Here is a 232,646-nt window from a genome sequence, read left to right as displayed (position 1 = left end):
TGGTTTCGCCGCTCAGCCACGCTACATTCGTCAAACAGACTGGACCTTGTTCAAGGCATCTGTCAAGACGGGCTGTCAGCACACGACTGTATCATCCGAAATAGAGAAAATTTTTATGTGCCGTGTGTGTGGTCTTCTCTGTCCCCAGTCACTTTTGTAAAGTAGTTGCGCAAAAATCATCGATAATCCGAAATAGAGGATATCATTGCTTCTTCTCTGCGTGACACAACCAGACAGGTTAACCTACCGATGCAGAGATCAGCAACCCACTCCCAATACGAGGCACTTCGTGCAATCCGTCGCCGCGCAAGAACGACGACACAGAAGAACGAAATCCCCGTCAGACCTCTCCGCCTGTCGCCGAGCTCAACGACACGTTCTTCGGCATCTCGACAAGCTTGAACAGGCAGCGATGGAGGACATTCTGCGGATCTCTTGACCTAAGGCAACCTCTATCTAAGATCTGGCGGGTGGTACGAAGTTTGCAGACAATTCCGCAACAAAGTCAACCATTCCGAGCCGTGGCTCGACATCAAGGTCGGGGAGCAATTGATATAGCCGGAGACAACTGCAGCCTTATCGCGGCCACCACACTGATGCTGCAGTGATTGAGACTCTTACCACCATAGCGCCCCCATCGTCTGATGAGCGCCTCGATGTGCCTTTCACAATGCATAAGCTTGACGCTGCATTTCTGTTTCACCGACGCTCATCGGCACCAGGACCTGATGGAATCACGTACGCTGCACTTCGCCCTCTTGTACATAAGCACGACATATCCTGCTCTCCCACTATAACAACTCGTGGGAGTCGGGACATGTCCCAGCAAATGGAAATGCAGTCGCATTATTGCGTTGCTCAAACCAGGGAAGTGTCCTCATGCCCTTTCCTCCTACAGGACCGATCGCCTTAGCCAGCTGCGTCGGGAAAGTAATGGAAAAGATGGTGCTGTCAAGATTAGAGTGGCTTCTAGAAAGCAAGAATTGCTTTCCTGCATTTATGAACGGCTTTAGAAGAGGGACGATCTGCAGTCGACGGTGTGGTCGACTTGATCTCAAATGTTGAAGAGGAAAGAAACCGACGCAGACTAGTAGCGGCCGTCTTCCTAGACATTAAGGGCGCCTACGATAATGTGCTGGCATTATGCGATCCTTGACGCACTGAAGATTTAGACGTCGGCGGACGACGTACGCCTGGATCGTAAGTTACCTCAGTGACCGTACCATTACATGACGACAAGCGACGGAGACACCGATCGACATACTATTCACCGTGGTGTTCCCCAAGGGGGAGTTCTCAGCCCAATTCTGTTCAACGTTACTATGATTGGACTGGCAGCAGAACTTCCCAGCACGGTAAAAGTCAGCGCATATGCAGATGACATATGCATATGGGCGTCCGGAGCTACTCGTCCGCAATTGCGTGCTCGACTTCAACGTGCAGTGACGTTAACAGCTAAATATTTACGGCGCCAGGGTCCATCGTCACAACATATTGTGACGATAGAAGCGTTTATTTACAAGATGGGAAAATGCAGAGGTGTAGCTCGGCCAAGCGTCAACGGCGTCGCTCGCGAGCCAGTCCAGCCTCCTTCTCCTCTTCGTCGAATCTTCGCTCGCGCGTTTCACTTCCCGGTTCGCAGGACGATGACCTCTGGGCGAGTCACTCAGATGGTTGATGGTAGCACGGTTTAAGGCGCGCAACGTGTGCCAGCTGTGTTTTGCTAGAGCGGCGACCATTGCTTGTGGACGCTTGAGATACGTACGTGACGTCGCTGAGGCGGTCAAGAATGACGAATGGACCTGAATAGTGGGCCAAGAACTTCTGGCACAAACCACGTTTGCAGACTGGTGTCCATAACCACACAAGATCGCCCTTAGTATAAGATACGGAGCGATGACAGGCGTCGTAACGTTTCTTAGAACGCTGTTGGGATGCCAAAGTTCGAAGGCCGTGCGATGCGACGGGCTTCTTCTGCGCGGCAGAGCGTCTCGGCTACCGAGGTTTCAACGTCTAGCGTGAAAGGTAGTATAGTGTCGAGACAACATCGTGGGGAACGAGCGTACAACAGGTAAAATGGAGAGTAACCTGTAGTCTCATGCTTCGCGGTATTGTACGCGTATGTGATGTAAGGTAGCACTTCGTCCCAGTTTTTGTGCTTGGAATCGACATAAATAGACAGCATGTTCGTGAGAGTCCGGTTTGTGCGCTCTATGAGGCCATTGGTCTGCGGGTGATATGGTGTAGCATGGCGGAAATGGCAGGCAGACAGACGCAGGATCTCTTCAACGACGTCGGCAACGAACTGTGGTCCGCGGTCGCTAATGACAACGCGTGGAGGACCATGGCGGAGAATTATAAAGCGAAGCATAAACTGCGACACGTGCATGGCCGTTGCAGCAGGTATTGCAGCAGTTTCTGCGTAGCGCGTCAGGTGGTCAACACAGACGACGATCATCGATTGTTACTGCTCGATCGTGGAAATGGACCGAGAAGATCGACACCAACTGTCTCGAAGGGAGAGTTAGGAGGTGGCACAGGATGGAGAAGTCCTGGCGGTGTAGCCGTCGGACGCTTGTGTCGTTGGCATTGTTCGCATCCAGCAACGTATTTTTCCGTGTCGTGTCGCATCTTGGGCCAATAGAACTTTTGCTGGATTCGTTGAAGCGTTCTGGCGAAGCCCATGTGGTCGCAGGTTGCGTCGTCGTGTAAGGACTGAAAGACGTGAGCCCGTAAAGTGCGTGGAACAACTAGAAGCAGACGGGCGCCTTGTCCGGAATAATTCTTCTTGTAAAGGACGCCTTCATGAATCACGAAACAGCTTGGGTTTGCGTGTTCATTCGCGGAGGCGAACAGAGAATCTAGGGAGCGGTCCTCGTGTTGGGCTGTCCGGAAAGTCGCGAGGTCAGGGAACTCGGAGGTAATAGCGTCGATAAACTGGTCGAAGTTGTCAGCGTCGCACTCAGTCGTCGGTAGAGGAAGGCGCGATAGGCAGCCGGCGTCTGCGTGCCGGTTACCGCTCTTGTAGCGTACAGTGAAGTCGAACTCCTGTAAGCGCAAAGCCCATCGCGCCAGTCGTCCAGATGGGTCTCGGAGGCCTACCAACCAGCATAGAGAATGATGGTCGGTGATTACCGAGAAGCGACGGCCGTAGATGTATGGGCGAAACTTGTGCACGGCGAAAACGACGGCGAGGCACTCCTGTTCTGTGACTGTGTAATTTCGCTCTGCCTTGCTCAACGAACGACTCGCATAAGCTACCACGTGTTCAGCATTGTCATGGCGTTGAACGAGCACAACACCAAGGCCGATTCCACTGGCATCTGTGTGAATTTCCGTTTCAGCAGAAGGATCGAAATGGCGTAGTACCGGTCCTGAAGTCAGTATGAACCGAAGCTGCTGAAAGGCTGCTTCGCAATCCGGTGTCCAGTGGAAAGGGACGTCCTTTTGCAGCAAGTCAGTCAGTGGTTGTGCTTTATCAGCGAAATTCGGGACAAAGCGGCGAAAGTAAGAACACAGGCCCAGGAAGCTTCGCAGCTCTCTGAGGGACTGCGGCTGCTTGAAGTTGCTGACAGCGGCGACTTTCTGCAGGTCCGGTCTCACGCCATTTTTATCCACCAGGTGTCCCAGAACCAAGGTTCACGTTCTCCAAAGCGACATTTTTTTTAGTTCAGTGTAAGCGCAGCTTCCTCCAGACAGGTTAGAACGAGGTCAAGGCGATGATTATGTTCTTCAAATGTTCGGTCAAAAATCACCACATCATCCAGGTAACACAGGCAGATTTCCCATTTGAGGCCTCGCAAAACGGTGTCCATATATCTTTTCAAATGTGGCGGGGGCATTACACAAACCGAATAGCATAACATTAATTCAAACAGACCGTCGGGTGTAACAAAAGCCGTCTTTTCTTTGTCATCCGGATCCATGGGAATCTGCCAATACCCGGATCGCAAGTCCACCGATGAAAAATAGGACGCTGAATGCAGGCAGTCGATGACATCATCGATGCGTGGAAGCGGGTACACGTCCTTCTTGGTTATAGAGTTGAGACGTCGGTAGTCAACGCAGAGCCTCCAGGACCCATCTTTTTTCTTGATCAAGATAACGGGCGCGGCCCAGGGACTTGACGATTCTTGGATTACGCCGGAGGTTAGCATCTCGCTGACTTGCTGTGAAATTACCTTGCGCTCTGACGCAGAAACTCGATAAGGCTTCTGTCGGAGGGGGTGCGCAGATCCGGTGTCGATCTTGTGACGAGTGCGTGTGCTGGGCGCCTCAGGTCTATGCGACTTCTGTGCAAAATCAAATACTTTAGCGTGCCTGGTCAGCAGTGTAACCAACACTTTGCGCTTATGCGAGGGAATAGACTTGCTAACCATTTTATAAAATTCTTTTTCCGTGCCGGAGACATCAGCATAGTCTGAATTTGCCGCACTGCTGAGAGCTCCTATGCAGATACTGCACTGCCTTTCAAACATGGCAAGGCGCATTCCCTCTGGTAGTACAACAGACTCAGACGAGCAGTTCACTATCCATAATTTAGCTTTTCCCTCGGTAAGAGACACAACGCAGCGCGGCAGAAAGACGTTTTTCTTCATGCAAGGTAAAGGCAACGGCTCAATCACAATGTCAGGAGAACTGAAACTCGAGTCGGCATTCGAAGCAGCAACGAGCACGCTGGCCGTAGACCATGCCGGTAGAATAGCGTCTTTAACTACAACGAGGTTGTCGTCTCTGCTATGCTGAGGCTGCTGGGCGAGGGCAGACAACAGAACCTCGCCTGCCCCGCAGTCCACAGTCGCACGGCACTCTTGCAAGAAGTCAATTCCAAGGATAACGTCATGCGTGGAATGAGCGAGCACTGCGAATTCTGCCTTGAACGCCTTGCCAGCAACACAGACTGACACAGTGCACACACCTACTGGTCACAAAGCCGTTCCGCTCACTGCTCGAAAGGTAGCAGATTTATCCCAATAAAACATTAACCTTGGGCCCAAGTCTTTCCTTAAAAACTAAACTCATTACAGAAACAGTTGCACCGGTGTCTACCAGAGCCATCGTGGGAATATCGTCAATGAGTACGTGAACCTTGTTATGAAGCATTGAAACTAAAGGAGGCATACTTGTGTGCAAAGCGGTACGTCCAGCGACCTCGCCTCCATCGGCCGCGCCAGCTAGTTTCCCGGTGGCGGAGATGAAAGCCGCGGCCGGGGTCGGGGGGATGGTGACCGTCGCTGGCGCGTAGTAGGTGGAGTCAAGCTCCTCACAGAGGCAGGCGAGTCGCTGCGGATGTTCGGCCGGTACCCGTGCTTCTGGGCAGTCGAATCCGAAGGCCAGTAGGTGTAATCCGGCTGTTGGCTTCGCCGTGGAAGCATCGCTGGTCGGTCAGAAAACGTCGTGCGTGGGCGACGTCGCGATGGGCAAAACCGGGCAATATGTCCGCGAACGCCGCACTGGTAGCGCACGGGGCGTTCCCGAGGCGCATTGAATGCTGCGGCGTGATGAGGATACTCAGGGAACCGTTGCCACTCGGACACAAACGAAGGTGGTTGGCTGTCGTAGCTATAACTGCTGCGAGGCGCATAAGACGACTCGACGTAAGTAGGCGTTGGTGGCGGAGCCCTCAGCCGTGGACTGCGGTTGGAGTAGCTGCGCTCGTCGAAACTCGCAGCATTGATGCTTGCGGACGGTGAACTGCGGGTCTCCAGCTTGCATGGGAGCAGAGACATGGCGACGCAGTTCCTCCCGTACAATCTGACGAATGGTGGAGGAAAGGTCGGCAGGCAGGGAATTTTGGCAGACATCGACGGTGGCAACAGTCGTGACGTTGGCCAGACGTCCGAACTTCGATGTGATGCGACGAGTTTTAAGGGCCTCGAAGGTTCGGCAGTGGTTAATCACGTCGGCCACACATTCCAGGCTCTCCTTGCCAATGAGGAAGTGGTAGACGTCATCGGCGATGCCCTTGAGTATATGGCCCACTTTGTCTTCTTCCGTCATGTGGGCATCCACCGACTTGCACAACTTCAGGATCTCTTCAATGTAGGTTCTGCATGTCTCACCGGTGACTTGAGCCCTCTGCGACAACGTCTGCTCGGCGCGTTTCTTCTTCGTTGCTGGGTCTCCAAAGCATTTCTTAATCTCCTCTACAAAGTGGTCCCAGGTTGTCAAAGTGTCTTCGTGGTTCTCAAACCAGACCAGCGCCGTGAAATCTAGGAAGAGCCCTACGTGAGACAGCTGGCTAGCCGCATTCCAACCATTCGATCGGCTCACCCGCTGATAGTGGCTTAGCCATTCGTCCACGTCATCGCCGGGTTTCCCTGTGAAGGTCCGCGGCTCCCTGTAGTGGTAGGGCGACGTCCTTGCGGATGGTTGCTGGTTGTCTCCGTCAGAGCTCATTTCTTGAGGTAGTGGTGCCAAGCCCGCTAGTCGACGGCTGCGGCGAAGCTCGTATTGTTGCGGTTCCGTCGTTAGGGGACGGTGTCTCTCCGGTATCACTTGGTAGTAGCTGGCTTACCCCGCACCTCCACCACAATTGTGAAGATGGAAAGCGTTTATTTACAAGATGGGAAAATGCAGAGGTGTAGCTCGGCCAAGCGTCAACGGCGTCGCTCGCGAGCCAGTCCAGCCTCCTGTGTTCTTACTTTCGCCACTTTGTCCCGAATTTCGCTGATAAAGCACAACCACTGACTGACTTGCTGCAAAAGGACGTCCCTTTCCACTGGACACCGGATTGCGAAGCAATATGTCAAGATACCCTATAACTATTAATGGAACGGCGATACCTACTGTAACGCACTACAAGTTCCTTGGGGTAATCATAGACAGGGATCTATCATGGTCGAGACACGCTGCAGCATTGAAATCAAAATTGAAAAGTTTTGTTCTCGTTCTTCGGACTGTGGCAGGAGCAAGATGGGGCCCATCAGAATCGTCACTTCTTCAACTCTACAATGCGCTGTTTGTAGGATATATAGGGTATAGCATGCCGGTGCTCTCAAACATGAGACCGAGCTGTGTGAACACGCTAGAGAGTATTCAAGCTCAAGGATTGCGAACATGCTTGGGCCTACCACGCTGCACGACAACGAATGGAACCATCGCGGAAGCTCGGGCTTGCTCCATCAGTGTATACATGCGCTGAGAGCCACTTCGAGTGCATCTTCGCCTGTTGACCCGACACAGGCAGCACCCGCTATCAGCACTCCGCGCCACCCACCCAAACTGCAGTTTTTCAAATGCAATATCACGGCATGAAAACATTCTACCATTAAGGTTTTCTTCCCCGAGATTTCCTGAAACACCTCCGTGGGTCCTGCCTAAACCGCCTGTTAGCCTTGTGATTCCTGGGATTACGAAGAAGTTCCTAGTTTCACCAATTGGCCTCAAACAACTGACCCTACAACACATTTATACAGCGTACGGCGGCACCGTGCACGTGTTCACCGATGGATCTACCACGCTATGTACCTCTGCTGCAGCCTTTGTCATCCCACAGATGGTTATAGCTCGACGGTACAAAATAGACCACAAGACCACATCAACTGCCGCAGAGCTTGTTGCTATCCGGGAGGCAATCAGACTTACTTCTGGAGAGCAACCTCGTACATGGACGATATTCTGCGATGCAAAACCCGCTTTGCAAACCATTAATTGTGTCATGAGACAAGGTCCATACTATATTTCAGCCATAGAAATTATGGAGCTTCTTCACGTTGCTTCAACCAATGGCCACCTCGTCACCTTCCAGTGGATTCCTGCCTACTGCGGCATAACGGGAAACGAAGATGCAGACGCCGAAGCTAAAGGAGCCTTGACCAGTGGCCCTGAAGTGCGCACTGCGTTTTCACGGCCAGACACGAACGCCCTGCTTCGGTACGTAATGCGTAACCTCACACTTGAGCACTGGTCCAAACCGGAGCGACGACACCGGCGATTACACAAATGGGACCCCGAAATGAGGTTCTCTATGCCTCGTAAATTAAAACGACATACCACAAGTATGATTCACCGAATTCGTCTTGGTGTGGCCTTCACAAGACGTTATGCACATATCATCGGCTGCAGTGACACCGGTCCCAACTGTGATCACTGTCAAGTGCCAGAAACACTTGAGCACATATTTTGTACCTGCCCAGCATACGCACGCGAACGACAGAAACTGATTTCCTCTACTGAAGGAGTGCATAATAGGCCATTAACTGATGAGGTTGTGCTGGGCCCTTGGCCTGACGCCAACAGCACAACTGTGGTCATAAGAGCGGTCGCAGCTTTCCTACAAGCCACTGGACTGGATGCGCGGCTATAGCATTGCACCACCTAGACGGGACTGTACATACTCACCTCCCTTACTTACCATCGTCATCCATCATTCTCGTTTCTCCCCTTTCCACACCCCCGGTGTAGAGTAGCAGGCTATAGCATACTATCGCTCAGGCCGACCTCTCTGCCTTTCTATAAATAAACCTCTCTCTCTCTCCTTCTCTATGGCGTTACCCACCTGCAAACGCCAGTAAGAGGCGCTATCTTGCAGCTCCAGCGCAGTGTCAGACGGCGACTGCGCAGCGAAGGCGAATAGCTGCGCGCGCGCGGCGCCAGTGTGTCTGCCGCGGCTACGACGCCACTCCTCCCGAACGCGCAGACCAGCAGCGGCGAGCCGCGGGCGGTGGTGGCGGAGAGCGCGTGAGATGCCGGCTCCGGTGAGCCAGCTGTGTGACATAACTGATCCTCGCTCATGCGCAGCACGGCTCATGAGGATCCACGCGAAATCGGCTCTGGCTAGGCAAGTGTAGCTAGCGCTACAAAAGTGCTCAAGGTAATCACGCGCGCGTGACGTAACTTCCTTCCTCCGTGCCATCTCTCCCTGCTTAGCTTCCAGTGCACTCGTCGGGACAAGAGAAGAGGAAATCAATTGTAGCCTGCGACAAATCTCTGTAACTATGCTCGTACTGGACAGATTCCAAAAATTTTTGCGGCGGTCAATTTGTGACTCAAGAAACTCCTTCAATGATGCCATTCGACGGTTCCTTGGAGATGTGTTCCAGGGTCCCTTTAACTCTGTCTTGCGCTTGACGAGGCCACGTTATCCCCGCAAGCTTCTTAATCGCATCTGATAACCTCACTTTCTGCTTCCTTCTGCCACGCTGGCCCTCTCTTGGAATCCAACCGGTACTCTTAATGATCTGAGATTATCTCAGCTTCTGACTACAAACCCTGCCCATGTCCATTTCCTTTAGATTTCGACAGTCACCGCGGTAGTCCACTGGTTAGGCTGCTTGACGGCTGACTCGAAAGATGTAGATTCAATCTCTGCCGAGGTCGCCGCATTTTCGGTGGAGCAGAAAATGCTTCAGACTCCTGTCGCCACGGCGTCCCTCATAATCATATTGTGGTTTTGGGGTGTTAAACCCCTAGCTATTAATATTATGCGCGTAATCTTAGCCGAACAATCTGAAACCATCGTGAAGCTTCCCAAACGTGCGGTGCTAGCAGTTTTTGTGGCTGATGCCCAATGACATCAAAATATGTAAATAAGTGGGCCTGGCAATATCTTCTCGGAGAAAGAATCGTCCCGATGCTACAAAAGAACAAGAAAGCGAAAAAATAAACCTATACATTCATATAGAGAAAACACAAAAACAGATGGATAATATTGTTCTAAAGGTTGGCTAGCGCGCATAGAACGGCTTAAGGCGCACTACATGCGCGACCTCTGGGCGTGCCCAGCGCTGCTGCGAGTTCGTGATTCCGTCGGGGACAGCCTCGCAGTCCAATGCGCCGAGAGCTCGTATGGCCCAAAGTATCGTCCAAGAAGTTTTCTGCTAAGCCCATGCAGGCGTATTGGCGTCTAGACCCAAGCATTGTCAATAGGTTGATATGCCATGTGTCGACGTCGAAGCCTGTAGTGAAGGCCCTCGATCCTCTACTGGGTATCCAGGCACGCGAGCTGTCGAGTTTATTCAGCACGTTGCAAGTATGCGGCGACGTCGAGATTGTCTTCGTAGCTGGCAGTTGGTACCATGGCGTCGAGCGTCGTTGTCGGGCTCTATCCGTAAACCAGGTTCAACGGCGTCATGTGCGTTGTTTCTTGCACTGCCATGGTGTAAGCGAAGGTTACATTCAGAAGAATGACATTCCAGGCCTTCTGCTCGACGTCGACGCACATTGCCAGCATTTCTGCCAGCTTTTTATTTATACTCCGGTGAGGCCATTAGTCTTCGGATGGTAGGCAGCTGTCCTTCGATGGGTTGTCTGGCTGCATTTTAAAATCGTTTGCGTGATGTCTGCCGTAAAAGCTTTACCCCTGTCGGTGATAAGGGCTTCTGAGGCAGTAGGATAATATCGGCAGATAATAAGGGCTTCTGACACAGTAGGATAATATCGACGAAGAGCATGCTGCCTCAGCGGCACAATCTTCAGGCAGGACCCTGGTTTCGGCATAGCAGGCGAGCAAGTCCGTAGCTACGACGATCCACTTGTTGCCGGACGTTGACGTCGGAAATGGCTCCGGCAAGTCCATCCCGATCTGCTGGAAGGTACGACGAGGTGGATGGATTGGCTGAAAAAATCCCACTTGCCTTGTCGGCGGTGTCTTGCGTCGCTGACAGTCCCGGCATATCATCACATAACGTGCGGCGTAGGCGGTAAGGCGTAGCCAGCTGTAGTTGTCTTTTATTTTCGCAAGCGCGCGGGAAAAACCGAAGTTGCAAGCCATCCGGTCGTCGTGCAGGGCCTGCAGACCCTCTCGTCGCAGTGTCGAAGGTACAACGACGAAGTAATGTTTGGGGTGGTGAGAAGTTCTTCTTTGGGACGACGTCGTTTTGCAAGAAAAATGACGCCAATCTTCACCTCAATACCTTGGGGACAATGGTGGGCTTGCCATCCAAGTACTCTGCCAGGCTTCCTAGCTGCGGATCGCTTCGCCGTCCTGCAAAGTCGTCACTACTTACGGGAGCCAAGAAGCTGTCTCTGTCGAAATCGTCATGCGCCAGATAGCCAACAGGTGTGCGATAGAAGCGATCGGCATCAGATAGCTTTCGGCTGGTCTTGTAAACCACGGTGGTGTCAAATTCTTGAAGCCTGAGGCTCCACCGTGCGAGGCGCCATGAAGGGTCCTTCAAGTCTGCTAGGCAAAAGAAGGCTTGGGAGTCGCTCACGACCTTGAAGGGCCTGCCGTATAGCTAGGGTCGAAACTTCGATGTAGCCGAAATGATGGCAAGGGACTCTTTTTTTCTGTCATCGAATAGTTTCGTTCAGCCTTTCACAGCGATCGGCTACCGTAAGCCATGACCCATTCTCGATATTCCGTCCGTTCTACAAGTACGGCGCCATGTCCTACGCGGCTTGCGCCGGTGTGTATTTATGCGTCCGAGTCTTTGTCGAAGTGTGCCAGATTCGGCGGCGACTGCAAGCTTCGTTTCAGTTCCCTGAATGCTTCCGCCTGCGACGCTCCCCACTTAAGCTCGACGTCGGTCTTGGTCACATTAGTAAGTGGCTGCGCGAAGCAGGAAAAAGTTTTTGAGAAAACGCCTTTACTAGACACAAAGGCCGAGAAATCGACGCACGGCCTTCTTTCAGCGGGTGGCGCGAATGTAGCGATGGCGGCTGTCTTCTGTGGGCCGTGGTGGACTCCGTAGTTGATGACTTGTCCTGTAATAGGAGCTCTTCGTAAGCGAATTGACACTTTTTGTGGTTTGAGTGTTAAGCCTGATGACCAGATAAGCTGAAGTACTGTTGTAGGCGTCGCTGGGAGTGAAGACGACGACGTCATCTTAGTTAACAAGACACATCTGCCATTTTAATCCTGGCAGCATCGAAGGCGCCGAGCAACGGCCCAATGAGATAACCTTGATCTCTGATGTTTGTAAGAACCTTGTGTAACTGACAGTAAAGTAATTGGCCTGTAATTTTAAAGTCCTTGACGTTGCATTTACTATGAATTAGGATGATGCATTTCAGCATCATTCCTCTACCCTCACAGTAGAGAGACATTGCGTATATACGGGGGGGGGAGCACTTTGCATTCCTTTTGAGCCTTTCATTACTTACTGTGTCGTTACTGGTAGTGGTGTCCGATTTTCGTCTTTTAGAAGTTCTTCCGTTATCTTCATGGCTTTCTTGCTACTGGACGCTATAGTCAAGCCCGCTGTATTCGAATCGGAGAAATGGAATAATTCTTTATATTAAACTATTTTGAACACGACAATGTTTTAACCTCAACGCTTTGAAAAATCTACGGCTACATCTAAGAAAAATAGCCGGAACACTTGACATATCAACATCCGGCAGCGCAAAACACCCCCAGAACTTGGCTTCTCATCTTAAGAAAGGGCTTACCCGAATTCGTCTGGGAGAGTGACTGGTGTGCTTAGGAAGGCACCGCCTAGAGCTATTAGAAACTACCGCTTGCAATCGCATGCATTATGCGAAGATTCCTCGTCGTCGCGCACGCTAACTTCTGGTGCGGGCCCGCCACTCCTGTATCCGCTCCCTTTCTTAATGTAATGGCTGCCGTGAAACGGAAGAGCCTGGCTGGCAAGGCTGGCGATAGCCATCACAGTCTAAAGGCCTGTTCACGTTTAGCGCGGATCGGTAAAGCGGAGAGGCGGATCCGGAAAGCGGACGCGGATTATCCGCAAAAGCGGACGCGGATTATCCGCAAAAGCGGAAAACCCGCGGCCGCTTGCTCGGATCACTCCCGCACCGATTTTCTCCGTGCGGAAAAGCTGGCCGCTTTGGCCGCAGCCAATCAGGGCTCGAGACGCGCGCGCGCAGAGTCACGAAGTGCCGCAAGATGGCGACACGTCCACTGTGGATTGGTGGATTGCTCCGCTCCCGCGGCGGAGCGTGCAGAAGACAACGCGGTCGGTCTGAACAGCTGCGCGACCACGCTGCCTCTCCGCTTTGAAAATCCGTTTGCTCGCTTGCGTGCTCCGCGTTGGGCGTGAACGTGCCTTAACGTAGAAAAAAGAAGTCTCATGTCGCCACGGCGTACGGCATCCCAAGAAGCACGCTCAGTATACCGAAAGACAAGACCAACTTTAGGACCAAGGCCGACTAGGCTTCCAGGCGCTCGACGAGTACGCACAGCTGCATAAAAAAACACTGGAGACGCAATGCTAAAGAGACAGCGGAGCTTATGGACACCTAGGAAGTGCTGGCTGTTGCTGTTTTCCTAAGTTTCGCAAATTTTCTCTACATTTCTTCCCCTATTTACTTATTTTTCCCTCTTCTCTTTGTTTTGGCTATCTCTGTTTTCTTTCTCCTTATTTCTATTTCTGTTTTTCTATCTCTAACTCTTTCTATATCTTTCTCTGTCTTTTTATCTCTCTTTCTCCTTCTTCCCTTTCTTTCTTTCTCTCACTGTATTTCTCACTTCCTCTTTCTTTCCATCTCTTTTCTTTTTCGTTCGCAATAATATTCTCTCTCTATCTCTTCTTCTTTGTCTTTCTGCCTTTCGTTATCTCTATGTATCTTTCTTTCTATGCCATGCTTTAAATTCGCCTCTTCTTTTCCCCCTTCCTCACCCATAAATCTGTCCTCCTCAACGTCGCTTCCCTTTCCACCGCCTTGCTATGCTATACTGTACAAGCGTGCGTGGATAGCCGAGTGGATAAGACGCTTGCCTTCGGATCGTGGGTGCGTGGGATAGAATATCGCCTCGTTAAGGGTTTTTTTTCCTCCTAGAACTTTTCGCCTTGTCTATCTAATATCTAATTCTTTCTCTCTATTTCTCCTTTCATTTCTCTCTCTCTGTACTCGTTGTCTCGACCATCAGAGTTATTGCATTCCGCTACGCAGAAATCAGCGCACGTGTTTTGGGTGCGAAGAAGGAGAAGACGCTGAAGAAGAGAACGAAGAGAGCCCCTGCCGGTTGATGATGATCATTTTCAGTTTGCGACTCACGAACTAGCGGCCGCCTTAAACAGATACGCCGTTACATGTCCAGGCGCTGTTTACATCGATACCGCATTTTCTCACGTAAACCCCCCCCCCCCCCTGCGTAGAACCCGCACCTCCTTTTACAAACCACAAAAAGAAAAATGCACGCGTATTGCCAAAAAACGCCAGGCCTGCGCGGACGGCACAGGACAGTCACAGCGAAAGCTGGAAGAGCGGCATTTTGTACAGCCCGTTATAAACTCTATTGGGGCTACTAATACAAGTACACTAGCAACGTATACTACGCCACAAGTCATAATTTTTGTGAAGTTGTGAAGCACCCATTACGCCCTTATTCGTCATTCTGCGGAGAACCGAGATACCATCTGTAAGGCGTTTTGTGCACTTTGTTGATGTGACGACTGATGACGATGAAGAATTGTGGCTGACCCCATTGTAATGGGTTGGAAGCTTTAAACAACCCACTAGTTACGTAGTTCGCATTGTGTGACGCCCGGTCGTTACTTCACTCACCCACTACTCGATATAAAATACGTTAACGTGAGAAAGAGAGAGAGGGGGAGAAAGAACTTCATTGAGACCCTGAGGAAATGGATCATGGGAGTCTTATGGGCTTCCTTTGCAACCAATAGAAGTGCACTTGCGAGGAACCTACTACGCTATAAATTATCATAAGTTTTGTGAAGTAGTGAAGCAGCCACTATGCAATTTTTCGTTATTCTGCGGAGAGCCGTGGTACCCGCTAAACAGCTGTAAGTCAATATGCTCGCTTTGTTGATGTTGTGGCTGATGACGAAGAATAATTATGGCGGAGCCCTCTGTAACGGGTTGGAAGCATTCAACAACTGACTCGTTGCGCAATTCGCATTGTGTGACGCCCGGTTACACAATTCGCGTTGTGTGACGCCTAGTTGTTATTTTAATCTTCTACCACGCTACATTACATATGTTAATGCGGTTCCTTTCCGGCATGAAGCCTTTATAGGGTATTTTTTGCAAAGCACCACAAAGCAACGCCATAGCTCTGAGGTAGAATACTGGGCTCCCACGCAGAAGTGCAGGTTCGAACCCCGTTCCATCGTGGATATTGTCTCTTATTTCGTTTTTTTTTCTTATTTCGCGCGATAGCGGTTACGGACACCGGCGGCAGCGGCAGACATCTACGGCGTCAAAAACGGCCGTTGATGTGGTCTCATAATAGCTTTCATTGTAAAAGAAGCTTACTCGATGCATTACTACTCTTCTTTGCATTATCATGAAGCCGTGCCGTGAATCACATTTGCCTACAGGCATTTGCACCGAAAATACGGCAGTTCATTGAATTTTGATATCGAACTGTCAAACTGATTCCCATTTTCTTGCGAGTTGGATATATGCCGGTTCGACTGTACCTCTGTTAAACTCCTGGGCTACTTTAACTATCTTGTCCATATTGGTTGTTCCAATGCTTTCCTTGTCTTTTAGTGGATGCATCCGGTTTTTGGATGTGTCCAGTTTTTCTTCAACGCTTTTAGGCTTCCTCCTTTCTCCAGAGCATGATGAACTCTCTCCGTACTGACCTTCTTATGCCGTTACCTTATGCCTGCTGATTGACTTTTAACACTATGTCAACTCAATTTGACCTGTGATTAAGTAAACAATATTCAGCGTTTATACGTAAAACATGAAAACGCACGTGGGGTGCGTTTTCAAATGCACGAAGTCTTGCTGTATTGCTTGTACACGAATCCTTGCTGTATTGTTAAACATTATTACTAACGTATCGCATTTCGTTCTCGCCAAATAAAGCGGTGTCTGTGGTAACGTGCACGTATTCGCTTTCAGCAACTCGAGGAGGTCCAAGCAAATTGTTCCCAACCAGTTTTTACACAACTAGTTGTACGTACAGACAAAAAAAAAACTACCGTACTATAGTATTGGGCACTGTGTTTTGCAAACAAGAGAGCATTCTGTAAAAGTGCAGTAAGTGGACGGTGACAGCGTGCGCTTACTCTATCGTCACACAGTCGTGGATGCGACGAGTAACGGTGGACTACCACCTCGACAACTCTAGCGACTGAACGAGCGCTGCGCTAGATTTAAATTCATAAGGCTAGCTTATTGATTTGGCGATATAAACGCAAATAAGTAATGTAAGTCGCGCTTTTTGTTTCAGCGCCAAGGCTGCAAAGACAAAGATGATAAGTTGCTGCATCTTTTTCTACGTTCTCGTAACGGCATCGATTATGGCCGTGCACACTGCTGTTGCACAAACAACAGCCGGCGTCAAAGCCACTGTGACACATATAGAGAAGCCTTTCGACAATGCGAAAGAAAAAGTGTAAGAGCTGGAGGGTATACTACAATACCTTAAACGTAAGCACGCATTTCTTTACTTCCATCACTCTGAAGCACCATCAAAAGTGTTAGGATAGTTTGCAACTTTTGTGACAACATGCCACTTTATATGTATGCGTGGGCGAATGATACTGTCTTGCACTGACGCCAGTTTTGTTACTGATCGAGGCTTCCCAGCTGACTGAACGTAGGGCTTGAATTTCAGAAAACGCTACGCTGTGGGCGCTAATTTCTGGGTGTATTTGGTTGGCATCGGAAGAGATTAACTCATTTGTGCGTAGAAGACAATTGTCTATATATACCATCACATAACAAGTAACACATGCAGATTGCATCATAAGTGGCCTAGTGTGTCTTCAAGCAGTAATTTCGAAACACTACTAAGAAAGCGAGAAAAAAAAATCACCGACGATTACGATACTACCCATTGCGAATTCTGAGTGCAGCTCTTTAGGCCTTTTAATTTTACGATAAGCTGAGGCGTGACTGCCTTGCTAACAGGGAGATCGCAGAAGGCAGCGCTTGGGCGCGCTCCACAAGAGCCGCCGCAGGCAGGCCTCCGTTCATGCAGCGCTTTATTTCCTAGTACAGGAACTCTCACTTGAGTAAACTTCAAGGGACAAAGGAAGTAGTTCATTTAACTCAAAGTACTAAACTAAATATTCACTACAATATGGAAGAGCATGGGGCACAGCAGATATTGAGTCAAAAGTGTGAAATGCAGTTATTTTGAAAAGAATTCTGTATTTTCATTTGGACTGCCGCCCTTAAAGCGCAAGAAGAGACAAAAGCTGCCCAGAGAGTCTATCCCTAGTAGCACCAAATGTTGTCACAAGGTTGCCGCGTCATTGAGAAAGTTGCTTCAGCGTTGTGGCAAAATTGCGTGCCACTAGGGATGTTTCTGTGCACTGCCTCTGGCACAGCTAGTTGCTGTGACACGAAGTCTCGCAACTTTCTAATGTATCTTACAATCTCGGCTAGAGAAATAGGATTTGAACCTGGCCCAGCCATTACAGATTCCTCGTCGCACCCTTCTTCTTCCGGTTCCGGACGAACACTCGCAGCCATTTTCAAACTGATAGTTCTGCACATGTGAAAAGCTCACTATCACACTGCACACAGTCTTCAACTTCGTTGAATTGATTTCAAAACTCGCAGCCATTTTCAAACTGATAGTTCTGCGCATGTAAAAAGCTCACTATCACACTGCACACAGTCTTCAACTTCGTTGAATTGATTTCAAAAGTGAGCCCGGGCCCGTGAATTGAGCTCGTTCAGCTGAGATATTCACTGTTCAGAAATTCGTTTAACTGAAATATTTTTGCACAGAATGCATAGGAAAGCCACCGGAAATTTTCTAAAAGTTCGTTATTCTGAAATATTCGTTAAACCGACGTGCGTACAAATGAGAGTTCACTGTATATGGTATTGGTGGACGCCCTCGCCGCATACCTTAGTGATGACGTCATCGGCGACCGCGCGCCAGCGCGCATTACTGCGGCACCCTCCTCCTCGCGTTCCCTCCTCCTCGCGCTCTCCTCGCTATCGCCGTCTTTCATCCTGCGCTGCGCTCCGCGTCTGCTCTCTTTCGTCCTTGTCCGCTCTGCCGGTTATGACGACGCCGACACCGTTCAACGCAGGAACGGGCGCCATAGAGCTGCGCTCTAAAGCTTCTTTCTTATGGGTGAACTTGTGCCCGGAAAACTAGATGCAGAAATAATAGTCCGCTAGAGCGTTCCCCACAAAAAATGTTCCCTCGACCAACGCACGTCTTCTTCTACCAAGCCTCGCAGGTCAACCCACCTTGCCCTTCCCGCGCGCCAGAGGCACGCGTTGCGCTGTCACAAGAAGCGCGAGCAGGCACGAGGCATTGCAGATGCTCTGTTCTGCAATCGCTCTCTTTCGTTCTCGTTCGCTCTATCGGTTACAACGCCGCTCAATGCAGGAACGGGCGGCAAAGAGCTGCACTCTGAAAAATTGGGACAGCCACGCACAAGTGCTGCGAAGACTGAGGAAAGGGCGGACCTGGTGGCGTCCCCTCCTCCTTTTCTTCTTGGCAACATCAGTTCCCTTTCCCACCCCTTGCTGTACTAGACTATATATGGCTATGCTTATAATAAAGTTTTACATATAAATCAGTATTGATTGGTAAGCGGTCGGTGTGAGTTGGCCTGATTAAGTCCATATTGGCCAAGTAATGGTCATCTGGTTTCGTCGACTACCTAAGCATTGGATGGCGGTAGGCGTCGTGAGGCATCAGTTAGGTATTAATCAGCAGTGATTGCTTATTGATAGGTATCGATCGGTATTACACGTGTATCCCAGCGCAAACAAGCATAGCCATGCGTGTCGCGATATTTTCTATGAATTATTAGGTATTCTTTGGTTATCGAACTGTATTGATTGGCTATCGATCGGCGGCCATCTATCGGTATTGCACGTGCATGGAAGCTCAAGCGAGCATAGCCATGCATTTCGTGGCATGTTCTATTAATTATTGGGTATTTATTGATTATCGATCAGTATAGATTGCGCATCGATTCACCATCGATCAGTATTAAAGGTGCATCCAAGCTCACGCAATTTCTATGATTTATTTTGTATTCAATGTCTGCGCCGTGTTGCCATGGCGACGCGCAATGGCGTCATCGCTGGGCGAGGTTCCTGCCCTTTGCCAGCCCCTTGCTGTGTTATAATATGCAACGATAGGCTGTGCTTTACTCTGTCCCCTCGTCCTTTCCTTCCTTCTCGGCCTCACTTCCTTTTCCGATGCCTTTCTATAATATACTATAAATGGCTATGGTATGCTCCTCCCTTCTCTCCTTTTCACCCTTCCTTCCCTTTTCCACCGGCAGCTCATTCATAAGGCTCCCTTAAATGCTTGTACTGTGTAGGGGGGCTTTGCCAATGCCTGTAGCGCATACCCGCCAACTGGTTTTCCAGTCCACGGATCACACCTTATGCCTTGCTTTAACCACTCCGCTGCTAAATATATTTGCCGCAATCCACTCCCTAGGTCTAGCAAAAGTACGTGCTTTTACGTATTATGCGTCTTAATACTAGCTGTAGCACAAAATTTAAAACGTATCTGTCCTACCTTTACATACTCACAGGTGCCAAGCTTAAGAAATCTGCGGGTGTCCTCACCCAAGAACACTTTTGCAGGACCGCATAAAGATGCCACAAATATCAATACTCTTTAAAGGCATTTAATTATTTTCATAAAGACTATATGACGGACAAGCAAAAGCACCGCTAGGTGTATGTCTCCACGTGTAGAAATTCCGCGGTAACCTCACCACACTCTTCGGTTCACTTATACCAAGTGACCCTTATTTTCAGCGTTGTTAAAACTCTTTAACGTAACGTACTCGAACAAAATGGCTAACTAGGTATATGGGTTAACCGGCGGAAAACTAACGCATGCATGTCGCATGCAAGCGTTTGCTATGCTGTGCCACATCGGCAGCAATATGCTTTGCAATCGAGGGCGGTCACGCGAATTTTAATGGGTCAGTGAAAGGCTCGAGCAGCTGTTGCGATCCTTCGCGGGCTCTGTGGAGTTTTCTATGTGATTTGATCACCTTGTCGGTGGATGTGTACATATAATGCAATACTTAGCTAGGACGTTGATGACTTTTTTTGAGAAAATGGCCAGGTACGCGAGAACATCATGGCGAATGCCTGAAAGTTGACCATAATTTTTTTCTCTTTTATCAGGTAAATTATTACATGCAAGATTAGCCGTTGTTAGTTATGATGATATTAGAATTGTCATTTGCCGGTGCATGCGTTAGCACTTTAGCGGAAACAGTTAACATTAAGAAACCAGTTCGTCCACATAACACAAATATTTGAAGATTGCAACAGTAACTACTTTCTGCAGACAACAATCAACCTAGACAGTGCAGCGACCTCTTAAGCGCCGGTCAGCGTAATAATGGTGTGTACACGATATACCACAAGAAAGCACCTTATGGACAGAACGTGTACTGCAACATGGAAGCTGATGGCGGAGGCTGGACGGTAAGTACGTCTCAGTTTTTCAAGACCAACGTATTTCTATGCGAATTTAAAATTCTTACATTTTGGCCATGGAATTGTGATGAGGATCTGAATTGTTCGAAGTGGCATACATTACTTAAGCTTCTCATGTAGACTGTAGAATCATCCTGTAAAACATTCTGCAACGTGCCACCAAAAAATGTTGCAATAATTAGCAGGACAAGCGCTACGGTTGTACCATCTAAATCAGCGGTCTAAAACACGCCTCCCGCGGACCTTTCGCCTGCTGCCTGTCCCGCAAATGTCAGTCTTCGTATCATATTTTTTTTCTTTAGCAAGTATGATAATGACCTAGACAGATGTGATGGGTCTCAAGCATTTTTTTTTTCGCGAGGCACCCCTTGCGGTACCCCATGTGTTAAAATATAGCCGTGCATCAGGAACTGCATTTCAGAATCGGCGTCCAGATCACAGTGGTTCTGGAGAGCAACATCGATATGCTTCTCGAAACCTGGCGGCGAATCCCTTTGAGAAATGACCCATACACAAGATATGGGAAAGGCTTTCTGTCAAATGAGGCAACCTTAGATGACGTTTTCTTCAACCCCCCCCCCCCTACCCCGCTCCAACCTTTATCGCCATCCCGGCCCAAAATTTCTTGCTGAAGTGAGTTTGAGATCCTGATCTAAATACTTCTATATAAATTTCTTTTGCACGTCGGCAGACCCGTACTTTTGCAGTGTCTTTTCTGCTCTGGCAACAATGAATCCGGCTGTGGTAATGAGAATATAAACCATCTGTACTTTTTTCGAACACGACACGCAATCTGGCATCGTTAAGGCGGAAGCCTTATATTGCTCATTCGTCAGAAAATCTGGCGTCAGTCGTCAACTCAAGGAGGCTGATCCTTTGGAGGAACACATATGGAAGTGCAGAGACGTTCAGAGGGCGAGCGGGAGGTGAAAGGGAGTGGAGGGACTCACTAGCTAAGTGGAGAAGTGATAGAGTATAAGGTAAATCGAATGTGAATTACAGTGAATTACTGCAGTAAAGGTATACACGACGTGAAATATACGTGAATTTACAGTGAATGAAGTCCTGAAGAAATTCAAGTAAATTATAGTGAACGAAACGCGAGCTAACACCTCAGTGACCAAGCCTGATCACGCAGTACATGTGGTGATGTCTAGGCAAACTTAACGAAACAGTTAGTAGGAAGTGGCATTGCATACGAATGAAAACGTTAAAGTAAATGAACGAGGTTCTCGAGAGAGCACATGATTTGAGCTGTGCTCTTCTTAGCACTAGCTAAAGAGAATCCAAAGTTTTCATTATTTCCTGACTCAACATTTAGCCAGACCAACTTATTACGCCATGAAACTACTGTTATTCTACAAGACATGCACTCATTATAGCTCTAGTTGCAAACTACCACAGCAATCTTGCGCTATCGTTCTGAACGTTATGCCACACAATCTAATCCGCATCAGAGATTTATCAATGGCGGATGAGATGAACCAGCAAGTGCTGCATCTCCATTTTTTCCTCACGGTGTTGTGTTGATGTTCTCGTTAAACAAATTAGAGCTGAAATGGTCCTAGCGGTGCACACCGGCAGTTACCTGCCGCGCAATTGCCGACAGAAATTGATCGTCACATGTCCAATAATTTGTGAACGTGCTAGCGTATTCTTTGCGAACTTATGTACTTCGGCACGTGTTTTCAGATGTACTGTTATTCTCATACGCGTGTATCTAACGTGCTATTCTACTTGCGTGCTCATTCATGTAGTCGGTAACCTATAGTATGTGATGTTCGCTTTCTAAGAAACTTTTATACCCACCCGCGCAATGTCTCGCAACGCGATGATGTCCAATCAACATATGTGCAATTTTCTTGCAGGTTTAGCCATACTCGACATAACGCTCTGCCTGAGGCAGATAGCAGACATGATTGTAACGTCTATGAAGTAGACGCTAAAAACGTCCGTTGCCCGTGTTTGGGGCCTGTATCTGTCGTTTCGTGCCTTCACTTCGGGTGACTGAAGCGTAAATACGCTTCTGCGAATTTTAAGGTTCGGCTGCCAGGCTCTCGTTGTCTCGCAGGGCCACCAGAGATATTTGTTTTCCGCACATTTACCTTCAGTCCTACTTTAATACTTTCTCTGCTTAGGTATTCCATGGTTTATTTTTTATTTCGTCGCCATCGTTGAGGAAGAGCGCAATGTCACCTTACGCATAATGATGCTAGGATATGTTTCTTTATTGCTATTCTAGTTCTAAGTTAGTAGTTTATTTACATCTCTTAAGCATGCAATGATCATAGGCCAGATTGCATCCTTTTGTGTGACCTGCTGTTACCCAACCGTAGTCGTTTGTTGCTCTTTTGTGTGAAAAGAGGCTAGCTGTGGAATCTTGGAAAAGTTTCCTTGAAGTGTTGACATCAGTCTAACGTAGCTCTTCGCGACGCTATGCCTTCATGCTAAATGGCACATGTTTATCCGTTCACAAATTTGATCAAATCATTCTTATGATCATGACGTGCAATTGCTTTCACAAGTGGTCTTAAGTTTCCAACGTACGCAACGTTTGTCCCTTCAAAAGTACGTTGTCTATTGTATCAGATCTTGAGAATGTCTATTGAAAAACTTTCACCAATCCGCACAAGAATGATGTACAAATGGAGCATCTTTATCTAAACAATTTGCACGATGCCTGTGAATGTGATCATTCGGTTCATGTTTCTTATTACCTGTATTTATTCTTGAAGCTAAAATAATAAATAACGCTCCACATGTCATCGAAATTTACATACTTAATTTCCTGGCTGATGCATTACCTCGATTTATCGAAAATGCATTTTTGAACCACAAATGTGAATGTTAAGCTTAAATGAAGACGCAATACCAAAAGCGACAAGGAGAAACCCCATCTTCTTTAATAAAATAGAAACTTATGTTTATTTTCCAGTTGTGTGCGCCATAAGCCTCGATTTTATACTAAGATCTGCTTAAATCTTCGCACATCCATCCCCTGCGCTATAAATGTACATGCTTACTAAACAGAACATCAGGTTGTGGCTTCCGTTCGAACAATATTTGGTAGTACATTATTGCAACTATGCCATAAACAACGACCAACACTACTGATTAAGTAGATATATGCGTTCGTTCTTATTAATTTTATTTCTTACTCTCGGAGCACATTGCTGCAAGTTACTTTACCAGAAGCTTTGCATGCGAGACCAGTGCTTCATGTGCATTTTTAGGCATTGAGGTCTCTCTTCACTAAAGCTTAGTAAATATTACGTCATTTTCAGTTTTCGGTCTTGGTACATTTTTCTAACAGGTCATTCAAAGGCGTGGACAGTTCAGGAATAGAGTTTTCAACTTTTACCGTAACTGGACTGAATATAAGAACGGATTCGGCAATCCTGCTGAAGAGTATTGGATTGGTAAGTTGGCTGCGGGCAGAACTGCCTCCACCATAACTGCATGTTGAACGGCATCCCATTTTACTTAGAAAGTGCACTGTGATACGTCACATACCATGTGTTTGGCGGTATCAATGACAAGAAATGAAGAATACCGACGACCATACATGAACACAAGTGCTGTAATGCTTTCTGGTCCCTTCGTTTCATTCCTTGTTTTTTTAACCTTTCATGCTTGGAGAATTATCTAAAGGCTAGCCCAGCGAGCTCGACTGAGGTGCATGAGCAGATGAAAGTCCTACAGTTGTACTGGTAGAAGCAAACAACGCAAGCGCCTTATTTTGCATCTAATTATGCGGCAGTTCAAAAGATTGAGAGCGCGCAGAGGGCTGGATGTTTTGTGTGACTGTATCCGCCACAATACCCGGAACTCAGCGCACCTTATGTGCAGCGCGCGTTATGGCACAAAAGCGAGGACCCATTTCATACTTTCTCTAATTTATATTGGCGTTGTCCCTCACCCCAGCATTGTAATTGCTTCCATTCGCGTTTACTCAGTGAGATGGGTTGGTGTTTTACAATGCGTGTGGGCACCACATTCATTAATTTAATGGATACGTAAATATTTATTGCAACACATGGGGCCGCTCTACCAGTTAATGTGGGATGGTAACAGAGTTTCGCCAAGCTTAAACAGGTCAGCTTTTAAAGTTATACCTGTGGCGTTGCTTCTAGAAGATGCCACTTCGAAGAACCCGTCGAACATTCTAGTGTCATCAAGAAAGTAATCGGCTGCACCCGTACGCAGCACATTCAGGTTACGTGGGGACACGTCGGCTATGTAGAAGGTTCGATTGATCCTGTGGGCAACGTATCTCGCGCTTTTTTTGGGCGCTAGACGAAAGAATTGACAGAAACAAGTTGCGGACAGAAATTGTCCGCAACTGAATCATAATGTCCAAGACAAGAGAGTCAGATAAGAATTGTGCAACACCAAAGCCTCATAAAATTACCGAGACAGATGCGCGAGAAGAAGAAAACCTTGGAGAACGCTTGAGCTTCACCTCCAAGAATAGAACGCGGTAGTGTAGTCAGGCTTTGTTCACGTCGCCTTCTTATTGGCTAGCTAGGCTTCGGTGTTCAATGGACATCTAAACCGTGATGCGACGAAAGGTATGACTGTGCGCGTAACACTGGCAGTTTTAAACTCTCCTAGAATGCACGCCTACAAGTACACTTGCGAAACGACCATTACTTCACAATGCATGCATTTGAAATTCTGCGAAGTACCTACCCACTACGCGTCTGTAAGGCAAAACACGCACCATTGCAGCTGCGCACTTTGTTATTGCTATGGTGGCTCCTCATCATTAAGTATGCCTGAGCCTTTTGCAATAGGTGCATCTTTAAACCACCCGCTCGTTGCGCAACTCGGGCGGTGTGACGCCTTGTACGATTCTATGGGTAAATAAACGTGAGTAAACTATGGGTAAACTGTGGGTAAATAAACTGGCTGATATAAATGCTGAAGATGAGTAGATACGGCCATAGGTTGGCCAAACGAAAAAGTGGCGCTCGCTCATACTCACTCAAGAAGTATATTTTGCGCTCGGGACTCACTCGGAATCAGACTCACTAAAATATTCCTCAACTGGTCTCACTCGGACTCGAACTAGTCGAAATATTACTCCCCCATACTCACTCACACTAACACTCGCAGCTCGACCTTAGTCTGCGTGAGCCTCAATGAGTATGTGAGAGAGTTTGCCGACTTACTTTCAAAACCATTGTTTCTGTATTCCTATAGGATTGTGCAATCCGCGTCGGTGCTGTCCGTGACGCCTGTTTCCACTAGCACGGAGTAGAACACCAGTTTTCCCAATTGATACAAGTTTCATTCGTCGTCTTCTAGGAAACGAGGCTCTGAATGCCCTGACAATCCGCAACATGACTCTCCGCATTGTTCTGAGAAACACCACGGACGACGAGGTCTTTATTTACTACAACCTCTTTCGCGTGGGTAATGAGGAGGCGTTTTACGAGCTGGAGATGGGAGACTTGATCGGTCCGCTAGGTACGTACTTTAATGTGCCAATAAATCTTCATGTAAGGAATTCTCCCCACAGGTTCCTTCAATTTCATGATGATTTTGTGAGAAAAACCGACGTCTCCGAGTGGCTTTTCGTTTGCTGCACGACAGGATTCATATATTATATCGGAACGTCTTATATGAAAACCTAGAAATTAAAGAAAACAAAAAAAAAGAAGTCACGAGAGACCACCACAACTAACTTGACCTATAATTTTGAGTGCTCAGCTCAACTGAATGCGCTGAGCTTCACCAACAGGGATTCCAGAATTGTATAATGCCACAATTTTTCTCAGAGCTAGAAGGATATGCAGGTCGTATATCTGAAACTGCTTCTTCCTTTTAAATGCTTCGATGGCTGTCACTATTTACCTCTTATATTCTCACGATGAACTTTTATTACTGCTACGCACTCCAACCAGAACTATGGGGTTTGGATATCTTGCGCACATGTTCACAAAACGTACCACAAAGCGTTTTTGAGTCTGTATATTTATTGACTAAACTTTCATAGCATAGAGGACATACAGTTAACGACGAAGCACTTCATATTTAGAAATAATCATACTTTGGTTCAATATGATTTCAGGCAGCGTTCGCGCAAACTCTGAAGGTTATAAGTCATGGTTTACGATGCAGAAATAATAATATATGAATGATGACTATTGGTAGGCGGGAGAGACGCAAATATTTCATTGCTATAGTTCACCCTTGCAGTACCTATAGGTTTCCTGTAGAGACACAAATAATTATATTGCACTATTTACGAACAATTACCGGCCCTAAGAAATGGGGATTCAATAATGTAGTAAAGGACCTAGCTTCCCAACAGACATGCAAATCTGTGTAATCTGTTTGAATGCACGAATATACAAGTAGAGCTTGATCACCAAAAAAATTCTGATGCCGCATATTCTAGGACCTGCGACAACGAAAGTGCAGCCGTTAGAAATTCCAAGAAATTACCACCTACAAATTTCCGGCTTCTATTATTTCTAATTGTAAAAAGATTTAGAGAAATGAGAAGGGTTTCTTTTGTCCCGAGATTCCAAAAAAAGTAAGCTTGACATAGTTCTTTGTAGGAGAGTTACTTAAGGGTACTCAGTATATTTTTCGTTTGATGATATCTTCTAAATATGATCCGTGTTACATCTCTAATCTCTGTGGCGATTCCTTCCATTACTTTTCAAATACGTTTATTTTGCAGGCTGGGACGCATTGCGACATGCCCATCGTCAAAGATTTTCTACCTACGATAGAGACAACGACATCTCTTCATATCACTGTGCCGAGCAATATCGCGGGGCCTGGTGGTACAGCGACTGCCACGCGTGCAACCCGAACGGCCTCAACTTGAATGGATTCCATGAGAGCTACGGCGATGGCATCGACTGGAGCATACGCGATCATACGGGCAAATTGTACTATTATTCATACCCTTACATGGAGATGATGATCAGGCCAGGTCGTTTATTGAACGGGAAAGAAAAAGAGCTAAAGTTTTTTACGAAGCAATAACACTGCCAAAAGTTCTGTTCGAATAATAAAATAGCTCAACACAAGGCGAGTATTGTGGGACTGCTGTTTCTGTATGACATACATATGAGCACGGAAGACGGAATCAAGTGCGAAGTTTGGATGCACTCATATTCATGCCGACGTGCGTAAATAGTTGCGTTCTTGGTTATCTTTTCACCCACGTGTTGAAGTACTTCTTGTAGTTGGGCAGGAGATCATCACAAAAAAACATGGCTGATCCCTCTGTCATAGGAATCGGTATAACACGAAAGTGAAACGTATCTTCACTGACGTAGTTGAGCGTTTGTTGTGCATTCTTTCGCCCAAAGGGCGAAGGAATGAAAGCTACAGCGACAAATTGTAATGTCACGCGAAGAACGGCAAGCAGCTCGAAACTTGCAACGCGCTGCTCAAGCAAAACGGACGCACGGAACGAACATACACAGGATGAGAGCGAACTGTCACATTTGTAACTTATTTCTGCGTGAGCACCGCGCTCCTTTCGCAAAAGCGGCCGCTGCAGTGGGCCAACTGACCTTCGTGCTCTCAACGCAAGACGTACGAACCACCGCGATCACGAGATAAGCGCACGCACGAGCGACCACGCCCTGTAGAGGCGTTCGCTCGTCGCAACGGCGGCGACTTTAAAGCGCGCTCTTCTAGCCCTTCGCGTCATCTCGCACTTGATAACAAAAACACGCTGTAACACGAATCTCTGAGTATCGCCACCGGCAAACGGTGTACATAAATAGCTCGCCGTTAGCATTGCGAAGAGCGTCTCGCCGGTGGCCGAATCGTTTCGCGCTGCGCGCTGTGGAGCGAGGGTCGTGAGTTCGATTCTCGGTGACGGAACTTTCTCTTCTGTTTTCTTTTCTTTGCCCACTGTTAGTCTTTATACTTTACAACGTCATATCCGTGAAGGAAATACGTCAGTGGAGCCGTGGTGGACGCCGGCATAAAACACTTTCGTGTTAAAAACGTTGCATTATTCTCTTTTCTCAGTGCTTCGTGTAACTTTATCAGCAACTGATAAAGTTACATTCAAGCCGTAAGCGTACAAAACACGGGCGCTAAAGGCGCGAAAAATATTGCTATATGCTTCTAGTGCTAGAATCCTTGATTTAGTTTTTCAACCAGGCATTTTGCAAATCAGTCGAGCTTTGTTCCTGGGAAGTCGAAGAAACTTAAGTTGCACAGCGGCAATCACCAGTGTGGGAACACTTGAATGTATATATATATTCACGGGTGCGGGCCGTCTGCCCCAGAGATACGAATCAGCCGATGAAAGGCTCAAAGCTTTGTAAGAGAACAACCTTTAAGTAACGCACTCGAATAACATGGAGCTCATGGGCCACGACCACGCCAGCCAACTATCGCCCCGGCGGGGCACACGCCGCACGCGCGCACATAGGCCCGTCGCCGACTGACCAGCAAGCGCATCGGCTCCCCCCCCCCCCTCTCTCTCTCTCTCTCTCTCTCTCTCTCTCTCTATATATATATATATATATATATATATATATATATATATATATATATATATATATATATATATATATCTTATGAAACGTCTTCCGCACGGAAGTAGCAAGGTGATATAAAAAATAAAAACACCACAGTAGAAAGGCGAAATCAGCGCAGCCTGTGTGATAAACGATGGTGATGATTACCATGGTTTGTGTACACGGCTGAAGACGATGAACTATACGTATCAGTGCTCACACTATTTGCCGCCGTTCACAAAAGCGTTCAGCAAGTAAGCAATGGTAGAAACGCAGAGTATATGGTTTCAGTCGACAGACATGAGTGATTCCGGTGCTGTGGCGACGACGGCAAGTGGCCGCGCTGACAGGAGCGACGCGATAGTTCCCGACAGACGTCCTTCCCTGCACGGTGCATGGACCGAGATATCTACGAAAAAACGTTTCACAGAGCCCAGGTGTACAAGAGCACTTCGTTGCCTGGGCGGAACGAAACAACTCGACGTTTCCTTCCCTCCTTCCTCTTTTCCTGAATGCTAGCGATGTGGGCACGAGAAATCTCAGGGCAGCGGGCGACGCGAGCAGCGAACTCTTCTGGGAGCGACGGAGACGGAACAGAGGACGTGGGCATAAAGATGGCGTTCAGAAAAAGAGTCGGTGCACGGCCATGCACGAGGAAAAACGGGCTGTAATTCGTCGTACGTTGTATGGCAGTGATATAGGCAAGCGTGACGAAAGAAGCTTTAATGTCCCAGTTCTTGTTATCTGGTGTTAAACATGCATAGAGATCATGCCGGACAAGGTTTGGTGAAAACGCTCTAAAAGACAATTTGTTTGCGGATGGTGTGCTGATGTGGTCTTATGGATGGTGTTAGAGGCCTGGAGGACTTCAGCGAGGACATGGGACAGAAATGTCTTGCGACGATCACTAAGGAGAACACGAGGGGCGCCGTGGCGTAAATGAAGTGCGTGCCGGACAAAATTCTTTTCTTATACGAAAACACAATTCGCGGTTGATGACCGAAATGGCGTCTCCAGTGTCTATATGCGCGTTACAGAAACACCATCCACACAAACAGGCAATAAATTTGCTAGGCGAGACGGAGGAATTGTTACACTTGAAGCGTAACAATTCCTCTTTTTGGAGAAGAAACTGCTCGTTATCAAAGCGTAACGCTTCGATAACGAGCAGTTTCCCCTCCAAAAACTGCAGCTCGTAGTGTTCTGAGTGGCTGTCCAGAGAGATCGGAGCAGGATGCAAGGGCGATGACGTACGCCCAAATTGTAACGGAGAACGGCAGAGAGGTGAGCGGGAAGGACGATCCGCCTTCGAACAGCAGATGTGAGGGCGACCGACGTGACGAGGATGTATACGGTGCTGGAACGTAGGCATCAGATCTTGGCGCAATGTGTCTTTCACAGGCAGAATAGCCACGTCGTTCATCCTGGTGACACCGGGGGCAGAAACAGGGTATATGGCGCCATTTGCGACAGAGAAACAGACGGGTCGCGAAGGACGTCAGGTAGAGTGGTGTGCTGGAGCTGGCGCTTTTGCTCCCATCGATGCCAAATTGTCGCATACAGCGTCCACAGGCACAGGTAGAATTAGTGCAAGAGGCGGTGACGGAACATCTGCATACGAAGGCGCACGAATGGGCACAGGAGACAGAGCACGTAAGGCACTTGACATCGAAGCCAGTTCGTCCTTGATGAGGTCGTTCAGATTAGGAAGAGTAGAATGGACAGACGAAATGGTTCCGGTGCCTGGAACAGGGCCGCGAAGTTCCTCTCTGACAATGTTGCAGATCAGTGTTCGCAATTCCTGTTCTCCGGTAAAGCGAGCGTCGCAAGAGGCGTGTGGAAGGCGAATGGAATACAGCGCGTCCAGGCATTTATAAGTGGTGATGATGTGCTGAACTGTATTTGGGCTCTGAATGATTGTCCTCACAAACGACCTTGAGGCCTTTCAGAATCGTGCCATTCGTTTCATTCATTCGGCCTTTTCATATGATATCAGCATGACATCTTTGAAAGCAGTGTCTGGCTTACAAACACATTCTAATCGATGTCTCACTGCTAGTCAATCATTATTCCATAAGTTCTACCACAGCGCCCTAAATCAAACACCGTATATGTTGCGCCACCATCACGCATATCTTATTGCATTTGTCACCCCTGAAACGTTGCCCGTCCTCATGTGCCTACGGTCACCTTCGCATCTTTTTTTCTCTTCTAGCAGCCAAAGACTGGAACGACCTTGCGCAAGATATTGCTTCGAACTCAAGCCCATTTGACTTCATGGAAGCAATCACGCCCCAGTATACCATGTGACAAAGTGTTCACAATGTTGTATGTCTTGTAACCCACCCCTTATGTGATATCCCCCAGTGCGGTCTTGAAGGAATAAAAGTGAAAGTGAAAGAGCATTGAAGACGACGGTGTTGACGCCTTTTCAGTATGCGACGGATGCGATCGGCCTCTGTCATGTCACTTCGGGCACGGCCACGGAGAGCCAGAACATCTTCAATATACGGCATACAGGGTGTTCAAAGTTAAGTTTTACGGTTTTGTTAAAATTGAGCAATGGGACGAACGTGAAAAACCACCTTTGCAGATAAGTTATGTATCCAGGGGGACACGAAGTGAAACAATAATTATCGCTGTCAGCTGCCCAATTAACTAAGGTTGAATATTGATCTTTTTAATGATTGCAGCAAAGCGGGCATGTTTGTATCGAAAAGTTGGGGGCAGCACATTTCTACACAGTTGCACTTGGAAGAATTCTTCTAGCATGTCTGTGCACCGATATATTTCGCTGCAAAGTTTAATAGCGGTTTGAATGATTACGCATGCAAGATTGTGAGCAGTGGCGCAAAGCTCCTTCCCGACGTGCCGCGGAAGTTGCGGGCGGCGTTTAATCTGACAACGGACCGACGGCGTAGGCAAAGGTTATAACGTGTTCCCTTTTGCTACAGGCTGGCTATAGCAAGCAATGACTGCTCGTCACATCGGGGAGGAGCTTTGCGCCAGAGCTTACTGTCATGCATGCGTAATCATGGAAACCGCAAATAAACTTTGCAGCGGGATATCTCGGGCCGCAGACATGCTAGAAGAATTCTTCCAAGTGGAACTATGTTTGTACTTTTCAGTGCAAACATGCCCGCTTGCTGCACTCATTAAAAATTCATTATTCAGTCTTAGTTAATCGGGGGGCTGACAGCGATAACTATTTTCTCACTTTGTGTCCCCCTGGATACATAACTGATCGACAAAGGTGGTTTTCACATTCATCCCAGCGCTGAATTTTAACAAAACCCTAAAAGTTAACTTTGGACAACTGTTATATGCTTGGTCGGGCCCTTGGATGTGGGCTCCGAGCTTCTATTTCGCTTCCCCAGAGCGTCCTGCAGACGTTCCAAATATCTGACGGAGCTGCTCCGTGAATGCTGCCCAGTCAAGAAAGTCGCTTTTATAGCTGTAGAACCACGTTTAGCGACGTCTTTGAGGTCAAAAGGAACATAGCACAGTTTGCGTGCCTTGTCCAAATGATTACAAGCGCTGGTCCTGTCATAATTCTCCAGCCACTCTGTGACGTCTCCACCGCGAAGGCTGGAAAATACTGGAGGGTCTTGTTGCGATGTACTGACGGCTGGCTGAGCCCAGCTGGCTGAACAGAAGTGGTTGCGGCGGTCAACCGCTTCTGATCTGATGCTTCTGACGCTTCGTCAGTCAACACAGCCTTGTGCTTGCGGCGGCCACGTTTTCACCGCAAACTTCTTAATCTCATCTGCACACCTAACTTTCTTCCCTCCTCCCCCCCCCTCGCGCGCTTGCTTTCTCTAGGAATCCATTCTCTACTCTTAATATATATTGATTCCATGATATTCACGCAAATATAAAATCGCGCCACACTTGATCGAGCCACGCGGATCTCCAGTACCAGACTGAAACTTCGTTCCCTGATTCTCTCTCCTGTTCCTCCCCCAATACAAGCGTAGCCGACGGCAGCTCTGCTGGTCTCTGTACGTTCGGCAATCAATGTTACCTGGGGCGCTGTGTACCGTCAGTGGGATTACGCCATCTTCAACGGTTATGGCGACTCCGATGTTAAAGATTAGTTGTCGCCATTCTAACGGGTCAGCGCTCATAACAAGTGGTGTAATCGGATGAGGTGAGCTCACATCAATTCTTAACTCGCGCACGTCGCAAAACCATGGTACAACAACAACGAGATCAACACGCCAACATATTCTGCCTTGATGACCTCAACTACGGACGCCTTTGTTTGTCCTGTAGCCCAGCAAATATTGAGCAATGCCGCACTTGCGTCAACTTGAGCAACAAGCAGGCAAGTATGTCATGAACTACATCCACGATGCAGCCAATCTTCGCAAGCGAGATAGCTTAAAATGAGAAGGAGAATACTAAGAACATGTCAAAGGACATCGAGGAGCACGCTTTTCAGATGCTGCTAGCGAAAAGACCCGCCACGGTCTCTCCGCTCGTCCAGCTTTGTCGCAGTTTTGACAAGTATCCTAGGCAGCACCCCATTGCGTATGTGGCACATTGTTTATAGCATAAGCAAGTTCGCTTTGAGTGAAACTGAGAAAAACGGAGTTTTTTTGTACTGACATGATCGAGCCTGCTTCACAACTTTTTTCCCAGTGTGCTCCGAAAAAATTCAAACCTATACAACGACTAAAATCTATATATTCCACTCTCATTGGTAATCAAGAGTACAATTTGGATTCGCTCTCACAGATTGGAACATTTCAATTGGGCTTGAATGGGATCCACAAAAACAGTCTAAATATCAGCGAATGAACGCTATAGAAATAATTTGCAAGAAGATTTACACCATCTGCTTTTGTCGGTACCACCCTTTGTTTCATGGGCGTAATGGCGATGACAAGACTTCAAGAGCGAGTGGTTCTTTCTGTAAACAGACGCACTGTCTGTGACTGCTATCTTTTGTTTGTTTCTGGCGTTTATATAAGGCATCCGAAATATGCTTCAGCTCTTCTTCTTAGCTTCTTAGCTGTTTTTATGCTGACCGTTTAATTACTTCTTCTTGAAGGAATAGATCGGTACCCGATGAGTTCATTTAAGTTGTCTTTCATTTCAAATATACCGTCTTGGAGCAAAAGAAGGATATCATACCGTAGCGCGAAATTCGAAAAGGAACACTAATTGACAGTGAGCAGTAGGAACGTCAGCATTTTACTCTTTCCATTGGAGGTTTGCCCTACAATATCATGTCCTTCAATAAGTACCAACTCGCCCAAGAAAAAAATCAATTGTTCAGAGAAAGCACGATAACAAAACAACTAGGTCACAAATGAAACAGAATTAATGCAGCCATGTCGGTGATTTTGGTCGCGATTGTTGACGCGGCGCTGGTTTATCGGATCTCGCTCAGTTTGATTGAAACAGGTACATGAATTGGCTCATTTTCGATTAGAAACTGCCTTTTGGAGTCGACGTTACATGCAGGAATGCGGAAGACACTTAGGCGTACTTTACGTTCGCGTAAAATTTGGTCCAGTTTCGGTTTCTGGATTTGGCTAGGCACCACATATACTCATTCTCTTGATATCAGCGCATAATATATGCTGCTCACCTTCTCATTGTAAATGTTGTATCATCGATAACATGCTCACACATATTGCGAGGCGTTTTTTTTACCGCATTCAGCGCTTGCGTCACAATTCACTGCCAGTTTAGCATATTAGTCGCTGAATATCTGCCACAGAGCGTATGACATTGGGTGATGTCATAGACGTCAGACTCTGCCCAGGCGGCGCTGCGAAAAACACCGCCACCAGCGCCCTCATCGCAGCCCTGGCACTAACTGGGTAGTGCAAAGAGAGCCGTCCGCAATCGAATGTGCGTAGGCCACAATATATCCCTCCTCTTTCGTTGGTGTCGAGGCGCCGTTTCCTGAAAACCAAGGACCTGGAAAGCTTCTTCCGACGCTTCAGAAACAAAGGAAGCTGATCAAAGCGAACTGCGAGTACAATGCAAAATAAGTTTTAGTTATTCCGGCGCGCTGCAACTGGCAAGTACAAGCGAGCATCGTACGACATCGAGTTCGAGGCAAACCCTCCGACATCCGTTCTCTAGCGCCTAAATGCGTTAAAATCGGGTATATACGTAATGCCACAGCGATGAAGTACATACACGATCAATTTACTTAGCTATGCATCTTCCGATCAGTGGTACAAAACTCCGTTCATCAGGGACGAATAGCCCCGGCGATTTTGGCCTTTGCAGTTGCATTCTCCGCTAATTCATCTCTCGCTTCCTGTGCATTGGACTGTTTTATTACGCATCCTAAAATGGTCTCTTGATGGTCGTCTTCCGTTTGTGCGTACTGCAAATGGGGATACGTGCGTGTCCACTTTCGCGGGGTACAACCAAAGGCAAAACCGTGGCATCCGAGATAACTACGGCAACCGCGGAGGACACGGGCGAAACAAACCTGAAGGTGGTCACGACCAACATTCTGCGATTTACTTGTATGACGCACGTGTTAGCTAGTTAGAACCAGAACTCTGATCCTTCAAAACGTACGTCCGCGATGCTGTGTTGTGACGACCAACTCGTCGCGGTGTGCGTATCACGCGTCTTCAGACTGCCTCTAGCTGCTCACTTCGTGTTACACGACAAGCACCGCGGTCAGAGCCTCTTCTGAGCTTCATAGTCAAGGTTACTACAGTTCTCCATCATGGCTACGCAAAACAACAGCAGAGCCACACATTCATGCCACCGGCTGTGGAGAACGCGGGTACTTCGCTTACCCAACACACTCGCAACATCCCGTATCCAGCGCTCTCGCCTTTCTTCTTCGTACGACAACTATGGAAATCGGTAAAACTGAACGTTGTTATTCAGTCTTTTACGTCCGTGGCAATTCACAACGCAACAGTGCGTCTTTTGCGGCGTTTCTTCGTAGCGTGCGGAGGGGTCTCGTCTGCTGCTGTTATCGCCGTCGTTCTGGCGAGTGATCCAGCAAGCACTTCACGACGGTTCGGTGACGCGTCTGACTAGCGGAGAGCAATTCACAGCTTTCTTTCTGAGTGTTAAATGCGCAAACACACGCGATATTAAGCTCAATCGTTGTTTCGCACTCGCTAGTTGCACCTGGTCCCATAGCAAACTGTGCGAGGGAGTCGGTCTATGCACTACTCAATACTTCTCCGACAGGTGGCGTTACACGTCTTGGAAACTCCAGAGTCTGACGTCTATAGAATCATAGTCACGCCATTGCTTTCTTCGCCAGCTGTCGTTGTGCGATCATTAATTCGTCGTAAACGTTGGTATACAGGCGTGTCTCTTCAGTGACCTCATCGTTTCTTCGCCACGATCTGTAGCAGCATTCTCGCTTTGATTGTCGCCTACCTTGACCCGCGGCACGGTTGTAACAGAAAAGAGGGCCGATTGCGGAGTCCATGTAAAGTAAATTAGTAGCACAGTGTGGGGAAAGCTCTTGAACAGTACCACTGTTTGTCACTGTATTACTTGAATGCCTAGTGACACTTCGTCGAAATTATCAACACTTTCGTTCGCTTCTCTCGTACCACTTACATTAAAGGGGTCATGAAGCACCCCTTGGGCTGATTGAAAAAACACATCCTGCGGAAAGCTGACACGGCTATGAACTGCTCTGCCAAATATCACAGTCGTGCGCGCCGCGTAATGGCCACAAGCGGAGCGCGAAGTTGCCGTTTCCCCAGGCACCCTCTTTTCAAACAGAGGCCGGTTCTCACTCTCGTCGGTGGGCGGGGCGTCTGTCCGCTGTACGTCGCAAGAGACATAGTATGCTTATTGGCCGATAGCCGACGTAAATCGAGAGCGGCGTTCGGATCAGATGCGCTTCTTGCCGCGGGGTGCCGCCACTTGCCGGCGCCGCACTCCTCAGTACACGGTAGCCGCACTCGCGCAAGCGAATCACAGCGGGAGAGCGATCGCGTTTCATGACGCGCGCTGGCGTAACTTCTTTCCCCCATGCCATCCCTCCCTGTCTAGCTTCCAGTGCGCTCGTCGGCACGAGAAAAGAGAGAAAGCGCTGGGAGCGTGCGCCAAACCCCCGTAACTCCGCTGATTCTTGACGGATTCGAGAAATTTTTCCGGCAATCGATTCGGGAGGCAGTACACTCCGATACTGAGGCCATTAGATCATTACTTGGAAAAGTGGTTCATGACCCCTTTAAGGAGTACCAATTGCGTAACCGAAACATACGGCGCGTTAACTGTGGCGAAATGAACGACTGCGGCTCTGGGCATCGGCTTTCCATTCCGCCAGCGTTTCAAATGCATAGATGCGCACTTGAAATGGCCAGTCATGGAAAGAATGAAACTGGAAAGCCTCATGCGGAAAATGTTCAAACTACCCATAGGGCTACCGAATAATGCGAGCACGGACAACGCGTCAGCAGTTCTGATGGCCGCAAACGACAAGGAAGCGCCGTCATTCCTGATAAGCGATAGGTTGTCGGTACGCGCCCCGGCTGTTTTTCTCGAAACACGATTGAGAGCGCTGCAGGTATGGTAGGGCCTGTACATCCGCACACCCGCCCCGCTTGGACGGCCGAGAGTGGCCGCCCCTATGACGTCATGAAGAGCGGCTCTCACGTTCTGCAGCCGCCCGGCCAGCTCGCCAAGCTCACTTCTCATTGGCTGCTCGAAGGCGCTTCTCATAACAAACATGGCGCTTGCTCGAAGCGGAGCGGGCGTGAGTGCCTATCGCTGCTGCGATGTGAAAAAAAAAAACTGCTGATATTATCGTTGTCATAATTATAAGCATTATACAACTCGCGCGCTGATGCTCATCGAAGGTAGCCAGCTGGTGTGCACTTCCTGGCCTCGTCAGTGCGTGCGATCGTGTACAGAAACGAAGAAACGGACGCAGTGTAGAAACTTGTGCTGATGCGAGTTGTCCTCGTACTATCTGTCTTCGGAAGTGTACTGCAACTCGTCCAACAAAATGTTCTCTTGCGAGTGTAATCGCAAAGAAGATTTCCATAACTTAATCATGCAGCATTCTAAGCCGGCTGTGTGTTCGGTGAGCGCTGAAGTGAAAAGTGCTCAACCGCCCGGCGCAAGCGTTCGCATCGGATGTGTTCTGTGTATGCCGTTCATCGCATCAAACAGCGTGCACAGCTTGTGAACGCTAGTCGAGCCCACCGTCCAGAAACGATGTTGCAATCAGGATGTGCAAATAATATTGTTCCATGATCGTTGTCATTTGTCGTGCGCAACTCTGTGCGAGCTGTTGTGCCCGATGGCATGCGCCGTGGTAAAACTTCAGCGCACGATGTCACACTGTTGTGAAGTGTGTACAAGAAATGGACAGCATGAAATACTTAGGAGCGTGGTCCAAAGTTCCCGCTTTTTGTGGTTGTTTGCATGTGCCCTGAAGTGAAGATTGCGCAATAGTTGCTCGTTCAGTTGTCTAATGTGGCCAGGGTAGTGTCATTATGAAACCGGCTTGTTCTTTTTATTGCACGTTTGGCTTGGTTGGAACAGGCATATTTCATTTAGGAGAATCGAAAAAGTAACTTCATCGTTACGCCTATCGAGAAGCATGTATGCACTGCAGAATTCTCTTGTATGCAAAAGTAGGGCAGCCTTCATTTCTGTAGCAAGGTCAACAACTGGGCTAGTGGTACGGTTCCACTTTTATGATCACATGACTTCACGGCCCCTATCATGTGAACATTGGAGCGAACCCCAGGAGTCTTTAGATGAATTTCTACGTCACGTGAATAGATTTATACAGGAGGCATACAAGTTGCTAAAATAGCAAAAGCCTAAAATGCTTGGTGCAAAAGCACAGAATGAAGTTTTTTTTAACAAAATCTAGTGGCGCAGCATGAAGAAGTGTGTCCTTCTATCTGACTCTTTACTAATTCTTCTTTTCTGACAGAAACTAGTCGCACATCACGAAGAAGTGTGTCCTTCTGTCTTACTCTTTATTAATTATTCTTTTCAGTTAGAAAGCGATGTTTAAACTGGCATGCGGTTCACTGGCTTAAAACATTGAGGATCTAAACAGCGGACAACACTTATTCATTAGGAGTTCGCATTCCTTGGTATCGCATGCTGCGGCTGCCCACGAGCTCTCCTCTCACGGAAGGCGGCACTTCTTCGGCACAGGTCAGTGCTGCATTTTCGTCAACACATTTCCGGCGGCATAAGTTACTATTCGAGCGAGTAAAGCTTGTATATAGGTCCATTAGTCACAACGTCATGCGGATGGTTAGGCTTGCACTATCGGACATTTATCACGGCAATTTAGGCCTTGCACTATCACGGTATCTCCTGCCTTTATTTCTCTTGTTCTTTTCTTAGGAGAAGAGTGTATCTACTGGAGTTAGTGCGCCAGGCTCTCCGGTGTCCGACATTATATAGGTCAGATGCCTAAAGTTCACGACTACATCTACTTATGATAATACAGTTGTCAGCTCTTCACTGTTGGAAAGCGCTTTGCCGAGGGATTTTCCCAGCAGAAGCTCGATCGTCGTGACCAGATGATCCCACCAACCTCCCCACAACGGTACGCTGGGAACAATGAACTTCCAGAAGATTCTTTTTTGGCGTAAAAATCGCATCACGTTTTCTTCATATTGCAGACTGCAAAGTTTCTCCAAGTCCTTCAATGTCTTGTTGAATCTTCTTGCGTTGTCCGAATAAATGACATGTGGTAGGCCCGCCGCTCAACGAATCGCTAGAAGGACATTACAAATGCTTCTGAGCTCACACTGGAAACGAGCTTCACGTGCACTGCTTGCCACAAAGCACGTGCGAATAGCACTATGTAGCATTTTGTCTCTCCTTGTCAGTTCACTATAAATGGTGGTCCTGCGACGTCTACTCTCAAACTTTGAATGGATTTGTAGGCAATAGCAATGGTGTGTCATACGTGCAGTTAGAGTATTGCCAGGGATTACTCTGTAGTAACTTAACAGCGGTGTACAATATATTTCACCAGTGTTCTCCCTCAACAGATCCAATAGCACTCTCTGAACTGTGAAATCATGTCTCGCACTCCCCTGTGCAGTGTTTTGCAATGCGCTCTTGTTGCTAACAATGTAGAAAACAGGTGGTCATGAGGGAAGATAACTGGGTGTTTTCCATCCTCAGATGCATCAACGTTTAACAGATGCCCTCCGACACGAAAGATTCTGTCGGCGTCCAAAAATGGACTCAAATCTTTGATACGAGCAGTAACCCTCAGAGGTGCACTTTTCGAGATCAAACTCACATGTTCATGAAAAGCTTGCTGCCGTACATGCCTGATAGAATATTTATCTGCTTGAGGGATATCTTCGGCTGCCAGTTGGGTATTTTGGGCTCTACTTTTGCTTATAAAGAGTGGTTAATATACAGGATTATCTAGGCCATGACCCTGAGCTGCTTGTCAATCTTGTTTTACTTTTCAACCTCCCGAATCAATGCTGACATCATCTCAGATGCTATCACATGAACGGTAGCCTTTTCTCCGACGGCCATGTCGTTTGTGCTAATAGATTCTAGAGGTGGTGATGGCCATTCGTCTTCCGACTCGCTTAACCGTTCAGGTCCTTGCCATCATGTACTGTTGGCCAGCACCTGTCAGTAGGTCTGCTGGACTTAGCAGTCCCGGACAATACCTCCACATTTATGGGTCGGTTCTCACTCGGACCTCTTTAAGTCTGTCAGACATGAATTGTTTCCATTTTTTATGTCACCTTTTATCCATGACAGGGTGACTTAAGAATCTGACCACAATGTGCAGTCCAGTTGAAATCAGCGAGGACCGTGGATAAGTGCTTAATTAAGCAGCCTTCTTCCAATAAAGGATTCTAGGAGCTCCAGCCGTGGCATTGTTGTCCTAATAGGTGTCCCAGTAGTGCAAGCTGCCCACATTTCTTGTGCAGCTTAACACAAAGGAACGAAGTTTTGGCTTTAATTTTACTGCTGAACGATTCTACAATTGCCTTGTGTTTTCGCACTGCAGATGCATGCCTTTGTCTTCTTATTCAGCAATAGAAATCTGGAAAACGCTGAAATAGAAGCAATGTCTACAAGCTAGTGCATGGCAGCCGGATGATATCACAGCGTTTAGACGGTAGTCACAACATCAACGTTGAGCTTCTATGTCATGCTCTGAAGTAGACTAGACCGGATAGCAGGCTCGTGTCCTTCACGTAAGTATCCGTTCGTTTCGGCAAGTTTTCTGCCTGGAGAAAACCTAATGACGCGTAATCAATGATCTCCAAACCCAGTTCTCAAATGTATTACCACAGCCTCTTCAAGAGTGACGACTGCTTACGTCGCCTGCTAAGGCGATCTTGCACATATGATGCACCTGTTTCTGACTCGCTTTTTTGAGGACACAGTGTTTCCTTCGTTGCCCAGCAGTGGAGCGCACATCTCACTACATTTTCCTCGGTAAGCAGATAACTATGCAGTAACTATGCGGCTCACAACGTAAAAACCAGCCAATGGACGTGTTTTGGGGTATGTGACAGTTTTTTTTAACATATGGCATCATTTGTCGACAGAAGAGCCAGGGATTTCTAGCGAACTTTGAAATGTATTTTCAGCAGCGTGCTGCGCTCTAATGTTTAGGTCACATGTGCACAGGAGCCTTGACTGCCCATCGGCAGCGTTTTGTGACCATGTTCAAAAAGTGTTGCAGGGCCCCTTTAAAGGAGCAGATGACCAGGAAGGAAGGAAGGAGAAAAAGGAGAAGGCAAGGAGGTTAACCAGAAATGCTTCCGGTTGGCTACCCCACATTGGGGGATCGGGGAAGGGAAGAGAAAGACGAGAAATAGAGAGGAAGGAAGAGGAAAGAGAGAGAGAGAGAAGAGATGCAGTGAATTCACTGCAGCATGCAGGATTGCACCATAAGCCAGAGGCGTTCGCACAAGCCCGTCGTTCTCAAAAAACACAAAAGTGCTTTCACTGCATTGTAGGCCGTCGAGAGATGTGGACGGTGCTGTAGTAGCACCTGCACGGAAAGTGGACGATCATCCAGTCACCGCAGTGCGTTGGACAGTACTTGTCTCTCCGAGGCAAAACGAGGGCAGTGGCACAGCAAGTGTTCAATGTTTTCTTCGGTGCCGCAAACCGCACGCCGCGCTGTCAGTCATTCCGGTTAACGTTGTATATGCCTTCGTAAAAGCAACTCCCAACCAAAGGCGATAGAGAAGCGAAGCTTCGCGTCGATGAAGGCCGGATGGAGGTCGGAGTTGCAGTGGAGGGTTCAGTTGACGTTGTCGGGTATGTCTTATGCCATTCCACTCCCTCAGTGTGAGACTGCGGGCCAGTTGTCGAATTTGCTTGCAGCGCCTGTCCTTGAAAGCGGAATTGGAACTATGTTTGCTTCCAGATGTGATGCGCGAGCAGCGTGATCAGCGGAATCATTTCCACTGATACTACAATGGCCAGGTAACCACTGGAAGACGATATCGTGGCCTTTTTGAATTACGTGGTGGTGAAGTTTCACGGTTTCATACGTCAACTGTTCGTGGCATCCTCGTTGGAGAACTGACCGCTGGCACTGTAACGCCGGTGTTGAGTCAGAAAGCACAGCCCATTTACTTGGTCTTTCAGTATCAATAAATTCTAGTGGGCTGCACAGAGTCACGAGTTCTGCCGCCGTTTACATCCTCGCATGTGAAGTCTTAAGACGCAGAATTATCCTTTGGGATGGTATAACCACCGCACCACCAGAACTGGGCGATGTAGTTGAGCCATCCTTATATATGCGGACGTGGTTACTGTAGTTTTCGTACAGTAGGAGTAGGCTCAATAGTTTCAGTGCATGTGTCGGTAGGTCTGACTTCTTCCGCACTCCCGGAACCGTTAGGTGAACTCGTGAGTGGCTCAAGCAGCACGGAGGGAACACTGATTTTGACGCAGGTGCGTACCACGCAGTAAATGATGAGCGATGTTTGCCGACAGTGGCACTATACGTCGTGCGGGGCCTTTCAGCAGCGAGGTTCGCCAGATGGTGGGAAGGGGCCCTGGCATAATGCCTGAGGTACGTACGCATTGTCTCGTTGTTAATGTGTGTCGTGCTTGAGTAATCTTGAGCGATGGCAATGGTTTCAGCCGTTGACGCGCTGCGGGGTAACCCAAGGCATATCTTAAGAGCTTGGGCTTGAATGCTCTGAATCGTGCGCAGGTTAGTCTTGCCGGTGTTCGATATTGCAGGTAAACTGTACCGTAGAAAACCAATAAACCGAACCCTGTACAGTTATAGGAATCCAATACCAGAACCCTGTATGGTATCGGCACTCCCCATTTTTTTCCTGGAATCTGAACATGTGACATATAGCAGTCAGCCGCTTCTTCAGTTAGTTCACGTGTGAAGTCCAAGACAGGTTTCTGTCAATTATGACTCCCAAGAACCTGTGGCTTCTGCTGAATGATATAAGTTCTCCGTTGATGGATATACCATAAGCAGATATTGGCTATGCTACAAGATATATGCAGATATATGCTACAACTGCACATTTCCCGCAAGACATTTCGAGGTCCTGTTTACGAAGACAGCATGATGTCATTGTGGCTGCCTTCGGAAGGCGGGCGCGAAGCTTAAGCCGTGTCACACTTGAAGTCCAAATGCAGATGTCATCAGCGTAGATAGAAAGCCTTACGGTGCCTGGTAGGTTTTCGACCAGTCCAATGAGGGTTAGATTGAAAAGCGTAGGGCTCAGCACTCCTCCTTGAGGGACCAGACTTGCTGAAAGTGTTGCAACACCGACTGAACTCTGCAGCTGTCCCTTGTTAATTGCGTAGTGCACATTGTAGTCTCGTTAAACGTGACTGAACGACATGCCCACTGTGTTTTCTGCTCTTAGGTTCTTCATTATATGGCGCCTCATTTGTCTTCGGCTGCTGAAGTTCCGGCATGCAGAAGATGCTTTGGGGAATGCGAGAGCTGCATATAATTGAACGTCGCTTGTAAGCCAGCTAAAATGATGAAGTGGCGCGCTAGACGGCAGAACGGACGCAGTAGCTTGCCGCCATTGGTGCCTGCACAGCAAACCACCAAATAAGTCTATGGGCCACCGGAGGCCAACGCACATGTAGTGGCTGCCAACGTACGCACAGTGGCCACGGAATCGCCTTATTTTAGGGGCGAAGCTCCTTAAGGCGGCACCCGTTCGTCCCTCGTAGTCGTAGTCGTAGTCGTAGTCCGTAACCAGTCTTACGCTTTGACCTCCAAGGTGGTGCCGGTGGGAGATTTTTCCTGTGCGTTGTTGAACAATAAAAAATTCGCAGCGGTAGCTAAAAGCCGACTTCTTCTGTCTCTCATTCCCATTAGCAGCCATTCTTTACCTCCAAGGTAGTGCCTGGTGAGATTTCTCCTGTGCGTGATTAATCAATAACAATTTTGTTCAAAACGCTGTTGATTGATGAAATAAACCAACGAAAGACGCCAGATGTTTTGTAAAAGCAAAACGGAAGAACGCCAGATGTTTCTAAAGCAAGAGGAAAAGACGCCAGCTGCTTAACGAAAGACGCCAGATGTTTTCTAAAGCAATGGTTTTCTAAACAATGAAAATTCACAGCGTACATGTAAAATTAAAGTGAGCTGCAAGTCGTCATAACTCATCGAACCTTTAGTATAAACGCGCCCTATCTCACGTCGGTGATGTACTGGGCAGAATTCACGGAAGATTCACGGTTTACCGATGAACCTCCGCAGCTTCGCCCACTCATCATGATTCACTCCGTGGATATGCTGTGATTTTTTTTATTTGCATAGAAACACTTTAGGGGACCAAGATTGTTTCAAAGCAGCCTTTGATATGCTTCGCGTGTTTAAGAAACGCCAAGACAAGCGTATGCAATGGCCACGAATGCATGGCGATGAGGCCACACACGTGTCGGCAACCACGCGATTCTTGACTGCAGCACCTTCTCACCGCCATGTTACAAGCGGCACCCGCTTACAAACAAGGCGTTTGCAGAAATAAAAAAAAATATTGTTCCTCCAGGTATCTCGCACCTTACGTTCCTCGCTTATGCGAGCCTCCTCATGTCTCATATTTCTCATTTTGCTCTCTCCGCGGCAGGTTACGTCGCTGTGCGATGTATGGCGTTTTGTTTTGTGCAATCAGCCTTCAAAAAACTTGGGGCCTTACAACACGCCTAATGCCATTCTTGAACAAAGATTATAGCACTTAGAGGAAACGTGATGTGGTAGTCTCTTCGTTATTATATCCGTAATGGAATTACAGCCACTAGTCATCGGGACAGAAGTCCAATGGCAATGTTTGTCTCTCGTTTTCATCTTTTTTGTTATTTGATGAATAAAAATAGTTCTTTATACCGGCGTTCCAATTTCGCTCGAATTTTCACTTATTCCAGAAAAGCATATATTCCTTGCGTAATCAATGAATGAATGAATGAATGAATCAATCAATCAATCAAACGTTTATTTTACGTGACCAGGAACAGCCGTAAGTTCTTTGTACTGGCGCACGAAAAAAAGAAGCAAAAAGGCCAACATTCATAACAACATATAAGGGATAAAAAACGTTATAAAATTGCACATATACAACTATGGGCAGGCAAGGAAAAAAAAGAAAAAAAAACAAAGAAATAAAATGTCAACAGTGTACGAGGCTATGTAAGTATAGTGCAAAGTTCAGAGCAGAACAACGACTAGGAGCCGTGAATAACATCGAGCTCTAAAAAGTAAGCATTGTAAAGACGTTGTATCCTGCCAATGGTCGAATATTCACACAGGCAGGCGGTTACATGAAAAAGTCTATTCTCTCTGGTCAGCTTACGTGGAATTCGGAAATTAAGACAGCTGAGCAGTACAGGGCAGGATATGATACCATGCACAAGCTGGTAAAGAAATAACAGATCAGCGCGATTTCGTCGGCAGCAAAGTGATGGCAATGATAATAATCCAGCAGCGTTAGAACGAGATACAGAGTCATTTCTAGCGAAACGATGGTTTTAAATGCTTAGGATTTTTTTCTGGACTCGCTCAATGGCGTTGCTGCTGGAATTAGGAATGTCATTCCAGATCACAGATGCATACTCTAGTTGAGGAAGACATAGCGTGGTGTACAATTTTCGGAAGGGCATAGGAGAACGGAATTCTCTAGACGTTCTGCAAACACAGCCTAGGGTGCGAAGACCCCGCAAAGCAACACGCTTAGCGTGAGTAGAAAGGTGTAAGGTGCTATCAAAAAACGCCAGGCCTGCGCTAAAACCGCAGCACAGTCACAGCGAAAGCTGGAAGAGCGGCGTTTCTAGAGCCCGTTAAGCTCTCTTGGGGCTACAATACAAGTACACTAGAAGGGTACCCACTACGCCATAAATCACAATTTTTGTGAAGTTTGGAAGCACCTACTAAGCCATTATTCGTCATTCTGCGGATAAGCGAGGCACCAGCTACACGTCTGTAAGGCATTATGTGCACTTTGTTCACGCGACGACTGATGACGATGAAGAATTATGGCTCAGCCCTTTGTAATGGGTTGGAATCTTTAAACGGTCCACCAGTTATGTAATTTGCATTGGGTGACGCCCGGTCGCTATTTCCCTCTCCCGTCATGCTGTATAACATACGTTGACGTGGGAAAGAGACGGGGGGGGGGAGCGAAGAACTTTACTGAGACCCCGAGGAAATGGATCATACGCTTATGGGCTTCCTTGGCAACCAATACAAGTGCCCTTGCGAGGAACCCACTACGCTATAAATCATTGTAATTTTACTGAGACCCAGAGGAAGTGTATCATGCGCTTATGGGCTTCCTTGGCAACCAATCCAAGTGCACTTGCGAGGAACCCACTACGCTATAAATAATTGTAATTTTTGAGAAGTAGGCCAGCAGGCACTCTGCCATTTTTTGTCATTCTACGGAGAGCGTTGGTACCTGCTAAACCCATGTAAGGCATTATGCGCACTTTGTTGATGCTGTGCCTGATGATGAAGAATTATGGCAGGGTCCTTTGTAATGGGTTGGAAGCATTCAACAACCTGCTCGTTGCGCAATTCGCATTGTGTGACGCCTGGTTACAGAATTCGCGTTGTGCTACGCTTGGTGCTTATTTTACTCTTCTACCACGCTATATTGCATATGCTAATGTGGTTCCTTCCCGACATGAAGCCTGTATAGGACCTTTTAGCAAAGCAGTTTCAAGCACCGGTATGGCTCAGAGGTTGAATACTGGGCTCCCACGCAGAGGACCCAGGTTCGAACCTCGTTCCATCCTGGAATTTTTTTCTTATTTAGTTTTTTTCTTATTTCGAGCGATACTGGTTACGGACACCGGCGGCGGCGGCGGCGGCGGCGGACAACTACGGCGCCAAAAACGGCCGGTGAAATGATCTCATAACAGCTTTCGCTGTAAAAAGAACACCTACATCATTGATCTGATATACCTTACACAATGACACAGAATTGAAAGAATATAAAAATTGCACACTAGATGTTTTTCGAGAGAAACTCATTACCTTGGTTTTTGAAATATTTAGGGAGAGGTTATTGCTCCTGCACCATTCAGAAAAGAAGAACACAAATCTGATTGCAGCAAGCGACAATCGATAACTGAATGAATTTCCTTAAATATCTTTAAGTCATCGGCATACAAAAGGAAAGATGAATTCTGAATGACAGAAGAAACATCATTAACATAAATTAAAAAGAGGAGTGGGCCCAGTACCGACCCTTGAGGAACCCCACTAGTAGCTTTGTACAAGAGTACGTTTGCCCATTAACGGCAACATAACATGATCTATCAATATAGCTATGGAGGAGATTCACAATTGAAGAATCAACGTCAAAGTATGCAAGTTTATCCACAAGCAGCGAATGGCTCACAACGCCAAAAGCTTTGCTAAGGTCACAGCTAATAGTGTCAACCTGTCCTCGCTGCGAAATAGGCGTGGAGACTTGCATCCTGAAACTGGGAAGATTGGTGACAGTTGAGCGGCCAGCGAGAAACCCATGCTGATTCACAATCAATGAATTTTTTACATCAAAGGCCAATATTTTGTGAAGAGCAAGCTCAAAGATTTTGGATGTGGCAAAAGAGGGGAAATAGAGCGGTAGTTCGAGACGTCACTTTTACAGCCAGACTCAAATACCGAGAAAACACAAGCAGTTTTCCACATGCTAGGAAAAGTTGAAGCATGCAGACACTTATTAAATATGGTAGTCAATACTGGTACAAGTATTCTGCCATAGGATTTTAGTATGGCAGAGGGTATGCCATCTGGGCCAGCTGAAAAGGATGGTTTCAAGCGCCTAATGCAATCTGAAATGGAATCTTCATCTAGCGACACAACATCAGCTGTGCCAACTGCCTTAACCTGTCGACCGTTACTAGCTACAGAGGCTGGAGACTTATAAACAGATGAGAAACGCATGGCAAAACAGTCAGCAACGGCTTGAACTTCATTCCATTTGGGTCCAGTATCCTGAAGGACTCGCCACTTTTGCTCGACCGTTTTCGCACATACTTCCAAAACTCAGATGGCCTGTCAGACGCGCTTTCTTCTAAAAATGACATATATAGACTATATAGAAATGTGTAATAATAATAATAATAATAATAATAATAATAATAATAATAATAATAATAATAATAATAATAATAATAATAATAATAATATGTGGTGTTTTACATCACAAAACAACGATATGATAATGAGGGGCGCCGCAGTAGAGGGCTCCGGCAATTTCGACCAACTGGTGTTCTTTAACGTTCAGTGACTTCAAACAGTTCACGGGCCTCTAGGATTTCGCCTTCATCGAAATGCAACCGACGCGATCTTTCCTGCATTATTTTGTTGCCAATACATGTTATTACAACAATAGTCCGTTGACTGTTCACAGCTCACTTTGTTGGCGTCGTGGAAGCTGTGGCTACGTGTGGCAGTTAGCTCTCTTGATGCAAGGCCACGTTCCCCTCATTTGGTTTCATGTGCATTTCTACCCTAAAAAATCACAGCATATCCACGGAGTGAATGATGATGAGTGGGCGAGGCTGCGGAGGTTCATCGGTAAACCGTGAATCTTCCGTGAATTCTGCCCAGTACATCATCACCGACGTGAGATCGGGCGCGTTTATACTAAAGGTTCGATGAGTTATGACGACTTGCAGCTCACTTTAATTTTACATGTACGCTGTGAATTTTCATTGTTTAGAAAACCATTGCTTTAGAAAACATCTGGCGTCTTTCGTTAAGCAGCTGGCGTCTTTTCATTTTGCTTTAGAAACATCTGGCGTTCTTTCATTTTGCTTTTACAAAACATCTGGCGTCTTTCGTTGGTTTATTTCATCAATCAACGGCGTTTTGAACAAAATTTTTATTGTTTAATGACGCACAGGAGAAATCTCACCAGGCACTACCTTGGAGGTAAACAATGGCTGCTAATGGGAATGAGAGACAGAAGAAGTCGGCTTTTAGCTAACACTTACACTTCTACTTCTACTAACGTTTCCTACTGGAACATGCCAATGGCTGCTAATGGGGAATGAGAGACAGAAGAATTCGGCTTTTAGTTAACGCGCACGCTGCGAATTTTTTATTGTTCAACAACGCACAGGAAAAATCTCCCACCGGCGCCACCTTGGAGGTCAAAGCGTAAGAATGGTTACGCACTACGACTACTACTACGACTACGAGGGACGAACGGGTGCCGCCTTAAGGAGCTTCGCCCCTAAAAGCTGTAGCACACCTTTATATAATTGGAATTGTGTAACGCGTGCGCGGACAGCACTTTCTTTATATTTTAGTCCAGATGCTTCGCTGGCCTACACGTTCAGCATTGTTCCTGCTCCTGCTCTATGTCTCGACAACCTTGTTCGTCTGTTTCCTACAAGTGTTGTTTTTATTGTTTTCAGGAGGATGATATAGGATGAGGCCACCGGCATTTATCTTAATGAAATACAAGAATTACGCATAATCACTGTGTGAAACAAGCATTAGACAAATCCCATCGACGTTTGCTTCATTGAAAAAGTAGATACCCCAAAAAGAACACCATCAAATTAGGACAACAATCTTTTATAACCGATAAGCGGACGTCATATGCAGTAAGCTCATAATGGTAACCACGATCGCTTAGAACAGGTCATTGTTAAGGGATATTACACAAAAAATTGGCCGCGTATCTGCGTGCTTCGCTGCAGATGTCGTGTAAAGACGATAGAAGAGGCGCTGTGTGAGATATGGACGCCATCTGGCAATACGTTGGGAAACATGAGTGCTGTGTTGCGTGCTGGTAGTCCCGGCGCAGCAGCAGGCGAAGACCGGCGGTGACCAACGCGACCGGCGGGGACGCCAGCCAGCCCGAGAACGCGGTTTGGCGCGAAGCGCTGAAGCAGAGAAACGTCCGCACTCAACGAGTACTCTCCACACACTCTTTTATTTACACGTCGCCTGGGTAAAACAGGAACACCAGAGCGGCGCCCACAACCGGCAGCCTGAAGGCCGCCCACAACGCTGCTTTTTTATTTTTTAAATATTTTTTTTCACCTTCTTGGCCTTCTCAAAACTAAAGTTTTTCAACACCAACCCATGGCATTCGTACAGTGCAACAGAACCGAAACCGAAACACAACAATGAGCTCGTGCGAAGGGCACGGAGGAAGGCAAATTTCAGCGCAGTCGCATTTTCAGCTTTGTTGAAACAGCGCTCACTAGACGACGACGAAGTAAAAGAAGGCACAGGACAGGCGCTGCCTGTCCTGTGCCTTCTTTTACTTCGTCGTCGTCTAGTGAGCGCTGTTTCAACAAAGATGAACGCATACCAACTCGCTCAAGCTTCCATTCTTATGCATTTTCAGCGCAGCTTAAGAAACTAGGGTCCTTAAAATTACGTATGTATGCATTTTCTATTAAAGGAACACGCCACCTAATACTTACCTAGTGATGTTGCACCTCAGATACGCATGATATTTACTTTTTGATCGACAACGTTCACAAGTATGAACAGCCGTACCAGTTCAAGACGGCTGGCCCTTGGGCAAGTGGTTCAACTTTGGCCGAGTGGCTGAATCGAGGGACGTGCCGACAAACAGAAAGACAGACAGAAAGACAGACAGACCAAAATTTCTGCGTTTAAGTTCCCCAAGAAAGACTATCGTCTTTAAAAAAACACACAAGGGCTCACGTCCCACTAGTTGCATTTGAATAACAGAGAGCTGAGCTAGTTGGTAAGTATTCATTGTAAAAAGACAGGGCGTGCAAACATGGACACAAGAAGGAAGTCAGGACACCACAAACGCCGTTTGTGGTGTCCTGACTTCCTTCTTGTGTCCATGTTTGCACGCCCTGTCTTTTTACAATGGTTGCATTTGTCACATGGAGAAAACATAAAGCACAGATATCACAACGAACGCGCTTCAAAGCATGCAGATCATTCTATTTTGTTTGCCAAGAAGAAAGATTGAAGGGGTGCCTATGAATTCATCACCAAGTGTTTTGATTAAACCAGCTTCAACAATGTAACTTGTCGTGGCTTCCGGGGTTCTTCCGACGACGCAGCATTTTTCGACCTTCGAAAAAGACCCGCATTGAGGGCAGTGTCAACAAAATAGCCTTATTGATGCTCTTTTACTTTGTAATTGTGCTCAGATAGATACAACTGACTCACCTGTGTGTTCGTCGTAATCAGTTTACCGCGAGAAGAAGGTGCTTTATTTACAGCGCCCGTTCTGCACTGAACAAACGCATTGTACTGCTGATCAGTGCAAGCTGCCCTTTTACAGTGGGGGTCATTTCGTTTATAAAGCACGGAGAACTTCTCGCTCGATGGAAATAGAACGTGAACATTATGGTGGTGGTGGTGGTATGTTGCAGCAGGCGGTGTGAGACTGCTGTAGATAGCCCACAAATGTTCCATCTGAGCACCTGTACGAACACGTGCTTACATGGGACACATCTCACACAGGTACGGAGAATCACGGTGCAATGAGCTTATTAACTTTAGTACTTCTAAGAGAAAAAAATGATGAAGAGCTTGGGCGAAGCTCCTGAAGCAATCATGGCTACACCGTGAAATGTTCAGTGGTTTCGCCCAGCAGTAATCAAAGCGATATGCCGCTTTGATTACTGCACGCCATCTCTAGCGTGCAGGGTGCCGCTGCCTTTTTTTTTCTTTTTCTCTCTATTTTTCTTTTGCACACATATTGCACACATCTCTATGGGACATCGCCATCTAGTATATCGTCACCCAACTGCAGTTTGCATGCATCTCTATAAGACAGCGCCATCTACTGAATGATACGGGAGACGCGACTGCGGGGACACGCCGCATGGAGCGACAACCGACCAGGTGATGCTATAAGGAGCTTCGCCCCTAAAAAAGCCGCCAGGCCTGCGCGGAACGCGCAGCACAGTCACAGTGAAATCTGTAAGAGCAGCACTTCTCGAGCCGTTTGTAAACTCTCTTGGGGCGACTACTCCAGGTACACTTAGATGACACCCACTACGCCATATTTTTGGGAAGTAGGCGAGCGCCCACTACGCCATTATTCGTTATTCTGTGTAGAAGCGAGGTACCCGCTACACATTTGTGAGGCATTATGTGTACTTTGTTCATACGGTGGCTGATGACGATGAAGAATTATGGCTGAGTTCTTTGTAATGGGTGGAAAGCTCTAAACGGCCCACTAGTTACATTATTCGCATTGTGTGAAGCCCGGTCGTTATTTTACTCTCCTACCACGCTATATTACGTATTTTAAAGGGATTACTTGGCAACTAACACAACAACGCTTGCAAGGTGCCCACTACGACATAAACTATCAGAACATTTATGTAGTAGGGAAGCGTCCACTATGCCATTATTCGTGATTCTTTGGAGAAGCGTGGTATCCGCTACGTGATAAGCACGACGACCAACACAGTGTATTATGTGCATTGTGTTGATACTGTGGCTGATGACGATGAAGAATCATGGCTGAGCCTTGTGTAGTGTGTTGGAAGCATTCAACGACACACTTGTTACGCAATTCAGCTTTAGGTGACAGCATGCGGGAGATGTTAGCGTATGATGCGAGCTTGAGTGATTAAATGTGACGAGACCACGTCATTGATCTATCGAAGGTCACTTCCAAGAATTTGTGACTTGACAGGCATAGGATGTCAGAGCCTGCAACCTTTTCCTTGTGGTGTTGCCTATGGTCTAAACACGTATATTACTAAAGAAGATGGCTACCAATCAGGAAAAATTCACTTGCATCAGCATCGAAGTATAGAATGCCGCAGATAGACACCCTAGTGTACACACATGTATCGTATAATATTAGATGAAGTGGACAAAGCTCTTCAACTACACAACCATAGACTGGCGAACCCCTTGCGCGCGAATGCAAGCGCCAGGCGGTCCCACCAGACGCGCATGCGGCCAAGTCCCGGGGTATTTCTTTTTATTTCGTGGGCTTCTAACAATTAGGAAAAATAAAAAAAAAATCGCCAGGCCTGCGCGGAAAATGCTGCACAGTAATAGCGAATGCTGGAAGAATAGTCTTTTTAGAGCCCGTTGTAAACTATCTTGAGGCAACTTATGCAAGTACACACGTAAGGTACCCACTACGCCATAAACCATCATTAGTTTTGTAAAGTAGGGCAGCACCCGCTATGCCAACATTCGTCAATATGTGCAGAAATGTGGCACCCCCATACACATCTGTATGGCATCATGTGTACTTTGCTGATGTTGTGGTTGATAACAATGAAGAATTATGGCTGAACGCTTTGTAGTGGTTTGGAAGCATTCAACAACCCATTCGTTCCGCAATTCGCATTGTGTGAGTCTTGGTTGTTATTTTACTCTTCTAAAACGTTCTATTACACATGTAAAAGTGATTCCTTCCCCGACGTACATAGGGTCTGTTTGCAAAGGAGTTTCAAGCACCGGCGTAGCTCTGTGGTGGAGTACTCGGCTGCCACGCCGAGGGCCCGGAGTAGAATCACATTCTATCATGGATATTTTCTAAGGGCGAAGCACTTTAGCGTCTCGGCGTGTCGGCGTGCATCGTCGTGAGAGCGCCACCGCCTCAGCGCTCGCCGTGTGGCGAGAGACAGCGAACGGTGCTCGTTGACTATGGAAACGCACTTTCTGTGATGAACGCTGAACTACCAGCTCGCAAAGAACGAGAACGCGGCCTCGCCCGCAAGAGACAACGCCGACGCAGGCAGCGTCTGCTAGCGACTGACGAAACATTAGAAAAATTACACCATCTCCCGCTAAAGGGGACCATGAGGCGATGCGAAGCCGGAGCACTTGCACGATCGCGTTCCGTTGGCGATCGTTGGGCATGCTACCGACCTCGCGTCGTGGAACGCGAAGAGGGACGCTACGCGCGTCGTATCTTCCATCTAGCCTGGCCGTTAATTCTCACAGGGCGAGCGGGGAACGCGGTCGACAGGGGGGCGAGAGGGGGGCAGCGTAGGAGAGGAGAGAAGGGGAGGGGATGCGCATGCGCTCGAGCTCACCGCGGCGTTGCGCAGGAGAGAATTTCGGCATGTCTAGCCCGCGTTTCAGAGGAAGAGTGGAAAGGGGGAGGGGAGAGGGGTATGGGAGAGGGAATGTGGAGAGGGAAAGTTGAGAGGGGAAGGGGATAGGGGTATGGGAGAGGGAAAGTGGAGAGGGGAAGGGAGATGGTGAGTGGAGAGGAGGTGTGTGGAGAGGGTATGCGCATGCGCAGTAAGGTTGGTCACGCCGCACACCACCACCACCACCGGATTGAGCTCCGCCTTAAGATACTTCGCATCTAAAAACGGCTCACGAAACATTAGAAACGTTTTTATCAGGAAAGCAGGTGAGGAGTCTGGAAGCGACACTTCCATTGCGATGTACAGTGCTGAAATTGAATTTCTTTCGCACTTATTTGAATTTCTTTTCTTTTTTTATCGCACCTCGTTTGGTTGTTGGTTGTTGTGACGCTGTACCTGCGCAGCTTGTTGATGTATAAAGGTGTGGATCCGCCATCAATAAACGCAGTTGTTAGTGAGCGCCTGCGCTTGTCTGCTCCCTTGTTGTGTGTCCTGTCTAGTTGCGCTACTTACGATGGTTTCTATATGTAATGGTCGTTAAATGCGAAGCATTTCATAGTGAACCAAATTGTTCCTGCCAACCTAGGGACTTCTGAAGTCGGGAGGGTCGCTGCGGGAGACGGGAGGAGAGGGACCAGAAAAAGAATTTTTTTAGGAGAACGCGCAAGGGCTACGAATTCAGCATACGGCCCCTACGCCTGAGGTATTGGAATATTCGAAGCGCGGCAGCGGCGTGGCTGAAATGCTCTTACTATAGAAGCGTTCCAGCTTCTGTACTGTTACTGTGCCCTCTCACAACTGCGCTATAAAACAGGGGACGTGCCCACCGATGCCAGTGTGTGCGTGTTTGTATGTTTCTGGCGGAAGGAGGAGAACCTGGCAGGCGACAGCAAACAGCCGTGGGCTGCGGACCTTTCGAGATGCGTGGACGTTCTCTGCGCATTGTCGAGATGCGTGCGTCGTATAAATAAGTTGGTGTTGTTTTAATCACCGGTATGTGTTTTACTGTGGCTTTTGTTTTCGAAATTGAAATCAGGCTGTTTATCGGGAGGTTTATGACTGCGATCGTGTAACAGGGCAGCCAGGTCTGACATCGGGAGTCTCCCGGCCCAAATCGGAAGTGTTGGCAGGTATGCCAAAGGCACTTTGAGCATTCCTATCTATCTATCTATCTATCTATCTATCTATCTATCTATCTATCTATCTATCTATCTATCTATCTATCTATCTATCTATCTATCTATCTATCTATCTATCTATCTATCTATCTATCTATCTATCTATCTATCTATCTTGCTGTCTACGTCTGGGTGCTCTCATGATCGCCTCATCAACTTGGTGCTGACCAAAATTGGCATGGGAGAATAAGAGGACTTTACGAATAACTGTCGGGTCATGGCATGAATAACGTAAAAATCCTGCCGCGTACGTCGTCAAACCCTTTCTTCCAGACACGTGTGGCAAATGCCTGTTTACCACGGGCCGCGGCGTACGGGTATGCGCCACAGGTTATTGACAGTTTATATCTACCCAAGAACGGCGAGAACAGACATTGGTAATTAAAATGCGAGAGCGTTAAAGAAAACAGGCGTCGGCAGCATTGACCCAAAAAATGCAAATAATAAAAATCAGGATCCCAGAAGGAATCGGACCCAAGCATTCTGCATGGCACAGGTGTTCTACATGCCGGTCTTGGAACTGCTTAGGAAAAAGAACCTATACAGGCGTAGTGTCGGTGCAAAGTCAATTGTGGTTGCAGTGCTCGTTATCTAATTTGATAACAAAGCAATAAACATTACATATGTACTTCTATGATACAGGTGTCATGTCGGAGTTTCATCAATTGTGGTTCCAGTGTTCGCTCTGCTTTTATATCAGTGTAATAAACATTAAGCTTTTATCCCTATGGTTCGGCAAGCTATATTCAAGCGTTGCTCGACGCCGGAGGAATAAGCGAACGAAAGTTACGTATGATATTCAAGTCCTCGCATCGTAAATTACACTCTAGATTAAAAAGCGTATGTGTGACTCTTTTCGGAGAGTTGTGACTTGCCATGTGTACGACCCTCTTTAAAGATGCAGAGTGACTCTCTTGGTGGGTCAGAGTCGGCGAGCTCTAGGAGAGTTCCCTGACCCGCTAGGAAGAGTGGAAGGACTTGTTATCGAAGGATCATATTACCCCTTGTGAGGGAGTCATACGACTCTTTCCGGGAACAATCCCACGGGGGACAAATGACACACACCGAAGCCTCAAGCGACTAAACAAGTATTTTAAGTTACTCAGTTGACCCATGCTCTACTTTTGCGCGACTATTGTCGAAAATAGTGAATTATTCATTTTAAGCAAGTCCAATAATACTTTCCGTTGTGCCCAGCGACGGCAAAAAAGGAATACTTCAATTTTAGCATTATTAGTAATCTGGAAAGCGCGAAAAGATGGTCTGTGATTTCCAATTAGGCAGTTGAAGTATTCCTTATTTACATGCTTGCATGAGTATAGCCAACTAAGATGTGTGACTCTGATGTGCATAGTGTCATATGGTGCAAAATAGGCTGCATAAATTGGCATCACGTTTCCATATTTATTCCTTATGATTATGAACAAATCAAGAAGTGGTGACAGCTGGAGGCATCAGACTTGTGACTTGCTATGTTGTCGCTCCTGTTCAGGGTGCGCAGCCATGAAAGATTGTATCTGAAAAGCAGAACGTGATAATATGATGAGAAAACGGAATTGCAGTAAGAGTTTTCAAAACCAACACAATAAGTTATTTACACAGATATAATGAAGGCTCACAACAAAACAACAAATGCAAACAGCCATCGTAAGGAACCACGTTTTTTGCAGTTACCGTGTAAAACACAGGTTGCGAATCGTAACTTTTGTCACACGTCACTTGGCAACAAACTTGCAGCACAAGAAGCAACAAACGAAATTGGTGCGGCCGTCACGTGTTGTCCTACGTAGTGCAGCCAAAAGAAATGTAGGACCGACTGCCTCGTTGACAGGACGAATGCCGCTGTTGGCTTTCCCATCAAGAGTGGTGAGACGCCAGGCCGTAGCGGCACGTTCGTTTCCCCGTGTGTGCCTGTCAACTGAAGTGAAGAGGCGGGAGAAGCTATCCGGGATTCTGGGAGTAACCAACACACAAGCAGTGATTATTTGAAGTTAAAACCACCGTTTTTTCAACACACAGTTACTGTACACACATCTAACACGTGTGTTTCGTTTTAAATAATTACGCAACGAAAACAAATTTTCACTTAAGAGAAGGCGTGAACATAGTTTCGCAATAGTAACTGGCTATGCGCGAATGAAAGCGCTCCTTTTGTGAGAAATCGCTTGAAAATTTCCTTCCAGAATGAGCCCGGCTTTGCGTCGACATATTCCGACACTCAATCGCATCATATGGCAGTCAGGGGCGCGTAGTGAGCGGTTACTGACCGCGTCTTTTCCTAACGTGGCCGCTCATTAAATACTCAGATAAACACATGCGAGTACGGGTGCCCGAACGACACCCAGTGCTCGCGGACGCAGTCTACGTGAAGATCAGGCATATCATATGCTAGAATTGCAGCACATAGCTCCCACAGTCACGTACACTCACTGGATTCTGTTATGTCAAACGTCACCGCAGGTGTAGGCAAGCCATAAAAAGAGCAAACAGAAACAAGGGACCAGAGTGCATGGCGGCGGCCGCAACAACGCGCGCCGTCGAAAGGCTCGAGCTTTTCACCTTACCGGCGAGGCGTGTCCAACTTAAGTGACTACCGCGTACGCGCTGCACGCATGCTACCGTATCTGCATCTTAAACTACCGTTTTTAAGCCAGCTAAAACCATTATATATAGCGCGTCTAAGCATTCTGTACAAAGACTTTTTTTCACGTTTCCACGCACGGAACATGCTGCACATTCAATGTCGATGCAAATGTTAATATGAAGTAAGCTAAAGTGCATCTCAAAAAGACATCTTGCACCTTCGGCAGTGCAGACACAATGTGTGATCAGCAAACAATCACCCTTGATAATTGCGTGCATCGCTCATTCTATGGGAGCTTATCAGGGAGGCGCATAGTGGTTTCCACTCGTTAAGTGACAGTTTTAGTTGGGCATCCGCAACAGCCCCGCGGACGCAGGCTGCAGTTGAAAATGTCTGGCAGCCTACTTCCGCAGAGCTGCTGCAGACGCCCAGCTAAAGCTGTATAAATAATACCTACGAAAGCAGTACACTCACCGTTAAAAGGCGCACGTTATGCGTGTCTGCAGCTCCATGAATAATACGCCCTCCAAGAATCACTTCAAGGACGAAGCCTGGCGTCACCGCCATCGAAGATGTCCATGTTTGCTCGATCACAAAACTAAAACACAGGCTCCTGACGCAATCCACGCAACCAACGCAACGTTCATAAGACCGAGGATATTGAGAGAGGAGGCGGAGGCATCGTGCCAGCCCGGCTCCGTCAGCGAGAAATGGCGCCACAACAACGGCACAACGTCAAACGCGCGGTATGTATGGCGCATAAGCTGGCGCCTTCGTCACGAAAGCCAAGTGAAACTCGCTTCACGAGAGTTCGGTGACTCCTCCAGAAATGCTCTCTTTTTTTTTGCTTCTACCTTCCAAAAGGGGTCAAATGGATACCCAAAGAGAGTCACGGTGAAGTGAATTTCTTTTAACATTTTTTTTTTTCCTAGAGTGCAGACTTAGTTTCAATCATATGGACGTCTGTGCTCTAACGTGAGTGCTGACGTTACGTGAGGCCATAAGTTGCCCTTTAAACGCCAGTGTAGTCAACGTGCCTGGTAAGCCCACGGTGTGCACACAACTATTACATTACGCTTACAAAAACAGGTCGATTCACCTCGTTCCGCTTGGCACAAGGCCACAAAATGCAGCGAAGACAAATTCTTCGCTAACTGCTTTGCATGAAACCGATTCCCAAAAGGCATGGGATGTTCCGAATTTTTACATTCTTATAAAACCGAATAGCCAATACTTTACCCACAATTGGCGTTGTCTCGTCATGAGGCCTGCATAGGACCATTTTCCGAAGCAGTTGAAGCACTGGCTTGGCTCTGTGGTAAAATACCTGATTGCCATACAAAATATCTGGCTTCGATTGCGCCTCAAGCCGTAATTTTTCTTTGCCTCCATCTGTATTTTTCGCCCATTGAGAACGCCGTCGACACTGGCACCACATTTTGACATGGGTCCCCTCACGCTATCGCGTTAATATCTCTAAAGTCTTGGCAATATGTGTTAATATGGCGCATACGTGCATAGTACGCGCCCCGGTATGCGTGTATGTGCCACACATGACTGGTGCAAAGAGTTTGATGACGTTGGCGAGTGGAAGTCACGTTTTGCATTCGATCATCAGCAGGTCGTGTTCGCCATACGCTCATGCCCTCCTTTGCCAATTTTGGTATCTACCAAGTTAAGGAGACGGCCACTAGAGCGCCAAAACGTAGGCCATAGATAGATAGATAGATAGATAGATAGATAGATAGATAGATAGATAGATAGATAGATAGATAGATAGATAGATAGATAGATAGATAGATAGATAGATAGAAACGGTACAATTGCCTTCGGTTCGCTAAAAAACGGTTCGCATTTCAAGCATCATCAGAACATTGTGGGAATGCATTTCATGGGAAGTAGTCAGCGCGTAGATGCTTTTCGCGAATTTTAAATGCAAAACATTTCTTTATGAACTAGAGATGCTTTGATCCTCTCTATCTATCTCTGTATCTTGCCGCCTAAGTCTGGTTGCTGTCGTGGTCGCGTCCTAACTTGGTATATACGAAAATTGGCGTAAAAGTGCATGAATATACGACTGACATTAAAGAAATGTTGTGACATGAGTAACATGACATGCCTACCGCATACATCATGAAGCTCTTTTCCATGGTAACCCGCATCCCACGACCCTTGCGTTGCGGCTATGCGCCATGGTTGGTCCACTGGCGGTAAACAATACGAACCTCGCACTGCTCACGATATACTGGACCATCAACGTAAGACAAGACAGCGGTATGCCCACTGCACAAATCACTTAGACGAAGCTCACAGCCTTAAGCAAAATCAGGTTAACACCTATCCACGTTTGGAAAGATTTCATCATATAAACCCCAATGTATATCCAAAGCAATGTCTGTGGTACGAGTCGAGTCCGACACTGCAGCATGTCACAGGGGAATGTCGGAACAAACCTATGGAGGCGCAGTCGCCTCTGATATTCGCGATGGCAGGCCGTCACGTTGCGAGGCCGTCCTCGCCCGAAATGACCTGAAGATCCAACGGGGTCTCTTAACTGGATCAAGCCGGGCGAGCAGCGGTGGCCACTGGTGTCCTGGAATGGGGAACCCACACTTGAAATTTTCCCCTCATATTTTTTTCTTTTCATTATTAAACGTTGTCTCTTCCTGCTGTTTATGTCAACGTAAGGCGCCGCAAAGAGACATTTGCATTGATTAAACACGAGAAAATATTGCACCATCTCCCGCTAAAGGGGACCATGAGGCGATGCAAAGCAGGAGCACTTGCACGATCGCGTTCCGTTGGCGTTCGTTGGGCATGCTACCGACCTCGGGAATGCTACCGCCCTCGCGTTGTGGAACGCGACGAGAGGAGAGAGAGGGGGAGGGGACGTAGGAGAGGAGAGAGAGGGCGAGGGGACGCGCATGCGCTGGCGGTTATCGCTGCGCTGCGCAGGAGAGAATGAGGCGCGCGAGAGGGGGGAGCGGAGAGGGGGAGTGGAGAGGGAGAAGAGGGGAGGGCAGGGTGAGTGGGAGAGTGGAGAGGAGGTGTGTGGAGATGGTATGCGCATGTGCCGTAAGGGTGGTCACGCCGCACAGCACCACCGGATTGAACTCCGCCATAAGATGCTTCGCATCTAAAAACAAACCGCTTCTTATAATTGGCGATAGTAATGCAGTACAGAAAAAATTACACATGTACCCCTATGAATCGACGAGTTTTACTCTAGCGCTGTTCGTTCCAGCAGGAATACAGCCACGGTGGCTGCTGATACTTCGTTTGGGAAAAAGTGACGTTTGTGCTGTAACGTGAGCGCCAGCGTTACGTCGAGTTACCCTTAAATCGCCGGTGTAGCAAACGTGCCTCGTAAGCCCACGATACGCACAGAACTACTCGATTGAGCAAAAAAGACGACGACCCACCTCGCAAGGCTTCACGCAAACTGCGACACAAGCAGGTACCTCTGACCGTTTCACATGGAATCGATTCCCAAAATGCGTGAGACTCGGGATTTTCTTTTTCGCTTTGAGCCAAGGTTTACGACGTGGATTTCTGTAGCATGATGCACATTATGCATTATGCAGCATTGTGCACATTATGCACACCTCTGCAGCATTATGCACATTGTGGGATTACCAGGCACGTCGACTACGCTGGAGTGTAAATGGTAATTCAATGTCCGATGAAGCGTATGCGCGGACGAGCAACGTTGAGTCATAGGAGTACGTAAGTATTGTTTACACATTGGTAATGTTGATTACGTTGTGTTTAAGCATATAGACCACACTGCCACCGAAATCGACGTTAGGTAAGCACCACCACCACAAGTAAGTTTAGGCAACCATTGGTGTAATGAACTTATTTGGAATCCACACCTCGTGGTTGTTGTCTAAAGGTTGTTGCAGTACGTATTCCAGAGTTTTCCAATACATTAAAATAGCCAACTACAACAAACGGCATGCCTTTCTCTTGCTTAATCAATGCAGAGTATCATAAAGGTTTTGTGTTTTTTTGCTGTCGGGGACCGACATAGCTGAATCACCTGCGGCGCGCACCAACATACCATGCGAAGTGGAATGCGGGTATGTGCCACACGTTACTGCGGGAAAGGGTTTCACGACATACGTGACAGGCATGTCGCAAGTTAAGGCATACTATGTTAAGGAGGCGACAATGAGGGCACCTAGATATAGGCGGGTGAATAGATAGGCAGACGGACAGATAGAAAGTGCATTTGGTCCGCAAACAAATGATTCGCGTTTAAATCTGATGTTGCAGAATGACCTGTTATGTCTAATGTTCATTTGGAACAGGCAAACAGCTCATGCTCATGCAAACAGGAAGCATGTTTGCGTAAAGAGGAACATATACGTTTCAGACAAATCAATTCGCTTACGTCAGCACTGAAATAAAACTCTGAGAGACAGTTGTCATGTCATTACTACAACAAAGAACACGCACTGTCAAACGTAGGAGCCACGACAGGCATTGAAACAATGTCTATAAAAAAGCATGAAATATTTTTAGTGTTTTTTTTGGAGTAAAGATGTCAATACGAAGACAAAAGAAAGCCATCTAGAGAAATGTCGGTGACGTGCACAACCGCTGCCTGCAGTAAGCGCTCGCGCATTGTGTCCAAGTGTCCTTGTTATGCTAAATATATTCGTGTATTTTAGATTGAAGAATCCGCCAGGTCACTTTGACGAGAGCGCTTCTTACACCAACTAAGCAGGTTCAGTGACGGAAGGCTGGCATTCTTCGTAACGTAAGAACATTTTATTTTTTAGTTGCCACCTCGTGTGTGTTTCGTTGGTTTACGTATGGTATTGGTGGATGTGATTTGCGGTGCAAGATCAGTGGTATTCCCTGAGGTGGTTTCACAGGTTAGGGGTGCTTGAAAAAAAAAACGGAGCGATCAAAATACATAGCACACATTCTCAATGATACGGCTTTCAGAAGTCTGAAGAAAACTTTTGCATGGTAGCTGACCTAAAGACACTGTGCATAAAATATAAAATAACCCCACTGTTCAAGGCCATGATTTGTTTAACGTCCTGGCATCCCTCTCACAGTCGACCGATCGCAGTAATAGGGCGTCTTCACTTTCACGTGGCAAGATTATCACGAATGAGTGTAATGGAATCGATTAGCGCAGCGACGCACATTGTGGGCAAAGTCTGGCTGGAAAGCCAATGCACATAAGTTCAGAGGGTATGCATTCATGACAGACACCCATTACCTCGCAAAGCAGCGCGCGATCCCGTGTTTAGTTGCGTTCAGACACATATTACCATAAACAAACCAGCCTGAAAATAGTTAGAGAGCCAGTGCGCAATCGTAAACAGATTTGCGATAATATTTAACGAAATCTAGCGCATCATATACATAATAAAATGCTTTGTTGGGCTTCGACATCTACCTCGGTGGTACACGTTACACTGCGTTACACACTAGCGCACGCGCCAGACATTCGACAGCTTTAAGGGGACATCGCCTCATAGAAGGTACACAGTTCGGCAGGTTCGTACGGACTCATGATGATAAGCGGCGGCGTGTTTTGTTCTCCGAACAGGAATGAGCATTTCTTCAGAGCACATTGGGACGATGGGAGTAAAGTAACCACAAGTTGTGCGCAACGCATTCTTCTCTTTGTTCTGTTTATTTTGTGCCACTGTATATAGTTTTTCGATTGCGTGTGATTAAACTTTGTTGCGATTCAGCGCCTGTATTGCTTTCTTTTGAACACGTCCCTTGTTTAACCGCTGTTATTATTATATGCGTGAGAAACGGCGGCCGCTTAAGTACGTAAGCCTTCTCCGGCGAAGCGCGCGTTTTTTGCGTGTCCGTGTGTAATTCAGACACAGGTCCCACGAAGGTTACGTTTGACTTACTTACACCTAGGACTATCGTCGAGCTCTGTTAAAAAAGAAAGCAGCCGTATACGGTGCCCCGAATAGGTGATTCTGCTATGAAGAAAAGGTACAGCAATACAGTTGTACTGTGAGTAGTATACTGCACAGATCGTGAAAAAGAGAATCAACTGCTATAGGTTTTCTTAACAAGTAACTATATCATGAAGCGCTATGAGCCTTTGGACAGAAGATGAAGAAGCACGAGAGCCGGGGCAGGAAAGAAAAGGAGGATGAAGTTGAAAATAAACCGGATTAAGATGGACGCCAGTTCCATATTGAAGCTTTAATGCTGTTCCGTTATTTTAAGTAGGAACACTACATTATTTTGGCGCAGCCGGCCATCGAAGCCATCATGTGGGTGACGTTCTTCATTGACGAGACCACCACCGATCACCAGGCACTCACTCATCTCTTGAATATGACCCAAACTAAAGGACGTATCGCCAGATGGGTGAATTACTTGCAGCAATTTGACTTCACCATCTCGCACCGATCAGGACCGCTTTTAACCGATGCAGATGCTCTATCAAGATTGATGGTACAAAACAACACAAAACAATCTGAAGAAATCAATGAAGTGAAGCTGTGGGAAGGCTCAGAACAACTGGTTTTTACTGAAGGTCGGTATCAAGTCCCACCAACTCTTGTTTCCAAAGTGCTTTACTTGTACCACGATAGCCCAGAATCTGGAGGACACGACGGATTTTGGCGTGCCTACAACAAGTTGGTCAAGAGGTTTACGTGGCCTCACATGAAGAAAGACGTCAGTCAGTACGTTCGTTCATGCCATGTGTGTCAAGTACACAAAGTCAAGTATAAACAGCCTACGGACACCATGATACTACCTTGCCACTCGAACGGGCCTTTTCAAGTAGTTCACCTGTATTTCGCCGAACTTAAGAAGAAACGGGAAGGGGTCAGAAAAAATTGGCCGCGTACTGCGTGCTTCGCTGCAAATGTCGTCTAAAGACGATAGAAGAGGCGCTGCGTGAGATATGGACGCCATCTGGCAATACGTCGAGAAACACGAGTGCTGTGTCGCGGGCTGGTATTCCCGGCGCAGCGGCAGGCGAAGACCGGCGGTGACCAACGCGACCGGTGGGGACACCGGCCAGCCCGAACACGCTGTTTGGCGCGATGCGCCGAAGGAGAAGAAACGTCCGCACTCAGCGAGTACTCTCCATAAACTCTCTTACTTCCACGTCGCCTGGGTAAAACAGGAATGCCAGAGCGGCGCCCCCTGTCATTCGTACAATGCAATACTGAACCGAAACCGAAACACAACATGAGCTTGTGCAGAGGGCACGGATGAAGACAAGTTTAAGCGCAGTCGCATTTTCAGCGCACCTTAAGAAACTAGGGTTGTAACATTGTAGGGCGAGTAGGGCCAGAAGGACCGTCACGACGAAAACCTGCCTCCTCAGTCGTATTCGCCTGGAACGTTGGTGTGGCTTCGCGTTCCCTCCTCCGCTCCTGGCCTTTCCACAAAGCTACTGCCTAAGTACGAAGGCCCCTACCGCGTCCTACGTCAAGCATCCCCAGTTAACTGTATAATTGAGCCTGTTCAATCATCTACGGACCGCCGTCATCGCGGCCGCGAGACTGTTCACGTCGATCGACTGAAGCCGCATTATGACCCACCAGCTGTACCTGTTCCTTAGGTCGCCAGGATGGCTCCTTTTCCGCGGGGCAGTGATTTGTAACATGGTAGGGCGCAGACAAGAATGCCTGCGAAAGAAGAAGACGAAGACGGTTGTTGTTGGCGCTCGCGCTTGCTCGGCTTGGACCGCTGATCACTTCAGCTGTGGCAATCTTTTAATAAACGCGTTACTGTCTCAACGTTAAACGCATACCATCAAGGTCTTTAAAATTGCGTATCTATGTATTTTCTGTTAAAGGAACACACCGCCTAATACTTACCTAGTGATGTTGCGCCTCAGATATGCGTAATGCTTGCTTTTTGATCAACAATGTACACAAGTATGAACCTAGTCAGCCGTTCACGATGGCTGGCCCTTGGGCAAGTGGTTCAACTTTGGCCGAGTGGCTGAATCGAGGGACGTGCCGACAAACAGAAAGACAGACAGAAGGACAGACAGAAAGACAGACCAAAATTTCTGCGTTTAAGTTCCCCAAGAAAGACTATCGTCTTTAAAAACGCAAGCTTTTCTGCTGGCCATAGATGAATGCACCAGGATGGTCGCGGCACGAGCAGGAAAAGAAGATGCAAATAGCGTCATAACCCTTCTCGAAAGAGACATGTTTAGAACTACGCGGACAATCGTATGCGATAACGGCCCCGCGTTCAAGAGTAAAAAGCTAGCAAGATGGGCTCGAGATCACAATGTATCGATCAAGTTCTGTGCGCCATACCATCCTGCGGCGAATGGGCTTGCAGAACGTGCCATACGGGACGTGAAACAGTACATCAAGATGTACGATAGTTTTCCTGGTGGATGGAAATGTTCTTTAGAAGCAGCCGTAAAACATTATAACCGATCCTACACAAGTGTCTTGGGGTGCAGTCCACAGTACGCTTCTACAGGAGAAACCCCTATTCTGCAGGCAGACCGTGAGTTGGGACTCTTGGAAAACCTCAAGGCTGTCGAGGAGAGGCAACAAAAATCACAGGAGGAGAGGTACCGAAAACGAATGAAAAAGAATTTCGACAAGAGGCATCGAGCAGACATGCCAGACATTCAAGTCACCGACCTCGTACTAGTGAGAAAAGGAATAAGAGATTCCAGTGCCAAATTTTACGGGCCTTACTCTGTGACCAAGACAGCCACCCAGAACGGAATTTTGAAGACTGTTTGGTACACTGGTGAACGAGGATCAGTTGAATGTGCTTCAATTGGGAATGTCTTCAAGTATTACCCCAGGAGGGGTAATTAAAAGAAAGCGGGAAGGGTGAAGCGGTATGAGCCTTTGGACAGAAGATGAAGAAGCACGAGAGCCGGGGCAGGAAAGAAAAGGAGGATGAAGTTGAAAATAAAGCGGATTAAGATGGACGCCAGTTCCATATTGAAGCTTTAATGGGTGATTCCACGAGAGATCGAACATGCCTGTCCGGTCGCAATTTTTGTTTTGCCTGGGTTTTTTATATGTTATGTGGGCACATTCAAAGTGCACGGAACTGAAAGTTTTATTTCCAAGAAACGCTCCCAGCGCGCCAAAAAAATATTTGAATGTGGCGGCGCGTGCCTCCTGTTTTCGCTCACTGCAATGTTTTCGGATTTCACGGCCGAATTTAGCGCGAACGATAAATGATGTGTCAAAAATTTCTTTTGCTGGTTTTAATACGCATTACTGTGAATTACATCCATGCTTTTTTTATGCCGTCCTCAAAAAGAAGAAAATGTAAAAAAATGGCAAACGCGGCCGAAATCAAAAAAGGGTCCTAAGTTTGAGGCGCCTTGGCGCCTTTACTATTTCAAACAGAAACTTGAAAACAGTGTCAACTATAGAAAAGAGCCTTTGCAACATTTATACGGAAGATCATTTTCCTACGGGCAGCGCAAAAAAAGAAAAAAATAGTTAAAGAAGCGAGTTTTTTCAAAAAAGTACATTTTCAAAAAATAAAATAAAAAAAACTCCGGTCTCAATTTTGACGGCAATTTTTTATCGAAGAGCGCTTATGTCAATGAACACACGGTTTTAATATCATATGTCCTCATTTGCTTTGTTTACGAGATATAACTGGTCAAAATGATCCTTGCTGTGAGTGCTCACTTCAGTGCGACTGATGGTTGTTAATAGCTTCCATTGTGCGTAAATCGCAGTTTTAATTATTCTGCTGCAGCAAAACCTTGCTCTGGTGGCTTCTCGTCAAGAAAAATGTGTTCTCAGATTTTATTTGGTTCTACCGTGTGCGAAAGTGGGCTGCTGCCGCCCTCTAAATGGCTCACGTGTAAACAGTTTGCAGCCTACAACCTCGCCTACAATCATCAGAGGAAAGATGGGCGCGCCTGTTCAAAATATCAACCGCTTCTTCTTCCTGGAGGAATGCCTGGTCTACCTCATCGCGGTTAGATGTAGACAGGTTTTTCTTGAGGAGCCTAAAGCAATGCAAGCAGACCTCGCAGGTGTCGCGAAGATGCTCAGCCTATGACAGTAGGCTCTTGGGGTAGCGAACAACAAAAAGAGCAAAGAAAAAAAATTTGCGAAACGAAAACGTTTTCCTCAGCAATCTTCTTTTTGTGAACGCGTAAATAATCGGCACAGAACAATCGGACATAGCCATGGGCCGCGCGCATCGCGTGTAGTGAACAGCTAGACCTAGAGCAAGCCGAAGCGTTTATACTGAACGGCGCCGCACAAATTATCTCACATCTGCGCAGCTGTCATGAATGCCTTTCCAGAACTGCTTACGGTTTAACATTTTATGACTAAGGGTGTCTAAGCGCTTTGGGCTGTAATATTTAATTTGTAGGCCGCACTCATTGTCAAAACTAAGGGTAATGTCCGTCTGGTGCCACCAATGACCTCTGCTGTCCTCGACGTGGGAAAGCACTTTAGTAAAGTGGCAACAAAACATCATAAATTGGGCAGCTCCGGCCATTCATGGCTTAATCATGCCGCACCGGACGTTTTCTGGCTGCTGAAACGCTGAGGTAAAGGTCGAGATGATACAGGAAGACGTTATCTGCGACGCCGAAAACATGTGATAGCGGGAAGTGAAATAAACGGCTCGGAAATCATTCAGCTAACGTTTTTACCAATGTTGTTTAGGCACAGTGTGCGTCGAATGGGGAAGATGGTTAGAGCGTACAATGCATGTAATGGAAGGGAAGCAAGCAGGCAGTGAGAAAACAACTGCATAACAGCGCGCCTGCTGATTGTGGCATTTAGTTACAGATTAAATTGGCCTTCGCTGCATACAGATGCTTTATTCTGTGTGCAAGGAGAGTTTTGACAAAGTGACCTAAACCATGTGTTCGCGGTGTCTCGCGTGCTTCTGATTAGCGAATACTGGCGGGGTAAGTTGAGGTTGTAAGCTGCAAACTGCGTACGTGTTCGGCCTTTAGAGAGCGGCAGCAGCCCACCCCCACACACGCTAGACACAATTAAAGTTTGAGAATGCATTTTTCTTGACGACAAGACACCAGAGCAAGGTTTTACTGCAGGAAAATAATTAAAACTAGATTTAAGTGCAATGCAAGCTGATGACAACTATCAATCGCACTGAAGTGAGCACACACAGCAAGGGTAATTTTGGCCCGTTAAATCTCGTGAACAAAGCAAATGAGGACATACATATTAACACGGTGTTTTCACTGACATAAGCGCTGTTCGACAAAAAGATGTCGTCAAAATTGAGGCCTGACTTTTTTTATTTTTTGAAAATGTACTTTTTTGAAAAGAACTCGCTTCTTTAACTATTTCTTTCTTATTTTGCGCTGCCTGTAGGAAAACGGTCTTCCGCATAAATGTTGCAAAGGCTCCTTGAAATGCTTGGAAAAAAGCATTGATGTAATTCACAGTAATGTGTATTAAAACCAACAAAAAATTCTCGACACATCGTTTATAGTTCGCGTTAAATTTGGCCGTGAAATCCCAAAAGATTGCAGTGAACAAAAACAGGAGGTCTGCGCCGCCACCTTCAAATACATTTTTGGCACGCTGGGAGCATTTCTTGGAAATAAAATTTTTGGTTCCGTGCACTTTGAATGTGCCCACATAACATATAAAAAACCCAGGCAAAACAAAAATATCGACCGGGCAGGCATGTTCGATCTCTTGTGGAATCACCCTTTAGAGGGCGGCAGCAGCCCACTTTCGCACACGGTAGAACCAAATAAAATCTGAGAACACATTTTTCTTGACGAGAAGCCACCAGAGCAAGGTTTTGCTGCAGCAGAATAATTAAAACTGCGATTTACGCACAATGCAAGCTATTAACAACCATCAGTCGCACTGAAGTGAGCACTCACAGCAAGGGTCATTTTGGCCAGTTATATCTCGTAAACAAAGCAAATGAGGACATATGATATTAAAACCGTGTGTTCATTGACATAAGCGTTCTTCGATAAAAAATTGCCGTCAAAATTGAGACCGGAGTTTTTTTTATTTTATTTTTTGAAAATGTACTTTTTTGAAAAAACTCGCTTCTTTAACTATTTTTTTCTTTTTTTGCGCTGCCCGTAGGAAAATGATCTTCCGTATAAATGTTGCAAAGGCTCTGTTCTATAGTTGACACTGTTTTCAAGTTTCTGTTTGAAATAGTAAAGGCGCCAAGACGCCTCAAACTTAGGACCCTTTTTTGATTTCGGCCGTGTTTGCCATTTTTTCACATTTTCTTCTTTTTGAGGATGGCATAAAAAAAGCATGGATGTAATTCACAGTAATGCGTATTAAAACCAGCAAAAGAAATTTTTGACACATCATTTATAGTTCGCGCTAAATTCGGCTGTGAAATCCGTAAACATTGCAGTGAGCAAAAACAGGAGGCACGCGCCGCCACATTCAAATATTTTTTTGGCGCGCTGGGAGCGTTTCTTGGAAATAAAATTTTCAGCTCCGTGCACTTTGAATGTGCCCACATAACATATAAAAAACCCAGGCAAAACAAAAATTGCGACCGGACAGGCATGTTCGATCTCTCGTGGAATCACCCTAATGCTGTTCCGTTATTTTAAGTAGGAACACTACATATCATACAGTTAGTGCAGAAAGAAAGCTGCTGAATATATTTCCATGAGCGCGAAACGGTACTGATAGCAAACTACGGTTACAAATCAGCCAAACATGCCATGAAGTCATGGTACTGCGACAGCAAGTCACATCAGTTTTATTGACCTCATAAAAGCCACTAATTCGTACAAGTTATCTGATGTCTACCCAGTATTGCGCTTTTTTCCTCTTTTCACATAAAAATAAATTTCTAAGAATAATTAAGGAACTCCACTTGACCATGTTCAACTGTGAGCTCTGTTCCGCTCATTGCTTTCATTGTCGCTAATAGTGCCTCTAATGATGTGCAAAAAAAAAAATAAATGAAAGAAAACTGAAAAACTCACAGAAGGGAAGGAAGCATAGACTTTAAAAATATGGAAGATTTTGCAGCGACAACGAAATAATTATGAGGACGTGTTTATCATAAGTGTTGTACTTCATAATATGCAAACATTATTAGAGACAAAGAAAGATAATTTCATAAACCTTTCCCGCGAGTACATCGAAATATCAGTAGAAAAATTTATGCCTATTTTGCAGCACACTCAAATTAAATGCGAAGCATTTCTTAGCGAACCTCTGGCACTTTGACGTTTCTATCTATCTATCTATCTTTCTATCTATCTATCTATCTATCTATCTATCTATCTATCTATCTATCTATCTATCTATCTATCTATCTATCTATCTATCTATCTAGCCGCCTACGTCTGGGTGCTCTTATAATCGCCTCCTTAACTTGGTGTAGACCAAAATTTGCATGGGAGGGTAAAAGGATTTGACGAATATGACTGCCAGGGTATGACATGAATAACGTTAAAATCATGTCGCGTACCTCGTCAAACCATTTCCACTAGACACATGTGGCACATACCCGTTTACCACGGGCCGCGGTGTACGGGTATGCGCCACAGGTGGTTGACAGTTTATATCTACCCAGGAACGGCAAGAACAGACATTGGTAACTTAAATGCTAGAGCGTTAAGGAGAACCAACATCGGCAGCGTTGACTCAACGAACGGAAAGAATGAAAATTAGGATCCCAGCAGGAATCGTACCCAAGCATTCTGCGTGGCAATCAGGTATTCTACCACTGAGCCACGCCAGGTCTATAAACTGGTTTGGAAGAACAGCCTACGCAGGCGTAATATCCGTGCAACGTCAATTGTGGTTGTGGTGCTGGCTATCTACTGTTACAAGAAAGCATTAAACACTACATGATACTCCTACGACGTGTACTCCCACGATACAGGCGTCATATCAGATTAACGTCCTTAGTTCCAGCGTCGGCTACGCTTTTATAGCAGTCTAATAAACATTACATTTGTATTCCTACGATTCAGCAAGCTATATTGAAGCATTGTTCGACCCCGGAGGAATACAATAATGAAAGTTACATATGATATCCACATCACCGCGCCGTAAAGTGCACTTCGTCCACCAGAACGACGTAGTGTCCTCTTCATTTCTTACGAGGCTGGGCGATGGCCTCAGGCTTACCGAGGATGATGCCAGATTGATTGACAGCCGTTTTGTAGACTAGGCTACGTAGACAGGTAGTCTACGAATACAACAAGCACCATCCACTGATGTTGGTCTATGTAGCACTATACAGGCCTACCGGCCTCGACGGCCTATACCTCACCAACGCGAAGGGTGGCTTCAGGCTCCGACATGTCGCCGGCTCTGTCGACAGAAAATTTGTCGTCGAAATGACCGAGGCATCCACGAATTCCAACAGCTCTACTATACCACATACTTCCCTACACATGGACCCCTCGTCACCACGATCACGACCGGATCCTATAACGAGTCATGACCAGCTGCTGGTGCTCACTGATCACGGTGATGACGCCCTTGTTCAAGAACTGTCAATAACTTCTTGCACACATGCAGACGGGTTCGTGAAACGTGCGTGCGTTCTCGGGACACGTACAAGCACTACATATCAGCTTACCGCTTCTGGTGTTGGTAATAGCCCCGTTGCCATTGGCAGCGTTACCCAACCGTAAACAGCTGGTTATATAACACATGTGCGGCTCTTCAGCATATATATGCGTGCGTATAAAATTTATACAAATCTTTAGCGTCATTTCGTAACGTGTCGCTCAGTGTGAAAGTTACGCCACAGTCACCTACCCGCCGCATGCTTCGAATAACATCGACTCCCACGGTTCGTGGGATCTGCCGAATTTTTGATGAATGCACAGTCTCGCAAAAAACATGTAAACTAACGTCGAGCACGGAATTAAACACGTGATTTGTATGCAACCAAGTGTCGCGAAATAACCATGAAGTTATGATTTCATGAACATAACTCTCTACGAAGAAATACAGTATTTCAAAGGAGGCTTATTCTTAATGTATATTGCATGCCCAGAGTATTCAAAAAGGAAAGACTATTACCGCGATTACTTCCGCAGTGCCGCAACTGCCGCCTTTTAATAATTGTTTGTACAACTTGTAGACTATTAACATCAAACCGTGTAATATAAGTAGGGTTAACCACAGATCACTTCCTGCTATTACATGCAGTATGAAAGTGGATTGCTCTCACACGGGAATACAATTTTAATATTCGTATCTTGATACGGTGTGGTTAGCTTCGCGCACATCCGTAACGAACACAGTACATGGAAAACAAGAAAAGAGTGCACGCGCCCACATATGCGTAGAATTCGATTTGTGATGAGCCGAGCGTAAGACTTACAAAAGCAGCCGTCAGCGCCGAGGCACGACTGGCGCGAGTCACGTATAGACAGTCTTACGTAAGACATGTGGGCGCCGCCACCTTGGGCGGCGCTGAAACCAATGTTTTCTTATTATTGTATTTCGCGACGTGAACTGATAAGGCCAAGAAACGTCGAACCCACCAACACAACCGTTATCATGTGTATACGTCAACTGTAGCACTGTTCGTTTATATTGCCACGCCCACTTCTTGTTTTGTTTTGATGTATTCGGGTTTTACCGGCATGGACGGTTATCAACGCTAGACGCTGTCCGCGAAGCAGTGTTCGAGAAGCTTCGCGATTGTAGTAGATCGTTTTGTTAAGATTGCGCCCCGCACGCGAATGTTTCAGCTTTGTCGAGAGATGACGCCGCCACCAGCGATATTGCTGGAAAGTTCGATAGCGCCTGTATAAAAGCCGACGCGCTTGACCGCTTGTCAGTTGATCGACGGTCGACGCTCTATTCGCCGCTATCAGTGTATAGCTGTAGTTGGACTTTCATTTTTCCGGCCACAAGTTCGGTCAAAAAATTGGCCGCGTATCTGCGTGCTTCGCTGCAAATGTCGTCTAAAGACGATAGAAGAGGCGATGCGTGAGTTATGGACGCCATCTGGCAATGCGTCGGGAAACACGAGTGCTGTGTCGCTGGCTGGTAGTCCCGGCGCAGCGGCAGGCGAAGACCGGCGGTGACCAACGCGACCGGTGGGGACACCGGCCAGCCCGAACACGCTGTTTGGCGCGATGCGCCGAAGGAGAAGAAACGTCCGCACTCAGCGAGTACTCTCCATAAACTCTCTTACTTCCACGTCGCCTGGGTAAAACAGGAATGCCAGAGCGGCGCCCCCTGTCATTCGTACAATGCAATACTGAACCGAAACCGAAACACAACATGAGCTTGTGCAGAGGGCACGGAGGAAGACAAGTTTAAGCGCAGTCGCATTTTCAGCGCACCTTAAGAAACTAGGGTTGTAACATTGTAGGGCGAGTAGGGCCAGAAGGACCGTTACGACGAAAACCTGCCTCCTCAGTCGTATTCGCCTGGAACGTTGGTGTGGCTTCGCGTTCCCTCCTCCGCTCCTGGCCTTTCCACAAAGCTACTGCCTAAGTACGAAGGCCCCTACCGCGTCCTACGTCAAGCATACCCAGTTAACTATATAATTGTGCCTGTTCAATCATCTACGGACCGCCGTCGTCGCGGCCGCGAGACTGTTCACGTCGATCGACTGAAGCCGCATTATGACCCACCAGCTGTACCTGTTCCTTAGGTCGCCAGGATGGCTCCTTTTCCGCGGGGGAGTGATTTGTAACATGGTAGGGCGCAGACAAGAACGCCTGCGAAAGAAGAAGACGAAGACGGTTGTTGTTGGCGCTCGCGCTTGCTCGGCTTGGACCGCTGATCACTTCAGCTGTGGCAACCTTTTAATAAACGCGTTACTGTCTCAACGTTAAACGCATACCATCAAGGTCTTTAAAATTGCGTATCTATGTATTTTCTGTTAAAGGAACACACCGCCTAATACTTTCCTAGTGATGTTGCGCCTCAGATATGCGTAATGCTTGCTTTTTGATCAACAATGTACACAAGTATGAACCTAGTCAGCCGTTCACGATGGCTGGCCCTTGGGCAAGTGGTTCAACTTTGGCCGAGTGGCTGAATCGAGGGACGTGCCGACAAACAGAAAGACAGACAGAAGGACAGAGAGAAAGACAGACCAAAATTTCTGCGTTTAAGTTCCCCAAGAAAGACTATCGTCTTTAATAAAGAGTTTCATCTCTGACGTGCTGACTGCTGCCTTCGTTGACGTCACGACCACGTGACATCTGGTGGAGGTGCTGCTTCTTCCATGATCCGGACACCCCCGCGAAGCGCTGACCCAAGCCCAAGCCGCAAGGAGGACGACGGCAAAGAAAACCCGAATTGTCGAATAAGCCGCAGGCAGAAGGGACTGCAGCCAGAGCACGGGCTCCTTCCCGAACAAGCCAGGCAGCCCCAGGTCCCAACACCGACCGCAGCGACGATGACCGACCCCGTGCAGCCTGCGCCGATCCTACTCCGGCAGCCCAAGGAGCCGTCAACCTTCCGCGGGTCGTCATTCGAAGACCCGGAAACCTGGCTCGAGACTTTCGAAAGAGTCTCAACATTCAACAACTGGGACTCGGAGGACAAGCTGCGCCACGTTTACTTTTACCTTGAAGACGCAGCAAGGATCCGAGAATCGGGAGTCCACTCCTCGAATTTGGGACGCCTTTCGCAGCTCTTTCCTGGAGACGTTTGCAAGCGTCGTCAGAAAAGAAAGGGCGACAGCCTTGCTAGAGACACGGGTCCAACTTCCAAATGAAAGCGTTGCCATCTTTGGAGAGGAAATGGCCAGACTGTTCCGCCACGCTGACCCAGCCATGCCTGAGGACAAGAAAGTCAGGTTTCTCATGCGAGGGGTAAAGCAAGAGCTCTTCGATGGGCTTATGCGAAAGCCACCCTCGACCGTCGAAGAATTCGTCTCAGAGGCGACGACGATTGAGAAGACGCTGGAAATGCGCAACCGCCAGTATAATCACCTATCGATTCAAGACAGCCCAGCTGTTCATGCTGTCGGCTCCGACGACCTGCGTGAAACGATCCGAGCGATCGTGCGGGAAGAACTGAGCAAGGTGTTACCCTTACCGCAGCCTGAAGTTGCCACAATCGCTGACATCGTCCGAGAGGAAATCCAGCAGTCTCTGTGCACCCCCGTGTCAGCGCAGCCGCAGCTGCAAGCAGTGAGCTATGCTGCTGCAGCCCGACGCAGCAGCATAGCTCACTGCTTGCAGTGAGCTATGCTGGTGCTTGCAGTCAGCTATGCTGGTGCTTGCAGTGAGCTATGCTCCTCGCCCACGTCAAGACGCCGCCCCAGCAGGTCCGCCGCGAGGCACCACCGCCGCCGCCACCGACGTCATACCGCCCGCCAGCAGGCCAGCTATACACGCCGAGGAAGACCGATGTTTGGCGCGGCCCCGGCCATCGCCCACACTGCTACCATTGCGGAGAAGCTGGCCACACTTACCGCCGCTGCCAATACCGACAGATGGGACTGTGTGGGTTCGTCATCGACGCGCCGCGTCCACAGTGGGGTGAACGACCACGCGACATCGCCGAATATCTCGCAGGAGCGCAATGGACCCCCCGAGGACCTTCCCGATCGCCATCACCAGGCCGCTACGTCTCCCCCCAACGCCGACCATACACTGGCGCAACGCGACGCCGGTCACCCAGCCCGTATTCGGAAAACTAAGGGCAGCAACCGATGGAGGTGCGGTTGCTGTACGACGAAATAGCCAAGATTCTCCGCCGCCGACGACAACGGCGCAACGAAATCTAGAGAACACGCCGCAAGCTGAACGAAGCCCTGACGTCGAAACTTCACGGCCCGAAGAAGACCTGACGACGCAACGTCGAAGCAGCGGGACAAACCGACGTAGCCGTGATCCGATGCCGGGACCAAATCGAAACGGTAGGCGACGAACTAGTGAGCTCGACGTTCTCATCGACGGCCACAACGTCACCGCTCTCGTCGATACTGGAGCCGACTATTCTGTCATCTGTCAGGCCCCGAAATCCGGACAGCTGGAGGTCACCTAGTAACGCCGGCAGGAATCTGCACAGCGAGGGTCTCCATTACCAACCGGATTTATCCCGCAAGCTTCGTAGTCCTTCAGCATTGCTCCCGAGATGTCATCCTTGGTATGGACTTCTTAGGCCTTCATGGTGCAGTCATCGACCTCAGATCCTCAGTCATCGACCTCAGAAAGAAAAAGCATTACCGCCGTACACGCCGCCAGGGAAGCATGCCTTGAATGTGCTGGAAGACCAGGTCGCCATTCCCTCTCGCTCCAGCGTCTACATTTCCGTCGGCACTCAGAAAGTAGCAGACCTGGAAGGCGTAATTGAAGGCGACCAGCACCAGTTGATTAACCGCAAGATTTGCGTCGCAAGAGGAATAGCAGAGTTGCGTGGAGGCAAAGCAACAGTGATGCTCACAAATTTTAGCAACGAGTATAAGCACGTAAACAAAGGCACGACGGTCGCCTATATCGAAGAAATTGTGGCAGCCACCAATGCTTTCGCCATCGCCGATTCTTCCGAGCCCACACCGATGAACCAAGCTCCTCAACCAGCTTTCGACGTCAATCCTAGCCTTCCGAAGCATAAACAAGAACAGCTCAAAACCTTGCTCTTGAAATACAAGGACTGCTTTTCGTCATCGTCAAGAATCCGCCAGACCCCAGTCGCAAAATATCGCATCATAACAGAGGAAAATGCCAGGCCACATCAGGTCCTCATCACCCATTGAGGTACGGCGTTTACTGCTGACCTAACTCAGGCAATACTAAGATACAGCCAAACAAGCCACCACCGGAGCACAGCGTACCACCCACAGACAAATGGCCTCACCGAGCGGCTAAACAAGACCATCGCCGACATGCTGGCCATGTATGTCGGCGTCGAACACAAGACGTGGGATGTATGTGACCGTATGTGACCTTCGCGTACAACACGGCCGTCCAAGAAACCACGCAGATGACGCCGTACAAGTTGGTCTACGGAAGGAGCCCGGCAACGACGCTCGACGCCATGCTACCCAACGTCACCGACGAAGAAAATCTCGGCGCCGCCGCTTACTTACAACGTGCCAAAGAAGCTCGACAGCTCGCCCGCCTGTGCATCAAGACCCAGCAGCACACCGACAGCCGTCGCTACAACCTTCGACGACGCTTCGTGGAATACCAGCCCGGCGACCGTGTTTGGGTCTGGACGCCGATACGTCGACGTGGGCTTAGCGAAAAACTCCTCCGGCGATACTTCGGGCCATACAAGGTTCTTCGACGCCCTGGCGCTCATGACTACGAGGTCATCCCGGATGGCATTATGAACTCCCAGCGACGCCGCGCACGACCTAAAGTCGTCCATGTCGTGCGCCTTAAGCCGTTTTTTGCGCGTTAGCGAACCTAGGGACTCTATGTTTTCCTTTGTTATTGTAATGTACTAGTGTATGCACTTGTTTTTTTTTCTCTTCTATGTTCTTTCACAAGCATCGGGACTATGCTTTTTCAGAGGGGGGCAATGCCACGCCCACATCTTGTTTTGTTTTGATGTATTCGGGTTTTACTGGCAGGGACGGTTATCAACGCTAGACGCTGTCCGCGAAGCAGTGTTCGAGAAGCTTCGTGACTGTAGTAGATCATTTTGTTACGATTGCGGCCCGCACGCGAATGTTCCAGCTTTTTCGAGAGATGATGCCGCCGCCAGCGATATTGCTGGAAAATTCGATAGCGCCTGTATAAAAGCCGACGCGCTTGACCGCTTGTCAGTTGATCGACGGTCGACGCTCTGTTCGCCGCTTCAGTGTATTCGCAATGCCCATAGACTGTCGCGCCACCGAGCGGAATTCAGGAGCGTCCTCTCGAGGAGGGTTAGTAGACGACAAAATGGCGGCACTATGCAGTCGCTTCCTTGTTCGGCTGTGCTAGCCTCAGTGTTAACGCGTTGGCAAGAAAGGAACACTACGACTTTGCATGTTCCCTGCATCAGTGAATAAACCGGGCCCTCCGCGACACGAGAAATCTGATTCGTTCTTGCGAGACGCGAAGTTTTCGTGAAAATACGTGGCAACTCGCGCTTTCAATGCTAGCCCACAGTGTACGCATACTATCAGCTTCGCGAGGCTTTCTGTAGCCACTTAGGTAAGTTAAATGTTATCGTCTGACATATTCAGTTGAAGCTCACCCTGTTTTACTTGCATATATAATTGGTCAGTGTTTCTTGTAGTGCATGAGTCCCATAACACTGTACGCGGAAGGGAGGTCGCGCGGGCTCGCGATGTGCTCAGCCTCATGTATAACTGAGCGATCTCAAGTTGCCAATACATGAAAATAGGGCCTCTATCCTTTGTCAGCAAAGCGCTGTTACGAATCGTGCGAGCGACGTTTCAATTATTCGAGGACGCGTCTGCTCGGCGCCTTTCATGGAGCGAACGCTTTCCATCCACGCCGTCCTTCGCCAGTGTGTTGGGTTTCATAGCCACCGCTGCTCCTCTTGTTTTTGTACGTTTGTTGATAGGTGGCAGCACACTGCAAGCGATTTGCTTGTTGACCGGTCTGAGAGCAAAACGTTCTCCGCGCCCAGACGTCTCTGTAATTGTAAACATGGTGATGCGGAGTGGTCGAAGTCGTTCGGCGGAGGAAATTCTTCAGATTGCTTTCAGCAGTGATGTTGAAAGAAACCATCTTGAGGACGAGGATTTTTCACTGGACGTAGAAGGCTGTGAAAGCACCGAGAGTGACAGCGACGATGAACCACCAGCTGCTAACTCACGAGGAGCGAGTTGCACTTCACGTCCCCTCGAGCGCTAATGTTCTTTCACGCTCGTAAGTCACTTTGATTGTATTTAATGTATAATATCCTTGAGCGAGATCAAAATAAAAGCATGGTTCTTCTTGTGCATTGCATGTATCACAATTATTGTGGATATTATGGAGCGCCGCATGCCGCCAACTCGCTCGAGCTCGACCAGCGAAGCGAAATGGTTAGAGCGATGGAACGTGCAGTCACGGCCACAATCCACGCCTCACGGCGAACTTCTTCGACGTTGCGAAAAGCATACGTGTGCGTTCTTTTCGATATTCATGTTTCGATGGTGCTGATCGAACCTGCAACATGCGAGTGAAGTACACACGGCTAGAGTCTCAGCATGGCTGTGACACAAGCGCTACTGAATGGCATGTTAAATGCTTGTGTTTCGTTGAAGACGTAACTCCGCGTGTCCGACTGCGCAAGCAATGACGACGGGGTATTATCACAGAACACTTTTATGTTTGCAACCCATCATCACGCGCAGCAGCGATGGCGCTACTCGCTGGCGGCCTACTACTGCGGCAAATCCGTCAGGCAGGCTCGGTACGTACTACCTCGGAGTGCCGTTCAGCTCATACGTCAATTCTAGTTCATACATGTTCATGTATATAGCACGCACAGGATTTCGCAAAGCATCGTTATGCACGATAACGGAGCTGAAATATAACCTTTCACTTCGCAGCAAATAATTAGGTGGCGAGTACTTAGCACTTTCCATGGTTTGGGAAAGTATTTTAGTCTCATATCCATTTCAGTGCAGCTCGTGACTTCATCCGGTGAAAGTGGCACGGTTCGCACGTCCTATCTGTTCCTATGCTAACGAACGGGTTGACCCTCCTCCTGGCGCCATCTTGAAAAGCACGGCGCGCCACCTATAGTTCGTGGGCATTGCGAATAGGGGGGCGATCGGAGATCTGTTCGTTCCGCTTGTTCGTTCTCCTGGGGAAGAACAAGCGCGCTGATTGGCTGAAGCGGGAGTTGCCACTCAAGGCCTGGGGGTGTCGCCATTTCTTTTTTTGCTTGATCTTTTCTTTTTTGGTGACGTCATACCGCGTCATACCGAGCATGTAGTCTGCTACAAACGAACAGAGCGCGTGACCGTTCGCACGCGTTCTCTCGAGCGAACAAACGGCTTCGCCCGGCATGATGCGGAGGTTGCAGCTGCCGCAACAGCTGATTTTGAGAAAATGGCGCTTGCGACGTGTGCTTTTCTTGCGGTTGGAGGTGCGAGATGCGTTTGAAGACATGAGGGAGGGCGACGTCGCTTTCTGTTCTCGAAACGAACAGTGCGAACAAAATGAACGGGCCTGCCACTGGGCTGTGGTCTTACGCGCAGGGACTTCTCAACCCGGTCCTCACTCGTGAACGACGGCCCCAGTGGGCACGACGGCGTAGGTATCTGCGGGTGCTCTTTCATAAAAGCCAGCAGAAGCTCCTTTTGACGATTCGACACCCGGGAGCCAAGCCAGACATTCCGGTGGTACGACATCTTCAAAAACTGCGCCAACCGCTACTTTTCTCTCTTTTTTTTTCGCGTGCGCGACTTCATATAGCGACCACGTCAGAAAAACTAACACTAATAAATATCAGCGCTCAAACCTATTGCTGTTTCAGAAACTCTTTGAGCTTGAAAAGAAAAACAATATCTTTTCGTATAACAACTGTATTTATTAGAAGGCGAGAAAAACTTCGTTTTGAAATATACGGTCCCCTTGCCGAGGACAAACGATGCGCGTCTACTTCCGGAAAGCTCGCCGCTCACCGCTTGACGATTGGCTGTCCTCTTGCTCTCGGCGGAAGAGAGCTGCGGACCGCCCACTTTTGTGACGTGACACTGCCAGAACGAACGCGGAACAAACAGAGATCTCCGATCCCCCCCTAGCTGTAGTTTGACTTTCAGTTTGCCGGCCACAAGTTCGGCCAAATAAAGTGTTTCATCTCTGACGTGCTGACTGCTGCCTTCGTTGACGTCCCGACCATGTGACAATATGCTAAAGATACAAAGAGGCAAGGCTGACAGCCCAATATAGCGGCACCAAAACCCATGCTTAAAATAGTCTGTAGGCTTGTTGCAACAATAAAAGTGTCTCTGCAATGTTTGTTATGTACCTCTATTACACTATTACTAAACAGTATGTTTCCTAAATGGACCACCTGAAATGCTGTCAGCAGTGCTGCGAAAAGCCGGCCAATGCTTCTCATAGTGGCGTGGACGCCACGTCTTTCCGTAGCCCCAAAGAATTTCGCGGCTCAGTCAAGCGTACTTACGGGCCGGTGCCGAGAACGTGGCAGATGCTCAATATATTTTAGAAATCGGTCTGATTAAGCTCTCACAAATAAATTTCCTTTGTTTGTTCTTTCAAATGAGTGCAAGCATGCATTTTTACTTAGAACTCATCGCCCATCTGCATGCCCCTGAACATGTGTCGTTTCCCACACTTTTCTATGTTTGCGCCTCTTCCTCTTCAAGACTACTCTTTCATCGAGTTGCATGCTTTTTCGTCAAGCTTACTGGCAACTATCCAACCATGCGATATAGTTTTATGAAGTCATTAAACACGATATAACTTTAAAAAATGGTGGAACCGGCCGCAGAATTGCCGTATCGCTTCACCACAAAGAATATCGCGAGTCAAAGTTACAGATGCTAATGGCAGCGAATAAGAAAGCGCCATTCATTTTCTAGCAACCAGTAGACACTTGAGGTAATAAATGTAGCAGTGTTTTTTGAGATATTTTTTGTACTACCCATGCTCCGCCCACCTCGGCAATATTCAAATCAGTCGTAAAGACATAAAACAATTTTTGCTTGCGAAAATAATGTAAGAAGCGAAATAGTGCACTGAAATGATTGCCCACAATTTTTTAAGCCGAACGAAATGTCTCGGACGTTAGGCATGGAATGACCCAACACCTATTTTTCGTTTGATGTGTTATGTCCGATATAACTAACGCGGAATCGTGGAGGCAGCAGTGAGAGATGTGTATTGATTCATGCCTCTGTTGAAGTGTTGTCATGACAGCGAGTATAGCCACCTACCGTTCTGCAGGGACTGTTTCCGGGATTTTCAGGCGCTGAATTTGCTCATTTTTGTTTCTAGAACATTCGCCATTGATAGAGCTTCAACACCGAAATGCCAAAATAAGTTTGACACAGCTTATTCGTAATTCAAGGATGACTAGGTCAGCATGCGTCTCGAAAGATTGAAACCATTAGTACTTCTAATGAAATCAAGCAACCACGTCTAGTGCTTGCTTGCTTTCAAGGCAAGTGTGGTAGTGAAACTAGGCTAGCTCTACTGAATAATACAACATAATCCAGAAGTCCACATAAACCAATGCGGTGCAGAAAAAAAAATAGGGTGCTGAAAGGAAGCACCGTATGGTTCACGTCCCTTCTATGTCCTCATTTTGTACGCTGGAACCTTCCTCCAAATTCTTGCTACCTGTAATTATAGGTATTTATGCAATGATTTTCTCCGTTAAGTACGTCAGCTGCCTATTTATTTTGGATATTTACGCAAGCTTTCTTGAAAATAAACACTACGTATATTCTCATACTTTTCAACTACTCATGCAGGACATGACAGTTTACGATGGGAGTATCAATGTCGTAGTTAGGGCAAACTTAGGCCGTTTCGAAACGATTCCGGTGGGTTGTTTTTGTTCTGACACTCTTGGAAACTAAACAGAAAATGAATACTATATGAATTAATGAAGTAAAAAACACCGTGCTCCTCATGCAAATATTTAATGAGCCTGAGTGAAACCTTTCATTATCCACCTAAAACTAGAAACGTGCACATCATGAATCTGCCAAATTTAATGAACGCAGCCTTAGTGTATTCTTGGACGTAATTACTCTCGCATTAGTGTTCCCCCTCGCAAAATGGAAGAGTGTGCGCCGTAACCAACGGATCTACTGACTCCATTTACATTTAGATACTGAAAGAGCTGGAGGCGAATTTCTTGTGACATGTTTCTACGCAACTACGTAGTTGCAACAAACATTCTTTTTTTTTGAAATCAGGGCAATATTGTGCAAGTGTATATTAAGAGGACGATGCCTGTTGGCGGTTGCTGATAGGATTGCACCAAAGATCGGTCTGTGACGAGTGCCGCCGGTCTGCCGCCTCCAAAACTCCATCCAGTGAAGGAGCGCTGAGATGGTCGGAAATTCTTGAGGATAGTATTAAAGTCATCAATACTGAACGCGATCAAAAAATAATATGCGTTCCGCATTTTCTTTCAGTGCCGAGGTTCCAAGGATTAGGATGGAGAGTTGCTTCGTGCTTTTTTACGTTCTGCTATCGACATCGATTACTGCCGTCCAACCTGTAGACGCTCAGGCATCACCCGCACTTACCGGAGACGCTGCCGCGGCAGCTGCGACAGCTGCTGCAGCTGCGAAAGCTGCAGTAGTGCTAGAGAAGCCCTTCGACAATGCGGAAGAAAAAGTGAAAGAGCTGGAGGGTATACTGCAGTATATTAAAAGTAAGTATAAAATTTTGTTTCTACTATCGCATCAGATTAAGCATTCAAATTGTTAGAACTGTAAAGGCGTTTATTGACGGCGGGATTGACGGCGACGGTGCACAATGACGACAGTCACGACGCAGCGCAGACTCTCACAAGCACGAGCACGAGGGGCGTGTTCTCCGAGAAGAGGCGAAGATGGCCACCCACTAGAAGGCGCTCGAGAGGACGGCCCATTACAGCGTTCCAATGCTTCCCTACAATTACCCCGGGTTCGAAAAGGGAGCCGCCTGGCGACCTAAGAGCTGGTCATTATGAGCGGGTCATCACTATGAACGTTGACAATGTCGCGCCCTCGACGGCGCATGTCCGAAGATGGTTCAATGGATTCAATGAGGTAGTTGACCAGGGATGTGCGTTCAACGACACTGTAGGGGCCTTCGTATTTGGGCAGTAGTTTGGAAGAGAGGCCAGTTGCAGTGGTAGGGACCGAGAGCCATACGAGCGCTCCAGGTAGGAAAGTGGGTGCAGAAGTGTTGATGTCACCGCAAATGCTCTTCTGCCGCTCTTAGTCATGCGTAGTAAAGGTCTTGGCAAGCTCGCGACACTCATCGGCAAGTCTGGCTGTGGCAGAAATAGGCGCACACTCAGATCGATCCGGCTTGTATGGAAGGATGGTGTCGATTGTGTGCGACGGGTGCCTGCTGAACAATAAGAAAAAGGGTGAAAAACAAGTGGTGCTTTGAGGGGCGGTGTTGTAGGCGTAGGTGACGAAAGGCACAAAGGAATCCCAATTTGTGTGATTGGCGGCGACGTACATCGAGAGCAAGTCGCCGAGCGTGTGGTTAAAGCGTTCCGTGAGCCCATTCGTCTGCGGGTGGTAAGCAGTAGTTTTGCGGTGAAAAACGTTGCTCTCTTTGAGGATGGCTTCGACGACTTCCGACAGGAAGACAAGGCCTCGATCGCTGAGCAGCTCCTGGGGTGGACCGTGGCGCAGCATCAACCGGCGGAGCAGGCAGGAGGCTACATCGCGCGCTGTAGCCGTTGGGAGGGCGGCAGTTTCGGCGTATCGCGTAAGGTGGTCTACAGAGACGATGGCCCATCGGCTACCAGCCGATGGGCCATCGTCTGGGCAAGGTAAAGGTTGCACACCTGCTGGTGACTGGTGCGTTGAAGTTTTGCGGCGCTGACAATCGATGCAGGAGCGAACGAACTTCTGCATGTAGCGGCACATCCCTCGCCAAAAGTACCGTTGGCGAATGCGGTAGTATGTTTCCGATACCCCAAAGTGCGCACACTGCGGATCAGCGTGGAAGGATTCGCACATGTCAGAACGGAGACTGCGGGGTATAACTGGCGGCCGTCGGCGTTGTAATTGCGCCGGTGAAGGAAGTCGTCGCGAATGGCGAAATGGTGGGCTTGACGACGCAACGCGCGAGTGGATGGTGTTGCCGATGGATCAGTGAGCAAGTCTATCAGTGAACCGATCCAGTAATCCTTGCCCTGTTTGGTAGCGACAGTGCGAAGGTTGATGGAAAAAACGGCATTGTGAGACATTGAGCTGTGGGTATTCGCAATGCCCACGAACAATAGGTGGCGCGCCGTGCTTTTCAAGATGGCGCCAGGAGGAGGGTCAACCCGATTGTTAGCATAGGAACAGATAGGACGTGCGGACCATGCCACTTTCACCGGATGAAGTTATGAGCTGCGCTGAAATGGATATGAGACTAAAATACTTTCCCAAACCATAGAAAGTGCTAAGTACTCGCCACCTAATTATTTGCTGCGAAGTGAAAGGTTATATTTCAGCTCCGTTACCGTGCATAACGATGCTTTGCGAAATCCTGTGCGTGCTACATAAACCTGTATGAACTACAATTGACGTATGAGCTGAACGGCACTCCGAGGTAGTACGTACCGAGCCTGCCTGACGGATATGCCGCAGTAGTAGGCCGCCAGCGAGTAGCGCCATCGCTGTTGCGCGTGATGATGGCTTGCAAACATAAAAATTTTCTGCGATAATACCCCTTCGTCATTACTTGCGCAGTCGGAAACGCGGAGTTACGTCTTCAACGGAACACAAGCATTTAACATGCCATTCAGTAGCGCTTGTGTCACAGCCATGCTGAGACTCTAGCCGTGTGTACTTCACTCGCATGTTGCAGGTTCGATCAGCACGATCGAAACATGAATATCGAAAAGAATGCGCACGTGTGCTTTTCGCAACGTCGAAGAAGTTCGCCGAGAGGCGTGTATTGTGGCCGTGACTGCACGTTTCATCGCTCTAACCATTTCGCTTCGCTGGTCGACTTCGAGCTTGCTGGCGATGCGGCGCTCCATAATATCCACAATAATTGTGATACATGCAATGCACAAGAGGAACTATGCTTTTATTTTGATCTCGCTCAAGGATATTATACATTAAATACAACCAAAGTGACTTACGAGTTACGAGCGTGAAAGAACATTAACGCACGAGGGGACGTGAAGTGCAACTCGCTCGTCGTGAGTTAGCAGCTGGTGGTTCACCGTCGCTATCTCTCGGTGCTTTCACAGTCTTTACGTCCAGTGAAAAATCCTCGTCGTCAAGATGGTTTTTTTGAACATCACTGCTGAAAGCAATCTGAAGAATTTCCTCCGCCGAACGACTTCGACCACTCCGCGTCACCACGTTTACAATTAGAGAGACGTCTGGGCGCGGAGAACGTTTTGCCGTTTTGCTCTCAGACCGGTCAACAAGCAAATCGCTTGCAGTGTGCTGCCACCTATCAACAAACGTACAAAAACAAGCGGCGCAGCGGTGGCTATGAAACCCAACACCACCAACACACTGCCGAAGGACGGCGTGGATGGAAAGCGTTCGCTCCACGAAAGGCGTCGAGCAGACGCGTCCTCGAATGCTTGAAACGTCGCTCGCACGATTCCTAACAGCGCTTTGCTCACAAAGGATAGAGGCCCTATTTTCATGTATCGCCAACTTGAGATCGCTCAGTTATACATGAGCACATCGCGAGCCCGCGCGTCCTCCCTCCCGCGTACAGTGTTATGGGACTCATGCACTACAAGAAACACTGACCAATTATATATACATGTAAAACAGGATGATCTTCAACTGAATATGTCAGACGATAACATTTAACTTACCTACGTGGCTACAGTAAGCCTCGCGAAGCTGATAGTATGTGTACACTGTGGGCTAGCAGTGAAAGCGCGAGTTGCCACGTATTCTCACTAAAACTTCGCTTCTCGCAAGAACGAATCAGATTTCTCGTGTCATGGAGGGCCCGGTTTGTTCACTGATGCAGGGGACATGCAAAGTCGTAGTGTTCCTTTCTTGCCAACGCGTTAACACTGAGCCTAGCACAGCCGAACAAGGGAGCGACGGCATAGTGCCGCCATTTTGTCGTGTACTAACCCTCCTCGAGAGGACGCTCCTCGATTCCGCTCGGTGGCGCGACAGTCTATGGGCATTGCGAATTGTGGTCAGGCAAGGGGTAGCGCGAGACTGCGTCGGCGTCAGCATGCTGGCGTCCGTTGCGGTATAGCACGTGAATATTGTAGTCCTGTGGGCGAAGTTCCCAGCGGGCGAGGCGGCCTGATGGATCCTTCAATCATGACAACCAGCAGAGTGCATGATTATCGGTGACGACATCAAATGGGCGACCATACAAATAAGGTCGGAACTTCGTAAGGGCCCAGATGATCGCCAGGCATTCCTTTTCGGTGACGGTGTAATTGGTCTCGGCTTTGGTGAGTGTACGACTTACATATGCCACGACATATTCAGGGAACCCTGGTTAGCGCTGCGCAAGGGCAGCGCCAAGGCCAACACCGCTGGCGTCTGTGTGTACCTCTGTAGGGGCCTTAGGGTCGTAGTGGCGTAGTATGAGAGGCGACATCAACAAACGACGGAGCTTCGCGAAAGCGTCGTCGCACTCTGACCACCACAAATTGAGGGGCCCGTTAGCTCCGAGGAGCTTCGTCAGCGGCGATATGATAGTCGCGAAGTTTCGAATGAAGCGCCGAAAGTAGGAACACAGTCTTACGAAACTGCGCAGTTCTTTGACGGACGTAGGTTTGGGGAACTCGGTCACGGCCCGAAGCTTGGCTGGGCCGTGACCATCAAATCTGTCGGGCGTGACAAAGGCGGTCTTTGGTCGAGCGTCATCAGTCATAGGTACTTGCCAGTACCCTGAGCGCATATCGAGAGATGAAAAGAATTCTGCTTCTTGTAGGCTGACAATCGCGTCGCCTCTTCGCGGAAGTGAATACACGTCCTTACAAGTGATTTTGTTGAGTCGTCGGTAGTCCACACACAACCGCGCAGAACCGTTCTCCTTCGCAACAAGTTCGACAGGAGACGCCCAGGGGCTGCTCGAAGGTCGAATAACATCGCGTCGAAGCATGTAGTCGACTGGCTCGTTGATTACACGGCGTTCTTTGGGAGATACGCGATATGGACGTCGCCGCAGTGGCTGCTGGGCGCCAGTGTCGATGCGATGCGAAACGGCGGACGTGCGGCCGAGAGAAGTTTGAGCGGCATTGAAAGAAGAGCGAAATTGCGTCTCTCATAATCATATCATGGTTTTGGGACGTTAAACACCAGATATTATTATATTAGAACAGCGAAACTCTTCCAACTGGCCCAGAATCTGGGAACGCTGGACCGGCGTAAGGTCGTCAACAATGGATGAACCAAATACATCAGCGGGTGATGAACCAGATGTCGAAACAGCGCCGAGCGTTCTGGAACTGTGGCAGTGCATTTCATCTGGTTCGTCCATAACTTGTGCATCTGAGGGGTTCCACGCTGCCGAGACATTCCCCACGCACCAGCGTAACACTGTACAGAGATCGGTTGATAACAAAAATTGACGTGCTGCCCTGAGTGACTTGCACGGTCGCGCAAATGCACCAGCAAGCCTTTCCTCGTGCAAACACGGTCAGATGGCGAGAGGAGTGCAACGGTGTCGGAGAGACTGGTGCAGTAGACTGACACCGCCGTTGACGAGTTTGCAGGCACCTTGGTGTTGTCTTTGACAAGTACCTTGCCCGCAGCCGATGGACTGTCTGCCGGCGTCAAATCAGAAAATGGTGAAGCTCTATTTCGGCTGGTGCGCAATGAATTACGGCGTCGTGGCGGGAGAGAAAATCCCATTCTAGGATGACGTCGTGAGAGCAGGCAGGAATCATGAACAATTCGACGGCGTACAGAGCATTCTTAATCATGACGCGGGCTGTGCACACCGCTGTAGGGTGAATACTTTGGGCGCTGGCTGTACGGAGGGAGCGCCCGGAAAGCGGCGTCGTCAGTTTTCGCAGTATAGTCGGCTGAACATAGCGTCAATAACGGATACGGCGGCTCCGGTGTCGATAAGGGCAGATACGCGAACACCGTCCACAAACACGTCTATCACGTTCGAGGGGCTTCGCTGCGGGCTTTCGCAGTTCGATAGCGTCGCAGCCCTTGTCTCGTGGACTGCGACGACTAGTTTTCCTGGTCGCGTGAGACCGGACGTGGCCGCATCGGCGACAGTGAGCGACGTCGTGGAGACGGTGAACGGCGGGTAAATGGTGCGGTGCTGGACGTCGGTGACATAGGTGGAGCTTGGTTTTAATAAGGGCGGCTTGATGGGTTCATTAAGGGAAAAAGAAGGCAAGATGACAACCGATATGGATAGAATAATTGAGGTAGCGGAAGAGTTCTACAGAGATTTGTACAGCAGCCGAGACAGTCAGGCCGATAACGTAAGAAGCAGTAATAGCCCACAGGAATCTGACATTCCACCAGTATTGACAGGAGAAGTAAAGAAAGCCCTGAAGGGAATGCGAAGAGGCAAAGCAGCTGGTGAGGATCAGGTAACATCAGACCTGTTGAAAGACGGTGGAGAGATTATGTTAGAAAAACTGGCCACCCTGTATACGAAGTGTCTCTCGACGGGGAGGATACCAGAATCTTGGAATAATGCCAACATCATCTTGATCCATAAAAAGGGGACGTCAAGGAGCTGAAAAATTACAGGCCCATCAGCTTACTGTCCGTTGTCTACAAGCTATTTACAAAAGTAATTGCTAACAGAATTAATACGACATTAGAGTTCAATCAACCACAGGACCAGACAGGATTTCGTACAGGCTTCTCAAGAATAGACCACATTCATACTATCAATCAGGTGATAGAGAAATGCGCGGAATACAACCAACCCCTATACATAGCCTTCATACATTACGAGAAGGCATTTGATTCGATGGAGATATCAGCAGTCATGCAGGCACTGCGGAATCAGGGCATCGACGAAGCCTATATAAACATAATAGAAGAAATCTACAGCGGATCCACAGCCACTATAGTCCTCCATAAAGAAAGCGACATAATCCCCATAAAGAAGGGCGTATGGCAGGGAGACACGATCTCTCCAATGCTATTCACCGCGTGTTTACAGGAGGTTTTCAGGGCCCTCGATTGAGAAGAATTAGGGATAAGAGGTAATGGAGAGTATCTCAGTAACCTACGATTCGCTGATGACATTGCATTGATGAGTAACGCGGGCGACGAATTACAGCTCATGATTACTCTACTGGATACGGAAAGTAGAGTAGGTCTTAAAATTAATATGCATAAAACTAAAGTAATGTGGAACAATCTTGGCAGGGAACAGCGCTTTGCGATAGGTGGCGAGACACTGGAAGTTGTAAAGGGGTACGTCTACTTAGGACAGGTAGTAACCGCGGAGCCGAACCATGAGAGTGAAATAACTAGAATAAAGATTGGATGGGGCTCATTCGACAAGGATTATCAAATCATGAATGGTAGTCTACCACTATCCCTCAAGAGGAAGGTATGTAACAGCTGCATCTTACCGGTACTTACCTACGGCGCAGAAACCTGGAGACTTACAAAGAGAGTTCAACTTAAATGGAGGACGACGCAGCGAGCGATGGAAAGGAAAATGATAGGTGTAACCTTAAGAGACAGGAAGAGAGCAGATTGGGTCAGGGAACAAACGGGGGTTAAGGATATCATAGTTGAAATCAAGAAGAAGAAATGGATATGGGCCGGGCTCGTAGCACGCTGGCAGGATAACCGGTGGTCATTAAGGGTAACTGACTGGATTTCTAGAGATGGCAAACGCGTGAGGGGGAGACAGAAAATAAGGTGGGTAGATTATATTAAGTTTATAGGTATAACGTGGCAGCAGAAAGCACAAGACCGGGTTGATTGGCGGAACATGGGAGAGGCCTTTGCTCTGCAGTGGGCGTAAACAGGCTGATGGTGATGATGATGGGCTGGTGAGGGTTGATGCGACCCGAGGCGGCTGCACGCGATTGCAGTAGCGTGCGACGTGACCGGCGCAACCGCACGCAATGCAGATGGGCCGGTTGTCCAACGGACAATCAAGCCAACGAGAGTATAGGGGACGTTATTTGCAGTAATTATGACATAAATGTGAAGAAGCTAAAGTGAACGAAAAGACAACCTTTCGCTGGCAGGGACCAAACCTGTAACCTTGGAGTAACGCGTCTGAAGCTCCACTGAATGAGCTAGGGCGGCGGTCGTCCTCCCGTGCACTTTATCGGGTGTATCCAAGGAGGATAAAATTTTTTTCTGAATCCTCCTTGGGTGTACCTGCGCATTTAAGCCTGGGAGTGCTCGTGGTAGTTCATCGGAGGCGTCATTCGAAGGTTGCAGGTTCGGTTACTACCGGCGGCAAGTTGCCTTTTGTACACTTTAATTTCTTCACACTTATATCATAATTACTGCTAATAACGTCACATATACATTCCTTGGCTTGATTATCTGTTGGTGCATATAAAGATTGCATCTAACATAAAAAAGCGGCCCCTAAATTCCCTTCATTCGTTCATTTATAGCGAGGGTCTAGTCCTGGAAGACTAATTGGAACTTCTTTGGTAAAAGACCCTATACAGGCCTAGTGTCGACCACGGAGGAATACTCACGGGCTGCTCCCGCAAACATACGTGCAGTGCTCGTATGTTTGCGGGAGATTTCTCAGATTTCCATTGTGTGTACATAACAGTGAAACGAAGCCTGCATGTAATATGCGGGGGATTATTCGTCAGCTGCCAGCTCGTAACAAGATCGCGTGCTGCGTGACGCCAGCAGGCAAAAAAGAAGAGTGTTCGAGCGACGCTGACTAATACTCCCAGCTTTAAATACAAAGATATACCCGATAGAGTGTACAGGAGGACGACCGCCACCGTACCTCCATTGGCGACATTTGCAAACTTTGCTTGCATTGCAAAGTTTGCAAATGTCACCCGTTGTTGCAGGAAACAAAGGTGTTGTCAAGGCATAAAGATAGGACAGCGCGAAAGTGGCTGAGGCATTCTACATCCACAAGTATGGCAGCATGTGCGTTTCAAGGCCTTCGCTTACGTTACACAAACTAGATATAGACTATCTAACCGCCAACCTCTAATCGTTCACGTGGCTTTTCTTGTTACTTATATTTGTGTGCTTCCTTCAATAAACTTCCAGTTGCTAGTCTGCGCTTGTGCGTGTGTCTCACTTGTCCCTGTTTATTTTGCGCAGTTTTTCGTAGTAATGGAGTACCAACTCGCCCAACACTCAGTCCTTTTAAAGATGGCTAAATCGGGGCATCACATGTTTTGTGTGACTCTGTGATGTGTTAAGCCAGGGACTTGCAGTTTCACGAAGATTTTTCAGGTTTACTAGTGGCAAAGGGTGAGCACAACTATTTGGGTCCATTATTTGAGTAGGTATTCATTGTGCATGATTACATGAGGAAACCCAGTTCACTGCAAGCCTGACCGGACAGACATAAGCGCAGTGTCGCTAGACTATTTCGCCAGGACGACAGCCTACTTGCTGCCGGCAAGATACGTTTAATGACAGGCTTGAATGCGTGTTGGTTTCGGCTACACAGTTTGTTCACCTTTTAATTTTGGTATGTAGTTCAATTGATGTGAAGCAATTATAGGCTCCTTCCTGTTCATGGAAACGCACGTAGCCAGTTCGAAACTTTGTGGGCCTTTACTGCTAATAACGTCACTGAAATACATGTAAGAAACTGGCTGTAATAAACTGGAAAAATCGCTTAACAGGGAATTTCGCTGGAACCAACGCTTTGACAAGAGGGCTCTTCTTCGTCAAGGCAATATACTGCTGCCCTAACGAAGACAAGTCAACTTGCCGAAACAAAGTCTCCAGTGGCATTCCCTGTTCAATGATTTCTCAGCGCTTCACGCCTCCATCTTCCCCTGAACTACTCAACGTTCTGTAGGACAACAGACGTACGCCGTCATAGCAGACGTGATTGTGTCAAGTACGACGTGGCCTGTTCGTGAATGCTAATAATTTTCGCATTGGTTCGGGTATGCTGGGTTCAATGTTTGCTCATTATGTGCATATGTCAGTTGTGAATTAAAGCTGCATTTTCAGAGCGGCACTTTTACACTACGTGTATGCTTGTTTTTTAGTACGACACGAAAAAGACTTAAGTTTTACTGGCGTTGATCGAGATCTGTCTTATTGAAAAATCGGTCAGCTTTAGTTTGTCCACTTCACAACGCACGAACAAAATAAAATAATGGTTCACTAAACTTAACGAATGGTCGTGTCGCCTGCGCGGCCAGCGGACCTGCAAGAGGGTCCGAACACCTTCCGCTTGCATACGAAATGAGAAAGGAGAGCTTCCGAGGCAACCCTCCTCCTCCCGGTTTCGCACACTTCCCCTTTATTTGCAGGCCTCACCAGTGACGTCATGAAATAAATGTTTTCTTTGTGAATAATTTCTAGTTGGATACCAGGAAGCCGCCAGTGGTGGAAGCGGCGCTGCCGCGGCGTATCCGCATGCAACAGCGCGTTAGGCACCATAAGCGCGTTCAATGGGAGGTATAGGGAGTTTCCGTCGCCTGGCTCCGCCACGCGCTCCAGATCCAGCAAACTTTTGCGGGTGACAGTACCAGTAGAGAAGTGGTGTGCATATCGCATGCCAGGGCTTGCTGTGACGCGTCACCTTGGCTGTGACGTGCCTCCAAAAAGTAGGCGGCCAGGTGAAAGTTAACGTGTCAAATTGAAACGCTGCAGCAGCTGCTGCCATCACTCGCGAGCTCGGTGAAGTTTGCTTCCTGGTTTGATAAACATCTTGGCCGATTTCATGATTTATTAGAATCCCGTCTTGATGCTACTGCTTCTGACAATAAAATCCACCACCTACTCGAAGAATCTTCGAGGTGTAGGTGTCAACCTTAGTTTTTTTTTGTTGGGGCGTACGTGTAGCTAAATTATTTGCAGCAAATTCATGTGTTGTTCAGTTATAACAACTTAAGAGATATAATTTCGTGGCGCACACCGCATTATGTTAGTGCAACTAATTGACGTTAAGAACCAGCTTCGTTTATATTACGCACCTATTCCAAGCCTCTTCAGCAATAAATCTTTCATGCAGACAACAACCAACCTCGACAGTGCAGCGATCTTTTACGTGCTGGCCAGCGAAATAGTGGTGTATATACGATATACCATAGTAAAGCACCAAATGGACAAGACGTGTACTGCAACTTGAACACCGATGGGGGAGGCTGGACGGTAAGTGCCCCTGTTTTTCCTGAGAAACGATTTGTATGAAAGCCTAAAATTTGTAAAATCTCATGGTGAAATTGAGGTGGAGATGTGACTTTTACCTGGTGGCAAGCTTGGCTACATGTTTTCATTAAGGAGGTGTCTTGTAAAACATTCTAAAATGTGCCACCTGGATCAAAGAAGTAAAAATGATTAACAGGACAACGCGCCACAGTGCCACCATCAAAGTATGTCTGTATCAGTTCGTGTTTGCACGTCAATAGATCAATACTTCAGCAGCACGGTTTTTCAACAAATATCAATATTCTCTCTACTCATTTGTTTGGAGCACATTTCATATAATTTAGAAACCTTCGGGCAACTCAATATATTCTGCCGTTAGTTGAGATAACTTAACACAAAATGCACTCCGCAGCCGTATATTAATGCACTAGGATTCAGTTAGTTTTCTTATATGTTAGTATGTTATGCTTTCTTAATGCCCTGTATGTATCTGAACAACGACATGTATAGAGCACGAAATCCAAAATCATTTTTCCTTACCGATGTTGTTTTGTTGAAGGAGTCGCGAAGCGTATGAGCCGCTAGCTTCTTCACGATGGTTGTCATGCTTTTATCACAATAAATAATAATTCCGTGAAGATACAAAACCTACCAAAACAATTTCCATATGAAAATACTTGAATCAATATCTCAACAAAGGATTGATCGACGTAAAGTAGCATATAGCAGTAAGAATACCATTACAATCAGATAGGTTATTCTATGCAGTGTATACTTGCATGAATACCTAACAAAGGAATGCTCTACTTAGCAGTGCATGCTTGCATCAATACCTAACAAAGAAATGATTGACTTAAAGTAGCAGATAGCAGAAAGTGTAGCATTACAGAAAGCTACGTTATTCTATGCAGTGTATACTCAGCATCCTGTACTCGCTGTTTTTTATTCTTATATTAAGTGTTCTGTAAAGTTGGTTCTGTAAAGTTGCTCGTTTTAATACAGGTAAACAAATATCTTTGACGGAATATCTTGTGACATAAACCATCTACTTTATTGCCCTCTTGCCGAATATAGAGACAATGAACGTAACGGTCGCGGCTGTCGCTTTTTCATGCAGTCGAAATGCTAGAGGCCCATGTACAGAACAATGTCGGAATAGTACATGGGCAAGTAAGACCAGATGGTTGACATACCCGGAGTCCTCCACTACGGCGTACCTCATAACCATATCGTGGTTTTGGAACGTAAAATTCTATCAATTATTATTATTAAGGAAAAAGAAAGAAATTGAGCGTAGGCTTCGGCGTGCTGGTGATTCATTTTGCTATTTTAGCGCGCTTGTTAACAAAAGAGAATATTAATATCTAGGGTTTAACGTCCTAAACCCCGATATGACTATGAGAGAGGCCGTATTGGAGGGCTCCAGAAATATCGAAAACCTGGGGTTCTCTAACCTGCACCAATGTCCAAGTACACGGGGCTCAAACATTTTTGCCTGCATCGAAAATGCAGCCGCCGCGACCGGGATTCGATCCCCCGACCTTCGGGTCAGCAGTCGAGCACCATGGCCACTAGACCACCGTGGCGGGGCTTAACAAAACAGAGGACAGAAGAACGACACGATACCGCTGTATTCCTGACTCTCTTCTCTCCTTTGTTTTGTTAGCTAGTGCGCTGAAATAGTAAAATGAATAAACAAACACGCATAAATATATACATGAAAATGTATGCAGTTCCGCTCAACGTGAAAGCTGTAGGAAGTGCGGAGCAGTTATTCGCCTGCCCTTCAGCGACGCTCGCGTTCACGAACAAGCGCTGACTGGAATTCCAAAAGTGCAGCCAACTCGGCGTCCGTGGCGGATCCTTGATTTGGGATGGGAACCTTCATTTGTGATGCAGTGGCACCCTCTCTCCAGCATGTTTCCCTCCTCCTCACCCTCACTTCCCTTTTCCACCCTCTTGCTAAACTATAGTATGCACTGTTATACCATGCTTTACCCTCCCACTCCTTTCCTTCCTTCTCACTTCCACTTTTCACCCCTTGATATACTATGCAAGACTTGACTTTTGCGCGCTATGTCTTACCCTCTCCCTTCTCCTTTCCATCCCCTCCCCTCACGTCTCTTCTCTTCCCTCACAGTTGACTTTGCCAGCCCCTTGCTGTACTGTACTATGAGTGGCAATGCTATGCTCGACCATCCGCTACTCCTTTCCCTCATTCTCACACCACTCCTCCTCACCCTAACTTCTCTTGCCTACCTCTTGCTACACTGTACTACACATGGCTGTGCCATGTATTACCCTCCCCCTCCTAGATATCTAGATTCTTGATTGTTTGTTGATGCGCTACTGAAGGCGAAAGAAGGTCGAAACGAGCGGAAGCAGAAACAGCAGCATTCAGTGTATTTGATACCTGCAAGAAAAGTAATTCCGCAATAGTTTTGTAACTCTCAATATAGTCTCTCCAAGATGCCTGAAAGACCAGAAAGCTCAGAGGAAAAATAGAATTTCACCCTGTGCGCGTTTACGTGTCGCCGTTGAGCACAGCACCTCATCTCTCAAAGTGCCAGCTTACACCACGTTTAGGAGCAAGCGAGTGCTCTTGTGGTAGCACCGGGGGCAACACACAGATGCAGATAAACACACAATGCACTGCTGAGAAAGTAATAAAATTTGTGATTTCGAACTGTCTTTTTTAAACCTCAGTGCAGCAGCTCCAATATTGCAGCGGCCAAGAGGAGGTTGAATAATATTTAGAAGAAAGCACGAGATGTTTTGTGCAAGCCTTCCCTGCAATTAGTGCCTAATAAACGAAGTGCCTTGAACTGCCTTGTCTCGTATTTTATATACTTAAAAAAAGTTTGAGACGAACCGTTCGCTGTAAGCGTGAGTTCGCTATCAGAAAAGGTAGTTTATTTTTAGAAGCATAGCCTCCTAAGAGCATATTTTCTTTCGAAGGACACTCCTTACTTTCGTTGAAGAAGCAGCAACGTGTGTCATAGAAATTTTGAGCCCTTACAAAGGCGATGGCACTGTTTCCTCTCGCAACCGAGAACCAAGGTATCTGAGGTCGCACACAGTGCGGTTACAAATAACTCACAACACAGTATTGCGCTAGCAACGGCTAGTGACCCCATTCCTAGAATTTTTGGCCGCACAGAATTAAAGAAACGTGCAATTATCTGCAGTCCCGAGAAAATATTTAACATGAGAATTAAAACTTACTAGAATCACGATAAAAGTGTACCGCTGTATCGAAGATGATGAATATTTTTCGCGGGAAATCTTCTCAGAGTTCTCGCAATACTCGCCACACTATTTGACGCCATGTCTGCCAACACTGAAAAGCAATGTCAGAATGTGCAGTGGAGGCACTTTTCGCTTATGCAAAACGCCTCAATGAAGTGATCTCTTGACATATGGAAACATCTTGGCGACTTCGCAATATCCAGAAACGTACGCTCTTACTCCACATACATGGCAGAAACTCTGCCTCAACGAGACCTTTCAATGCCCCTGTGCTGCCTGAAAAACGGACTCATTTACATACTGGCACTCATGGATTATATTTTTCGGTGATCGTATTTCACATGTTCGCGATAGCTGCAAATCGTTTCGCGCCTCAAAACACGACGTCATGTCGGAAGACTTTTAACAGTCACTTGAAATGCTGAATAATGTTTTAATGGAATTTTACTCAGCGAAAAAAAAGAAAAAAAAGATTTGTGCAAAATTTGTAAACTAGATGGAGCTTATGTTGATAATTTGTATGGGTGTGTTCAGATAAGGACAGACCAAGGGGGGTCCCGACTATTTTTTGTTTTGCACGAAATTTTTATATGAGCTGGGCAAATGTTTCTATAGAAAGGAATGAACCTTCGTTTTGCGGAAATTGTCACGGATTTCTAGGAAAAAATTCGCGTTTCACAACAGGTGGAAAAAGGCAATTCTGCAACTTTCAGATTTCACAACTTTGGAGGCCTATCACTAAAAACTTAACGCATTGTGGACACCAGTGTTAATTTTTCGTAAATCTTCAGCAATAGTACTATCGGCCTACGGAAATTTAAATTTGTGTGACTGACAGTACATTTTTGAAAAATTGCCAAACTTTGATTTTTGAGCGGCTGCCTCTGGCTGACCCCAAATTCAAGGGTCTTTTTTCGCAGTTTTTGCTAAAGCGCTGAACCTGAAAATATTTCTCACAAGTCTACGAAAGGTTTTTCGCTAATTAAGCAAAACGTTATGCGACTACACTGCATATTTATTTCGTTATAAAATCCCAAAAATGCCATAATTCCAAAACTAGCGAAAATTGCAACATTTTAGGGTCGTTTTAAAAAAAATAATCATCACCGATTTTTATGAAAATGATGGACTATACCCGGCCATGACTGCTAAATATTGTGCTGCAAAAATATGTTGCATTATTTTGTTTGAAGTGAGAAAACTGAGCTTATTTTAATACCCATGTATGGTCTTAACATCAATGTGTGGCGTTCTAATGATAAAATAAATTTAATAGACATATTTAGTTCGTAGCTCGCTTTTTTGGTTTTAATAATGACGATGGACCCAGCTTGTGTCTTTTTGACTGTTTTGAGACACAGAAAAGCTGAGCTTGAATTTTTCAGAGCTCCTCTGTCTGTATCCATACTACGGCACATTGAGGCAGCAGGCACGCGAGAGTGCGTACAGCAAGACCAGAGCGTAATTGAATGCCACCCGCAAGAGAGGGAAACAAAAGTACGTATAACAGCCAAGCACTCCGAGAACCTGTGACGGAGAACACATGACCGTCGTGAAATGCGAGACGCACCGCGGTGCGCCTGCAACGGTCGGACCCAGACAGGAGAGAGCGTTCCCCTCACCCCTGAAAAGCAGTTTTTTGGGTGTAGACCATATGTCGGTCTGGATAGTGAACTCGAACAAAGAAGTCGTGTTGTTTTCTACGTGTGTCAATGATACAGTTTTTTCATCTCATTGTAGTTACTCTCGTGTCGTCCTCTATTATTAATAATAAGTTATTTCGTAAGCAGATAAAATAGAGATTGCGGAGTAAGTAAGAAGCCCACTGCAAGCAGCTCTTTTCACGTAAACCCTGGTGTCAAGACGTCAGCTGCGATCCGGCTACTGAACTTTCGTTATTGCACTAAGAACTTCCTTGGACGCTACCTTCACCCCAAAGTGATTGTACCTTATACTCACTGTAACCTACTGTGTCACCGAGAGACCTCACTGTGGCACAGTTCTGATGGCGAAGTTTCCTGAACGAAATTGCTGCGCCGACTACTTAAAGAGACACAAGCGGAAGATCAGGTTTCAAAGGAATTTCCGCAGTGTCAAAGACTTGGGAATTGACAATCTAAAGAAAGTGTTGGAAGCTGACATAGCGCTCAGAGCATGAATCGCACTTTGTGTGCCGGAATTGCTTTAGGAACTTTAAGGAAGACATTGAGCATATGGAAGAGGAATCCAGTCAGTCCAATGAGGGTTTCCAGACTACAGAGGAAGTTATGGAAAGCATTAAGACAGTCGTTCGTGCCCCATCAGCAGTGTCGCCACTAAAGCCTCCTCGGAGTGTAAAGAAAGGGAAGGGACTCTCGTACGCAAAGCGCAAGGCAAATGGAATTACTAGAGCTGCTGTAAGAAACATTCGATGCGGAATTCGCAGAGCATACGGCATTAAAGACATTCCATCACAATTCAGTTGCTGCGCCTGTGCCAGCTGGAAGAAAAGCCTACACACAGCGTACATCAAGTGCACATCTTTTCGAGAGCGCTGCCGTCTGCTATCCTTGATACATCTGAGCCTAACAATAAAAGAGCTGCAACGCTTCATTGCAGAGGCAACGAAGCACACGATTCTAAATGCCAGGAAGATAGCTGCAGAATAAGGTTTGTGGAGCCTTTTGGAGCCGTACTGCAGAGAAAAATTGAGTGAAGCAGACACCAACAAAATCCTTGAATACTACACAAAAGATGAGCTGGACTGTTCAAGACAGAGTCCAAACAAGAAAGATGTGGTGCGCGTGCGCATCGATGGAAAAGCCGAATTCATTTAGAAGCGTTTCATGACGCGGTCGCTACGAGAGACATACTCAGTCTACAAACTTGCTAATCCCCTGTCAGCGGTTGGTCTGACAAAATTCATATCTTTGCGCCCAGAATGGGTCAAATGCTCACCGCATCGGGAGGGGTGTGTATGGGCATATTGTGCAAATTTCGAACTATGCCTTATTGGGATCAAAAATGCGTCGGGGTCTTTGATGTCGACTGATGATGTGCAGGCGCTCTGTGTGTGCACGCAGCCTAGCACCAAATGCTTCTTAGGCGAGTGCAAACAATGTCCTGTGAAGAATGGTCTCAGCCTGGGAACTCTTGGCATAGCACCGGACGAAGAAATTGTATTTGCTACTTAATTGGGAATCAGGTCAACTAATAAAGAAGACCATGATGCCTCCAGCATTCCTAAAGGAATTTCAAAATGTGACCATAAAATGGATCCCTCATAACTACCTCACGCGCACGCAAGCAAATGTCATACACGAGGAAAAACAGTGTTGTGAAAAGGGTTCCATTGTTTTCCACTCTGACTTTGCCGAAAATTGGTCCATCGTATAGTCCCAGATGAAGTACAACCTTACCATTGGCAAAGTACGCAAGTTAGCATCTTTACTTGCGTTGTATCGACAAGAAAGTCGACATGGAACTACGCAATAATTAGCGATGTCGTTTGCCACGACTCTGCACATGCTTGCTAGGCCCTGAGAAAAATCAAGGATCACATTGAAGATTATGCTCCAATTTACACGAAACTAACACTTGTGAGTGATGGAGCAGCTGCCCATTTTAAGATCCGCTTCCAACTACACGAATTGCAATGCAGTCAGCTTCAGACAACCAAGTGGCTTTTTTCGGCAACGGGGCACGGCAAAAATGCCTGCGACGGCGTCGGTGGCCTTGTGAAACACCAAGCCACACTACATAACCTGCGTTCACCCGCCACCGAGGTCATTCAGTGCGCAAGTGATTTTGTTACTATTGTAGCCAGTAAACTTAAAAAGGTTTTCTTACTGCATATGGAGAAGAATGAAGTGGAAGCCTTCAGAGAACTGAAGAAGAAGGAATGGAAACTTGCCAGACGGGTTCAAGGTATTCAGGCAACCCATATGTGCAAACACATGAAATCGGACCAAGGGAATTTCCTGTACGTAGCGCGGTGCGCACACACAGAGTGGAAGGAGTTGTGAATCTGCAGTGTGCAAAATTTGATTGCCCGAATGGATATTACTCATTCTAGGTGACGTGAATAAACTATTTAATGCGCAACATGAACGTGCAACTTGTAGATTCATAACTCCCTCATTCCCACCATCTCAACCCGTTTCTGCGAATGATAAATTCGTCGAAATATTAAGACCGCAACGGTCTTAATATTCCCATACAATGGTAATGCTCGAGCCACCTGTACATTATTGTAACCAACTCTAGTCCATAAATTTCGTTGCTTGATGGAAGAAAATCAGGGTAAGTACGCAGTTGAAGATGGTAACACGAAGGCTTTTATTATTAATAAAGTATAGGAAGATATTTTTGCAGGATTTTCATCGAAATATGGCCCTCAAGTAGCCTTAGGGCGAGTTATAATCATTTTCCTTAAAGAAACAAACGCGAACCTCACATTTCGGGCCCCCTTTCTCTACCACCCAGCAGCGAGCAATTGGGTCTAGGCACACTAATGCAACAATAACATTTTCCCCTACTGTTAGGGAAATACTAGTTAAATCTCTTTTGCGTTAGACACGTGGTATGATGTGAACTAAAATGGTTGACGTGCAGAAAGATTTGCACTCTACACCACGAGCTTTCATTTGTACGCGCTCTCGGGCGCCGGCTGCCTCAATGTACTGGTAGGGACACAGACAGAGGAGCTCTGAAAATTCAAGCTCAGCTTTTCTGTGACTCAAAACGGTCAAAAAGACACAAGCTGGGTCAATCGTCATTATTAAAACCAGAAAAGCGAGCTACGAACTAAATATGTCTATTAAATTTATTTTATTATAAGAACGCCACACATTGATGTTAAGATGTTAAAATAAGCTCAATTTTCTCACTTAAAACAAAATAATGCAACATATTTTTGCAGCACAATATTTAGCAGTCATGGCCGGGTACAGTTCATCATTTTCATAAAAATCGGTGATGATTATTTTTTTTAAAACGACCGTAAAATGTTGCAATTTTCGCTAGTTTTGGAATTATGGCATTTTTGGGATTTTATAACGAAATAAATATGCAGTGTAGTCGCATAACTTTTTGCTTAATTAGCGAAAAACCTTTCATAGACTTGTGAGAAATATTTTCAGCTTCAGCGCTTTAGCGAAAACTGCGAAAAAAGACCCTTGAATTTGGGGTCAGCCAGAGGCAGCCGCTCAAAAATCAAAATTTGGCAATTTTTCAAAAATGTACTGTCAGTCGCACAAATTTAACTTTCCGTAGGCCGATAGTACTATTGCTGAAGATTTACGAAAAATTAACACTGGTGTCCACAATGCGTTAAGTTTTTAGTGATAGGCCTCCAAAGTTGTGAAATCTGAATGTTTCAGAATTGTCTTTTTCCACCTGTTGTGAAACGCGAATTTTTTCCTAGAAATCCGTGATAATTTCCGCAAAACGAAGGTTCATTCCTTTCTATAGAGACATTTGCCCAGCTCATATAAAAATTTCGTGCAAAACAAAAAATAGTCGGGACCCCCCTTGGTCTGTCCTTATGTGAACACACCCGTATGTTCACCCTGTTGAGCCATTCGTGAGCGTACGCTAGTGCTTGTGTATTGTGTATGCGACAGTCGATGGCTGGCAGGGCCTTAAGCACTTGCAAAACAGAGGACACAGTACAAGGCCACATTAAGAATCAAATACGTTCATTGACTTTTGCGCACTAAACCAGCTGAAATGTATAATCAATGACACATCTCTATTAAACGTGTTACGGGCTGAGATAATTTTTGTTCCTTCATCGGCATATCCAAGAAATAGGCTTGCCTAATGCAATAAACCCGAACGTTCGTCATTGATGGGTGAAGTTTCACGAATGTATGTGACCTAATGGATGCACGGATTCTCCCATGAGTAGGTTCCGCGCACACAAACCAGACACAACGTCGCCTCCAACGTACACGCTCGTTCCTCTTACGCCCGATGAGCGCACCATTAGAGGGCGCTAGAGAAAAGTGTGCTTTTACTCCTTTTGCCCGGCCACGGCATATATATGTCTTCTGCATATTTACCTTCAACCTTGATCTGACGCATTCTTCGTTTTGTTCTTACGCTTGTTTGCTTTAAAAGTTTCTCGCTACCATCGCTGAACAGAGCACAATGCCATCTACACGAATGAAGGGTTGATATATTCTCCACTAATTACTAAATCCAAAGCATATCTTAGCGAACATCTATCTATCTATCTATCTATCTATCTATCTATCTATCTATCTATCTATCTATCTATCTATCTATCTATCTATCTATCTATCTATCTATCTATCTATCTATCTATCTATCTATCTATCTATCTATCTATCTATCTATCTACGTCGGGGTGTTTTCATGATCGCCTCCTTAACTTGGTGTAGACGAAAATTGGCGTGGGAGGATAACAGGATCTTACGAATATGACTGCGGGGCCATGACATGCATAACGTGAAAATCCTTTCGCGTACGGGATCAAACCCTTTCCTCCAGACACGTCTGGCGCATGACGGTTTACCACGGGCCGCGGGGTACGGGTATGCACCGCAGGTGACTGACGGGACGCAGGAACGGCGAGAACAGACATAGGTAATTAAAGTGCGACAGCGTTAAGAAAAACCGACGTGGGCGGCGTTGACCAGATCAATGCAAAGAATAAAAATTTGGATCCAAGCAGGAATCGAACCCAAGCATTCTGCGTGGCAGACAGAGCCACGCCATGTCTAGAAACTGGCTTGAAAAAAGTGCCTACGCAGGCGTACTGTCGGTGTAACGTCAATTGTGGTTGTGGTGCTGGCTAATTTCAGAAGAAAGCAATAAATACTACATACGTACTCTTACGATACAGGCGTCATGCAGGCTAACGTATGTGGTTCCAGTGTTGGCTCCGCTTTTATAGCAGTCTAATGAACATTACATTTTTATTCTTATGATTCAGCAAGCTATAATGAAGCGTTGCTCGACCCCGGAGGAATACATAACCGAAAGTTACGTATTATATTGACATCCTTGCACCATAAATTGCTCTTCATTTTGATAATACTGACGTATGTGCTCTAACGTGAGGGCTGACGTTACGTCGCACCGTAAGCTGCCCTTTAAGCGCCAGTGTTGTCTACGTGCCTGGTAAGCCCACGATCTGCACTCAAGTACACTTCCAAAAACACGTAGATCCACCTCATAACCCTTGGCTCAAAGCTCTAAAATACAGCATAAAAGTACTCGCTGACTGCTTTCGCATGAAACCGATTCCCACAAGACATGGAATTTGCCGAATTTTTCTTATTTGCACGTTATGAGTTTAAGCACGTCTCCTTAGCATGCAAGGAACATTCGACAGATTATATCCTTCTAGGTGACGCGTTTCTCTATCGTAATTATTTGCACTTTTGTGAGCGGAATCAGAGTAGCTGTGAAACAGTTGTAGGTGTTAGGTGAAGGTGTTCACGATGGCTCAGCTACTTCGCGACGCAGTGCCTCGGCACTCAATAGAACGTGATATCGGTTCACAAATTGGATGAAGTCATTTTTAGAATAACGCTTGAAATAGCCCAAACATTGCCGCTTAAAAAGTACGCTATTTACAGCATCACTTTCTTGATTATCTCTGTTAAACAATTGTTACCTATTCAAACAGTTGATATACACGCGAAAGCTCTCACGTAAACAATTTTCAGAATTATCTTTTGAAAAGAGAACAATCTGCCCGTCTGACTTAATGACACCGTTTATTCTGTCAACGAAAATCACAAAGACCATGCGCGCATGGCAGATCAAGTCCTGTATTCTAATTGCCTGGTTTGTGCATGGCCTCCAACTATCCAAGGTAATTTTTCAACAATAAACTTCATTTGGAAGTCCTACCATGAGGCAATACCAACAATGCCGAGGAGCAACACGCAAGGGTTTGTTTATTTGCTTATGGCCGGCCCCATTTGCTCCGATTCTTCACTAGGCTGTGTTTAAATTGTATGTCCATCCTCTGCCCTATATATGTGCACGCTTACCAAACTGAACATCAAGTTGATGCTTCCGTTTAAGAATTTGTTGGTTGTACGTTACTGCAACTATGCTATAAACCACCACCAACACTACAGATTTCGTAGGCAATTATGAGCATTTAATAGAAGTGATTGCTCTCGGGGCACTTCGCTGCTATTTGCTCTGCCTGAAGCCTTCCATATGACACCAGTGCTTGAAGTGAATTTTAGGAACCCCTAACGCGTTCGTTAAGAAAAAAGAAAGCCAATATTGCATTATTGACTGGTTTTCATACTTGCTATTTTTTTTCGAACAGGTCATTCAAAGGCGTGGGCAGTTCAAGAATAGAGTTTTCCACTTTTACCGAAATTGGACTGAATACGCGAATGGATTCGGAAACCCTGAAGAAGAGTATTGGATTGGTAAGTTGGCTGCAGCCAGAAGTGACTCATCCGTAACAAGTTGGACTATGAAATCCTGCTTGATGTAGACGGCGCAAATTGAGCAGCAACATACCACATTTCTCGTAATATTAACCATGATAAATATAAAAAAAAACATAGAAAGACTGTTACAGAATTTTGTGAGCATGAGCAAGGATGGTACGGTTGAATAACTAAGAAACATTCGCGTGGACCCTAATCGATGGTGCAAAGGTAACCTTAGTTTGCACAGTGTGAATACACACAGCGTACAACAAAATTATATGACTGCTACTGACCCGCCTTGTGCTTCTTTCCTTAAGTTTAAGCCATGTCGCATATATTCACAAAAAACAAGTGAGAACACAGACAAGGCCCGGCTACTGCGTGTTTATACGCGCATCCAATTACTAAGAAAGCAATCATAGGAACCCGCAAAACTAATATGTGGTAACGCAAAACTATTATGTGGTAACCGTGTCGGCGTATTAGTTTCTGCGGTGTTTTTACAATGCCCAACGCCCCTAGCTTACCACCACACGCCGCCTGTGTTGAGCTGTGTAATGAAGGGCCAGCATGAGACGGAGCACGCATTTTCGGGAGCGTGCGTGTATATAGGTGGGGGAAGGTGGGTGCAGGTTTCCGCGGCTCATGGTAAATCTGCGTCTTGTCTTTAGGCAACCCGTTAATGGTAGCGAAATACCGTCCAACTGAACAGGTCGTAAACTTCACACGGTCCCACATGCATTTGCACAAGACGAGTTGAACGCGAAATACAACTTCTACTTTTTGTTCTCCTACGCTCGCACTGATACCCCTCCCCGAACTATTTCTGTATCCAATGCGGTTTTGCTTTGCCTCCTGAATAGGAGGCATTGGGAGATTTCCTCACCTCAAGTGCGTTTGAAGTGCCTCCAATATCGGCCCGCCTTTGACCAAGCGACAATGACATGTAATGTCCTCATAATGACGTCACAAGTTCTGGTCACCTGCGAAAGTCATCATGACGTGATAGGGTGACCTCATCACACGATGACGATTTCTTTGCATCACTCGTGTTGACGCTGACGTCGATGGTCACTTTTCGCGTTTTATGAGGCAAATGAGGATCTCGCTTAAAAAAAATACGAAAAGGGCAAAAATGACCATGCCCTCTTTCGGAAGTAATGTGCGGCGTTCCAAAGATTGGGAAAGCCTCAAGGCTTGTGTGACCGCATTCGCTGTAGTACACGGGTATCCGCGCGACTAATGTTTCAGCTCACGCTATCGCTAGGAAGCGAGAATCAACTCAATGTGTTTGCGTGTTTCCTTGGAAACTGCTCATCAGGCCATGGCTGTGAATGCTTACATTTGCATTCATTCATAGAGATGTGTCCGTGTTTGACAGTGCGTTCAGGCGCCGTGCTCTTTAATTTATTTTTGCATGAATGCTTACTGCGGTATATAGATCTGATAAAACTGCGAACCTTTTATACTTGTTAGGCGCAATACTATTGCTCTGAGTGTATCGCCCTTCGGGCGAAAAAGCCATTTTGGTGCAAACATAATCGCCTAACTACAGTAGAAAGATGCCCCAACCTTCAAAGCCTTTCAAGACTCTGGCTGCAGGTGCGTGCCTCACGTTGACACAGACTAAAGTGAGCCTGAAATAAATTGCTCATACGTGTAAGTTAGCGTAAATATTTTGTACGAGTCTTCAGCTTTGTTATAAAGAACTCAGTGGAACCTCTAGACTGCCTCTCTTTCTGTCGAGAAATCGCGACAAAATTGTGCTAGACCAAAGCATTATACCTCAATGGAAAATTAAAGCCAGTTCCATGCCTGTGAAATCTAAGTAATCAGCGAAGCTGGCAAGCTGAGCGCGACCACATGGTCAGCGCAGATTGTGCACTTCCTTCTATCTTTCATATTTCTTTCCTTCTGTCGACATCTTTTTTCTTCTTCCTTTCATATTTCGTTCTTTCTTTACCTTTTTCTACATTGCATGGTTTAACTGAATTGAACACACTACACACGAATACGAAAAGAACGGACAACAGGACAAGCGCTTGTCCGGTTGTCCTTCGTTTTTCTTCGTCTGTAGTGCGCTTAGTTCAGCCAAGCCACGCATTTCAACCAACTAGCCCAGCTGTCGAGTCTCTTCCTGTATAGCCCTGCCTCCACCTTTCTCACCTCCTACCCCTCACATCATTCCTTCTCACGCTCATTTCTTTTCCACACGCCCGGCTATACTGTACATGACTAGACTATGGCTGCTTTCTCTCCTCCTCCTCACCCGTACATCAGTCCTCATCATCCTGACTTCTCTTTCCCATCCATCTTGCCAAATTATACTACCAAGGCTATACCACGCTATATCCTCTCCCTCCCCTTTTTCTTCCTCCTCACCTTCACTTTACTCGTCCTCGTCTTCACTACCCTTTACCACCCCCTTGCTATGCTATACCGTGCGCAGCTCTGCTATGCTAGGAGCTGCTTGGCACATAGCCCACGGGCTTTGACGCTTGTTTTCGATGGCCGCCTTCAGAATCAGTGCAAGCTTAAAGAGCTCCGATGTCAAAAACCACGATATAATAGTATACGTTATACTACCCTTAGCCTGAGAGTATAGTACAACAGCGCAGTCGACAGGGCACGTGAGCTTACAGTCCCATGCTTATTCGAACGCGCATGCAACGGCTTTATTTATACTGTACCGCTGTATTCCGTACCATTGTATATTGCATATGAGGTATACGCGTGATGCCGAGCACACTAGTTTGGGCAATTGATAAGACTTTCAGTCAAAGGTAAAAGGAAGGCGCCGATCAAGTACAAAAATAAACTTACAGTTATTTTTGTATTTGGTTAGCGTCTTCCTGTACCTTTGACTATGAGCATTCACGACCAGAGCAGTCTTCGTCGAAGTCTTGATTTTTAAATAAGCTTTTCATTCATCACTTCTAGGAAACGAAGCTCTAAATGCCTTGACGTCCGGCAATAGACACATGACTCTGCGCATTGTTCTGAGGAATACTACGAACGACAAGGTCTCCATATACTACAGCAAGTTTCGTGTGTCTAATGCTGAGAATATGTACCAGCTGGAAATGGGAAACTTCATCGGACCGCTAGGTTAGTACTTTAATTCACATGTCAACAATTCGTCATGCTTGATATTCTTGTTGCAAGGCAGTCTACTTTGCGAGTGATATTACTAAAAAAAGATATCTCTGACCGACTTCTCTATCTTGATGAAGTATCTCAAGTGCGAATCATTTCTTAGTGAACTAAAGCTACTTTGACCGCTTCTATCTATCTATCTATCTATCTATCTATCTATCTATCTATCTATCTATCTATCTATCTATCTATCTATCTATCTATCTATCTATCTATCTATCTATCTATCTATCTATCTATCTATCTATCTATCTATCTATCTATCTATCTATCTATCTATCTAAAGTCTTAGCGCTCTCGTGGTAGTTTCCTAAGTTTATAATGAACCAAAATTCGCATAGGAGGATGTAAGCGTATGACGAACACAATCTGCAGGTCATGACATGAATGACGTACCTTTCCTGTCGCACACATCACGCAACCCTTGCCACCAGCAAAGTGTGGCATACGTCGCGAAACATGAGCTTGTGCAGAGGGTTTCCTTCTTCCGTGGCAGAGGGCGTTCGTCGCCGTCATAGCGTTGCATTTTCTACGCAGCCGCATTTTCAGCGCAGCTTTATTAAGAAACTAGGGTCTTTAGAATTACGTATCTATGTATTTTCTCATAAAGGAACACACCACCTAACACTTACGTAGTGATGTTGCGCGTCAGATATGCGTAGTGTTTGCTTTTTGATCGACGATTTACACAAGTATGAACCTACACACCAGTTCAAGATGGCTGGCCTTGGGCAAGTGGTTCAACTTTGGCCGGGTGGCTGAATCGGGGGACAGACAGACAAACAGAAAGACAGACAGACCAAAATTTCTGAGTTTAAGTTCCCCAAAAAAGACTATCGTCTTTTTTGGGGAACTCCACCAAAATGTCACGGGAGTGAGAATACCCGCAATTAAGAAAGAAAAATTATCCCTGCTCGATCCACAATCGAACCCGTGCCTTCAGCGTGGCAGTCAAATATTCCACCACGGAGCAACGCCAGCGCTGAAAACTGTTTCTGGAAAAGACGGTATACAAGCGTCATGTTGTTGCAGTGTTGGCTAACGAATTCTGTTGTATTGTAATAAACATTACATGTGCACATCAATGACTCCGCAAGCTTTAGTCATGCGTCGCACGAATACGCCTACGACAGCTGCTTCCGATACGCGCATCAACGCACCTCAGCGTGCACTTCGTCGCAATAAACGAGACGTCTCTGCTCTAACGCGAGTGCCAACGTTACGTCCGACTGTGGTCTACCCTTTACACGCTGCTGGGCTCGGCGTGATTGGTGAGCCCATGGTCTGCTCACAGCTACGCAACTTACACAACGACATCGATGCACCATGAATTTAATATACAAACAATGATAACATTTCGAGTCCGCGTGATAGCAGCAAGCGCGCACAAATATATAAAGGTAGTTGTAGGTGATTCTTTTGGCCGCATGGCAACATTAGAATGATGAGAAGTTGTAGGCAGGCGAGTTATCAGCATTATTTTACTTTGATTCGCCAATCTGTATACACGAGATTTTCTGTATACCGGCACGCAATCGTATTAAGCTATAACAGCGAGAATTACCGACCCTCTATAATGCGACATCAGTAATGAGATCAACGAAGCAGCGGCACAACCTAAACATAATTATGTTTGATGAGTTCAAATAAATAAATATAGAAGTGCTGCTTCTGTGCCATAAAAGTGTCAAGACCCCACTTTTAGGAAGCTGCAAAAGCGATATTTAAGTGGACGTGCAGAACTCGAAGAAATGGCTAACTACATATTCCAACTTATTGTAAACACGACGGTAAAACTAGAGATAGAAAACGAGGAACATTGTCCTTGTATCACGATATCCTGAACAAAAAAAAAAAAAAGAAAACTGAGCTTCACGCAAGTTTCGACTAGAGCTGCCGGATAAAATTACGACATATCTTACGTTCGTGGACATCTTCAAAAATATTAGCCGTTTCAGCGGATTTCAAAACCAATCAATCCTATAAGAACACACTGGAAAACTGTACGAATTAAGGCCATCAGCTTTACCCGCCACGGTGGTCTAGTGGTGATGGTGCCCGACTGCTGACCCGCAGGTCGCGAGATCGAATCCCGGCCGCGGCGGCCGCATTTTCGATGGAGGTGACAATGCTTGACACCCGTGTACTTAGCTTTAGGTGCACGTTAAAGAACAACCAGATGGTGAAAATTTCCGGAGCCCTCCACTACGGTGTCTCTCATAGAGAAATCGCCGTTTTGTGACATTAAACCCGAACAAATATTATTAAGACTAGGCAGCTTTAGAGGCGATGTGCTGGTTTGCCGGCATTGCGACGATGCGCTATACGCGCCTTCACTGCCTATAGTGCGTTCTGTTCACGCGTACGGCGCAAAGACGACTTGGACAAAGCAGACGCGCAGCACGCGTGCTCAGTTTACTTGTTTTGCTTCTTTTTTACTTTTTTTTACAACGGAGATCTTAAGCTTTTTGTTAACAGATGCAGAGCCGACAGAAGGCTATCATCGTCATGTGCCAGCACGTGCTCTCTCTGACCTCCTCTTCGTCCTCTTCTTCATCTTCTGCATCACTCCAGAGACAAACCCAGAAAAACACTCGTTGCTTCGCAACAAGTCCTCTTTCTGGTTTTCTACCTGAAGGAGTGAAGTGTAGCTCCGACAGATTACTCTTTTCACGAGTGCCGCATATTCTTCTATTCGTTACATTCGCCTAATATATATTTCTCTTACAGGATGGGACGCAATGAGACACGCCGATGGTCAAAAGTTTTCTACCTACGATAGAGACAACGACGCTTTCATCCTATAACTGTGCCGAGCAATATAGCGGGGCCTGGTGGTACAGCGACTGCCACGCGTGCAACCCGAACGGTCTCAACTTAATGGATTCCATGAGAGCTACGGTGACGGCATCGACTGGAGCATACGCGACCACGCGGGAAAGTTGTACTACTACTCGTACCCTTATATGGAGATGATGATCAGGCCTGCTCGCCTTTTGCAAGGGAAAGAGAAGGAACTCAAGTTTTTCCCGAATCAATAAGATGGTCAAAAGCTTGGTTGGAATAATAAAATAGCTATATATAAAGAAAGTATACCGCGGCTGCTGTTTGTCTCTTTCATGCGTATGGAACACAGAATTAAGCACGAAATTTGGATGGCTTAGAGGAGCTCGAACAGCATTATACGCTCTTATTTATGCCACATGCACATGTATAGTTGCGTGCTGTGTTTTCTTTCCGGCTGCCTATAGCATCTTTTTGTTGTAGCTAGGCAACGGATCGTCACAAAAATGCTGCATTGTTTTCTATTCACAATGCTTGTTCGGAGGACGATCGTTTGGCTGCTGAGGTCGTCCAGCCTAACCTCGCCTGTAGCGACATCATCCTTAACCCTATGAGGGATCTTCCTTTCTCATTTCATTGCCTCGCCAGGGTTACAAGCCACGCAGTTTTCAAGTTTTTATGACAGCGAACTTCGTGGAAATAAATAAAATATCCGCACGATGGTTAGCGCGAATGCTTATCGTGTATTTGCCATATGTGTAAGAATTTATCTAATTAACTGCAGTAATGATCTTATTCCTTCTTATTACCCGCGACGCCGGTCTATTGGTTATGGCGCTCGCCGGCTGACCCGAAGGTCACGGGATCGAACGGCAGTCGCAGCGGCCGCATTTCCGGTGGAGGTGAAAACGCTTGAGACCCGTCTACTTATGTTTAGGTGTACACTAAGGAACCCCAGGTGGTTGAAATTTCTGGAGACCTCCACTGAGGCGTCCTCATAATCATGTCGCGGCTTTGCGACGTAAAACGCGAGGAATTATTATTATGCTCTCTTATACATCTTTAATTTCATTTTCATAGCAAGCGAAAAAGGCAAGCTAGGCACCGTTTATTTTGTTCATTTTCAGCCGAGTACACTGTATACTCTGGGTTGTAAGAGCAGGTCGTTCGAAGCTGACGTTAAAATCATGACAGCTGATATTTAACGTACTAAATTTACTATGGATATTAAAAATTATTCATCTGCAGGGGCTCCTGCAGCTGTCGCTCGTGCAGCGACAAGAAAGGAGTGCCTGACTTTACGAACAACCGTACGGGCGCAACTGTGCAACACCCGGCCGTGAAAGGCGCGGTCAAAATACGACCATATGCTGCTGGTGTTCGAATTCTGACGTTATTTATCAACCGAGGACTTCCTCAGTACGTTCACTTTTCTTTACATGAAGTCAAAAAAACTTGTTGTTCAAGCCGTGTATCTGTTATGTCTTCTCGCACTAACACCCTGTGATAAAACTAGCAATTAATGCTGTCAATTTAGACAATTGTGTGTGCATATATACATACATGCACACACACACACACACACACACACACACACACACACACACACACACACACACACACACACACACACACATATATATATATATATATATATATATATATATATATATATATATATGTATATATATATATATATATATATATATATATATATATATATATATGGGTCATTCCATGCCAACTGTCCCAGCCAGGGCGCTCGAAAAAAATGAATTTCTCTGAAAAAATCTGAGAAAATTACGCGCTTATAGACATTCAACAGTATTTTCCCAAAATATTATGCGCGGCAAAAATTTTTCAAGCACGTGAGCGCCATTTGAACTTCTCGAAATGGTGGAAAACCAGGCACGAAAGAAAAATTTGCGATAAATTTACCGTTTCATGCATTCATTTGAAACTTGCTTTTTTGTGTTTTTAGAGCATCGGGCTTTCATTACAGGACAGATGTTTATAGTAGCTTTACATTTCTCGCTCCTTAGCGCGTAGGTGAAATTCAGTAAATTGCCGAATTTTCGGGGATTTCTTTTACGAAAGAAAATTGTAGGTCAAATACGTAAATTATTTATATAGAACTCTCCATAAAACGTACTATGGCGTAAAGTTTTTCTTTTGCTTGTGTGCGGCGCACATGCTCTAAGATAAAATCCTGAACTTGGATAAAACGCTACAGTGGCCTATGTTGAGACGTCTGGAGCACCCTAAGGTGGCCCAAGAAAAAATAAGCAGAAAAGCGCATACGATTGAGTATCATAACAACTTTGTCCACAGAAAGTTTAATCGAAGTAGTTATTGTTTTAGTGATGAAAATTTTTTTAAATGCGAATGCATTTCTTAGTCGGGCTATGTGAGGCATCCGGCGTTGTCCGCGCGCCTCTCCGCTCTCACTCCCTCTCCCCTAGCAACAGCTGCGGGCGCGCGCGCTCATCCTCGCCCCTCGCAACCGGAGCAGGTGGTGCGGGCGGAGTAGCGGAGAATGAGTGGAGAGGAGGAGCGCGCTCTGGCGTGTGAGGGCGCTCGCATCCGAGCTCCCGCGTGTGTGGAGAGTGTGTAGGAGAGGGCAGGTGCAGTGCTTCGGCCGCTCCTTCTCTCGCCGTTCGCTCTCTCTCCTCCCCTGCGGCCACCGCCTCAATGCAGTGCGTTTTGAAACGCGTTGTGCTACCATTGGCACAGCCTGAAACAGCCGTTCTAAACGCGTTTGTGCTGCATTGAAGGCGGTGGCAACATCCCTGAGGTGATTACGAACGCACGTAGGAAGCGTTCGTTGAAAGAGGCGCCCAAAAGGGAGACACTTGAGCGCGTCGATTTGTCCAGCTTTACGCCATTAAAATTACTACCCCCGTGTACTCTCGGCGCAAGAAATGCATTCGCATTTCCTTACAGCCTGAAAACAGCGCGTTCGGGAGGTGGGGGCATTTTTTATGTTTAGTCCCGCAAATGATATGGGTTTTTGATATGGGGCAATACATTGAAGGCGGTGACTGCAACATCCTGCATAAAAAAGAGGTAGGTGTTTATTAATACGAACGCACAAGGTTTTGAGTTCCTTTTAGGAAGTTAGTTCTTTATATTGATTATTACATATGAAAGAGGCGCCCAAAAGGGAGACACTTAAACAGAGGCAAAAATAAAGCATTTGTCCAGCTTTATTGCCATTAAAATTACTACCCCGCTTAGTACTCTCGGCGCAAGAAATTTCCCAGCATAATCGCATTTCCTTACGATTCCCTTCGGGGAGGGTGGGGCATTTTTTATGTTTAGTCCCGCAAATGATATGGGGATTTGATATGGGGGCAATACAAACCGGAGGCGGTGGCGCCGGACAACTACTCCACAAAATAGGCATAAAAAGAGGTAATCTCATAAGAGCTGTTTATTAATAGCACAAGGTTTTGAGTTCCTTTGTTACAAGACTGACTTTATATTGATTATTACTATTTAACCAAAATCTAATGCCTGCAACCATACAAATATGGATGTAAAAATAGCTTGGCATAATCCCGAATCCCGTAGTGTTACTTCGGGATTGCATTTTTACGCACCCTGGAGGCGGAGGCGGTGGCGCCGGACAACTACTCCACAAAAATAGGCTGTTGTAATCTCATAAGAGCTGGAAAACAGTGCATGTTACAAGACTGACAAATTCTAATTTAACCAAAATCTGCTGCCTGCAACCATACAAATATGGATGTGAAAAATAGCTTGGCATATCCCGTCCGTAGTGTCGGGGACTATAATGTCCACAGACGGAATGAGTCAACGCCTACGCGGCGCGTTCTCACAGTTTACGTACGCCGTTCGTTGCGGAATACTATGGGAAACTACATTTGGATTTTGCTATACGCCAATGTCCACGCTCACGCCTCCGTTCTCCAGTTTACATGAACTATGGGACTTAACTTATTTTGACGCCAATTGATTCTCAGAGCCGCATGCAGTAAGTAATGCGATTCATTATTGGAGAGTTTTAGCATCTATGCTAATGGTATTGTTATATTTTTGCCTCTGATCATTATCACCTTGATATGTAATAAACAATATAAAGTACTAACAAAAGGAACTGAAAACCTTCTGATACTAATAAAGTACCTCTTTTTTATACAGCAAATTCAGTCGGTTTGTATTGCCCCCATAGCAAAATAATGCAATGGTGGGACTAAAGTTCAAAAACATTTTTCTAGACTAAAACAAAAACTACTTCGATTAAACTTTCTGTGGACAAAGTTGTTATTATTCTCAATCGTATGCGTTTTTTTGCTTATTTTTTCTTGGACCACCTTAGGGTGCTACAGACGTCTCAACATAGGCCAATGTAGCGTTTTCTCCAAGTTCAGGACTTTATTTTAGAGCCTGTGCGCCGCACACAGGCAAAACAAAAACATTAGGAGATACTAAGTTTTGTGGAGAGTTCTATAAAAATAATTGATGTATTTGGTCTGCAATCGTCTTTTGTAAAAAAATCCCCGAATATGCGGCAAGTTGCTCAATTTCACCTACGTGCTAAGGAGTGAGAAATGTAAAGCTACTATAACCAACTGTCCTATAATGAAAGCGCGATGCCGTAAAAACACAAAAAAGCCAGTTTCGAATGAATGCATGAAACGGTAAATTTATCGCAAATTTCTCTTTCGTGCCTGGTTTTCCACCATTTCGAGAAGTTCGAATGGCGCTCACGTGCCTGAAAAATTTTTGCCGCTCAAACTATTTTGGGAAAATACTGTAGAACTAATGTTTATAAGTGTGTAATTTTCTCAGATTTGTTCAGAGAAATTCATTTTTGTCGAGCACCCCGATTGGGACATTTGCATGGAATGACCCGTATATATATATATATAAAGTGTGTGTGTGTGTGTAGAAAGTGCCCCGGTACCATTTGTATATTGTAAGCGAGGAAGCACGACGCGCGCGGAAGTGTAAAGGGGTACTGACACGTAAATTTTGGTTTTCGATTTCTTTAAAGTCAAATGAAAGGCCAATACCTGAAGAGCGTGGAAAATACACTGGCAAGCGTCAGTGACCTTGAATAAATAACAGTATGTGTATAAAATCTACTTTCAGTTCCTACGGTACCCTGATGTCACAACACGGTATGAACTTCTCGTAACGTGCTCGCGCATGACGTTTCGTGACGTTTCAATGGCTTGTCCGATCCGTGGCTCCGTTGGTGACGCGGTAGTCACATTTCGAACGTTTGTTGGCCGTGCACAAGCAGCCATTTTGAATATTTTGGTAGCTGACGGCGTGACAACTAGATTACTCGTGCGTGAAGTCACCAGAATTGACACTGTAGCCTGACATCATGATACTGTCGTTGTCAGTAGGTTCACTATGCGACAATCGACTTTAATATCAAAATAAAATACCAGAGAGAACGGACTTCACACTTGCGCAGAGCCGTCTCTATGCACAGGATATTTGTTTGGCGAAGTAAACTCACCTTCCAAAACTGGTCCCAGTGCCCCTTTATTATGTTGACAAACGTTTCGGCTGGTTCTTCAGTGTGGCATGGAACACAACATTCGTACGAGTTATAATCGTTGCGAAAGCTTTGGTACGTGCCACCCTGACGAAGACTATCCCCTGAGTCGAAACTGTTGTCAATATTTTAAAGTTGTTGCCAATGAATTAGCTCGTGCTATATATATATATATATATATATATATATATATATATATATATATATATATATATAAGGAACCGCTTTATTCGAGTCGAGCTCGAGCTGACACACACTGATGATGATATCTACAGATGAGGAAGTTGTACAAATGATGATGATATGTCCAGTTGACAAAGAAGAATCAGTGACTGCGCTCACACTAATTCCCTCTCGCGCTGGAAGCGGCCGCCTGGCCGCGCGACAGTATTAAGAGGTACGTCGTGTATACGGCTTCAACCGAGAAACATGCACGATTTCTGTCCCACGGCAACGGTGATCGGAAGCAGGTCTAAGCGGTGAGACACGGTAATTAACGGGCGATGTATGCTCAATGACCGTGTAAGGTCCAATAAAGCGACTCATGAATTTTTCGCATAAGCCGGGAACGCGCGCCGGAGTCCAAAGAAGAACTTCGTCGCCAGGGGTGAAGGCGACAGCACGGTGAGTCGAGTCGTAGCGAGACTTCCGAGCTTCCTGGGAGATGCCGGTGTTAATTCGGGCCAGGTGACGGCAGTGTGCAAGGCGAGACAGAAATTGTTCGCATAAAGGACTTGCTGAGGTTGCAGGAGCCGTAAGGAACGAGACGTCGAGAGCGAAACTCGGTGAACGGCCATGGACCAGGAAAAAGGGAGCAAAGCCGGTGGTGCGTTGCGTAGCCGTATTATAGGCGAACGTCACGAACGGCAGAATTGAATCCCAGTTCGTGTGGTCGGGGTTGATGTACATGGCAATCATGTCCGAGAGGGTGCGATGAAAGCGTTCTGTCAAGCCGTTGGTTTGCGGGTGGTAAGTAGAAGTGGTCTTGTGAATGGTGTTGGCGGCGCGCACACACTGATGATGATATCTACAGATGAGGAAGTTGTGCAAATGATGATGATATGTCCAGTTGACAAAGAAGAATCAGTGACTGCGCTCACAATATATACATATATATATATATATATATATATATATATTATATATATATATATATATATATATATATATATATATATATATATATATACGTGAATGAAGCTACACACGTTTACCAAACAAAAATAACTGATAATTTATTAAGTCACGTTGCGGCAGAATATGGTTACCGTGCGCCGTTGTTTTTAAACCCTTGGACGTTACCACATTTTTTTCTTTACTTTTTTTTTAAAGTTCACAAAGCCAGAGGTATGTACTTGGGGGGCGCAACAAGTATGCGCGTGAAAAGATATCATTTACAGCTTTCTGTGCAACAGTAGCCGGAGGCATTTGGGCACGTGCCAGTACCCAGAAGAGATAAGCCGCCTTGCCTGTTCAAAAGAGAGGCCATGCAGGACGCGATTCCATGTTGGGTGTGTTATGATAAGAATGTCGGTGCATGTCCGCGGGCCCCCCTTTATTTCACTGAAAAAAAAAATATTTTGCTTTCCGAGTCTCCAGGCCCACAAAACCAATCTTAGTTTTGCGAAAAAAAAACTCTTGCCATGGTGAAACGAATTCGGAAGTCTCCGCTCAGCCGAACCGGTTTTTTGCGAAGTGCGCTAAAATCGAAATTTGACGAGATCCTTCAAAACAACTGTTGTTGTGCGTCCCAAAATGTTTCTTCGCTTACTATGAGTAAAGTGCGTTATTAAAGTGATGCTATCTTGCAGTTTGGTTTAACATACTATAATAAAAAATGACAAATACTGCATTTTGCTCAATAATTCTCTAATTTAAGACTTGTTTCGCTTCCATAATATCCAGAATTTCAAAACTTTCCCAGAGTGCTGCCACACATTACTTTAACAACTGTGCTAAATATGACTGCCGAGGACGATGTCAAACGCAAACCAAGAATGCATAAGTGAAGGCATGTCTCCAAAAACGGAATATTATGAAATGCAAAAAAAACGCCATCTTTGATTTTTTTAAACTCCCCGAAAGTAGAGCCAAGCGCGTGCTCTAACTTAATCTGTAAAAAACATGTTGCATTATTTTTGTGAGATCGGAGTTACAAAGCCACCAATCGGTCCAAACTGACATTCACGCGGAATCACTTAAATGAGCAAGCATGTAGCTAGAATTGCCATTCTCTTCAATTTTAGGTCTTAAGTGTATGTTCTCTCGGGTTCACGAAGCATCAGATTGACAGAAAAAAGAAGAGTTGCCTCTAAGTGCAAATTTGTACATATGCGTGTTCGTACTCGTCGTAGTGGTGTTCCTGGCGAAAGCAATTATCGGAAAAGGTTCGCCTACATGCACACTCGAGTCGTGTTTTCGCAAGCAACAGTTTCTTAAGCCGTGATGCACAGAGGACGCTAGACAGCATTGAAGGAAGATGGTATCCACGCAGAAAGCGTCCTGGTGACGGCGATCTCGGCCTTGATGCCCCTGGCGTAGGACGCCCGACAATGACGTTTCCCTTTCAACGCCACCTTCAAAGGAGAAATTTTTTGGTGGGTAAGTGACTAAGTTTAGTTCCTCAACAGCATTTAGCTCAGGAAGAAAATTTTTGACAGACACAGACGCACTCTACAGTTTACGCCGATCTGTTTGAAGAGGCCGAAGCAGTTTCGAAGACGGAGAGAGTCTTCTGGTCTAAAGCTCATGAGCAAGCCGCTATCCAAATAGGTTGTACTCCAAAAGTTCCGCTTATAGCTAAACTTTTTCATGTGCTCGTTCAGATATCGCTAAGCGCTCGCTTTGAGCTGTGCAACTGAGCCACAAATCTCAGGGAAGTACAAGAAGCGCATGCATACCCACATTCACTGCTCAGTAGAGGACTGTCGACAGTCGACATCACGACTTACAGACGTGAAAGCCGATGCGCTATAGCAATTTGAACCTTTCCGAAGCGTACTGTGCTGTTTTATTAATTAATTAATTAATTTATTTATTTATTTTAATTTTTTGTATTCTCCAGCACGCTGGAGCTGCAAAAGCACAGTGTATGCCGCCGCAATTTCTAATTTGAAAACATGTGCTCTCGTGTTCACGAAACGAAAACTTAAAATGAAAAAAAATTTAAAAGTACCGCTTACGCAGAAGCAACCGACGCGCGGACCGTGGCGACATGAGTGGCCACGACTCTAGGCATCGGCTTTCCAGTGCGTCAGCATTTTAACACTGAAGTGTTTTATGCCGGGGTCCACCCAGGCTTCACTAACATCAGTTCCGTCAAGGATGTGACCTCGGTAAAATGCTAACGAAGAGATGACAAAGACAAAAACAGGAGAACAAGCATGTAGAGAAGGTTGTTTCAGCTCCACTAACATGACACCTGGGGACGGGCGAATCATGCAGTGTGCGCCGGTGTTTTCCACAGGAAAATCTTTACTATTTATTTCTTTACTCGCCACCGGTCCACTAAAGCATCATCACTTCGCAGGCATGTTTCAAGAAGTGGTGTTTCAAAGCTTTGATTTCACCGTAGAGATGCACGTTTGTGTCTGATTTCAGATAAGAAACTTGAGCGTCTTGGTAAATTCCGTCGGGGATTTTGACACCGCTGCCTGACCGAACATCATGTTTTACGCAGAACGACGATCGTTTAACTCATAATATGCACAATGTGAACCGCTGGCGAGTAGTGGGATTTACCCAATTTTAGTGGCGCAAACCCCTTTTATAATGGACCGTGACTACGACATTACACGCCGACATGACGACGACATGACACGCCGACAGGGCGAGACCGTAAGGCACTTCGCCCCTAAATGTTTCGCTGATTTGCATGACCGGGGAGTCGAACCCATGACTTCACCTATGCGCTACCAACGCTCATGCATGCGATTTTACAAACGCGCCTTATATCGCGCATACCTTCTCCCTTTCATGGTGACCTTGGTTCGCGTGGGGCGGTGTCGCCGTTATGGAGATTTGTAGTGAAGAACTGCATCCTGACACTAACAAGCGCCAACAGAACGCGTTTTTGATATTGTCCGCGCAGCGGAGGCTGGCTTACCGATTTCCACTGTATTTCGTTTCAATACAGTTTGAGTAAGTGCTTTCTTGCAGTGAGAGACACGCCAGTGTTAGTGTGCCGCGTTCACGGCTCAAGTTGCTAGCTCTGCCTCTCTCGTTCCTGAACCGCTGTGTAGTAATCAATCAATCAATCAATCAATCAATCAATCAATCAATCAATCAATCAATCAATCAATCAATCAATCAATCAATCAATCAATCAATCAATCAATCAATCAATCAATCATTAATAATTAATTAATTCTATTGTGTAACATACATATAATGGCTGGTTATTATTATACAGGTAGGACCCCAGAGCCCAATGAAAGGCAGTTGCAGGGGTCCATTTTTCAACAATAGTAGGTACTGCTGAGCTACAGAGCAAATATAAGTACATAAAAGTGCAACGAAATACAATAAATACATATTTTAGATACATAGCGATACATAAATACATATAACTACAAAGAAATCGGAATAATATTTCTTAATTCAAGTATTACTGTTGTGAGTTTTGCAGGGGATCGCGAACACATTATTTATACAAATGAAATGATGTGGATGCTGCGATGGTACATTGCTCATGTATGCATGAGCAGAAGTGTAGGTAACCCAATTGCTGGAGAGTGCGCACCTTGCCTTCTCTCCTAAAAGACGACGTTTTCCATGAGCGCAAATAGAGTACTAGTGATGATGCGCTCATCTTTCTGCGGGATTTACGACATGCTGTGTCCGGGTTTACGATAACTACTGCAGCTACCGCAAAGGTTTAATACCGATCATTGACATTAGTTGTCGGGATGGAGATTTGCCACTAGTGTCTACGTAGGTGCGTCCACATCAAACGGTGCTATGGTTGCCAAACACCAACAGACATTCTGCAAGCTCTCATTTAACAATGTACAATGAATATTGAACTACTTTTGTACAGACGCGTTTCACCTTCGTGTTATACCGATTCCTATGTTGTAGGGATCAACCATGTTTTTTGACGGGCACACACGGCAGCGAAGCGCCGTCGTACCCGATAAGAGACGGGGTGATGGTACGCGCGCTGGTTGTTTCGCTCGAAGTATGTTTGAGAACAGTAAGTACGGTAGCGCGGAGCATGTACGTTGCCAAAGAACATTGGATTGTTCGTTTTCGAATGCCCTCTACAACATAACAAAACGCACTTGGCCCTAAACTGCATATTAGAAAAATTTATATAATTGATTTTAATAAACCAATTAAACGCAATAGACTTATCCCATTGGAACTATCCCACGCGTCTTTGCACCTAGATTTAAAAAAAATGTGCTTTACTATTTCCAGAGTTCGTTACCTGAAATTTTTCTTGTACATCGAATTGCAACTACTGCCGGCCTAATATTTCTTCCTAGGCCTACTTTTGTATATCGTTCCTTCGTTTTTCTTCATGGATGCAGCGACTTCATGACGTGGTTGGCTCTCTTGATGGCAGGTCATGTTCCGTCCCCGCTCACGTATATGTCGGCACTCTCATGAGTGCAATTGTTTCAAATGCCGTTTATTTATTTATTTATTTATTTATTTATTTATAATGAGCTTAACATTAGTAATTTTTAGCAGCCTCGTTAATGCAGAGAGTCAATCAAATTTCAAAAGCAATAATAAGCTTTTGAGTTTAACGTGTCAAAGCAGCGATATGATTGCGAGGCACGCCGTAATGGGGTACTCCAAAATAGTTTTAGACATCTGAACTTCTTAAACGTTTAGCTTAAATCTATGTACACGGGTGTTCTTGCTTTCGCCCTCGTCGAAATGTGACCGCCATTGTCGTTAACGAAACCAGCGTCTTTGAGCTCAGCAGCAGAAAAAATTGCAGAAACAAAGTGGCACAATAGATAACGTACTGGTGACAGTATTACACATAAATTACGCACAAAAAACGAAAAATAAAACATCAGAAGCATGTTATGGAGGCTTGCATAGTATTTTTATTATGTTTGCCAGGTCTGCGTTGTGCATTGCATGGTTTTATTTCTGTACACGGGCTCTCGATAGCCTTCATGCTCAAGATTGTTTGTTCGCTGTCCTTTTACATCACCGTTCGTCTTTTGTTATAACGGGCGCATGTATTATTATTATGCTTAGAAATATCCTATAGTTTCAATCAGTACCGATTCTTTTGATGAAATATGTCATGTTCGCGAAAACATTCTGAAGAATATAGCTGCCGAACTTGAAGGACGTTTATTGTACTCCAGAAGAAGAGAAAATTCTTTTTGTGACCGCAGCAACTAAAATGGCGACATTGGGCACAAATATTTCTAAAAGTGATGACAGTACCGGTATGTTATGATGCATTCCCATTGTTTAAAGCAAAGAAGGCCCACGCAACTCTACTAAAGAAATAGTTCTTGCTGTTTTCTAAAGTGAGTCTTAAAAATGATCTTAAGTTCAAGCTTATTTTTCCAAAATTCGGAGCTTAAAATATATATATAGAACGTTAATAATATTTTTTTCTGGAAATATCCATCGCAAGTTAAACTGGTAACCTGCGATACCTCGATTTTATTCATTTTAATCTCACTAATACAGCAACTTAAAACACCACAGAGTTCTTGAATCCTCGCCTTTAGATTTGTGCAATGGGTTTTACTTTTCAGCATTGTAAAACAATCAGTGCTTTTTTCTAAATATTTTACGTGAATATAAGAATACCGCATTTCAAATATACAGTTATAGTATCCGCATGTAAGATGCCCAGTTCCCTTTCTATTCGGCAAACCGTTTTGAATTTGGGACGCTAGTTGCCAATTTCTAGGTTCATATGCACAAGGGCTTGAAGATAAAGCCACCACTTAACACAAAACTCACTGGGCCCCTCATGCAATTGTCTAAATCGACTTGAAGGCGAAAGCCATCGTTTATTTTTCTTAGTCGATGTACTGATGCCCCCCGTTTGAGCAAGCGACGATTTCATGAGGTGACGTCAGCATATGGCGTCACCATGTGTGACGTCATGATGACGTCACATGGTGACGTCATCACGCGATGATGATTTTTTGCTTCCCACGTGTCAGCGCCGCCGTCTCCGGCGGTCAATTCCCATGTTTGATGCGGCACATAATGCTTTTTTCACTTCAATATTAGAAAAGCCTGCGTTGCAGCCAGCACTGTATGGCGTGTAGCTCGAAATGGCAAGTAATCAGGCAATGTAAATATTTGTTTCAGCTATTGTCGCTTCCTGGAGCATATTGCAATTGATGAAATTAGAGTAACTGTTCAGGGTGCATTCGCTTAAACACGCGCATGCTGCTTGGAAATGGCAAGGTCGTATAGTTACCCGCGTCCCCGAACAAAAGGCGTTTTTGTCCCATTACGCGCGCAACTCAAATAACAGCGCACATTTTGCAACAAAACGAATGTCGACGCTGAAGCGTAGCGTGGGTTGTGTCTAAATATCCGGCCCACTTGTTCTATACGTATCAGTTAAAAGGCTGACGACAGGAACGTCCACAATCCCGATGCTCGAGTTTCCCATGCTAATCTGGGCACAAACTACGAAAACTATATTCTCGAACGGTTGACTAGCTGTCTCGCTCTTTTCTCATTCTTCAGTGTCGCTACATTGCAGCAGTACCTCAGAAACGACTGAGGTTAGGACAGTGTTGGGACCAACAGAAATATGACCTTCATTTTTTTACTACTTTCTTGCACTCAAATTTAGATATAAATCTCCAAGTCAACAAGCTCATGCGTTGTAGGCAATATCCTATGCTATACTAGTTTGTCCATTGCGCCGGCTACTAGAAAGTAATGCAACAGTATTAAAAAATTATTAATGTGTCGTGCAACGAGAGTATATCCGCAAAGAACCTCACATAAATAATTAAGACATTCGTTTTAAGTAGGCGACGCCTAGTACATATTGCTCATAAATAATCTCTATTCTTGAGACAGAAAGCGCCAAGGTACTCGGCATGCGACACTGCGTGCGATTTTCAGATCCTGGGGCCCATAAATGTGTTCCAGTAATCTGGGTCTCTTGAGATGATTAAATGTAAATTGAAGTAATGATTGTAGGCAGTGTTAAGCATGGCGAGCAGTAGCTTTGTATTCGAAAAAAACGTGGGTCTGTTTGTCTTTGCCTTTTGGTGGCTCTATTTACCAGATATGACCAAAGAACTGTCATGGTGTGGACGTTTATTTACCAAACGCTTCATGCGGTCTAGGGTACACATCTTAAATTACTCTAAATAATAGCAGGTATTTCTGGCAAAGAGCAGTCACCAGGATAGGATTACAAGCTAAGCACTTACGTGACTCCATTTCATCTTCTTTATCTCCTCGCTTGTGTCGTCCGTTTCTCCCCTTTGTCCACGTTTTTTGCGCAGTTTTTACAGAATGCATTACCAACTCGCCCAACAGTATGTTCTTCTTTATCTCCTATTCCTTCCTTCCTTCATAACATTTATAACTGCCACTCACATAGTACTTTGCTGCACTTTTTTCATTGCAGGTTTCGCATCGTAATCTACGACACTTCATGTCAGTACTAGGTCAGTTGCAACAATTCCCTTGGCAATATTTTCCCTACCTGATCAGTCCGTAGAGCTAAATGTCAGTGATCTTCTTCCAAACACGTGATCCAAAGACGTGGTCAGTCTGTGAATAGTTTGCAGCTTTCATCGAAACTATACAGAATGCGAAAAAAGCTTTGAAATCCCAAAAAGGAGTAATGGATCGGTAAGTTGGCTGAAGGGAGTACCATTGCCAGTTACTTCAATCAAAAGGTCATGATCCACAAAGAAAAATACGCCAGGCCTGCGCTGAAACCGCAGCACAGTCACAGCGAAAGCTGGAAGAGCGGCGTTTCTAAATCACCGTTGTAAGCTTTCATGGGGCTGCTAATACAAGTACACTAGCAAGGTACCCACTAAGCCATAAATCACAATTTTTGTGAAGTTCAGAAGCGCCTACTAAGCCATTATCCGTCATTCTGCGGAGACGCGAGGCACCAGCTACACGTCTGTAAACATTATGTGCACTTTCTTGACGCGACGACTGATGACGATGAAGAATTATGGCTCCACCTTTGTAATGGGTTGGAAGCTTTAAACGGCCCACCAGTTATGTAATTTGCATTAGGTGACGCCCGGTCGCTATGTCCCTCTCCAGCCATGCTGTATAACATACGTTGGCGTGGAAGAGAGAGGTGGGGGGGGGGGGCGAAGAACTTTACTGGGACCCCGAGGAAATGGATCATACGCTTATGGGCTTCCTTGGCAACTAATACAAGTGCACTTGCGAGGAACCCACTATGCTATAAATCATTGTAATTTTTGAGAAGTAGGAAAGCAGGCATTATGCCATTTTTCGTCATTCTACGGAGAGCCGTGGTACCTGCTAAACGCATGTAAGGCATTATGCGCACTTTGTTGATGCTGTGCCTGATGACGATGAAGAATTATGGCGGAGCCCTTTGTAATGGGTTGGAAGCATTAAACAACCTTCTCGTTGCGCAATTCGCATTGTGTGACGCCTGATTACAGAATTCGCGTTGTGCGACGCTTGGTGTTTATTTTACTCTTCTGCCACGCTATACTGCATATGTTAATGTGGTTCCTTCCCGACATGAAGCCTGTATAGGACCTTTTTGCAAAGCAGTTTCAAGCACCGGCATGGCTCAAAGGTTGAATACTGGGCTCCCACGCAGAGGACCCAGGTTCTCACCTCGTTCCATCGTGGAATTGTTTTCTTATTTCGTTTTTTTTTTTCTTATTTCGAGCGATAGTGGTTACGGACACCGGCGGCGGCGGCGGACAACTACGGCGCCAAAAACGGCCGGTGAAATGATCTCATAACAGCTTTCGCTGTAAAATAGCTCTGCGACGCGCGCCTGCCTCACCTGCCCGTAACACCTCGTTCCCCGCTCACACGCTCGCCCCGAGAAAAATAGCGGCCGGGCTACCGGGGCGGCACGACGCGCTTTGCGTTTCCCTCTAGTCCGACTGTGTTGTTCAATTACATTTTAACATGCCGTGGAATGGCGACCAAGTTCTGCGTCCAATATGCGACGCTCTTCTGGCTAGCACACGTCGTTCGCTGATTACGCTTTCACCTTTAACTACTACAGCTACCACAAGGGTTAGTTTAACCATTTCACATGGAAGTTAGTCGTCGGGATGGAGATGTACCACCAATCATCAAAGTGGTTGCATCCACGTTAAACGGTGCCATAATAATAATAATAATAATAATAATAATAATAATAATAATAATAATAATAATATTAATAATAATAATAATAATAATAATAATAATATCTGGGGTTTAACGTCCCAAAACCACGATGTGATTATGAGGGACGCTGTAGTGGAGGGCTCCGGAAATTTCGACCACCTGGGGTTCTTTAACGCGCACCTAAAGCTAAGTACACGGTAAACGGTGCTGTAGCTGCCAGACATCAATATACATTGTGCAAACTCTCTTATATCAATTCAGTTACTTCTGTAAGGGGACGCTTTAATTTCGCGTTATTCCGATTCCTATGACGGAGGGATCAACCATCTTTTTATGACGTTAGATCAGCAGAACGGGGTAAAAAATAGAGGCGATGCTCCTCAAGACTTCCTAGCTCCAAAGGATCGTTATTCCGTTATATAGGGCAAATATGGCGGCTTAAAATAGCACGACAGCGTTAAAACGAGCTATTAACGCGACAGCGCTAATGAGCTCGTTTCGAAGAAATTCCGATGTCGGCGTCGGCATCGTTGGTTGGGATCGAAAAACAGCGTTGTCCGTGAGCGAAAACTCCAGACAGATGCAAAAAGATGGTTGATCCCTTCGTCATATGAATCGGAATAACACGAAAGTAAAGCGTGCCCTTACAGAAGTAACTGAATTGATATAAGAGAGTTTGCACAATGCATATTGATGTCTGGCAGCTATAGCACCGTTTACCGCGTACTTAGCTTTAGGTGCGCGTTAAAGAACCCCAGGTAGTCGAAATTTCCGGAGCCCTCCACTACGGCGTCCCTCATAATCACATCGTGGTTTTGGGACGTTAAACCCCAGATATTATTATTATTATTATTATTATTATTATTATTATTATTATTATTATTATTATTATTATTATTATTATTATGGCACCGTTTAACGTGGATGCAACCACTTTGATGATTGGTGGTACATCTCCATCCCGACGACTAACTTCCATGTTAAGTGATTAAACAAACCCTTGTGGTAGCTGTAGTAGTTAACGGTGAAAGCGTAATCAGCGAACGAGGTGTGATAGCCAGAAGAGCGTCGCATATTGGACACAGAACTTTGTCGCCGTCCCGTGGCATGTTAAAATGTGATTGAACACCACACCCGGACTAGAGGGAAACGCAAAGCGCGTCGTGCCGCCCCAGTAGCCCGGCCGCGATTTTTCTCGGGGCGAGCGTGTGAGCGGGGAACGCGGTGTTACGGGCAGGTGAAGCAGGCGCGCGTCGCAGAGCTATTTTTGGTTTGCATTCGCGGAATGCTATGAGTATGAGCGAGGCCGACGCTTTTACGATGCTTGGTCTAAGATCGCCACCTCGCGGTGTGTTAAGGCATTGACAAAATTGAACTTCTATTGAAAACGCGCCGAATGGGACGGACGTGTAACGTGTTGCAAATGCTAATCGCGGAGGCCACATTAATGACGAATTACTTTACTTTACCGCTCCCAGAGGGCAACACCTACCCGCCGACCGGGAGAGTGGTAGATATAAAAGGCGCGTTTGTACAGCATCTAGAATCTGTGACCGTGGCGCAGCATCTGCCCGGCATCTGTTGTTGCGGACAGAGCGGTGGTGGGTTCGATGCCCAATGACGGAACTCTTTTTTTTTTTGCCATCTGATCGTGTAAATTTTTTCGACGTCATTTCCGCGACGCAAATACGTCACTGAAGTCTTGGTGGACCCCGGCATACAACACTTTCGTGTTAATAAAAAAAATAAATAATAAAGAAATTTCGGCTCGAGTGGGAATACAAGCCAGGCCTTCTGCATGACAAGCAGGTGTTGAATCACAGAACAGTGGCATTGCTTCGAATTGCTTCCGAAAAAAAAACACCCTATACGAATGTCATGTAAGTCGAGGAGCTCTATTGGCGTTCTTACTGGAGTTCTACTTGTTTTGTGCAATATTCTAAGAATACCTATTCTGATGTTACACCTAAAAGTCGTGCATGAAAGTTACTGCTTAATAAAACATGACCTACATATGCCCGCGCTGCCAGAATCCTATGTAATACAACTGAACCTCGTTATAAGAAACATTGATATAGCAAATAATTGGTTATATCGAACAAAATAAGAACATGGTTCATCACGCTTCATTTGAATGAGATATAATATCTTTATAACGAAACCGAAAACGGTAGGGCCGGTGCGATATCGCCTGTAATGAAAAAAATACGCCAGGCCTGCGCGGAAAGCGCAGCATAGGCACAGCGAAAGCTGGTCGAGCTGCATTTCTAGAGCCCGTTGTAAACTCCCTTGGGGCTACTTATACAAGTAGTTTGGCAACGTACCCACTACGCCATAAATCATAATTTGGTGCGACGTGTTTTTGTAAGTGTAGTAGTTGCGTGCACATCGTGGGCTTACGACAAAGGTCTACTACACTGGCGTTTAAAGAGCAACTTATGGTGTGCAGAGACGTCAGTATTATCGAAACTAAGCACACTTTATTGTGCGATGATGTGAACATCATACGTATATTTCGTTAGCGTATTCCTCCGGGGTAGAGCAACGCTTGAATATAGCTTGCTGAATCATAGGAACACATATTAATGTTTCATAAACTGCTATAAAAGCGGAGCCAACTCTGGAGTCACAGTTGACGTTAACCCGACATAACGCCTGTATCATAGGAGCACTTAGGTAATGTTTATTGCTTTGTTATAAAATTAGATAGCGAGCACTGCAACCACAATTGACGTTGGACCAACATTACGGATGCATAGGGTCTTTTTCCAAAGCAGTTTCGAGACATGGCGTGGCTCTGTGGTAGAATAGCTGACTGCCGCGCAGAATGTGTGGGTTCGATTACTGCTGGGATCCTGATTTTTATTCCTTGCATTCGTAGGGTCAACGCTGCCGATGTTGATTTTTAGCGCTCTCGCATTTCAATTAGCAATGTCCGTTTTTGCCGTTCCTGGGTAGATATAAACTTTCAATTACCTGTGACGCGCGTATACCCGCATACCGCGGCCCGTCGTATACGGGTATGAGCCACATGTGTCTGGAAGAAGGGGTTCGACGACGTACCATGGCTAACACCCATTCCCATACAGTCGGCTTCACATCTAAACGCAAGTTCATTGCTACAAAGACATTTTTCCAGGGGCAATATAAGCCGTCCTATAGGGAAACGTGGTCGCCTTAGGCTCTCCTTGATTGTTGGTATTAATGTTTACTGCTTGACCAAGCAGCAAAGCGAGCTTACAAAGACGAAGCTAACAACGATCCCATTGAATTAGGTTTCACTTCTAAACAAAAATTCAGTTCTGGGAAGGCATCTTATTAGGGCAATATAAGCGGTCTTATATCGAAATGTGACGGCCGTAGGAAGTGCTTTATATCTTTCCTAATGTTTTGCTGTTGCTCCGAGTAGAAAGTCAGCTTGCAGAGACCAAGTCAACACCGATCCTCTTATTAAAGTCGGTTTCGCTTCCAAATACAAATGCACTGCTGGGAAGATAATTTTCCGGGGGCAGGTAAGGCGTCATATGCGAAAGTGTCACGGCCCAAATGCTTCATTTTTATCATTCTGCTAATTGTTTGATGTTGCCCGCTACTGGTTACATTTCATCGTGCTCCAGAGTGAACGGCTACCCGCATCTCCGGAAGCCTGAAAGAATATTCTTTGTCCCGTGGACGCCACGAAATCCCGGATCTTGTCATAGACAACTTCGGGCTAAAAAGCGGAAATATTTGTTTTTGATAACTATAGAGCTTTTCCTTCAGTCGCATTTTAATGTCACTCCACTGATTAGTTCACGCCTCCTTTCCCATGATCAAAGATTGGCGCTCATGGGGAGTGCATGGGAAGTGCCTGAGGAGTAACAAAACCGAAATGCACAACTTGCTCAAAACTTAGGCTGGGCTAGCCCTGGAAACGCACAGAGTCAGCTTGCACTCCACAAAAGCCAGGGTCAGAGCTCATTAACCTTTCAATTCGTAAATGTCCTAACTAGCGCAGAACAGTAGACTGGAAAAGAGTGAATAAAAAATAACGATGCTCGAAAAAGCGGTGAACTGCCGCCTGAATACTGTCTACACGCCCGGAGAAATTATTGTTTGAATATCTGTGCAGTATAACGAGATATGCGCAGCATAGCGAATAATTATGGGTGAAAACACAAGCGCTAAATGCATGAAAATCTATCGACATAACTTTTGTGTAGATGGGCGAAGGTAGTTTGTATGTCATATTTCTCAGGAGCTGCCACGTATTTACGTTACCATCATGTCCATGTTGCACAAATTAAGTTACCGTCAAAATACATTGCGAGCACATGAAGCGTCTGCACAAGATTTGAAAACATGAACCTGAATCATTATCTTGTAATTGCCTATGTACTCTTTCGATGAAAACAAGAACCGCACGAAGCACTCTGTATGGCTGTGAGCAAATCTATGTTTCAGTAAACCAAATGTTGGGCATGCCAATGCCTTCTGAGAACATGACATGTCGATGACGTGACATGACATGACATTCATGACATGTTTTACACAGAGATAGATTACCGCAGCCTACCCGACACACCAAGTGAGCGTGTCACAGAAAAAAACACTGACAACCGCTTATAGGTAGCGCTAACGAGACCGCAGACGAACGCCTATGCTCACACGCGACACGAATTACAACATTTGAAGTTATCTGTCCATTGCACTGTCCCTCCCCACACCCTGCGGAGGCTTTCTGCAACTCACGCGGCGTTGCACTGTCTACGGGATCAGCCCACCTTTCACGAAGCGATGATATCATGTGATGACGCCATTCTCAGCGTCACTATTACAACACTAATTCTCTCCATGCCACAAAGAGATCACAACATGACGTCATTCGTGATGTCATATGACAATCCGCTATTAGCACCATTTGATGTGTCGTGGAATCATGAGACTTTTGGTACCTTCGTGTTCATGCCACTGACAGCGGCCGACGACGGACAACGGACATTTTTACTTATGAGACATATATGGCTATCGCTTCAATTATTTCAACACTTCATTGCATTAACGCGCACAAAAGGCCTTCTAGGGCCTCTGTATATCAATTTTTTTTTCAGGTGCCAGCGTCTCATGTGACCTGCAAATGTATTTAGCGTATGATATAAATACACCTAAAGTACTGCTGCCTGGAGTTTGACTCATCATTTTTTAAGGAAACCAAACACTGCATGTCTTAACCTGTGGCAATAAAGACACGACTATTCGCATCGTTCTCAGGGGTGCATTACAAGAGAGCGTTTGTCTACTACAACTGTTTCCATGCAGCCGATGCTAAAGAGCTGTACCAGATAAAAATCTTAAACTTTCTCGGTCCACCAGGTCGGTGCTTCTATAAGCCATTATTAAGTTCTTCCTGGCATTCTAACCATGGGTCTCTGTAGCGCGCGCAAAAAATAAACAGCTTGATTTAGAGACCACTTGAAATTTTAGAAAAAGAAAGTCGTGAGACAGTCCAAAACAGAAAATCACCCAGTTTTTTTAAGACATTCTCTCGTTTGATGTGTTTGTGTTGGGTCTCAGTCATCGGGAAATATCTAATGTTCTTACTAGAGGCTAAATACGACTGCCCAGACTAGCTCAGTGGGAGTGCCAGATGGATATAAGGAAAACGCACAAAGCCTCCTACAAAGGTGGCCTATGTGATTTCCTTTACCTCATCGTGCTGATTGCATGGAAGTTTTCATTACCTGCCGGGAGCGACGAAAGCTGTGGCGTCAAAATTTTGATCAAAGTAGAGCGAAATTAGATCTCTGGGAAGACAGTGGAAAGATTGGTCCAGAAAAACTGGTCACCTTGCATGCGCAGTATCTCTTGACTGAGTGTCTACTGGAAGCTTCAAAGAATGCGAATATATTTTAATCTGTATGAAAGGGGACGTAAAGGGCTTAAAAAATTACAGGCTGATCAGCTTACGGCTATTGCCTACAAGCTATTTACAATGGTAATTGCTAAAACAATTAGGGTGACTTTAAAATTCAGCGAATCAAAACTCTACAGTTGACCATATTCCCACTTTCAGTCAGGTGATAGGGAATAAGCGGAATACGACTAATCCTTCTATATAACACTCATAGATTACGAGAAAGTGTTTTATTAAGTCTACATATGAGCACCATGCCGGCATTATGACAGCAGGCTTTAAAGGAACCATACATAAAAATACTGAAATAAATCTCCAACTACCAATGGAGCATCATATCATAAAGCAGACGGCACAATGTTGCCATATCACATCGTAGCAACACAGCGCATTCGGTAGAGTCCGAGACAGCCATATAATATAATACACGCAGGTACGTTGGAAGCACAAAAAAAAACATTTTTGTAGCTTCAATATTTCGTATTTCAAATTTGAATATGACGAATGAGTGTTTTTATGGGAGTCGCTTTCATTAGAAGGGTACCCTTTTGCGTTGACAGGAGCGAATGCCCGCTATGCATACGTCAGTGTCGCTGTCAACAGCGCTTCAACGAAATTCAGATTTGTTTTATAATGGATGAGGGAGAATGACAAGCGCGAGAGCGAGGTCATGCAACATAACGATCTAAAGACAAAAGAAGCCAACGAGGACACACTGACGTGGTTGCCGTGCTGGTGCGTAAAGCAGACGTTCGCACATTGTCTCCACGTGTCCTTCAATTTTTAAATATATTTTTGTGTGTTTTAAAGGAACTGACGTCAGGTAATTTTGACAAAGCGCTTTTTTTCCCTTTGTCTAAGCGAGCCCACTGCGCAAGGCTCTGCGGTCCTCGTAATGTAAGAAAATTTCGGTATTCTTAGAGGTCGCCAGGTATGCATTTGGTTCATTGTTATTATTATTATTATTATTATTATTATTATTATTATTATTATTATTATTATTATTATATTATTATTATTAGAAATGTTGTTAATATTGATACGAAACCCTTCTATAGGTTCAAATATTTAGTACATTACTACAGTCATAGCATTATATCACGTGTACAAACCCATTTGACGCGTCGGGGCCTGACATTTCTGTTTATACAGCATGGGTAACAGGTGTATGCATCGCAAGGAAGGAAGGAAACAGAAAAAGCAGAAGGCAGGGAGGTTAACCAGAAACACTTCCGGTTGGCTACCCTACACTGGGGGATCGGGGAAGGGGAATAGAAAGACGAGAAATAGAGAGGAGGGATGAGAGAGAAGAGAGAGTATGCATCGCAAAAGAAGCGTAGTGTCTAAGGTGTAAATGGCTTGCTGGACGGTCCACATATAGAAAGCCGGTACATGTGCGAACATTATGTGGCAATAGCGCCTTACAACAAAGACGTGCCCTGTTGGTTTACACTGGCTAGCCGACAGCAAAAGCATTGGGCGCTGTCCGCTAACTGATAAAACTACTATTTTGTTCCTGCATGATGTAATATCAGAGGGGATGTGATAAAAGGTTATCTTGCTTTGACCGCGAGAGGAAGTACAGAATTACTAACCCGTCCGTTGCCAAAAGCAGGAAAACAAAATGAAGCGCTTCAATGAGCAGTGCCGATGATAGGACATTATTAGACACTGTGGGTTGCCGTTTGCTGCTTAGTCATGATTCCTGCCATAGCTGCTTGGCCGCGCCTTCGTTCCTTTCAATTTCTTTTTAATTTCTATAGATCACTGCTACAAAAGCGGAGTAGACCATGCAACCACAATTTACGTTAACCCGACATGACGCCTGTATCATAGGAGTACATATGTAATGTTTATTGCTTTGTACTAAAAAATAGATAGTCAGCACTACAACCACAATTGACGTTGCACCGACATGACACCTGCATAGGGTCTTTACCAGAGTAGTTTCATAGACCTGGCGGTGGCTCTGTGGTAGAATATCTGACTGCCACCCACAATGCTTGAGTTCGATCCCTGCTGGGATACTGATTTTTATTTTTTACACTCGTCGGGTTGGCTCAACGCTGCCGATGTCGGTCTTTCTTAACGCTTTCGCACTTAAATTAACAGTGTCTGTTCTCGCCGTTCCGGAGTAGATATAAACCGTCAATCACCTTTGGCGCATACCCACATATCGCGGCCAGTGGTATACGGGAATGTGCCCCACTTATTGGTAGGAAATGTTTTGACAACGTATGCGGCATCATTTTCACGTTAGGGATGTAATCACCAGAAAGTCTTACTCGTCAAACCTTCTTACACTCCCATACCAATTTACAGTTAAGCAACCACAAATAATATCCCCTATGCTTCCCTGGGCTTGATTGTCTGTCGGTTTCGTTAACTGTGTATGATACAGAAAACGAGCGCTAGTGTAATACCAGCATCGTGTTCTACAATTCAATATTTACATGTAACGAGGGCACACGTTTTGTAATACAACAAAATATCTTGCGCTATTATCTTGATACTTGCAAGTCCAGTAACTGCTGCGTTCCTGATCTCGATTTTTGATTAAGCAGCGTGGAGAGTTGGGCGAGTTGGTACGAGTTCATTCTGGTCGAACTGCGCGCTCGATTTTTGATAATTTGCCTTTTTGCTATCAATCCTATAACGGTGTTTTTTCGGGTTTCAAGTTTTGTCTCATTAATTTTTGTATTTTTCTTGTGTAACAAAAGCACACGTTTACAAAGGCACACAGCTGGTCACGAGCAGTTTCAGAAAAAATTTGAACGAGTGAATGTAGGAATGAATGGATGAAATTTAACGCAATAGCGTTAAGAGCTTGTTTCGCAGAAATTCCGGTGTCGGTGTCGGCGCCGCTGGTTGTGAGCGAAACATTATCATCTTGTCCGTGTCCTGAAATAGAGAAAGATGCAAATAAAATAAACAAAAGTTCTGTTAGGGTGAGAATCGAACCTATGCCATCTGCGTGGCTAGCAGGTGTTCTACCACAGTGTCATGCTGTTCCTTGCAACAGCATCGAAAAAAAAAAAACACTATATGAATTTCACGTAGTAGGAGTCTCCTTAACGCATGTAATATTGCTTGGCAGGAGCGCTAGATATGCGCCAAGCGTGAAAACATGTGAATTGCGCAAAGAGTGGGTATAATAAAGGCCTCAGACAAATTTAATCATCGTCAACTGCAAAAGCATCAACAAAGTGAGCAGCTGCGTAGGTTCGCGTGTTGCCTTACGGACGCGTAGTGGGCCTTCGTTGATTCGCAATAGGAATAATTATGGTGTAGTGGGCACTTAACAACTGTACTCGCAGTAGGCATTCTAGGATAGTTTCAAACGGCCAATGTTACGCGCACAGCCATTCGTTTCCTTGCGGTACGGTTGAGGCATGCACCGAGAACCGAAGCCACGCTAACAATTGAGAAGGTGATGCGCGCGGGTCCCGATTACGCTATCGCGTTCTACTCTTGAAGGCGAAGCTCAAGCGTCCTCCAAGTTTTTTGTCTGCCGTATCGCAATTCCTCGGTATTCTCCTACCCCTAGAACTAACCCTGTGATATTCTAATGCCAATCCTCGTTTGCCGCTTCTCTGCAGTTGTATGTATTATCGCACAAATTAACGGTTCTGCAAGTGCATAAGCAGAATATTGTTAGCCTGACTTGTTTATTATAACGTTCTTCGTCAGTGATACCTTCATATGATGCCATTTACGCTAAAGTTATTGCAAACATATGCTTTGCTTTCTTTGACAAATGATAAGAAAAGGTGTTATGAGGGTACACACTAACAAATATTTGTACGACCAATTTACTAAACATGCAGCGGCGCGCTGCATGTTTAGAGGTGCTTGTCGTTCTTCGTGTGAGATTTCAATTTCTTGCAATCGCATTCATTGCCTCGCCCTTGGCGCAGAACTCTGGCTTTTTTCGGCATAACCGTTACTGCCCAACGTTGAGCGCAATGGTTGGTACTGTTTGCTCGATTTAGTCGCCTAACGCGTGTTTTTCCTGCACTGCCGTTGCTGCATAACGCTAAAAGCGTTGGTCGCTGCCGCGTGCTCGCTCTACACACCAAACGCATGAGCGCACACGCTATGGAGACAGCGCGGCGAGCATGAATACATCGTGAGGGCTGTTCTCACTTCCTATTGGCTAAGCAGCCCCGTAGCTTTCACAGTGCTGCAACTAGCTTGTGAGATAAAGTATATTTGTAAGCCCCAACTGGTGTGTAAAACCACATGCTAGGTTATGGTGCAATGTGTCAAAGAGAAGTGCTAGGGGATGAGGGTGAGGTTCTGTAGGAGGGCGCTAGTTGAAGTTTGTTTAATAACCATTCGTAAGTTATATTTATCCATAGAGGCTGTATGTAGTGGCGACAGGCGTGGCTCTGTCCCTTCTGGGACCCTATTCAAGGAACGCACGCGGAAATGCACAGTCCGCGTATTGTATTCTCACAAACATCATCCGCCTCCCCCATCCTACGCCAAGAGACCAAGTGTCGTTGCATTCATAGGCTAGTCACGCAATGGCCCATTTGATAACCACTACAAAAGATATCCATGAATCTCTACTTGCAGTGCCGAGGCCGCCACGAGTAAGATGAGAAGCCGCTTCGTCGTTCTTGACGTTCTTGTAACGGCATCCATTTTCGCTGGGACTTTTACATCGGAAATAAAACGAAAGGCGGATGTCGAAGAGCTGATAGAGGAACCCCTGGAGAAAGCGGGTCATAAACTTCAAGAGTTCCTGCATTTGTTGCAATACGTGAAAAGTAAGCACACTGTTTTATTTACTCCCAGTTGGGGGCGCACATGGCATGTTACTGTATCACTTAGCTTTTATGATAAAATGGACCGTTGTGTATATAGAAGCGGCGAGGTGTTATTTGCTAATGTGATCGATTTTTTACCGGCTAAAGCCTCTTAAGGGATATTCCAAAGTACTAGAATTTTGCACTCAAGGCAACAATGTTGAATTCCTTATACACTAATCGTTGTGTTTGTGATCAAAGCTTTATTTGTCAATCAGTTGTCTCGTCCGAGAAAAATCTATTAGCAGTTGCTTGTTGCAAGGCGTAACTAATCGACAAGATAACTCAAGAGCACCACAATGATTTAGCCTCACTTGCTAACCGATGACGACGTTCCTGCGTTCACTTTGCAGTGCGGAACGTCAACAAGAGAAATCTTGTCAGAACGACGTCGTGCCTATTCTAGAATACTGTGAGGACGTTGCGGTTGGAGCTAGCACACGTGTGGCGGCACCGACTAAGGAAAAGAACTGTCAGCGTAGGTTAGCCGTGCGGTTCGTTGCTTAACTCTTTAACTGTGTTAATCGTAATGCATTTGGTTTGAATCAACAAATACATATATCATAACATTGCTGTAGACTGTTACACCAGCACACCGATTGCTTATTGACAACTGCAGCTTACCAGGGCACTCTAAAATCCTTGTAGTTCGCTGTTATAGCTCGCCGCGTTTTCTTATAAATTATAGGCTACGGGTCAGGCAACTGATTTGACATATTTGCGGGGCTCAGACACATTCACGGAGCCTGCCAAAGGAGCTTGATATTGTGTAACTTGTGCGACTTCTGATACTGTGTGAGCAGTACAAAGTAGAAAGCGACGCTGTAAAAAAACTGCGTCTGCGATTTCTAGTGCACAGCAGTGTACATATCCTTGACATCGCGTCCCTCTCAAAACAAGGCATACCACAAAGCTTCCCATGGACCAACTAATCCAAAAATTCTCTCCGGATTGCCTCTCAGTATCGCACATACACGGCATCAGATACGCGTCATCAGATAAGCGCTGAAATGAGAAATGCAGTGTTCGAAGGAGTGGTGACAGAAAATTTGTGAACCTCTGTTTATTTCTCTTAATTAGTGGCTACTGACTCGTTAATAGCGGAAATGAAACTCATTTGCCCCAGCGCGAAAGTGATGTTTAACTATGTGGTCGTATGTTACGACCAGAGGCAGTTTCGATTTCGAAGACCACTTGGTGGCGCCGTGACGTGGTCGGCCTACTTGTTAAAAAATACTATCAGGTGACCGTGAGAGCCAGAGATATCACTGGCCAGCTTCTGCCGTGTTGATTGCGAGTGCTTGTTTTCTCAATCGTCAAACAATATTGCTTATCTAGTGCGGCGATGGATGAAAGAGCTGGGAGGATTGTATAAATCAGTCAGAAAAGCTCGATTTACTTTGTGAATTTCGCAGGTGGCTGCGATTTTGCTCTTGTCGTCATCCAACTGAGGCGACGTTTTCCATGAGGTTCCGAGCAGCCGCAGCATTAGACGTGCTGAAAAATTTTCGCTTCTATCATTTCTAAAGCAGGAGATTGAGAAGTGATGACGGAAGCAGTGAAATCATAACATTGGCACTGCGTAACAGTGTCTATGTGTAACATGCAAATGACGTGATGTGCGCTTTACTGACTCGTATTTAGATTGGCCAACGCTGCGTTCTCAAGGCATACCAATCCCACGTACCCACGTCCGAAGGCCGAAGCAGTTATTTGTCCACTACGCAGTATGATCACGGCATCAGAGAGCTTTAGTTTGTCTGTAGACTTCCTATCGATTGCGGGTACCTGGTTACCGGAGCTGTTGACGGTTGCAGCAGTAGCAGCAGCCGCGTAGAGTGCCTCGATGCGCGCGCCCCCGCTTAGAGTGGTGTCAGCTTTTGAAAGGGCAGATGCCGCCTCCTCGGCCTTGGCGGCAGCGTCGCCGCCATTTTGAATCCCCCGCCCGGTCACTTGTGCGTGGCGCGCGTGCTGTTTTTGGGTCGGTGCTCGTTTCCCTCCAGTTTTATGCGCTCGCTACCGTCACCATGGCCGGGTGTTGCATGCCGCAGTGCACCAGTCATTCCAGAAACGCTGGGAGCTGTATCGTTTTAGAAGATACGAGGTTTCTTTGGAGAGTAAAAATCAAACGTGACAAGCGGCATCCGAAGAACACATTATGCACTTGCAGCGTACGTTTCCAGCCGGTATTTTGAATGCACATGCAAGAATAATTTTGCAGTTGTTAACCTTGCGTAATAAATGGGCACACTGATATCAGCTACATGCTCAAAATGCTTTGGTTCACGTGTGCATGAATCCTGCATTTTACTTCGCATACATTCTTTACTGCACTTGGTTGGTCCTGTATCTGCCTTTGATTTTTGCTTTCGCCATTTTTGTGATTTGAAATGTATCATGGAATATAATATGCGTGTTTGTCTGCAGATCAGATCCTCCTTTTTTCCTAATAATAATTATTTGTGAGAATTTACGTCCCAAGAACCCCGATATGATTATGAGAGGCACCGTATATAGTGGAAGGCTCCTGAAATTTTGACCATCTGTTGTTCTTTAACGCGTGCACATAAATCTAAGTACGCGGGCCTCTGTCATTTCACCTCCATCGAAATGGGGCCGCTGCGGCAGGGATTCCATCCCGCAACTTTCGGGTCACCAGTCAAGCACCATAACTAAAACCACAGGGTTCTTGTTTTTTACATTCCTTTCCGTGTTTCAAGTGCGCCTTCTGTGCTGGTCTGATGCCCATGTATGTATGTGTGCAGTTAAATGTTTTTTATCCATCTCTGTTTGTGTGTTTCAAGGTTACATTTTCGTCCTGTCTTAAATAATTACGCAGTTCCTGTTTTTTTAATAATTTACGATCACTGTGAATCGACTAGTGGCAGTTGTGTTTTATTATGTAATCTGCGTTTTATTTGTGCAATTGCTTCTGTCAGCGCAGCGTAAATGCGCACAAATAAATGGCCTGTACACTGGATAATAACGCGCGCGCACACAAACACACACACACACACGCACGCACACACACACACACACACACACACACACACACACACACACACACACACACACACACACACACACACACACACTGAGTATCTTATTTCTTTGAGCAAGCATAATTTATTTATTAATAATGTAAGCCCTGAAAGCTCATACAGGAATGCGCATACAAACAGTTCTCGCGAAGCGTCTATGCAAAGACGACGCATGAAAACAACAAGAAGACGGGTAAACATTGTTTACAGTAGACACGTTATGTCAGTAAAAAAATACAAGAAACAAAGTCAAGTTGTACAATGAGTACGTCATATAAAACCAGTTAATGAAATAAAAACTCACAGGCTCCCTTATGCGTTCGCTTAGGACGGCTCGAAAGCGAAAGCCATCTTCTTCTCCGTTTTTTGCGCACAAAGCGCGGTTTAACATTGCCTCCAAGATCGGAGGCACCTCACCTGGTTTTGCACTGCCTTCGTGATCTGGCCACTTTTGACCAAGCTACGATGTCATGCGATAACGGCATCATATGACGTCACGCCAAATTTGTGAAACCATGATGATGTCATATGGTGACGTCATCACGTGACGATGATTTTTTGCATCCCTCGCCCCCAACGTCGTGGTACGCTGACGCCGTAGACGCGGGACGCCGACGGTCAAATTTTGCGTTTGATGAGGCATTTAAGGCTTTCGACTTAAAAAAGACGTCCGCCACGGTGGTATAGTGGTGACGGAGCTCGGCTGCTGACCCGAAAGTCACGGGTTCGATCCCGGCCGCGGCGGTCGCATTTAGGTGGAGGCGAAATGCTAGAAGCCCGTGTACCGTGCGATGTCAGTGCAGGTACCACATGGTAAAAATTCATGGAGCCCTCCACTACGGCGTGCCTCATAATCATATCATGGTTCTGGCAAGTAAAACCCTAGATATTATTAAAAGAGACAAATAAACGACGCCGTGCATCTGCCGCACAAAGTGTAAAACAGTATAGGAAATACTCAATGATATGTGCATGCAATTGGGCATGCGAGAGAAACTGCAGATACAAAAAGAAGGAAAAACGCACTGATACTGCGCGCATGCAAAGTTTTATGGCATACTACTTAACAACGTATTCATCGTTTCCATAAGGACTCAAGGTGCAACTCGATGCCGATACAGTAGCGGCTACAGATTGTGAGCAAGAAATGTCAGCAATAATAATGATAAAGAAGCTCTCGTTTCATTTTAGCAGGATATTCGCACCATACTGCCCCTCGGCCCTTTTTTTCTGTGTACAATATGTATGATGCCATTTGTAATAAACGAGTAAATTGTTTGCAAACTTAGCTAAATGAGCCACCTTAATCGCGCTTAGGTAGCTTCGCAACACTAAATTGTGTGTGTTCAGATACATATACTGCTGCTGCTGACATGTATACAAATACTTTAAACGATTGTTTGTGTATTTGGAATGCAGAGCTTACGAGAAAATTAAGTAAGGCTTTAGACTTTATCGTTTCCGGCGTAAGGTAGAGGATTGGGTTTCAACATGACAGTCTACGTCTACCTCTAGCGCATAACACATGCACAGGCCGTCAGCTTAGATGAATTACATGTTTCCTCAATAAACATTTAGGCAAAAACAGCAATAAAAGCTGCCCAAGCTTTAAAAAAGAAAAGAAAAAGAGAAAGCTCACTAGCGTCACTATAGCGTGCACTTATTTCCGGACGTATCCGCGCACCGCAAGCGCTTTGTGTAGCGCGTTCCGCATGCTGCCGAGCTGCGGCGGGATTCGCAATGGCGGCCATCGTAGCAGACGACGCGCCTGTCCTCACCCTCAGCGGAGCGCGCGGGCATCAAGGCACCCTACAGCCGCGGAGCGTGTAGCGACATCTTGTGACGTTTTGTCTAACTATAATTTTTTTTTTGTGTTTTCTCTGTTGCGTTAATATTCTTGTAAAAAAAAGCAATGAGAATACTGTGAGTTGCTAATTATCTCACTGCTGATGCTTTACACAGAGTCAGTAAGCGGGTAAGTCGCTGCAATGTTATTTTGTAGGTATCTGGTTATGCTATGCATCATCAGCTGTCGCCACCAGCGTTTTCCGTCCCGTACACGCCTCCGGTAACCCGGCCAGAACTCGTGACGCAGGTTGTTTACAAAAATGCCCCGCTCGATGACATCATCCTTTTTTGCTTCTATTTCTGACTCGGTACATTAACGAACTTCAAAACTCAATTGAAATACTCTTCAGGCTGTATTTGTGGCTGACTTTGTACAGACGGCACCTATATGCACCCATTAGTGTGATGCAATAGTCAAATTGTATCCGAATATTTGTGTCACCACTCCTTTAAAATAAAGGCGTTACATATGTTCATGCTCGCATGTGCATTCATGGCACCATGCTGATTGTTCAGCTAACACGGTTAGAAAATTTATTCCAGCTGATCCTCCAAATCAAAGCGACTCATAATCCGCAAAGGGGGAGGCATCAGTCAAGGTAACATAATATACGGCGCTCAATTCGCACGCACAATTTACAGTGTTGAAATAATTAGAGCGTGTGGTCTTTCCCTTGCTGTACAGCCTATAGTTGGTATCGATAATTTACGCTATGGTTTTTTGCAGTGTTTAGCGCTGATATAATTAAGAATGGTAAATTGCATAGCTGAGTTAGCTGTTGTTGTTGAACCACTGCTGTGCTTTGGGGACGATAGTGTCACTTTTTTTTCTGCGTTTAATTACTCTATTCCATTCTCTTTTGTCCCCGTATAGAAAAGTTCGAAAGAACATTTTGCTGTTTTTACAGACTTACAGGAAGCGCACAAATGGAAGACAACGCGACACCTTAATATAGGATAATATACTAATTATAAAAAGTACATTAGCCAGAATTCCAACTTATGGGACACCAGAAGATATATTTAGCACAACAACTGAAGGTCAAGAAAGCGCTTCGTCTTGAATAATCTATAACAAAATTGTTTTCTGCAGGGTGCAATCGACCTCGACAGTGCAGCGATCTCCTGCGTTATGGCCAGCATAAAAGTGGTGTCTTCAGAATTTTCGACAGAAAAGCGTTTCGCACAGGGAAGGACGTGTATTGTGATATGGAAGCAGATGGCGGAGGCTGGACGGTAAGTGGAATTTTAAGCGAAGCTTCTATAACTCTCATATTTTGGGTGGCGACGTCGTAGGCGTTTTATTTGTCAACGCCCTTTCTCTTCAATTCCGACATGTTCAAGTGCGCGCAGTGAAACTGAGATGGCATACAGACTTTACAAGTAGACACGCTTCCATTGCGCTGGCCGCGACAATCAGAGAAACGCCGTGTTGGCGGCGAGGAATAGCGTTACAATGATCATGAAAACTTGAAGGGTTAGCTTCCTTGCGTATCGCCTCTTCCTTTCTTCAACATGTAACGAAGTAGAGAAAGAAGCGTAGACACAGCGTCCGTTCTCTGGACCGGCTGTGCTATTCTGCCCTCGTCTTTCTCCTTGCCTTGGTCTTGCTCCCAGCGCCCGAGCCCGTTGCCGCTCTTCGTCATTACACTCGACCACGCTGCGCAAGGTGCACCTCTGAAAGAAAAACAGATTTCGCGCTTGACATGTCTCTACGGACACAATTCTTAATCCGCGACACATGCACGGCAAAGTTGTTTCGCCTCCTTTTGTCTGCGCGCGAGTCAGAATCTGAGGACCGCACTCGTCAAGTGTTCTCGGCCAGTTATTTGGTAATGATAAAGGGCCCTTCGAACTTCGCCTATAGTTTCTTCGAAGGGGACGGTGTGCCTCCTTGCACCCACACGTCATCGGTGTGCACCTTTGTCGTCCATTCTTCATTGAAGTGGCACAGAACAGGGCTATGGGTCAGTTGATGTTTAAGGGTCCGGAAGGCGTCGTCGTGCGATGGTCCCCACTGAAACTGCGTTCCTTTCCTTAACAGGTTCGTGAGCAGTGCTGCTGTTGACGCAAAGTTGCGGAAGAACTTGCGCAAGTACGACGCGAGTCCGAGTAATACCTGCAGATGTGTAATACAGGTTGGCACGTGAGGGTTGCTCAAAACATGAATTTTTTCAGGATGGGGCAGCACGCCGTCCTGACATATGGTGTAACCGAGATAGGATATTGTCGTCAAGCCAAGGTGACATTTTCCCCTATTACATACATTACTGTTCCTTTTCATCGTTTCCATAAACGGACATCTTAAAGAAATGGCAGATTCGATGCGGTGTGAACTTGCGACGATCGATTATTGCGACTTTATCTCTTATTCTCTGAGCGAATGCTTCAAATGGCTTATTGAGCCAAGAAGCCGGCGTCTGTTTCTGCTAAATGGCACTTAATTTCCCATGGGCCACGGCATCACTTCACTTGCACAATTTTCAAAGCTGAGCGGGGAAAAATGAGGAGTTGTTCAAAATCCGGTTCATTACTCCGGAAACAGCAAGCTACATTCACGTCGTCGCCGCGTTACCCTCCAATATCCGGAATGGCTTATACGATTTGCTTGCAGATACATGCATTTCCACAGCATAGAAAGATCCCAAAGGCACGTTCCTGCAGCGCCTCTAGTCACCGCAACAGAATAGGCTCAATCATGTTATATTTACAGAGGAAATAGGTCACTGAAAATCGTCACAACTGCTGCACCGAAAGCACCAATTACTTGGTGCGCACTTCTCGAGCGAGAGCCGCCGTACTATACTGCGTCAACTATTGCAGCAATATCTCCTAGAGTCAGCACGCGTATTACAAGCGGGCTCCAACGATGAGAGTCACCAGCACCTAGACACACTCGCCGACTGAATCGGCGCCTGCTTTGCTTCGACAGCACCACTTATCGCTGCTGTGAAAGTCCCAGAACCAGGAGGCCTAGGGTGCTATGCAGGATGGCCCGAGCTTCTCGGGCACACGAGTTTGCTCCGAGCCCGCCCTACGACGGTCATGATAGGAAGACAGTGCGGAGCGCGTGATAGAAGCGTTGATAAAAACTACTACAAGAACGAGAATGGCGTCACAAACGCATGCGCGGCATTTGCGGCGGTTTTCAAAGGAATACCGCGTGCGAACGCGTCAGCGCCGCCACTCAGTCAACATTTCGTCTGTGCAGCGACGTCAGCGTGATTGTCGCACTATCTTTTTGCCAACTGATGATCGCGCCTCCCACGGGCGTGTTCGTGGGCGTTTGTCCTCTTTCGGAAAATTCTTTCGTTCCACCTAGTGCATGGAAATTTCCACTCTCGAAGGCAACAAGGGCGACCACGCAGCACTCTGGTGCAGCTCGTTTCGCTTCTCTGGAATATTACAGATAAATAAATGGACAGGTTACTGCTATACTTACATTGCACGTATGAACATTTTTTTGTATTATCCAATCGGTAGAAACAGTGTCTCCGCAAACAAGCAATAATAACATTTCTCGCCGCAAATGCCACCAGGGGCACTTGCTTCATAGCTGTGAGTGGTACGTCGTGAGAGCGGTGAAATTGAATGCGAGGCACCGTATCCACGTGATTATATAACCTTTAGTTCTTCGTGCGTGTGTGCATAGTCTGTGTGATTAAGCTCATAGATGAATCGTGCCGCTCGCTGGCATTGTTGCGTGAGCGCTGCTCCTCTGCAAGAGGAACCGCGGTGGGCGGACCCGCTCTTCGCCGCGGGCGTCTGTCAATCAAATTGATTGACGCGCGAACTCGGGCACAAACTCTTTGATTTTGAAAAGGCCCCAGTTCAACTCGTGACTGTCATAGTGCCGGTGTGCCTCTCAAGTGTTCATGCGGTGGACGCTACTTAGCAGCTTCTTTGCATGTAAAATAATTTGTGCAGCTTGCGGTGCTTGTGCAGTGCTTGGGCCATCGGTGGAGTTTGTGATCACCTAGCTTCTTCCACCTTTTACGTGGCTCGTCTACTCAGTCTGCTTCGGTGTAATCACCGTGTCAGTTCGGTCTCAATATTGGTGGTATTGCTTAGGACGGTCTTAACTAACATGATAGTGAATAGTCCTTTCTTAATTGTTAATGTTTTAATTACCACGACATTAATTAAGTACAGCGGTAATTGGCATAATAATAATTAGCACGATTCCAATTAACACGTCCTCGGTGAGTAAGGTCCTGATTATCGTTGTTTTAATTACACGCTCGTAATTATCGTCGTGTTAATTAGCATTAATTGATAATGTTTTAAATACCGCGTCATTAATTACTCAGGTTTAATTCACAAGGTCCTGAATAGTACAGAGGTAATTAGCGTAATCCTAATGAGCACGATCCTAATTAGCACGCTCATAATTAGCGTCGCGGTAATTAACAATAACTAATAATGCTTTAATTACCACGGCATTGATTACACAGGTTTAGTTTGCAAGGTCCTGAATAGTACAGAGGTAATTAGCATAATCGTAATTAGAACGATCCTAATTAACACGATCTCGGCGAGAAAGGTCTTGATTATCTTGGTTTTAATTACACGATCCTAATTAGCGTCACGTTATTTATCATGACCTCAATTACCTTGTTCTTAGCTTTACACGACTTCATTAGCATGGTCTTAGTAAGACGTGGCTTAGTTAGCTCGACCTTAGCAAGATTTGGCCTAATCAGCTTCGTCATAGCACGTCCTGACTTAGCTAGGTATACCGCCCAGCCAATTAGCTAATCAGCCGGGCGCACGTGCTCTGGGACCGAGCAGACGATGAAGAAGAGAACGACGAGGGCGCGCGCCGGCCGAGCAACGCGCTAGAATGTACAGGCCGACCATGGTAATTATACACGTGGCCTCGGCGAATAGCTATAGCCGCGGTGTTGTAAGGCGCTCGGTCGGAACTAATCTCGGAGGCCACGGTGCTGCTTATTCTAAAGGATACTTGCTGCAGACATTAAACGCTCGAAAATGAATTCAAACGGCCCGCGCACACATAAAAAATATAGTTAGTACAGCTTTCTGCCACTTTTCCTGCAAGGGTGCACGTCTGCACTCAGTGGAACGACAAACAAATGAAAGAAGGTGCTTCTAGTTTTACGACACCACCCAACCTTCTCGACCGCCCTTGACGTGACGCCGCGTTCCATCGTAACCAATGGAACGGAGCGCGCGCTGAGGGATGGATTTCACCTTATCGTACTATTAGCTCGTTCAAAAGGGGGTGTCGCCAGAGCTCGGAAATATCCCGAGTTTCGCCAAACTCGGGCCATCCTGCATAGCACCCCTAGTCTGGTCCCTGGTTGAAACGAACTAGAGCCTCACCCGTGCTGTGGAGAAGCTGACGACTCACAGCAAGGATGGCTACTAACTTCGGCGCAATCGTTCAACTTCAGAGTCTCGCGGTGAATCTAAAGACCCAAGTTACGCTGGAGAACGATGGTGGTAAACGGAATTTTGCAAAGCCAGTCGCTGCACAATCGAGTTCGTGTACCAGAACCGAGCTCGTTAGGCGCTAACACCGGTATAGGGCATAATATACTGTCCAAGCCGTCTGTTCAAGGTTGAAGCCACTGGGATCAAGGCTGCAGTTATTCGAAGACATCTTTTTTCTAACCACCTTTCGAAAGCCACCGGAGTTTCTAGAGATGGCAGTGACTTTTAAAGGTTGGAAAAACTTTCCCATTACAATTTCTGTAGAAGTTACGCAATAAACATTGCAGCACGATTTTACGTTGAAAAGCATGTTTTGTTTATTCACTTATTGCCCCACTGAGGTCACGCACAGTACGTTACACATTGAGGCACCCACAAACTGTAACGGAAACTGAATATTGAGCTGTCTGGTCGTCAGTATCAAGCTACTTTCGGTTGTTCCAGAACTGAGCCTTAGTGACTTTATTTGGAGGATATAACGATACACGCTTCGTGAATGCTATAATAAACGTAACGTTAAAATAGCCACGATACGTATAGATGGCGGCGGGGCTGGGGGACATGTTAGCCTTATGTATTTTTTTACATTTTGAGGCGTGAAAACAACCTATGTTAACAGCGGACAGCAGGCACCGAAAAAGCGGGCGAGCCGACGCCAAAAAGACGCGCAGCAGACGACGCGACGCGGATGAATACATCTTGAGGGGCTTTGGCGTTTCCCATGGGCTAAGAAGCCCTGCAGCTTCCGCACTGCTGCAACGTACTTCTGACATGGCAGGCCCGTAGCCAGGAAGGAGGGGGGGGGGGCTAGGGGCCCGCCTCCCCCCCCCCTGTAATTTTGGTAAAGTAGGTGTTTTTACCAAAAATAAATAATAAAAATAGGGTTTTTTTCCAATAGTCAAGGTTTTCAGCAACTGGGCCCGCCCTTGAAAAAAATTCCTGGCTACAGGCCTGCTTCCAGGAACCACAGATGTGATTCGCGACAGCAACGCTGCCCATTCATCCCGCGCACGATGTGCTAACTTGATTTATGGCATACGTATCGTGTACGGTACAAAGCGCAGTACCGCAGAAACAGGACGGCGAAGAGTGGAGGCTAGCGATCCGAGAGCGGCTAAAAGCTACAGAGGCTCGTTACAACACCTTCCCGGCAGAAAAACATGTACATTGCTACATTTTGACCGACTACTAGCCGTTAACGTTCGTCTTCAAGAACACCAGTCTCTAGTACCCAAAACCAATGGCTATCCAGAGAGAATTGTCAATGTTGAGCGCGCCCACCGACAGCTGAAAGCGTCGTTGACTACCATGATCTTTTGCCAGCAGTGTGTGGAAAATCTGCGTCTAGTAGGCTGGAGGCAACGATTAAAAGGGTGGTGACTTCAACATTGTGGTTTACGCGTTCCTTGGTGCAAACACTTATTGTTCAAGGAAGCATGGTAAACGCTCCACAATTCATGTATTCTCACTGACTAACTTAACACTCGCTAAAATTCTCTAATAGATAATATCATCATGTACGGTATTTCAGTGTGCGCAGAGATGTTTACAGAGCACCAGATTGCCGGACGATGGTATCGACATCTTGTGACGCGTCGTGCAACCGCAATTATTGGTGCGTTTCTTTGTTTTCGCTGAGTCACCGTGGCAAAAGAAAAATAAATAAACAGTAATACATGCGGAAGTACGCCGCTACCGACAATTTACACCAGCAGAGAAGTAGAGTAAATTTGTTTTCTGCAAAAACATAGCTGTGCTGCTCTGGTTCATCTTAGTGCCACAAGGTGTCCCGATCTATACGACCTCTAACGTTTTTCGGCTACGGAACCCGGCATGCTAAAGCAACTAAGTGTGCGAACGAACTAATATTCTCTAGTGCAGCCGCCGCAGGTTCACTCGTGTGATGATGGGAAGCACTTTGCAAAATTCCGGAAAATTTGGTTACCTCGGCAACAGGAGTGTAGGTTCGTAGCTGATGCTCTCTTGGCTTGTCAGGTGAAACGGAGCTGTGGGACACCGCTCATCGCGCATCACCCGAATGTGCTGTGACCTCACTAAAACCTTCGTTACGCTTCCTATACACAGTGGCATCTGTGTCAGTCGCGCTAGCAATGAGTCTCGATCGCGAGAATTAGCATTTAGGCGCACTTTGGAAGTGAATTAAAATATACTCTAGACGTTTGCGGCGTCCAATACTTCACGGTGCGTGTCGTTCCATACAGAGGAAGACTATAGGAGCCATTTTAGAGCCTCAAACTTTGGTTTCTACACCCCTTTGAGGCTACCCTCACGGCCGGCTCAGCAAATTTTATGTAAGTACAGGCTCGTCCATTCTTATGGAAAACACGGCTCAGCATGGCCGCTCTCCGCGCAGTGCCACTGCATCCGGCGCGGCCACGCATTGTACAAAGCAGCGCAGGCTCACAGGGTGCTTCATGTCGGCTGCCATACCGCCGAGGCGCGCCGCTCTTGCTTTGTTGTGAAATACAGCGAGAGCGCCGCTTCGGTTCGATGCGCCGCCGTGCCGTATCTGGCCGGATGCACCTCCGCTTTGCGAATCGATGCCACGCTGTGCCCTGTTCACCCTAAGAGTACACGAGCATGTACATGAGTTGGGACCCAACCCATGTAAATCAAATTCACTTAAACATACAATGGGCTGGAGCGCATGTGATGTCATTTTCGAAGCATAACTAGCAAGTTGTCGGCCTGCTGAAGCGGCGTGTATGCAGTCATCCCGTATTGCAAATACAAGCGGATGGGTTCGAAACTTTGAGGATAACAAATAACGCGAGATCATGATAACGAATGCTCCGCGGGCGATGAAACAGAGCGTGATGCCCGTTCCAGGGCCACCCCTGGAACAACAGGGGTAGCCAATATTATTGTTTTCATTAGACGCAGAAAAAGGAGGTGCACCGCCTGCGAGATACATAAAACATACAACCGGTGATGTGCTACAGCTACTGAGTGTGTGCGAATGCATGGAAAGCGAATGCAGGGTACATTGACAGTCACTGGAAGAAGCATTTTTCCGGCAGTGGGCAGAGAGATAGGCTCATTATTATGATTGCTCATTTTGATGATGATGATTATGGTGATGGTCACATTTCTGTACTCTTGGAGCCATGGAATCCATGACTCTTTGAGCAAAGTAGAATGGTTGTGCCACTCATACTTCCACCTGTCGTATTTTTGCTGAAAGGTTATTCAGAGACGTGGACAGTTCGGGAACAGAGTGTTCAACTTTTACCGAGATTGGAACGAATACGCAGAAGGATTCGGAAATCCACACCAGGAGTACTGGATAGGTAAGTTGGCTATAAAAGAACCGGTTCAAATGCACTTATTGACTGCATTCTGAAACAGCTGTTATGCCTGAAGTAGGACTGAAACATAGGTCGATTCATATCCTACAGCGTTTGACGAGCGATCGTATGCGTAGGAAATAACATGTTAGCGTTTCGCTCTACAGATGCTCACTTCCTTGCGAATTCTTTTTTTTCCGCCGGGAGAAGTGCGAACCAACGAACCCAGTTAATAATGAACGGGAGAAAAGCAGTAACAAGCAGAATATGACAATGTCCAAAATTTTGGGCCTCACTGGTCTTTCTAGCGCTGAATTTAGGCAGCCGTGACATGTATTACAGTCATCGGCGTGCGCAGGGTTCCCCTGTGGGGGAGGGGGGGGGGGGGGGGGGAGGGCGAAGGTTCATCGCAGCGCCCCCCTCTCTCTATTAAGTCATTATTAACTGGGTTCGTTGGTTCGCACTTCTCCCGGCGGAAAAAAAGAATTCGCAAGGAAGTGAGCATCTGTAGAGCGAAACGCTAACATGTTATTTCCTACGCATACGATCGCTCGTCAAACGCTGTACGATATGAATCGACCTATGTATGGGGCAGACTTTGCGCCCTCCCCCCATGCGCATGCGTATGATTAGAATACCAGAATATGAAAGTGGAAGCCAGACACGTGATGGGACGCTGTCGCCGTTGAAGGAGTATGACTCGTCGTGGCGTCATGAAACCAGGTGTCTGTGCAAGAACTAGACGTACATATAGCGAAACCACGCGACTTAAATCGACAATAGGAAACGATGAGGGCGACATACAGAAACTAGGCGTCCAGATGGGTTGCTTTGCCCAGGTTACAATTAAGTTCACTGTGAAAGGAACGCGAGGCCTGTGGGTCCTGCCTGTCGTTCCACCGCCTTCTCTTCCCCAACAGGCGCTGAGGTCCCCTTATCCACAAGAAGCTGCGCCGCACGCCTTTTCTTCTGCCTCTCTCCTCTCTCGCGCATGTCCTTCCTTGCTCCCCATTCTTCTCTGCTTGCCTCGGCTAGCGAAAGAGGTTTCACCATACGCGTTCTCATGCTGTATTTAAAGTTGAAAATAAATCACGGTCACCATGCTTGATGTATCACGCACTTTCTTCCCTTACTTCTCTAATACTGACAACCAATATGTGTGAGGTTTGAGAAGCTGCGCACTCTCTCTTAAACCCTGATGAAGGCATGTCCACCGCTGGAAACTGTTGGCAAATAAAGATAAGAGCTAAGTTCTGCTTTTTTTTATAAAAGAACGGAACCTAACCACTAGGTGCAGTGTAGTTGATTTCCCACATGATGGGTGTGCTTCCAAGCGATTGTGAACTTCGTTCACCAGCCTGTACATGAGTTCAGCCAAGCATCTGGCCGAATGTGCGCTCATACTTATTGTACTGGTAGACGACCTGTGGCAGCAATTGTCTGCCTCCTAAAGCTGCGCTGGGTGCTCAAATATTACACTAAGGTTGTGGTACGTAGGCTAAAACGCAACCAGACACCTTCGCAGATATTTGTGGGCAACCATTTGAAAGATGAGTACTCGTCGACCACTAAGCATTCTGTAGATGTACTCATCTGCTCGTTAGAAAACGCCTGTGGGTACCCTGTAGGCATGTATAATCGAAACTGGTGCCTTCTGCCTTGAAAGCGTATGCTCTACCACTTAGTTGCCACTGCGGTATTGGTACGTGTGTGTTGCTACAACTCTAAGAAACCAACCAGAGCGGCTCATACATTCATGCTCGCTTTGTGAAGCTATGTGACGTTGATACGCTCGTGTCTTGGTAAATTTATTAGCGACGTAATCCTCTTTGGGGACACAACGCCAAATGCGCTCGACCAAGCTTCATGTAATCATGAAGATGGCAAAGCCAATTAAAAAGTGGAAGTAATTATTTAAGCATTCTTCTTGTAAATGTATAATCCTTAGTATCATTCTTATCGAAGTTAACAGTAGTAGATTATGCACTTTGAGAAAACAAGGATACAGGTGGTTATGCTGTGTTCTAACGAGGATGCGATTGTGTTATGGAGTGACTTTAGTTATTCTGCGCAATTTTCCCGTCTTCAAGTGCTACTGAATTTTTAATTACATTTACATTTGCATAGACCGACAGAACTGACTTTATCAACGACATGGCAGTCATGCACGTTTTGTTTTTCATTTTTTATAGGAAACGAAGCGCTGAATGCCTTGACTTCGGGAAAGAAAAACATGACTTTGCGCATTGTACTCAGGAACAGTACGGTAGACAGCGTCAATATATATTACAGCAGTTTTCGTGTGGCTATTGCTGAGGAGATGTACAAGGCACAAGTGGGAACTCTTCTCGGCCCACCAGGTTGGTCCTTTTATGTGTGACTAAATCCGCGTGCTTGAAATTAGCAACAAATCATTAGTTAATCTTCATTCCGTCACCATGTTTTTGCACGTTCAGAAGGATCTGGTGCCTTTAGTAACACGAAACAGAAAAAGAAAACAGAGAAAGAAACAAAGAACAGACAATAGAGAGTGCTGAAGCAATGCTAGGGGAGTTTGCGAGGAAGTTTATAATGTACTTCGCGTTGACTGCATGAAAGGCAACCTCAACTGCAATGTAAGAATTCTCTTACATTGCAGAGCACGAAACCAAGTAAAATTTATAAAACGGCTCGTTGGGGCATTCATTTCATTGCTGGTATTCGCAAATAATTTTTCTACTAATTCCTTATCCGGACTATATTAACTGTCACTGTTTATAAGCTTCATTATTTCATCTATTGTTTTATATTTTAAGATGATACAGTCCTACTCTTAAAAATACTTAGAACTTTAGGGAAACCAGCAGATAATGAAGGCAAGGAAGGGGTAGTTAATTGTTCTGTTTTAAGTGTTTTGTAACAATTGTGATATAGATGTGAAGAGAGTAAAGTGGACGAAAAGACAACTCGCCGCGGACAAGGACCGAACCTGCGACTTTCGGATCCGAAGTTCGCAGGTTCGGTCCGTGCCAAGGGCAAGTTGTGGTAACTGCGTCTAGGGGGACTCCTCGTTGTCATCGAGACGCCTTAACTGCGTCGTCGCCGAATCGCTCCCTATCAGCGCTTGTTAGTTTCATGACGCAGTACTTCACTTCACTGCTCCCAGATGTCGGCGCCGGCACGCCCCGCCTAGAGTTACTGTATATGCTACCATTAGGTAGCAGAGTTGTGCATCTGTCTTCCAGACGCCGCTAGCAACAATGCATTGCGGAGAAGCTGCCGCTTGGGCCAGATTTTGTATTTCTCTGCACCGCCGCTGCAGCGAATCTGATTGACATCAGACATCGACAGTTAAGTTAATCACCGGTCTTCGACACGCCAGACATGTCGATCGGCGACGCGGTAGGCATGTCGCCTGCAAAAACGGGGAGCGGCTTTGCCGCATAGCTGTGGTTGCTTGCCAGACCTACGCGCAACTCTGTTACCTAAAGGTAGCATATACAGTAACTCTTGTCCCGCCAACCAAGAGCACCGTGATGGATAGTGCGAGAGATGTAAGGTGCCTTATGGGGCCTCGTGCATGGGGGACAGTAGCGTGGTGGGTGGAGCGCCGGGCAACTATCGCCGCGGACGGAGAGGTCAGGGTACAGTGCCTAGAATACTTGAAGTGTGATCACCGCCAAGCGGCGCGTATGGGAACCCCTGAGGCAGCTTGGCGATGCACGGCGGAAATCCCACACATATAGTGAGTTTGTGGGCGCTTTGGACGCTGTAATGCGTACCCTGATGGTCCAGGAACGCCGGCGGGGACACAGACCACAGAACCCATGGTGGGACAGAGAAGTGGAAGTGGCGTGGAAAGAAGGCCGCCAAGCAAATCGGGAACATCGGAGGACCGTCAAAGGTCCCGACACTGAGGTATGTGCAGAGAAGTGGGCTGTGTATCTGGACCAAAAGCACACGGTGCAGGCCCTAGTTCAATGCAAGATAGCAGACTACAACCTTAGGCTGATCCAGTCCATCAGACAGGAAGGAAGATCCGCAGCACACAAGTTTTTGACATACGTCAGGTCCTTGGACAAGGCCGCCCCCTCCCGCCACCTCCACTCGTAGATGCGGCAACGGGGAAGCCGGTCACCGAGCCGTGTGTATACATTACACAGCACTTCTCCCGGATTTTCGGGGCCTCAGGCCCGACTACGACCACCCCCCTTACTGAAGAGGAGGCAGCCAGTCCCAATACTGAACAGTCTCCAGGCCTAGAAGAACCACCCTGGGCCTTCTCAAGGCTCACAGTTGAACGGGCTTTGAAGCGGGTTAGGGCCCGAACGGCCACTGGCCCCGACGGCATGCCAGCGCGCATACTAAAGTGCTTGGGAGAGGACTCGAGGGAACAGCTCGCAGAGATCCTCACGGCCATCATCGATGGCGAGCCCATCCCCAAAGAATGGCATGAGGGCAGGGTGATTCTTATCCCCAAACGGGGCGGTGATGCGAGAAACATAGAGGACTACAGGCCAATAACGGTCACCAGCGTTATGTATCGCGTATTCGCGGGAGTGATCAAAGCATGGTTTAGTGGCTGGGCGGAGACCAAGGGACTACTGACCGAGCTCCAGAATGGCTTGAGACCAGGCAGACGGCTGGGTGACAATCTGTTCGTCGTCACGCAATGTGCAGAAATAGCCCGTAGCGAGGGGAGGGCGTTGTTGTGCTGCTTTCTGGATGTTGAAAAAGCCTACGATAACGTGCCCCATGGCCCTCTATTCGCATGCTTATCTGACCTTGGACTACCACAGCTGCTGATCTCCACTATACGACGGATGTACAGCGACAATGTAGTGAGTGTGCAGTTGGGTGACATAATCACTGGCCCTATTCGTGTAAATAAGGGTCTGAGGCAGGGCTGCCCACTGTCGCCATTGCTGTACATCCTGTACGCATCCAGACTAGAGTGGGCCTTGCTGAGCTCAAACCTTGGATTCAGCATGCGTTTCAGCACAACTAGTGCCAGCGAGAATCACCACCTGCCTGGTTTGGCTTTTGCGGACGATCTCGTTCTTATGGCAGAGAGTCACCAGGAGCTGCAATCCCTCCTCGACATCTGCCAGACAGAAATCGTGAGTCTTGGACTCCGATTCAACATAAAGAAATCAGCGGTTGTCCGACTAGCTGGAGGGAGCACCGATGCAGCGGCGTTGACCTTGGGAGGAGAACCACTGGCCGCACGCAACGAGTACAGGTACCTTGGAGTCACCCTGTGTGTGGATGCAGCGAAGTACAGTCTGCACGAGACCAAGATTCGACAGGCTGCGCTGCAGGCTCAACGAATCCTCCGTCGTCGATGCCTCTGGGGTTGCAACCGCTTCCAAATGATCCGCGACCTATGGAAAATGGTTCACGTGCCGGGCCTGACTTTTGGAAACGCGGTTGTGTGCATATCGCCAACGACACGTGAGTGGTTGGAGCGTCAACAACGAGAGGTTGGTCGTGCGGCGCTCGGTGGCCATGGTCGAGTTGCCAACGAGGCGGTACAGGGGACGGCGGATGGTCGAGCTTTGAAGCTCGGGAAGCCGCCAGCAAGATTGTCTACCGGGGTCGTCTCATGCTCATGCGACGCATTCGGTGGGCGCGCCGCGTGTTCGAGTATCTTTCGGCGACATGCATGAGGACTGACTGGACACGACGACTGTACCAGCTGAAGAAGAATTATGGCTTCTTTGCAGAAGCCATTCCTACGGAAACTGCGGCTAAGTGGGCGGTCGAGGTCCGCCTGCGAGTCAGGGAAGCAGAGGACATCCGATGGAGGAAGGCTATGGAGGCCAAGTCCACCCTCGAGTGCTACAGGAAATATAAGGAGAGCATCAGTGGGTCGCACTTCTACGACAACAGTATTGGCAGCAGCTTCCTGTTCGAGGCAAGAGCTGGGGCTCTTCGCACTCTTGAGTACCGCAGAAGGTTCGACGACGATGTAGTCAGCAGCCTGTGCAGAGTTTGCGGTGTGGAGACGGAGACGCAGGAGCACCTCGCTCTTCAATGAAGGAGTCTCCCAACTGCTCCGGTGGAGGGCGCAACCCTCCCACAGGCGCTGGGGTTTCAAGTGCTCGAGGAAGATGGCAGCAGTGACGGTGGGGGTGGACGATACGTGGTGGCAGTCACGAAAAGGCGGCTTTCCGAGTGGTGGGCAAAGGTACACCGGACTTAAGACCTAGGCTGCCCTGTGCGCGTCTCCTGCCTTTATCGTGTGTTTTTCATTCCGTTTTTTTTATTCTGTTTTTTCTTCCTTTTCTTCTCGTTTTCTATTTGTTTTATTATTTTTTTGAGGTCAGGACACTGAGAGTGCCCCCCCGTTGCAAAGGGGCAGGCCGCCAACACATCATCATCATCATCAACGTCTGAGGCTGAGGAAAATGAAGAAGAGTAGATGGGCAGAGAAGGTTTTCAGGTATTTGTATAGGAAAAGCGTTGACACGCAGTGGAGAAAAATAACTAGGAGGCTCACCAGTAAATATACGGCTAGCAGTGCGGGCGATATGGCAACAAGGAGCATTAAGCGGAAGGTCAGAGAGGCGGAGAGGATTTATTGGATGACAGCGATGGAAAAGAAGCCGGCTCTGAGTAACTACCGAAAGGGAAAAAACGAAATAAGGAGGGAAAGGTTTTATGATAATTCAAGGGGAAGCGCTTTACTGTTTGAAGCAAGGTCGGGCTGCCTTAGAACACGTAGTTACAAAGCGAGATTCAGTAACGACGAAGAACAATGTACATGCTGTGGGAGAACTAAGGAAACGATGGAACATGTACTGATTGAATGTGGCGATATTCACCCAGGTATACGTGTGGGCACGAGTCTACAGGAAGCCTTGGGTTTTAGGGACAAGAATGGAAAGCTGAACACGTCCGCGTTAGAAATAAGTAAGAGACGGTTAGAGTATTGGTGGCAGAAACGTAGAGATAAAGTACAAAATTAAATAATGGGGAAAAATAAGGTCATTCTGCCTTAAGAGGCAGAGAGATGGACCGTGAATTTATATTTTTTTGGTATAATAACATAGATTTAATCAATGTGGATAAGGTATTAGACCAACATAAAACAAGAAAGTTTTTTTTTTCTTGGAGCCTGGTGGCAGACATGTCACCGCCCAGTTATAAACGGGACGCTCATAGCATCCATCCGTCCACGTCAGGCCGCCACGAGAAGCACATGCTTGTATACTCGACTGCGTGCGTTGTGCGGGCTTTTCGTGTTTTATTTTTTTCGTTTAAATGATGCCTTGAGGAGCGGTGATGAGACGACGACAGAGTCACTGTTTTGTACACGGTTGCAAGTGTGGGTAAAAATCATGCAAAGAAAAGTTGTTGTTCGGTGTGCCCAAAGAAGGGGAGGTATTTCAACAGTGGCAGCGCAACATTCCGAGAGCAGACAAGCCGCTTCAGTGTAACGCAGCCGTCTGCGAGCATCACTTCGACAAGCAATTCGTATCACGACACTTTGAACATATTATTGACGACAAAACTGTGCGTCTTGAGAGAACGAGACCGGTCCTTCTACCTGGCGCCGTACCCACCATCTTTGCCAATGTGCCTGCCTACTTATCAAAGCCCGTTCCCAGGAAAAGAAAACCCAAGGAGAGGTTGTGCCCACCGCTTGATTTGCCAGAAAAGCGGCCACGGCTGAGCGAGGTGCTGCAGCCACTGCCAGGTTAGACGAACAACTTGAATGGCAGAGACTCATGTTCGACCATCAGTGTATTCACTCTTGTCATTTTTTTTAACTGTGTGCAACATGTTTGTTCTAAAGAAAACACAGTTCAGGCTGCAATTTCGCAATTCAGTCGATGTTTCATGGGCTATCATTTGTGGAGTAAAATAAAAGAAAAACAACAGAAAAACACCTCAAACATGCAAACAAACATAGAGCTGTCCCCAGATCACATTTTAATAGTCAGGACCGTAACTAAACGGGGAGGGGGGGGGGTTGAGGGCGTTCTGACTTCCCCCTGAAGTTTTTTCACACTTCAACTTTTCGAGTGATATTAATTATTGACACGCCTTCACAGCGACCACCAGTTGCCAAAGTTAGCCGTTCTACACAAAAACACCCCCCGAAAAAAAGTTCCTGGGTGTGGCCCTGTTAATAATTCATTCTCGAGCGTCGCGTGCTGGGCCCTCGATTTCGGCACCACAACCCAACTTCGGATAAACCAGAAATTTCATGGCGCCTGCGATTACAATTTGGACTGAAGTTGTTGCCGTATCCGCATGTCATAGAAACCGCGGTTATTAAAAAAGAAAAGAAGACACGAGATCCAAAAGGGATCTGTTGCAACAGCAGTCACGACAAAAAACAAACAAAAACACCCCTTCACGAAATTCTTAAATCACACTTGCACGACAAGCATAGCTGACAAATAGAGATGCCGTACACATGTGCAAGTCGCAGAAAGAACGCAGCGTAATTTAAACGCACGTCGCTAAACACGGCCGATTAAATGCGCGGCGAGCAGACGACTACCTGGCGGGCGGACGTGTAAGCGGGTGTCAGCGCCCCCTAGGCATCTCTTTTCGGCGCATCGCGGAGCGGCCTCAGAACCGGCGGCGCGGTCTGCACACTTCCCTATTCTAGGCACTGTAGTCAGGGGTTCGATTCCCGGCTACGCAACTTTTAAATGCGAAGCATTTCTTAGCGAACTTCTGCGACTTTGAGCGTATCTATCTATCTATCTATCTATCTATCTATCTATCTATCTATCTATCTATCTATCTATCTATCTATCTATCTATCTATCTATCTATCTATCTATCTATCTATCTAGCTGCCTACGACTTTGTGCTCTCCTGGCCGTTTCGTTAATCAGATGTATACCAAAATTGGTATGGGATAACGTGATCGTGTTACGAACATAAATGACAAGTCATAACATGAAAATCATGACATGTATGTCATGAACAGCATGATTTACATTCCACGGCCTGGTCATGGGGCTCGTGCGGTCGTTCCGTTAATTTAATAAATACCAAAAGTGGTATAGTGTGACAAGAGTTCATGACGAACATAATGACAGGTCCTAACGTGCAAATCATGACACGCATGTCATGTGCAGCATGATTTAGATTACATGATCTCGGGCAGCTCGCGGCCGTTTAAATTAATGGATGTATACGAAAACTGGTATGACGAGACATTTCTATATGACGAACATAACTGACACGTGGTAACATGGAAATTATGGCATGCATGTCATGTGCGCGATGATTTACATGCCACGCTCATGGCGCACTCGCGGCAGTTTCGCTAGATTGATATACATCAAAATTGGCATTTCACGCTGTTACTGCATGAAGAACATAACTGTTGGTAACATGAAAATCATGACATGCATGTCATGTATGTCACGCTTTACATGCCACGCTCATGGTGCATTCGGCCGTTTCGCTAGCTTGACATGCACCAAAATTGGTATTGAGCGCCGCGACATTTTGACGAACGTAAAAGAGAGGTGGTAACATGAAAATCGTGATATGCAAGTCATGTACAAAATGGTGCGCTCCTGGTGCGCTCGCGGCCGTTTCGCTAGATTGATATGCGCCAAAAATGGTAATGCGCCATGTTACTGTATGAAGAACATAAATAACAGTTGGTAACATGAAAACCATGACATGCATGTCGTGTATGTCATGATTTACATGCCATGCTCATGGCGCACTCGCGGCAGTTTCGCTAGATTGATATACACCAAAATTGGCATTGCACGCTGTTACTGCATGAAGAACATAGCCGTTGGTAACATGAAAATCATGACATGCATGCCATGTATGTCATGCTTTACATGCCACGCTCATGGTGCATTCGCGGCCGTTTCGCTAGCTTGACATGCACCAAAATTGGTATTGAGCGACGCGACAGTTTGACGAACGTAAAAGAGAGGTGGTAACATGAAAATCGTGATATGCAAGTCATGTACGACATTGTGCGCCCATGGTGCGCTCGCGGCCGTTTCGCTAGAGTGATATGCGCCAAAAATGGTATTGCGCCATGTTACTGTATGAAGAACATGAATAACAGTTGGTAACATGAAAACGATGACATGCATGTCGTGTATGTCATGATTTACATGCCACGCTCATGGCGCACTCGCGGCCGTTTCGCTAGATTGATATACACCAAAATTGGTATTGCGTGATGCGACTATATGACGAACCTAAATGAGAGGTGGTAACATGAAAATCGTGATATGCAAGTCATGTACGACATGGTGCGCTCATGGTGCGCTCGCGGCCGTTTCGCTAGATTGATATGCGCCAAAAATGGTATTGCGCCATGTTACTGTATGAAGAACATGAATAGCAGTTGGTAACATGAAAACCATGACATGCATGGCGTGTATGTCATGATTTACATGCCACGATCATGGTGCATTCGCAGCCGTTTCGCTCGTTTGATATACACCAAAATTGGTATTGCGGGATGTGACTGTATGACGAACATAAATGACAGGTCCTAACATGCGAATCATGTTATGCATGTCATGTGCGGTATGATTTACATGACACTGTCATGGTGCGCTTCCGGCCGTTTTGTTAACTGGATATATACGAAACCTGGTATGGCATGACACGAGTGCGTGATGAACATAAACGACAGGTCATGCATTGTACATACCAGAATATATGTCCCATTAGCATGGCATATACCAGATTGTGGATGCATGCGTGCATGGAAAACATTCGATATATGGTGAACTAGATGGCATGGCATGAGTGATTTCATTTGGCTCAAAGTCAAACAAGGCGATGTAGGCAGCTCTTTGCTGGCTGCTTCGCATTACATCGATTCCCACAGTGCGTGGGATCTGTCGGATTTTTTTCTTCTAGTTTTTTTCTTTGCCTTCCCTGACGCATTTTGACGGAAATGCGTCAGGGAAGGCCTGGTGGACCCCGCCATAAAACACATTCGTGTTAAAGTATGACTTTTAGGAATTAGCCAGACGTTAATTCTTCACCTGGCAGTTATGTGCTAAAAGCGCGACAATAATGCGCGATTGATGCGTCAAATTTTTATGTCTAATACAAAACGCATTTCTCTGCAGGCTGGGACGGAATGAGACTCTGCGACGGCGAGAAATTTTCCACTTATGATCGCGACAACGACAAGAGTAAAGATAACTGCGCAAAAAGCTTTCGCGGCGGCTGGTGGTACAGAGCTTGCCACGCGTGCAACCCGAATGGTCTCAACCTCAATGGTTACCACGAGAGCTATGCCGACGGCATCGAGTGGAGTGTACAAGAAGGTCGAAACAAGCTCTACCACTACTCTTATCCTTCAATGGAGATGATGCTTCGGCCAGCTCATTTTTTGGAAGGCAAGGAGAATGAGCTGCAGTTTTTTGCTCGAAAAATTCCTGCTGAAATGTTCACTGAGGAATTGGAATAAAAAAATAAACAACTGGCATATGTTGGATGTCTGTCAGCTTAATACGTACGGTGCTGCCAGACGTGCTTTAATGCTCCCCACAATTGGACGACTATTGAAACTCACAAATTCAGGGAATAGGCAAAACCTTCCTGTCCATTTTAAGCAAGAATACGAAATAGACTACCCTACGCTGACAGAACTGTAAATATTTAGATTGTTTAGTATCGTAATAATTAGTTGCGCTAGAGAGATGATTACGATTACGTGTATTACACATAAGGGAATTAAGCATAAAGGGGAAATATTAGCAGCATTATGCCCGAAAATGAAAAATGAAAACGAAGCAAGGTGCTATATGGCAATACAGCATCTTGCTATATTGCCACTTAGCTATAAGCTATAACGCTAAGAAAACAGAAATATTAGAAGCGAGATTTCATACACCTGCTTTAAAGTTAATAAAGGTGGTAACATCAGTAGCTAGCATGTTCGGAAAGGTGGTTCAAACGTTCGGAGGTGCATAGTGCACCGAATTATAAGTTGCCTGTGGGTTCACAAAAGCACATAGAGACAGAAATTTCGCGAAAGTAACTCGTTTGACACCAGAACACAAAGTCGAGGTACGAAGTCGATACTTTTATTCTAAAGAGCAACATTGTCATGGTGGCGAATAAGGTATTTCTGGGAGTGAGCTGACGTACCCATCGCTTACCAGCCGGTCACATACGCCATCAACCCATTGTCACATTATTACACGAAACCACCGGATATTGCGACACACGCTCCTTTATTTCTAAGTTTTCTGTTACCGGCGTGTTGCACGTGTTGCTGGTGCCTTGCGCAAATTAAGCGCGCCAGACTGTCTGGGACGATTCCAGATTGTTGTAGATCATTTCGTTAAGAGTGCGCACCGGCCGCGAATAGTCACCATTATTCCAGAGCTTGTGCGACTACCAGCAATAAGGCTGGAAAGTTCGATGCGTGATTATGAAAGACAGCGCCTCCAAGCGATGTTCGGTTTAGCGATGGTCGACGCTCTGCTCGCCGCTATCAGTGTACAGTCTGTATTGCTTTACGTTCCCCGGCCACAAGTTAGGTCAAATAAAGAGTTCCATCTTGGACGCGCCGACTGCTGCCTTCGTCGACGTCTCGACCCCGTGATAGTGTGAATAATAATAATAAGAAGTTCCGGAACACATCAGCGTATCGCGATCGGGCGTAAGTATATACAGCAAAGGAGAACTAAAATGAACCCATTGATACTAAGAATAACTGTAAGTATTATTTCGAAACCACTTTGTCATTGTTCGCGAAGTCAGGTGACAAATCTACTATTAAGTGCCGCTTGCATTTGATTTAATGCGGCGCAGAACAGTTTCCGCATGTGCTGTCGAAGCGGTGGTGAAACCTGCAATCCCACTTTCACTGTAATAGCAACAGAAGCGCCGTAATTGTAGTTATTGCATCCCACCTACTACATTACCACGTACTAAAATCTACCGTCCGAAAATAGATTTGAATAATGTAAGCGCATCAAGCAAGGCTGCGAAAGGAGAACGAGTTTTAACGAGCGCCCGACGTCAACACATATTGGCCTAATCCTTTATCCAAAAGTCTTTTTAGTGATTTCAATTATCTATTGCTTTAAGTGAGGCACATTGTAGTAAACATGCATTTTGTTAGTGCATCTAAAGCACAGTATGCTCTAAGTTGTGCCGTAAAGGAAGCAAATCACTTCCTAATTTTTCGGCCTGTCTGTATTTTCTTAGAAGCCTCTCCTCCAGACAGGAAATCTTTTGTCATGTATGGCTCTTATTCATGCTGGTAGAACAAAAAATACATAAAGTTCATTTTTCTAGAGGCAAATTATTCTCGACGCGAAGTTTTTGAATAGGTTACGGTCTCTTCATGATTGTTCATCCACCTTGTATCGGTATTTTTTATATCTCCTTTACAATGCACTCTAACACAAATACCTCCACTATTGACTCAGAAAATGCTTCGCGAGTCAGAGCTTTTAACGAGCGCGGAATACTTCCTGAGGCAGCCTTGCGGATGGTTCAATTAAAATGTGTCAGAGAGCAACTACAGATCACTCTACTGAGATTGTGATTCGCTATGCATGTTGGCAGCGACTGCTGATATTTCACCCAGGTACATGTGTCCGTTCCGTTTGCGGTGACGTCAGATTATTGAGACAAGAGATGGCTCGCTTTTTTTTTTGTGCAGAATCGTGCTCTGTCCCGCGGCTCGTCGTCACAGAATATGCTTGACAATGGGCTGATATTTAAAAAAAAAGCAAATTTAGAATTGTAATGCATAGGTAGACCGCAATATTTACGGATATTCATGCAAGGGCATATGCTTCGACAGACGTCTGGTGGGCATCGTAACCACTAATCCGAGCTAACGGTAGGTTTTGACTTTTTCTTACACGCAGCCGTGCGAGGAAAAGAGGGTGAAGGGGTTTGATTCAATGCCAGGTGTTTCGACCTTAAAGGTCCCCTGTCGTAGGCAACACACCCACGTGACCCGCGCTTCCCGTCCACAGCACAGCCGGGCAAGAAGTTTGCAGGAAGGATGAAGATGAATACGAACAGTCGTAGCCAACAAGTTGCGGCCGAAGTCGATTCCCCTGAGTGGATTACCGGCAAATACATTGAAGCATCTTCATCATAGGCAGCTAGGAGACAGTACTGTCATTTAAGTGTCCAATTTCGGTCATGTTGTCTGTGTTGGTATATAGCGTGCGCGCAAATGCGTCTGAGCATATAATATTCATCCTGCCTGCACCTAACTGGAGAACACGGCGTTTCTCAGTCTAAAAGGCTGCTCTTTTACATAAATAGTCATAGAGTCTGAGACAATCCCACGAAAATGCTTCGCTTCGCGCATACGTCAATTGGAGCTCCGTCAACACGGTTTTCTTACTTCTATGGCCCTTGCCATCAAGGGCACCTTTTTCACTGAAGCTAAGGTTATTGTCCAACGTAAATATTGTAAAAGCTGCACATTTAGAGGCGCAAAACAATTTTAACTAAAAGGCACTATTTATGAAAATTGGCCATTTCGCAGTTCATCGCTGATGGACATTCTGCCCTGCTTTCGCACCCAGTGCCCAGGCCGCGGGTGCTCATCAAAGCAGACCGGCACATGGCATCGGGTGCGTTAATATCAACTAATGCTTGTGTACCTGGGCAATCTTGGAGTACTGACAAGAGATAAGAATATTCCGCGCGGCCTCTTGGCGCGGTATAGCCATCTACTACCGATATTGCATGTCGCTGGAGCTTCAATGTCAGGCATATATTTTCATTTGAAGCCGAACAAGTCACTGCGCGCCTCACGCACGTTAAATCACTGCGTATAGACGTCAGACTCTGCCCAGGCGGCGCTGCGAAAAACGCCGCCACCAGCGCCCTCATCGTAGCCCTGGCACTAACTGGGTAGTGCAAGGAGAGCCGCCCGCAAGCGAATGTGCATAGGCCGCAATATGACCCTCCTCTTTCGTTGGTGTCGAGGCGCGGTTTCCTGAAAATCAAGGACCTGGAAAACTTCTTCCGCAAATCCACGCTTCAGAAACAAAGGAAGCTGATCAAAGCGAACTGCGAGTACAATGCAAAATACGTTTTAGTTATTCCCGCGCGCTGCAACTCGCAAGTACTAGCGAGCATCACACGACACCGAGTTCGAGGCAAGCCCTCCGATATCCGTTCTCTAGAGCCTAAATGCGTTAAAATCGGGTGTATGCAACAGCGATAAAGTACCTACATACACGATCAATTTACTTAGCTATGCATCTTACGATCAGTGCTACAAAACTCGGTTCATCAGGGGCGAACGGCTCCGGCGATTTTCGCTTTTTCAGTTGCATTCTCCCTTAATCTCTGGCTTCCTGTGCATTGGAGTGTTTTATTACGCATCCTCAAATGGTCTCTTGATGGTCGTCTTCCGTTTGTATGTACTGCAAATGGGGATACGTGCGTGTCCACTTTCGCGGGGTACAACCAAAGGCAAAACCGTGGCCTCCGAGATAGCTACGGCAACCGCGGAGGACACGGGCGAAACAAACCTGAAGGGGGTCACGACCAACATTCTACGATTTACTTGTGTGACGCACGTGGTGTTAGCTAGTTAGAACCAGAACTCTGAGCCTTCAAAACGTACATACGTCCGCAATGCTGTGTTGTGACGACCAACTCGTCGCGGTGTGCGTATCACGCGTCTCCAGTCTGCCTCTAGCTGCTCACTTCGTGTTACACGACAAGCACCTCTGCTGAGCTTCATAGTCAAGGTTACCACGGTTTTGCATCAGGGCTACGCAAAACAATAGCAGAGCCACACATTCATGCCACCGGCTGTGGAGAACGCGGGCACTTCGCTTACCCAACACGCTCGCAACGGCCCGTATCCAGCGCTCTCGCCTTTCTTCTTTGTACGACAACTATGGAAATCGGTAAAACTGAACGTTGTTATTCAGTCTTTTACGTCCGAGGCAATTCACAACGCAACAGTGCGTCTTTTGCGGAGTTTCTTCGTAGCGTGCGGAGAGCTCTCGTCTGCTGCTGTTTCCGCCGTCGTTCAGGCGAGTGATCCAGCAAGCACTTCTCGACGGTTCGGTGGCGCGTCCGACTAGCGGAGAGCAATTCACAGCTCTCGTTCTGAGTGCTAAATGCGCAAACACACGCGATATTAAGCTCAATCGTTGTTTCGCACTCGCTAGTTGCACCTGGTCCCATAGCAAACTGTGCGAGAGAGAGAGAGAGAAAACTTTTATTAGAAGTATTGAGAACTGTCGGGTGGGGCCCTCAGTCCAGAGCTCCAACAGCCGCTGCCGCGTCTCGTGCCCGACGGACCAACGCCCGCTGGCCGCTCGGGCTTCCGTCACGCAGCATGGCCTCCCAGTCTTGCAGGGTTGGAATAGGAGAGGAGATGGGAGAGCGCCTGGCTGGTGGACGCTGACATTCCAGCGTTACGTGAAATAACGTCGGTACCGCACCGCAGCCAGGGCATTTGTCAGGGTAGGAAGTTGGATGGAGGATGTGGAGGAAGTGTAGGTTGGGGAAAGTGTTGGCCTGCAGTTGCCGCATCGCGGTCGCATCTTCTCGGGTCAGCGTATGGTGTGGTGGAGGGTACCGTAGGCGTTCTCGCCTATAGTAATCCAGAGTGTCTCGATATCCTAGAAGTTCCGTGTTCGCGTCCCGCTCATCTGGGTTGGACAGCTCTTCCTCCGGTTCCCATGCAGCTACCCGAGCGCTAACTGTGCGAGAGAGTCTGTCTATGCACTACTCAATACTTCTCCGACAGGTGGCGCCACACATCTTGGAAACTCCAGAGTCTGACGTCTATACATATCACTTTGATCGCCGCGAGACCACCGTGTGACGCATCAGGATGCCCTACAAGACAACATACTCGGATCGCGCATAACAGCTACAAAGATTGATTTTAAACATCCTCAACCGAATGTTAAGCATCGGCTTCGCAAACCCCTTGCATTCCATTGCACTATAGCAGATGCACATGCACGCTCTTCGAATGAGCTCGCATATTGTACTATGAAAGTGCTACCAGAGGCTGTTCCAGCACGTTGAGGATTGGCACTGGTGTCTTCACGCTGGCGTCCGTAGCTGGCAGATAATTGCACATATTTGTACTTTAGGACGTTTTACAGTATTCTTTGAATCATGCCATTATCATGCGTCTAATTTTCAGCTATGTTTGGCGTTTAAGCTCATGATGTGGCCTTTCTTATTGCTCCAGATAGTAGCGCAGGCAACTCAGCATCTGACGAATCGGTGTGCAACGCCCCCGCAGGGGCGTCTGCGCAAGTAGGCGTTTGGTGTGTAGCGACACCACGGACCCGAGCTAACGGGGGGTTTCGACCCCTCCCACGCCTAGCCGTGCGTGGCTTTGCCGTGTCCGGGGAAAAGGGGATCCTGGGGGTTGAGACGACGCTGGGTGATTGGACCTTTAAGGCCCCCCGGCAGAGGCAACACACCCCTTTGGCCCCGGCTTCACGTAGACGGCACCCCTGGGCTGACCCACCCAGGGGAAATCGGCAGTCGCCTTTTCCTGTCTCTCTCTCCCCTCATCGTCGTCTTTCTCTCTCACTTTTAAACTTTCCTGTCTACTTCTCCCTTCTTGTTACTTCCGATTTTTCCTGGCGGCAAGGGTTAACCTTGTGTAGTTACTCAATATTGGGTAGTTATATTTGGTTATAGCGGCGATGTATGGCTGGCGTCTTCAAGTGTTCTACCTTGAAGCGTCCCCTCGTTGGGCTCTGTGGTGGGTGGTCACCATCGCCGCCGAACTTCAAATTTCTCATATGGATAACCCTTTTCCCGCACTCCCTGATCGCCGCCTGAAAAGGTGGCGCACCGATGAGAACTTTTCTTTTCAACAACCTAAAGAGATCTTTCCGAAGTACCATGTAGTCCACAGTCAGAATGAAAACAAGGCAGTCCGAGCAATTTCACCTTTTCTTGTGTCCAAAACTCTCACGGAAGCAATCGGCCCAGGTTACAAGGTAACAAAAATGGGAAGCGGCGATCTCCTCCTCGAACTTCGCGACAAGACACAATATGACAATCTATCGAAACTCACAGCATTTGGGGACATACCAGTGTCAGTGGGCCCGCACAGGTCGATGAATACGGTGCGCGGTGTGATCTCTGATGATGACCTCCTCGAACTATCCGAAAGTGAACTGCTGGAAGGTTGGCAGGACCAAAACGTAGTCAAAGTCCAAAGAATAACAATAAGGCGAGATGATAAACAGATCCCAACAAAGCACATTATTATTACATTTGGAAATAGCAACCTGCCAGACTCCATTGAAACCGGCTATTGTAAGCTTCGTGTCCGACCATATATTCCGAATCCCCGTCGTTGTTTCAAGTGTCAGCGCTTTGGACATGGGTCGCAAAGCTGCAGAGGGCGCGCCACATGTGCAAAATGTGCATCCAAGGAGCACTTGTCTGAGAGCTGCACCTCTGCAGCTCGTTGTGCGAACTGTGAAGGGGACCACCCAGCCTACTCACGTTCATGCCCCTCGTGGAAGAAAGAGAAAGAAATAATAGAACTGAAGGTCAAATTCAACCTATCGTTCCAAGAGGCTCGCAAACGTTTCTCCCTCCACAACCAGTCTAGTCCCTCCTACGCCGATGTGTCGCGCCGGGGCGCCGCGCCACATCTTCCAGCGCCCGCAAGAGTCACACGGAGTGCGACTGCGGTCGCGCCATCAGCGCCCCCGGCTGGAGTAGCCTCTGCTGCTCCGCCACCTCCCAAAGAGGGCCAGCAGACTCCCGGGCCTGCCGGACGCAAGGCCACTGCAAGCGCAGTCAGGTCCGAAGCCGCCGCGAACGTGCCTGCTGTGCAGGCACCATCCACCACCTCCGAAGAGGTGATGGACACAAACAGCACGACTCCGGCGTCTCAGACGCCGAAGGAACGGCGCAACTCCTTGGAGCGCGCCAAAAAAGAAAAAGCACGCATTACGGGGCCTAGAAAGGGCCCTGTAACTTAGGAAGCACTTTTTGTACACACAGCACCATACTACATACATTAAAATGGACATACAAGTTCTACAGTGGAACGTCAGAGGACTGCTAAGAAACCTCGACGATATCCAAGAACTCTTACATGAACACTCACCAAAAGTGCTATGTGTACAAGAAACACACTTAAAATCAAAACACACCAACTTCCTACGCAGTCACATTATTTTCCGAAAGGACCGGGATGACGCCGTGGCGTCATCCGGTGGTGTAGCTGTTATAGTTAATCAAGGAGTAGCGTGCACACATTTACCACTCCAATCGTCCCTGGAGGCAGCGGCTGTTCGAGCGGTTCTTTTGAGCAAACTCGTCACCATCTGCTCTCTCTACGTACCTCCACACTACAACCTTCAAAAACAGGAATTCCAGTCCTTAATAGATGAACTTCCAGAACCTTATCTCATTCTTGGGGACTTCAACGCACATAGCAGCCTATGGGGTGACTCTCGATGCGATGCGCGAGGTCGTCTAATTGAACAATTCCTTTTCTCTTCGGGTGCTTGTCTGTTGAATCAGAAAGAGGCAACATACCATAACCTCGCTAACGGTACCTACTCGTCTATAGACCTCAGCATTATATCTCCATCACTTCTACCCTTACTTCAATGGAAGGTCATTAATAACCCTTACGGAAGTGATCACTTTCCTATAGTTCTGAGCACACAAATAGTAAATGAATGTCCTCCACAGGTTCCCAAATGGAACCTTGACAAAGCCGATTGGGAACAGTTTTGTAAAATGGCTCTCTTGAGCTGGACCGACATGTGTGCTTTAAGTATAGATGAAGCTGTAGAATACTTTACTGCTTTTTTGATTGATGCTGCAATAAAATGTATCCCACAAACATCTGGACTGCCCGGCAAAAGACGTGTGCCGTGGTGGAACACTGAGTGCAGATATGCGCGCAAAAAACAAAATAAAGCATGGGGGCTGCTTCGGGACTCTCCCAGAGCCGAGAATCTGGACAATTTCAAGAACATAAAGTCCCAAGGCAGGAGAACGCGCCGACAGGCAAGAAGGGAAAGTTGGCAGAAGTTTTCATCGGGCATTAATTTATATACACAGGAGGCCAAAGTCTGGAACATGTTTAGCAGGGTAGCAGGCAGACAAGCACATCACATTCACTTCCTCTAGTAAACACACAAGGCGACAGCTGGGAAGATCAGGCGAACTTCCTAGGTGCACACTTCGAACAGGTGTCGAGCTCGTCACACTACACGGAAGCTTTCCAACGACACAAAACAAAAATCGAAAAACAGAAACTAGAGCGCAAATCCACAAAACACGAGGAAGCATACAATGAACCCTTCGGCTTAGCTGAGCTACAGGCATCGCTGAACTCATGCAATAAATCCGCCCCAGGTTCCGACCGTGTTGTATATGAAATGTTGAAACACCTGCCTTCTGAAACCCAAAAAACCCTCCTTTCCCTGTACAATGCTGTTTGGTTTTCCGGCGAGATTCGCTCGGCCTGGAAAGAAGCCATCATGATTCCGACTCTGAAGCAGGGTAAGCACCCATCCTCAGTTTCCAGTTACAGGCCAATAGCCCTAACAAGTTGTCTGTGCAAGGTTTTTGAAAAAATGATTAATCGGCGACTCCTACATTTCCTCGAAGCCAGCAACTCACTTGACCCATACCAGTGCGGTTTTCGAGAGGGTAGATCTACCTCTGACCATCTTGTACGTATCGAGGCCCAAATTCGCGACGCATTTGTCCACAAGCAATTCTTCCTTTCGGTGTTCCTCGATATGGAAAAGGCTTACGACACCACATGGCGCTTTGGAATATTAAGAGACCTATCCCACTTAGGTGTACGAGGTAGGATGCTGACTATAATTGAAAGCTACCTGTCCAATCGAACATTCCGTGTTCGAGTAGGCAACGTCTTGTCCCGAACATTTGTCCAAGAAACAGGAGTGCCGCAAGGTGGCGTACTGAGTTGTACACTTTTTATTATTAAAATGAACTCCTTGCGTCTGTGCATCCCGCGTAACATGTTTTATTGCACATATGTCGATGACGTGCAAATCGGATTTAAATCTTGCAATCTTACAATGTGCGAGCGGCAGGTTCAACTTGGTTTGAACAAGGTAACTAAATGGGCAGACGAGAACGGGTTCAGCCTCAACCCGCAAAAAAGCACTTGCGTCTTATTCTCAAGAAAGAGAGGCGTCCATCCTGACCCGGACATTGACCTGCACGGCGAGCGGCTACCTGTCAAAACGGAGCATAAATTCCTTGGTGTAATTTTAGACGCGAAACTTACCTTCATATCACACATAAAGTATATAAAGAACAAGTGCATAAAAACCATGAACATTCTAAAGGTATTGTCCCGCACTACGTGGGGCAGTGACAAGAAGTGCCTGTTGAATCTCTATAAAAGCCTCATACGCACGCGTCTAGATTATGGGGCGATAATTTATCAGTCCGCGACACCAAGCGCGTTGAAGATGCTTGACCCTGTCCACCACTCGGGTATTCGTCTTTCTACGGGTGCTTTTCGCACCAGCCCCGTGGAAAGCCTCTACGTCGAATCAAACGAGTGGTCGCTCCACCTGCAGCGATCTTACATGTCCTTTTTATATTATCTCAAAGTGAACGCAGACAAGGAACACCCCTCACACCCCACAATTAATGATTTATCTAGTTCTGCCATTTTTGACCACCGTCCTTCGGTGAGACAGCCCTACTCGCTTCGCGTGAGGGGCTCAGCCGAAGAAACGGGTGTGCCACTTTTCGAACACTGTCTAATGGCTCCCGCTCCACAACTACCGCCGTGGCGGTGGCAACTTGTAGATTGCGATGTATCTTTCGTGGAAGTAACGAAACACGCTCCTATTGCCCATATCCGTACATACTTCCTCGAACTACAGCACAAATACACTTGTCCAGAGTTCTTTACAGACGCCTCAAAGTCCAATACTTCTGTGTCTTACGCAGCCGTTGGTCCATCCTTTTCCCACTCTGGCATTCTGCACCCCAATTCAAGTATCTTCACAGCAGAAGCTTACGCGATACATGTAGCCGTTAAACACATTAAGGAATTAAAATTAATACGTGCAGTCATATACACAGATTCTCTGAGCGTCGTAAAAGCATTGAAAACTTTGAAAAAACATAAAAACCCTGTCCTTGTGTCGCTTTACTCCCTTTTATGCACGCTACACACACTCAAACAACATGTTGTAGTGTGCTGGGTGCCAGGGCACCGCGAGATCGGGGGAAATGTTTTGGCGGACCAACTAGCTGCCTCTGCCCACGACAACGTTGCCACCTGTCACAAATTAGCGGGTTATAAAGCGCGCGCGAGGCCGCGTTCAGCTGGCTACGAGACAGAACGGCGCGAACCGCTCGCCCAAGAAGCGCAAAAGACGAAAAAACAAGCATCAAAAGACGCCGGCGCGCCGCATTCTCCTCACCCACTGGAGCCAGCCACAGACGACGCGATCAAACGCCCGGCAAAGCCTGGATCTTTCTAGAAGGAAAGGGTGACGCATCCGAGAGCGATGCCGCCGCGATTCGAACCTACGAGAAAGCTCTCGCCCCTTCTGTAGCCTCGCCTGTACTGCACGCGGAAGAACTCTCCCGACGCTTCTAGAAACCGGGGAAGGGATAAAAGCGTGCAAACGACGAGAGTAGAGTAGTGAGCGAGTCAGTCGGCCCGGATGGTGAAGTTATGCTACGTGTGGCTTCGTTAGCCAAAGAAGACGTGTTTATGATGGTGTGCGGTCAGTCGATCGTCGATTTGGAAGAATCCGATGAAGACACCGTGTGAGCCGTGACAAGTCACGACGACGGTTGAGCTACGACGATCAACGCTGGAGCTGGCGTGAGTGTTTCCTTGAAGAGAAGCATTCGATTACCGTCCAAGTATTGTGGACTGGATACGCCATTGTTTATTCAGGACTTTAACGGTCATTGAATAGTTTTAATGCATGCGATTGCATTTATTGCGTGTGATCTGTTTGTTTAGCTCCCGTTGTGTAAACACCATCTGAGTTATATTGTGAAGTTGTAACTGGTACCAGCCGAGTGTGCATGTGTTTGTGTTATTTGTATTGCCTTAACTGAGAATATATTTCGTTTTCGTTTGTGTTATCGACTCTCGGCTCTGACTCGGTCTTTGGACCACAACCGGCGTTCGCTGGCGCACCAAAGAACCAACTCTAAATTGTCCGCGCTTTCGTGGTGCGTTTTCGGAGGGACGTGACGCCAGCCCTTAGAATCCGCCCGGCGATTGCCGTCCCCATTAACGGGATTAGTGACAGCACCAATACATCAAATACTGTCCCTGCACTAGACCTTAAACCCTTCCTAAAGCAAAAGCTCAGGGCTTATTGGCAGCGCTCGTGGGACAGACAAACTCAAAACAAGCTACATCTTATTAAGCCGAATCTTGGAATTTGGCCACCAGTATCCAAGTCACGGCACACACAAGTAACACTTACGAGGCTACAAATAGGACACACCCACAGTACACATGCATACCTCTTGTCCGGTGGTGATCCACCTGTGTGTGATAGATGCGGTGAGCCACTCACTGTACTACACATTTTAATACAATGCAAGGAATTAGATGCTATAAGAAGAAAACATTTTCAGTTTCCCTACCGGCATCAAATACCATTGCATCCATCCATGTTCATAGGTAGGGAACCGCTTTTTAAATACGAATCATTGCTCGCGTTTTTAAGAGATGTAAATAGTTTTCACGTCATCTTCTCTGGCAACCCGTAGCACGACCTCTGAGAAGAGGTTGATGCTGCGATGACTACATTAAAACAGCACCTGCCTCGCGGCCCTTGGACACAAGGGCTGTTGCCGAGGCATTCGTGCTCTCGCCATTTCTGTATAGTCCCATTATCACGACCCCTTGTCATTCATTCTCACTGCATACATCACGTCACTCTCATAATTTTAATACCTATATGTTTTACCCGCCCTAGGGCGTGGAATTTTAGGCCCCTATACAGCCGCGTAACAACATCATAGCTCACATCTCTTTCAAAGCATTGTTATTTTTTTGACATTTTTCATGGCGCTCTTTGGCCAAGCATGGCCCTTGCGCCATTAAACCCCACATATCATCATCATCATCATCGGTGTGCAACGCTGCCCCTGGCTTTCCTTGTGTGTCTCTTGGAAATGGTGCAATAGACATGGGCGTAGCGACCTTACGCTACGAAAGGATTTGTTCATCTTGATGCTGCAGATGATCCATCGATCCTGTGGGTACTGTGGCTCCACTGGCGCCTGCCTTTTGAACGGCGTTATGGTGGCGAATAGACAGCGCAGCCACCCTGTATATCGAGCTGCACCGCATCACCTTCCGCAAGATGGGCATTTCTTGTTTTATTTTCAGGCAGTCGTCGGATATTTTCTGATGTGGACCGAAGCAGTCTGGGCACTTCAAAGACAGCAGCACCGCAGCTGTCAACCTTAGCAGGGCCGCAGCACTGCTTGCAAGTCATCTCACTGTTACGCGTGGCTCTAACGTATCCCACCTTCGAGCACATGCGACACTGCAAAGGTCATGGAACTAAAGAGCACACAACATTTCTGATGTATTCAGCATTGACACAAGCAGGAAGAATTCTTGGAATCAAATTCTACCCTGATGCAGCGAGACTGCCAAAAGCGACGGATGGTCATAATTCTGACTGTCGACGCTACAAGTCTCTAGAGGACAACGCCTGCGATTACACTATCATCGTCATTTATGACAACTGTCACTGTTCCTTTCCCGTGGGCAAGGAGCGAGAGCACTGAGATGCTTCGCAGCTGCGCGACAGTCATCAGGTTCTTCAGCGCAGTCTCGTTTGCCGCATCTACAGACAATATGTTATTTTCTACAATTCATGCGAATTTAATTCACTTGCGAAGGTGTGGATCGCTCAAAATATTCAATTCAGGACTGCCCTAAGCGACTTCACGTTGCCTGTTGGGGAGTTGGGCACGCAGAAGATTCTGAAACACTGCTTGCTATTACCTTGAGCAGTTTCTGAGTCTCTTGAACATAATGTCCTTCGAAGCTTCCTTTTCAGCCGGCGCGTGCTGAATGTCATCAAATTGGCTTCCGATTTCACCTTTTGCACTTACGAGCTGTCGGTGGAATGACAAGCAAGGGATGCGATGATACCAGCGAGCGCTGAAAGCTACGCAAGGGGTCTGCGGGGAGGGAATGACAAGCGAGCAAGAAGCGACGTCCGTTCGTCAGCGCGCGTCATTAACTTCAGCATTTTCATTCTTTTTCCCTTAACGCGTGGCTTACAATCAGTGTGATAGCGAGATCGCGTGCCGGCAGCTATCGGCACCCCACGGCGTCCGCCCGCGATAACCGAGCAGTTTACGATGCTGAAATCAGCCAGTGGCTGTTGACATCGGGTTTAAGGCGTGGTCATTTGGGTTTATCGCATCATTTGTCGGCGGAAGAGCGAGCGATTTCTAGCTGAGTTTGAAAAGTGATTGCAACGCGTCCAGGCCGCGTGCTGCGCTGTAATTTTCGGCTCACATTTTCAGGAGCCTCGACTACCGATCGGCAGTATTTTCTCTCCATGCTGAAAAGGTCGGCAGAACCCACGCCTTGTGGGTATCGGTTTCATGTGAAGCAGTCGGCGAGTAATAGCCAATGCTACATTTTTTGAGCAACAAACTTCAATGACGCAAAGAAGATGGGGACGAAGCGGAGACACGAACAGGCAAACACGGGCGTGTCTGTTCGTGTATTCGCTTCGTCCCCGTCTTCTTTGCGTCATTGCAGTTTTTCCTCAAGTTATGAACCAATTAGCTCAGCAACAAGCCCTGTTGCCTTACATTTTTTGGCTTTGAGCCAAGCAATACGAGGCGGATCGACGCGTTTTTATAAGTGTAGCCGTTGAGTGCACATAACAGGCTACCAAGAACGTCGACTACACTGGAATTTAAAGGGTAAAAAGTAATATTACCTGGGGTTTAACGTCCCAAAACCACAATGATATTATGAGAGACGCCATGGAGGACTACGGAAATATAGACCACCTGGGGTTCTTTACCGTGCACCGAAATCTAAGTGCACGAGCCTCAAACATTTTCGCCTTCATCGAAAATGCAGCCGCCGCGGACGGGATTCGATCCCGCAACCTTCGGGTCAGCAGCCGAGCCCCATAGCCACTAGACCACCGTCGCGGGGCGGCAACCTCAAATTGGGCATAAACAAGCTCTCACTGCTTCGATCTTTGCAGCACAAGATTTTATTTACTGAGTAAGTACAACTGTCACTTATAAAGCTGCATACAGTAATCAAGACAATACTGCCGTAGAAAGCACGGAAGCTCCTTGGTGCGAATTTTATACAGACGTAAAAAGTTGTACAATAAATCTGTGTATTAAATTCACAATGCCCATTAAAAATCGTGAAGATTAAGGACCCTGTGCAGGTAATTCTTGCAGTGATCCTGCAATTTCAAATCCCACGCAACGTTACCCATCATACAATATTTGTTCAGCAGGCATTGATATAAATATATGCTGAAAAATAAGCTGCAACGATTACAATCAACGTATACTGAGCGATACATCAGGAGCAACATATGAAAGCATGTTTTTTGAAGATTTCAACAGTGACCGATAGGAACAGGATGAGCGTCAAAAAACACAAGCATAGCTTTGCACAGTATAAAGTCAAAAGAGGCAGTGGATCACGTGTTTCGTACATAGAGAAATGCTTATACTCCCATATGGAATGTTAAGCTCGAAATGCAATATTGTTAGTTAGTTAAAACAAAACATCAAAGGCAAGCGAAAAATAAACTAATGAATAAACTCTGTTTATGATGTTGCTCGGTTAAGCAGGGTGATAAAATCGGGGACATTCCAGGCATAAAATGTAGTAAGCCCGTTGATAACAAATGCAGTCACAGATCACCGGGAGATGCCTTCGAGCTGTGACGTGTATAAATATGCGCAATATTCTAATGGTGTTGATGTTGATGGGAATGCGATGGAGATTAGTGTAAATCAAGTGTCTCGTCAGTTATCACTCGAAGGTACTTCTCATAATGAAAATGCTCATCACGGACATCCTAATGGCCACCTTTACAGAGTTCACGCTGTTCAGGTGGTGGCAGTTATCAACTCCAGTATATAGGTTCATAAATATGTTTCTTGGAGAGCCCGCTGTGGCCCGTGACCCACATTAGCTGAGGTGGCGACAGGCCTGCGGAAATTGAGTCGGCCAACAAACAGTCAGAGGCAATCAGACTTTGGTAACTCTTTCTTATACCGCTCTTTTCATTTGGCCGCACTGTACACTTGCACTACACGCACTGTACACCGCACTACACGTTCTCATGACATCATTGTTGCATCAGCGTCACGTGCGCGGATGTACCCCACATTACTTCGATAAAAAAGCGCGCTCAATTTGTGTGTGTTCATGAGCTACGCCAGCTTCCGATATTGAGCTTGAAGGCTTCTTATCTTTGCTATACAACTCACGTGTGGCCATTATTAACTGCTTCTATTTACAGCACAAGCTGATCCAGCGTTCATAATTTCGGTTCATGAAATCATCCTCTCGGAATGCTTCATTTTTTTTAATTTCCAGTTTAAGGTCATACAGTATGTTGCAAGTGACAATGGAGTTTGTCTTTTTGCAACTGTACTGCAAAAACTCACAGTATCTTAGATCGCTAATGCGCCTTTTTTTTTTTTTTTTGCTTCCACCGTGCAAGCAGTATACTCCTTACATGGGAACACTTCACAGCTTGCGAAATCGACAACCAGACGTACAGTCGGCTTTTTGACTGTAGTTAATAACGAGGCGAACGCTTTTTAACGAGGCGAAATGACTAAATCATTAAATGTGGCAGATGAATATATGACCAGCGGGACGGCGCGCCTTCAGTACAAACACTCTCATTGCTATAGCCACGGCCGCTAAGCGAGAAAATCGGCATATTTGAACCGGCGCGGTAAAACTGGGTCACTGCTCGGGGAAGAAAGGTGCCTACATTTCATACGCGCCGGGCAGCTGGTGAGGTGTGCTCACGTAAAAACGCGCTGCCATCTGTCACTCTAATGCTATTGCCCGTGTAAGACCGCCTACTATAGACTATGTCAGGAAACTCCGAATGCACCAACTCAACATTTTTCATGTGTATACGCCCACCGTAACACTGTTCGCTTAGTTGTTCAAGATAAAACACGGCAAGGTTAACAGCCCAGCATGGCGGCACCGAAACCCGTCCGTAAAATAGTCTATAGCAAAGGGAGGTAAAATGCCCTCTGCCTTGAAGCCGCGTCCCACCATCGAAAGAGTGACTGTCCTCAGCCTTCAAATAGGTACATGCCGTTGTTACCTCATCTAGTCCATTACTCCACTGTGTGTTTCCTCACCTAAAATTATATAGCTTACACCATGACGTCATTCATAGCTAGACTACCTACACAGCCACTTAAAGCGCACATTTGTGCTAGCAATGATTGAGCCGAAAAGAGTGGCACTAGTCATGTAATCTCTGGTCTGTGTTCATGTTAAGCTATATCATGCCGCCGTATTATCTCTATAGCTCTTTTACATTGGTAGACACCTGATCTGTAATACGTACACAATGAGATTAAGACAATGGCGGAAGGCTTCTTCGGTCAAGTGTCGACGTGGCTGGCCTGATCATCATTTCAACGACTGGGTAGGAATAGTGGTACAGGCGAGCTGGTCCGTCCCGCACGCTCCACTCGATCCCGTCTGCGTAGCTGTCATGCGGTCCGTTCAGGTTTAAGCCATTGAGGTTAGCTGCATGACACTGGCTGTACCACCAACCACCCCGATACAAGACCGCACAGTTCGCAGGTCCGGAATCATTGTCGCGGTCATACGTGGAAAAATTTTGGCCGTTGGAATGGACCATAGCGTCCCAACCTGCGATGAAAGTGGAAAATCGGCAGATGAAGTAATTGATTCCAGGCGCCTCCAAGAAATGTAGATTTTATATCACATAATAGGTACAACCGCGGTATTCAGCACTTATAACAATTCAACAATATTTTCGAACACATTTCGCAAGCCGATATTGTACAACATAAATACTTGCGTAACAATCCTAAATCGTTCGACGGTGAAAATTTTCCAGTTTAACTCAGCAGCACAATGCTGCAAAAACTTTACAGAACGTATTTTCAGTAAAACGTCTTTCCAAAGTACATTAACGTTCGACATATGAGCTTCCCCAAGATATTTATCTAAATGGTAAAAATTAAACCTGAGCAGAGTAAATTAGCTTTTTACAAGTATTTTCTGTAAACAAATATTTGATACTCTACAGCACAGTTATATTAGCCTGGTTTAGAATGGGTTAGCACTGTGCTGAATAGTACACTTGTAATTCATAGGCGCTGATAAAGGCATGTTGGCAATATGAATTGGCGACAAAACGTATCAGTAATATTCTAACGGAAACGACCAAATATAGAAAGCTGCTCCTGTCATCTAACACACAACTCCTTCCCGTTACAGGTTTTATTCTTGATGGCAGCGTATTATACTCTATTTTTTAACATGAAAGTGTTTTATGCCGGGGTCCACCAAGACTTCAGTGACGTATTTTCGTCACGGAAATCACGATCAGATGGCAAAGAAAAAGAGTTCCGTCAACGGGCATCGAACCCACGACCGCTCGGTCCGTGACAACAGATGCCGGGCACGCTATCCACTGCGCCACAGCCACAGTCTCTAGAAGCTTTAGAAACGCGCCTTTTATATCTACCACTCTCCCGGTCGGCGGGGTGGTGTTGCCCTCTGGGAGCGGTAAAGTAGAGTACTAATTCATTATTACTGTGGCCTCCGCGATTAGCACATGCAACGCGTTACACGCCCGTCCCATTCCGAGCATTTTGTCAATACCTTAACAATTTTGTCAATACCTTAACACACCGCGAGGTGAGGATCTTAGCCCAAGCGTCGTAAAAGCGTCGGCCTCGCTCATAACATCACGCTAATCCAAACCAGAAATAGTTCTGCGACGCGCGCCTGCCTCACCTGGCTGTAATACCGCGTTCCCCGCTCCCGCGCTCACCCCGAGAAAAATCGGCAGGGCTACCGGGGCGGCACGACGCGCTTTGCGTTTTCCTCTAGTCCAGCCGTGGTGTTCAATCACATTTTAACATGCCGCGGGATGGCGACCAAGTTCTGCGTCCAATTTGCGACGCTCTTCTGGCTGATTACGTTTTCACCATTAACTACTAGAGACACCACAAAGGTTTGTTTAATCATTTAACATGGACGTAAGTCGTCGGGATGGAGATGTACCACCAAGAATCAAAGTGGGTGCAGCCACGTTAAACGGTGCTATAGCTGCCAGGCATCAATATACATCGTACAAACTCTCTGACATCAATGTAGTGTAAACATTCAGTTACTTCTGTAAGGGCACGCTTTACTTTCGTGTTATTCCAATTCCTATGACGGAGGGATCAACAATCTTTTTTTACTACAGAACTAAAACTCATAATGCTCCCATGCTTGTTTCGACTGACCTGTCTCGATTTAAATTACCAAGATGGAATGATGCCATGCAAAGATTATAATTTTGCTCAAAAATATATTGGTTACGGTGAGGTGCATTGAAATGTTTGATAAATGTACACATAGGCTGCTGTTCAGTCATGTTGCTGGAGACAAGAAAAATCACCGCGTAGGAACACACCTTGCAAGGACTTCGTTACTTCTATCACACGGACATCGCGTTACGCAAATGTGCGGTGAAAATAAGTTTCCTAGCTGGGAAACCCATTCATGAAAATGTCGACATAGACAACTAGACTAATGTCGCCATTAAACCCTCGCAGTTTATTAGTAACATTGGGGCCATTCTACACTACTCGTCGTATACAGCAGTAAAAATGCTTCCGAATGTGAAATAACAACAAAGTTACGCTTATTCAAAAGTGAAAAGGTCAGTTTAGTTTCCAGTGTATGCTACAAGTGCTGTAGAAGTGTCTTAGTAGCAGGCGCCTATTTTTCTAAGGGAACGTCAAGAACATTGCTTACTGCAATCCGTACATGTAAAGGAAGCTTTTGGGACGGAATTTTGTGGATTTCAAGGACTGGATGCTCATGCAGATGATATGGCGAAACCTACTAGTAAACGTTTCCAGTCACTACACACACAGAACCTCACGGTCGAATCTCGGCTCGAGGTGAATCTGCAAGAAGCTGTCTTACCTTCTGGACCGAGGAACTTCCCTACTTGCAGCTTGTATAGATTGTCTTCGTCTCCCACACTCACACTCTCGTAGTCTACAGAGGCACTGTCTGCGGTGTTATTCTTCAGCACTACTCGAAGCAACATGTCGCCATTATCCGACGTCAGTGCACGCAGAGCATTGTTTCCTGTAAAAAAAATACACTGCGTGATTATTTGCGAAGGCTGGCACAGCACATTTAATTGTCCAGAAATGACAAACACTAGCAGTTGAACTTTATGAAAGGTCACGTATTAGTGCGCATGATTAAAAACAAGGACATCACGGTGTGTGTGTGTGTGTGTGTGTGTGTGTGTGTGTGTGTGTGTGTGTGTGTGTGTGTGTGTGTGTGTGTGTGTGTGTGTGTGTGTGTGTGTGTGTGTGAGTCTGTGTGTGCGTGTGTATAATAAGTGTGTTCACCAGTTCCACAGGCGTGTCTGGTATTTTGTGCGACACCACTGCCGGTCATTATGTTTTGAAACATAACCTTGGAACAAAAACTATCTTCACATGCACGTGGTAAGGTTGGTAAGGTTGGTTCGTAATAAAGGTGGGATGGCGTTCACTTTTCCGGTTAATTAAGGCTTGAGTGTCTTGCGCCCCGATTGCACTGCGAACAAAGTTGCAAGATGACGAAAATTGCGAATATGAAACTGCTCTTACGCAAAATAAGCACAGGGTTTACGTTTCATCGAGAAAATTAAACTGCATTGGTCTATGAGACATTTGTTTATTCCTTTCCAGAGACGTTCGATAACTCGGCATTCTGTTTTTGGAACACTTTTGCCGCCCCGTAAAAATAAAAAACAATTATATATACATATATATATATATATATATATATATATATATATATATATATATATATATATATATATATATATATATATATATATATATATATATATATATTTATATATATATGTCTGCTCACTAACTGTACAATACTTACAACTAGCTATTTCAACCCTACTAATGTACAGCATAGGTTGCACAATTTATTTCCAAATAGGTTATACGAAGGCGTCCTTACCAATCCAGTGCTCTTCGCTAGGATCCCCAAATCCCTTGGCGTATTCCGTCCAATTTCTGTAGAAGTGGTACACGCTGTTGCCAAACTGTCCCCGCCTCTGTATTACCTGTAGAAGGAGATTGTACCTTGTGATAGTTGTGATAGGGCTACACAGCGCATGTGTCAACTTTAGGAAGTGGGAAATCTGTGCAATACATTGGCAATAAATTGGCGCAGTACCACAAAAAAAAATGGGATTCTGTTGCTGTTATCAAACACGGCTGTCTGCTGGTTTACATAATTTTATAGCTATCTCTCACACATTTGTTACGATTTCGCTTCAAGCAATGCTACCTTTCAGAAGGAACTCATGGTTATGCGTGTTTCGCGCCTCATTCCAGCGATACTATCAACGAAGCGTTTCAGTGGCAGTGGTAAACGCTCGACTTGACAAGAAGGTGGTGTGCTAAGATAAAGGCAGCGTATTAAGACATTCGTTATGTGATTGCAGTAATGGACACTGTGCATTCGACTTGAAGTAGATCTCAAAGACTGAAAGAGATGGGCGCATATCTACGGTCTAATTAAATGAGTTTCACAACACAGCAAATACATCAGACGAGTTGTTATATATGAGCAGGGTCCTTTTACATTTCTTTCATTCGTACTCTTGTGAGGCACAGTTACGTGCGGACTCGAATGCGTAACGTCCCATTAAATAATTGTAAGGTAGCATTAGCAGCGCAATAAAATATATTTTTTAGCCCAACTTAAGCTGGTAAAAGCGCCGAAAAAGTTATTCATATTTCGCACAAGTGGAGCAAAATATGATTCTTTCAATAAATGTGAGGTTCCCCTGTGCCAAACCTATTCGCAATGCCCACTAACTATTGGCCTCGAGGCCCACCACTGGAAACGCCGGCGCCACCGTCGGCGTGACGTACTTGGCAGGATCACGTGGTCTCCGCGGCCGCGTCGGCTGCTTGTGGCGCACTGCCGCGTGCTTTGAAAACGAGTTTCAAGTCCCACATGCGCTGCGGTCTGTTCAAATTCGGAAGTTTTCTCTCATTTTCTACTCAATTGAAACCATTTTAATAGAGTGGCTGCCTCCGAAGGCGACGAACATGGGGCTCTACCGCTCGGTGCCGCAGCGCCGCGCTTACGCAAAGGAGCCCAGTGTCAGCCTGCACTGGTAACCGCGGGACAAGAAACAGCGTGAAGCATGGGTTGTAAATCTAAGAACCGGCAAGTAGCCATCCGCTACGAGTCTTGTGTGCAACAAGCACTTCCGCAACGAAGACTTTTGTTACTGCGTCGGGCCTGCGATGTTCGGTGAGTAGCAGACAGCGCGCACTGAGACGATGGCTCGCGCGCGCTTCCCGCCGGCAAATGATGCTTATTTGCCACAGGATGGTAAAAGCGCTACCTTTTACCACGTGCGATGCCATCTCAGAACCCTCCAATGAGACCTCTTGATCGTCGGCCCCGTGCTCAGCGTCCACAAAATCGGCTGCAGATGCGCAAGTCATTGTTTAGATACGTTGAATTAAAAAAACGCACAGGGTCCCTTATGCATTCGTTAAAGATGACTAGAAGGCGAAAGCCATCTTCTTCTTGTCAGTCGATGTACTGATTCTCCCGCGTTACTGTATTTTCTTTCTTTTCCTAGGCATCGCATGCTACTACATGCTCGGTCTCGTAGACTGGTTCTCCTTCCACCAGATATCTCGAAGTGGTGAAGCTTTGGTCTATGAATTTGTTGATCACAGAGAGCGGTAAGTTCACTGGAATGCAAACGGAACGATAATAAGGAGCACTAAAAAAAGGCGTCGCATTTGCTCACGTTTTGTGTGAGCACCAAACGAAACGAATGCGCTGAATAAAGAAACAGAAGCAGCGGCATTTGCCCGCTGAGAAGACCTATCAATACGCAGTGCGAGACAGCTTGTCAAATGACATCGAAACGTACCCGAATTTAGACCGAAAAAGAAAAAAAAAACCTGAATCGTCGGGACGGCAGATCACTAAGTTGCCATGCGCACCGAAGCCGCAGTTGTAAGGAAACTGTTTTTGAACTGCTCTGATAGCGTCCGCGCAACAGTAGTTGTTTGTTTACTCACAGATTCTCATATTTTGCAGCCTAAAGTTCACAGCGCGGTGCCAAAACGCGCTCGTAGCAAAAGCGAAACCATCAGTACGAACATACATGCATGCAGACGCTCATACATGCAGAGGCACCGTCAGTCGTCGCGAACCCGTGCGATCGCTAGCTTGAGGCTTCTTTCTGTTATGCTCCGTTTGGTTATACAGGCAGTCTACTCTAACGAGATATTTCACATAGTTTGCACTCAGCGAGTGACTATCTTTTACGCAAGAAGACGATTCAGGGGTCTCCAACGCGGTGACAGCGTGAAGCGGGTGCTCGGTTTTCTGCAAAGAGACGGCGACTGTAGACTATATTGTGCTTTCAGTTCGTCGAAAATGATTATCTTGACAGTAAAGAACACAGTTCATTTCGAAAGTACTTACAGAAATGCCCTGGAGGGCTTCCGCGAGGTGTTTTTGTAGAGCGCCGACAGCAAAACCTATGGGGAGCGCGCCGGCGGCATCCTGCCTAGCACGCAATCGAGGCGCGTCCAATAGAGGGCGACTCCGTAACTCCTCGAGGCCAATAGGTTGCGCGCTGTGCTTTTCATTACGGCGCCAGAAGGAGGGTCAACCCGTTTGTTAGCATAGGAACAGATAGGACGTGCGGACGTACGGACCGTGCCACTATCACCGGATGAAGTCATGAGCTGCGCTGAAATGGATATGAAACTAAAATACTTTCCCAAACCATGGAAAGTGCTAAGTACTCGCCACCTAATTATTTGCTGCGAAGTGAAAGGTTATATTTCTGCTTCGTTGCCGTGCATAACGATGATTTGCGAGATCCTGTGCGTGCTACATAAACCTGTATGAACTAGAATTGACGTATGAGCTGAACGGCACTCCGAGGTAGTACGTACCGAGCCTGCCTGACGGATTTGCCGCAGTAGTAGGCCGCCAGCGAGTAGCGCCATCGCTGCTGCGCGTGATGACGGCTTGCAAACATAAAAGTGTTCTGTGATAATACCCCGTCGTCATTACTTGCGCAGTCGAAAACGCGGAGTTACGTCTTCAACGGAACACAAGCATTTAACATGCCATTCAGTAGCGCTTGTGTCACAGCCATGCTGAGACTCTAGCCGTGTGTACTTCACTCGCATGTTGCAGGTTCGATCAGCATGATCGAAACATGAATATATCGAAAAGAACAAACACATATGCTTCTCGCAACGTCGAAGAAGTTCGCCGAGAGGCGTGGATTGTGGCCGTGACTGCACGTTCCATCGCTCTAACCATTTCGCTTCGTTGGTCGAGCTCGAGCGTGTTGACGGCATGCGGTGCTCCGTAATAATATCCACAATAACTGTGATACATGCAATGCACAAGAAGAACTATGCCTTTATTTTGATCTCGCTCAAGGATATTATACATTAAATACAATCAAAGTGACTTACGAGCGTGAAAGAACATTAAAGCACGAGGGGACGTGAAGTGCAACTCGCTCCTCGTGAGTTAGCAGCTGGTGGTTCATCGTAGCTGTCACTCTCGGTGCTTTCACAGTCTTCTACGTCCAGTGAAAAATCCTCGTCGTCAAGATGGTTTCTTTCTACATCACTGCTGAAAGCAATCTCAAGAATTTCCTACGCCGAACGACTCCGACCACCCCTCATCACCACGTTTACAATTAGACAGACGTCTGGGCGCGAAGAACGTTTTGCTCTCAGACCGGTCAACAAGCAAATCGCTTGCAGTGTGCTGCCACCTATCAACAAACGTACAAACACAAGCGGCGCAGCGGTGCCTATGAAACCCAACACACTGGCGAAGGACGGCGTGGATGGAAAGCGTTCGCTCCACGAAAGGCGTCGAGCAGACGCGTCCTCGAATGATTGAAACGTCGCTCGCACGATTCGCAACAGTGCTTTGCTTACAAAGGATAGAGGCCCTATTTTAATGTATCGCCAACTTGAGATCGCTCAGTTATACATGAGCACATCGCGAGCCCGCGCGACCTCCCTCCCGCGTACAGTGTTATGGGACTCATGCACTACAAGAAACACTGACCAATTATATATGCAAGTAAAACAGGGTGAGCTTCAACTGAATATGTCAGACGATAACATTTAACTTACCTACGTGGCTACAGAAAGCCTCGCGAAGCTGATAGTATGTGTACACTGTGGGCTAGCATTGAAAGCGCGAGTTGCCACGTTATTTTCACGAAAACTTCGCGTCTCGCAAGAACGAATCAGATTTCTCGTGTCACGGAGGGCCCGGTTTGTTCACTGATGCAGGGAACATGCAAAGTCGTAGTGTTCCTTTCTTGCCAACGCGTTAACACTGAGGCTAGCACAGCCGAACAAGGGAGCGACTGCATAGTGCCGCCATTTTGTCGTCTACTAACCCTCCTCGAGAGGACGCTCCTGAATTCCGCTCGGTGGCGCGACAGTCTATGGGCATTGCGAATACTACATATATTGATCGTGCAGAAAGAAGCTGCACTTACGCTGCAATATGTACCGTATTTACTCAAATCTAGGCCGGCGCCGATTTTAAGCCGACCTCCGAAATTCGCAGGGCCAGAAAAAAAAACCTAATCATTGTACTCGAATCTAAGCCTACCCCCCCCCCCCACTTTCGCACATCGTTTTTTCGAAAAAAAAAACAAAAAAAACATCGGCTTAGGTTCGAATAAACACGGTAATATTTTGCAGCTCATACCAGGCCCGTAGCCAGCAGGGGGGGGGGGGGCGAAGGGCAGAGGGCCCGCCCCTCCCCCCGAAATTTCGATGACACATGGTGTTTTATCAAAAATAAATCATGAAAATAGGCGTTTTTCACAAATAGTCAAGGCTTTCAGCAAGTGGGCCCTCCCCTGAAAAAAAGAGGCCTGGCTACGAGAGTGGCTCGACCACTACTATTTTCACCGATAGCCACTCTGTGTCTAGCTTTACAAGGGTGAGATGATTGGTCAGCTAAAGTTATAAACGAAATGAAGAAGCACTGCTTTGTTGTATGATAAATTACAACGTGTGCAAATGTGCTCTGTTCAAGGCAAGTGTCCTTACCGTCCAACCCCCGCCGTCTGTTGTCATGTCGCAGTAGACAGCCTGCCCCGACGAACCTGCTGACTTATGGAATATTGTGTACACGCCACTTTTCGTCTGACCAGCATTCAAAAGATCGCTGCAATGCCTCGGCTGTATGGTATCTGCAAAGAACAAATATATATTGAGGAATTACCCTGGCATATATGCGCACAGGGGGCTATAGCTTTCAATGTGAGCTGAAAAATAGGTCGCCTGATTACGAATAAAGTGAACGAAGGCTAAAACGTATTCCTTATTGTGGCCGCATAGTGGCTGAATTTTTAATATCAACAAAAGAGAAATATTGGTCTCAATGAATTCTACAACTTTATTGAAACGGCTCGTTTCTGCTTCGCAAGTTTCCTGAGTTGCGCAGGTATCTCGACTCACAACCTTGCTCTGCTCCTTATGATGACCACTTATCTTATTTACTCGCTTTATTCGAAAAGAACGTAATTTCTTGCTTATATAGGACTCTGTTAACTTTTGCCCTGTGTGTATGCGGGGGGGGGGGGTGAGGAAGCAGGGCAATGCTCAAGTATAAGAACTTCATTGCGACCTGTGTTTCCATAATACAGCGAAATTGCAGCAAACGTACATTCACCTGGCATTTTTGCTTACACTTGGTTTCAGAAGCTGGACATTAATCCACGTTTGGTTGTATTTATCGAGCACAAAAAAATTCGGGAGATCCCACGCACTGTGGGAATCGATGTAATGCGAAGCAGCCAGCAAAGAGCTGCATACATCGCCTTGTTTGTCTTTGAGGCAAATGAAATCATTCATGCCATGGCATCTAGTCCACCATATATCGCATGTTTGCCATGCACGCATGCATACACAATCTAGTATACACCATGCCAATGAAACGCATATTCTGGTATATACAATGCATGACCTGTCGCTTATGTTCACGACGCACTCGTGTCATGCCGTAACAATTTTGGTATATATCACGTTAACAAAACGGCCGGAAGCGCACCATGACAGTGGCATGTAAATCATACCGCACATGACATGCATAACATGATTCGCATGTTAAGACCTCTCATTTATGTTCGTCATACAGTCACATCGCGCAATATCAATTTTGGTGTATAAGAAGCGAGCGAAATGGCCGCGAGTGCACCACGAGTATAGCATGTAAATCATGCCATACATGACATGCATGTCATGATTTTCATGTTAACACCTTTCATTTACGTTCGTCATACAGTCGCTTCGCGCAATACCACTTTTGGTGTATATCAAGCTAGCGAAACGGCCGCGAATGCACCATGAGCGCGGCATATAAATCATGACACACATGGCATCATGTCACGGTTTTCATGTTACCACCTGTTATTCATGTTCGTCGTACAGTCGCGTCACGCAATACCAATTTTGGTATATATCAAGCTAGGAAAACGGCCGCGAATGTGTCATGAGTGTGGCTTGCAAATCATGTCGTACATGACCTGCATGTCATGCTTCCACGTTACCACCTCTCATTTACGTTCGTCATGCAGTCGCGTCGCGCAATACCAATTTTGGTGTATATCACGCAAGCGAAACGGCCACGAATGCGCCATGACCATGACATGTCAATCATGTCGTACATGTCATGCGTGTCATGATTTTCATGTTACCATGCCTCATTTACGTTCGTCATACAGTCGCTGCGTGCAATACCAATTTGGTGTACATCAAGCTAGCGAAGCGGTCACGAATGCATCATGAGCGTGGCATGTAAATCATGACATACATGACATGCATGTCATGGTTTTCATCTTACCAACTGTTATTCATGTTCTTCATACAGTCACTTCGCGCAATACCAATTTTGGTGCATATCAATCTACTGAAACGGCCGCTAGCGCACCATGAGCGTGGCATGTAAATCAGGTTGTACATGACTTGCACGTCATGATTTTCATGTTACCACCTCTCACTTACGTTCGTCATACGGTCGTGTCGCGCAATACCAATTTTGGTGTATATCATGCAAGCGAAACGGCCGCAAATGCACCATGAGCGTGGCATGTAAATCATGACATACATGTCATGGATGTCATGGTTTTCATGCTACGACCTGTTAGTCATGTTCTTCATGCAGTCACATAGCGCAATACCAATTTTGGTGTATATCAATCTAGCGAAACGACCGCGAGTGCGCCATGAGCGTGGCATGTAAATCATGTCATACATGACATGCATGTCATGATTTTCACGTTACCACGAGGCAGTTATGTTCTTCATACAGAAATGCCTCGTCATACCAGTTTTCGTATATATCCCTTCATTTAAACGGCCGCGAGCGCCCAGAGACCATGCCATGTAAATCATGCTGCACATGACATGCGCGTCATGATTTGCATATTAGGACCAGACATTATGTTCGTCATGAATTCTTGTCACGTCGTACCAATTTTGGTGTATATGAAATTAACGGAACGGCCGCAAGAGCCTAAGGTCGTGGAATGTAAATCATGCTGTTCATGACATGCGTGTCATGACTTTCATGATATGACCTGTCATTTATGTTCGTAACAAGGCCATGTTATGACACACCAATTTTGGTATACATCCGATTAACGAAACGGCCAGGAGAGCACAAAGTCGTAGGCGGCTAGATAGATAGATAGATAGATAGATAGATAGATAGATAGATAGATAGATAGATAGATAGATAGATAGATAGATAGATAGATAGATAGATAGATAGATAGATAGATAGATACGCTCAAAGTCGCAGAAGTTCGCTGAGAAATGCTTCGCATTTAAAATACAGAGCTACGCTAAGCCACGCCTCTGGGACTCGCCTGTTGTTTTGGCCAGTAAAACACTCGTGGAGAGCAGGGTTGAATGATGATATCTAATATTAGACACTATGGTGATATAGAACACGAGATTATGACTGCATCACTTTGCTGCCGTAAAGTATTTTCGCAGGAATACTAGATATATGATAATGTTTAAAAAGTAGTGCATGCTCCCTCAAAAGGTTATCAGACGCAAAATGGTTATCAGCGCCACTCGTAACCAAGCCTACGAGTGGCACTCGCTAATACTCCCATGGATTAAACGCAAAGAAATTTCAGTTTACCTAACAATTACTACACTAAAGTTAAGAGATCGCGATTATTATTGCATGTGCTTTCCTTGACCTAATGAGCTGTTGCGTTCATTCAGAAACAAGCCCCTGTGAAAAAATTCCCTTTCTTTCATTTACTATTACTTTTTTGGTTGAACCATATGCACAGCATAACGAGCATAATACGAAAAAAAAGGAGTGAAACAACAACGGCCACCTGTAACAACACAGAACCTGTCTACTCCGCCGTAAAAAGAGGAAACATGAAATTGGCGCATAATATAAAAAGATGGGAATTATCAGTATGGTCAGAGTTCTAAAATAGTAGAGTACAATAACGAAAAGAACAACTCTCCCACAGCTGCAACCAAAACGCAATGAAGGTTTCAGCATACTGAAAATTGGTACCAAAATAAGGCACATCACTTCGAGATCCTCCTGTTTACCATTCAGCCAGTACATGCCGGAGTTCCCGTGAAAAAAAGACGCGTATGCTTACTTTTGATGTTGTCTAAGAGACGGGTGAGCTCGCGTACGTGTTCCTCCGCTTGCTTGATGGATGGACTCACAACTGCTGCTGACTGCACGGCGGTCGCTGAAGCAGCGACCAGGGCGAGGTGAAGCAAAATTTGTCCCGTCATCTTTTCTGGAGCACGAGCAGCTTTCAAACTGCAAAGGATAGAATCGAAAAAAAAAGGAGCTCGAGTATTCTACATTTGCTCGAGTATTCTACATGCTAGGCCGGCGTTCATGCGGCGAAAATGGAACTGCAAACACACAACCCGTACATGGCGGCCGTACCACATATTTCTAACCCTAATAGTTCTTATCCGATTTGTGTATTTTTCGTAAATTGTAATCTTCAACGTTATTCTATCGCATGGTATCGCATTTTCGTAAACCTCACTCCCGCTTAGCACCAGAAACTGATGCTAGTAGAGCGAGTGATAAATAAATAAATTTTGCTGGCATATTCAGCGGCATCGTCCATCTTTCTGTTCAAAATAAACCTCGTAAAATTGAACACTCCCCTTAGAATATACTCCGACAAAGGCACTAAGTTGTAACGATTGCTCACGTGAGGCGTGCCCAATTACTCTGTTTAATCGCTGGAAACTATACCGAGGATTTTATACGCCTTCTCTCAGCAACTATAGACGCTTACACAATAACCTTGGCTCTCAATCGTCAGAATCGTTCAAAATAATATACATTCATCGGTCTTCCTGTAAAGTGAAGCATCAGTTTTAGCATCGCCTAGCAAAGTGATACAGCACGAAATACGTATGCGTATAGCTTTGTAATGCTATATTTACAGCGTCCTAGATGGCACGAAATATTATACAGAATACTTTTCCATCTCGTATATTAGTTTTTCAGATGAGATTGATGGGATTGCATTAAAAAATATCCTTCTTCCTACACGACCGTTGACATAATAAAACAATTAACGCGAGCTTCACCACACGATGTCATGCCTTAAGCAATTGCACGTGCTTTAGAGTTTTAAACTTCTGAAATCAAAATGACGGTTTTTTAAAGAATACGAGGTAGGGATGATGCGAAAAGAAAGAGCCGTCCACTCCCCCATCTCTCTCTTTTTTTATACGTTTTGCATGAATGTAAGATGTTATTTAGCGAAACAAATATTCGAATATTAGACCAGCTATTGCCAAACACATATCGGTGATCCGCATTAGGTTAGCACGCACCCTGTACTTTACCTCCTTGTTCTAACCTCTCAAAGAAAGTTAATAAAGCATCACCTCGCGCAACAGTCACACTGAAAACGCATGAAAGAAGAACGCTAGAAATATATCTACGCATCCTGTCAATGCGCACTCTTGTTACTGCATCTTTTGCGTCGATATTTGTGGAAACCGATATTCACGATCTGCCCATCAAGGTTATCCTGTCAAACGTCGCATTTCGGAATTCGTGCAAAGCAGAAAGAACCAATCGTCAAAAACAGCCGAACCCGATTTTTTCGTGAGAACGAAGTCTACTCCTATGAACTTACCGAACGCTCGTCGAGGTGTGGTGAGTGCAGCACGATCCGAGTGCGGACCAGCCGTAGTCCGTGCAGCAACGCGCGTTTCACCACTGAAGGGGGCTATGAGCGAGGATTTATGCCATTCCGCACGGTGGGCTGTCAGGGCACGGACGCGCCTGTAAACCCGCCAACGTTTCACGACGTACCGGAAAACACGAGCCTTATCGTTTGCTTGCGAAGGACGTCAGAAACTTTGCTCGTGTTTTCCCACTGGCAAAGAGAAACAGGAGCCGGCATTGCAAGCCCGCGCTAACTGAAGGTGAAAGAGCAGCTTATACGTCAGCGCCACAAGGTTACGTTTCACGACAGATAAATCCGCGTAACAAGATAAGCGACAACGGTCAGGCTAGTCGTGCCTGCCATCTTTCAGGTATGTCTTTTTGTTTTGGTGCGTCGCAAGACCTGTTTTGCGTTATTGCTTTAGAGATTACCTCTTCGTATTATTCACGAATTATGCGTGTTGGAACAACATTTAGATGACAATAATAATTGTTGAGGTTTAACGTCCCAAAACCACGATATGGTTATGGGGGACGCCGTAGTGGAGGGCTCCGGAAATTTTGACCACCTGGGGCTCTTTAACCTGCACCTAAATCCAAGTGTACTGGCCTCAAGCATTTTAGCCTTCACTGGAAACACGGCCGCCGCGGCCGGAATTCCATCGCACTGCCATTCGGTCAGCAGTAATTTGGGTTCATTTCACTTAATTTACCCTCAATCGCACAAAGCTTTACAGAGAGAAGTGGTGTATATAAAATAACGAATTATAAAAAAAGCAAATAAAATAACATCAAAATAGTAACAGTTACAATACATATGCGGATACGATGTTAGGCTAATACAATGAATGCAAATGTAGGTACGATAAGATATACAGAACAAACAACAGTCGAGCACCATAACCAAACACCGTGGCGGGTACCAATTAGATGAGCGCTGTTCTATACGATATCTAACTTGAAGCGATCGCTTAAATTTCTCAGAATTGGCAGCCCGGATACCTCGTGTCTCTTTAGGTGTCTTTGAGTACACAGAGGCTTACTTTTGTTTTGCTATATGCCCTTCACGAAATAACTAGCCTTCATTGGGATGTCAGCGTTCATGGGATTTGAGGACACGTTTGGCATCATGCCATAACTGCATAAGAGGCGTGCAGACGTCGAGGGTGCGCCCACTTTGCGGAAACTATTCATCGCTAGGAAATGTTGTTCCGCCTGCCCATTGCCGCTCGGCGTATGATGAATACGGGAAAATGTAAATCATTCGAGGAATATGAAGGAAGTATACTTTCTTAATATTTATTTGCGCAAATGGTTCTCCTATCTTCTCTTGCGTATGCCGAAGTACCATGAATGTTCTATTCAACATGCTGCAGTGTATTGTTGTGCTCAGAATCTACAAAGAAGGAAGATTAACACGAGATGGTACGATATAATCTACACGACGGTTCATGAAGGTACAAAACAACGTAAAATCGTCGTTTCGTGTAAACGTTCCCACGTACGCTCGTTTCTTTACTTCCACGTAAGCGGGCTTCACTTGCAAAAACTCTCAGACGTGCTACCACAATGCGGAGCAGGGCACGCCGAAATACTTGGGATCCTCCGCGACTGTTTTAGACCGTTACGACAAGATGTAGGATTGCGCGCATGACTCAAGTAGTTCAGTTTATTCTGGAGCTATAGCGCGAGCACTAGTGATAACGCTGGAATGTTCGATCACGCACGTATAAAGGACGACGTCTTTCCCTGATGGTCAGATTGTCGATAATCGGCAACTGTACTCGCCGCTATCATTGGATTGTGAATATTCCTTCTCTTTTATTTGGACACAGGTTCGCGCACTAAAGAGTTCCACCTTTACCGTCTTGTGCTTTGCGTGATTGACATTCACAACCACGTGATATCTGAATTTCATGAGAACGGTCCAAAATAATCGCGAAGGTTCTCAAACATATTGGTGTACCCTGAGCCGAGCGTTGGTTACACGTGTAACTGAGTCTGTGAGTTAATCCATGTCAGATGAAAAATAAAGAAATAAGCTTCTACAATATAGTATAAATATTTATGGAACAGCCTGTCATTATCACGTGTTACTTCTTTCCGTTAGACACTCACGTTGAGTCCTGACAGAACCACCATGCTATATTCTTGCGCCGAGCTATCTGCGTCGTTGATGGCTTTGCTTACGCCTTATTGCTCTGCCAAGAATGAATAAGTATGTTGAATAGAATAAGCAAAACGCAACCATTACAAACAACATACCATACAGGAGCTACAGCAGGGGAGCGAAACGCTGACTAGTTGCTTAAAAAAGAAAAACTATTCTGCACTCCAAGTACCTTGAACTGTGAGATAATAGGAAGTCAGCCATTTAATGCTATGAACTGCATCACTCTGTCCATCCGTCATCGATCAAACAGCGAAAAGTACAGGCTCCGTCACCCGAACGCTTTAATTTGTTTTGAGATGCTCACTGGAATATACCTAAAAAAATGCCAATCTATTTCGCCGGTTATAGGTGCGGCGTCTGTTTTCGCTATAATGTTCGGTTGCGGTCGCTTGCAATCGCTTTAGCTCTTCTTGACCACAGACCGATGTCGGCAGCAACCATTTTAGAATGTCGCCCTGAGAAATCGTCGCGGATGAAGGCTACGAAGGAGCTATTAAAATTATTTAATACGATACCAGTAGCGATATCGTGACTGCGTGGAATGTGACTTTATACATATACTCTTCCCTAGCTGTATCTTTCTCTCTACCTGTGACTTTGTAACTCACCCATCCCTTCACCCCAGGGCAGGATAGCCTATTCGTTCTTCTGGTCTGGCTACCATCCAGGCGTTTCCTTTCTCTCTCTTGTAGTTTCCGTCCTTCCGATTAGTCACGAAAATCTTTTGCTGAAATGGGAAGGCTTTACTAATTTCGTGGCAGGTTTTTCCGTGATATTTTTGTGCAGATTTTCCCAGTAACCTCTCCAGCTCAGGGGCACATAAATGAAGTAACACATCCACAAGAGACACTGCCTTCCAATAGCGACTTTATTCTTCGAAAAGACCCACATTCTTGCACCCAAAACTTCCTTCACAGGCACATATTATTAGTTCTGAAAGGAGGACACCCTGACATCAAAAACAAGGCAAACAACAATGGGCGGTCACTGTGACATCCGTCGCTTGCGCGACAATTCGAATCCTTCCTTTGATAGTAACAACGACTAGCGCTTAGACATGCGTTGCCGAATCTGTCAATTTCAGAGCACTCGAATAAGCTACACTGCTTAATTCGCTATTGGTTTTTCGATGATGACGGTGTCTCAACGCATCAGTTCCTTTAGAACATGTGGCAATGTGCTCCGGAGCTTTCGGACGACATGCATCATGTTGGGCTACTCAACATGCAGCCTTCACAATTGACTAATTCTTTCAGGACACCGTGATAAAACTACCCTGACGTGCTCTTCACGTCAACCTCAGAGCACGACCGAAACTTGTGGATGTTTGCTTGATGTGGATCTTGCAGGTTTCCATAGGGTTGGCGTAACTTCCATAGTTGGCATTATGCCTGCCGTGGCAAGATACACGACGGCTATTCGGTATTTGCGTGTTCTTTATTTGCAACATAGGGCGACGCTTTCTTTCTCTCAGCTTGCGATTGCTTTGTAGAGTGCAGCACCTGCTAATTCGGTATAACCGTGCTTCCTATGGTTCGGTATAATAGCGAGCTTCGCGTTGTGCCGTTCGAGTCGGAGTGAGGTACCTACCAGCCGAATTTTACCGAATGCCTCTAATTAACGCGCCAAACCGTGTTCAGCTTTATATGGTACATATGGAAATTGGTTAGTGCTGTACGGTTTCTTGTATGCGCTGGCATTCTTCCCTTCTCTGGATTGGCTCCACTGAAAAAAAAAATGTTTTGCTGCCTTAGCGTAACAGTGCACTCAATATGCTATACAGCCACTTGCGCTGAAGAATACGGTACTGCATTAAGCTGGGCTAGTTGGTATTGATTGTATGCTTCCATATTGCTAGCGAACACACACAAAGGACGACATAGAAGGAGACAGGACCACCGCGGTGGTCCTGTCTCCTTCTATGTCGTCCTTTGTGTGTGTTCGCTAGCAATATGGAAGAATACGGTACGTTCACGCTCTCTACGGTTTTAATTTTGCAGCGAGATGATATTCCGTACATCGAGAGCAGGCTTGCTGATAGGAAGCAACAAATGTAATGTGTCAACTTGGATCGCGCAATGTTAGCCGAATGGGCCTCAGACATCCCGAAACTAAACCATTATTCGACATATGCTTGTTCATTGGCTGGCCCATCTCAGCGTGAACTCGAACTTCCTACCAACGAAGTGACCTATACGCCTTCCTTTTCTCTCCCCGCGGAGTTAATACGCCTCTGAATTTGCGTTCCGGTGGGACGTATCATCATTGTAGCACTGGGGTACGAATAGTGGTAAAGGTGACCGGGAGTGCCTCGTAGACTCCACTCGATGCCGTCGGCGAAGCTTTCGTGCCAGCCATTCATATTGAGGCCGTTGAGGTTGGCCGCGTGGCACCTGTTGTACCACCAGGCACCGCGGAATGTTTTGGCGCAGTTTTCCGGCAAGTTGTCGTGGTCCTGGTCGAAAGTGGTGAAGGCGCAGTTGTGGCCGTCCCTGAGAGCGTCCCAGCCTGCACGTATTGCAACGTAATGATTGCTATAGAGTGGCGGGCTCACTTCAACGCAGTTTCAATGTCAGTGATTCGCTCTGTTAAAAATATCCACGGGAATCTTCCAATACGAACTTCTCTCGGAGAGCTTGCGGCTTCTCTGTTTATCGCGTTTCGGTTAAGAATGCGAGAGATGCTCCTAGAGCTTGAATGTGGTGCCTGTTCACTCAGCTCTTCTCTTCGACGATTTGAAGTAATAGATCTCCTTATATAACACCAACTCACAGGCAACTGTGAATCACACAGACTTTCAAATAAATTAGGACTCGCTTGTCAGTGCCTTCTTTCATTTTTACGCGATTATTTCCTTGCATGGGTTGAGAAAATAAAAAATAGAATGCATCACATGTCGTTAAACAGCATGTGTGATTTCGTGTTTATGCTTTAGCGTAGCTTGCGAACTGCACAGGACATAAACGTAAGCACATGATGATATTACACAGCGCGTAGGGTCAAAGTAAAAAAGAAAACAATGATAATAAGCGCACTTATTTATATAAAGAGAGAGCTTACCTCCTCGACATAGCTTCGTTAACATAAATCCCGAACATATGCGTCGAATTTGCATATTATTTCCCTGTAGCGACAACTTACTAGCATGCATATGTTCTCTGCTTCCAGAACAGTTTGAAGATTATTGAAACTGCCATGAATCGGCATCTCTTGATGCAACTAGGTAGTAAATGCGTGAATTCAAATCAGTTGTTGCGCGCAGTGTGGCCATTCTGTTTAGAAAAAAATTTCGTTAACGCTTCACAGTACTACTGCGTACTCCACTGTGAGACGTTCTATTCAGTTACAGCATTGTGGGTGCGACGTACACTTTCGATGTCACCGTTCTACGTCGTTATGCCGCATCATTGCCTATTACGCCGTACAGTTTCCAAATGAAATATTTCCTGAATACCTTCAGTACGGGCCTGAGTCTGAGACGCTTGAATACTGCAAGTTGCTTTATTCATGCATGCTACTGTCACTTCTACAAATAGCATTATTCCTGTTATACTACGATGACTACTACTGCTACGTCGAACTTACTACTACTGCTACGTGCCCAGTACCCCCCCCCCTCCCACCGGATGTCGGGGGGCATTGCGGATGAGCAAATTCCTCAAACCGTCGAGCCGAGCGGCGAGAGGTAGCACAACAGAATCAACGCCATAACCAGGTTTTATATGACTAACATGCCGCCTCAGCTAGTTCGAAGGCATAGGCCCGCTGCTCCTTCCCTTGCAGTGCAACGTGTACAAAATGTATCGCGCGAATGAAATGAGACAAGAAGGAAAGAGGCGAATCATGCTTCAATGCGTCCTTTACAAGGAGAAACCAGCACTGTGAGCACTGAAGATGGTTGTCGAAATGAGCGAGTATACGGACCCTTGAAGAGAGCTACTCGCTTTATTAAGGCAACTCACCCAACAGCATTCTTCTAAATTAAAGGAACGATGCACTTCCAAGTGCTTACACATGCCACATACAGCAGATTTGTGTACTGCTCATTGCAACGTCTTGTACTTACCGAGGAAATATAGTCATTAGCAAGCGTATTAGTAGGGGTAGTATAATCTTCTATACATATAGCCAGCGGCCGCCGGCGCTGGTGTGTACCTCTCTCACAGCCTCGACAGAGAAACATAACAGCGAGTGAAGAGGAAATGTCCACCATAACATCTTCGACACCCCGAAGCACTGGCCATAACTCGGAACGTGTGTCTCAGAAAAAGCAGCGGCGGCCTTCGGCGACGAATGCTCCCCACAACCGTGTCGCAGGAGAACACGAGATTCATGCTTCGGCACTTTTATATCCGCAATGAAATGCCCACCACCATCGTCCTACCGCCGCGAAAACTGACGAAAGGAGCAAAAGGTTATTATTCACTTAAGAACAATAAGTCATCCGTCTTTTCTTTCTAAGAAATGAGCGACAACAGTGCTCTATATATATATATATATATATATATATATATATATATATATATATATATATATATATATATATATATATATACGATAATGTTTTTTTCGTTTTTATCTTGGAGGAGGCGTCTGGTGTGAATGACACTTTTTCCTGACCAATGTCTCACTCTGGGCCAGCAGCCAACAATCAAGCGTTGGCAAACGAAGGTTCGGCTTCCCGTACCTTTATAAGATTGTGCACTAGCTGTATGCACTATCCGAGAAATGCTTGTGCCTAGTATAGTTGCTTATTATTAAGCTTGGAAACAGAGACATTCTGCGTGCGTGGTTCTAACACAAAACACACAATAATAGCAAAGAAAACATGATTTGATCAGAGCTCGTTGAACTTCCAATTCCTCTGAAGCCAACGTGTCTACAAAACAGTCGTCTTTACCAGAGAGGATATGAGCGATTCGCAACAGGCTCTATGTTGTCGTGCCTTCTACGTTATGCATGCGTGTTCTTAATTTTTCTGGTGAGAACAACCCAGCGCCATTTGTTTGTTTCCGTACTACCGTGAGCGATACGAAAGGGACCGCAGAAGCGCACATCAGGCTGTCTCAAACGCAGGGTGACAGCCATGTACTCCCCGACTGGGCACGTACTTACGGTGCCATATTCTACAATTAAATACTCAAACCTCGCTTGCAGCAGTACGCCGCACCCAGAAATCGCCTAACTGTTTGCCCGTTTATATGAGAAATGCTCAAGTCTATGTTGCCAGCAGTGAGTAATAACTGCTACTGTTACCGTCAATGCTAAAGCGCGGCTGTGTACAATTACCCCGGTTTCCTCATTATAATTCCGCGCTGCCCACTCGACTTGTGCGTTTGGTATATAGATCAGGAAGAAATAACATGTAGCAATGAGTTATGAGCAGTTTTGTTGGTGCTTGTCAAATGATTACGAAATACAAAAGGGTGGGAAAATAAGACAGCATCACCACCCCCTACCCCCCAAGCCACACACGGATCTTTAAAGATGTGCGTCTGTTTAGCACTAGCGGCCAAATGCCAAATGCTTGATTCTGCGCGGGCTAAAGCATGTGCCATCATCCCGACACAATCTATTCATTTCTTCGCAGCACCTGCAGAAAGCTAAACATCGAATCTTAAATTGCGCTCCTGCACTCCTCCATAAGAGGCCTTCGGAGGTAAAAGAAAGGTCTTACAAGTGGTGATCCAACGTCGCAGCCCTCCTTGTTTTCCCGCCAGCAGCTCTGCGCGCGTACTTCCCTATTTTACACCAGTTTATTTTTAATTGATCAGCAATATCAAAATATTGGTGCGCCGTACGGCGCATTGTTGTATTTTTTTTTGCTACCCGTCATATTTCTTCTACAGGGCAATAATTTTGACCTTTTAACGATGTATGTCCTGTAGTAACAGCATTTATAGAATGGGCACAACCTCTCGAGCGCTTCTATTTGCTCGTTTCCTGCAGTTACGGAAGGTAATACGGATTTTGCAGAGCATGCAGTTATATAGTAATAAGACATGTGCACTCGTCGCCCAAATCGCCTGCTGCACATAAATTTTACAAAATGTAGGTGTTCATCAACAAAAAAATACAAAGAAACGACATTTTCTTAACTATTTCTCAGATTCTTCAATTCCTTCTCTCTATTTTTCTTTCGTCGATAATAGAACACCAATTGTGCCCAATGCTTCAAGGCTAAGGAATATTCATATAAAAAACGTTTCAATGATGTCAAATATTGGACAGTTACGACTAGCTGCCGCAGGAAAACAACATATATAAGGACTGTGAGGCTCGGATAGAAAATGATCCCCTGTATTTTCGCTAAACTGCTGAGTCTTCCAAGCTAAAGCGATACGTAACGAGCTCACTACATACACTGGTCTTTACGGTGCCGTCATGTGTCGTTTTTATTTTGTTAGGAACGCAGATATGGTGGCACCGGCAATGTTAGCGTATCATGCCCATTTTGGCTTGTTCGTCGCGTTGCTTGCCGCTCGCCACTCGATCTTTGCTTCGCGCGTATGCGACAAGATTTCCTTTGTTAACGCTCCTGCTCCTCACGATAATACTCATCCAGCAATTCCTTTAGCGCGGTAACCTTTATGACCAGGTCAACTTGGTGTGCCTAATGAGTATCTCTGCTTCTTTCTCGAGCTTGCGGCGAACAGCAAGCGCAGTGTTTACCTGCTACTGACAGAGCCTGATATGCATAGTGAAAAGTACATGTGCCGGCTACAAGTATCGTGCCAATTCTATCCCTTAAAAAGTATACAAAATTTGCATACCCATAAGAAATGCATGTCCATGTGTTGACCTCTGGGTTGATGAAAACTTATTGATCGCCAATTCATTTATGTGGAACCAATTATAGCATGTTTCACTTACTCCAGTGCTCGCGAGAAATTTCCAAATTGCTTAGGTAGTTTTGCAACTTGGGCTAACGACATTTTTCCAAACAGTTTAACATTCACTCCTACTTAACCTTGCTACAGGAAACCCTTCTATACTTACCAGGTGGACCAAGGAGATCTCCCAACTGCAGCTTGAAGTGCTGATCCTCCGAGGCGACCTGAAAACTGTCGTATTCAATGGAGACGCTGTCACCGGTGTCGTTCTTCAGCAGGATCCTTAGCTCCATGCCTTCGCCATCCTCTGTCAGGGCATGTAACGCCTTGTTGCCTGTTGACCAATATATATGAAAGATAGTACTCCGAAATCAACATGTGCCAGAGATGGGAGCACGCTATGGAATAAAATTTATCTATGGAGGAGTAGATCGCCTCAGGCCGGACTGGTGGATGTTTGGATAGTTGGACATTTGTGAATATATGCACCCAAAGAAAAGTGGGGCATATCTTTCTTTTCCTTGTAGAACGGGAAAGAATGTAGCTTATGTTTATGAAACTTTTGACCTGCAGTAACACAAGAAGGCATGCTTCATTTTCCAGCACCACATACTTCAACGTGGTTCCAATAACGTATGTACGTGTGACGCGAATATCAATAAAGGAAGCACACATACAACAGATATAAACCCATGAAAAACGTAGTTATGGCTTCTCTATGCGCAAGAAAAATGATACAGTGAGGAAACCAACGAAGGGAGACGGCACAAAAAGCGCATCAGGCCAATACGCACGAACGTTCACCTTAATCAGTTACTTCTTTATGCATGTTACTGTAATGTTTTATTTAGGCTTGACTGAGAACGTTAAAAACTTACGCCGAATCGAAAGCGATCAATTACTGCACTCATCAGTACATCTAAAGAGTTCTTGCAGTGCAGGACAAAGTGCACGTGCGGAATAAATCATATTGCCTTAACATAACACGCGTTGGACAAAGCTTCATTTCTTTACATTCGAACGCTTCAAGAGTGGTCAAGTCACAAATTTCGCGACACTGGTTGTCTTCCCTTGCACGGTTACCTTAAATCAACATTACCTTGAAACGCATTTGGCACCACTAACCAAATGAAAGTGTGCCCATCACTTCTATAGATATAATTGAACTTTTCACATGACTACGCATGACATGTGCGCAGCGTTTCTCATGTAAAACTTCCTACTCGTTGGAGCAGGATTTCAGGACCTGAGCCGAAATAGGGCTCACGTCGTAAACACACCGTAAGCAAAGTAAGCGATTGTTTGTACGAGTTGGCGACAGCTTAAAATCGACAACAGCGCACAGCGCGGGATGCAATAAAACGGCAGACACCGAAGCCAATGTATGGAATTGAAAATTGAAATTGAAATTTTATGTTCACTGCTTTTGATATATTATTTATAGTATGTGCAACAAACTTTTCTTCTGCCATAGAGAACTTCTTGTGAATTCATTTAAATATTACATGAAAAGTAAGTGTAATGGACTGTCTTTAGCTGGGTAATACTGTGTCGTCTCTTTAACCGTGATGTCGGCTTATGCTAGTGTATGCTTTTGATATTGTTGATTTGTGATATTTTATTACAATATTATGCGTGTAATAATCCGCTACAATAATGCCCAACTCGGTCGCTGTAGGTATATGTAATAAAATAAATAAATAAATAAATAAATATCTTGCTTATGCAGTGTTTCTGCTTTATAACATGTAAATAAATAAGTAAATAAATATTCCTCTACACCACGTACTGTCTTTTGCTTCTGTTTTTTCTTGTCCAGAACTATTCTACTTGACCAAGGACTGACGGTTTGCCCTGGAAGTGTGTGCTTTCAGCAAAAGCTTTGTGAATGTACGATGTCTGGTGGTAGTAGTCTTCACACCTTGTTTGCTTGCTTGAACAAAGTATCTCCGCGGTGCTTTCTTGTGATAAGTGTACGACAATTCGAGCAGCTCGTGAATACGTTGTCAAAGACAGTCGTAACCATCTCGCTACTTTATGTAAACAGGACGTCATTTTTCGCATTATGTTAAAAGCAAATACTAAAGAAAATTGCGTAAAATACAACATCGCAGTCCCCGGCCGATCGACTGATCGAGAGATATTTTCCTATGTCTGCGATTACAGCTTCACGTTTTAGGGACGAAGCTCCTTATGCCGTGGGTCTGTCCATCCTCCGTTTGTAGGTTTGTTTGTAGTAGCCACCTCTAGTTCGTGAGAAGCGTGCGTTCAGGTATGCAGTAGAAGAAGAAGACGAAGTTGACGAGTGAGACTCTCGTGCGTGTTCGCCTGTGTGGCATTCTTTCTTCTTTACTGCGCGCGTTCTGGTATGCAGTAGAAGAAGAAGACGACGTTGACGAGTGACTACCCCATACTTACTGCAGTGGACGTTCTCTGTCTTACCGAGACGTGCAACGCCAAAAGACCGTATATCAAAGGATACGTTCCAGTCGTGTGCATCGATGATGCAGAGCGTCCTGCACGTGGTGTGGCCGTATACGTCAAAAAATACAGAAAAGGCACAAGATCTCAAACTACTACCAACGACACAAAGCCACAACGGTGAATATGCTGCCATCGATTTTGATGGATGCATCATCATGACCATGTACCTTGCACCCAATTTGTCGAGTGGGAATATCAAGACATTCATTGACACGGCATTCTGTAATTATGACAAGTACAAGAATATATCATTTGTGTTAGTTGCTAACCTGAATGTCGACATTACCGAAAAGAACAATGAGTGGTTAATACAACATATGGCAGCCAAATATGCTCTCACGTGCACGTCCTTTGATCATATGAAACCAACGACCATCGCAGGGACGTGTATAGACCTGATATTTTCTAATTTCCAGTTGCAACCCTTACAAGAACCACTGTCCCTTCACTTCACGGACCATAAAGCCGTGAAAACGAACGGTCAACGCAAGCCAAGCATCATCTAATTAAGAAAAATAAAAGTTTGATGTTTGTAATATACACACAGTGTTTCTCACTCTTCATATGATGATTGATGGGGCGTTACACAGAACATTCACGGTTTACCGATGATTCTCTCCGGAGCTTCACCCCACTCATCATCATTCACCACGTGGATATGCTGTGAATTTTTTTTAATGAATCACCTTGCTCGATATAACCTGGATATTAGTGAAGGACTCCATAAAAATGGTTTTGTGCTGTTGCATCAAGCCAATTGACGCACTTCCCGAACATATGCGCACTTACCAATCCAGCATTCCTTGGAAGGGTCACCAAAGCCCTCCGCGTATTCCGTCCAGTTCCGGTAGAAGTAGTAGGCGCTGTTTCCGAACTGACCACGCCGCTGGATCACCTGATTCACAGACAAGCACAAGTTAATGATTTTTGTTCAACATTGATACCGCCACATGTGCAGCATAACGAAGCCGTCATCACCAAGGCTGAGTTCTGCTAAATCGCAATGAACCAAAAGATAATAAACTAGTGCTGAAGCAGTTCACACAATTTTCATCATAGCGTCAATACGACGAAGAAAAAAATAATTAACGAACAGAAGTAAATAACTATTCCGTAGTGGTTTTACGTGCGAAAACCATGATACGGCAACGAAAGACGCCATATGGAGTGCTCCGGAGATTTCGGTCACCTGGGGTTCTTCAACGTCTACCTAAATCTAGGCATTTTCGGGCCTCTAGCATTTCGCCTCCACCGAAATGCGGCCGCCGCGGCCGGGATTCGATCCCGCGACATGAACAGAAAGAAAATTTGTAAAAGAATGCGACGAGCGTAATCACGTTGCGTTATTTCCTGTCTTGACCCGCACATGCGCAAAAGTTAAGAGAGCAAGGCTATTTGAAGCCATCAGTATCATGAGTGCGTGTTGCGCCTTCTTTTGTACGGCTAGCACAGCAATGCCAAGGTACCCTTGAATATCAGTTTCCTTGTACACATGAGTTAACGTCTTTTTTGTTTCGCACAACAAACGATTCGAATAGCCTTTTTAACGAAGCTGTAACCCAAAAATCTTTGGTATCCTTTCAAGAGCATTTGATCTGAACTTTTATGTACCCTGTTCAAACTACCTGCCCATCGGTTTTTTTTTTCTTTTTTTTCCCCCATACGTGGACCTTTTCAGTGTGATTGCAATAATATGGACACTCTCGGCCGATTTTTGCCATCGACATCATGCCCCGAATATGGATGTCTATATGTACACTAATAAATACCACAACTAAAAATAGTTCACAAGAAAAGTATTCCGAATAGTGTGCCTCGATGTGTGCGCGCGCAACAAAACGCGCATCAAGGCACCCTAATTCCGAAGCGCTCGACCGGGACTTCGAACCTGCGACCCTTCACTCCGCAGCTCGCTGTCTTAGGCAATTACGCCATGCATCATTCGTTATCTAGGATACTAACGGCAGAATAGAAACGCACGCGGCATTGGGTGAAACGCACGGGACGCCACACGTGACGAAATTAAAATTATGCGAGACGCGGGCCATGCTGCATCGTCGCCTGCGTTGCGTTTGTGTAGTATATCTGGCGAGCCACGCTAGTTTTCCATTTCGGGGTTGCAGCGCCACGGCACTCGTGGCTAGTCAGCCAGGGAAAAATTGGCCGCGTATCTGTGTGCTTCGCTGCAAATGTCGTCTAAAGACGATAGAAGAGGCGCTGCGTGAGATATGGACGCCATCTGGCAATACGTCGGGAAACATGAGTGCTGTGTAGCGGGCTGGTAGTCCCGGCGCAGCAGCAGGCGAAGAACGGCGGGGACGCTAGCCAGCCCGAACACGCGGTTTGGCACGAAGCGCTGAAGCATAAGAAACGTCCGCACTCAACGAGTACTCTCGACACACTCTTTTATTTACACGTCGCCTGGGTAAAAGGAATGCCAGAGCGGCGCCCCATGGCATTCGTAGAGTGCAATACAGAACCGAAACCGAAACACAACAATGAGCTCATGCAGAGGGCACGGAGGAAGTCAAGTTTAACGCGCAGTCGCATTTTCAGTGCAGCTTAAGAAACTAGGGTCTTTAGAATTACGTATGTATGCATTTTCTATTAAAGGAACACACTACCTAATATTTGCCTACGGATGTTGCGCCTCAGATATGCGTAATGTTTGCTTTTTGATCAACAACGTACACAAGTATGAACCTAGTCAGCCGTTCAAGATGGCTGGCCCTTGGGCAAGTGGTTCAACTTTGGCCGGGTGGCTGAATCGAGGGACGTGCCGACAAAGAGAAAGACAGACAGACAGAAAGACAGACCAAAATTTCTCCGTTTAAGGATCCCAAGAAAGACTATCGTCTTTAAAAGAAGAGCGTCCCGCGGCTCTTGGTGGCGCGAGCTAGTGGGAACACTTTGGCTCTTGTAGACTTATGCTGCAGGAGGGAAGCAACGAGACGGCTGAACCAGCATCGCAGTACATATGTTACACTGCGACCAGAATCATGAGGCTAAAATTACAGCTCAAATGAACAAGACACCCACGAAGAAAAGAAACCTACGACACAAGCGCTCACTAACGACTGCTTTATTCTTCAATAACCAACACAAACTTACCGCACATGCGGTAACCATAACTACACAAACTTACCGCACATGGGCACACAACAATAGCTCTAAACGAAAACGTGTAACAAGGATGATAGTGTATCAGACATGCGGAGACATGAAATTATATTCACATGGGTGCAGGAACAAAGAAGTAAAGAACAAGTAAGAAGGACGAAGAAGTGCGCTTGCGCAGTAATTTTAGCCTCAGGAATATGTATGAACTAGAACCAAATGAAGATTTGTCTTAGTGACCAGAATCGACGCTCGCACGGAACGCGAGCCGTGGCTGTGAAGCCACTGCCAAGCGCCGTCTTTATTTTCTTCTCTTGAGGTCGCGCGCTCTGCGGTTTTGTTTGCCGCCGAAAGGAAGGCGCTGCAGGGGTCTGTGGGCAACGCGAGCGCAAGAGTCCGAGAGTGGCTTGCGTTCTGCGCATGCGTCCTGGCAGCTGGCAAATTTCTTGGGTTCCCATCTCTAAAACTGTCTAGTGTTTCGTCGGAGTTGAGATGTGCGCCTTCGACTTGTACTTTGACATACAGGGTGTGGTCGACCGTGCTGGCGATATTATCTCTCGAGGGAGAGTTTTGTATGTCTTGTGCTATCGCCGCAAAGTTTGCACTGAAGCTATAGACCACACGAAGGTCACATTGCTCGCTGCAGCGGCCGCGTTAGCGAAAGGTGTGATCTGATGGCTAGAAGAGCAAAAGTGGGCGTTAGTTGAAGTAACAACTGTGACAGTCCGCGCTCGTCCTATGTATACCTGTGCTGTCTTTTCGCGTTTTCTCCTTTGTGCTTGAGCAGCGGGGAGCAAATTTCTAGCTGCTTGCCGCTCATACTGTGTCATTCCAATTTCTTGCTATCGCACAAATTTTTTCGCCCTTGAGGCGAAACTGTGACTTTTTATGTGTATCTACCAATTTGCTATGGTCTAACTCAGACCACATTATTTATGAATAAATAAATAAATAAATAAACAAACAAATAAATAAATAAATAATTAAATAAATAAATTGCACCATAAACAAAGCTTGACTTATTCTTATAAGAAGTCGGCAAAAACGGGAACGTGAGTGCCGCACATTAAACTCCGGCGTTACAAAAAATTGCGACGATGCAGAGTTTAAGGAAAAGGGAGAAATCTAAACGAACTTCGGAAGCAGAAGAAAAAAAAGTCGGCAGATCCCATGCATTGTGGGAATCGATGTAATGCGAAGGAGCCAGCAAAGAGCTACATACATCGTCTTGTATGTCACTAAGGAAAATGCGTGTCATGATTTTCGTGTTAACTCGTGTTTTTATGTTCGTCACACAATCACGTCGCACAATACCAATTTCGGGATAGATCAAGCTAGCGAACGGCCGCCAGCGCCTCATGAGTGTGGCACGTAAGTCATGCTGTACATGACATGCGTGTCATGATTTTCATGTTAGCTCGTGTTTTTATGTTCGTCACACACTGCAGTCGCGCAATACCAATTTCGGGGTAGATCAAGCTAGCGAAACGGCCGCCAGCGCCCCATGAGCGTGGCACGTAAGTCATGCTGTACATGACATGCGTGTCATGATTTCATGTTAACTCGTGTCATTTATGTTCGTCACACAGTCACGTCGCAAGATACCAATTTCGGGGTAGATCAAGCTAGCGAAACGGCCACCAGCGCACCATGAGCGTGGCACGTAAGTCATGCTGTACATGACATGCGTGTCATGATTTTCATGTTAACTCGTGTCATTTATGTTCGTCACACAGTCACGTCGCAAGATACCAAATTTGGTGTATATAAAGCTAGCGAAACGGCCACCAGCGCACCATGAGCGTGGCACGTAAGTCATGCTGTACATGACATGCGTGTCATGATTTTCATGTTAACTCGTGTCATTTATGTTCGTCACACAGTCACGTCGCAAGATACCAATTTCGGGGTAGATCAAGCTAGCGAAACCGCCGCCAGCGCCCCATGAGCGTGGCACGTAAGTCATGCTGTACATGACATGCGTGTCATGATTTCCATGTTAACTCGTGTTACTTATGTTGGTTACACAGTCACGTCGCAAGATACCAAATTTGGTGTATATAAAGCTAGCGAAACGGCCGCCAGCGCACCATGAGCGTGACACGTAAGTCATGCTGTACATGACATGCGTGTCATGATTTCGATGTTAACTCGTGTGTTTATGTTCGTCACGCAGTCACGTCGCGCAATACCAATTTCGGGGTAGATCAAGCGAGCGAAACGGCCGCCAGCGCCCCATGAGCGTGGCACGTAAGTCATGCTGTACATGACATGCGTGTCATGATTTTCATGTTGACTCGTGTTATTTATGTTCGTTACACAGTCACGTCGCAAGATACCAATTTTGGTGTATATAAAGCTAGCGAAACGGCCACCAGCGCACCATGAGCGTGGCACGTAAGTCATGCTGTACATGACATGCGTGTCATGATTTTCATGTTAACTCGTGTTATTTATGTTCGTTACACAGTCAAGTCGCAAGATACCAATTTTGGTGTATATAAAGCTAGCGAAACGGCCGCCAGCGCCCCATGAGCGTGGCACGTAAGTCATGCTGTACATGACATGCGTGTAATGATTTTTATGTTAACTCGTGTTACTTATGTTGGTTACACAGTCACGTCACAAGATACCAATTTTGGTGTATATAAAGCTAGCGAAAACGGCCGCCAGCGCATCATGAGCGTGACACGTAAGTCATGCTGTACATGACATGCGTGTCATGATTTTCATGTTAACTCGTGTGTTTATGTTCGTCACGCAGTCACGTCGCGCAATACCAATTTCGGGGTAGATCAAGCGAGCGAAACGGCCGCCAGCGCCCCATGAGCGTGGCACGTAAGTCATGCTGTACATGACATGCGTGTCATGATTTTAATGTTAACTCGTGTCATTTATGTTCGTCAAATCAAGTGCGACAATTTTGGTGTATATAGAGCTAGCGAAACGGCCGCCAGCGCACCAGAGTGGCATTATCAGGTACAAATGCGTGTCATGATTTTCATGTTATGTGATTTATGTTCGTCATCTAGTTAGCCATACCAATTTTGGTGTAACGATTAACCAGGCGACCAGGAGGCACAAAGTCGTAGGCGGCTAGATAGATAGATAGATAGATAGATAGATAGATAGATAGATAGATAGATAGATAGATAGATAGATAGATAGATAGATAGATAGATAGATAGATAGATAGATAGAAGTACGCTCAAATCGCAGAATATAAGAAATGCTTCGCATTTAATAAATATAAAATAGCATCACCTGGCACTCGAGAGGGGCTAATGTAAGTTGTAAATTTTTCTTGTTACATATAAGCACGCCGCACTATTACACAAATTTTAAACACTGTTCGCCCTCCAATCACAAAGAAAATGCTGAACGCACCGTCCAGCCTCCTCCGTCTGTCTCCATGTCACAGTAGACCAGCTTTCCAGTGATGTCGTCAGCCCGAAGAAAAACGTTGTAGAGTCCACTCGTAGTCTGACCAGCATGCAAGTGGTCCGCGCAGTTCCGTGGCCGTATGCTCTCTGCAAGCGAGTCAGGAACCTATTTGCAATGCACTTGGCAGAGCAAGTATCGAGCGATGCCCGAGTAAATGCATTCTATCACAAACGTCATCTCTAAACCTCCCAGCGCAGAGACATTAAAAATGTCCACAGTTCTGCAGTAGCGATACTCAATTACATATTAAATGCTTCGGTAGTATGTGACTCCTGTTTTAAGCTGATAATACAATCGCCATCGTTAATAGCACCCGTCGTAGTGTAAAATGTAAAGATTGGAAGCCGCCGCTACTCGCAGCAGTTGTAGTGCACGGGGAGGGAGTAAATCAATATAGAGAAATTAACCGCTTATGCACAGTAAATGAGAGAGCATAAAAACCCTTGTGTGCTTGGGTTATTTTTTTTAGATATATACCTACATAAGGGTGAGGAAATCATGAAGTTGCAATTAATGAAAAAAAGCGATAGATAAAATGTCATAACACTATGCTATTATGCTGCACTCAACGTGCTTGAACGCACTGACATCAACTTAGTGAAAGCTGGTGACCCATTTAATCGGCCGCCCTCCTGTATTCCTTTCAATGTAACATAAGCATGGGCCCGAACTCTGTCATTGCTTAACGAACCAGCCAAACTGCGTGGAAAATTCGAGTTTAAGCAGACAAGCATTTGTATATCCAAGTCGGGCACTGACGTCACACAATGGTTCTTTTATTACATAAAGGCCGCGACGCCGACACGTTCCGAGAATGTATGGGTTTTAACGGTTATACTGAGGTGTTACGTTGTTGCTTTACACAATGAGAACGTGAAATTGTGTAGTGCATGACAATATAGCGCAAAAAGCAACAAGCGGACAGAATCACAACCAACGTAAGCTATACAACTTCGAAACAATTTACAAGATCATCTAGTTTGCTCAAAATGACAATGGGCTAAAGGGGGGCTTGAAGGCAGTTTACAGTTCTCGCGTCTTTTAGGGAAATTTACTACAATTCCAATAAATATACGTCGTAACTTGGTGTTTTTTTTTTCGTCCTTGTAAGATAACAGAAAAACAGTCCTATATAATCATTTCCTTAGAACAGCGCAGTTGGTGTTTACGTATATTAACGACACAAGAAAGCATGGAAAGCGAAATTGTGCGTGCATACGTCAATTTATGGAAAATACCAGATGTGTTTCGGTCACGAACAAGATGACGGTTTCTCGCTCACAACAATTGACGCCGACACCGGAATTTCTGCGAAACGTTCTCTTTAACGCTATTGAGTTAAAAATTTCGGTACAGGCGCTGATCAAACCCTTGAATTTTGCGTGGCAGTCTAGTATTCTACCACAGAGCGACCCCAGTGCTTGAAACTGCATTGGAAAAGATATATGCAATGGTTAAGTCGGCAATGAGTCATAACCGGTGTAATACTGCGTGAAAGGTGCGTAAGATCGCACAAGGCATCTCGCCATGCGAATTGCGTGTCGCGTGGTCGGTTGAGAGCTGCCAACTAATTACAGAGCTAAGCTATAATTCATCATCATCACCAACAACAACAACAACCACATCATCAACAAAGTGTCCATGCTGTTAGGCTAGACCTGTAGGTCCCCAAGTGGGGAGTAGGCGGTTGAGGCGGGGCGATATCCGCGTCTGCACTGGACTCTAATAAAGTTGTACTCTCTCTCTCTTTCTCTCACGTGACCTCTCACATTTCGATGATGATGATGGTAACGACGATGTGGACTATGTTGCTGATCATAACCTATCCACACCCGACAGCTTTTGCCTTCGACTCATCGCGGGCGAATTCATTAGGGACCCAGTGGATTATGTATTAATTATTGTTGTGGTAGAGAAGCGTTTTATATGCGTCTATTTTTTGTTTACGTGCGTAACTCCACGTTGCACAGCCCTTAAATTTAGTTGAAGGACTGTTTCACAGTGGTTATACAAAGATTTCGTCACTATTTTCAGAGTTTTTTGCTAGTTCGAGCATGCTACCTCCTTACTTTTGATATCGGAGAGAATCTTCACGAGCTCGTTGACCCGTTCCTCGGCTAGCACAATCGAAGACGGCACTGTAGCAGCATTTGTTACGCCCGTGGTGCATAAAACCATGCAGGCGGCTGAAATTGCAAGGCACGACAAACTCCAGCTCATTGTCGTTGAGGCGTTATATCTCGGACAGGAATAAGGGAGAACTCCTTCACAACCTGCAAAGGAAGGCAGTTTATCACACGTGGTAGTTATCACGTATGATGCGACAAGAGTGAAGAATTAAATTTGAAGAACTGGCCAGCGGGTTCGTTTAATCAAAGTTCAAGAACATTGCATAGCTCAGCCAAAAGCAAAGGGACGTTACTTTTCACATACACAATAAGTTGCTGGTGAAGCAAGCTGCACAAACTTAGTACCATGTTGACCAGTGCTCAAAGTCAAGGGAGTCTCGGGAGGACTCGGACCCCCCACCTGCATTGACAAGAGATCCAAGACCGTCTTTGCTCGAATGTAAAGTTGTATGTTGGCAAAGTGTATGTTGTAAATTCAAGATTTGCATTTGAAATTTAGATGGCTGCCTATAAGTGATGTACATGCAGCCATGGACGCCATGGGCAAATGGTATATGAGCCTGCGAAAATGAACGTACACTTTGCTCGCTTTATCTCGGTGTCGAGAGCTCCCTGCCCGATCTGTCTCGCGCCACTGATACTGATACATTGCCTCCGAAGGCACCATCTCAAAACCTTCGAAGCCCCTACACCTACATACTGGCACCCGAGTCAATGTGCGCCAGTCTCTGTCACGCAAGGCCGTCAAGACGGTTCAAAAACGCTACCTTTGTCCTTGGTGTCACGTTCGCTATAAAATAGTGGTTTCCCGAGTATTGCTAATTACGTTAGACGTGCCGACGCTTCGTTTCAATATGAGCTCTTTGACGTCAGGAACTGCCGAGCAGCCTGGCAGAGAGTGGCGATCGCTTGTTTCAGGTGCACGTAATAAATTGAGCAAAACACGCACACACATTTAAACTTCATTTCGAACGTTTGTATAAAATGATGTGCACAACAAGCTATCAGCGGTTTTTTTCTCTCCCTCTTTATTTCCTTCTTCGCCTTTGCTCAGATCACTAAAGAGATTCCCCTCCCCCACTCTTCTCGTAGAACCTAGACCTTGAGCATTGATGTTGACAAAGGGGGTTCCTCAACTTCGACCTATTGCTTCACTATTAAAATCTGGTTGCCGCTTTGTCAGCCATGCCGATTTACACAAGTAGTGTCTATGGACTTCACATGGCCCTACGTGGCTGAGTCAATGTGGCCTATGTACTATTGCTCTAGTATGTAATAGGTCTCTAAAATAATCCATGCTGGTTACTGCATTTCGATAATACAAGATTAGGAGCGGCTTGAGCCGCGGACGCTATCACCGTCACGGTCCGCGCCCGCAGTTTTTCGCCCCAAGCACAGTTCAGAGCGTTGTAATGCGGAAGAGCGTGAGCGCCGTCACGTGGTCTTGTTTTGTATCTGGCAGTCTGTCTGTAGGCAGCGGTAAACATCGCCAGGCCACATGCATGTTGCCACAAAAAGTTCGATCGTTCGTTCTTCAATTTCCTCTACAACGTAACAAAACATATTTGGTCTTACAGTTAACATTAAAGGCTTCCGTAACTGATTTGGCTTAATTAACCGATTCAGAGGCATATAAGGTATAGTCTAAAGCCACATCATTACAAACCATGTGGCGTTGGTTTCACTTAGCTGTGGTTAAAAACTATATGTATGTATATAGTCATTGACGATAGTGAAATACTGTCGCTGCCAACAAGAGAAGTAATCTTTGCACCATTACATATACATGAAATGCTTTCTGCAAACCATATTTTTTGTGCTGCAGTTAAATGAGAACGGAGAGAACGAACAAAGAAAAATTTGCAAAGAACCGTGCAATTTGCTTACCATCTCGATTATTATTGTTAATTGTGGTTGTTGACATGGCACAATGCTCTCGTCGCAAGATGGCTTACCTGAAATAACGTGACAATGCTCAAGTTGGTCCGAAAACACCCGGCTGCAGTTTAGACTCTCCGAGGCTACAGCAGACCGCGATGGACGCAGACGCTCTCTGGCACGTGTCAACAACTTTCCCGCCAAAAGTAACTGATGCCTCAGAAAGCTCGGGTGTACGGTACCCTCCCCTGATGACGTCAGCGAGGGCGGCCTCGGGAAAACCCGCCCGCATTGGCATAGCGAGCGCCCACTAAACCGACACTTGCTTGCACGTTTCAGATGTGAGGGGAGAGACGGCCAGGCAAATAAGTGCGCGGAGTATCATCCTCTCGCCGGCCGACAGCATTCGGACATCGGCCGGCTTAGGGGAACGCCCGAGGTGTTTCGCCGGGGGGTCGCAATGGCGCACAGACGTTTCGCGACCAAGGAAAGACTGGCCGATTGCTCGGTTACGAGGAAAGCAGAGGTCGTTAAGAACACACGCGGAACGCCAGCTGAGTGGCCCTGCAGCGGAAGAAGGCCGAACACGCACATAGATACCGCTCTCGTAGCGAATTTGAGCGGATACGCAATTTATTTACACTTATCAGTTTGTTTGTTTGTTTGTTTCTTGGTTGTTTTTTGGCTGTTTGTTTGCTTGTATGCGGAGGAGGGGTTCTTCAAGTAAATAGTGCTTTGAGAGAGCCAGCTTCTACGGAACTCCGTGGTGGTCACAGGTGCCTCATGCTCACTGGAAATTCTATTTCGTTGAAAATGGCGCTTTTGTAAACAAGTAACTCTTGAAAATATGCGCAATGTGGCTGTCATCCCTGAAATATATCTAGACAAGTAATGCCGCTTCGCTGTGTATTTGAAAGCACTCGTTTCAGGGAAAGCTTGCCGACTTATGCCGAGGTGCTTACGTCGGCATCAAACTTAACTCGAAGGGGAACTTGTAATCACTGAATGATCTCGTTATTTATTCTACCTCTTTTTTTTTTGGCACTTATATAGCGAAATATACGGCATTCTAGGAGTAAATATGTTGGAGAAGTCACGTTTACGTGTCGGACGTTAACAGCGGTAGGAGTTTATGAAAACATGGGGATAATGTTTTTCGAACAACTCAAGCATCTCGTCTTATTTATTAAACGATCATTGTTTTTCTGGCATTTATCAAAATGCACGCATCAACGCCACATGTGAGAAGTGCATTAACCTTTAGTTAACAATACAGGACATTCTTCCGCAGTGGAGATTTCTTGAAAACTTCAGAAGTGCGATAAACTTACTTCGACCCTTTCCAGAAGTGCAATGCGTTCCCCAGGACTTAGTACAATGATTTTCAGCGAATTTCCTATAAAAACACATACCTAAAGTCTTTTCATGTGAAATATGGGTTGACAGCACACGTAGTGGATCACTATTCGCTCTTCCTGTTGCATCGAAGTTTGCTTTCTCTTAGTCCTATCATCATCATCACCATCATCATCATCATCAGCCTGTCTACGCCCATTGCAGGGCAAAGGCCTCTCCCATGTTCCGCCAATCAACCCGGTCCTGTGCTTTCTGCTGCCACGTTATACCTACGTATAACGCTAGAACTTTATCTAGTGAGGCGAGTCTAGCTGTACTATTCGAGGAATTAGAGGGTGTTAAATGGGATGTAATAGGGCTCAGTGAGGTTAGGAGGCCACATGAGGCTTATACAGTGCTAAAGTCCTATTATACAATGCCCTAAACAGATGAGATATAAAACAAGTGCTGCCCAGGCTGTGAAGTACTGAGGTACCTGCCTTGATGGCGAGGTAAGTGCCGCGTGAATATTCACGTTATCTCTTCCTGAGACAATGATTTGGCGCCTATAAGCATTTACCCTGAATCATTGCTGCAACAATTATCTGAAAATTTAAGAAGGTACAGCCTTCTTTAAAATGCTTCTTTAAAGCGTTGCCGCATTCTGTTGTTTAACCAATGACAAGTTCTAAGCAAATGTCTTTAACTCTGTGCCCTAGTTTCTTCGACCATATATGCGCCTATAGCCCCCTCAGTCATGGTGTACACAATTGTGTACGCGAACTTCGGAGGCGCGTGACACGCCGCATATTTTTTCAAATGGCCTGAAACACAGTGTGCACATTCTTGAAGGCTTCCTGAGCGGACAGCTAGCGGTCATTTAACTTCATTTTGCTGCGTATACCTGCAGATTATCACTTTTCTGGAGACACTATCATGTTAGACGGTCGTTCGACGTGCTGCGTTCGAGGACCAACGACAAGGGTTTTTTTTTTTCTCCGCTCGAAGCGAATACAACCAAAAAACAAACTGTGCATGCATTTCGGACCTAGTAGATGATTCTTTTTATACAAGTATAGAAGCTGACTTATGGGAGAATAAATAGGCAATTATTTACACGCTAATTATTAATAATTACTGAAACTCGCACAAAACAACACATTCCTTCATTTTCTTTCTTGGAATGTAATACTGAGTGTATTCGAATTATGCCATGCGAATTTGACGCATTTGCAGACAGTGCATCATAATTCGTGACTGAAAGCGTAGATAAGCTGGCAGCGTCAAACGTTATACTTGCATTGAAAGAGTACAGAACCCTAGTTTAGCACGCCTGTTGATTCCTGTTTTGAAAGATTAACAGCAAGATAACAAATTGCAATCTCGTATCTGTTCTAGCTCATATCTACCCAGTTTGTATAATCGTGATGTAGGATAAAAACGCAGAATTTCGGCACATGACGCCAGCATCGCGCCGGACTATTATTTTCATTATATTCCCAGGAAACGCCGGTCATTTGAACCGATGCTTTGCGATCAGGAGACAGAAAAATCTCGGCACGATATATAACGGATTCATGTAACGCAGAATGTAATGTCACAGGATTTCATTATCAGACTCGGACGAACTATGCTGGAACAAGCGGCTAAATGGATGCCAGAAGAAGTGAATGTTAAAGAAATGCCCCAAAAATCTTCCGGGAAGCATCAGCGTAAAGGCGGCAAAGAGGGTCATGGCGGACCAATAATAATAATAATAATATCTGGGGTTTAACGTCCCAAAACCAAGATATGATTATGAGAGACGCCGTAGTGGAGGGCTCCGGAAATTTCGACCACCTGGGGTTCTTTAACGTACACCTAAATCTAAGTACACGGGCCTCAAACATTTTCGCCTCCATCGCAAATGCAGCCGCCGCGGCCGGGATTCGATCCCGCAACCTTCGGGTCAGCAGTCGAGCGCCATAACCACTACACCACCGTGGCGGGGCCTGTCATGATGGACCAAAAAGTGACCCATTTGAATTAGGAAATATCACTGAGGAATATTAAGGCAATCTGTAATGGATGATGTTAGAGAGGTGTGTTTGGTTGCGGGGTGATTAGGTTTGAGCTCCAGAATTGTAATTAAACAGGTCCCGCTTCTTGCCGTATTGCGTTACACTTATTGTATATTTTGCTGCGTTGAGCCAACCTTATAATATGTCTACTCAATGCAGCCATTTATTCAAACATTCCTAGTCCGTTAAAAAACAAGTGATATCTCATGATCTGCTTGTTACTGAACCAATTGATACGTTCAAACCACAAAGCTTCTAGTCTGCCCTCTGATGGTTGTGCCATACAGGGTGTTCAGCTAAAAAGCACAAAGTATTAAAAAATGAAGCATAGGCGCTACGCGTCTTCGATTAGCGCAGTATTGTTCTGAGCCATATAGAGCACGTCAGAATATTTTTTCAACCCGCCAAGCTCGGCAATTAACAAATATTGCTTAAAGACCTTTTTAAATATTAACTCTAGAGAAAAGTTTCCACTACAAAAGTTGTAGCGCTTGTTCAGAAACATCGAATTTTTCAACCTATCTTAAGATAACTCCCCTGCTTAAATTTTTCCGGCCTTTCTTTCAAGCACGCGAATTTTAAAAAAATACCACATGACTGCCGCCAAACGCGCGGCGCTTGTAGTGCTCTCAAATGTAAGTTAAACGAATTATCAAAGGCTGCTTCTCGCACGCAGATCGATGGAACAGGTTATCGGTGACTGCGAGGGACTTTAAGCGACAAAATGAGCATACCGTTTCAACAACAACGAAAAAAAGTTCTTCAACAAAAAAGCGGCAGCCACGGAGCAAATGCCACATGAGACCGTAGGCAGGATTTCATGCAGCGTAGGCATTTCTACTTTTCTTGTCGCACCAATGAAGAAGCACATTGGAAGGGGCGAGGGTGACAGTGTGATGAAGGACTGAAATAAAAGATTCACTCACACGTGGCGACCGCTCTTTCGTAGATATTTCTTTAGAAGGTACTCCCCTCTCATTATTTAGCGTCCATCGCAGTCACCGGTAACCTGCTCAATCGACCTTCGTGCGCGGAGCAGCATTTGATAATTCGTTCAACTTACATTTGAGGGCACTAAAAGTGCCGCGCGTTAGGCGGCAGTCTCGTGGTATTTTTTTTAAAACTCGCATGCTTTAAAGAAAGGCCAGAAAAAAATTAAGCAGGGGAGTTATCTTACTACAGATTAAAAAATGCGATGTTTCTGAACAAGCGCTACATCTTTTGTATTGAAAATTTTTCTCTAGAGTTCCTATTTAAAAAGTTCATCGAGCAATCTTTGTTAATTACCGAGCTTGACAGATTGGAAAAAAATATTCTGAAGTGCTCTATACGGCTCGGAACAATACTGCGCTAATTGGAGAAGCGTAGCACCAGTGTTTAATATTTTTAATACTCGTTGCTTTTTAGCTGAAATACTCTGTATAATAGGTGCTCATCAGAGTGATCGTCCTGTCTCTCTGAGTAGATGATTGTCGACTTTTGTTAATGAGCGGTAATATGAAAATAAGCTCATTGACGAAGACTATTCTTTAAATAAAGCTATAAGCGGGTTCTTTGGTATGTCTTAGGAGGGTTGGCTGGAAACCCTAATCAAGTTGTGAAATTTATAACAAATCATAAGCAGACAACCGAGATTTTCAACGGCAGTGAACTTAGTTACAACGCCAGCAGCAAGCTTTTCAGGCAGGCGCCAGAGCCGAATAAATAATATTAACTTATTTACCATAAACACGACGCCGTCTTTGTCCGCTGCTCTGGCAGTGGCGGTGGCCTCCGAACAACACGAAATTGAAGTACACGAGACTCACAGTATCACGTATGTTAAGCTAGAGCAAAACAAGGAATATAATATGCGCTCTAAACCCTGATAAGTGCCACACCTGCACAATAGCGCGGTGTTAGCGAGCACGGCTTTCAACTGAAGATTGACCCCTGCGACACGAGCATGATCCTTAGTGAGAGTCGAAACCAGAGCTCGAACCTTTGCCTATCCGAATGGGGCAATGGTATGATGAGGGAAGCCTTGATACATGAGAGCGTCCACGAATTAGCAATCGCCACGGCTGCCCTTGGTGTAGGCGTAACGAAATCGACGGGCGTTTCAGTAGCCAAGGCGACATAGTTTGGACCAGTTCAGACATTCTGTGTTTATTTATATGCAACGGTAATTAGTGGCACCTTCCTGTGTTTTCCGACATCTCTGTGGTTATAGCATATTGTTTGATTACGTCTGCATGAAACTCGGGACAAAGCATCAGTGCTTTTCATTGCCGACATCACTTCACGTTTAACACAAGAAGCATATTTGGAGCCATACTCATACGCAGTGCCTGAGGCTGGATTGACTTTTCCAGAAACATTTCATTGATGGTTCGCATTGTGCTTAATGAAAGTGTATTTGGCTCCCGATTCAAGTATAACTTCTTCAGTTCCATCGATTCCGTCTTTCTATGGACAACCACGAGGTGAGACGGTTCAAATTAACTGGATGACGAATAAATAATAAGTTAGGTAAATAAAGAAATCATTGGAACTCATCAAGTGGTACAAGAATCCCGCCTGCTAAAACCCTATTGGACATGACTGACTGGGCCGGGCAGACATCACCAGACGCCTTGAACTACGAGAAAACAGGCCAAGGAAACAAATTACAAACAAAAGGGGTGAAGGTGAGACAGGTTCGTGGAGTAATACCTTGTTTTCATACATTCATATCCTACTGCAGCAAAGAAAAATAAATAATGGGAACAGGCCAATAAAAAAGAACACAAAAAAAAGTCCGCAAGGTAAGGCACACTGCAGTTATTGTAACCTACCGCTGTATCAGTTATGCTTCGAATGGTTCAACGGGCGTTAACGTATGCGGGAAATTATAACGAATCAGGCTAATAGCAGAAAAAGCATCGAAGGCCGCATATGAAAGAGGTACGAGCATTCGCAAAGCGAATAGAACTGTCAGAAATGGAAAGGGAAAACGCCTACTCATTTAATTGTGCATTGTATCAGGCGTGCGCAAGACCGAATATTTCCACCTCATATCTTTCTTAGCAACTTCTTTAACTTGTACATATTTATTTATTTATGTGCAGGATACCTGCGTTGCCTCAAAGGCGTTATCGCAGGGGAGACATCTGTAGGATCATATGCTACATGTTTTACAGTGAAAATAAGCAACAAAAATATATGAAACAAGGTTAACATCAAGATACCCTATTGCAAAAACCAGCGTCGTTCCAGTACCCCCAGCATGATACCAGTACGTTTTTTGGCACTGGGTCGCACTGGGAACACTGGTATACGCTCGGATTCACTGGGACTCCAGTGAACGCACTGGGAAGGAGCTGGGTGGCACTGGTATCGGCACTGGCTTTGCCGCTGTGACGCTGGCGCTCACTGGGAAGCGCTGGAGACGCTGGAATTCTCACTGGCGTGTGCTGGCACATACTGGAGCCTGTACTGTTTCTGCCAGTGCCGCGCACTGCTTTCAGTATTGTGCGCGGCGGAATGCTTTGGTATGATTCAATATCGAATGTTTGATGGTACCGCCAGATGCTATCCTAACGGGTCCCAAACATGTGTCACAAATTCTAGCGGCAGAGAAAGACCATGAGATGCGCACTATTTTCATGATATACGTGATAAGTGAAATCACGGTCAATTTTAATGTTTCCCAGTCGAATGTGGAGAAAAATATGTTAATAACCAAGAGCATCCAACGCTGATCATTTTTCTTTCTAGCATGCTTTTTTTTATTCATGCAGTGCCAATAGCGTCGTTAATTTTTGCGGAGCACATAGCAGCAATGAATACACATTTCGTGCATGCCGCGCATATATATCAGTTTTGCATCCGTGATGTGTTGCGGTAATGACTTCATATTGTAACGTTTATAAGTCTCGAGGCGTCGGTCTGAAGATACACAGCAAATCGTTACATCGCCGTGCAGTTGGCAAGAAGTAAATGAGCTCTGGCTTCGCGACCCCTCCCAACGGAGGCCAGAAAAACAGCCGTCGTTCGATATCGCCACACCGGAAACGCATCTCGGGCAATTCTTGCACTTCCACTTACTTCACCTATACGTTAGGTAACAGTTAAAAAGGTTCCGAGGCCGAAATGCAGAAACTTCAACCATCGCAACTCATCTGCGCCGAGATCGGTCCTACCCAGTGCGGCTCCCAGCGAGCGTTAGGCCTAGCGTACCGGCCGAGTCCGTGTACATGCCACCGGCGCTTCTTGGTTTAAGCACACGCAATTCCAACGTGTAAGAATTACTGTAAAGTATAGTCTGGACATCCGTTAATTTAGAATAACCGTTTTTTCTTGTGTACGGTGTCCGCACAAGGAGCGATGACCATCGATGCGACTCGCTTTCAGCAACGAACGCAGGCTCACCGAAAGCATCCGGCCGCACTCCCCGGTACTTCTCTGACTCATACATCAAAACATATACGTGTCAACTGGTACGCGTTAGTGAACTAACACACCGGCATCTTTTTTCAACAAATTGCATTTGTTTTTGCTGAGCGGTTTTATAGTTGTAGTGATCGATAGAACTGCAAATCAGAATACAGGCACGCCCGCTCCGCAATAATATTGTCGCTCGCGCGAGAAAACTACCCCATATGAATTCATGTAGGCGCGTGTTTATCGAACGAGCCATCGTAAAGCTTCTGTACATGTTGATCAGTAGCAAGGGCGAGAAACGGCTATTAAAAATCGAGAGTAACAGCCGTCAAACTGTACGCTGTTCCTCGGTCCATTTGATATTTTTCGGAGTTAAGACGGGAATTCTTAAAGACACTTAGCACTCTTCCCATTTTGGGCATTTCATTCGTTGCCGCCAACCCTTTGTGTGTATCTAATAAAGAAGCAAGCTTGATTTTGAAAGGAAGATCGCGTCTTCCGTGAATACGCGACATCAAAATATGAAAGGAAAGGCTGTCTTACTGTATTGACTAGCCGTTTTACGGAAGCGCCGACAGGTTTCAGCGTGGCGCAGAGGGGAAGACGACGAAGACGACGGACCGAACGGTCGCGTTTTTCATGTTCTCCGCCTCAAAGGATCTATCGGCCTTGAGCCGAGGTGCTGATCAGGTTTCAGCCAGCAGTAATGACTACCGTGTTGTGCTGCCTCGCCTTCCTACCGGTAAGCTGGTTGTGGACTCCGTTTTTCTGCACGCGGACTTGGCTGGTCGTCCTTACCGTGTTCAAGACTTCAGAGATGCTCTTCGGAACATTATCGACCTAAAGGAAATCAGCTCGATAGGTCAGTTCCAAATGTCGCACGTATGGATGGTGACGTGCAAGTCAACAATTTCGAAAACAAAGTTAGTCACACGTGGTGAATTTCTTGTCAAGAGCCGTCGATGCCTTGTGGTTGATCCGGAACCCACAGAAGTAAATATGAAGCTCCTGTGGCTTCCTGAGCACTTAGAAGACACCTACATTCGAGATGCCCTGCATGTTTTCGGGAAGATCAAGTCAATATCAATAGAAAGCTGGAAAGTAGCGGACATGGAGCAAATGCGGACTCTAAATCGTGATGTTGTATTGTCCCTTGCCGATGGAGTCCGAGTGGGTGACATTCCACATCTCCTGACAGTCTGCGGAGTTCAAAGTCTTGTCCTCATTCCTGGGCGGCCACCACTTTGTCTTCGCTGTAATAAGGTAGGGCACATTCGTCGTAACTGCAGGACTCCTCGCTGCGACGACTGTCGACGCTTTGGTCATTCAGCTGAGGAATGTGTCATGACTTACGCCAACAAACTACGACAACGTATGCAGCAACCAGATGAGAACTTGCAAGAGCATATCATGGATGCCACAGAAGTTCTCGACGCGACGGGAGACACTTCGTCAAGCACAGATGCTACAGGATTAAGTAGAACGCCTACTGAAGACGCAAAGAAAACAACAGTCGATGCGTCCGAGGAAGCTGCGGTAAACGAAGAACCGAGTGGACCATGCAAGCAGTTGGACCAAATTTGTCCTGACCAGCCTGTTAAGGAACAGGCCGTACCTTCGGAGACTTCCAGTGAAGAAGCACCAGATAAGAGCGCCTCAGTTCCGCAGCAGCCGTTTCATCCTGCCTCGGTCTCGGAAGACGACATGCATGTTTCTGTGGATGCGGCAATCCCTAAGCGCCGCGCGACGTACAGCTCCGATTCAAGCAAGGAGAGCGACACAACGAGTGTGAATCGGAAGGTGCGCCGTCGCCGAACATCGAAACACAACGGAAATTGTCGGCGGTCGCGATCGAGGAGGCCTGGTGGGGGTTCAAGAGAAGCCTCACCGTCGGCGGTGACCTATAGAAGTGATCCCAAGGGACAGTAAGCATACTGTTGGTAGACATCATGGCGCAGTCCGAGCGACTCACTTTTGCAACATTGAATGTTCGTGGCCTTAGGTCTTTCCAGAAACAGGCTCAGCTCCGCAGACTTTTTACAAGGAAACGACTCGATTTTGTCGCCATCCAGGAGACAAAGATCGAGAGTGACGAAGACACTGAGAAGGCCCTACGGCCCTTCCTGTCCGACTATAACGTTTGCGTTTCACACGCAAAGGGTCTGTCTGCGGGCTGCTGGTTGTTTCTGAGAAAGAGTCTACCCTGTACAGCAGTTACTACTCACGTTGACAGTGAAGGCAGATACATATGCTGCGATTTTGTGTTGCATGGAGTGCCGTGGCGTATTATCAACTTGTATGCATTCAATGAGATTTCAAAACGGGTTCAGTTATTTGAAGATATGTCCAAACTAATTAACTGTGATTATTTCACTGTACTAATGGGCGACCTTAACTGTGTATGCAATCCTAGTGATCGCAACAATCCTAATAGTCACCGTGACAGGAGTGGTGAAGTTTTAAGTGGTATTATAGATAATGCAGGTCTCATTGACATCGGTACTTTCGGTCAAATAACTGCGTATACTCGACTTCAGGGAAGCTCTTCTGCTCGCCTTGATCGAATTTACGTATCTTCATCACTCCTACCTCGGGAACTTTCGTGCAGCACTGAGCCAGTTTCATTTTCGGATCACTGTATTGTTATCGCAAAAATTGGTGCAAGCCGCCGAACCCACTTCCGACCACAGTGGGCACTTTGGAAGATGAACTCGGACCTCCTAAATGATCAGGAATTCAATAATAGAGTTAAAGAGGCAGTGAGAAATTCTTTTTCTAAAGGATTACATGTATTCGCTGCTTGGGAGCTTTTTAAGCAAGAGGCTCGTGCACTAGCTATAGAATGTGGATCTGTCAAATCGTACTATCGAAAGAATGAGGAAAAGAGATTATTTGAAAGTCTATGTAACCTTTACGAGATTGAATGCGAAAAACCAGGCGCATACATTAATGAAATAGAAAGCATTAAATGCCAGCTACAAAATTATGATGCTGCTCGCTACAGAGGTGCACGTATTCGATCTCGGAACAGCAGGACTTTGAATTCTGAGCTACCGACACGTCAAGCTTTACTTGATGAGCGGCGCCACGCAATGTCCAAGTTTATTCCAGATCTGATTTCTAACGGTGCTGTTCTAACAGATACAGCAGACATTATCTTGCAATTCGAAAGGTACTACAAGGTGTTGTTTAGTGCTCTTCCTGATGACCATGGGGGCGAAAACAAAACAAATTTTGTTTCTCTGTTAAGCCCATTGAGCGAAGATGATTGCGCAATCATTAGTAGTCCCATCACGTTAGAGGAAATTAAGCAGGCCATTGAGCAACTACCTTTGTCAAAAACACCTGGCCCTGATGGGATTCCTGCTGAATTTTACAAATCATTCAAAACTCTCAGTACTATTCTGCTGGATATATTTAGACAAAGTTACGTCATGAAGACTCTCCCGCAGTCTTTTTGCAAAAGCCATACTGTTCTCATTCCAAAAAGTTCTGAAAAGGAAAAACTTCGTTCTGTTGAAGGCTACAGGCCAATAGCGTTGACAAATGTTGACTACAAAATTTTTGCTAAGATATTATCAAATCGGTTACAGTTTGTGATGTCAATACTTATTGGTTCTCATCAGACATGTGGAATTAGGGGTCGCTCCATACAAACAAATATTCACATCGCTCGAACACTTCTTCAGTATTGCTACAGTTGTCAAGGACAGCTTGCTATGCTACAGGTAGACCTTGCCAAAGCTTTTGACCGTGTTAGTCATTCCTTTCTGTTTTCCCTTCTGCAACATGCAAATGTTGGCTCTGTTCTGCTGGAAGGCGTTAAACTTTGTAACAATGACTGTTCAACGCGACTAATTATTAATGGCCATCTGTCAAAACCGGTATCTATTTGCTCTTCTGTAAAGCAAGGCTGCCCAATGTCCCCACTGCTGTTCGCACTTTATCTTGAACCGCTATGTCTGAGCATAATACGATCGAATAGTATTCGCGGCTTCAATATATTAGGCAATGAAGTTAAGGTATTGGCTTATGCAGATGACGTAGCTTTCTTTTGCTCAGACAAACGAAGTATTGAGAATGTGGTATCTACAATAAGTAAATTCGGCATTGTATCAGGTGCTCGTTTAAACACATCTAAAAGTTTAGGATTATGGTTTGGATCATGGGGTAGTACGCCGGAGAAGTTCGCAGGAATTAATTGGACTCGTATTCCACCAAAGTACCTCGGTGTGCCGCTAGATGCGTGCAGATTCAGCGCACGATACTGGAAAGAACGTGTTCCTAAGCTTGAACGACAGGCCCAGACTTACGTTCCACATCGCCTTTCCATCTTTGGGAGAGCTAAAGCTTGCAATACATTTTTAGCCACAAAGCTATACTATGTATTGCAACTTATTCATTGCGCTCGATCTTACATACAGCGCTTTCATCGGACTTTCGCAACTTTCGTGTGGTCTTCGACGTTTGAACCAATGAGACGGGACAACCTATTCAGGCCAGTTAAGGAGGGAGGGCTGGGTTTAGTTCATTTATATCTATGGCAAATTGTTTCACGGTTCTACTTTTTTCGCGACAGTTCGCATCCCATTATTCGATCATTCTTGCAGATTACGTTAGTTAATGCTTTACCTGACTTGATTGTTTCCTCAGATTTCTCTGTACGCCCGTGTTTGTGGGGATTTATGCAGGAAGTTTTCATCGCTGTACGGTTTCTCAAGGTCCGGTTTTCCATAGAATATCTATACACAGTATCACACAAGCGACTCTACAAGGATTTGTTATCCATGCTTTTTCCACCTCCACTTTACCGCTCATTATATTCTCACCTTCCAGGACATGATGTACTAAAACGAGTTCGGAAAATGCATCTTTCTCCTGATACAAAAACCTTCTTTTACAAACTCCATACTGATACACTGCCGGTGAAATCATGGTTGCAGAGGAAAGGTATTTTTGTTTCTTCAGTTAACTGTCGTCTCTGCGATGTACCAGAGACAGTAGAACACTGTTCTATTAGCTGCAAAGATGCCATTCTGTTTTGGGACATCCTTCAACGAACTGTTCAAAAATATTTTAACATTAACTCGCCTACTATACGTTACCTTCTCCCAACGTCTCTTGATGAAGTGCCCTTTGACATGTTTTTCCTTATGGGACTGCACAGTCTGTGGAAAACGCGCATGCAAGACCGTAATGCAGAACCAACCGCTGCTTCAAGTATGCATTTCATGCGTATGGCTCTCCATCTAAAGGACATTTACGAAGAACTTGACATAAGACCGGACTGGCACCCCATCTTGATGAGGTGTTCATCCTTACCAGCCTCCACGTGTAACAAGCTTTGAAGAGTGACTTTTCCTGCTTCTCTGGACTTGCACAGTATATATGCATGTAAGCTTTTGAATGCTTGTGCAGTGCTTGTGCGATTATTGTCGCTAAGTGAATGCATCACTACGTCATAGCGTTTGTGATAATTTCAAATACGCATTATAATAAATACCATGAAAGAAAAAAAAATCGTGGCGCAGTGGCAGAGTACTCGTTTGGAGATTGATAGGTGGCGAGTTCGAATCTTCGTGGTGGAAGTTTTTTTTTTCAAACGACTTTTTTTTTATTGCACTAAATGCTTTCTATATTACTTTCTTTACTAATATATTTATGTAGGGCACGTAGGCACCGCCGTTTTAACGCTGTAGAGCCGTTTTGCGCTTGAGTACCCAGCGCTTCCCAGTAAAACACCGCTCCAGCGGCCCAGTATCCAGCGCGACGCTGGGCCCATAATCAGGCATGGCACTGGACGCTGGTACCCAGTGGCGCTGGGTTTTGCAATAGGGTAAACAAGTGAAAGGACAATAGGTTAGCATGTTCAAAGGTAACATAAAGTTGAAACAAAAACTAGCACAATTATACATTATTGTAAACACAATCGGGAATAAAAATTATGATTATCAGGTACAGAAACGTAGTCTTCCGGTAACAGGTTCCAATCTCCAATATACGTGGGTATTAGACACTCGGTGAGAAAAAGTTTATCGAAGATGAGAGGTAAAAGTGGCGTATTTTACCATAATTTGTCGATCGACGACTGAAGTAGTAGGTCTGAAATTTCGATGTACGGTGCCAAAATAAAGAAATCTTAAAAGCAATCATTTCAAGCGTGTCGGACTGAGCTCAAGTTTTGAATGCATTGTTCTCTTTTTTTTTTGTTTTTGTTTTTCAATGTGAAGGTCATATGAGATCGTCTTTTGCAGAAAGCAAGAAATCGAATTAACTCTCTTTTGCCAACGTGCGGGCCAATGCCCATAAACACCCAATTTTATAGCGAAGCCCACAGTGTATCAAAGAAGCGGCAGTCAGTTTTCGCATGGACATTGGCACGCAGTAAACGATTCTGAAGAGAACACAAGAAGCGGACCGCGGTTTGTGGAAAACAGATTCATAAGGCGAGGTCCAAGTGAGGCGACAGTCAGCCGAGGTATTTAACAGGTGAAATAAAATAAACAAACCTAGCAGCACCTTGTTCCGGGCTGATATAGATACAGTCAACATAAAAGGGAGACAAACCTCCAACTGTGCATTCTGCAGTTCTGCCGATTCCCAGGCAAATAACCGAAGTAGCAAGGTTGTACGAGAAAAAGGGGTAAAAGTTAAGTATCAGAGCGTCCCTGCCTCAAAGTGGCTTTACAGCCAGCTCATCGAACTTGAACGACAAGGGAGTTAACTGCTAAAGCCACTTGTACAAAGAGGGGACGGTTAACCAAAGCTGTAACCACAGCTAGACAAGCTTGTTTTTATTGCATTTTTTTGTTGTTGTTAAGTAGAGCTTGAGATAAATTCCACATGTGCGCTGCAAGCGCAGACATCGGGAAATACCAGCGAAGCCCGTGTCTTACTGAAGAAGACAGTGAAACGAAAACACCGTGCCTTACGCCTGTGCAACGGTTAAGCTATCTTATACTCGAGGTCGCCGCTCTTTCATTTGGGCGCTGGAAAAACCGAGCTGTGTAGGGAGAGCCGCTGGTTCAGCAATTCGATATCCTTCGCCTATCTGCAGACGGGATATCCCACAGATATATGTGCACACGGCTGCCTGGGCATATACTGATCCCGCCGTCGCCCTTTCCACTCGACCCGCGGCGGCTGCATTCTTGCGGGGACGCAATGCAGAAACTCTCGTCTGGCGTTTGCAGTGTGGCAAAAATAGCGTGACGGCGTACATAACTACATAACGTAGCGTGACTACGTGAGTAAAGCCGTCAGAGAAGAATACTGCGGAATGTTCCGCAATAGTCTCAGATAATCATAGTGTGGTTTCGAAACATAAATCACCGGCATTTTGTTCAAGTGAGCCATCTGCTTGCGCTGAGTGCATTGCTCAGTTCTCACAATTACGTATAATATGATAGTCTACAGATGTAGGAAACTTCCGGGAGTTTCTGTCAGCTGAATTACGCCGTAAAGTGCGCATACACTGCAGGTAAAGAAAATGAGATAGCGCTTCGAAGATGCCGTGCGGCAGGGATACCGCCGTTCAGAAACCGGCTGTCCTAAACGGCCATGTTGTTAACTTGAAGTGTTGGCAAATGGGACTTTCGAAACAGGGTATCAAAGACCAAGCAGAGAGGTCATAACAAGAGCGCTGTTACCGCGAATCAAGTGCAAGGCGAAGAT

At 46.1% G+C, this 232,646-nt stretch overlaps 5 protein-coding genes across 5 annotated transcripts in view; 3 read left to right on the top strand and 2 right to left on the bottom strand.

The window, feature by feature from the left end:
* LOC119390856 (techylectin-5A) overlaps nucleotides 1-27,328 on the top strand; it is a 63,650-nt gene extending 36,322 nt beyond the window's left edge. Inside the window, exons 2-6 of the mRNA XM_037658568.2 lie at nucleotides 16,058-16,257; nucleotides 20,126-20,265; nucleotides 23,591-23,696; nucleotides 25,588-25,749; nucleotides 26,972-27,328. Coding sequence (XP_037514496.1) covers nucleotides 20,239-20,265; nucleotides 23,591-23,696; nucleotides 25,588-25,749; nucleotides 26,972-27,282 — 606 coding nt within the window. The 5' untranslated portion in view covers nucleotides 16,058-16,257; nucleotides 20,126-20,238 and the 3' untranslated portion in view covers nucleotides 27,283-27,328. The remainder of the gene's footprint in view (nucleotides 1-16,057; nucleotides 16,258-20,125; nucleotides 20,266-23,590; nucleotides 23,697-25,587; nucleotides 25,750-26,971) is intronic.
* Nucleotides 27,329-62,701: 35,373 nt separating this feature from the next.
* LOC119391780 (fibrinogen gamma-B chain-like) lies at nucleotides 62,702-164,053 on the top strand. The gene is given in 13 exon segments (XM_049415399.1): nucleotides 62,702-62,820; nucleotides 84,015-84,256; nucleotides 94,672-94,811; nucleotides 106,357-106,462; nucleotides 109,409-109,576; nucleotides 112,355-112,418; nucleotides 112,420-112,499; nucleotides 112,502-112,661; nucleotides 138,736-138,929; nucleotides 144,951-145,093; nucleotides 152,520-152,625; nucleotides 154,815-154,982; nucleotides 163,692-164,053. Coding segments are annotated over 12 exon segments (1,893 nt in total). The 5' UTR covers nucleotides 62,702-62,820; nucleotides 84,015-84,036; the 3' UTR covers nucleotides 164,036-164,053.
* Nucleotides 164,054-181,140: 17,087 nt separating this feature from the next.
* Nucleotides 181,141-195,168, bottom strand: LOC119390855 (techylectin-5A). Its single transcript, XM_037658566.2, has 6 exons — nucleotides 195,084-195,168; nucleotides 193,563-193,732; nucleotides 189,970-190,112; nucleotides 184,835-184,940; nucleotides 183,782-183,949; nucleotides 181,141-181,480 (listed from the first exon to the last, which is right to left on the bottom strand). The coding sequence occupies exons 2-6, from the start codon at nucleotides 193,702-193,704 to the stop codon at nucleotides 181,179-181,181; spliced, it is 861 nt and encodes a 286-aa protein (XP_037514494.1). The 5' UTR covers nucleotides 193,705-193,732; nucleotides 195,084-195,168; the 3' UTR covers nucleotides 181,141-181,178.
* A 4,081-nt stretch (nucleotides 195,169-199,249) lies between these two features.
* On the bottom strand, nucleotides 199,250-217,408 carry LOC119390854 (techylectin-5A). The gene is made up of 6 exons (XM_037658565.2): nucleotides 217,251-217,408; nucleotides 215,236-215,439; nucleotides 213,110-213,252; nucleotides 207,395-207,500; nucleotides 204,288-204,455; nucleotides 199,250-199,796 (listed from the first exon to the last, which is right to left on the bottom strand). The coding sequence occupies exons 2-6, from the start codon at nucleotides 215,384-215,386 to the stop codon at nucleotides 199,480-199,482; spliced, it is 885 nt and encodes a 294-aa protein (XP_037514493.1). The 5' UTR covers nucleotides 215,387-215,439; nucleotides 217,251-217,408; the 3' UTR covers nucleotides 199,250-199,479.
* An 8,203-nt stretch (nucleotides 217,409-225,611) lies between these two features.
* On the top strand, nucleotides 225,612-226,901 carry LOC119391778 (uncharacterized). Its single transcript, XM_037659429.1, has one exon. It carries the CDS (start codon nucleotides 225,612-225,614, stop codon nucleotides 226,899-226,901), a length of 1,290 nt encoding a protein of 429 aa, XP_037515357.1.
* The last annotated feature ends 5,745 nt before the right edge of the window (nucleotides 226,902-232,646 follow it).

Source organism: Rhipicephalus sanguineus, chromosome 4 (assembly GCF_013339695.2).
Source record: "Rhipicephalus sanguineus isolate Rsan-2018 chromosome 4, BIME_Rsan_1.4, whole genome shotgun sequence".
Taxonomy (NCBI): Eukaryota; Metazoa; Arthropoda; class Arachnida; order Ixodida; family Ixodidae; genus Rhipicephalus; species Rhipicephalus sanguineus.
This window is presented reverse-complemented; position numbering and strand designations above follow the sequence as displayed.

Coding starts and splice junctions, on each gene's coding strand:
- LOC119390855 (XM_037658566.2), bottom strand. CDS start 193,704: ATGACGGGACAAATTTTGCTTCACCTCGCCCTGGTCGCTGCTTCAGCG. Junction 184,941..189,969: donor CAGACGGCGGGGGTTGGACG/GTAAGGACACTT, acceptor CTCCTTCTACAG/GTAATACAGAGGCGGGGACA. Junction 183,950..184,834: donor TAGCGAAGAGCACTGGATTG/GTAAGGACGCCT, acceptor TTTTTTTTACAG/GAAACAATGCTCTGCGTGCA.
- LOC119391778 (XM_037659429.1), top strand. CDS start 225,612: ATGTTCTCCGCCTCAAAGGATCTATCGGCCTTGAGCCGAGGTGCTGAT.
- LOC119390854 (XM_037658565.2), bottom strand. CDS start 215,386: ATGAGCTGGAGTTTGTCGTGCCTTGCAATTTCAGCCGCCTGCATGGTT. Junction 207,501..213,109: donor CAGACGGAGGAGGCTGGACG/GTGCGTTCAGCA, acceptor TCTGTGAATCAG/GTGATCCAGCGGCGTGGTCA. Junction 204,456..207,394: donor TTCCAAGGAATGCTGGATTG/GTAAGTGCGCAT, acceptor ATTGGTCAACAG/GCAACAAGGCGTTACATGCC.